The following is a 288,358-nucleotide window of genomic DNA, read 5'->3' on the forward strand; positions in this document are numbered from 1 at the left end:
TGTACGTAAAAACACTTAAGATTTTCTGGGCTAACAATATAAGAAATAATACATAAAAAAACTAAATACGGCATAGTTTCCTAAGGACTAGAAGCGAGGCGACCCTCTCTGTCGGAGCCATCTTGCCAACATACTGCAGGTGAGAGAGGATCTGTGTGTGTTGTATTTGTCTCTGTTCTATCTTTGTAAGTCACTGTTTTGATTTATCTACTTTTGTGTGGTATGTGTGAACATGTGACAATAATTGTGTGTTTCAGTGAGGTGTGGTGAGGTCGGTGGCTAGGTAAGCACTGGCTATTAGCAAAGTCAGATTTACTCTCAAATAAACCTTTATTAAGCCCATGTTCACCATGCAAAAGTTAGCTTCAACAAGGCTATTAACCGAATATGACAAACCATTTTCACCCAATGTTCACCTCTGATGGCAGTAAATTCCATATCATCCAACAAGATGACACACTGTACAACTCAGCTCAGCCACAGACCGATGGAGCATCCACAATTACAACTGATAGGTGACACTAAAAGAGCAATATATGGACACATTTCATCTGAATAATTTGCAACGCAAACTCGATGGCCTTTCACAATGGATTTACAATTCGGCACGCGTATAAAAAAAACACACACACACACACAAATAACATTATGTGAAATATTATTACACGCACACATAAATAACAAATAAGGTTCTAACTACATTTCAATATCGAAATGACAGAAAATGCAATTCAAAACGTCAAAACAGTGTCTCATCAAAATGAAATTGTAGCTTGATAAATCAAATGCATTCAAAGGGATGTTGTCTATTCTCATGATTTGATAGTAGTCTAAGGAAAATGCATTTAGCCCTACCTTTACTTGTAAATTAAGTCCATTCGTCTGGTTAACCTCTCAGTCACAGTGTTTAAAAAGTCACAGCAGAACCCCATGTCCATTATTTTATTCTGCATGCACACAACAAGCCAACGCATCCCCAAGGTCTCCTTCAGATCCATTATCACACTGATACAAAAAGTAATTCCCATTCCTTACGTCCACGAAGCAAAAGTAAATGTCCAAGATGTGCAAAAGTCCAGAAAAAAGTATTAATTGGTAATGACGTTTCAGACAAGCGAACAGTCCAGTATTCACTTTTGCCTGCCCAATAGCTAGCAGTGAGGGAGATGGTGGTTGCCTGTCATGTCACGTCTTGTAGCTAGAGCCCCTGTATGCTACCTCTATCTGGTCTTAACATTCATTATAGTTGACGTTCCACTCTTCGAACCCACCAAACGGTGTTTTAGGTTGTCATAGGTTCCTGTGTCTGTCTGTCGGGCATGCATACTGCTCAAATCAGCCAGGCGGCATCTGCATAAATCCTTATGGCCACACAGTGGGTGGTGAAAGAAGATGTTGATGAAGGAGAGGTGAACTCACTGGAGACAGAGCGTCAGAGGAGAAAGAGGGTAGAATTGATGAGGTGAGATGTACAGTACAAGGAAGGACAGAGTGTGTTAGAATGAGAGAGAAAAAAGTGTGTGTGTGTGTGTGTGTGTGTGTGTGTGTGTGTGTGTGTGTGTGTGTGTGTGTGTGTGTGTGTGTGTGTGTGTGTGTGTGTGTGTGTGTGTGTGTGTGTGTGTGTGTGTGTGTGTGTGTGTGTGTGTGTGTGTGTGTGTGTGTGTGTTTGTGTATGTAAGAGAGAGAGCTTCGAGTTTCTTCAGTTCAAGGGATGATAGCGCAAGATTATGTTTAGGCAATACCCATGAGCAAAATATGAAATCTGCTCAATGCAACGAATGTCATCGATGCAAAGCAGCGAGACCTATGATGACCATGTCTATTTACAGTCACAGGAGTCAGGAATGGCCGCTAGCGTCAACAATTGGAATGGACTGGCGGCATTGGGGAGAAAGACGGTTTTAATTGTCACACCCTGATCTGGTTCACCTGTCTTGTGCTTGTCTCCACCCCCCACCAGGAGTCTCCTATTTTTCCCTATTATCCTCACAAAGAGCCACCATTGGAAGACATGAGGAATTACTACATAACCTTATGGAATGATTCCACGTCTTGGCGGAACACCATGACCATGCAGTCAGTGCATTGTTGGAACAATTCCACTGACTATCTATTAGGCAGCAAGCCACAACGGAAACCTCCCAGACTCTCAGTAACCCTGCTACCAGCGGTGCTTCTCCCCAGCCTTCCCTGGCTTTCCAAGAACCCCGCTTAACTCCTCCCGAGCGCTACACTGGGGATCCCGGAACCTGCCGGGCGTTTCTCTACCAGTGCTCCCTCGTTTTCGAGCTGCAGCCCTCTTTGTTTCTGTCGGACCGTTCAAAGATATCATATCTTATAACTCTGATGTCCGGGAGGACACTCGCCTGGGCTACGACGGTGTGGGAGCAACAATCCATAGTTTGCCTTAGGCTGGAGGATTTCATGGCGGAAGTAAGGAAGGTGTTCAACTCTCTGTTGTCTGGGAGAGAGGCGGCTCAGACGCTACTTCAACTGCATCAAGACTCCCGTAGAGCAGCAGACTTTAGCCGCGGAGAATGCCTGGAACCTGGAATCCCTGTTTGAAACATTCCTTCATGGATTATCGGAGGGAACTAAGGGCGAGCTCGCAGCCTGGGAGCTGCCCTTGGACCTCGACCCTCTCATAGCTTTGACCACAAGGATCGATGAGCAACTACGGAAACGCAGTAGGGAGAGGAGATCTGATCCCGGGAACACGCGCCCGTCCACGGTTTTCCCCTTGCCTCCGAAGAGCCATGGAAATCCCTGACGCCTGCATTCCCAAGAGAATTCGTTGTCTCCTCTGGTGCCCCTCAACTGGGTAGGGCTAGATTCTCCTGAGGAACGTTAACGCAGACTGAGCTTCAGGACATTACATATCCACTTGTCCAGTAAAAATCCCTGGATCATCAGTAGGTATAAGTACGCTGGTGGGCCATCCATGCTATCATGTTGTGGGGTGACCGGTCTAAATCTCTCTGGGTGGTCATGAACTCTAGGGCCAACGAGAGCTTTATGGACACCCTGGTGTCGGAGCTGGGTATCTCCACACAACTCCTCTCCGTTCCCATGAATGCCAGAGCATTGGACGGATGCTCTATTGGCAGGGTCACTCGCAGTACTATTCCTATCAACCTGTGAGTGTCAGGGAATCACAGTGAGTCCACGTGGTTCCTGCTCATTGAATCTCCTCAGCCACCCATCATTTTGTGATTGTTGTGGCTCCAGATGCACAACCCCCTGATCAACTAGGCTGCAGGTTGGAACCAGTTCTACCACATGCATTGCCTCAAGGTGGCACAGTTCTCCCCTGGACATCCTCCTGTGGGCTTGGGTAAATCCTCTGGTCTTTCCACCGTTCTCATGGAGTATCAGGACCTCCGGGAGGTTTTCAACAAGGCCCGCTCCACATCTCTTCCTCCGCATCGACCCTATAACTGCCACATTGACCTCCTCGCTGGCATTACACCGCCTCGGGGGCGGCTTTATTCCCTGTCTAGTCCGGACACCAAGACCATGGAAGGGTACATTGAGGACTCTCTGGGACAGGGTTCATTCATCCTTCTTCCTCCCCTGCCGGCGCATGGTTCTCCTTTGTGGAGAAGGACAAAACCCTGCCCCCGTGTATCAACTCCCGGGGCATTAATGACATCACGGTAAAGAACCATTACCTGCTATCACTCCTCTCCTTGGCTTTCGAGCCTCTCCAGGGGGCGACTGTATTCTCGAAGTTGGACCTTCGGAACGCCTACAATCTGTTTTGGATAAGGGAAGGAGACGAATGGAAGACAGCCTTTAAGACAGCTAGCGGGCACTACGAGAGTCTAGTTATGCCATTTGGACTGACCAACGCTCTCGCTGTGTTCCAGGCTCTGGTCAATGATGTGCTCCATGACATGTTGAACCGGTTTACCTTGACGACATCCTTATCTTTTCCTGTTCGGTTCAGGAGCATGTTCTCCACGTCCGACAAGTCTTCCAGCGCCTCCTGGAGAACCGGTTATTTGTCAAGGTGGGGAAGTGTGAATTGTATTGCTCCACTATCTCTTTTCTGGAATACATTATCACTGCCGGGAACATTCGATGGATCTGGACAAGGTGAAAGCGGTGATGGAGTGGCCCCAACCCACATCCAGAGTGCAGCTGCAACATTTCCTGGGATTTGCTCATTTCTACCGCTGCTCCATCTGTAGCTACAGCACCCTGGCTTCCCCCCTCTCTGCACTCACCTCACTCAAGGTTCCATTTACGCCTTTCCCAGCTGCTGACCTGGCGTTTTCAGATCTCAAGCATCGTTTCACTACAGCCCCCATTTAATCCATCTGGACCCGTCCCGTCAGTTTGTGGTGTAAGTTGACACCTCGGACGTTGGAGTGGGGGCTGTCAGGTTCCAGCATTTTCCCAGGACCAGAAGCTGCATCCCTGCGCTTTGCTTTCCCATTGTCTTAATCCCGCGGAGAGGAACTATAACGTTGACAAACGGGAACTTCTTGTGATCAAGATGGCGCTGGAGGAATGGAGACGCTGGCTAGAAGGGGCGGAACATCAATTCCTAGTGTGGACCAACCATAACAATCTGGAATATCTCCGCACCGCCAAGCACCTCAACTCAGGACAGGCTCGTGGGCTCTGGCCTTCCTCCGACAATGTTCCTGATGGCCCACTATGGTTTCTGACGTCTCCACATTTGTCACCGTATGCACGGTGTATGCTCAGAATAAGACACCGTGGCAAGCTCCGGCTTCAACCACTCCCTGTTCCTTATTGCCCCTTTCCCATATATCCCTGGACTTTGTCACTGGTCTCCCTCCATCTGATGGCAACACCATAAGATCCCAAAAGCTGCCCATTTCATACCCCTTCCCAAGTTACCCTGAGCCAAGGAGAAGGCCCAACTCATGGTACAGCACGTCTTCCGAATCCATGGACGGTCAACACAGTCTCCTATCGTGGTCCTCAGTTCTCGTCCCGATTCTGGAAGGTGTTCTGCACCCTCATTGGGTTGTCGGCCAGCCTGTCCTCCGGGTTTCATCCTAAATCAAACGGCCAGTCGGAGCGTGACAATCAAGACCGGGAGATGACTCTTCGGTCTCGGCCAACCCCACCAACCCCGCCTCGTCACAGCCAATCCCACCACCTGGAGCCAGCAACTTGTGTGTACGCCCGGAACACCCTTCCCTGCTCTCTCGTCCTTCGAGTGCTCTGTGGGTTATCAGTCCCCGGTCTTCCCTGAGAAAGAGGTCAACATACCCTCGGCCAAGATGCTCGTTCACCACTGTCGAGGTACCTGAAAGAGAGACGGTCTTGTTACTGCCACCTCCAGGTATCGTTGACAAGCGGACTGCCACCGGACCCGGCTCCCCGCTATTCTCTCGGGCAGAGGGTACGGCTCTCAGGGGTTACTTTCATTTCAGCCCATTTAATTTGTAAAAAATCAACTATGTTAAATTATTACTTTTTTCAATTCCACAAAAAATGAACACCCATCAAAATGAAGTTCTTTCTTTCAATACAGCGAGATGTAAGTGGACACCCCTTCAAATGAGTGGATTTGGCTATTTCAGCCACACCCGTTGCTGACAGGTGTATAAAATCGAGCACACAGCCATGCAATCTCCATAGACAAACATTGACTGTAGAATGGCCTTACTGAAGAGCTCAGTGACTTTCAACGTGACAACTTCCTAGGATGCCACCTTCCCAACAAGTCAATTTGTCAAATTTCTGCCCTGCCAAAGCTGCCCTGATCAACTGTAAGTGCTGTTATTCTGAAGTGGAAACGTCTAAGATCAACAAAGGTTCAGCCGCGAAGTGGTAGGCCACACAAACTCACAGAACGGGACTGCCGAGTGCTGAAGCGTGTAGCGCGTACAAATCGTCTGTCCTCGGTTGCAACACTCACTATCGAGTTCCAAACTGCCTCTTGATGCAATGTCAGCACAAGCAGAGTCAGCACAATAACTGTTCGTCGGGAGCTTCAAGAAATGGGTTTCCATGGCAGAGCAGCCACACACAAGCCTAACATGCTGACCAGACCGCACGCCTGCTTGATTTTGTCCACCCACACCAGACCTGATCAGGACACGCAGGTTGAAATATCAAAACAAACTCTGAACTAATTATATTAATTTGGGGACAGGTCGAAAAGCATTAAACATTTATGGCAATTTGGCTAGCTAGCTTACTGTTGCTAGCTCATTTGTCCTGGGATATAAACATTGGGTTGTTACTTTACCTGAAATTCACAAGGTCCGCTACTCTGACAATTAATCCACAGATAAAATGGTCAACTGAGTTTGTTTCTAGTAATCTCTCCTCCTTCAGGCTTCTTCTTCTTCTTCAGACTTTATATGGCATTTGGCAACTTTAAGGTGCATTATACCACAACCAATTGGACTGGTGTGTGGACCACAGTTTATCTTTCAATCTCCCAAGTGGATATATGCTCCAAAAACCAATGAGGAGATGACATGTGGGTATAGGCTCCTAAAAAACAATGAGGAGAAGTAGGACTTGCACCGCGTCGAGTGTCACAAATTGAACCAAGTTCTATTTTAGCGCCTGGCTACGCAGACGCTCGCGAGCGTCATGAATAACATGTATGTGTACATTTATTTTTGCAACGCTCGTGCACGAGACGTGTCCGGTCTGGTCAGCATGTAAGATCACCATGCGCAATGCCAAGCGTCAGCTGGGGTGTTGTAAAGCTCTCCGCCATTTGACTCTGGAGCAGTGGCAACAAGTTATCTGGAGTGATGAATCACGCTTCACCATCTGGCAGTCTGATTGGCAATTCTGGGTTTGGACGAAGCCAGGAGAACGCTAACTGCCTCAATGCATAGTGCCAACTGTAATGTTTAGTGGAGGAGGAATAATGGTCTGGAGCTGTTTTTCATGGTTTGGGCTCCTTAGTTCCAGTGAGGGGAAATCTTCATGCTACAGCACACGACTTTCTAGATGATTCTGTGCTTCCAACTTTGTGGCAACAGTTCGGGGAGGTCCTTTCCTGTTTCAGAATGACAATGTCCCCGTGCACAAGGTGTGGTCCATACAGAAATGGTTTGTTGAGATCAGTGTTGAAGAACTTGATTGGCCTGCACAGAGCCCTGACCTCAACTCCATCGAACACCTTTGGGATGAATTGTAACACTGACTGCCATCCAGGCCTAATCGCCCAACATCAGTGGGACCTCACTTAGCTCTTGTGGCTGAATGAAAGCAAGTCCCCACAGCAATGTTCCAACAGTGGAAAGCCTTCCCAGATGAATGGAGGCTGTTATAGCAGCAAAGGGGGGACTAATTCCATATTAATGCCCATGATTTAGGAATGAGATGTTTGACGAGCAGGTGTCCACATACTTTTGGTCATGTAGAGTATATGGCTGAAAAAGAATGGGCATGTACAGTAGGTTGCTAAGTAAAGAGATAGCAGCCTAATATCCATTATTGTCTTATAATAGTTGGCCTACTATGTTCTTTTTGACACAAGTTAGCCTAGCAGTAGTAAGCCCTGGGTGCTATATGGTCCGTCTGTTAGATAGGCTAATATAGACTTCAAGTCCGTTTTCAGTGCAAATTGTATTGTAAACACAGCTTCGAGGAGGCGTAAATAGCTCGCGCTTCTGTGAGAGAAGAGCTGTTGATGCTCGCGCTAGGAGGATGCGCGTGCGTGAGCGGCGCGCATGGCGTGCTCTTCATTGAGTGAGGGTGTATCAGAGGAGCTGTCCGTTTCAGAACGATTTAGCTATGAATGGAAATCCGCTTTTCAACCAAGGTTACTACGCAAACCTACTCATTGCAGGAAAAAAGGGGTTAACCAGCAGCGAATGTGAACACGGCTACTCGGCGGCTCTATCAGGGTTCTGCTGCATCTTATATAATTAGCAGGGGTAAGTGACTATCTTCATGAACCGTGACAAGCTTGCAGTGTGGTTTGTTATTGTAGGCTAGCAATGCGACTCTTCATTAATGAATGAAAATATATCTCCAGGAATTGTTCCAGCTATAATAGCCTATTGTTTTCTTTTTTTAAGATAGGCTTCAACACAAGAGCTATCATTTCCATCTTCTATGATCTAGTTCACCCAACAACATCACTTTACAGTTCTGTCGCAGAACAGTGACCATAGGGCAGATGCTAGTTGTTTGGGACAGATTGTAAGGTGCAGCGCTCACTTGTAAACTATTGATATGACAGTATTCCCATTGCAGACCTAGAGTATCTTAAAATCTGACATAGCCTAACTCCATTCCAAACTTTTTTTCAGTGGTCTGTTTATTTGATTTTGCTCAAGCCATAGGCAATGCAGATTTATGTTTGGTCATCAAACACCTGTTCCCTACAGAAGTATTATTTTCCCATTCAACCAGACTGAACATAGTCATCTTTCTTTGTGTCAGATCTGTCGTACAGACATTCATGTACATTTATTCTGCCATGTCAAACTGTTGCCCCTAACTGCGACCTGGTATCATTGCTGTCCATAAGCCACAAAAAACAAGATTATTTGAGTGTCTTATTTAGTACATATCCAATCACTGTGTCTGACAAGCCTTTTTAGAGGCAGTAGGCCTCGTCCATTACCTCCAGCCTATCGGATGACAGTGTTTCATCCGATGACTTGCCTAGTTAAATCAATTAAAACATAAACAAATTCTATAAACTGCACTTCACTGACTTCAGTGCGACTGGCCCAGGTGCTACTCAGTCAGCAAGGCTGTTGCACAATACTTCTGGGTCTCTCTCTTGCTCTCTCTCTCTCTTACAAACACACTTTCTTCTCACTCTGTCCTTCCTTGTACTGTACATCTCACCTCATCAATTCCACCCTCTTTCTCCTCTGATGCTCTGTCTCCAGTGAGTCCACTTCTCATTCATCGACCCCCCCCCTCCCCACCCCCCCACTGTGTGGCCATAATGATTTATGCAGATGCTGCCTGTTGATAAGGGCAGTGTGCATGCCTGACAGACAGACAGGCACACAGGAACCTATGACATAGTTTTAATGCTGAGGCCATGATATTTCAGCAGTCCTTAAAAGATGCCTTCACTCCCCCTCTTAGAAATGCCCCTTTCCACATGTCCCCACCCACTGGGCACCCAGTGGTTGAGTCAATGGTGTTTTAAACATAATTTGTCAATGTGGAATCAACCAGTACTGTTTTTGAGATTAGGGTAAAACTTAAATACATTGACTTAACCTGAGTTAACAGGTTGTTACATCAATCTAATTTCAACATAATCATCAGAACTATGTACAGTGGGGCAAAAAAGTATTTAGTCCATGTTCTCCCACTTAAAAAGATGAGAGAGGCCTGCAATTTTCATCATAGGTACACTTCAACTATGACAGACAAAATGAGAAGAAAAACAATCCAGAAAATCACACTGTAGGATTTTTTATGAATTGATTTGCAAATTATGGTGGAAAATAAGTATTTGGTCACCTACAAACAAGCACGATTTCTGGCTCTCACAGACCTGTAACTTCTTCTTTAAGAGGCTCATCTGTCCTCCACTCGTTACCTGTATTAATGGCACCTGTTTGAACTTGTTATCAGTATAAAAGACACCTGTCCACAACCTCAAACAGTCACACTCCAAAATCCACTATGGCCAAGACCAAAGAGCTGTCAAAGGACACCAGAAACAAAATTGTAGACCTGCACCAGGCTGGGAAGACTGAATCTGCAATAGGTAAGCAGCTTGGTTTGAAGAAATCAACTGTGGGAGCAATTATTAGGGAATGGAAGACATACAAGACCACTGATAATCTCCCTCGATCTGGGGCTCTACGCAAGATCTCACCCCGTGGGGTCAAAATGATCACAGGAACGGTGAGCAAAAATCCCAGAACTACACGGGGAGACCTAGTGAATGACCTGCAGAGAGCTGGGACCAAAATAACAAAGCCTACCATCAGTAACACACTACGCCGCCAGGGACTCAAATCCTGCAAGTGCCAGACATGTCCCCCTGCTTAAGCCAGTACATGTTCAGGCCCGTCTGAAGAGAGCATTTGGATGATCCAGAAGAAGATTGGAAGAATGTCATATGGTCAGAACTTGTCGTGTTTGGAGGACAAAGAATGCTGAGTTGCATCCAAAGAACACTATACCTACTGTGAAGCATGGGGGTGGAAACATCATGCTTTGGGCCTGTTTTTCTGCAAAGGGAGCAGGACGACTGATCCGTGTAAAGGAAAGAATGAATGGGGCCATGTATCGTAAGATTTTGAGTGAAAACCTCCTTCCATTAGCAAGGGCATTGAAGATGAAACGTGGCTGGGTCTTTCAGCATGACAATGATCTCAAACACACCGCCCGGGCAAAGAAGGAGTGGCTTCGTAAGAAGCATTTTCAAGGTCCTGGAGTGGCCTAGCCAGTCTCCAGATCTCAACCCCATAGAAAATCTTTGGAGGAAGTTGAAAGTCCGTGTTTCCCAGCAACAGCCCCAAAACATCACTGCTCTAGAGGAGATCTGCATGGAGGAATGGGCTAAAATACCAGCAACAGTGTGTGAAAACCTTGTGAAGACTTACAGAAAACGTTTGACCCCTGTCATTGCCAACAAAGGTTATATAACAAAGTATTGAGATAAACTTTTGTTATTGACCAAATACTTATTTTCCACCATAATTTGCAAATACATTCATAAAAAAATCCTACAATGTGATTTTCAGGATTTTTTTTCTCATTTTGTCTGTCATAGTTGAAGTGTACCTATGATGAATTTAACTTTTTTTTTTGTACTGAGTGTATAACACATTAGCAACAACTGCTCTTTCTATGACAGACTGACTAGGCAAATCCAGGTGAAAGCTACGTTATGATCCCTTATTGATGTCACCTGTTACATTTATTTCAATCAGTGTAGATGAAGGGGAGAAGACCGGTTAAAGAAGGATTTTTAAGCATTGAGACAATTGAGACATAGATTGTCTGTGTGAATGGGCAAGAAAAAATATTGAAATGCCTTGGAGCGGGGTAGTAGGTGCCAGGCGCACCGGTTTGAGTGTGTCAATACCCAACGCTGCTGGGTATTTCACACTCAACAGTTCCCCGTGTGTATCAAGAGTCGTCCACCACCCAAAGGACATCCAGCCAACCTGACGATTTGAGGGCAAAAGGGGGTCCATCTCAATATTACGAAGGTGCTCCTAATGTTTTGGACACTCAATGATTGGGTGGTTGAAATTATGTTGAGTTTTAGATGTGATTAGATATATTTTATTTGACCTTGTTTCAATATTGATAGTAAAATGGTATCTTTGAATCAGCATCATTGTTTCAACGTCATGCTATCAACCTAGCCTAGGCAGCCAATAGTGGCCGCTAGATCTGCACTGTCTTCTAGGCTTGATGTGCATTCCCGGTAATACACTCGTGTCCCCTGTGGACCGGCTTTTACATAAAGCATCCTTCATTCAGTCTGCAAAGTTTTTCGGGCAACTTAGGATGTTGCACACTCTTGGCTGATGTGTGTGCAAGATCCTGATTTGTCAGAAATTCCCAAAATGGTGGTGGGAAATTGGGTTTTATTAAGACAGTACACATATTTTTGCCTTTGCAACCTGAATGGATGATGCTTTATGTACAAGCCGGTCCACAGGTCCATTCAGGTTGCGAGTGTATTACCGTGAATGCATATCATTCCTAGACGATAGTGCTGGCTCTAGCGGCCGACTATTGGCTGCCTAGGCTAACATCAACCTAAATAAAATGATTTGTGCCTGAACAGGGATTCCTTCTGGTATATGAGGGGTAAATGCACTTCAGGTAGAACTCTTTTTTTTATATTGAAGGATGGTTGTTGATTTCAAATGTAATCGACAAGTTATTAATATGTTGGATTCACGTCTCTATCTCTTTTAGCTTTGGATAATGTATTTTATATATGTTATTCACATTATACAGTGTATTGTCTATCCAAGCAGAATCATCATCACATCTTCGAATGTTAATATTTGGTTGCGTTCAAAATTCATTGTCCAGTTGGTCTACAAATGAATGATTCATATTTTTGGATTCATGTCTTTTTTCTTTTACAAAGCTGGTTGAAATGAGATGAAAACAGTACCGGTTGATGCCTTTTTCAATATGTACGTGGAAACATTACGTGAAAACAACATTGATTCAAACAGTGGTTGCCCAGTGGGTGGAGCCATGGAAGGAAGGGCATTTCTAAGATGGGGATTGGGGGGGCATTTTTTGAATACCTTCAGTCTGCCACCTCCAGGTGACAATATAATTCTGATTCCTCCAGTGAATATTATACAGTACTTCAACGTTGATTCAACCAGTGTGTGCCCAGTAGGCAGGCTCCCCACTGCAGCCTTGCTTGGCACTGCATCTCCTCAGAGAATAGATTGCTCCAATAACAGAGGTAGTGCATTGCGCCATTCTCCAGCCCAGATTGATCTGACTGTGTAAGGCACTTGGTTAAGCATATGAGCCATCGATCTGTCTGCCAGAGCATAAAGTGGGATTTCAGGGCCATAAAACATTCTGATGCAATATAGCTGGACTGAAGACAATGCAGGGGCATTCAGTGGTTAATGTTTTCATGCACATGCTGTGATGTTTTTCTTAGAATCTGAGCTATGATGGGGATTTTAAACTGTCCCCAGGTGAAATGCCTCACTTTGCATGGTCAGTGGATGTGACTGTAATTCCGTGTAGGGTGATAACGTGGGAAAGTCAACCTGAGCATCCACAAATCAAGATAGTCATTTCCAAATGATACCACGTTCATAATTATCCTTAAGGTCTATATCAGCCCTCTCCTGTTCCTGGAGAGCTACTGTTCCTGTAGGTTTTCACTCCAACCCTAATCTGGCGCACCTGATTCTAATAATTAGCAGGTTGATTAACTATATCAGGTTAGTTACAACTGGGGTTGGAGTGAACTGACAGGAGGGTAGCTCTCCGGGAACAGGGTTGGAGAACCCTGGTCTATATGCTGGAGTTCAGGCTTTATTTGAAAAGTCTAAGTAGGAAATTGCATGAATTTTGACCATTACAGACAATGTGTCCAAGTCTGGAAAAAAAAGCTTTTCAATCAGTAATTTCATGGCTTTTTAAAAGGTGTCGCAGAGCTTGTTTTTCCATTCACAGCTATCCCCCAGTATTAGCTGAAGATGAGACATTAATGAAGCAATACAGACCAAATTCAGGTGTCTACAGACCAAAAGTGAGTGTCTATAGACCAAATTCGAGGGACGTAACTGGGACAGACGATGTGACATCCATAATGTTTTTTAGGAAAGGTTTTTGTAAAACATGCACCTTACATCGGATCATCAACTTTTTCTGTAAAGCTAAGGCTTTGTATGGTCTATAATTGCATTCTCTCTTTTCATTATCAGTACCCCTTTCCAGCGTTATGATATCCGTAATCCATAACGGCTGTGGATGTGATGGGTATTGATGCATCATGTCTTAGCTTCAGAATGTTGTGCATACACCACATTGTTTGTGCCGGTTCTGAGATGGATTCTTCAGATGTTTACTGAAGCAAATGTTGATATGATGTGAAAATGATGTTGGAAAACCATGTTGAAAACCATGTTGAAATGCATTTGTCATATATGACAGTACTATTCTTTAGATAGAGAGATGAGAACAGGCTCACTGAATAAATCCAGTGTCCAGAAAAGAGCGAAGAGAAATGACAGTCCATCATTACTGTAAGACATAAAGGTCAGTCAATTTGGAAAACTTGAAACTGAAACTGAAACTGGCTCTCATGAGGACCGCCACAGGAAACGAAGAACCAGAGTTACCTCTGCTGCAGAGGATCATTTCATTAGAGTTCAATGCACCTCAGATTGTAGTCCAAATATATGCTTCACAGATTTCAGGTAACAGACACATCTCAACAGCAACTATTCAGAGGAGACTGCATGAGTCAGGCCTTCATGGTCGAATTTCTGCAAAGAACCCACTACTAAAGGACACCAATAAGAAGAGACTTGCCTGGGCCAAGAAAGACGAGTGATGGACATTAGACCAGTGGAAATCTGTCCTTTGGTCTGATGAGTCCAAATGAGAGATTTTTGGTTCCAACTGCTGTGTCTTTGTGAGACGCAGAGTAGGTGAACGAATGATCTCTGCATGTGTGGTTCCCACCGTGAAGCATGGAGAAGGAGGTGTGGGGGTGCTTTGCTGGAGACGCTGTCTGTGATTTATTTAGAATTCAAGGCACACTTACCACAGCATTCTGCAACAATATGCCCTCCTATCTGGTTTGGAGGGGAGTGATGGTGCTTCATCAGATGACCTGGCCTCCACAATCACCCGACCTCAACCCAATTGAGATGGATTGGGATGAGTTGGACCGCAGAGGGAAGGAAAAGTGTGTGCAAAGCTTTCAAGGCAAAGGGTGGTTACTTTGAAGAATCTAAAATCTAAAATAATATTTTATTTGTTTAACATGTTTTTAGATACTACATGATTCCATGTGTGTTATTTCATAGTTTGGATGTCTTCACTATTATTTTACAATGTAGAAAATAGTAAAAAATAAAGAAATACCCTTGAATGAGTAGTTGTGTCCAAACTTTTTACTGGTACTGTATATATGACCTATTCGGTTGTGGTGTCTGGCCTTGTATCCTATTTAGACTACCTGTAATTATGCAATTCTAATGTACTATGCCTTTTTCTGACATTTTAAAAACATTCCAAATGACAAATCTATTTGTATTAGATTTTGACCAAGACATCTTTAAAATGTTAATGTCTATTTCAGACTCTGTAACGTCCATAACGGAGGGTGTAATATCCATAACGGTAGTTTTTTTAATCGAAAGTAATCATTGAAATGACAGTCTTTTCAAAATAATAGTTTTTGTGGTCAGCCAAACCTTTCCTTTGAAATGCCTAGTCATGTTTTTACCTAAGACTTACAAACTCAGACTTATAATAATATATTCAGTCTCCCCAATAAGCTTTTCCATTTCATGTAACATCCATAACGCATCTTATTTGCATAATTTCTCCAACAAGCCAATATTTAGAAGTCAGCTTTTTGGGGTATACACTCCCTCGAAGGGGTGCTATAGACACACTCGTCAAATGACCGACTCTCTTCTCTGTATACATCAATGATGTCGCTCTTGCTGCTGGTGAGTCTCTGATCCACCTCTACGCAGACGACACCATTCTGTATACTTCTGTCCCTTCTTTGGACACTGTGTTAACAACCCTCCAGGCAAGCTTCAATGCCATACAACTCTCCTTCCGTGGCCTCCAATTGCTCTTAAATACAAGTAAAACTAAATGCATGCTCTTCAACCGATCACTGCCTGCACCTGCCCGCCTGTCCAACATCACTACTCTGGACGGCTCTGACTTAGAATACGTGGACAACTACAAATACCTAGGTGTCTAGTTAGACTGTAAACTCTCCTTCCAGACCCACATCAAACATCTCCAATCCAAAGTTAAATCTAGAATTGGCTTCCTATTTCGCAACAAAGCATTCTTCACTCATTCTGCCAAACATACCCTTGTAAAACTGACCATCCTACCAATCCTCGACTTTGGCGATGTCATTTACAAAATAGCCTCCAATACCCTACTCAACAAATTGGATGCAGTCTATCACAGTGCAATCCGTTTTGTCACCAAAGCCCCATATACTACCCACCATTGCGACCTGTACGCTCTCGTTGGCTGGCCCTCGTTTCACACTCGTCGCCAAACCCACTGGCTCCATGTCATCTACAAGACCCTGCTAGGTAAAGTCCCCCCTTATCTCAGCTCGCTGGTCACCATAGCATCTCCCACCTGTAGCACACGCTCCAGCAGGTATATCTCTCTGGTCACCCCCAAAACCAATTCTTTCTTTGGCCGCCTCTCCTTCCAGTTCTCTGCTGCCAATGACTGGAACGAACTACAAAAATCTCTGAAACTGGAAACATTTATCTCCCTCTCTAGCTTTAAGCACCAACTGTCAGAGCAGCTCACAGATTACTGCACTTGTACATAGCCCACCTATAATTTAGCCCAAACAACTACCTCTTTCCCTACTGTATTTATTTATTTATTTTGCTCCTTTGCACCCCATTATTTGTATTTCTACTTTGCACATTCTTCCATTGCAAAACTACCATTCCAGTGTTTAACTTGCTTTAATATTGTATTTACTTTGCCACCATGGCCTTTTTTTTGCCTTTTTACCTCCCTTATCTCACCTCATTTGCTCACATCGTATATAGACTTGTTTATACTGTATTATTGACTGTATGTTTGTTTTACTCCATGTGTAACTCTGTGTCGTTGTATGTGTCGAACTGCTTTGCTTTATCCTGGCCAGGTCGCAATTGTAAATGAGAACTTGTTCTCAACTTTCCTACCTGGTTAAATAACGGTGGGAAAAAAGAAAGAAAAAAAAAAGTTTCATTTCGACATCTTTTGTCAATTCTGTGAGACATTAAAGTTTTTTTGATTTTTGCATGCAAATGTAATGTTCATAACGCAGGAATCCCCCTTAACAATTGACTGTTGGTGATAAGCATCTTGGTGAGTAAGGGGTTGATTGTTCCGCACTGTACATGGAATTGATCTGCTTATATGCTCAGCTGCTGATGGGTCAAAAGATTAGGATATAGCTACATACAATTGACTTCAGGGTCAGTCTTGTGACATGAAATTGAATCGGTCTCACGTGAATCTGTCTCAGCTGATTTACAGGCTCCATTGTTTTTTAAATCGGACATTGTGTTTGGGTCTGAGGAGACTCTGAATCCCACTTGGTGCCAGCCAAGTGAAGTCAATCCAGTCACACATTCACTTCAGCGAAGCCACAGCACCATTTACAGCTTCACAAAGACTTATTAAGTCTCTGAAGATCAGTCTTGATTTTGGATTTTGCGTTGTCGGGTTAAGCTGTCTGTCTGGAAAGACCAATCCAGAGAGGTCTGCATTTCCTTTCCCCTCGTTCTTGTCTGGAAGGATCAGACACCAGCCAGGAGAAGATTGACTGGGGAAGTTATGTGGATATTCACTTCTGATCGCAGCCAAGCCACAGAAGATAGAGAGTGAGGCGGGGTGGCAGGCTGGGAGGGGTAGGACTGGCACAATACAGTGGGGTGCCATTTGTTAAGCTGTCACTTCCATGTGGCAGTGAGCGCATAATAACTTACATGGTCTCTGCTCTGCTGTTTATCTGTCATCAAACGTGATTGACAGAATGTATTACATACAATTGTATTACATACAAGTCCAGAACCTCCTGGTGAGGTAGAGACCATGCTACAGCCAGCCAGTCAGTGTTGATACCTAGAGCGACTGCTAGTAGGGTTATCAGAGGGATAGAAAAACACTGTCCGAGGGTGAGCGTGTGAACTTGACGCCCCGGATTTGTCTATCTTTGTAGTTCCTCAGAGGATCACAACTTTTACCCCGGACTCTACGACTCAAATTAGCCTCTTCAAATTAGTCTCTTTATCCTGGCGCGCCAGTCCTGTCTGACCTTGTTACCTCCACAGGAACTATAAGCTGCACTATCTTCGGCCATCTGGTAGTGCTAAACAAACTACTTCACACCACTAGCCGTTGGGCTGGTAAGACGGCACTGGATCAAGGGATCTGATTGGTCGAGAACTCTTCCTGGATGGAGGGACAAAGCACCATGAGTAGCAGGAGGTGGAAGACAGCGCTCCATTGGACTTAGGGAGTCTAGAGGAGGAGGAGGAAGAGGAGGGAGGGTGGGAGGGAGGAGCACACACTGAGTAGTGTGGGAGGCGTAAATCCAGTATGGATGAGCTGGCAAAGCGGACAGCCACTGTGAGTTTAGAGGTGATGAAGAGGAGAAAGGAGAGAGGGAGGAAGGAGTCAGTCCCAGCCTTAGTTACTGCCACTCAGGGGATGCTGTTAGTAAGATGGGGAGGAGTCTGAGGTAAGAGAGATTGATGTTATAGTGGGACTCTGTGTGCAGTGTATGTGTGCCTGTGGATTGAACACATCAAGTCAAGTCAAATTATTCATCACATGCTTCGTAAACAACCGGTGTAGACTGACAGGGAAATGCTTACTTACTGTTAGTCTACACCTGTTTGTTTATGGAGCATGTGAAAAATAACATTTTATTAGATTTGAACAGCAATGGAGGAGGTGGGGGTGGAATCCTATTAGGTTGAGTACAGAAAAAGTCTGCCTAACTGCCCTGCTCATCAGGGTGTGTGAGAAAGAAGGAAGAGAAGGGGGGGACACGTGTTGATCCTTGAGTGTGCTATTATGAGGTTGTACTCTACGCAGTGTGCCTGTTTCAACAACCAGTTCAGCATGTGGCTGTGTGATGTTATTAATATGAATGTCTATTGGTCTCTTTGTTTTACAAATACTTTTGTGTCTACTGTTTTTTTTTAATTGACTAGAATTGACAGATGTGTTTTTTAAAATTTTATTGTTTACTTAGTTGCTAGTCTGTGAAAAACCAAAACAACCAGACATGATTTTTGAGGCGTTATGATTTAGGAGCAAGTGTTTTTTAATTTAAAAAAAATTTAATTAAGAAAATCTCCCTCAAATTCTCCTCCACCTGGTCACCAGGGGAGATTGATGTCTGTGATATATATATTTTTTAAAGCCATAAAATAATAGTTCTGTCTCATGGTTGTAATAGTCTCCAGCAGTCTGGTTGATGTCCTCAGTAATAGTGTCAAATCCAGATGGATAACTCTTGAAAAACTGGGCCCTGGATTTATTCCACTTCATACGGGCCCAATTAACTATTTATACAGTGGCCTAGAGTGGCCTTTCCTTCACTTGTTCACGTCTGACTCCTGCCAGACTACTTTGTATTCAATGACGTAAGCAGGCAGGTCCGAGATACTGTTGTGAAGAAGTTTAAAGCCGGATTTGGATACAAACATATTTCCCAAGCTTTAAACATCCCAAGGAGCACTGTGCAAGCGATAATATTGAAATGGAAGGAGTTTCCCAGGGTTGGAGGCAGAAGCTTGACATTTTGAGTGATAGAAAGTGGATTTTGTTAATACGTATACATTTTGTATATAGAGTCAAACAAATAATAAATATTTAAAAAATATATATATATATTTAAAGCGGCTTTAGCAGCCGGTACAGAGGTAGAGAGGAGGGAGCGAAAGCATGATAGATCCTCCGGAAGTTTATTTTTCCTCCATTTCCACTTAGCTGCCCGCAGCCCTGTTCTGTTAGCATGCAGTGAGACACTAGGCCACGGAGCAGGAGGGGAAGGTTGGGCCAGCTGGAAGGAAAGGGGACTGTGAGAGTCAAAGAAAGGGAGAAGAGTAGGGTCAAATAGACAGTCAGGAGACTGCAGGGAGAAGGACTTAGCAGAAAGAAGAGAGGATAGGATTGAGTGAGTAGGGTTGGAGGAAACAAAGTAGTGATCAGAGACATGGGGGGGGGGGTTGCAACTATACTTAAAAATATATTAAATGTCTGATGTGTTATTGTTACCATCTACTAATCAATTCTCTTCTTTATGATGCTTTCAAAAAGCTCCCTGGTATGTTTTGTTGAATCTGCTTGACTGAGGGACCTTACAGATGTACAGTATGGGTGAAAGATGAAGGGGTAGCCATTCAATAATGTCAACCCATATTATTTTACACCAAGTGAGTCCATGTCATTTATATGTCATTTGTTAAGCAGAATTGTACTCCAGAACTAATTTAGGCTTGCCTAAACAAAGAGAAATATTATGCCACGACTATATTTTTGTTGATTCATTTTTTTCCTAGAATTTTCTTTTCACTTTGACATTATACAGTATTTTGTGCAGATCAAGCTATTTCAATCCCACTTTGTAATGCATAAAATGTGAAAAAAAGTCCAAGGGGGTGAATACTTATGGTACATACTGTAGTTTAATATTATGGCACTGTGGAGGGCTCTACCTGCTTTTCTGAAATGCAGCCCCCTCTGTGCTGTTGTTCAGAGAGTGAAACTGTCCTCAGGTTAGTGTATGACCCCTGCTACGTTTGGTTGCATGTTCAGGATTCCCCACAAGACTGTTCTCTCTGACTTTATGGAGTATTTTGTGTGGCTCAATCACACAAAACATTTTTTGAAGTCAATTTCAATCCCACTCTGTATCGTGTTCAAAATGTGAAAAATATCCACGGGTGGGTGAATACTTTATTATACCTACTGTACAGGGCTAAAAATGAAACTGCACAGGGAGGCTCAGGCCAAAAGATGAGGGTAAATGGTGCTGGGGAATATGATTAGTAAGATGGTCATGTAGCCTAACTGCAGTCAATTCAACAGGTTCGTAATCACAAAGGCCATGCATTTGTCACAGACATCTTCTCAGAACGCCCCTATCGGAGTACGTGTTTGTACGAGATTGTGCGTCAATGTGGATCTCTCTGTGTAATTTACAATCTGCTGTCACCTTGACATTTCATTACATTTTCTACAGTGTGAGACCAGAGGCTGCTGTGTTGAATCACTAATAAATATTTTTCCCTTCTCTTTATAAAGGTTGTTGGACACAGTACAGGCCAAGGGTACGTTAGATGATATACTTGTTTACAACTACTGGACAGGATCCCTCCCTTCCCTGTGCGTTAGTGTGTCTCTGCAGTGACTGTGCAGTTATGGGTGTGTGAGGCGTATATGTGTGACTGCCCTCTTCCATGCCTGGCACTTTCCCAGGAGAGTCATGACACAACCCTGCTTTTTCCTGGGTTTTCGGATAGTCATGATCAGCCCCTGCATCGTGTGTGTGTGCGTGTGCATGTGCGTGTGTGTGAGAGATTTATTTAGGGTCTGGGATGATTTGGCTCATGACACTATTTCCCAAAGGGCATTTCGAAGGCGTACATACTAGAGGTCGACCGATTATGATTTTTCACCGCTGATACCGATTATTGGAGGACCAAAAAAGCAGATACAGATTTAATCGGCTGATTTAAAAAAAATGTATTTATTTATTTGTAAAAATGACAATTACAACAATACTGAATCGGCCCTTCCGATTAATCGGTCGACCTCTAGTACATACACAGATGTGTGAGACACTGATGACATGGGAGATGATTGTTTATCTTTAGTGATCACATTTCAAGACAAAAAAAAAGCATAATAATATTTTCAAACTATTAATTACTTTGCCTTAATTACCATTATCTGGCCTTGGTAACTACCTGCTACACTATAATTACAGGTGTCTCTGAGTGTCTGTACGTGATGTGTGAGGATCAGACTGACAACAATTTGTCCGGTAAGAGCTAATATTAGAGCAGGGTGCTGGCAGTGGCAGTGGTTGGGGCTTTCCAGACTGAGGACATGGTGTGAGTGTGAACTTGACAGACACTACAAATTTGGATTGCTAATAAAAAAACATTGAATGTGTTGCGTAACCACAGTAACTTGTCTGCCTGCCTTGTCTCTTGTTTTGGTTCATTCTGAGCCTCCAAGTTCAAGGATCCCTCACCTTTGAAAAAAGCTTTGGTTAATCCAACAGACAGGTCTGTTTCCAATTAGCAATCAGACACATTTGTGGAGTCCATTACAGATCCAACCATCCAAGCAAGACCTGTACTGTATGATAACAAATTGTTTACAGCCAGGAGCTTATGATACTATGATACATTACTATTTTTGGCAAGACATTTTCAGGTTTCACTCTTCTGGTGTACTATTTTGAGAGGAGTCCGACTGTTCTCTGTAGTTGAGGATTCTCTGGTAACAACAAATGACTCCCAGAACACCTAACAGAGCTGAGAACACCAGAACACTTCTCTTACCTACCTCCGCAGACACTCAAGCTGCTTCGCCATGGCTATTTAATAGCAGGAATAGAAAGCACACGTGGAAGTCCATGCCAGTCAGATTGACAGCCAAGGACGCCTTGCTTTGTAGGACCAGGGTGTCTCTAGAACAGCCTATCTCTGGCTTCTGCTGAGACTAGTGATCGCCTTGTGTTACCATATCTAATAGCTGTTTTGGTCTCTCTTTTAAGGATATGGAAATGTTGTTTAGGTCGGCATTTGAACAGTTAGCCAGGGAATAGTGAGATGTAAATGTTTGTGTGGGGGAAAAAGGTGATGTACTGTACAGTCGTGGCCAAAGGTTTAGAGAATGACACACACCAAGGTTGCTGCTTCAGTGTCATTAGATATTTTTGTCAGATGTTACTATGGAATATTGAAGTGTAATTACATGCATTTCATAAGTGTCAAAGGCTTTTATTGACAATTACATGAAGTTGATGCAAAGAGTCAATACGTGCAGTGTTGACCCTTCTTTTTCAAGATCTCTGCTGTCAATTAACTTTTGGGCCACATCCTGACCCATTCTTGCATGATCAATACTTGGAGTTTGTCAGAATTTGTGGGTTTTTGTTTGTCCACCCACCTCCTGAGGATTGACCACAAGTTCTCAATGGGATTAAGGTCTGAGGAGTTTCCTGGCCATGGCCCCAAAATATTGATGTTTTGTTCCCCGGGCCACTTAGTTATCACTTTTGCCTTATGACAAGGTGCTCCATCATGCCGGAAAGGCATTGTTCGTCGCCAAACTGTTCCTGGATGGTTGGGAGAAGTTGCCCTCGGAGGATGTGTTGGTACCATTTTTTTATTCATGGCTGTGTTCTTAGGCAAAATTGCGAGTGAGCCCACTCCCTTGGCTGAGAAGCAACCCCACACATGGCTGGTCTCAGGATGCTTTACTGTTGGCATGACACAGGACTGATGGTAGTGCTCACCTTGTCTTCTCCGGACAGGCTTTTTTCCAGATGCCCCAAACAATCGGAAAGGGGACTCATCAGAGAAAATGACTTTACCCCAGTGCTCAGCAGTCCAATCCCTGTACCTTTTGCAGAATATCAGTCTGTCCCTGATGTTTTTCCTGGAGAGAAGTGGCTTCTTTGCTGCTGTCATGACGTTGGCCTCATCCCCCTCTCCCTGCCTCCCCCTTGCCTCCTTCAACTAGGTTGCTGTGGTCAGAGAGACGTTGTAAATTCCTGAGGATCTCCTCATTGAACTAAATCAGAGGACCACCCCTGAGCCCAGTTAGGGTCAGACATCCTGGGACAGCCCTTTTCGGCCCTTCCGAATAAAACCCCCACTCGGGTTTTTGATCAGCAGACCAAGCTCAATTACGAGATGGCTAAAGGTTGCAGACCATGCTTTTCTCCATTAGGAGGAGACAAAGGTTGTAGACCATTGATGAATCTTTTAACCATACCACGTGGTTAAACTCTTAGACTATCGATACCGACAGAATAAGAACAAGGCTTCGATATTAATTACTAGTCTGCAGCTAGGAATTCTGTATCATTGAACGCGAAGAACGACAACCGCCGAAACATCCATCTATAATGAATGTCACTCTGAACTATCCCCTCTAACCCCAACCAAGAGAGAGAGGGAGAGAGACGGACAATTCTACAAAAGACACCAACTTTTCACCAGCTATCAAGACGGCACACTGAGCGTAAATATATATATATTGATTGCAATTGTTCCCGAATGAGTGAGCGTTCATGTGTAAAGGATTAGCATTTCAATTGTTATAATTATCACTCTGTAGTGACTTCTTACTCGACCCCCACTTCCCCTTGAGTCTAACAAGCCGCCATGCCGGTTTAGCCCACTAGGGCACATTCTCCTATCATTTCATGTAACCACATTTACCTTGTTTGTTTGTTTGTTTGTTTATGCATTTCTGTGAATTACTTAGTTAGTAATAAATACATGATTTAAGACAATTGATGTATGGAGGACTCATAGTGAAGACTTGGTTCGTGCAGATAATCAACAACTCACTAACGTGAGGTAAAGTAAATAATTAATTGATTCGAAGACTAATTGATCAGATAAAATATCTGAAAAGTTATTTTAGGAAATGATAACTTTGTAATCTGAATATTTTTCCTTGGTGTCCCGACTTCCTAGTTTAATTAGTTACATGATTAATCAGTTGATCGTGTAATACTAATTACAGAGAATCTTTGATAAAAACTATGAGTCTTCAGTTAATGATAGTAAAGGCACGACACTGCCCTTCTTGACACCAGGCCATCCTCCAAAAGTCTTTGCCTCACTGTGCATGCAGATGCACTCACACCTGCCTGCTGCCATTCCTGAGCAAGCTCTGTACTGGTGTTGCCGCGATACCGCAGCTGTATCAACTTCAGGAGACGGTCCTGGTGCTTGCTGGACTTTCTTTGGCACCCTGAAGCCTTCTTCACAACAATTGAAGTTCTTGATGATCCGATAAATGGTTGATTTAGGTGCAATCTTACTGGCAGCAATATCCTTGCCTGTGAAGCCCTTTTTTGTGGTTGACAGAGGAAGAACAATGATTCCAAGCACCACCCTCCTTTTGAATAATATATATATAATATATGCCATTTAGCAGACGCTTTTATCCAAAGCGACTTACAGTCATGTGTGCATACATTCTACGTATGGGTGGTCCCGGGGATCGAACCCACTACCCTGGCGTTACAAGCGCCATGCTCTACCAACTGAGCTACAGAAGGACCGCTTCCAGTCTGTCATTCGAACTCAATCAGCATGACGGAGTGCTCTCCAGCCTTGTCCTCGTCAACACTCACACCTGTGTTAACGAGAGAATCACTGACGTGATGTCAGCTGGTCCTTTTGTGGCAGGGCTGAAATGCAGTGGAAATGAGGGAAAGGGAATTTGGCGAAGGGGAACTTTTGCAATTAATTGCAATTCATCTGATCACTCTTCATAACATCCTGGAGTATATGCAAATTGCCATCATACAAACTGAGGCAGCAGACTTTGTGAAAATTAATATTTGTGTTATTCTCAAAACTTTTAGCCACGACTGTATGTGTTAAGTGTTGACAGGGCTGTGGTTGATGAGTTTTTAATCAATGAATCAGTTACAGGACGTGCGTACTCTATGCATGCACTTTCTCCAGCATTGCTTTATTCACAATTGTGCTCCACTGGTTGGTAACGATACAACAGGACCTGACCCTGCTAACCATGATAGTAGGTTCAGAGGTACCAACCTTGAGCCTCACCCAAAATGACTGGGAGTAGCTGTTTCTGATGTCTGTATTGCCTACAGTCACCTGCCCAGGGGGTCAGGGGAAAGCACCGAGACCATGGAGTCATGCGGTGATTCTGGTAGACAATGGCATGACCGACTCACCTCCCAGGTTATGCAAATGAGCAGATCAGAGGTTTTTTGTAGAACATAACACACATGCGGCTCCTCCGAGACAAACTTAGGTGAACACACACAAACAAAAAATACACACACACACACACACACACACACACACACACACACACACACACACACACACACACACACACACACACACACACACACACACACACACACACACACACACACACACACACACACACACACACACACACACACACACACACACACACGCACACGCACACGCACACACACACATTCAACCATGGATTCTGAATATCCTTCTGTGTCAGTTTGTTTGTTTGTTATATTGTCTTTCTTATAAATGGTCCTAATATATTATTGACTCTTTTTTTCTTTATCTTTGGCAGACTGAAAAGAAGCTGAGCATTGCAGCATGGCAAAGAGGCCTGCCGATCATCCTCCAGCTTACTAATCCTCACCAAATGGACCCATTTTGTTTCATTTGGGGTTAGGAGGTTTAGGATAAGAGCACTAGTACTGTCAAAGACCAAAAAAAATACAAAAATTAGACAGAAGGCTCCACTGAGGCCAGTGTGGGGACCATGTCTAAGTCAGGCAAAATCCTGCACCTGTATGTGGAGGTGAGGTCTGTCCCAGGGAAGGAGCTGGAAGGTGATGTGGAGGGGATGCACCCACTAGTGCTCCAAGGACCTGACATCCTACCTCAGTCCCAGTGCACCCCCAGACACTCTACCTCCACCTCTACCTGTACCTGCACTTGCCCATCCACCTCCACCCCCAGCCCAGCCTCCATGTCCCCAGGGGTGTTGCATAAAGATGGGGGCAGCAGTCCCAGCCTCACCTCCAAGTCCTCCTCCAGACAATCTGTCAGTTTCCAGCTGGACCTACCGGACAACTCCGGACCGCCCACACACCACGAGCAGCGTCTGCCTTATGAGGGGATTGGTCAGCTGCTCTCCAATCTCCAGCCAGCACCCAATGGGCCGCAGCATGACAGTCTGGTGCTCGCCCGCTCCTCAGACATTGAGCACTACCACAGGAGGGTGCCCCAATCCCCTGCCTCCTCTGGGAGAATAACGTCCCCCTCGACTCCAACCAGTGGGCGCAGGTCCTACAATGGCTCTGGTGTGGGAGACGAGGGCAAGTGCTCTGTGGTCAGCTTTAGTTACATAGAGAAAGCCAGCATTAAGTCTGTGGACAGGCCCCACAGTGCTGTGTGCCCAAGTGTACCTGAGAACCCTTTCAGTAGAGGTGTGGAGGAGGGGTATATGCCTGACCACCTTAGGAAGAGGCTCAGTGACCCTGTGTGGTCGGATAGCTCGGGTAGCTCCAGCCCCAAACTGTCCTGTCCCACCTCCGGCAGGTCCCCCAGGAGCTCCCCCTGCCTCCGCAGGGCCACTCTGGACACTGTGGCCAGAGAGGCCACCTACAGGGCCATGGAGGAATTTGGCTCCCCGGAACTGAGGCGCAGACTGGCGGCCTACAGCCCAGACAGAAGCCCCATCCTGCCTCGGTACTACCAACAGCAGCCCCGCTGCCAGTCCTGGGGTGGGTCCCCGGTCCTGCCTAGGGGTGCCAAAACGCTGCCAATCAATGCACACCTCATAGACTCTGACCGTAACCGTGGTTTGAATGGCCTCCCCAGAAGCCCAGCTTCTCACCAGCTCTCTGTTCAAGCCAGGCAGTCCTACTACAACTTCACCATGTCCCCTTCCAGGGTTAGCTGCCACCATGGTGTCCAGAACCACAGGCTGTGGCTAGGGGACGAGAGCCCCAGGCTGTCCTCAAAATGTGGGGACCACAGCCCCAGGTTGGCCTGCAAGTTTGGGGACGAGAGCCCAAGGTTGTCTTCCAAGTTTCGCCCACCATTACCTGCAGGCAGGCCCACTGCAATTCAGCATGAAATACCAGCAAGCATGATTACCAGCACCCCAACCTCTTGCGACCAGAGGGCTAGCAGCCACACACGCCACCGCACTCCTAGCGATAGCCCCTGTTTACCAAACAAGGTCAACTCCAAACAGTCAGGTCAGTCAAATGACAGCAAGCTGGGAGAGGGATTGAACCAGACGAGTGACAGAAGAAGTAACTCCCCAGCCACTAGCCCTCACATGGCCCGTAAGCTGGCGGAGGACGCAACCAAGCTGTCCACTATCTTCATGGACAGGGGGACTCCCTCCCCCACTCTGTCACAGGCTAACTCCACCAGGTCAGAGAGCCCCAAGTCTGGTAACATCTCCAGGGAGTCTCAACCCTACGCCACCCTCCAGGGACAGGGTTCTCCAGCACAGCCCCACCCTGAAGCTAACACTCACACACACTTACAGGACCATAGGTTGACAGACAAGGAGTTTCTTAGAGCTGGACCCCACTCCAGAGAGTCTAGACCAGGTCAAGGACAGGGGCAAGCTTCCCCCCTCCTACTGCAGAAGGGAACCTCCTCCCCTGCTATGCCAGCTACGCTGCACCTGGTGGTAGCATCCCACACTCCTATCATAGACCCACGGCTGCAGAAAGCTGAGCTGCTGACGAAAGACAGCCCCACCCTGCACCGCCACCAGCCCCCGCAGTACATGGGAGACCGAGGCTCCCCCAGCCTGGAGAGGAGACCGTATGACACCTGCTTCGACAGAGGGAGTCCGAGGGACAACCCGGAGAGCAGCAGGCGCCTGATTATAGGACTTGACATGGAGCCGCCAGAGAGCTGGAGCTCCAGGATGCAGAAGTGGAGGGAGAATGGGTCCGTTGCGGACAGGGAGGAGTCCTATAGTGAGAGTCCGACTGCTGATGGTGATGAAGTGTATGTGGTGACCAAGGAGGAACTGCAGCAGAGAAGGAATGGTGCAGCTGTGTTGGGGCATCAGGGGTATAAACATGGAGTAAACAGGGAACAGAGGGGGGAGACCCAGGACCATAGTGGGGCACTGGGGTCCTCCCAAAGCTCCAGTGGAGTGACAGGCAGTCTGGGGGAGAGCACTCAGCCAGAGAGGGACTGTCTCTCTCCAGAGACATCTAGCCAGTCCAGCCAGAAGAGCAATGACACTGAAGAGACAGCATCTGGGATGCAGGTGTGTGTGTGTGTGTGTGTGTGTGTGTGTGTGTGTGTGTGTGTGTGTGTGTGTGTGTGTGTGTGTGTGTGTGTGTGTGTGTGTGTGTGTGTGTGTGTGTGTGTGTGTGTGTGTGTGTGTGTGTGTGTGTGTGTGTGTGTGTGTGTGTGTGTGTGTGCGACTGTTTACAAGTGTACGTTATACCTTATGTATCACCTACTCAATCATTCTCATTGTCTGTTGTGTTGTAGTCGGAAAGCGGATCCTCTGTGCTGGGCCCATCCTTGCACTCCCAGAAGATTGCCCGTGCCAAATGGGAGTTCCTGTTTGGACAGCCCATAGAGGACAGCCATGATTCTAAAGGTGGGTGGTCCTGAAAGAGGTCTAATGCTGCGATCATAGCCAAGTGGGAAGGTGGTATTTACCATATAAGCTCAGCAAAAAAAGAAACATCCTCTCACTGTCACCTGCATTTATTTTCAGCAAACTTAACATCTGTAAATATTTGTATGATCATAACAAGATTCAACAACTGAGACATAAACTGAACAGTGTCCACAGACCTGTGACTAACAGAAATTGAATAATTTGTCCCGGAACAAACGGGGGATCATCATAAAAAAAGTAACAGTCAGTATCTGGTGTGGCCACCAGCTGCATTAAGTACTGCAGTGCATCTCTTCCTCATGGACTGCACCAGATTTGCCAGTTCTTGCTGTGAGATGTTACCCCACACTTCCACCAAGGCACCTGCAAGTTCCCGACCCAAACCATGACGGACCCTCCTCCTCCAAATCGATCCCGCTCCAGAGTACAGGCCTCGGTGTAACGCTCATTCCTTTGATGATAAACACAAATCCGACCTTCACCCCCGGTGAGACAAAACCGCGACTCTGGTTTGTGCCCATAGGCGACGTTGTTGCCGGTGATGTCTGGTGAGGACCTGCCTTGCAGCAGGCCTACAAGACCACAGTCCAGCCTCTCTCAGCCTATTGCGGACAGTCTGAGCACTGATGGAGGGATTGTGCGTTCCTGGTGTAACTCAGGCAGTTGTTGTTGCCATCCTGTCCCGCAGGTGTGATGTTCGGATGTACTGATCCTGTGCAGGTGTTACACGTGGTCTGCCACTGCGAGGACGATCAGCTGTCCGTCCTGTCTCCCTGTGGCGCTGTCTTAGGCGTCTCACAGTACGGACATTGCGATTTTATTGCCCGGCCACGTCTGCATTGCTCATGCCTCCTTGCAGCATGCATAAGGCACTTCAACGCAGATTAGCAGGGACTCTGGGCATTTTTCCTTTGGTGGTTTTCAGAGTCAGTAGAAAGGCCTCTTTAGTGTCCTATGTTTTCATAACTGTGACCTTAATTGCCTACCGTCTGTACTCTGTTAGTGTATTAACGACCGTTCCATAGGTGCATGTTCATTAATTGTTTATGGTTCATTGTTTCCCATGTTTGTTCAGTGTTTAAACCCTTTACAATGAATATCTGTGAAGTTATTTGGATTTTTACGAATGATCTTTTGCTGAGTTTTACTACGGGGAAAAATCTACTTGAACATCACTCCAACTGGTTATTAGTAGTGGGAAACAAAGGACATCCAGCCAACTTGACACAACTATGGGAAGCATTGGAGTCAACATGGGCCAGCATCCATGTGGAATACTTTCAACAACTTGTAGTCCATGCCCTGACAAATTGTAACTGTTCTGAGGGCAAAAGGGGTGCAACTCAATAGTCGGAAGGTGTTCCTAATGTTTTGTGCACTCAGTGTACATGAAAGCTGTTCTTTTAGTTTGTGGTTGGCGCAGCTTGTTGGCCATTAGCCAATCAGCGTTTCTCAAACTAGTTCAAAACACGTAAATGCATCCAACTGGGAATTACTACCTTCCCACTTGGTTATGGATGCAGGATTTGCCTCACTGTCTTACTCTTCCTCCTCCATTTCGGACTTCCTAGTTCGTCAGCCCCTTCTCGTAAACAAGCAGCTATTTTCACAATACTCTTGTAATCCAATTAGCTCTAGCTAGCTTTGGCTTTAGCGCCATCATGGCCTGGCATCAGCTCTGTCCTTATTAAAGTCGGACTCTCTTCCTTCTCAAACAAACACTTTCTTTGTTTACCTTTATTGATAGTTTTGAGTCTAGACATCTCAGCCTCATACACAGCTAATCTGTTTCCTGTTAAGTATTTGGACTTTAGAGAATCTGTTCCCTTGATTTCGATGACATTTTCTATATCTCTGCATCTCTCTCATTCATTTTCCATCCTTCCCTATTATGTTATAGTACTCAGTTCATCCCAGACAGTCTGTTATAGGTCCCAAAACAGTGAATGACCATAAACAATACCACCGTAATAACAATCTATACATTTAGAACAGGTCATTTTATTACATTTGCATGTTTTTTAGAACAGGTCATTTTACTAAGTTGAATGTTATTACCGTAGTCAGTCCACTCAATACTCAATCATAATGGAATACAATCTCAAAATGACTACTGAGCTTTAGAACAGGCTAATTGTTCTATATTATTCCTACTCACTTTTACATGCTCTGTTTGTCTCTTTTGATATCCCAGACTCCTCTCAAGCCCCCCCAAGTGGGACCTCCAGTGAGTCTCCCGTGCCCACCTCCTCCCTGCTCCTGAAGCCCACAGGTCACTGGAGGGGATGGGATGATGAGAGTCAGAGTTTATCCTATCACGATGTCCAGCAGGTGGTGGATTTGGTGACTCCGCCCCCGGTCACTGTGGTTGGCTTCTCGCCCAAGACGGGCATCATCCGGAGAGACATCAACTACGCTGAGACGGACTTAGATGCTGTGCCCCTGAAATGCTATAGGGAAACAGACCTAGATGAGGTGATATTGGCTGAGGCCGAGAGAGAGCAGGAGGAGGTGGACTCCGCCTTTGGGAGTAACCGCAGTGTGCTCGGCACCTCTGCCTCCAGCGCCAGTACCATAGTACGCACTGACGGAGAGGAGGACGAGCTGGAGGAGGACGAGCTGGAGGAGGAAGAGGAGGAGGTGGTGAGCTGGGCCAGTGTGAGGATGCAGGGGGATAGGAAGAGACAGCATGCCACCCAGGAGGACAATCAGGTGTACAGTCTGCTGCTGAAGGGGTGAGATATTCACTGCAGCTCAGACACACCATACCCTGTAGTCAGTATGTAAAGCATTTATAGAGACACAAATATAGTAGATATATACCTCATGTGTTCCTAATACATTCTACATGGTGTCTTCCTGTAGTTGTCCCCTGGACCACATATCGGATGCCCAGTCAACCCTGAAGTCCTCCATCTCAGTGACTAGCCCTCGCAGGACCTCAGTGGATAGCCTGGACTCCTTCAGCCGCCACTTCGAAAGGATCATGGAGTCTCACCGAGCCAAGGGCACCTCCTACAGCAGCCTGGACAGCGTTGACCTCTTGACCTCCAGCGGCCCACCCATATTCACTTTTGACCTGCCCACCCTCACCCCTAAGATCCAAAGCCAAATTTGTGAGAGTGCTCGTCATATTATCGAGCTGAGTTTTGCCCCCCTGGCCCATCCAGAGCTCCCCAGTGTGTCTGACCCCACATGCTCTGAGAACACCCTGGTCCCCACAGGAAAGGGGCTCAGCAGCACCTCTGAGCAGGATTATATGTCAGGAGGGAAGTCCCGGTTGGAGAAAGACTGCTTGCGAACTAACTTAGGCTTGCCTTTCATCAGGTGAGTGACAGACAAACGTGGACAGTGGACATCTTAAGGTCTGCTTCATTTAGACCCTTTTGTATCAGCTTCTCTGCAGTGTCCGTGCAGGAGAAAGTGGTCGCACGCGCACACACACACGCACACACAGCTGCACTCACAACATTTTAACAATCTCTAAAGGATCGTTTAGCTGTGACATCTCTTGAGTGCATTTTTGTGTTTGTTTGCCATTGTCCGCAGGGGCGTGTGCTGGTGATGGTGGCAACACATTTTGTTATATGAAGATCCTATTATAAGATATAGGATCATATTATGCAGTTTCATAATGATAAACTGCTTATGCTGCATTGGTAATACATCTCTTTACTGCTGCTAGACGACCACTGTCACTAAAATCTCATGCCATTGTTGTCCCTGGAATGGCTGTTCCCAATTACTTTGATTACATTTAGATGTTTAGGGCCTATAATCTAAACATGTGTGACTGGCATATATTTGGTCTGGCATTTCCAATATTGACAGACAGTGTCTGCTTTGCATACAGCTGTTTTGATCAGAATATGACTGATCTGACCAAATTAACTGTGTAGACATACACTACATGACCAAATGGAGTTGGTCCCCCCTTTGCTGCTATAACAGCCTTCACTCTTCTGGGAAGGCTTTTCACTAGATGTTGGAAAATTGCTGCGGGGACTTGCTTCCATTCAACCACAAGTATTAGTGAGGTCGGGCACTGATGTTGGGTGATTAGGCCTGGCTCGCGGTCGACGTTCCAGTTCATTCCAAAGGTGTCCGATGGGGTTGAGGTCAGGGCTCTGTACAGGCCAGTCAAGTTCTTCCACACTGATCTCGACAAACCATTTCTGTGTGGACCTCGCATTTTGCACGGGGGCATTGTCATGCTTCCACAAAGTTGGAAGCACAGAATCGTGTAGATTGTCATTGTATGCTGTAGCGTTAAGATTTCTCTTCACTGGAACTAAGGGGTGTAGCCCGACCCATGAAAAACAGTCCTAGAACATTAATCGTCCTCCACCAAACTTTACAGTTGGCACTATGCATTGGGGCAGGTATTGTTCTCCTGGCATCCGCCAAACCCAGATTCGTCTGTTGGACTGCCAGATGGTGAAGCGTGATTCATCACTCCAGAGAAGGCTTTTCCATTGCTCCAGACTCCAATGGCGGCAAGCTTTACACCACTCCAGCCGACGCTTGCCGATCTTAGGCTTGTGTGTGGCTGCTCTGTCATTGAAACCCATTTCATGACGCTCCCGACGAACAGTTATTAGGCTGACGTCGCTTCCTGAGGCTGTTTGGAACTCGGTAGTGAGTGTTGCAACCGAGGAGTGATGATTTTTACAGGCTTCAGCACTCGTGTGTCCCGTTCTGTGAGCTTGTGTGACCTACCACTTCACGGCTGAGGCGTTGTTGCTCCTAGACGTTTCCACTTCACAATAACAGCACTTACAGTTGATCGGGGCAGCTTTAGCAGAAATTCAACGAACTGACTTGTTGGAAAGTTAACATCCTATTACAGTGCCACATTGAAAGTCACTGAGCTCTTCAGTAAGGCCGTCATACTGACAATGTTTGTCTATGGAGATGACATGGCTGTGTGCTTGATTGTATACACCTGTCAGAAACGGGTGTGGCTGAAATAGCCAAATCAACTAATTTGAAGGGGTGTCCACATACTTTTTTTTTGTGTGAGTATGGTATACTTTATATACCTGTGAAACTCAACCGCAGAAATTCAGTTGTACCACTAGATGAGGCCAGAGAGCCACTGTTTCTTTTGTTGAACGTTTATCCAGAAATTCGTTTTGAGTACCGTACTGTCTGTAACATTCCTGTGATTTGGGCTCAGCGGTATGATACCTCTTTGGTTAAAGTATTGGTGTGGACTTTTGATTGGATGTGTGTGCCTGATGATTTACTTGAAAAGTGAACAAGTGTAATGTATAGTAACTAAATTGGTGTAATTTTCATTGCAAGGTGTAGTGTATCAGTCCCTCCAACCCTGCTAAGAATGGAGTTATTATAACTTTGTTTACGAGACAAATTCTATTAATATGGGCCTGAGAAAATCTAGGTACTCGGGCCCTACTAGTGAAAGTTCATATACAGTATGCATACGTGTACATTATGTAAAACAAATAATGAGTATACCAAACATGAGGCTTCCTAATATTGAGTTGCGCCACCCCGCCCTCCCTTCCACAGGGATGCTGGCCCATGTTGACCCCAATGCTTCCCAGAGTTGTGTCAAGTTGGCTGGATACACACGTGAAACTGTTGAGCGTGAAAAACCCAGCAGCGTTGCAGTTCTTGATACAAGCTGGTGCGCCTGGCACCTACTGCCATGTCCATTTCAAAGGCCCTTAAATATTTTGACTTGCCCATTCACCCTCTGAATGGCATAGACACAATCCATGTCTCAATTGTCTGAAGGCTTAAAAATCCTTCTTTAACTTGTCTCCTTCACTTCATATCAGTGTAGATGAAGAGGATTTAACAATTGGGATCATAACTTTCACCCGGCCAGTCTGTCATGGAAAGAGCAAGTGTTCTTAATGTTTTGTACACTCAGTGTATGTTCTACAGTATGTGTAGACCGACTCATATCCATTGTATCTTCCCATCCAGTTCAAATCTAAATTTAACGGCCACATACACATGGTTAGCAGATGTTATTGCAAGTGTAGTGAAATGCTTATGCTTCTAGATCCGACATTGCAACAGTATCTAACAGGTAATATCTAACAATTCCACAACAAAACCTAATACATACAATCTAGTAAAGGAATGGGATGAGAATATATAAGTATAAAATATATGGATGAGCAGTGACAGAGCGACTAAGATGCAATAGATAGTATAGTATATACATATGAGATGAGTAATGCGAGATGTGTAAACATTCTTAAAGTGGCATTATTTAAGTGACTAGTGATCCATTTATTAAAGTGGCCAATGATATGAAGTCTGTAGGTAGGCAGGCGCCTCTCTGTGCTAGTGGTGGCAGTTTAACAATCTGATGGCCTTGTTTTTAAATCTATCTGTCCCAGCTTTGATGCACCTGTACTGACCTCGCCTTCTCGATGGAAGCGGGGTGAACAGGTTGTGGCTTGGGTGGTTATTGCCCTTGATCATCTTTTTTGCCTCCCTGTGACATTGGGTGTTGTAGGTGTCCTGGAGGGCAAGTAGTTTGCCACCGGTGATGCGTTGTGCAGACCACACCATCTTCTGAGGAGCCCTGCTGTTGTGAACGCTGCAGTTGCCGTACCAGGCTGTGATAGATCCTGACAGGATGCTCTCAATTGTGCACCTGTAAAAGTTCAGAATTATTTTTCAACCTCCTGTGGTTGAAGAGGTGCTGTTGCTCCTTCTTCACTACACTGTCTGGGTGTGTGGACCATTTCAGTTTGTTGGTGATATGTACACCAAGGAACTTTCCACCTTCTCCACTGTTTCCCGTTGGTGTGGATAGGGGGGTCCTCCCTTTGCTGTTTCCTGAAGTCCACAATCATCTCTTTTGCTTTGCTGACATTGAGTGAGAGGTTATTTTCCTGACACCACACTCCGAAGGCCCTAACCTCCTCCCTGTAGTCTGTCTCGTCGTTGTTGTTAATCAAGCCTACCACTGTAGTGTCATCTGCAAACTTGATGATTGAGTTGGAGGCGTGCATGGCCACGCAATCGTGGGTGAACAGAGAGTACAGGAGAGGGCTGAGAACGCAACCTTGTGGGGCCCCAGTGTTGAGGATCAGCAGAGTGGAGATGTTGTTTCCTACCTTCACCACCTGAGGGCGGCCCGTCGGGAAGTCCAGGACCCAGTCGCACAGGGCGGGGTCGAGGCCTAGGGTCTCAAGCTTAATGATGAGTTTGGAGGGTACTATGGTGTTGAATGCTGAGCTGTAGCCAATGAACAGCATTCTTACATGGGCGTTCCTCTTGTCCAGATGGGATAGGGCAGTATGCAGTCTGAAAGGCGATTGCATCGTCTGTGGTCCTATTGGCGCGGTAACGAAATTGGTGTGGGTCTAGGGTAACAGGTAGGGTGAAGGTAATATGATCTTTGACTAGTCTCTCTAAGCATTTCATAATGACAGAAGTGATTGCTACGGGGCGATAGTCATTTACTTCAAATTGTATTAGTCACATGCGCCGAATACAACAGCTGTAGACCTTACAGCGAAAAGCTTACTTAAGAGCCCCTCACCAACAATGCAGTATAAAAAAATATGAGTAAGAATAAGAAATATAAGTAACAGGTTAAAGAGCAGCAGTAAAATAATAATAGCGAGACTAAACTCGGTACCGGTACAGTGTCAATGTGTGGGAGCACCGGTTAGAGTAGCAGCGGTGTAAAACAGGGGGGTCAATGCAAATAGTCTGGGTAGCCATTTGATTTGGGGGTAGAAACTGTTTAGAAGCCTCTTGGACCTAGACTTGGCACTCCGGTACCGCTTGCCGTGCGGTAGCAGAGAGAACAGTCTATGACTAGGGTGGCTGGATTCTTTGACAATTTTTAAAAACCATGTGAAAAAGGTAATTCAAATAACCAAATTCAACCTAGCTAATTTCCGATTTATACGAAATTGTTTGACTACAGAGGTAGCAAAACTGTACTTCAATTCTATGATACTCCCCCACTTAACATACTGCTTGACTAGTTGGGCCCAAGCTTGCTGGTTGAAAATATAACTCTGCAGTGTTGGGTTGTATTGGAGAGAGTCTCAGTCTTAAATCATTTTCCACGCACAGTCTGTGCCTGTATTTAGTTTTCATGCTAGTGAGGGCCGAGAATCCACTCTCACGTAGCTAGGTATTTGGGAAGGGTATCAGGGTCTTAACAGCGCTATTTACCAAGGCAGGATACTCTGAGCACAGCCCGATTCAGCCCGATTTAGAAATCTTTTGTTGAGGCTCTCTTGTTCCGATATCGGGAAGTGGACTGGAGGCAGGGCATGAAAGGGATAACGAATCCAGTTGTTTGTGTCATCTGTTTCAGGTAAGTACGTGTGTAATTGTGCACCCAATTCACTCAGGTGCTTCGCTGTGTTACATTTGACATTGTCATTTTCAAACAAAAAATTAAACAATGATGAAAAGATCTGTGTGTTGTCCTTGTTAATGCAGACAGAGAAGAACTCCAACTTCTTAATCATAGCCTCAATTTTGTCCCGCACGTTGAATATAGTTGTGGAGAGTCCCTGTAATCCTAGATTCAGATCATTCACGCGAGAAAAAACATCACCCATATAGGCCAGTCATGTGAGAAACTTGTCATCATGCAAGCAGTCAGACAAGTGAAAATTATGGTCAGTAAAGAAAACTTTAAGTTCACCTCTCAATTTAAAAAAAACGTGTCAATACTTTGCCCCTTGATAACCAGTATGTTGTAAAAGCATTACATGGTCGCTGCCCATATCATTGCCTAGTGCAGAAAATACACGAGAGTTCAGTAGCCTTGCTTTAACAAAGTAACCATTTTCACTGTAGTGTCCAAAACGTCTTTCAAGCTGTCAGGCATTCCTTTGGCAGCAAGAGCCTCTCGGTGGATGCAGCAATGTACCAAAATGGCGTCGGGAGCAACTGCTTGCACGTGTGTTACCACTCCATTATGTCTCCCTGTCATGGCTTTTTGCGCCATCAGTACAGATACCAACACATCTTGACCACCAAAGTCCATTTGATGTCACAAAGCTGTCCAGTACTTAAAAAAATATCCTCTCCTGTTGTCTTGGTTTCCTGTGGTTTGCAGAAGAGCATGTCTTCCTTAATTGACCCCTCATAAACGTAACGGACATATACCAGGAGCTGTTGACTCATCCAGCTGTAACGCATAGAATTCACTGGCTTGTATGCGAAGCAGTAATTATTTCAAAACATCTGCCATGTCACTGATGCATCATGAAAGTGTTGTTTGATGAAGTCATTGTCTGTATAGTTGTTTTGGCCTTTTCCCCCGGCATTGGCCCAGACATATCTGCGGCAGCAGGAAGAATTAAGCCCTCCACAATAGTATGGGGATTGCCCGTCCTAGCCACTTCGTAGCTCACCATATAAGACGCTTCTAGCTCCTTATTCATGGTATCTGTTGCTTTTATACATGTCTTACTACTCGAAAGTCATCTTAGATCTCGCTCAAAAAACTCATGTGGCTTATTTTTTAAATTGGCATGTTTTGTTTCTAAATGTCTGCGCAAAAGTAATGGTTTCATCGAGTTGTAAGATAGTACTTTTGCACATATAACAAACTAATATAAGTGAACCCCAAATCAATGTAGTTCTCATCATATTTGCGCCTCTTCGATGGTCCAAAGTCCATCTGTTGTTCGGTGCTTTCCCGGGTAAGGGGGCAGTAGCTCTTCGGCTGCATCAGATTCTGTCAGTGTCCATGCTAGCTGGGTTAACAACAAATGTAGAATTACTGATGCTAGCATTGGATGTGCTCGTGGAAGCAGAACAACTTGTGTCGTCGACAGGTGCAGGTGTAGTACTGCCAGTAGAGCTGGTATGTGTCTCTTTGGACACGGGCCTTACTTTTTAAAAACCATTTATCAATTTTCGAGCGAACGGAATGAGCAGCAGCCTTGTTTGGCTACATACAGACCGTTAGTGGAATTCCCGCGAGAGAGAAACGGTTAATGTGATTGGATGTTAATTATTTGACTAGGCTACCTGTATTTGACATTGTTATTTCGCTGAACACGAGATGGTTTAACTTTATTTTTGGCGTCGAAATGACGCTACTCGGGTGAGGGGGAAATGGAAAATATAGATGGACTGTTTTAAAAATGTGAAGATAATTTTTACAAATATTCTTTACATATTTTTTAATTGCGCGTACCCGTGACGGCATTGCGCATACCCCCAGTTTGGGAATACCTGCCGTAGGCTACTTTGATTTAGCTTTCATTCCTACTTGTTTGGCTTTACTGAAACATGTTTTACTTGATTGTTGCTTTAAATCTGATACATGTGTATTTTCTGAGATATAGGAGCTGACTGAGATGTGAAATCAGAAAGTAGGTTAGAAACATAGAAAGGGGGGTCAGTGGGAGAGAGGGAATGTAAGGGGAGACAAAGAGAGGAAGACAAGAGTGAGGGGGTTTGCAGCCATGGAGAGAGGAAATGCATACCTTCTCCAGCAGCGGAAAATAGCCCAGCTGATGAGCGATTCGCAGAGAGAGGCACACACAGACCAATACAGACAGAGAAAGAGGGCAGTGAGAGAGAGAGAGACTGAGACTGACCAAGTGTAACTTTGAGTTCAACAAAGACCCTGCCAAGTTATTACCACATACTGTGTCCACCAGCTTGGATACTTCAAAGTTTGGAACGAGAGAGTTACAGGGAGCTGAAGAGGGAAGCAGATTGAGGGTGAGAGAAAGTGAGAGAGAGATAGAGGCAGACAGGACAGCAGGGGAGGGCAGCAACAGGCTAAAGGCAACAGATTAGGGCGCCAAATAAGGCAGAGAGAGAATCCAGACACAAAGGAGGGGAAATGGAAGAGAATATGTTGTGAAATGCACATTGAAGATCCTGCTTGGCTCAGGCTGAGAGCAGGGCGGTGTCAACGTGTGGCTAGACAGTGGGCAGAGGATCGCTGTGGTCAGTAGATCCGACTGTTGACTGCCAGGGTTACATCACTGCCGAATGCCGTGGTTGGGTGAAAGGGCCGTGGCTCTGGGGACAATATGGCGCATTATTTGCTCTGCTGGGGGGGCGGGGCTTTGGAAGACATGTGCCTGGATGCCCCCTACCCGGCCATATACCGGTGAGTTCCTCACTTCACTGTACTTTACCTCCAATGGTCCGTTTGTCTGTCTGTCTGAGGTGTGTGGACCCAGACAGTGTTAAAGGGATAGTTCGTCCAAATTACAAAATTAGATATTTGTTTCCTTACTCTGTAAGCAGTCTATGGCCAAGATATGACAGCTATCCATGCTTTGGTTTAGTTTGCCTGGCACTGTTTCCAAATACTAACATTTTAGCATTTGTGGCATGTATCCCATTCAAGTCATGGGAGCAATATTAGCATTTTTTGCACATAATAAATAATAATAATAAATAAATAATAAATAATCCTAAAGTATCTAAAAATGATTTTGAAGCTCACTAAAGTCACTTAACAATGATTTGTTATGTGTGAAAAATGCTAACATCTATCCCATGACCGTTAGCATTTGGAAACAGTGCTTGCCAGTGCTAGGGAAACTAAACCAAAGCATGGATTGCTGTCATACCTTCTACGTAAGGAAACCAATGTGTCATTTTGTCATTTGAGTGAACTATCCCTTTAAGGCAGTGTTTCCCAAACTCAGCCACGAATGGTGCATATTTAGTTTTTACCCCTAGCACTACACAGCTGATTTAAAATAATCAACTCATCATCAAGCAAAAAGCAAAACGTGCCGAGTTTGGGAAACTCTGCTTTAAGTTCACAAAGAAAGTGTAGGCTTACTTGAATGGTCCAACGTTATGAATAATTAAGTGTGAAATGATTTTGAACAAGATGGCGCCGACGGAGATGGTCGCTTTGCTTCAACTCCTTAGGAAACTATGTAGTATTTAGTTTTTTTACATTGTTACCCTAGGAAATCTTTAGTCTTATTACATATATCCAATAGTTATTTCCGGCTGTAAGAGCGACGTCAACTTACTAACATTACGACCAGGAATTCGATTTTCCTGAAGCAGATCCTCTGTTTGGACCACCACCCAGGACAATGGATCTAATCCCAGAAGACGACCCAAAACAAGTGCGCCACAGAAGGAGTGGCCTTCTGGTCAGGCTCCGTAGAGGTGCACATCGCCCACTGCTCCCGAGTATACTACTCGCCAATGTCCAGTCTCTTGACAACAAGGTAGACAAAATTCGAGCAAGGGTTCCCTTCGAGAGACGTCAGAGATTGTAACATTCTCTGTTTTATGGAAACATGGCTCTCACGGGATATGTTGTTGGAATCAGTTCAGTCACCGGGCTTCTCCATGCATCGCACCGACAGAGATAAACATCTCTCTGGGAAGAGGAAGGGCGGGGGTGTATGCTTCATGATTAACGACTCATGGTGTAATCATAACAACATAAAGGAACTCAAGTCCTTCTGCTCACCCGAACTAGAATTCCTCACAATCAAATGCCGGCAATATTACCTTCCAAGAGAATTCTCGTCAGTTGTCGTCACAGCTGTGTTCATTCCCCCTCAAGCAGACACCAAGATGGCCCTAAAGGAACTTCACTGGACTCTATGTAAACTGGAAACCATATATCCCGAGGCTGCATTTATTGTAGCTGGGGATTTAAACAAAGCAAATTTGAGAGGCTACCTAAATTCTATCAGCATATTAATTGCACTACGCGCGGGGGGTAATACACTCGACCACTGCTACTCTAACTTCCGCGATGCATACAAAGCCCTCCCCCGCCCTCCCTTAGGAAAAAATCCGACCACGACGCCATCTTGCTCCTACCGTCTTATAGGCAGAAAATCGGGTGTACCAGTGACTAGAAACGTTCAACACTGGTCTGACCAATCGGAATCCACGCTTCAAGATTGTTTGATCACGAGGACTGGGATATGTTCCCGGTCAGCCTCAGTGAATAACATTGACATATACGCTGACTCTGTGAGTGAATTTATAAGGAAATGCATTGGAGCTGTTGTTCCCACTGTGACTATTAAAACCTACCCTAACCAGAAACCGTGGATGGATGGCCGCATTTGTGTAAAACTGAAAGTGCGAACCACCGCATTTAATTATGGAAAGAGGTCTGTGAATATGCCTGAATGTAAACAGTGTAGTTACTCCCTCCGCAAGGCAATCAAACAAGCAAAATGACAGTACAGGGACAAAGTGGAGTCGCAATTCAACGGCTCAGTCACGAGACGTATGTGGCAGGGTCTACAGGAAATCACCGACTACAAAAAGAACCAGCCATGTCACTGACGCCGTCGACAAGCTAAACACCTTCTTTGCCCGCTTTGAGAATAGTTCAGTGCCATCGTCGCGGCCCGCTAACAAGAACTGCGGCCTCCTTCTCTGTGGCCGAAGTGAGTGAAACATTTAAAATTGTTAACCCTCGCTAGGCTGCTGGCCCAGAAGGCATCCCTAGCCACGTCCTCAGAGCATGCGCAGACCAGCTGGCTGGTGTGTTTACGGGCAAAGGTAACTGAACTAAATGACTACGTCCCCGTAGCACTCGCTTCTGTCATCATGAAGTGCTTTGAGAGACTAGTCAAGTGTCATATCACCTCCACCTTACCAGCCAGCCATGACCCACTTCAGTTTGCATACCGCCCCAACAGGTCCACAGACGATGCAATCGCCATCACACTGCATACTGCCCTATCCCATCTTGACAAAAATAATACCTACAGTTGAAGTTGGAAGTTTACATACGCCTTAGCCAAATACATTTAAACTAAATTTCTGACATTTAATCTTGGTAAAAATTCCCTGTCTTAAGTCAGTTAGGATCACCACTTTATTTTAAGAATGTGAATGTCAGACTAATAGTAGAAAATTATTTATTTCAGCTTTGATTTCTTTCATCACATTCCCAGTGGGTCAGAAGTTTACATGCACTCAATTAGTATTTGGTAGCATTGCCTTTAAATTGTTTAACTTGGGTGAATTTTGGCCCATTCCTCCTGACAGATCTGGTGTAACTGAGTCAGGTTTGTAGGCCTCCTTGCTCGCACACACTTTTTCAGTCCTGCCCTCAAATGTTCTATAGGAGTAGGGTCAGGGCTTTGTGATGGGCCACCCCAATACCTTGACTTAGTTGTCCTTAAACCATTTTACCACAACTTTGGAAGTATGCTTGGGGTCATTGTCCATTTGGAAGACCCGTTTGCGACCAAGCTTTAACTTCCCAACTGTTGTCTTGAGATGTTGCTTCAATATATCCACATAATTTTCCTACCTCATGATGCCATCTATTTTGTGAAGTGCACCAGTCCCTCCTGCAGCAAAGCATCCCCACAACATGATGCTGCCACCCCCGTGCTTCACGGTTAGGATGGTGTACTTCGGCTCGCAAGTCTCCGCCTTTTTCCTCCAAACATAATGGTCATTATGGCCAAACAGTTCTATTTTTGTTTCACCAGACCAAAGGACATTTCTCAAAGAAGTACGATCTTTGTCAGCATGTGCAGTTGCAAACCATAGTCTGGCTTTTTTATGGCGGTTTTGGAGCAGTGGCTTCTTCCTTGCAGAGCAGCCTTTCAGGTTATGTCGATATAGGACTCGTTTTACTGTAGATATAGATACATTTGTACCTGTTTCTTCCAGCATCTTCACAAGGTCCATTGCTGTCGTTCTGGAATTGATTTGCACTTTTCGCACCAAAGTACGTTCATCTCTTGGAGACTGAACTAATCTCCTTCCTGAGCGGTATGACTGCTCTGTGGTCCAATGGTGTTTATACTTGCGTACTATTGTTTGTACAGATGAACGTGGTTCCTTCAGCCGTTTGGAAATGGCTCCCAAGGATGAACCAGACATGTGGAAGTCTACAATCTTGGCTGATTTCTTTAGATTTTCCCATGATGTCGAGCAAAGAGGCACTGAGTTTGAAGGTATGCCTTGAAATACATCTACAGGTACACTTCCAATGGACTCAAATTATGTCAATTAGCCTATCAGAAGATTCTAAAGCCATAACATAGATTTCTGGAATTGTTGAAAGGCACAGTCAACTTAATGTATGTAAACCTCTGACCCACTGGAATTGTGATACAGTGAAATAATCTGTCTGTAAACAATTGTTGGAAAAATTACTTTTGTCATGCACAAAGTAGATGTCCTAACCGACTTGCCAAATCTATAGTTTGTTAACAAGAAATGTGTGGAGTGGTTTATAAACTAGTTTCAATGACTACAACCTAAGTGTATGTAAAGTTCTGACTTCAACTGTATGTAAGAATGCTGTTCATTGACTACAGCTCAGCATTCAACACCATAGTATCCGCCAAACTCATCATCAAACTGGAGGCCCTGGGCCTCAACCCCGCCCTGTGCAATTGGGTCGTGGAATTCCTGACGTGCCGCCTCCAGGTGGTGAAGGAAGGAAACAACATCTCCACCTCGCTGACCCTGAACACTGGGGCCCCACAAGGGTGCGTGCTCAGCCCCCTCCTATACTCCCTGTTCATCCACGACTGCGTGGCCATGCACGCCTCCAACTCAATCATCAAGTTTGCAGGCGACACGACAGTATTGGGCGTGATTACCAACAACTGACGAGACAGCCTACAGGGAGGAGGTGAGGGCACTCGGGAGTGAGGTGTCAGGAAAACAACCTCTCACTCAACTTCAACAAAAAAAGGAGATAATCGTGGACTTCAGGAAAAAGCAGAGGGAGTACCCCGCTCTTTCCACTTCGAAGGGACAACAGTGGAGAAGGTGAAGGTGAAGTTTTTAAGTTCCTCGGCGTACAAATCAATGACAAACTGAAATGGTTCATCCACACAGACAGTGTGGTGAAGAAGGTTTAACAGTGCCTCTTCAACCTCAAGAGGCTGAAGAAAATTGGCTATTCACCCAAAACTCTGACTAACTTCTACAGATCCATAATCGAGAGAATCCTGTTGGGCTGTATCACAGCCTGGTACAGCAACTGCTCCGCCATCAGCTGCAAGGCTCTCCAGAGGGTTGTGCGGTCTGCACAACACATCACCGGGAGCAAACAACCTGCCCTCAATGACACTTATAGCACCCAACGTCACAGGAAGGCAAAGAAGATTGTCAAAGACAACAACCACATGATCCACTGCCTGTTCACACCGTTACCATCTAGAAGGTGAGGTCAGTACAGGTGCATCAAAGCTGGGACCGAGAGATTGAAAAACAGCTTCTATCTCAAGGCCATCGGACTGATAAACATCAATCACTAACTCGGAGAGGCTGCTGCCTACATGTGTAACGGATGTGAAACGGCTAGCTTAGTTAGCGGTGTGCGCTAAATAGCGTTTCAATCGGTTACGTCACTTGCTCTGAGACCTTGAAGTAGTAGTTCCCCTTGCTCTGCAAGGGCCGTGGCTTTTGTGGAGCGATGGGTAACGATGCTTCGTGGGTGACTGTTGTTGATGTGTGCAGAAGGTCCCTGGTTCGCGCCCGGGTATGGGCGAGGGGACGGTTTAAAATTATACTGTTACACATGGAGACCCACTCACTGGCCACTTCAACAAATGGATCACTAGTCACTTTAAACAATTCCACTTTAATAATGTTTACTTCTCTTACATTACTCATATCTTGTAGCCCATCTGTAAATACAGTGCCTTGCGAAAGTATTCGGCCCCCTTGAACTTTGCGACCTTTTGCCACATTTCAGGCTTCAAACATAAAGATATAAAACTGTATTTTTTTGTGAAGAATCAACAACAAGTGGGACACAATCATGAAGTGGAACGACATTTATTGGATATTTCAAACTTTTTTAACAAATCAAAAACTGAAAAATTGGGTGTGCAAAATTATTCAGCCCCCTTAAGTTAATACTTTGTAGCGCCACCTTTTGCTGCGATTACAGCTGTAAGTCGCTTGGGGTATGTCTCTATCAGTTTTGCACATCGAGAGACTGACATTTTTTCCCATTCCTCCTTGCAAAACAGCTCGAGCTCAGTGAGGTTGGGGGCCGAATACTTTCGCAAGGCACTGTATCCCATCCAACTACCTCATCCCCATACAGTTATTTATTATTATGTTTAGCTCCTTTGCACCCCAGTATCTCTACTTGCACATTCATCTTCTGCACATCTATCACTCCAGTGTTTAATTGCTAAATTATAATTATTTTGCCACTATGGCCTATGTATTGCCTTACATCCCTTATCGTACCTCATTTGCACACACTCTATATAGACTTTTTCTATTGTGTTATTGACTGTATGTTTGTTTATTCCAAGTGTAACGCTGTGTTATTGTTTGTGTCACACTGCTTTGTTTTATCTTGGCCAGGTTGCAATGGTAAATGAGAACTTGTTCTCAACTAGCCTACCTGGTTAAATAAAGGTGAAATATATATATATATTTAAAAAAAATATGTATATACTGTATTTTATACCATCAATGCACCTTGCCTATGCCGCTCGCTCATCGCTCATCCATATATTTATATGTACATATTCTCATTCACCCCTTTTTAGATTTGTGTAATTAGGTAGTTGTTGGGTAATTGTTAGATTACTTGTTAGATATTACTGCGCTGTCGGAAGCACAAGCATTTCGCTACACTCGCATTAACATCTGCTAACCACGTATAGGTGACCGATACAAATTTATTTGACATGTGTTACTGTGACTCCTAGCTGGCTGGACAATGTTGTACAGTGTCCGGTAATTCAATTGATTTACAGGGTGAGAGATTGAGCCGGGGGGGGGGGGGGGGGGGGTTTCTTCAGTTACTATAATGACCTACAACCAAAAAAGTTCTAGAATGTTGCAGAATGTTACAATCATTTCAGCTAACTTGCAATTTCCTGACCGGAGACTGAATCAGCTACATAGATTTCCTGTTTCCTCTGTAAATAAACTGTAGGGCCTAGATTTCCGCTCTGTGTAGATTGCAGTATTGAATTGTTGATTAGGGTTTATATTTTTGGTTAGAAATGTGTTTAGTGAAACCCCTTGAAGTTAATAGTTTGGGTTTTGGCTCTCTGAACCATCTGTACATCCAGGATACGTCAAGAGCTCAGTCAGTCATTCATAGTGCAGATTAGAACTGGTGTAAAATCTCTGAGATCTTTTAACAGGGAAAGGAATTTGACACCTTCAAATAAACGTAATAACTTCCCAAACAACGGTGTTTCTTTGTAGCTGTGGTATCTTAAGGTGAATACATATATACTATATATTCTGTGTCGTCTTTAATGACTGTGGAATGTTGTGTCCTGAGAATGTTATGCAGGTGAATGAGGACCCAAAAGCGACTTGGCGAAAACAGAGTCTTTAATCCAGTAAAGTAAATCTACAATCATAAAGCATAATTCCACTCGTAATGACGAGAACCGACTGGAGACTCGATCATAACTGCAGGTTGCCTCGGGAAGGCACGTGAACGTAGCAGACTCAGACACCTGCTCACCACGCAGCATCTGAGGGAAACACGACACGACAGGGCGATACACAGACACAGCACGGTGAACAATAGACAAGGATCCGACAGGACAGGAACGGAAAACAAGGGAAGAAATAGGGACTCTAATCAGGGGAAAAGATAAGGAACAGGTGTGGGAAGACTAAATGATTGATTAGGGGAATAGGAACAGCTGGGAGCAGGAACGGAACGATAGAGAGAAGAGAGAGAGGAAGGGAGAGAGAAAAAGGGGAACGAACCTAAAAAGACCAGCAGGGGGAAAACGAACAGAAGGAAAAGCAAAATGACAAGATAATATAAGACAAAACATGACAGAGAAAAAGGTAAAGTCAACCAGGGAGAGATATCAGTTTTCACTCTGGAGGCTGAATATTATTAAGTGACCACACACGCTCATCAGTCCTGTTGCGGCTCTGTTCTATGGTGGAGACTTTGCATAGCCTCAGTTGAAGATCAAATGCATCAGAGAACAGATAAGGCCCATTGTTCAGCATACTTTGGTTATCTTCTAGATGTAATAGCTTTTAAAAAAATCAATTAAAAAGTGCTTCAACTGGGGCTTTGTATGTCCATCTTAGTTGTGTTCGCAGGGTGTGTTCTCAGAGGTGATATGTTGTCTATTGTCAGCACTGTCAGCCCTTGTCAACAAAGGCAAGAAGGAAGCCCTTTCTCAGCATCTGTGGATTTTGTGTTGACTGTTCTCGTGATGCAGCACAACCAGTTTATGAAACTGCGGTCTTGGGGACATAAGATGTTGGCTTGCCAATTTTTATACTTTACAACCAACTTTACAACCAACGTTTTAAGAACAAATAAACTCAGCCCCCTTCTACTCCTCTCCCCACTCGCCTCAATTGTGTGGATCATCCTGTTAGAGGGGGTGACTCAAAGGGCCAGTGGAATGAACCAAACACAGCACATGGATGGGGGTGTTCTATATCCTGAGATCGGTTGCTACCTTACTGTGGAGGTTTGAGAGGAGTCCTGTGTTTGAGGAGAAACTCTTGATTTAAAGCATGGTGGACCACTAACCAAGTGACCATTCTGTTAGATCGAGGTGGGCAGATTACTTCAATTTATTTGGATGGGGAATCACCCACTGTAAATGCATGGGCATGTCTGCAATGCATGTATGTAACTCTACTATGTTGTTGTAGGAAGGACTTGCTGACAGTTCCATCCATGCTCTTAAAGTGGCTCTCTGATTATTTTCTTAAATGTCTGCAGAGACAGAAGTCTGACTTTAGTGAATTTGATTTGTGGGTGTAGTTTGTAAATGGAAATGTTTAACCTTTTGAAACATCTCTCTTTTATAGAGAATTTCTTCTATTGTGGAGATGTATCTTGTCCTTACATGACCCATATCTTTGCACACAGATACTCCAGCAGTAAAGAGCTTATAGTAAAGTACTGCATTAACTTTATTCCAGAAATTCTCTGGCACATTTCCATTTCAGAAGTACAATAAATAGAGAATAATTTTAGAGACAACCCAAAAAGCACCAACATTTTTACTTTTGTCACTTTATTAATACAGGTCTACTGTTGGGAATAATAATTTTCAATGCATATATTATGTTATGAGCTGTAGTAGCACATTCATGCATAAACACCTTTTTTGAGGTTGTTCATCCAGTTGAGAAATAGAGGGGGGGGGGGGGGTCCATGTTTAGATCCTAAATAGACATGTTGATACTCAGGCTGCTCTTTATGAGTGTAAGAAATGCTTGCTGAGCAATTGAGCAAATCCAGGGCACTTCCCTTTAAAACAGAGTTCGTCTCTGCGTACTGCATGTTAAAATATATGTACGTTGAAAGGCTTGTATAGTATATAAAAAACAATCAATCAATCATAATCACTAGTTAACTACACATGGTTTATAATATTACTAGATATTATCTAGCGTGTCCTGCATTGCATATAATCTGACTGAGCATACAAGTATCTGACTGAGCGGTGGTAGGCAGAAGCAGGCGCGTAAACATGAATTCAAACAGCACTTTTGTGTGTTTTGCCAGCAGCTCTTCGTTGTGTGTCAAGCATTGCACTGTTTATGACTTCAAGCCTATCAACTCCCGAGATGAGGCTGGTGTAACCGAAGTGAAATGGCTAGCTAGTTAGCGTGCGCTAATAGCTTTTCAAACGTCACTCGCTCTGAGCCTTGGAGTGGTTGTGTCCCTTGCTCTGCATGGGTAACGCTGCTTTGAGGGTGGCTGTTGTCGTTGTGGTCCTGGTTCGAGCCCAGGGAAGAGAGGGACGGAAGCTATACTGTTACACTGGCAATACTAAAGTGCCTATAACATCCACTAGTCAAAGGTATATGAAATACAAATGGTATAGAGGGAAATAGTCCTAGAATTCCTATAATAACTACAACCTAAAACTTCTTACCTGGGAATATTGAAGACTCATGTTAAAAGGAACCACCAGCTTTCATATGTTCTCATGTTCTGAGCAAGGAACTTAAACGTTAGCTTTCTTACATGGCACATATTGCACTTTTACTTTCTTCTCCAACACTTTGGTTGTGCATTATTTAAACCAAATTGAACATGTTTCATTATTTATTTGAGGCTAAATGGATTTTATTGATGTATTATATTAAGTGTTCATTCAGTATTGTTGTAATTGTCATTATTACAAATAAATAAATAAAAATTGGCCGATTTGAATCGGTATCTGCTTGTTTGGTCCTCCAATAATCGGTATCGGCGTTGAAAAATCATGCCCACTTCCCATGACAATAACCTTACCGCTGTATGTATTTTTAGATATACTGTAGACCTAGTGTAAATGTGTATTATTATAGTGTCACCATCTTTATTGCAAAAATAAATACAAATACAAACAACTTTAGATTACATAGTAATTGGACAGAGGCAATAAAGTGTCCGTTGATCAGCATAGCAATTGATAAAAACAGAACCTAGTTCGCAAAACACATGGTTCTTAGCACATGTCAATATTACACAGCTAAGCTAGCGTTACAGAAATCCGAAATGCAGACGGACTCGATAGACCTCTAATGTAAGTGACTGTGTCCAACACACCGCTTGCCAGTCAGCCCAACCACTCACTGGACCCATATGTTCAATTGGCTATGCATGCCTCTCTCTAATATCAATATGCCTCGTCCATTACTGTCCTGGTTAGTGATTACTGTCTCATTTCACTGTAGAGCATCTAGCCCTGCTCAAGATGCCTTAACCAACCACGTTGTTCCACCTCCTACATATGCGATGACATCACCTGGTTTAAGCGTCTCTAGAGACTGTCTCTCTCATCATTACTCAATGCCTAGGTTTACCTCCAATGTACTCACATCCTACCTTACCCTTGTCTGTACATTATGTCTTGAATCTATGCTATCGAACCCAGAAACCTGCTCCTTTTACTCTCTGTTCCGAACGTGCTAGACGGCCAGTTCGTATAGCATTTAGCCGTACCCTTATCCTACTTCTCCTCTGTTCCTCTGGTGATGTGGAGGTTAATCCAGGTCCTGCAGTGCCTAGCCCCACTCCCACTCTCCAGGTGCTCTCATTTGTTGACTTATGTAACTGTAAAAGCCTTGGTTTCATGCATGTTAACATTAGAAGCCTACTCCCTAAGTTTGTTTTACTCACTGCTTTAGCACACTCTGCCAACCCGAATGTCTTATTCGCGTCTGAATCCTGGCTTAGGAAAACCACCAACTAACTTACGAAATATAGTTACGAAATATTTTGACAGATATGATTAAAATTAAGAAATACAGACAGGCACCACATGACTAAGACAACAGCTCACTCAATCAAGCCTGATGGTCTTGTAAGTATAAAAGCAGTGGATAATGTCTTCGTATAGTGTGTGTGAAGAATCCAATGCTTTACCTTGTATGCAGTACAAACCAAGTTATTGTGGGAGCATCTCCACGAAGAGTATGAATTAGGCAGTTTGAGAAGGTTTGAATCCCAAGCTACCTGCCAACACGTTTAATGTACAATAGACCAACATAGCTACTGTAGCACAGTGCCTTCATAAGGTGTTCATACCCCTTAACTTAACTTATTCCATGTTTTGTTGTTACAGTCCGAATTCAAAATATATTATATTAATTTTTTTCTCACCCATCTACACACAATACCCCATAATGATAAAGTAAAAACATGTTTAGACATTTTTTCTAATTTATTGAAAATGAAATACAGAAATATCTCATTTACATAAGTATTCACACACATGTTAGAATAACCTTTGGCAGCGATCACAGCTGTTAGTCTTTCTGGGTAAGACTAATAGCTTTACACACCAGGATTGTACAATATTTGCACATTATTCATTTTAAAATTCTTAAAGCTGGTTTTTGATCATTGAAAGACGGCCATTTTCAAGTTTTGCCATAGATTTTCAAGCCGATTTTTTTAAAAAGTCAAAACTGTAACTAGGCCACTCAGGAACACTGGTAAGTAATTCCAGTGTATATTTGGCCTTGTAATTTAGGTTATTGTCCTGCAGAAAGGTGCATTTGTCTCCCAATGTCTGTTGGAAAGCAGACTGAACCAGGTTGTCATCTAGGATTTTGCCTGTGCTTAACTCTATTCCATTTATTTTTATCATAGAAAAACTCCCCAGTCCTTGCCGATGACAAGCATATCCATAACATGATGCAGCCACCAAACAATTCCACCTTGACATTATGGGGTGTTGTGTGTGTGTGTAGGCCAGTGACACAAAATCTAAATTGTATCAATTTCAAATTCTGGCTGTAACACAATATAATGTAGAAAAAGTTAAGGGGCGTGAATACTTTCTGAAGGCCCTGTAGGTCAAAGCTGTGTGCTGGAAAACCTTGGTAGAGCATGTGTAAAGTAGGCATTGTGGTGCTCATGTGAATTTCCATTATTTTTTAGCTTCAGACCAATGCCTACTTCTCACTTAAAACAGTTTATTTTGTTTTTAATATAAATATGGCACCTTCCAGTGACAACCATCTGCTTTACTGTGTGCCAAGTTTGACAACAGTATGATTTTACTGTTGCCCTGTTCTTGTTCTTCCTTATTCCGTTGGTGAAATGTAATATAGTTACATTTGAAACAGAACCTAACGTTTCTGGTCTACTAGTTTGTTACCCAGCTACCTGTTATAATAGTGCTATAACAGCATCATCTCTCCTCTTGTCGTCTGTCAGGGAGAAGCAAGGCCACTGGGCCCCAGACCCGCTCCCACAGCAGGACGTGGGCGAGCGCTTAGCCCTGGGCAGCACCGAGGCCCTGGCCAACGGCAACAAGGCTGACCTGCAGGCTGCTAAGCGCCTAGCCAAACGCCTCTTCAACCTGGACGGCTTCAGGAAGTCTGACGTGGCCAGGCACCTGAGCAAGAAGTGAGTATACTGGAGCAGTACCAGCTGGTCCCAATTCGAGCTGTAGCCTTCCCTTGGGTCCTTACCATTCAATGTTTGCAGATCTATTAGGTGGAAGCGGAATCTTTACCATTACATTGCATATAACTATCCAGACCACTCCGATATGCTATCGTTGAGGGGTTAGGGCCAAGATAAGGATAGGTAGTGATTTGGGACCGGTTGTACATAGGCCAGGTACCTGTTCACTTTTCTCTGCCTTTGTCTTTTGTTTACCTTTCATGCACAGTAAGTGTGTGTGTGTGTGTGTGCGTGTGTGCGTGCGTGTGTGTGTGTGTCTTTTTGCAGTAATGAATTCAGTCGGATGGTGGGAGAAGAATACCTCAGTTACTTCAACTTTTCAGGCCTTACTATTGACCAAGCGCTAAGGTAAGATATCTTTCAGTGGAAATGGTTAAAAATGTAGCACAATGACCTAGTCATCCCCCCCCCCCCCCCCCCCCAATGAATATTGAACATTCACAATGCTGTATGGCATCCGCAGAGCCTTCCTGAGGGAGTTTGCCCTCATGGGAGAGACACAGGAGAGAGAGCGAGTGCTGGCCCACTTCTCTAGGAGATATCTACAATGCAACCCCAATGCAATACCTTCTGAAGGTAAGACTGGGACGAGTGTCCGTTACAAGGTGTCAACGTAGCAGACACATTACCAGTAGGGGCCACTGGGAGGGGGGGGGGGGGGGGCAGGACTCTTTCACTGATACTGCACAAGAACTCACTGAAACATCCCTCTTTCTCCCTGCTTCAGACAGTGTCCACACCCTGACCTGTGCTCTAATGCTGCTCAACACAGACCTGCATGGCCATGTGAGTACCTGTGGGGAAGCCAGGGGCTAGAGAGCTGGGGAGAGCTCATGTTGAAATGTGGGTAAAGAGCTTAATGTTCTCTAGTCAAAAAGAAAGACCATTAAAACAATGTGATATATATACCCTATAACATATACAGCGGTGGTTTGTCCTAGAGGGGCCCTTAAGGAGACAGTGCGAGTGAAGGTGCCCCTTTCTCTCTCCTCAGAATATCGGCAAGAAAATGTCCGTTCTGCAGTTCATCGGCAACCTGGAAGGGCTAAACAACGGAAAGGATTTTCCCAAGGAACTGCTCAAGGTGTGTTGAATTAGTTAAAACATACTGTAGAAACGATATAGATGTGTCGAACCATGTGCATACAACCACATGCATACAGTGGGACCCTTGTTTCAGCTGCATGACCTCTATTTGACCACATGATCTCTTGATATCCATGAATCGGTTTCCGGGTTTTCCAGATAGTGTATTGTTGACGTCAGAGTAACTTGCACCACTGATCAGATGATATTGAGAGTGGCATGTCCTAAAGGGTGCCAGAGAGACATAACATTTCTCACCCTCAGCAGCCTCCACTGCTGAGGGGAGGACGGTACCATAATAATGGCCGGAACAGAGCAAATGGAATGGACTCAAACACATGAAATCCATGTGTTTGTTACGATTCCACTGATTCTGCTCCAGCCATTACCACTAGACCGTCCTCCCCAATTAAGATGCCACCAACCTCCTGTGCCGCAGAATAGTGTGTGTTTACAGGCATGATCCAGCATGATATATTTCCTTCCTGTTATAGTGGAAGGGGTTTCTGACTCTAGGGGGGTTTCTGGTCTGTTGACCACCTCTGAGCTGTTGTGTGAACAGAGCCATATTGTATAGATCAGAGAGAGAGAGCCAACATGTTTTACCTCCCACTCGCTCTCCTTCCTCTTGTCCTTCCACTCTCTGCCTCACTCCTGTGAACAGCATCACCTCCTACTCCCTTGTTTTCATCTCTCCCTCCCTCCATGTCTCTGTGTTTATTACAGTCTCTCTCTCTCTCTCTCTCTCTCTCTCTCATTCTGTTACGTATCATGTCACCCCATGGCAGATCATTTTCCATCTGCCTGCCTGTATTCTTCGCTCGTCCTCCATTTTATTTATCAGGTTTCTCTCTCTCTCTCCCTCTCTATCTATCGCTCCTCTGCTCCTCTGCTCTCTATCGCTCCTCTGCTCTCCGTCTATGGTGTTCCTATCTCTGTTCCACCTACCTCTGTGGGAGCTCAGCCCAGCTGCCTGCAGCCCACAGAGGTGGCCAAGCTGTGTTCCTCCTCAGGCTCTCTCAGTTAACTATTCATATCACAGCTGAGTGCTCCATGAAATATTATGGGACGCTCCACAATCGCTTGTGTGTCACGATCTTTCACAACAGACCGACCAATTTCCTATATCCATCTCTTCATTCATCTCTGCATCCATCCATGTTTTTCATCATCCATCCATGTCTTTCGTCATCCATCTCGCCCTCTATAATGGTTTGCGCTGGTCTGTAAGGGGTATTAAAGCAGCACAGAGAGATTGTCCAAGTCAACAGGTGGTGTCTATTGGTGCAGAGAGGAGGCTGCTACAGAACAGTAGTCAGTGGTGCAGGGCTCATATGGTAAATTACTGGCGACGGGTGAGAGGGAGGACAGGCATCTAAGTAAATGGGAATTTGGCTGTCACATGGTAACCCCTGCTGTGTTGAGCATTTTGTCATGGTATTATCATACAAGGCGTTACAAATCACTGTCTTCCTTGCTTTCTGCTTCCACCCTTTTCTCTCTTTCTATGTTTCTCTCTCTTTCTCTCCATATTCTTCTCCATATCCTCTATTTTTCATAACTTAATTGTCAGTATTTTGTGTAAGGTATGAGTAATGTTGCTGTGTCTCTTGGGTGGTGATTATGCAGGTATGTTAATGCAGACAGTGTGGTGTACGTTTCCCCAGGAAATGATCTGAGCGTCAAGGGCGTAGTTCTCTGTTGCTGCGCTGCACAGCACAACTCGTTAAAGTGGAGAGGTTCACTTTGCTTCAGTTTTATTCCAAAAAGCTCTATATCAATTTTCAGAAATGTTGGTAAATTATTATCCTTTAAAGAACTTTTGAAAGAGATTGGTGATGCTATATATCCGCCTCACTCTCGGAGAAGTAAGTACTGCTAGGTTTACACAGTCGAATCTCACAAATAACTGTTAAATAAAATAAAAAAATGTAAATGTACAAATGATACATTTGTGACATCGGTATAATTAAAAAATAATAATAATAGTAATACAGTAATGAGATCTGTTTGTAAAACAGTTAGTTCGTTTTTTTGCCCCAATTTCGGGATTCTGATCTTGTCTCGTCTCTGCAACTCCCCAATGGGCTCGGGAGAGGCGAATGTCTAGTCATGTGTCCTCCGAAATCTGACCCGCCAAACTGCACATCTTAACACCCGCTCTCTTAACCCGGAAGCCAGCTGCACCAATGTGTCGGAGGAAACACCATTAAACTGATGACCGTAGTCAGCCTGCAGGCACCCGGACCGTCACAAGGAGTCGCTATAGCGCGATGAGCCAAGCAACCCGCCCCCGGCCTAACTCTTCCCCTAACTAGGACAACGCTGGGCCAATTGTGTGCCGCCCTATGGGACTCCCGACCGGTAATGACGCCGCAACACTGCGATGCAGTGCCTTAGACCACTGCGCCACTCGGAAGGCCTGTGGCACAGCAATTTGACTCGACAAAAAACTGTTTTAAGGTAAGATGTAAAGCCCTGTCAACAGACAAACTCCTTTGTGGTTCATCCCCTGTCATTCTCTGTTAAAGACAGCTGCTTCCTTTCATTTTGGGGTGGATGAAATAGGACCTCTGTATGCTTGTCAACTCCCTACTATCCCACAGGACCAACACACACACACACACACACACACACACACACACACACACACACACACACACACACACACACACACACACACACACACACACACACACACACACACACACACACACACACACACACACACACACACACACACACACACACACACACACACACACACACACACACACACACACACACACACACACACACACACACACACACACACACACAGAGACACACTCACACACACACACACACACAGAGACACACTCACACACACACACACACACACACAGAGACACACTCACACACACACACACACACACAGAGACACACTCACACACACACACACACACACAGAGACACACTCACACACACACACAGAGACACACTCACACACACACACACACACACACACACACACACACACACACACACACACACACACACACACACACACACACACACACACACACACACACACACACACACACACACAGACACACACACACACACACACACAGAGACACACACACACACAGAGACACACACACACACACACACACAGAGACACACACACACACACACACAGAGACACACACACACACACACACACACACACACACACACACACACACACACACACACACACACACACACACACACACACACACACACACACACACACACACACACACACACACACACACACAGAGACACACTCACACACACACACACACACACAGAGACACACTCACACACACACACACACACACACACACAGAGACACACTCACACACACACACACACACAGAGACACACTCACACACACACACACACACAGAGACACACTCACACACACACACAGAGACACAGAGACACACTCACACACACACACAGAGACACACTCACACACACACACACACACAGAGACACACTCACACACACACACACACACACACACACAGAGACACACTCACACACACACACACACACAGAGACACACTCACACACACACACACACAGAGACACACTCACACACACACACAGAGACACACTCACACACACACACACACACACACACACACACACACACACAGAGACACACTCACACACACACACAGAGACACACTCACACACACACACACACACAGAGACACACTCACACACACACACACACACAGAGACACACTCACACACACACACGGAGACACACTCACACAGACAGACAGACAGACAGACAGACAGACAGACAGACAGACAGACAGACAGACAGACAGACAGACAGACAGACAGACAGACAGACAGACAGACAGACAGACAGACAGACAGACAGACAGACAGACAGACAGACAGACAGACAGACAGACAGAGAGACACAGAGACACAGAGACACAGAGACACAGAGACACAGAGACACAGAGACAGACACACACACACAGAGACACACTCACACACACACAGGGACACACTCACACACACACACAGGGACACACACACGCAGACACACACACACACACAGAGACACACACACACGCAGAGACACACACACGCAGACACACACGCAGAGACACACACACGCAGACACACACACACACACGCAGAGAGACACACACACACACACGCAGAGACACACACACACACACACACACACAGACACAAACAGAGACAGATTGCAGTGTGCGTTTTAAGAAATGGTGAACTGCTGCTCCTCTCCTTCCCAGTGGAGAGGTGCCATGTGACAGTGTAGGGAGGTGTGCCTGAAAGGAGGTCAGGTTTAAGTAAAGCTGCAGAACTCAGGGAAGCACTGAAGCTTATAAGGCATCTGGGATCTAGAACTATCTGACAAACGGAGAGTGAGTGAGTGAGTGAGTGAGTGAGTGAGTGAGTGAGTGAGTGAGTGAGTGAGTGAGTGAGTGAGTGAGTGAGTGGAAGTAATAGGGACAGACAGAGGGAGAGAGAGGAGGCCACTTGATGATTATGAGTATCATAAAATGATACATCTTATTTATGTTAGTCAAACTAAACCGCCTCCTTTTGAGTATGAACATGTTGTTTGTCTTCTACTCTGCACAGTAACAAACGCTAGTACGCTACCACCACCCTGGAATTATTTTTAGCCATTACCAGATTGAGGGAGGCTCAGACGGAGGATTATTTTCCTCAGTGACCTGGAAATGTTAGATCTCAATTTGGAGTTTGATTCTTTAGGCGTATACAGTTGAAGTCGGAAGTTAAAACTCGTTATTCAACCACTCCACAAATTTCCTGTTAATTTAAGTTGGTTAGGACATCTACTTTATGCACAACACAAGTAATTTTTCCAACAATTGTTTACAGACATATTATTTCACTTATAATTCACAGTATCACAATTTCTGTGGGTCAGACGTTTACATACACTAAGTTGACTGTGCCTTTAAACAGCTTAGAAAATTCCAGAAAATGACGTCATGGCTTTAGAAGCTTCTGAAAGAAATCAGCCAAGACCTCAGAAAAATAATTGTAGACCTCCAAAAGTCTGGTACATCCTTGAGAGCAATTTCCAAATGCCTGAAGGTACCACGTTCATCTGTACAAACAATAGTACGCAAGTATAAACACCATGGGACCACGCAGCCGTCATACCGCTCAGGAAGGAGACGCGTTCTGTCTCCTAGAGATGAACGTACTTTGGTGCGAAAAGTGCAAATCAATCGCATAACAACCGCAAGGGACCTTGTGAAGATGCTGGAGGAAACATGTAAAAAAATTATCTTTATCCACAGTAAAACGAGTCCTATATCGACATAACCTGAAAGGAAGAAGCCACTGATTCCAAAACTGCCATAAAAAAAGCCAGACTACAGTTTGCAACTGCACATGGGGACAAAGATTGTACTTCTTGGAGAAATTTCCTATGGTCTGACGAAACAAAAAACGTTCTGTTTCGCCATAATGACCATTGTTATATTTGGAGGAAAAGGGGGGAGACTTGTAAGCCGAAGAACACCATCCCAAACGTGAAGTACGGGGGTGGCAGCATGTTGTGGAGGTGTGTACTTTGCTGCAGGAGGGACTGGTGCACTTCACAAAATAGATGGCATCATGTGGTAGGAAAATTAAGTGGATATATTGAAGCTACATCTGAAGACATCAGTCAGGAAGTTAAAGCTTGGTCGCAAATGGGTCTTCCAAATGGACAATTGACCCCAGGCATACTTCCAAAGTTGTGGCGAAATGGCTTAAGGGCAACAAGTCAAGGTATTGGAATGGCCATCACAAAGCCCTGACCTCAATCCTATAGAAAATTTGTGGGCAGAACTGAAAAGCGTGTGCGAGCAAGGAGGCCTACAAACCTGACTCAGTTACACCAGATCTGTCAGGAGGAATGGGGCAAAATTCACCCAACTTATTGTGAGAAGCTTGTGGAAGGCTACCTGAAACGTTTGACCCAAGTTAAACAATTTAAAGGCAATGCTACCAAATACTAATTGAGTGTATGTAAACTTCTGACCCACTGGGAATGTGATGAAAGAAATTAAAGCTGAAATAAATCATTCTCTCTACTATTATTCTGATATTTCACATTCTTAAAATAAAGTGGTGATCCTAACTGAGCTATGACAGGGAATTTCTTAAAAGGATTAAATGTCAGAAATTGTGAAAAACTGAGTTTAAATGTATTTGGCTAAGGTGTATGTAAACCTCTGACTTCAACTGTATATAGATTTGTTTAGTAATGGTATCACATTATGTTCTATACATTGCTCATACCATAGGTGATCATTTTCTGTCCTTTATTTGTACAGCTTAACATCTCAGGCCACAAATTAGTAGAATTATCTGTAATGCAGACTATGAATTACTGTATTATAAAGGCACCATTGTGTCATACTTCTACCTACAGTCAGTGATGGAAAAGATAACAAACGTTCATACTTGAGTAAAAGTAAAGATACCTTAATAGAAAATGACTCAAGTAAAAGTGAAGTCACCCAGTTAAATACTTCTTGAGTAAAAGTCTAAATATTTGGTTTTAAATATACTTAAGTATCAAAAGTAAATTTAATTGCAAAAATATACTTAAGTATCAAAAGTAAAAGTATAAATCATTTCAAATTGCTTATATTAAGCAAATCAGACAGCACAAATGTTTTTTGAATTTTTTTATTTACAGATAGCCCACTACAACACGCAGACATATCTTACAAATGAAGCATTTGTGTTTAATGAGTCTGCCAGATCAGAGGCAGTAGGGATTCCCAGGGATGTTCTTTTGATAAGTGTGTAAATTGGGCCATTTTCCTGTCCTGCTAAGCATTCAACATGTAACAAGTATTTTTGGGTGTTGGGGAAAATGTATGGAATAAAAGGTATATTATTTTCTTTATGAATGTAGTGAAGTAAAAGTTGTCAAAAATATAAATAGTAAAAACTAGAGGTGGGACCAAGTCATTGTTTTAGCTCTCAAGTCTTAGCACTCAAGTCCCAAGTCAAGACAGGCAAGTCCGAGTCAAGTCTCAAGTCAAGACCGACAGGTATCAAGTCAAGTCTCAAGTCCTAAACTTTGAGTTTCGGGTCCTAAATGTAATACCATTTCATATCTTTAACAAGAGTAATAGTATATTACATTTACACAAATCATGAATGCTTTTAAAAATATCTATATATTTATTACTTTCCAAATAATTGTTATATTTCCAAATAATTGTTATATTTCCATGGATACATGGGTAGCCATGAGAAAGACCCTCCCAATAGTGATTGACTATCGAGGATCGCTATGGGGCGCAATCAGGCGATGTAGGCTTGTACACAATCGCCCAACCTTAACACACACACACACTCGCTCTCTGTGTGGTTGCAGTAGGCTAATGTATGTCAATGGTTTTAGGAGCAGCAGTAACATCAGGCAGGATTTAGGCTACCAACTGCCTAGCCAGTTGTAGCTCAATCTTGGGTGCAATGATCACGTTCCCGCACTGACTGACTGTGTGGAGGCTCATTGATTTAACGTTACGTTAACCCACATGCTACACTAGTAAAGTAATAACATATATAGCTGTCGACTATATTAGCCACAACTTACCGTTCTTTGTGCAGCTTCAAATATCGAACAAAGTTGGAAATTGTTGCGCCTCCGTCTGTAATTTTCTTCCCACATGTTTTGCGAGTTGCAATCCGTTTTTTATTGATACAGTGTCGTCTTTATATCCTAAAATAATAATTTGGGGTAGCATCTTTCCAAGGGCTCCATCTGAATTCACCCACCGACATTCCTCTGCACTGCCACGCACAACTTTTTCTCAGCTGGCACAATTTGATTGGCTGCTGTCCGATTCTAACTGTAATCCGTTAAATGAAGAGTTGATGCGTTGCACACGTTTTTTTAACAGCCTCATTTTTAATATTTGTGCTTGGGGAGGGTATCAGGTCGAGTCAAAAGGCTCAAGTCCAAGTTAAGTCACGAGTCATTGGTGTTAAAGTCAAAGTCGAGTTGCAAGTCGTCATATTTGTAACTTGAGTCTGACTCGAGTCCAAGTCATGTGACTTGAGTCCATATCTCTGGTAAAAACCTACTTGTAGTACTTTAAAGTATTTTTACTTAAGTACTTTACACCACTGCCTACATTGCCAAGTGAAAGTCTATACACCCGTTGCACTGTCTTCAAATTTGATCTAAAAAGGGATAACATTGGGTCATGCTGTGGAAATGTTTTAGAGCGGTAGGGACTGGAGGACTAGTCAAATCAAATCCAATCAAATGTATTTATATAGCCCTTCGTACATCAGCTGATATCTCAAAGTGCTGTACAGAAACCCAGCCTAAAACCCCAAACAGCAAGCAATGCAGGTGTAGAAGCACTGTGGCTAGGAAAATCTCCCTAGAAAGGCCTAAACCTTGGAAGAAACCTAGAGAGGAACCAGGCTATGTGGGGTGGCCAGTCCTCTTCTGGCTGTGCTGGGTGGAGATTATAACAGAACATGGCCAAGATGTTCAAATGTTCATAAATGACCAGCATGGTCCAATAATAATAAGGCAGAACAGTTGAAACTGGAGCAGCAGCACGGCCAGGAGGACTGGGGACAGCAAGGAGTCATCATGTCAGGTAGTCCTGAGGCATGGTCCAAGGGCTCGGGTCCTCAGAGAGAGAGAAAGAAAGAGAGAAAGAGAGAGAGAATTAGAGAGAGCACACTTAAATTCACACAGGACACCGAATAGGACAGGAGAAGTACTCCAGATATAACAAACTGACCCTAGCCCCCGACACATAAACTACTGCAGCATAAATACTGGAGGCTGAGACAGGAGGGGTCAGGAGACACTGTGGCCCCATCCGAGGACACCCCCGGACAGGGCCAGGATCGAGGAAAAGATGAACAGAGAAAAGTACAGAGAGATCCTTGATGAAAACCTGCTCCAGAGAGCTCAGGAACCTTAGCGCACAGTCAATAGAACACAGGAGTGGCTTCGGGACTCTGAATTTCATTGAGTGGCCCAGCCAGGGGCCGGACTTGAACCCGATCAAACATCTCTCGAGAAACCTGAAAATAGCTGTGAGGCAACGCTCCCCATCCAACCTGACAGAGCTTGAGAGGATCTGCAGAGAAGAATGGGAGAAACATGCCAAATACAGGTGTGCCAAGCTTAGTAGTGTCATAACCAAGAAGACAGTGGTTTAGTATAGCCTGCTGGTGTGGTTAAGTGAATACAGAACAAACATTCAGGTTTGAGGTGAAGCCAAGATCATCCATTCCAACACTCAAAGTATTGTGTTTTTACACATGGTGTAGTATTGCGAAGAGTGAAATGTCAGGATTCAGGCCAATATGTCCACCAGAGGAGGCTGGTGGGAGGAGCTATAGGAGGATGGGCTCACTGTAATGTCTGGAATAAATGGAACGGTATAATGTTGATGATGTCATACGGTGAATGCACCAATTTGTAAGTCGCTCTGGATAAGAGCGTCTACTAAATGACTTAAATGTAAATGTAAATGTAAGACTCGAGGCTGTAATCGCTGCCAAAGATGCTTCAACAAAGTACTGAGTAAAGGGTCTGAATACTTATGTAAATGTGATATTTAAGTATTTTTTTATATACATTTTCTAAGATTTCTAAAAGCCTGTTTTTGCTTTGTCATTATGGGGTATTGTGTGTCGATTTGAGGAAAATAACAATTGAATCCATGTTAGAATAAGGCTGTAACGTAATAAAATGTGTAAAAAGTCAAGGGGGTCTGAATACTTTTCGAATGCACTGAATCCATTGATTTTGTCAAAATTGCTCAATCTCATTAACTTTGGTTAGGAAATCCTTAATGAACAGCAATAATCAAACCTCGTCTCTGATTTTCAAGCAGACTAGACCGTTCAGGATCACTCAACAGCCCCTCTTGGAAGCCATTTTGGTGTGTCTTTAATGCTTCCACTACAATACTTGAAAATACAGAGGATTACTAACATTCCAATTACTTCACATTACTGGCCTGTATGACAAGGTGAAAAGATGGAAGCCTGTGGGGAAAAAAAGAACTTGGAATCATATATTCTGTTTGCAGTCAAGACAACACGGCAAATAAATACATAAAAAACTTCAGGTTTGGGTCAAATCCAATACAACACCGAGTGAAACTCTATGTATTTTCAAGTATTGTGGTGGCAGCATCATGTTATGTGTATGCTTGTCACCGTCAGGGAATGTGGAGTAGTTTGTGTAAATTGGCAGTAAAAAAATCAGTTTCTGTAAGGGGTCTGTAGACTTTCACTCAGCACTGTAGACTGAGCATTCATTTCTATTACACTGTTAGACTGGTGGAAATGGAGTGTGAGGAAGTCTGCATTTTAAGAAAACGGCGAAATGTAGGCAAATGATTGACACTTCAAGGAGGGAGGGATATGAACAGAAACATGGACTGGGATTTGTTGCTCAGCTGGAGAGAAATGCGCATAGAGAGAGAGAGACAGACTGGGGGGGTGAGCAAGAAAAGAGAGAGTGAGTGAGAACAGAGGGAGGAGAGGGAACTCGGTCCTAATCGTCAGCTTTCTTTTGTCACTGCGATTCTGTCTGCTTCTTCACCTGCAGCACACAGGAAAATAGAACAACATTGAAAAGAGTGAGGCAAACGAAGGAAAAAGCAGTGCGAAGCACAGAAGATATTTTCAGGATTTTCTGAGAGGGAAATAAGAGACTGACTCATACGGAGGCGAAATAAGTGGATGTGTGGGAAACCATTTACAAGTTTGAAGACAAACCTGTGAAGAGGAGAGGATCCAGGAACGGAGAGGACAAAGAGAGTGGGAGAGAGTTCCTCATCCTCATCCTCATGCCACCAAACTGTCATTATTAGACAGCAACAGGATAGTCCTACTACGTCCACCTGCCTGTCCACCTGCCTCTCTCCCACATCTGTATTCTGCAATTTTGGACACAACATCTGTATTGTCAAGCCTTGGATACATGTTGTTGGGTCCCGGAGGACGTGACAAGGCGTCAGTTTGAGGGTTCTCCTCGACAGCTGTGCCTGTTAGTGAGTGGGTGGAATTGTCTCCCTCCGCCTGCACTCCGCTGTGTTGGGAGTGTGTGTGTGTGTTTGTGCGCACTGACCGATGTGTATGTGAACTCAATTGCTTGTCTCTGGTTGTTAAAATTGTCTTAGTCATCCTTCAGCCTCTAACTGGGTTGTTGTTCACCTGTGAGTGTTTGTGTGTAAGTGCGTAGGTGTGTGTGTGTGACTCTCTTGGGTATCATTGGAACTGTATGTATGGTGGAACTGTATGTATGCATCAGCTCTTGCGTAACATGTTGCCAACTGCATGACATCCTTCCAGAAAGACTTCCACCTTCATGGACTTGACACGGAATGGTGCTAAAGGATTTGCAGTTGCACACCACTGTTTCGCCATACATGCATAATGAATGCATAAGGATCCATTATGCAGGAACTGGAGTCCCCTCGGAGGGCTTGAAGCCCATGTTAACCTCCTCAGTAGTTTCCTCAAAAGAACAGTGAAGCGCTTTTAGTAAGACCTACAGACCCCTGTTGTCAGCCACCAGTGACAGTGACTGTCTTTCTCGCTGTCTGTCTGAAGAGTGACCTCTCTATTTTACAGCCCCTTATTTGTGTCTTATTCTCTCTCTCTCTCCTATCTTCAACTGAATCCTGTACGTTTTGGTGTTACGCTTTGAAAGAGGCCATATACAGAATCCATAGAACCTTCGACCAATCTCGCTTTATCCCTCCCTCCACAAACTCTTACCCTCTGGACCCTGCTCTCATTGGTCCGTCATCATGATTGGTGTAAACAGCATCCATTCAGATGGGCGAAATCGCTCCCGCTCTCTTTGCTCTGTGCGTGTTCGGCGGGACTTCAGGGTGATGGATCCCTTCCGCTACCCCCGCGCCCCCCGCTCTCGTTCCCTCAAACCCTTGTCCTTTCCTGACCTGCTGGGAAGGTCCCAGGATGGACAGAACCACCCACAGGCCCGCAAGAAGAAGGCACAGCTTGGAAAATGCAGGGTAAATTTATGTGGTTTAATTTGGTCGAAGCAGCAGACTTGTGTTGCGATCGGTGTGACTAATAAGATCAATGTGAACTGGTTTATTTAGGAGCTCTATTGATTTGTTGTCCGACATGATACCAGGATGACCAAAAGTCCCACCACACTCATTACACATTCAGCGTGCACATGCACGCACACACGTTTTCATATGTGTGACGTCTGTTTTGTCTGTTCTTTTTTTTTCTAGGCCTTGTACAACTCTATCAGAAACGAGAAGCTCCAGTGGACCATGTAAGTGTACTTTGCAAAAAAAATATATATATTTTTGTTTCAACTAATTATTATTAAATAACAGGTTCCACGGCCTATTTTTTTGTTGTTTACTCAACATTACAGTCAGTGTTACCTGAAGAAGAACAACATTTTTTTAAATAAAGTGGGGCCCAAAAATTCAGTCACCTTTAAAATGTTCAAATGTTCAAATTGTCTTATATGTTCATTGAACTAGAAATTATTATTTGGGCATTTTACATAAAAACGTCTGTGGAAGTAGTATGTCATTCAACATGTCCTCACCTGGGATTTGAACTCCTAACTGCTTGGTTCATGGCATTCCAATTTTCCTGCTACAACACCATGTCTGTGTCAATGACTGATTTCACCCGTATTGCTACATTTGGCACTTCAAAGTAAATCTCAGCTTTGTTAAAAGTACACTCAAGAAGAAAAACAATTTTATTTATTATAGTGGTTAAGGAGTAACATTTTAAACAGAGTAACATGCCCCACCAACATTAAACAACCATACAAAAAATACAAAAATTGCTGAAATAAATAATTCAAATAAATGCTAAGAGAATAGTCAGATTAACTGACATTTAACACAGACAAGCTGGCGTAGCAGGAAGATCAAAATCAACCAAGAGTTCAAATCCCAGGTGAGGACATGTTGAATAATAATTACTGTATAAAAGAACATGCACAAAAATGATCATGCTTGTCAAATATATAGGTTGAAAACATTGCATTGTGTGTAACTAGTTCCACAGACTTTTTTTCAAAGTAAGATGCCCAAATAATCATTTCTAGTTAAATGAACATATGTGACAAGTTGAGCAAACACATCATTTTGTTAACATCATTTTTGGGCCAAGTATGTTTTTGTTTTGTTCAGGTAACACTTGAACTGAAAAGTTTAGTAAACAAACCAACAAAAAAGGCTGTGGAACCAGTTACTTAATAATAAGTTAGATTTTGTAATGTTTTTTTTTGACAGTGTACGAATCATGTTAATGTTGGGCATATGTTTGACTTTATCTGCTTGCACTTGCCTTATTTAATCAAAACTGCTGTTCAGGTTTCCTGAATAATGATTCATATCAGGTTTGGATACATTTTCATAACATTACGAAATAAGAATATCAGAATATGGAATTAGCTATAAATCTACTTGTAATCAGTCTACAAGCAATATCCCCCTTACAGAATCAACGACCAACTGTGCCCCTGTAGCATTTGCCAGACTGTGTGTGCCAATGGTTGCTATTCTGGACCTAGCCTTTGTGATGCCCTGAGACCATAATTTAAGACTTAAGCTCTCCAGACTTCGTTGCCATGGATACAGGTCCCGACTTGCCTCTCTCTGTAATTACAGGTTGACGTCTCACTCCAATTCTTAAGCAGGCACGCGCGCACGTCCGCCCCCACATTTGGGGGTTCAGTCAGCCTCTGAAAGAGAGCAGTGGGAAAATCATCTTCTCTCGCGTTCGTTTTCACTCTGCACGCTGCTTTAATCTTTCCCGGTCCCAACATCCCAAGACTCGCCATGATGCCTTGCTCTCTATTCTCTCCTCCATCCTAGTTTTTCTGCCTGTAGCCTCCTCTCTCTCTCTCCCTCTCCCCTTTTCTCGCTTTTGCCTCACTCTCCCGTTTTTTTCTCTCTCTGTGCCTTTTTCCACCACATGCTCCTGTGGATTCAGAGAGGTCAGCAGTTACTTAGCAACAGATCAGAGCTTTTGTGTGTGGTATGTGCTGAGTGCTAACTGGCCGATTTTATACTCTTCCGAATGAATCTAGCAGTGGCAACACAAGTGGTTCGCCGCTTAGTTTATGCGTTGTCTTTTTAAAGATAAATTGATAACATCCTGTAACGCTTTACATTGTACCTGCACGTATAATGCTATATAACCTGTTATAGGCATTCATACGCCATTTTATGTCTTACAGTAAGGCTTATTGTGTTATCTCTATACATTTATATTTCTACTGACTCATAATGACTGGTATTTAGTCAGAAACATTATGAGATGATTCTAAGACATTATTAGAGGGTCATGCGTGCTTACAACAAGTCTTGCAATGCAGTATATTTGAATCATAATGCATTCCAACAGCCAGCTTCAAGTGTTCCCTATGGATTTGAGGAGATACTGTAAGAGATATGATAAACGAAAGAGTGATTGAGAGGGATGGAGAGTTATTTTAAGACACCGATCCTGGGGAGGGTCACACCAGAAGGACGAGCAGACTCTGTGTGTGGTTTGTGTCCACAGGTATGTTACTTCTGTGACAGTGGATGATTGAATCTTACAGATCGAGTGTGTGTGTGCCTCTATTTATATATCAGTGTGTGTCTAGCAGAGAGAGAGAGAGAGAGAGAGAGAGAGGAGGTGGACAGTACCGTGTGACACAGCAGCACACCCCCTCTGACAAACTGCAATTTAAAGCTCATACATTAATGAATGTTTATGTGAGCAGCTGCAAGGCTTCACTGGTGTACCGATCTGTATTCAGTCCGTGTCTTCTGTGGGTGAGAGACACCATCATCCCCAAATGTCAGTACCGTCAGATTCTCTCTTATAGCATCGCGGAACACTCAGGCTCCTGAGTTCACGGGAAAATGGCATCTTTAAAACTGCCACAGTCAGTCAAAGAGATACCCGGACCTGTTATCTAACAGCCAGTGAGTCTCTCACTACTCAGACCGATGTGGATCGTTGCTCTTACAGCAAAAACAGGTCTCTGTAAGAGATGAATTATAGATATCTGAATGATAATTGACTGGATGATAGTCATTATGTTCATGCTTGTCAAAGTGAGTTCTATCAGTTGTCAGTGGCAGGGCTGGGTTTCAGTTTGTTAGCATTGCAGGAGAACTTTGCAAATATTTGTCAGATTGGCCAGTAAGATGCACGTAAGCTGCTCAGCTGGAGCATTATAGGATGTTACCTCTCAGCGTCGGTGACCCAGCCAGTGACCCTGAAATCCAGAGGCTCTCACATGAGTGGCATGCTGAGTGCACTAAGACATATGGCCCTTTCCCCTCCAAGCTATGAGGACTGATCATTCAAACGCCCTGGATCGGAACTGGAGGAGATGATTGAAAAGAGTTGGGGACTAGCGGGTTTTGTTGATGACAGGGGGGAATTACGACTTGTATTTGAATTGTATCTTCTCCATAGCGATGAGGAGGAGTTGCGCAAGTCCTTCTCCGAGTTGGCCGATTTGCGCACTGACTCCGCCTCCCACACCATGAAGCGAATCGGCAGTGGTCTAGGCGTGGCCCAGAATCCTGACGCCCTGATCTATAAGAACGGCTTCCTGGTACGGAAGGTCCACGCAGACTCTGACGGCAAGAAAAGTATGTTTCCTCTACCCTCCCCTGTCACCTGTCAACCATCTGTTTTATCTCACCGTTGTCTCACCAACCATGTCTGTCTAAACAATGCTGTACTTTCACTAATTTAGATTCAAAATCACATTTGGGATATTGAGTGGATATTTACTTTCTTTCTATGGTCTGTTTTTCAGCGCCCAGAGGTAAGAGAGGATGGAAGACGTTTTATGTCATGCTGAAGGGACTGGTCCTCTACCTGCAGAAGGTACACCAAACCACACCCCTCTCGGCATCCTAACAGTATATCCCACTCCGTGATTGGACGTGTGTGATAACATTCTGCTCTCTGATTGGTCTGTAGGGAGAGTACCGTCCAGAAAAGCAGCTGTCTGAAGAGGATCTGAAGAATGCTGTGTCCATCCACCACTCTCTTGCCATGAGGGCAGCAGACTACAGCAAGAGGCCCAACGTCTTCTACCTGCGCACTGCAGACTGGAGAGTGTTCCTCTTCCAAGCACCGTGGGTCTCCTCATCCTCATCTCCACCAAGTCCACCTCTAATTCCATACAATTAAGAATGTATTTATCTGACCCAATTTTGTGTTCTGTATTGGTACATGGCTATTTCTGCCATCTACACGGCTGTACAGTACTAAGGCTGTACAACGTTCCCCCGAAACAGTAGTGATTGAGTACAGAGTGGGCAGTGCCCCTGTCATAGAACCCCAGGCTCAGATAGATTATCATTATGTTTTTGTGTCCCTGGAGGACACAGTTGTCTGGTATGTCCTAGATACACACTTTCTTTCAGGGTTGGGATCAATTCTATTTCAATTCAGGAAGTGGAATAAAAACAAATCCTAATTGAAAATAACTGTCCCTCTTATTCAATTGATATCTGACCCCAAACCTGTATACCTGCCTGTTTCTATTCTATCTTTTTTTGTTTACTGGGGCTGAGAATTGTGCCCTTAGTCAGTATCCAGATTTCAACTCTCTTGTCCTCCATCTCAGTAATGCAGAGCAGATGCAGTCGTGGATCACCCGTATCAACGCTGTGTCAGCCATGTTCTCAGCGCCACCCTTCCCTGCAGCCATCGGCTCTCAGAAGAAATTCAGCCGTCCGCTGCTGCCAGGCTCCAACACCAAGCTGTCTCAGGTACACAGAGGCCTCCACTCACACCATGACCCTCTCTCTCTTTCTCGCTCTCTGCTTCCACATACTAGCTCCCAGTCCAAATTTCCACCATCCAGTATCTGTTCTGTAGTTAGATCAATCCCCACAATTTAAAAAAAAACTTGTGTACTTAAGGCAATCATTAAATACACACTCCTGTACACCTCTTTTTGTGTTAAAAACAGAGAAGAACTGCTATTTACAACCATAAAATTACTAAAATGCGTAAGTAAGCATCCATGCTGAGCAGAATTCTGTATAAGTTAACCTGACTTTGGTGTAGCCTTATGTTAATGATCCTCCTTTGTCATGTGACAGGAAGAGCAGGTGAAATCCCATGAGACACGTTTCCGGGCCATCTCCTCTGAGCTGAATGAGTTAACCGCTGTAATTCCAGACAAAAAAGCCAAAGTTCGTGATCTGGAGGAGCACAAGCAACGTGAGGAGTACCTGGAGTTTGAGGTGAGTGATTATTGTTGTTGTCTGGTTCAATATGGTTATAGGGATTGATATAGTTGCAGCCAGAGCCGTAGTCTCAGACTGCGTTTGTTTGATATTCAGAATTGAATGGCTGCCAAATTGGCTACCAAATGTTTTAAGACAATTCCCTTCCAGGTCATCCAGAATGGAAATAAGAATGATTTAGATTGGTGCCAGAGTCCAGGACCGATTACCAAGCTCTATTGCCGAACTGGCTCTGATATCAGCTATGGAGAATCCTGTTTGACATCAAGTACTCTTTATCTCTCTGATACAGAAAACTCGCTACGGTACGTACGCCATGCTACTGAGGGCTAAGATTCGGAGTGGGGAAGAGGACCTGTCTCTGTTCGAGTCGCGTCTCTTTGACGACGGGGGTCTCCAGAGGGCCCACTCCAGCCCCACTCTGCGGGAGGAACACAGCAGCAGCAGCCAGGCCAGCAGTGCCAAGAGGGGGGGGCAGCAGCAGTAGTTCCAACACCAGGGGGAGCAGCAAGACCAAGCGCTCTGAGCCCCAGAGAAACAGCTACAGGAAGGCTGTCAAACAGTGAGAGGGACCCTGGAGGGTGTTGCGGTGGACACGATGGCTTAAACAATTGGATTATCTGTGTTGATCGATAGACGGGGACCACTGGTGTGACTGGAAAATGAGATGGAGGAGGAAGATGATGGGGGATAGACCTGTTGCATGCTTCTATCCCGAGAAACCACAGTCACTGGATGCTCCAGGGCACTCAGTCCTTCATTTTACTATACACACTGTGTGGTCCTAAATTCTGGGTCATATCCACATTTATTTTATTTGAACGTGCTTTTTGGACCAATTGTTGTTTACAGAGATCTAAAGATGACATGGACTTGTGCCATTAGATCTGATTATGTTGAGAGTCGTAGGTTATTTCCCTCCCACGAGAGTTCACTGTCTCCATAAATGACATCTATGTGATTACTGCACACAGCCCACCACCTCCACGTGTAAAGTGAGTTGCCGTGCCGACCAGCTAGGATGAACAGAGACGGGGCTGCATCGGCTCATCTAACTGTTACCATGGAGACTAAACGGAGCCCGGGATCATTCCGTCCGACCAGAGTGCCAGAACCTCAACCCAACCACAATGCATTTGGAGGAAACTGGACGAACGCTGGGCTCTTCACGACAGACATGATCAATTGGAAGGAATACAGCAGGTTACTGGACATAATTTATGATGCTGCACATACAAATGTTCTCCAAAGTCTTTGCTATGATTTTGTTATTCTAAGGACTTTTATTGTGGCAAACTGAACTGGCCCAGAGCCAGGCCCTTCGACTGTAACTGGGAAGCTCTGCTGGAACTCATTGTTATTTCTAAGGACATTTACACACATCAGCTATGGCACCGCCACTAATCCTTGAGTGTTTTGTCTTACTAATGGGTTGATGAAGTAGGTTGATCACACAGACTGGCTGTCTATCGGTTTAATGAACTTAAAGAGTAGGAGGACTGCATGCGTACGAGGAGATGGAAGACTCACTCAAGAGGACATGCTTCGCTATGGTATCAAGACTATCCCTTTTTTTCCCTTAGGTGATTCACATGGTGTTTTTCATTTGTATAACTAGAAAATAAAATAAACGTGACAGGAGGCTTAGTTTACAGTACATCTCCGCTGTAGGTCAAATGTCTCGACAGGAACAACTCATCAGATAATTGATGACGGATTGATTTCAAATGTTGGTTGAATGTTGATTTAAATTCAGTATCGTGAATTGTAATGAGGAAAGAAAATAAGGCACTGCCTGCCTACCACACCCAATCTAGTATACACTTGAGTGGACAAAACATTAGGAACACCTTCCAAATATTGAGTTGCACTGGCTTTTGCCCTCAACAGCCTCAATTCGCATTCCACAGGGATGCCGACCCACGATGACCCCAATGCTTCCCACAGTTGTCAAGTTGGCTGGATGTTCACGGTTGAGTGTTAAAAACCCAGCAGCTTTGCCGTTCTTGACACAAACCAGTGCATGTGGCACATACTACCATACCCCGTTCAAAGGAATTTCAATATTTTGTCTTGCCCATTCACCCTCTGAATTGCACACATACACAATCCATGTCTCACTTGTCCCCAGGCTTAAAAATCCTTTAACCTGTCTACTCCCCTTCATCTACACTGATTAAAGTGTATTTAATAAGGTATCATAGCTTTCATGTGGTCAGTGTCATGGAAAGAGGTGTTCCTAATGTTTTGTACACTGTGTATATGCATAAAATAATGTAACGTGTAAATACAGTGGGCTCCAAAAGTCCCAAAATTGGGACAGTGAATTTTTTGGCTCTGTACTCAAGCACTATGGAGTTGACATGATACAATGACTATGGGGTTAAAGTGATGACTATCAGCTTTAATTTAAGGGTATTTTCAACCATTTCAGGTGAACCGTTTATAAATGATAGCACTTTTAAATTATTATTTTTTTAACATAGACCAAAAGTTTAGGGACGTTCCAGTCTATTAAAGTAGTAGTTAAAAGTATTTGGTCCCATATTCAGAGCACACAATGATTGCATCAAGCACAAATACAGTATCATACGCCCAAGACACACTAACCTCAAACCATTACAATAACAGGGGAGGTTAGCATTTTATATCATAACCCCAAGACATGCTAACCTCAAACCATTACAATAACAGGGGAGGTTAGCATGTCTTGGTAGTATATGTGTGTCAAACTTTCTCACTCATTATTCAGGAGTTTCTGTAATTATGGTAGCATCCACATTCATGTGTTTAGAAAGATTATATTCTAACTTACAATAAGTGACTCAAATTACACCTATTTACCATTTCTTTTGGGCACAATCTTTCATAAAAGAAAAATTTGTCCCAATACTTTTGGACGATGTACAAAAAGTGCTGTAATTTCGAAATGGTTCACCCGATATGGATGAAAATACCCTCAAATTAAAGCGGACTGACTGCCGAGGCATAGCCATTTTCTTCTCAGGCTTGCAGTGTGGTCTGTGAACCAGTGCAGTAATGCCACCGTATGGTCACCAGAGTTTGCTGTTCCAATGGCCGCAGGTTGTACTGTATGAGTAACAGGAGTGCGTGATAGTTATCTGGGTGTCATCATAGACCCACAGGGATCACCCCCCCCTCATTTTTTAAATTTGACCATGGTGACGTGATTCTATGCATGAGGACCCCCACTGCAAACAGAATGAGATGATTGTTGTCGAGTTAGGCATCCGCACATATGGCTGTTTGAATAAAACCACAAAATGGCTTAGTGTAACTGTGAGTGCCCTTGCCTCAAACTATTATCTATAGGCTTTAGCTCAGCGGGCTAACAGTCTTGTTGCTCAGAGGACACGGTTCAAACTCAGTTGGTCACATTTAGCAATGTTGGCTGTCAGTGTAATTCTACAGGGACCATGACAGGGTAAGGCATGATATGTGCAGTCATGCAGAATGTCACAAATCACTTTTGGGTGTGTCTCTTTCCCCAGGTGTAAATATGTGAGGTGGTATGGTGAGAGACCATGGATAGACAGAATTACAAGCCAAAGTAGGGCTTCTGTGATATAAAAACGGGGGTTATAATGTCACACCCTTTTACACTTTGGCTTAGATATTCTACTTCAAGAGTAGGCCCTATTTCTTTTCTGCTTAGCAGTCAACTTGGTCTAAAGTATTTGTCAACAACAACAAAAAACAGTATACTGCTTCATGTAGAGGTTTTTACTGGACCCCATAGACGCTGCATCCGAATGAAACTTCATTCTTTCATTTCCCATTAGCTGTACATATTGTCAATAACACATTAAGATTTTGCGCTCTGTGAAATATACTAAAATGGTTTGTATGTTTGGGGCAGATGACAAAAATAAACATTTTGAAAAGATCCATTTGTCAGAAGAAAAAAAATGCATTTGATTCAACATTGACACGTTTTCAGAACATTATATAGCAAACTTTCCACATACATTTGAAATAAGGCTGTATAATTATATTTGGTTGAATGTTAAACCAAATGAATACACAGTATTAGTAAGATTGTCAGCCCATAAATATGAGTTAAATTGATAATTCCATTGATCAATTTGATGTTGCACATTTAAAAATTCTCATTTATACTGGGACTTTTTGGAAGGCACAAATGGACCATAAAAAAAAAAGTAAAAAAACTTTCAGTCAGAAATAACGGAACAAGATATAACGCCACTTAAAATTGTACATTGAGATTTTCTTCCCTTCAGCTCGTTAGGAAAATTCAAACTGGTTGACTGTCAGTCATGGCAGAGAGAGAATTCTGCATTTATCAGTAGAGGCTTGGGTATGACATCAGATTCCCAATGTGCGTGCTGAACAGAGTTAGTCATATCTCCATGATGAAACGTTGGGGTGAAACCTCCCACACACGAGGGTCTTACACCTCACCCTTCCTGCTGCTCACTGGTTGGCCAAGGCTGGCTCCTCCATCTCCTCCTCCATTGGCTGACTAGCAAAGCCACTGTCCACTGTCTGATCTGATTAGCAGAGATAAATGCTTATTTGGTCTTATTTTATAAGGCATAAACAGTCAAATAGAATACAATTATCTGTTTTTGGAAAGGAACTACATACCGTATGTATTTGCAAGGTCAAGTGTATGGTAGAGAGATAATGGTTATGACTATATTAGTGGTTCTGCAATGTAGGATGAGTTCAGTACCTGCGTTTTGTTTGTCCTCTCTCAGCTCAGCCAGTCTCAGCAGTCTCACTCCTTCAGTTAGACCCAGAGACTGTAGAGCTTCCACCAGGCCTTCCACTGGACCGCCACCCAACTACACAGAGATACTGTCAGCTTGGGCACTATTAGCCAAATACTCATCAAGCACAGTCTTGCCGTTCTAAAAACTGCATACTCAGGGGCTCGATTCAATCCATATCACTGAAGTTCAGCGCGATTTAAATGGAAATGCAGCGTTCCAACATTCGGAGGCTGTAGCCGCGGTAAATGCCGCGCATGTCTGCTCAATCAGAAATGACCTTTAACTTTCAAGTGCGCTACAGTGCTGAACTTCGGCGATATGGACTGAATTAAGCCCTTAATTAATGCATACTTACCCCTAACTAGACTGCCTGTGCACATGCGCAAACATGCATTAAAAGCCCCCTTTGCTCACCTGGTAATTCTCCAGCAAGTTGTGACAGGGCAAGGGACTCTCCTGATATAGGTGTGCCAGTGAGAGCATGTTGAGTTTCTCTGCCAGCTGTTTCCAGGGCACATCGTTCAGACTGAGGAGCTCACACAGCTTACTTAGCGTCTCACTGTCTAGTTGCCCTCTTTCTGCGGAGGGGAATGGGAACAGCAGTTAGATTACTAGGCAGACCACAGGTAAATGTTCAGAGTCAAAATGGTGATATGAAAGTTCTTTACCTTCCATGCTGCTCGGTTTAGGCTTTTTACTTGATTGTTGACTGGGCTTGGGAGTCTGTCTGGTGTCTAGAAGGTTTCTCACCTGTAGCAAAGGAAGCTTTTATGTAAGCGCAATGGCAAAAAAACTCAGCCTCTCCATCCACACCACAACAAGTACTGTTTGGAAATAACTTTTTCCCCCGACACAAACGTTGGGTTGATAAGGCTAAATCAATCTCACCTTATGACATTTAGCCAGGTCAAAGGGTGTATGTCCTGTTGCTGACCTCTTACGAGGGTTGACTTGTTCTCCCTCTGAAAGTGGTGTTGTGTTCGGTAGCGGTTGGATCGCCGGCTCTCTGAAATCTCTTACTGGCCCATCCTCTTGCTCCTCATCTGACGAGGAGGAGCTGAAGAAGAGCGGCTCGTCGTTCTCCAGATTCTTGTCGGCTCCTGAGGAGAGACGGGAAAGTCGTCAGCGTTCTGTTCACGTTCATTTACATTTAGCCATTTAGCAGACGCTTTTCCAAAACAAAAACAAAAATACCCCGGCGATCCACAAATTACTGCTCACGCACTAGAATCTGGACTTCACCGTAGCCCCTTTTCAAACAGACGGAGATAAAAAAAACATCCCATGGATATGACATGCATTGGATGGTTAGCAGGGGGTATGCATGCATCTCACCTGCAGCAATGAGCATGGAGCAGAGAGGTGGGGAGCTGCGACTGGCGGCCAGATGGAGAGGAGTGTTCCCTCCAAACGTACACATGTTTACATCTGCTTTCAGCTGTAGGACAGGAGGGGACGTGCCAGGTTAGATAACGGAGTCGGAGTAAGAATAGTATGAGTCACACAGTTTATATAAGGTGTGTGTTCACGACGGGTACCTCTGTGATGAGAGTGCAGGCCACTTTGAAGTAGTTCTCTCTAACAGCCAGGTGGAGGGCGGAGCATCCACTCTTCTGCTCCGGGGCGTTGATCTTAGCCCCGCCCTCCACCAGCAGACGCAGACAGCGCTCTCCTCCCTTACAAACAGCCAGGTGGAGAGGATGGAGACCTGAGAGAGAGAGAGAGAGAGAGAGATTAATACAATGTACTACATCAATAAGCACATACTGCTCAGCTGTAGTTTTTCCAACTTAAGGCCGGGATTCAATCCAACCGCGTTTGTAGACAATGAGTCTTCTAAAAAGGCATTGTTCCTGCACATGTCGGCTCAATCGGAAATTACCTTTCAAATGCTAAGTGCGATATAACGGAGATCTAATGCGGATTGGATTGAATCCCAGCATTAAATTAACAGAACTACTACAGCTGAGTTTATTACTTCTGAGACTAAGCAGCAACCATAAAAATGCCTTGTACACCATTGCTTGATTGGTAATTCACATAGAGTTCAAAAACAGACCGGCCATTTATCATGTTGAAGTCTCTCATAAGCGGAATAAACCCCTTCTTTCCACCATCCCAAATCACCATGATAGTCGGCCATGTTGACCAGGTGGAGGTAGCGTTCTCCTAGGTGGCCCAGCAGGACACGGAGTGTGACGTCGTCCCCAGCCAGCGCTGCCAGGTGCAGGGCGGTCCGGCCGTCCCGGTCCAGCAGGGTGGGGTCTGCTCCAGCCCGGAGGAGAACATCCACCACCTTAACCTGCCTGGTGATCACCGCCAGATGGAGAGGAGTCTTCAGAGAGAGAGATGGCGCACACAGTCAGGAGGGAAGACAAGGGCACGTTGGGAATTATCGCGTCGATACCGAACAGCTAGCGGTCTTGTCCAGGTGTGAGAGGAAGAAGGACGAGTACCTGGCCGAGGTGGTTGAGTTTGTTGAGGACTTTGTGTTGCTGGATGGTGAGGAGTGTATGAACCAGCTGCTGGGTCACAGCTGACTGCTGGTGAATGATGGCCAGGTGCAAAGGCCTGTGGGGAGACCAAACACACAAGTGAGGCACAGAAAACACGTGTATACATAATGAAGGCAGACATTCAACTCAGATATTTAAAAACAAAAGATTTACTGTGAAGCCAGAGTTCGACTCACGTGTCTCCGTTTTTATCCTGGACCCCACATAGGTGTCTCTGCATTGCCAGAAGGACCCGGACGTCCCCAGTGGTGCAGTACTGTAGTAGAGCCCCAGCTGTCTGCTTGCTCATCTGAGTGGCCCTGCTCTGGAGAGTGGCAGCTGGAAACAACAGGATTGTCTCATTAGCACAACACAACTAACTCTAATGACTATTTCTCCAACAGCTAGCTAGCTGTAGTTACCCCCTTCCCCAGCACTGCTCTAAATGTGGCTTACCAATCTGGAAGAGCTGCTGTTGCAGTGGTGAGGATGTCTGTCCTGGCGTCTGTCCGGCCATCCCTCCTGCATGTTGCTGCTGGGTCCCCTCAGCCTGGGCAGTGGTGCCTGACATCTGGGCTCCACCGCCCCCAAAACCAGAGAATCCACCCCCCATCCACCCCGTTCCATTCATCTGCTGGTTAAACTGGAAGCCTGTGGATAGGAAAGAAGCGATTAAGTGCCGATGACATAGCTGTCACAAGGGTTAACGGATGAGGCCAGCGTTTCATCTAATAGCAACGAGACGAAGGGCCGACAGAAACGGGAGTTCAAGTATGTACATCTAGGTTCCTCACCGCTACCTGCTCCGCCTCCGAATCCTCCGGCCCCTCTCCCTGCACCCCCAGCTCCTCCCAGAGGTCCTCTCCATTGGTCATTATAGGAGAAGGGCTTCTGCTTTTTACGCTGCACCTCCTCTTTATCTAGGTTACACACACAGAGGAGCGATGGAGAGAAGAGAGGGAGAGAAAAGAGAGAGGGGGGGAAAGAGAAAGAGTTGAAAGGGTTTGATTCAAGCCAACAGGGGTCTCTGGCTCTGCATTTCGACATCCTTCTCCCGTACTAAAGGGATTGTGAGTAGCAGACTAACTCACCTTGAACTCGGGGAACGTAGGTAAACTGCTTGGGGTCGCTGCAGTCGCCGCCTTTCTTCCTTTTCAACTGGAGGAATACAGTGACTTGACGCTCGATCTCGGCGCTGTGGTACGGCGGCGTCCTAAACACAATGGCGTACTGCACAGGTGGGGAGCAAGCGCAGCGACATCAACGAGAAAGTTATGAGTAGGATGACACATGATGCGACGGCAACTGATTCCAAATACTTAAATCCTCACCCACACCCACACACACACACACACACGTCTGAGTCAAGACTCTGTACCTGCTTGTGGACATCAGTTGGAGAGAAATCACCAAAGGCCTCCCAGCTTCCATCATCCTCTTCATAAAAGCGGATCTCAATGTCATCTGGAAAGTACACCAAAATGTGATAAATGAGTGAAATTGTGTAAATTTGTAAAATCAGTGCGGGGTGAATCGGCCCCCATATAGGTAGGAGTTGGTCCTTCACCTTTCTGTACTTTGTCACACAGTAGGAAGATCTCATCTCCTCCCAGCACAGACCCACTGGTCTTATCCATACGGGAGATCTTCAGGTTCGAGGCATTGGGTGACTCTGAGTAGAGAAAACATCAAGTTAATTACTGATAACATGAAATAAAAATACCCCAGGGTGGGTACTGGGTATTCACGTTGAATAACATGGATTAGTGCTGGACTGGAACAAAAGCCTGCACACCCAGGACCAAGATCGAAGAACACTGAGTTGAAGGGGGCTGTACTCACTGCTGTCATAGATGGGGTTGGAGACCACCGGCTTCAGGGCCCTAGAGAACCCGCCGTTACTGTCCTGGAGGTAGGCCGTGAACTTTAACCTCACTATGTTCAGGTCCATGATCTTCCCAAGCTCCTTGGCTTCTCTCCCTATGGCGTGTTCCTCTGCATCTGTGTGAGGTAGACAGAGAGAGGGCGTGTTTTGTTGCAGTTTTCACAAAGAAATGTATTTATGTGTGTGTAAGTTGTGCATTAAGATTTGCACAAATATGTTGGTTGCACATAGTATATCTCAAGTTCGGATTCCTTAGTAGATTTACTCATTTTTAAAAAAGGACAGTGGCATAGGGTTTCAGGCTCTTACCAGTAAAATGATAGTGCTGCCCCCCTTGCCTCCTCTTCTCATCTCTCAGTCTCTTGCACAACACTTCCCCCACCCCTCTCTTAGTGACATGAAGGATGCCCAGGTTACTGAACCTACAGAGAGAGAGAAATGGAAACGGGAAGTTAAGAGAGATGTTGACATTCGCCAGTCATGTTGCAGCTATTGTACACATATTCCATTCACAGACTATGTTAAATGAATCCAAGCGGTACACATCTAGCTTGTTATTATTATTACCACTACAGTCTCAACACAATAAGATATGACAATGCTAGACAACCCATCAGTACTCACTGTGCTGTGAGGTCGTTTGGGCCCACATCCATACTGCATATGCCACTCTCCGTGCAGCACTGCCTCCCCACCAGACTGTGAGCGTGGACCTGGGGGGGGTCTGAGTGGGTCACTAGCTGCACCTCCACCCTGGCAATCCCCACATAGTTAGACACCTGGGGGGGGGGGGAGAGTTAGACTATTATTAAAGAGAAACATGTCCATGCTCTATAATGATAGACTTTCTCTCAATACTCTCTCTGTTTTTATTCATGACATGCGTCTCAAATAATCCTAGCATGTCAATATATCACATATACACTTTCGAAAGCTTATTGCGCTGAAAGCAAGGCATCTCAACTCCCTTGAACCAAGACGCCTGATGAAAAGCAGACCGAGCCAGTCGAACTAAAAGACAGCCAAGTATCCAACCCTGTGTACTACAGTGCAATAGCTGACCTTGACAGTTGGATAGGTCCTCCTGTTCCTCTCGCTTGAGGCCCCTGGGAGCCCACCGTGGGACGGACCCTCACACTCATAGCGGAATCTGAAGCCTCTCTGCAGACACAGGGGGACAAGGAAGTCAAGGGATAATCCCCAAGAGCAGTGACAGCACTTACTGTAACTTTATAAACCCTGGACTTTCCAAGCCACCGTCATATTCTAATGCCATTAAAGACCGGAGGGTTATTTATATTTGTACATTCCATTCTAGTTCAAAGGGCATCTTCTCTGGGAGAGTAGAGTCAGATCTAAAGTACCGATATCATTTTTTGGGGGTGTGAATCAACCAGATTATGTAAAATGTCATAGTTTCACAATGAAAAGAGGGAAGAGCTTCTGTTCAGTCTTACGCACTTATTTTAATAGAAACGACGACGTCATTCCACTGTTTCGAGAAACTCTCGAGCTCACCTGTTTGGGCTCCTCAATGATCTGAATGTAGGGTCCATGAGCTGTGACATAGAAACAGAGTCACTGTCACTGGAAGGGGGTGGCTACATAGAGGTTCACATCCAAGCCCTTCAAATAAACCAGGGCAGAGAACCCACCGAACAAAAATAAAAATACACAGACAGCACATGCATTACATAGTGTAAGAAAAACAGTTTCAAGTGTGGACGACGTCATAATAACATGTGCGCAGTTCTGAAAGCCTTATCAAAAAAACGTGTGGTGAGTCACTTCCACTTGAGTGCACAGTACCATAGCCACATCAAGTTACATCACTAGGACTCGCGTATGCTGTCACCATGTGTACGTAGGGTAGAAAGTAGAAACTCACCGGTCTCCGGTACATAGGGCTCGATCTTGACATCCACGGGGGGCATGAACTCATAGGACAAATTCATCATCAGCTGGGGAGTTCACGTGTGTTGTTATTGGCGCGTTGTTTTACCGCTTCATTTCTTTAACGCTAACGTAATAGTGTCTCATTTTAAAACATGTCAATGTACTGTGGGTCTTACCTCATTTTCAATCATTTTCATGCTGTACTGAGCTTCATCCATTCTGAAACACGAGGAATACAAAATGACTAAATGTACTGGCTTGCAAGTCTTTCCTCCTTTCTGTTCATGAACGACTAGTCACCCGACCTGTCAGTTATGTACTGTAGAGACGTAACAGACAGGAAGCGGTTTACTTCAGTACTACTCAATTTCACTTGACTCAAGTGTAATTTCCCTCTTCCACCCCCCCCCCCTCCACAACTCAAAACCAACAATTTAAAAAAAAAATTAAAAAAAAGGAAACGTTCAATCCGATACACTGGACTCAAACATTGTGGTTTCACTTTCTCATAATCTACAGTAAGTGAACAAGGAAGGGTGTTGTAGTGTTCTATTCTTTCCCCTCCCCCATCACTTCAAGGAAGTTGAGTAAAGGGGGGGGGGAACAGAGGAAAGCCCCCAGAATACCAGCTCAGTGCTGCCACTGATGTCAGATTGATGTACTACACCAGATACAAAAGCTTGATGTTTTTTTAAATAAAAAGGCCTCAGCCTCATATATATATATATATATATGTCTCTTTCCCTCAGATAACATCCAACCTTCAGCATTCCGCCTCTTCAGCTTCCTGAAGGTTTTTCCTTCAGTAGCTACCATTCTAAATTGACTCGCAAGCGCAGAGAAAAGTTTTTATTTTAATGATAAAAAAAAAAATCCTACTGAATTGAAGTACTATAGAATAAGGCTACTTGGATAAAAATCCTGACTTAAACTGATGTTAAATAAGGGTCGCTCTGGATAAGAGCATCTGCTAAATGACTTGCCTGAAACAGTCTTCCAACTCTGAACAATAGGGACAATCCCTGCCAACAAAGGACCCTATTCAAGAATAAATGAAACCTTCAGGATGCATCTCCTGTGCCCGTCAGGTTCTACATTCTTTGTCAGTTGCTTCCACTGACTGGGCCGTGTTCATGTTGTGTGTGTGTGTGTGTGTGTGTGTGTGTGTGTGTGTGTGTGTGTGTGTGTGTGTGTGTGTGTGTGTGTGTGTGTGTGTGTGTGTGTGTGTGTGTGTGTGTGTGTGTGTGTATATATATATATATGACATGCGTAACATTGTCATGCAAACTGTCAGTGTCATGATGATGAATTGACAGTAAATCTGAGGTTTGATCAATGCCAGCAGTGACATCTGCCATCTAGAACAGAAACTGTGGTTGTCACAATACTAGTATTGCGATAAGGAAGGAAGGACAGGACACAAACACATGAAGCAGACTTCATTTCTTTAGGCTAACGGTGCTAATTTTGTCCTAAAACAGTCCTAAAAACTGCCTTAAGGTTGTCACCCAGAGTCAATTGTTTATTTTGCAAAAGTAGGTTTTAAAAAAGGACCACAAGAGTGAAATCTGCTTTGTTTTTTCGCCAAGGAAAACCTGGTATCGTAGCATCGCAATAGAGGTATCGTGACAACACCAAACAGAACCGAGCCCTTACATTCCGAGTGGCATAAGAGAACGACGTGTGCGTGTATCAGAAGACTCAAGAATGTGCAATTGTGCATGACCGGATGAATACGGCAAAGACTACAACTAGATAAAAGTTGGCAAACACCACCGCAGCAGCAGAAAGATGAACAATAGCCACCATTTAACTCTCAATACGTTGGAATGGTCCTACTCCACCTCAGCTATCAAAGCTAGAATTAGCCGAATTAGCCAAACAGTAAAATTGTATGTGTGTAACTTAATTTTACACCAAAACATGCACAACCATTTCACAGTCCATTCCTTTAAAAAAAAGTGTTTTTTTAAAGACCTCGGGTCCTTGAACTGGACTCGTAGTCCCAGTCTGTTCAAAAATGACCCCAATCTTACTGGAGAGAACAATCAGCTGTCAAAGACTGTAGAGGCCAACAAAAGCAGCACAACAAATCACAGCAGCAGTACATACCTCAGTGCTCCAGACATGATGCCCCTCAGTGGATCATAGATGACGATATTTCAGGCTCACTGTCACCTCCCTGCAATAAAATGAACCTGCTGTTATTAGTCCATTGGGTATTTCCTGTGGGTTTAACGTCATCCTACTGTCTGCCCCTACAACCTCCACTAGTAGCTAACTGCACAGCAAGTGTGTGTGCGCATATCCAAATGGTACAGACTAATAACAGAATTTCCAGGCCCTGCTTGCTGAGATGGGGACAAACCCGCAACACACTTTTCCCCATGAAACAATCCTGAACAAATAATGCAAATCACAGACAATCAGTTGGAAGCAAAGTCTTTATTCGGCCATTAAAGTTGTATCATAAACCATCATTTATACAATAGCCACAACTTTCCAGGAAGATGGGCTTCTTGACAAATGAGTTTGAGTGACAACAACTGTCATCGATTTGGGAAATTCCACAATAGGAGTGTCACTGGGGGCTCCCTAATTTTTCACTTTAAAATATATTTATTCGAATAACAGTGCAGATGCAAAGTTGGGTAACAGAATTACGGTCTGTGCAATCATCCTGTTACGTAACTTCGCATCTGCACTGTTATTCGTGTACGTGTTTTCGTAAAATGTTCTGTAGACATTGTTAGAAGTCGTCCTTGTGCATAAAGTTATATTGTTTGTTTAACTTTGCAATCATCGGTTTTTATTTGACATACATCTAAGTGAGAGAAAAAAAAACGAGTCTCCGCATCAATGTTACCATGGAATGATGGCCCCATTACCCTTGCATATTATAAACTATCACTATGCACTGTTTTTAATGTAACGTTATAGGATTATAAACCTGTAGCAGGGAACAGACTACAATAGGCTACATACACCACAATACACATCAACCTGCATTTTGGCCCAACAGACAATAACTGTCAATGCAATTCCGTACCTTTGAACTCCTTGAACCTGATCCCCCTCTACGCAATGAACAAGACAAGCACAACAGCTGCTGTTGTAGTCGATCAAACCGATTGTAGAATGTCACGGCGTACCCTCAAAAGCACACTGCACACAGTGGTATTCACTTCAGTGTCAGCTGAAATCCGGGATTTGCTCCATGCATTTCTGTTCCATGTATTTCTCCATCGAGTCAACCGTTGATTGTATCCAATCTATCTGGTTAGTTAGACTGTTATGATCGCCTGATCGCATACCGTCTATCAGTCAGCTGGAAAGCCCCGGAGTGTTGGGGGAATTCCGCAGACACACGTGTCAAACTCGAGCTACCGATTGGTTGTGGGAAGTGACAAAATCATTTATATATACACTGGATGACTAATAGGGGGCACTGTGTTGAAGCCACTGACTACATCTTGGCAGCCCCATCATTGTAAAACATATTTTGGTAGCTATAGAAACGCTTTTATTTATGTCTACATTCGTTTTTGCCACATTTATTATATTACAAACACCTTAATGCATACTTTTAAATTACATTGTGAGCTAAACATTTTTTTAAAAATCTATCCTTAAAGTATAATTTTTTAGATTACGAAGGTTACTTTCTCCATTACAACAAAACAATTAAATCCATGTAATTTTGTCTATGAAACATTTCATTGAAATACTGTAGAATCCCATTCATTCCTATAGAGGACTGCTCCTACTGGGTAGTGCCAATATGGCCAAACGGTGGTTGTCAAAGCCTCTCAATAACCAATACATAGCATTAGCAACTAAGTGATTATATACATGAAGGGAAGTGGCTCGCCTACAAATTCCCACCTTCATTTAAAAAGCTATAAAATGACGTGGCTTGCAATCAAGGAAGACATTGAGGTTTGTATGTTTCTGTAATACATGTTGATATGACCAAACAAAATATGCTACGGCACTATACTGCAAAATTTGTACACAGAAAATAACTTTGTATTTCACATGAGGCAAAGTTATTAATATTCCAACCAGTTCATACAAAAATAAAGTCAATTTACATATCAGACTAGTACCTTCTGGGATTGTGCCTGAATACCCCAAAGATCTGTGACTATGATGACTGCACTGCTTCATGTGTTCTCGATCAGAACCAAATATCAAATCTCGAGCAGTCTGGTAGGGTAGTTCAAACACAGCCCTTGTAGATCAGTCGGTAGAGCACGGCGTTTGCAATGCCAGGGTCATTCCCATGTAGAATTCCGTGTAGGGATCAGTATGAAAATGTATGCACTCACTACTGTAAATTGCTCTGGATAAGAGTGTCTGGTAAAATGATATGACATTTGGAGTTGAATCAGGTGAGTAGAGATGACTTACAAATCTTGCAGTAAGAAGACCCGGGCAGTGGGGACACTGCTCTCATCAGATGGTAAGGAGGAAGGTGTGTCTGAGAATGACAAGTAAAGGAGTAGAGCCTCTCAACCAATACCTGCACTAATCTGTTGCTGTGAGAAATAAATAATACTGACGGTGAAACCGTTACAAACTGCAGATGAGAAAGAGATATGATGCATGAGTTGAAAGACATTGGGGAAAAAATGAAAAGAAAAGTCCACCAGATATTCAGACACCTTGACTTTTTCCACATTTTGTTAGGTTACAGCTGTATTCTAAAATTAACTTGTTTTTCCACCTCGTCTATCTGCACACAATACCCTATAATGACAGAGCAAAATCTTTGTTTTTTTAGAAATGTTTGCTTCTCCCATTATGAATGATGGAGGACACTGTGTTCTTGGGGACCTTCAATGCTACAGAAATGTTTTGGTGCCCTTCCCCAGATCTGTGCCTTGACACAATCCTGTCTCGGAGCTCTACGGACTATTCCTTCGAACTCATGGCTTTGTTTTTGTTCTGACATGCACTCTGGGACCTTGTATAGACAGGTGTGTGCCTTTCCAAATCATGTCCAATCAATTCAATTTACCACAAGTCGATTCCAATCAAGTTGTAGAAACATCAAGGTTGATTCATAGAAGCAGGATGCACCTGAGCAACATTTTTTTTAAATTAAAAAATATATATCTTCATCCCCCAAAAATTGATTTTGTTTTGTCATTATGGGGTATTGTCTGTAAATTGATGAGGAAAAACATTTATTTAATCCATTTTAGAATAAGGCTGTAGCAGAACAAAATGTGGAACAAGTCAATTGGTCGGAATACTTTCCAAATGCACTGATAAAAGCAGCAGAATTAAATTCAGGATGAGTCGCCAGGGAAACATTTTGGTGCCTTGCCCAACCAAAAAAAATACAAGCATTTTTTATTTTGATCCTATTGTATTTTCCTGTGACCCTCCAAATAAAGTAATGTTTCTGGCCACAGCCCAGTCTTCTGTAGGAATTGCAACGGCCATGACTCACAAGAGTAGGCCCCAACCCACCATTTGGCAAACAAAACCTGTTGTAGCTGCTCACCAGTGTACTTCTGGGACAAGAGTGCTAAGGTCTGTCTCCAGGCTGGTGCTGCTATGTTTGGCACAGGAGCCCCAGGGGGGGGGGGGAGTAGAGCTCCAGCAGGCCTGACGTCATACTCTCCCTCACCAGCAGCCCTCTGAACTCCCACACAGCACCTCCACAGGAGCAGGGGGTGGCAGCTCACGCATTAAGCATGATCTAAATAGTTAAATAGCTAGTTGGATTATGTAATGCATACAAGTAGAACGATTTCTAGCACTTTGCAAAATGTTTAACAAAGTTACTGTAAAAATCCCTGTAACTCATTTTTACTTGTCCTAACTTTACTTTTGTTCCTGTTGATGCGGCTGCATTGTAGCCAGGTCAATGCAGCTCCCCAGAGCACCACTGCCCCCTGCTGTCTATCCCCCTGCTCTACAGTCAGCACAGCCTTCAGTACTCCGCCAAGGCTTGCAACACTGGGAGACACAAACAGAGCCAGACACACAGGCTGCTGCTGTCACACTCATGTAGTGATGGCTGTAATGATGTCTCATGTAACCACCTTCCATATCAAAGTCAAACAAAATGCATATCAGGCAAAAGGGATAGATTCAGACGTGTGTGTATATACTGGTTTGAGTGACAGCTGTGGTAATCTCTGTCCATGTGACCATGCTATGTGGTGTGCATATACATTATGCGATCTCCTAGTCTGAGGCGTGACCTGTGACCTATGACCAACTTAGTGTGTGTGACTCAGAGCAGTGTCTGTGTAACTGATGTGAAATGTCAAGCTAGTTATCGCTGGTGCGCGCTAATAGCGTTTCAATCGGGTGATGTCAATCGCTCTGAGTCCTGAAGTAGTTGTTCCCCTTGCTCTGCAAGGGCCGCAGCTTTTGTGGAGCAATGGGTAACGATGCTTCGCGGGAGACTGTTGTTGATGTGTGCAGAGGTTCGAGCCCAGGTAGGGGCAGGAAGAGGGACGGATGCAACCCTGTTACATCTGCACCAGTGTGTCTGGCCTCAGAGTCCTGAGACGGGCATAGGGGATGGCATTAGGATTCTGAGGGACGTGAGGAGGAACGGACACCAGCAGGGAATCTCGCGCAGGTAACCACAGCGACCGGCCATTCACACGCTGAGAGACTGCAGAACACAGAAACATTAAATCAACTCTAGATGTAATGTGGGATTTTTGTGACTCAACGGGGGCTTTCACAAATACTGTCACAAATACTGTCACGTAAAGACACACCGTCTGAAACGCATTCATTGTTTCATCCATCACTTATCAGAAAGCTATTTGGATGATCACACTATGCCAAGTGCAGAAAGCAATAGGGAGTGAGTGAATCTACACCATCAATAATGAAAACTGTGATATTAGAAATTCTACTACTTCTAGGAAGGGGTGATAAATATGCCACAAGCTACATTTTAAAAAGGCACTTGAGAAATCATGGTGTAATTCCCCATCTAGTCACCAGATTGGGCGAAGGCCTAAAAGGTGCCCAGGTTGGAATAAGTACTGTCCAAAAATATATATAAAAACGCAAAATGTAAACTGTTAGTCCCATGTTTCATGAGTTGAAATAAAAGATCCCGAAAATGTTTAATACGCACAAAAAGCATATTTCTTGCCAATTTTATGAACAAATTTGTTTAGATCCCTGTTAAATGAACATTTCTCCTTTGCCAAGATAATTCATCCACCTGACTGGTGTGGTATATAAAAAAGCTGATTAAACAGCATGAGCATTACACAGGTGCAACTTGTGCTGGGGGACAAAAGACCACAAAAAAATGTGCAGTTTTGTCACACAACCCAATGCCACAGATGTCTCAAGTTACGGGAGCTTGCAAATGGCATGCAGACTGCAGGAATGTTCACCAGAGTTGTTGCCAGAGAATGTAATGTCCATTTCTTTATCATAAGCCACCTGCAATGTCGTTTTACAGAATCTGGCAGTACGTTCAACCGTCCTCACAACCGCAGACCACGTGAAACCACGCCAGCCCAGGACCTTCACATCCAGCTTCTTCAGCTGCGGGATCGTCTGAGGCCAGCCACCCGGACACCTGATGAAACTGAGTTTGCACATCAGAAAAATGTCTGCAAAAAAAAAAAGAAACCTTCTCAGGGAAGCTCATCTGCAAGATCCTGAGGCCTATAGTTATGCCATTCATCTGCCACCATCACCTCATATTTAAGCATGATGATGCACAGCCCCATGTTGCAAGGATTTGTATCACAAGAGGTTGATGGCACCTAAAATGGGGAGAACGGGCTCGTGGTAACGGCTGGGGTTGAATTAGTGAAATGGTATCAAATACGCCAGGTGTTTGATGCCAGTCCATTGCTCAGTTTTAGGCCATTATTATGATCAGCAGCCTCCACTGATCCGTCTACAATTACTGGAAGCTGAAAATGTCCCAGTTCTTCCATGTCCTGCATACTCACCAGACATATCACCCATTAAGCATGTTTGGGATCCTCTGGATCGACGTGTACGACAACGCGTTCCAGTTTCCACCAATATCCAGCAACTTCACATAGTCATTGAAGAGGAGTGGGACAACATTCCACAGTGATGAGTAGCACATCTCCAGGTGAGGTCTGTATAGGGGTCTGAGTGGGGGTTGCTGGTCTGTACAGCTCTGGGGAGCTGGTGGTGGTGGAAGTGGATGGTGTGGGTCTCTGGCTGTGTCCACAGTCTTACTCTCAGGAGCAGGCGTCTGGCTGACCGTCTATGCACTGAGGTACTCAGTCTCCACAAACACAGATGGAGCAGGGGTTGGGTATGACTGCAGGTCAGACCTAGGGGCAGACTCAAGCCCTGGGTAGACCCCTCAGGGGCAGACTCAAGCCCTGGGTCCTGCTGCCCGATGGAATATCAGGACAGTTGCTGCCCTCTCAGTGACTCAGAACACAGCTCCTCATCATTGCCAACTGCTTGCTCATTCTGGGCAGGTGAGCTCTCCAAAGGGCCCAGGTCTCAGGACCTTGGAGTCTGGTACCAAGCTTGCTGGTACTGGGCACCTCGCCGGGCTCGGATGAGGCGTCAACCCAATCTCGACCGTCAATTCCATGGATCCTACCCTCATACATTTCTAATGTTAATATAGTTCTTAATGTGGATTGGAGGCCTAGAAGATGTGTGAATTCACCTTGGAGTGGTTAAATACTGTAACGTCTGTGGAATTTTACTTTCTCTCTTCAAACAGGGCACATTTGTCATAAAAACTTCCAAGGATAAATGATAAAAGCACAATACATTTAACTTTTTCATCAAGTCAACATGAGATTTGTTTTTAAATGTATAACACACGAGTCAGCAGAAGTGGTGATTTGAACAACACATGGTAGAGCCCCCATGTTCTGAAAACCCAGCTTCACAGGGACTTTAGTGCAGCAGAGGTATACAGCCCCACACCTGGCAACAATAACAGAGGTCATTTGTCAGAGACAAATGTACACATTCCTGGCATGTGAGGGTTTTTTTCCCGTGAAAAAAAAAAAAAAAAGGCAGTGTAATTGGGAAACTCCACAGAACTCACCAATCAGAAGATGGGCGTTGTGAGCACATGAGCCAATGAGACACTAGAACCGTGCTCTTTGAAACCACATCGAGATTCATTGCAGCCCTCAAACTATAGAATGGTGGGGCGAGAGACAGGAAAATATGAGAGTGAGAGAGAAGAGAGAGAGAGAGAAATGAAAGGATATTCAAGTGTGGTCAATGAAAAAGCATGTTAAGACTAGAGAGAAGGAAGGGAAAGTTATGAAATGACTGAAGTGTGCCTTCTGATTATCTATGTTATGAGTGTGTTTATACTACAGAAAAACTGCCAATGTTTGTGTGCAATGTGTTCCGAACTCATGAAAATAAAAATAGAGTACTTAGGTCACAAATACATGGAAATACATGGAAATGCCAAATTGTATCTAGCTAGAGCAAAAACAATGGCATTTTGTACTGGGGAGTGTCCTAGTCTGATCCCTTAATACCATTCAAATCCATTTGCTGCAGGTTAAAACAGGTTTAATATCTCCTGGAGTCGCATCCTGAGGTGTACTGGTCTTATTTCATTAAACGTCACCACTTCCTATAGTGATGTGAAAAGAAGAAGCACCTCTCCCTGACCTCATGACAATACCATCACGACCTAGTTAATATAATATGCACACACAAACTGGCCCATCATGTCTCATACAGTAATTTGGCCAAGGTCAGTCCTTTAGTAGTCTTACTGGTTGACACACTTCTCTTCCAGAAGCCCCTGGAAAAGAGCTGTGGTTGATCATTGCTAGATTTCTAATTTAAGCAAGCGTGGTGGACTGTGTGTGTGTGTGTGTCCGACCCTAAGGGTGATCTTATCTATTTACGCAGGGTAGAGTCTACAGCAAAGGGGTCGGTATTCCCTACACAACTAACACCAGTTTAGAGGTAGTAAGGATTTACAAAATGAAAACAGCTTTGTATAGCAAGGATGCAACATGCTACCTACTGTTTGATATCACACTCAATCTCAAATGATTAGTGATAGATCTACATCCAGACGTCAGATTGGGAGTCACCGGTACAGATGTGACACGACATCCTTCTTCCCTGACATCCTATGGCTTCAGGAGGACACTCATAAAACACACCAACATGCATTGTCTAACTACAAGGGACACGGTCTGCCTTGGTGTTCATTCCTAAAAATTGGGCTGTAGTGGTGTATAACTTTTACAGTCTCTACAACTGCTAAAGTCTGCAAAATAACTAAATGTTTTTTTAAAAAGCAGCATATGGAATATATTCTCCACAGTGCTCTTCAACGTTACTCCTGTTCCATGGGTGAACCTGCTGTCTTTCAAAGTGGCATGACACTTTTTGAAGGCGGTTTGGGATCAATTTGATGGTGCTGCAGGTCAGAAGAAAAGACCCAGAATGTGTATCCCAATCCATTTCCTTTTTATAATTCAGTATTTCCTGTATAGCCCACGCCCCTTGAACACACCCCTCCAACTCATGAATATATATAAAGTACCACTGTATGAGTCATAAAACCCATAAAAACTAGCAGTCAAACAGGGAAATGGTTACAATCGTTTTTCCACCATTTATTTTTCCTATAGGAGAGTTTAGAAACACTTAATAAGGGCTGTGTTTCATGTAGGCTTTCCCTGGCATGACAATTTGTTAACCGTGTAAATCTCTTTAGGACAAGGTGGCTTTTATCAATATATTCACCTGTATTTACCCCCCCCCCCCCCCCCTAAAAAAAATATATATATATATAATGCAAATGAGCAGTGTTGTGTTTGAGACCGCCTAAAGCGAGACCAATTCAAGACCAGAGCAAATCCGAGTCCGAGTCAAGACCGAAGGGGGGGGGTGGGACCGAGCGCGGGAGGGGGACAAGGATCCAAGACCGAGTCAAGACCGAGACCAGAAAAATGCAAGTCCAATTCAAGACCACGATTGTAATTTTGTCAAATCGCCAGCATAAGAGCTCAAAATGTCCAGTATTTCTGTGTTCATATTTCAGAAGAACATACGGATTCTTTAGAAATTCAGAATGGTGAGGGGGAAAAAAAATCCATGCTGAGGGAAAATAGAGCCAATATACTAATTATTACTCATCCAAAACACAGTGGGGAACAATGAAGTCCTTCTACACCTTCAGAGAAGGGCAAATTATATATATTTTTTATAATTCTAATAATAATTCTAATTACATTATTTTTTTCAATGGCCTTCTGATTTAATCTATTCAGTTTTTGTTGGAAAGGAAAGGGTTCACGCTGATGAGAAAAAAAGATCCAATCAGGATTTCTCTTTGGTGGTCTCTGGGGAGATAAATCTAGCTAGCTAAATCAGCCATTGGTTAGGCCATCAGAAGCTAGACAGAAGGCATCTGCCATTCAACTGTATTAGGGAAACATTTTGGAATGACTGTAGAATCAACCAATCACATTTTTACTTGTAATGGGTGGGACCATTTTTACAAAACATTTATAAAAACGTCTGCCTTCTCAAAGAACAACAGGTCACTGAGCAATAGCAAGCAGTCGTTTTCCCACAGTCTAGCTAGCTATCTTTTGTTGAAGGCTAGTTTGCAGTGGCTGCAACAGGTCTTATCAAAAAGGATGTTGTTGCTATGTGTCAGCTTCTCCCTTTTCAAGAATAACCTTTAACAAGAAGTTAAGTTTAAATAATCATCATCTGTTTTTTTTTCATTGGAGCTCACTTGCTTTTGTTAGCCATAAAAAATAAGCCATCTCTTTGAAAATAACTTGTGTGAAACATTGTTGCATTTAAACATTAGGGCACTGGATACAGCCTGCAAAGGGAAGGCACACGGAATAAGCCACTGCTGTTTAAAAAAAAACATACATTGCTGCACGTCTAAAGTTGGCAAAAGCGCATCCGGCAAAATATTCGGTGGACAGATTAAACTGAAGTTGAGTCGTTAGGAAGGAACACACAACACTAGGTGTGGAGAGAAAAAAAGGCACAGCACACCAACATCAAAACCTCATCCCAACTGTAAAGTATGGTGAAGGGAGCATCATGGTTTGGGGCTGCTTTGCTGCCTCAGGGCCTGGACTGCTTGCTATCAGATTGAAAAATGAATTCCTAAGATTGTCAAGATATTGTGCAGGAGAATGTAAGGCTATCTGTCCGCCACAAGTTGGGTGATGCAACAGGACAACGACCCAAAACAGAAGTAAATCAGAATGACATCAGAAGAAAATACGCCTTCTGGAGTGGCCCAGTCAGAGTCCTGACCTCAACCCGATTGAGATTCTGTGGCATGACCTCTAGAGAGCAGTTCACACCAGACATTGTAAGAATATTGCTGAACTAAAACAGTTTGTAAAGACGAAATGGTCCAAAATTATATGGTTGAATCGTCAGCATACATGGACACACATGCTTTGTTTAACGCCAGTGAGCTGCCCTGTGGTACACCACACTTTACATGTTTGACATTAGAGAAGCTTCCATTAAAGAAAACCCTCGGAGTTATATTAGATAGATAGCTCTGAATCCAAAGACACGTTTCTTCAACAACAGGTTATGGTCAATAATATCTAAGGCTGCACTGCCATCTAACAGCACAGCTCCCGCAATCTTCTTATTATCATCAATTTATTTCAACCAATCATCGGTCATTTGAGTCAGCGCAGCACATGTTGAGTACCCTTCTCTATAGGCATGCTGAAAGTCTGTGGTTAATTTGTTTACAGAGAAATAGCATGGTATTTGGTCAAACAATTTTTTTCAACAGTTTGCTAAGAGCTGGCAGCAAGCTGATAGGACTGCTGTTAGAACCAGTAAAGGCTGCTTTACTACTATTGGGAAGCGGAATGACTGGCTTCCTTCCAGGAATGAGGACAAAGACTTTCCTCTAGGCTCAGATGAAAGATAGGCGTGGTTATAGAGTCAGCTACCATCCTCAGTAGCTTTCCATTTAAGTTGTCAATGCCAGGAGGTTTGTCATTATTGATCAATAACCATTTTTTTCACCTCTCCCAACCTTTGAAAATTGAAACTTACAATGCTTTTCTTTCATTATTTGTTTTTTTTGTGCATAAGTACGATTGCTCACTGTTCGTTGTTGGCATTTCCTGTCTAAGTTTGCTCACTTTGCCAATTAGTAATCATTAAAATAATTGGCAACACCAAATGGTTGTGATGAATAAGCCATCTGATTCGATGAAAGATGGAGTTGAGTGTCTTTCTGCTCATAATTTCATTTAAAGTTGTTTTTTTCTCCATAATTCTTTATATAATTAATCTTGGCTCCATAATACAGTTTATTCTTCTTTTTGTTGAGATTAGTCACATCATTTCTCAATTTGCAGTAAATCAGCCAGTCAGATGTGCAGACAGACTTATTAGCCTTTTGCACCATCTCTTTCAACCATACAGATTTTCAATTCCACATTAATCCATGAAGCCTTAACAGTTCTAACAGTCCGTTTCTTAACAGGTGTATGTTCATCAATAATTGGAAGAATCCATTTAATAAAATGTATCAAGTGCAGCATCTGGATGTTCCTTATTAATCACATCAGACCAAAATTGTTTTTTTTTTAAACATCATCCACATAAGAGTCACAGCAAAATCTTTTGTATGATTGCTTATACACTATTTTAGGCCCAGCTTTTTGATTGTTGTTCTTTCCTGGATATTAGCCAATATATTATGATCACTGCATTCAATGGGCACGGATGCAGCTTTAGAACAAAGTTCTGCAGTATTAGTAAAAATGTGTTCGATACATGTGGATGATCTTCTTCCTGTAGTGCTTGTAAACACCCTGGTAGGTTGATTAATAACCTGAACCAGATTACAGGCACTGGTTACAGTAAGAAGCTTCCTCTTGAGCGGACAGCTTGAGGAAAACCAGTCAATATTCAGGTCCCCAAGAAAGTAGAGCTCTCTGTTTACATCACATACACTATCTAGCATTCACACATTATTTAGACACGGACTGTCAGCACTTGTTGTCCTACAGCAACATCACAAAAGAAAAGGCTATAAATGTGCCAGGTGAACCTACAACCACAACACTTCAATAACACTTGACTTAAGATCTTCTCTAAGCATTATAGGGATATGGCTCTGAATATATACAACACCTCCCCCATAAGCATTTCTGTCTCTTCTATAGATGTTATATCCTTGTGTTGCTACTGCTGTTTCATCAAGTCAATTATCTAAGTGAGTCTCAGAAATGGCTAATATATGAATGTTATGATGTTAGCAAATGATTGATTTCATGAACCTTATTTCTAAATCTCCTTCCAAAATCATGGGCATTAATATGGAGTTGGTCCCGACTTTGATGCTATAACAGCCTCCAGTCTTTTGGGAAGGCTTTCCACTAGATATTGGAACATTGCTGTGGGGACTTGCTTCCATTCAGCCACAAGAGCATTAGTGAGGTCGAACACTGATGTTGGTAGTCTGCGTTCCAATTCATCCCAAAGGTGTTCTATTGAGTTGAGGTCAGGGCTCTGTGTAGGCCAGTCAAGTTCTTCCACACCTACCTTGAAAAAACATTTCTGTATTGAACACACTTCGTGGGCAGAATCGTCTAGAATGTCATTGTATGCTGTAGCGTACAATGGGACCTAGCCAGAATCATTAAAAACAGCCCCAGACCATTATTCCTCCTCCACCAAACTTTACAGTTGGCACAGTGCATTGGGGCAAGTTGCATTCTCCTCGCATCTGCCAAACCCAGATGGTGAAGCAAGATTCATCACGCCAGAGAACGCGTTTCCACTGCTCAAGAGTCCAATGGCGATGAGAATTCCACATGGTGATCTTAGGCTTGTGTATGGCTGTTCTGCCATGGAAACCCATTTCATGAAGCTCCCGACGAACAGTTCTTGTGCTGAAGTTTCTTCCAGAGGCAGTTTGGAAATCGGGAGTGAGTGTTGCAACCAAGGACAGACAATTTATGCGCTACGCACTTCAGCGGTCCCATTCTGTGAGCTTGTGTGGCCTACCACTTCACAGCTGAGCTGTTGTTATTCCTAGAAGTTTCCACTTCACAATAACCGGGGCAGTTCCATCAGGGCAGAAATTTGACGAACCGACTAGTTGGACAGGTGGCAACCTATGACGGTGCCACGTTGAGAGTCACTGAGCTCTTCAGTAAGGCCATTCTACTGCCAATGTTTGTCCATGGAGATTGCATGGCTGTGTGCTCAATTGTATACACCTGCCAGCAACGGGTGTGGCGGAAATAGCCAAATCCACTAATTTGAAGGGGTGCCCACATACTCATTGGGATAAATTATTTCCTCTTCTGGCACACAGCTTCAGGTTAGTCCTCGTTGAGGAAGATGTACATTCCTCCCAAGTTCTTGGCTCTTTCCAGAACAGCTACGTTGTCCTTGAACTTCAGGAACTGGACCACTATCGGCCTGGGCCTGTCACCTGGGTTGGTGGTGGGGTTTCCAGTCCTGTGGGCACACTCCATCTCAATCTTCCTGTGGTCCATCTTCAGTTTCTCCAAGATTATTTACCTCACTTTGTCCCCAGACTCCATCCAGGGCTCGTGGAGATTCTGAAATTCCGTTGTTGTTGTTGTTGTTGTTCTGCCTGGACTGACCCTCAAGATAATCTGATTTCTCTGTCATTGTTATCATGAATTCACATACAGAACTGATGTCCTCGCTCAATGATTTACAGATTGCTGTCATCTTGCCATTCTCCTGTTTTAACTCATAGAGTTAAAACAGGAGAACTTTTCAGGTCGTCTTTTATTAGTTGACTCCACTAGTATTTGGACAACACTTGAAGCTATTTTCTTCTTGTTGGAACAACTGGTTGTAGAACTATTTTTGTTTGTTTAAAAGATCCTTCACCTGTGATAGAGAGACACCACTGTCCTCAATGATACTCCCGCCGGCTTTGGTCATGGTAGCAACGTACTCCTCGCCGTTCCAGAGGAGCAGGTTACAGGGAAGATAGGAAACAACAAACGGCAGGGATCTAGACAGCCACAAGCCCAGGACACGGTCCCAGCCACAACGGCTAACTGCGGCGTGGTCTGCGTTCAAGCCCTCAAGAAAACCCTGCTAGCTTGATAGGCAGTTAGGCTAGCTATTTTTTATTTATTTATTTTACCTTTGTTTAACTAAGCAAGTCTTATTTTCAATGACGGCCTAGGAACAGTGGGTTAACTGCCATGTTCAGGGGCAGAACGACAGATTTTTACCTTGTCAGCTCGGGGAATCGATCTTGCAACTTTTCGGTTACTAGTCCAATGCCCTAACCATTAGGCTACCTGCCGCCCCTGAACATGGCAGTTCCTCAGACCCGGCCTTGGTCGGCAGTATCACTGGACAGATGGAGAGCCGAGCAACTTATGCTAACCGCGTTGCAGGATCCAAATTCAAAAAGGCAGCTAGCTAGTTACGAAACTTTTTCAATAGACTTTAAAAACTTTCCAAAACAACAAACTGAGCTCTCCCTCGGTCAATGATGTGCCATAAAGAACCTCAGAATCGAGGCAGAATCGAGGCAAAGGCTCATCAACTCATCCCTGACCGCTGGCTACGTCCCTTCCGTCTTCAAGAGAGCGAGAGTTGCACCCCTTCTGAAAAAACCTACACTCGATCCCTCCGATGTCAACAATTACAGACCAGTATCCCTTCTTTCTTTTCTCTCCAAAACTCTTGAACGTGCCGTCCTTGGCCAGCTCTCCCGCTATCTCTCTCTGAATGACCTTCTTGATCCAAATCAGTCAGGTTTCAAGACTAGTCATTCAACTGAGACTGCTCTCCTCTGTATCACGGAGGCGCTCCGCACTGCTAAAGCTAACTCTCTCTCCTCTGCTCTCATCCTTCTAGATCTATCGGCTGCCTTCGATACTGTGAACCATCAGATCCTCCTCTCCACCCTCTCCGAGTTGGGCATCTCCGGCGCGGCCCACGCTTGGATTGCGTCCTACCTGACAGGTCGCTCCTACCAGGTGGCGTGGCGAGAATCTGTCTCCTCACCACGCGCTCTCACTACTGGTGTCCCCCAGGGCTCTGTTCTAGGCCCTCTCCTATTCTCGCTATACACCAAGTCACTTGGCTCTGTCATAACCTCACATGGTCTCTCCTATCATTGCTATGCAGACGACACACAACTAATCTTCTCCTTTCCCCCTTCTGATGACCAGGTGGCGAATCGCATCTCTGCATGTCTGGCAGACATATCAGTGTGGATGACGGATCACCACCTCAAGCTGAACCTCGGCAAGACGGAGCTGCTCTTCCTCCCGGGGAAGGACTGCCCGTTCCATGATCTCGCCATCACGGTTGAGAACTCCATTGTGTCCTCCTCCCAGAGCGCTAAGAACCTTGGCGTGATCCTGGACAACACCCTGTCGTTCTCAACCAACATCAAGGCGGTGGCCCGTTCCTGTAGGTTCATGCTCTACAACATCCGCAGAGTACGACCCTGCCTCACACAGGAAGCGGCGCAGGTCCTAATCCAGGCACTTGTCATCTCCCGTCTGGATTACTGCAACTCGCTGTTGGCTGGGCTCCCTGCCTGTGCCATTAAACCCCTTCAACTCATCCAGAACGCCGCAGCCCGTCTGGTGTTCAACCTTCCCAAGTTCTCTCACGTCACCCCGCTCCTCCGTTCTCTCCACTGGCTTCCAGTTGAAGCTCGCATCCGCTACAAGACCATGGTGCTTGCCTACGGAGCTGTGAGGGGAACGGCACCTCAGTAACTCCAGGCTCTGATCAGGCCCTACACCCAAACAAGGGCACTGCGTTCATCCACCTCTGGCCTGCTCGCCTCCCTACCACTGAGGAAGTACAGCTCCCGCTCAGCCCAGTCAAAACTGTTCGCTGCTCTGGCCCCCCAATGGTGGAACAAACTCCCTCACGACGCCAGGACAGCGGAGTCAATCACCACCTTCCGGAGACACCTGAAACCCCACCTCTTTAAGGAATACCTAGGATAGGATAAGTATTCCCTCTCACCCCCCCCCTTTAAGATTTAGATGCACTATTGTAAAGTGACTGTTCCACTGGATGTCATAAGGTGAACGCACCAATTTGTAAGTCGCTCTGGATAAGAGCGTCTGCTAAATGACTTAAATGTAAATGTAAATGTAACAATATCTGGATTAACTATCTAATGTTAGCTAAATGTAGTTATGAATAAATTGGCAAAATGTCTTTAAATTGACAATTCTGTGAACCTGTTAGCAAAGGTGTCAGCTAGAGATGACGTGCAGGAGCTTGCAGGGATTTGTAGTTTTGCATGATGTCTACTTTGATGCTAAGTAGCATTTTTGAATCAGAGTAGATAGAGACGAATATATTGATAAAAGTCACCTTGTCAGAGTAAGATTTACATGGTTATCAAAACATCACACTAGGGTAAGCCTACATAAAACACAGACCTTATTTTAAGTGTTTCTAAAATCCCCTATGGAAAAATGAATGGAAACATTTCCCTGTTTGGCCGCTAGGTTTTATGGGTATTATGACACCTCCACTGTGGGGTTCTATTCTACAAATGCAAATTAACCCTCTATGCTACCACATAATTCACTGTACAGGATTACAAAAGTATTGACATTTAGCTTTAAATTAACATCAAGAAAACAGGGCCATGTTCAGTAAGAGAACGTTGTGGAGGTTGCAGATAGAAATGCCAAGACTAGAGCTGATGTGATTCCTTATTATCAGTGGCAATTTTAGCATGTAAATCTAGGTGGGGCAAACTCAACATATTTTTTTATTTTATTTTTACCCCCTTTTCTGTGACATCCAATTTGCAGTTACAGTCTTGTCTCATCACTGCAACTCCGGTACGGACTCGGGAGAGACGAAGGTAGAGAGCCCCTAACCCGGACAGGGCTGGGCCAACTGTGCGCCGCCCCATGGGTATCCCGGTCGCAGCTGGCTGCAACAGAGCCTGGACTCGAACAAGGATCTCTAGTGGCACAACTAGCACTGCCTTAGACCACTGCGCCACTCAGGAGGCCAAACTCAACAATAAACAATACATTAATTGCACTATACCGGTGACAAACAGTGCCTACATAAAGCTGTTCCATAAAGATGTTCTTTTCAGCCCCATGGAGTGAATCCTTACCACCGCTACAGCTGGCTATCAGCGGATCCTTGTCGAAAGAGTTCATTCAGCCTCATTTACTGCCTTTTTAAAAACATAGCTGATAAGGCTGACTTTCTTAAACAAATGTGGTTTCTACTGACAATTGAGATGTACAAACTATGGCATAAGGGAACGATGAGCAATGCGTAATTTTGATTAAGATATTAATGAGTGAGCTAAGACGGACGGAGTCAATGTAACAATTTGTTTAACACTTACAGTGACAGAATTCAGAACATGGGCCGTTCTTACAGTATTCTCCCTGTACACCAAGTCAGAACCGTAGTATAAATAAAGGGGGCCTATAAGCAGACAATGATATCTCTTACAATAGTTGATGATGACATTTCTCTAAAGCAGGCAATAAGCTACATGTGCAACACCAAGTCAGAACAGTAGGCTAAGTTATGAGGGGAAAGGGACCAAATTATTAGGGTGAGGCACATGGGCTACTAACAGCTTACTAGACAACATAGACTTAGTATTACTTTCTTTGCTACAGTACACATATCACATCATTTATGCAGTAGCATACATGACATTTTCGGACCCTTGTTCTATGCTCACTTGAACAGGAAGGTGGTGCAGAGGTCCTTCTTGTGGGCAAATTGTCATTCTCTGGATTTATAGTGTGTTCAAGACAACTGGGAACTCGTTAAAAAAAAAGTAAAATCATGACATCAGTGATCTTCAGGTCGGAGCTCTTGAAAGACACTTGAGTTCCTGACTTGGATAACCGTTTTACCCAGTCTTGAGCTCGTTTTTCAGAGTTCCCAGTTGTGAGTTTACAGTTGTTTATTCAACCCTTTCTGGTCCATGGGGTTGCATGTGAATGTGTATCTTTTAAAGCTTGAAAAAGACTTGAACCACACACCCTCTCTACTAAATAGCAGGCTAGTGATTGCTTTGCAACATTTGCAGTTTGCCACTCCAAAATATGAGTGACATAACACTGAGCCAATCACAGCGCAACTAGAGAACATATCCAACCCCTCCCTACTCTTTTGTATTTTTCTGCTGGCTGCTCCACCACCACAGATAGGACTGAGCTAGCCTGAAACACCTGCATTTTGGAGCTGCCTTACTCTAGAAAGCAAAAAAAGATACCATGTTTTTATGCTATTTCAATAACTCAAATGTTTTTTGTTACACTGTTTGCAAACTGATATGTAACACCTTTAATGCCAAAATAGCATGCAAAACAGACGAACGACTTATTTTTTGCTAAACAGGTGGGGCTCAAAACATGTGGGGCTCAAAACATGTGGGGCTCTGCCCTGTAATAGGGTATTCATTACGCCGATTCTGTTGAAAAAAAAGTTTCTTAACCGAAAGCAAACTGAACGAAACTGGGTGGAAACTACCTGAATTTGTCCAAAATAAATGATTGTGCTAGTTGCAAAACGGAACGTTTCCAATTGTTTGGCTAATGATTCACCACTACACACCTGCGGAACGCTTCCCAGGGAGCGGAAAAATGTGTCGCGGAGACGCGCATTACTTCGCATGCGCGTTCAAGTGGAACCCTCCCCAGTGAGGTGCGCATACACACAAACACGCCTGTTCTCTTAAAGAAGCGGAATGCACGACTGCTGTCAGATCAGTACGAAATAGGACCAGAAGCAGAGCAGTTGTCTCGTTACACGTTTGTTTTCCCCCTACCCATTTCATTGTCTTCCCCTCACTTTGCTTTAAGTTTCATTCGTTACTAACGCCTTAACTCAGTGAAAAATGTACAGGTATTTCGGAGAATTACTTACTCGTGGAGCAAGCAGTGCTCTGGCCTCGGGATGTGTCAAGTCGGCTCTTCCAGTTTCCGCGTCGCTGATGCGGATGCGCCACTACAGCGAGGTCGCAGGAGAGAAAGATGCAGATGACCCCAACTTCTTTGAAATGGTGGAGGGATTCTTTGACCGCGGTGCTAATATCGTTGAGGATAAACTGGTGGAGGACCTCAAGAACAAGGAGACGCCAGTGCAGAAGAGACACCGAGTTCGCGGAATTCTCAAGATCATCAAGCCCTGCAACCATATACTGAGTGTGTCGTTCCCTATCAAGCGAGACGATGGCGAATGGGAGGTGATTGAGGGATATCGTGCCCAGCACAGCCAACACAGGACCCCCTGTAAAGGAGGTAAGCCGGCGAATGGGTGGTGCTGAAGCGGAGTATAGCTAGCGTGCTATCTAGCCTATCAAGTTGAGAAGCGGGTAGCTGCAAACAAATGGCCTAAGGTTTTTAGAACTAACCCAACTGGACTACACCCTGTCAGTTCCAATTGGAACAAATGAGCCATAGTGGGCAGAACTAAGCACGACCTAGCGAGATCCTATTGGCTCTATCTACTATCGTCTGCATAACGCTATTTAAATAAAAAACTTTTCATAAGATTCTAGTTTTGGGAACATCAAACTGTATTGATCAAATGTTTCATCGTTGAGAACATTTGCAGAATGTCGGCCAAAATCCATCTCGTTTCATCTTCTCCCACTTCCATATTTGGCAGTGAGTGGAAACGCCAATTGGATGCTTCACATTTAATAAACATCCAGTGAAAATATCTGTCTCATTGTTCTGTCTGTGATAGGGCGGCTGGAGTACGGGCGAGTGGGTGTGTCGAAAGCGCTCCAGTATAGAGGGAGTTATTTTATGCTGTCCAGGTTTGAACCAGGCAATGGCCCATGTCATCTGGCGAAAAGGGTGGGTGCGGAGCGCCCATCTCAAACCAAATCGTAATCTTTGCCTCTAGGTCATGTTGTCAACCAGGCAGCATGGTGCATCTTCCAGAAACATACATCTCTTTTGTAATAAAATGTTTAAATTTTCATTGGTAAGGCAGATAAAGAACTTACCAAAAGCAGTCACTTTTGCATGGGAACACAGAATCATACTAATTACTATAGTGCTTAATTATTTAACGTTTGGTTTTTGAGAGGACATGGCCACCTGACAGAGTGGGGCACCAAATAAGATGTTCAGTTTAAAAAAGGTTAAGGATACAATAATATGTACATATCTGGCTGTGTTGGCTAAAGCATTACATATCCCATCTAGCCAGGCTGGGAGAGGCTTCCTGTTGTCACAGTTCCAAGACAAGTCATGCCGTGTTCAAAACAACTGGGAACAGGGAACTCGTAAATCTCCGGGCCTCTTTTTAGAGCTCTGACTTTCAGACCTAGAGATCACTGACCTCAGGATTTGACCTCGCATTTGTCTGCGTCCCCAGTTGTCTTGAAAGCACCATAATATCTGAAAATGTAGCTAACACGTGTAATAGGCTGACCACACCGCTCGCACATGCTTTGCAAAATAAATTTAGAAGTCTGTCATTCAATTATTGCACCCACACTACTCGTGAGTGTCTGCGTTGCCAAGGGCTAAAATATAACTCCTTTCTATTTCTGACCTAGATCGCGCTGCAAGTCCTGCCTCTCCCATCTCCTCATTGGTTTATAGAAGCAGGTACCCACATGCAATCTCCTCATTGGTTATACCCACGTGGGTGATTGAAAGATGAACTGTGTTGCTGGTTGTCGTGGTAATACCATGAAAGTTTAGATGCCAATCACCATATAAATTCAAGGATGAAAAAGACTGGAAGGAGGAAACATGACTAGAAACGATTCGATTGACCGTTTTTATGTGTGGATTAACCTCTCTTGGATATGTGGTACGCCACCTCGCCAACAGCCAGTGAAATTCTAGGGCGCCAAATTCAAACAGAAATCTCATAATGACAATTCCTTAAACATACAAGTATTATACACCATTTTAAATAAATTTCTTGTTAATCCAGCCACAGTGTCTGATTTCAAAAAGGCTTTACGGTGAAAGCACACCTTGCGATTATGTTAAGTCAGCGCCTAGCCACAGAGAAACATACAGCCATTTTCCAAAGAAGGAGGTGTCACAAGTGAAAACTAACATTAAATTGAATCACTTACCTTTGATGATATTCAACTGATGACACTCCCAGGTCTCCATGTTAGACAGTAAATGTTTGTTTTTGTTCGATAAAGTTCATCTTTATGTCCAAATACCTCCTTGAGCATTTAGTCCAGTAATCCAAATGCACAATGCACACTCACAAATAAGACATTTTTTTTTAAAATCAGAAATCTTTAATATTCCAACCGGACAATTCCTTTGTCATTAGAAAGGAAAGGGAACGGAGCTCGCGCGCAATAAACAACTCAAGGCTTTCAGCCTGACCACTGGTTGAAACAGCTCTTATTCGCTCCCCTTTCACAATAGAAGCAACTTTCTAAAGACTCTTGACATCTAGTGGAAGCCGTAGGAAGTGCAATCTGACCCCATAGACACAGCATATTAGATAGGCAAAAAACCTACAAACCTCAGATTTCCCGCTCGGGTTGGATTTTTCTCAGGTTTTTGCCTGCCATATGAGTTCTGTTATACTCACAGGCATTATTTTAACAGTTTTGGAAACGTTAGTTTTCTATCCAAATCTATGCATATTCTAGCTTCTGGGCCTGAGTAGCAGGCAGTTTACTCTGGGCACCTTATTCATCCAAGCTACTCAATACTGCCCCCCGTTCCCAAAAGTTAATTGTCGGAATAGAGGACATTGTGCATTTCAGGTAAAATAACAACCGAATGTTTATCCCAGGACAAATTAGCTAGCAACAGCAAGTTAGCTTGCTAGCTAATTCATCTTATTTAGCTAACTAGCTAAATTGCCATAAGTGTTTAATGCTTTTTGACCTGTCCCCAATTTAATGTCATTGGTTCAGAGTTTGTTTTGATATTTTAACCTGTGTGTCGTGATCGCATTTGGTGTTGGTGGACAAAATACATTTATGCACGATGGCGCATGCGCGCAGCCGGTTTGGGTTCCGTGTTAGCCCGTGGCAATGCAGACCCTCGTTGGGGCAATAATTTAACATAGATTTCTAAATGTACGCGACGCAAGCGGTGTAGTCAGCCTGTTACCCATATACCTGGATGAACTCTCCTCCTCTGTCATGGATGCCATGGTTGCCCTTAGCTAACCAACTGCATTCAATGTTGGCTGGCTAGCTAACATATTAGGCTTTAACTAGCAATGTAAATGGCTTTCTGAGATACCAATAATATTACTACACAGGTTGTAGAAAAGGCCCATGGAGTTGGTGGAAGAATCCCTTAAGTCATGGCCACTTGCTCAGCTGGGCCAGGGGCACTTTAATTAGGTCAGGTGGATAATGTCTCATTAAAAAGAGGAAATCGCCATCGCCCGATCTCACTGCTTTCTCTTCCTTAACTCCGTCTAATCCAAACGTTCTGTGCGTCCATGAATCAACAGACTACCCAGTAAATATACCACTTCATGGTTAAAGGAATTCCTGCCTCAGTCTCATCCATTCCTGTCACCTGACCTGTGACCACCTGTCCACCTTCACTGTCAGTCATCCTACCTGTCCACTAATCTTTCAATGGTCCTTCGAGCAGGATGATGACTGAACCAAAGACTGGTGAAAAGGAAATGGAGAAGGAAGAATTGTCTGATGCCGTACTTGATCAAGTACAGAATCTCCTGTCCAAAGGGGATTCAAGGTCCGACAATGGGCGAGTAACAGAGCGGAGGTTATCCAGCACCTCCCGCCACAAGCCAGGTCCAGTAGTAGTGAACTATGGCTTTCGCAGTCAGGCGCTAACCCACAAGAGCCCACTCTAGGACTGAGATGGAGCTGCATACCAGATACCGTGGGGCACAAGCACTGCTCAGCCCTGAGTACGGAAACCCCCCACTCTGCGCACCATCTATCCGAACCTGGCCAGTCAATACAATCCCCTTGGGTATAACCTGCCATACACAACCCAGGCCAAAGTCTTAGTCCAGGACCTGTGGCAGACCAAGAGGGACTGGGATGGTCCTTCTGTAGCTCAGTTGGTAGAGCATGGTACTTGTAACGCCAGGGTAGTGGGTTCGATCCCCGGGACCACCCATACGTAGAATGTATGCACACATGACTGTAAGTCGCTTTGGATAAAAGCGTCTGCTAAATGGCTATTATTATTATTATTATTATTATTATTGAACCAATCCACCCGGCTGACCTAGTAGAACGATGGATCTGTTGGGAAACAGCGTTATCGGAACTCTCTGAAGTCCAAATGCCAAGATGTTATGTACCACCCTGTGTTGACCAACTGGGATCATGCTTGGAACGGCATGTGTTCTGTGACGCTTCGGAGTGGAGGATAAGGCAGGCCACACCCATGTCTCCTTTGTCATGGTCAAGTCCAGTGTCGCACCCAAGACGCAGCTGTCAATGCCTAGGCTGGAACTCAGTGCTGCCCTTTCCGGAGCCCAGTTGGCCTCTTGGAGTCCTGCAGGTATAAAGTGTTCGTCGGAACTCGCATTGTGGAAACCTAAGACCTAACAGAAGTCCAGGACTGGGGGTATGTTGACAGCATAAACAATCCTGCTGATGACGTTACTTGTGGTAAAATCCTTAAGGAACTGGCTCAACCCCATTGCTGGAACTTGGGTCCACCATTTCTGTCCCAACCAGAGAACGAGTGGTTGACAGCTCTGTCGTGCGGCCCCTCTGCAACCAACTGAAGCTCATGAGTCAAGGAAGTCCGCCCAATGCTACAGCGGAACCAACAACCGCTCTCCCTGACCTAGCACAATACCTAACACTACTGGATCTGATCGCCGCCACAAACCGGACCTCAGATGGGGTGGCTTCCATACCCACCTCCCTCGCGGCAGAGACACTACTCCTACAGCATGCACAAGCAGTTAGCTTTCCTGAGGAGCTGAAGGCCGGTAGGGAAGTGGCTAAGGACAGCCATCTTCTCTCTTGCCCCAGAATATGACCAAATCCTTGGGGTGATCAGAGTCGGAGGGAGGCTGCACATAATGTTAGCCAGCGAGCCAGCCAGCTAATGTTAGCTAGCTAGCTAACTGTACGCCTTAACTTGCAATAAAAACAATTCTCTGACAAAATTAGAATGTTTAATATTTGAAAATGTAGCTAGACTCTTACCCGTATACATGGATGAACGCTGCTCCCTCTATCATGGATGCCATGTTTGCGCTTAATTTGAAGATGTAATCCAGAGATTTTATACGACAACCGCCCGTGTTATTTTTCCGACTCCCACCGCTTTGGCAATCATACTCTGATTCAAACGAGCATTCCACTGATTTCAAAACTTGATCAACTTCCTCCATGACAACACTGTTAATAGCTGTTTCTTCCCCATCACTCACATCAGAAGACTCTGCAATGTTTGATTCAATGGAAATGTTTTTACCTAGTCAGAGTAAGAGAGTCAGCAAGGCATGATCATCCTCCAGAAAATAGTCCATCACAACATTTTCCCACTGCACTGATCTTTGTCGATAACCTGTTAAATTCAGTTGTGAGCAGCAGAAACACTTTTGCAGTTTTTTATGATATCTTTTTTTTTAAGCTGTCGTACGCGGCCTCCTGAGTGCCACAGTGGTCTAAGGCACTGCATTGCGGTGCTTGAGACGTCACTACAGACCTGGGTTCGATCCCAGGCTGTGTCACAACCAGCCATACCAGGAGTCCCATAGGGCGGTGCACAATAACCCAGACGACGCTGGGCCAAGGGGAGGGTTTACGTGGCTCATAGCACTCTATGCCTCTCCTGTGAAGTAGGGACGTGCCTCATATGCCTAGCTTCTGAAATGGGTTGCATTTTGTCTTGTGCTCTTTCCAGGGGTCACTCGTAAACAAAGGGGGAGAACAGATTCCATATTGTCCCTGGTGGCCTTTTATGACCTAGTCATATAATGAAACCCATTCCAGCTCTGGTGACCAACTCAAAGGCAGGAAGGGTGATCCTGGTTCCCGTGTTAATGTGTAATTGTAAATCACCCCCGTTGTGCATGGCCTCCTCGTGGGCCATCGTAACAACACCACATTACCTACAAAACCGACACACACCAGAGAGTGAGGGAGAGTAGCACAATCACCAGATGGTGCCACAAAGTAGTATGGGTTGCATCTCCGTCACTAGGTCGCATCATTGCCATTGTTATCAACGTTCCACAGACGCTGCAGCCACATTGGTGTCCAAAAGTAGAACGGGGGCTAATGACTGTTTCGCCTAGTGATGTAGTCGGGTCACTAAACCTAGAGTCCAAATCAATTCCCAAGTCCCCTGTACTCAAGACCAAGTGACTCGACCATTGGTGATTGACAAGTCATAGTCCCAGTGCTAGAGTCCTGGTCTGAGTCACTGGATCCACATGAACTCAAAATAAAGTCAGATGTAGTGGTAAGAGGAATTTTGTCAAATTGTTTGTCTTTCCTTTCTTTCTGTGCCACCACGTTTGCATATAGACTACTGGTAATGTTACCAGGCCCACATCCCTTTGCAAAACGTTCTTGAACGTTACAGGTAGAAATACCATGAATAGAGCCAACGTTATTCCTTATTCAACATGTCAGAAGTATGCTTGTTCTACATAGAAATATGCTATCTGAACATTAGTCTTGCTGACCGCACCCCAGGTTGTTAGCTATAGCTAGCTAATGAGGTAACATGACTGAACAAGGTGTAGCCTAAACCAATGATTAATAGTCCAGTCCGCAAGTAGCTTACTTTTAGAACGGACCACGATATGCTTTATGAATGTAAAATGCAGTGCCGCTATTATGGGTCATATATTTTGAACGTTAATGGCTAGAATCAAGACGTTTTCTCTTAGGAAAAGAGGAAGACTTGGCTACAGAACCTGGCTATGAAATGTAAGGGGGAGGGTTGAACGTGACTACAAAGAGTCTACTTTTCTATACTTAAGGGAGAGAAACATAACTAGACAGTTGTTTTACTATTAAATCCAATGCATTTTTTTTTTGTTATTAATTAAGTATAGCAGCTGGTGTTTCTTAACCAGGCGAAGGGTAGCTAACTAGAAGGTGGTGACAAATTTTAGTCACAGATCATTTAGTCTTGTTTTGGTCAACTAAAATGAAATTATATATACTTTTTTTTTTATCTATTTCAGTTAGTCTCGTCAATCGGCATTGAAAAATAGGTGTTTGGCGATTTATTTATTCACTGTTTTTGACGTAATCAACAGTGCGTAGACTTCAGTACATTAAGGTATATTGTACTGAACATATCTACTTTACAATGCTTTACTGTGCTGAATTGTCTACAATGGGAACTCATAGTAGTCACAAACCACAGTTGGGTCACTTGTCCATATGTCAACTGACATACAGTAGGTGTATGCCTATTGCCTATGGCAGATTGTTAAGAATGAAATCTGATTTGTTGAAGGAAAGTGGTGGTGATTAAACTAATCACACCAAACCACAATTATTTCCCCAGGGGAAATATATTAATCTCCTGTCAATCCTAAATCCTGTTTGGTCTGCTTTTGAATAGAACACCTTTCCCAAAATCTGTTCTCTGCATCAAGTTTTAGCCATTAGCTTCATATTGCACTAATTAGAAATATCCTACTTTTTATGCAGCTATTAAAAGCTTCAGTGTCTTCAGAAGTAGAAGGGTTTGTGAGGTAAGATGTGTAGTATATAGTGGTAGTCAGTGAACAAGACAAACCTACCAGGACCACACCCAGTTTCCATCTCACTGTTTTTCCTCTTTGTGGAGAAGAGTGGAGGGGGCCTGGCCTGCGGTCTCAGGAGTGAGGGAGTTTTTTTAAGCTGGCCCCGGGTGGGTGGAGTTTGCACTGGGTGAAAAGTGATTGATGGTATTAGCTTTAAAACCTGGCTGCCTTCCAGGCGTGAGCAGGGCGCCCCATTCAAAGCATTATGGTGAAGTCTACTCTACAAAGTGACGTATGTCAGACACATGGAGTAGTGATTTAGGATTCTGAGCATGCGAAAGTGTTTTGTTTTTGATTTAAAAAGGGGGGAGGCTTTATCTGCCTTCAGGAGGAAAACTAGTTTGAAAGTTTAAGCATACACTTGTGTTTCTGAACAATGCACCATACTGCCTGGTTGACAATAGGACCGGGCGGAGCAGATTACTGTTTGAGAAGGGCGCTCCTACCTCCCTGCTTTTGTCCGGTCGCATTACAGGCCATAGCCTAGTGCAACCCGGTTCAGCCTAATTGAATCCCCTCAGTGAGTCATGGCGCGAGGCAGTGTGTGGTTTCTACCTCTCTCAAATGCAAGCGTCTCCTCTCCTACGGAGCTCTAGTGTAACTCTCAGACACTGGGCAGCTGCAACCATTTTGTGCATTTCCTAAAACTTCCTCCCTGCGATAACTACAAGAGGCCTAGTATGAAATGGAGTATTTGCATTTTGTAAAATAAACAATATGGAGTTTTGTTCCAGAGCTGACTGGGCTTGGCATAGACAAGGGCTAACCTACATTGGACAAATTGTGCCCTCATTTTCTCTCCCGCTCATACTCCTCTAACAAGTTCATTTTTTTTATGAGTGGTTCTGAGACCGGTTAAAGGCTTAGTAATCAGGGCGCAAAATACCCCCCTAGCTTGTGATTGTGTGTGAGTAGGCTAATTGCATTAATCCACCTCCTTGTGTTGGAGAATAAAATCCCAAACTGATGAAGCTAGTGGGATCGCTGGTTTTATTGTACAGCAACTTATTAAGACATATTGTTTTCATCATGCAGAAAGTATAAAGTTAAAGTATACCATTTTCCTAATATTCTTATACACACGTAGCTAGAGGTGAAAATGGGAAAACGCAACTTTTTTTTCAGCCATGTCTGATATCACAGGTTTCGCTCTACTAACTCTGTCATGTTGTGTTTTTCCAGGTATCCGTTACAGCACCGAGGTGTCTGTCGACGAGGTGAAAGCCCTGGCCTCGCTGATGACATACAAATGTGCTGTCGTGGGTAAGGGCTTTTTCTAAGCCTACACAGTATATTCTAGACACAAGTCCTCCAGACAGAAGTCATTTTTTATATGGCCTATTGCTGTTCTTTCTGTTGCAACCCCGTCCATTTAAATCCTTTACAGATGTGCCGTTTGGAGGAGCCAAAGCTGGAGTGAAGATCAATGTAAAGAATTACACTGTGGGTATTCCTGTGTTTCTGGATTCGCCAGAGTATTTGATGACATACTTATTGTTGCTGTCCTTTCACCCAGTCACGTGTCACTTTCACATTAGCTTTAGGGTGTGTTCCCTTTCAACAAGGCCATTTGGTCTTTTATTGTGAAATGGTTTATCTGTGATTCTCGGAGCTTAGCATACAGGCTCACATTACCAAGTCATCTAAACCAGTGATGAGAGTGTTGTCATGGCATTTAATTTTTACCTCACTTGGTTCGTTGCTCTGTATTTACCCCTAGTGCAGGATGTTCTATTATGTGACCATTCAGTGGAGTTTGTTTTCGCAGTGATAGGAACAAGGATGAGGGAATCCTCCACCTTCAATTTTGACCCCAAAATAGTTGAATTACTTATAGAAAATATGCATATCCTGCACTTAAGGTTCTCTTTTGAATTTGCAAATGACATGATTAAGTGCAGGTTGTACATACTGTATCAGAAGTTATTAATATATTGAATATCTTGTGTAAAATAATAGATCGCCCCATTCAGTGTTCTATAGAGCCCTACACAGGAAGCTGTTAGTCAGTGGGATCTCGCTCCCCTTCCTGTTGCCAGCCCAGTGCTGACCCATCCCGTCTGGTGTTGCCAGTGGCCCCAGGGCTCCATTAGGCATTGGCAGCTCTGCTCTGGGGGAGAACTGCTCAGCCATCAGCTGGTAGACATCATGACTGGGACACCCACCCCCCTCTTATCTGCTAGGCTGCTGGCTCTGAAAGTTGAAGAATTTTAGTCACTGATACTCAAGGGCTTTCTGTCCTTGAGCCAGGTGGATGAGTGTCACTTTTGGTGTTCTTTTGAATAAATTCAAGTAATCTCGCTTTTAATTTAGTCGTATTAACTTACCTGAAGACGATGTTGCTTCTTAATATTTGAGTAGGAAGTTTTTGTTCTGTGATAGTAGTGCCTTTTGTCTGGCTTTACTACCAGTGAAATATGCAATGCCCTTTATCATACTGTTATACTCTGTGTGCAGGACAATGAACTGGAGAAAATCACCAGAAGATTCACCATTGAGCTGGCCAAGAAGGGTTTTATTGGTGAGTAGTGTCCAGGGGAACATTGAAGGCTGCTGGTGAAAGATATCTGGCGGTAATGTCTATGGCCGCATGAACACATGGTCATCCTGGAATGGGTCTGCCTTCCCCCTAGCGCATACTGTCAGAGGCAGGGTTTCATGAGCCCAAAGTGCAGTATACATAAATGGCCACGATGCGAGAGGGGTTAAACTAAAGGCTTGACAAGGCATGAAGGCAGCTTGACCTTCCAGAAATCACAAGGGGAACCTCTCAGGATGGGAATACAGGGAAAACGGGTACACCAGAAACTAAAACGCAATAATTGACAAAATATTTTTGGGGGGTTTTGACATTGCAATTAGAGAAGGAGTTCACATTAACGTCACATTTCCTTGTAACAATTCCCTATCACTCCTGAGGTTGTCCGCTTGTTTAAGAGTTATTTTAGGGTTATGCATTCAATGCTTGAAGTGCCTGTGACCTATTAGGGGCTTCTAGCACTTCTAGTCCACATTGTTTCAAAAGGCAATAATTGCTCTCTTTGTCGCTATGTGTTATCCAAAGCTGTAAATGTGGTCCACATGGTCACTAATCAGCAAGGTATCAGACCAGTCCAGAGGAGCCTGTTATTAAAAGGCATCCCCAACATTCTCCCATAGAGGGAGGAGGGGACTGTTTGTATAGCTACATGTTTTAGAATAGACTGACGAGTTTCAGAAGAAAGTCCTTTGTTTCTGGACATTTTGAGCCTGTAATCGAACCCACAAATGCTGATGCTCCAGACACTCAATTGGTCTAAAGGCCGGTTTTATTGCTTCTTAAATCAGAACAGTTTTCAGCTGTGCTAACATAATTGCAAAAGGGTTTTCTACTGATCAATTAGCCTTTTAAAATGATGAACTTGGATTAGCTAACACAATGTGCCATTGGAACACAGGCGTGATGGTTGCTGATAATGGGCCTCTGTATGCCAATGTAGATATTCCATTCAAAATCTTTCGTTTCCAGCTACAATAGTAATTTACAACACTGTATTTCTGATCAATTCAATGTTTTAATGGACAAAAACAAGGACATTTCTAAGTGACCCAAACTTTTGAACGGTAGTGTGTGTGCTTGTGTGTGCTTAAGGGGTGTGTAACCCTGCAAGGCAACCATACCCTCTGGCACTGTGTCTTCCGTACACTGCCATAGCTTCAAAGTGGGCCATGAGTGCCTCTATTGTTTCACAGCAATATATTTAGATGGTTCTGCATGTTTCAGTAAGAGTTTGTTGGTGTATTGGTTGTTTCGTCTTTACTGAAGCCATTTTAGTTATCCTATAAGTTTACTTTAAAATGACATTATTTTGTCTTTCTCCTGTCAGGACCTGGCATTGATGTCCCTGCCCCTGACATGAGCACTGGAGAGAGGGAGATGTCATGGATCGCTGACACCTATGCCAACACCATGGGCCACCATGTACGTACTCCCTGTATAAACTCACTGCCCTCTCCAACAATAGACATTGAGTTTTCCCCAGAACTTCCTGTCAACTCAGTTAAATGGCTTTTAACAATTACTGTAAACCACTGAAATGAAGGAAAATTAAATGTGTATACAGGTAACTGCCAAAATACAGAAAAATGGCAACACAAAAGTGTCTTATTGGGGTGTTGGTCCACCGCGAGCCGTCAGAACAGCTTCAATGCGCCTTGGCTTAGATTCTGCCTGGAAGGGATGCAACACCATTCTTCCACAATAAATTCCATAATTTGGTGTTTTGTTGATGGTGGTGGAAAACGCCGTCTCGGGCGCCGCTCCAGAATGTTCCATCAGTGTTCAATTGGATTGAGAGACACGCATACACCCATTAAACAACCTATGCTCCCGCTTTCAACGTCACCGAGATCTCCTCTACTAGCAACTGGCCATTTTTATACATGACCCTAAGCATGATGGGATGTTAACTGCCTAATTAACTCAATAACCTCACTTATGTGGAATAACCTGCATTCAATATACTTTGTATCCCTCACTTTCTCAAGTGTTTGCTTTATTTAGGCTAGTATATATGTAACTTTCTCAGGTGTTCCTCTGCTTTGCATATTTTATCACCATTAATCTGTTCATGTCTTATCACCCTGATAACGAAGCGATTGTTACACAACCGCAGACCACAAAGCTGAGCTTATCCGTGTACGGTTGCTAAGTTGTGATTATTCTGTTTGCACACTAGCCATCCCTATTGTCTTTGCTGAGTAAACATCTCCACTATGTCACTGTTTGTTTGCTTTTGTTGATTAGCGTTTTTCCAGGAAGTTCTGCTGGCCTCGTAACCCCCGCTCCTTGGCCCCAGACAGTATTCTGAGATCCATTTCCAATTGTCCTGGCGGTAGAGGAAGTGCTTTGACTTTCCATAAACTGACACTTCTACCAGTATTTTTCTTGTCATAAGGCTACTGTTCCAGTTCTCATGACAGCGTTTCGAAAGACGAAGCTCAACCAGTCTCTTGCTGTATTGCATGCTCATATATGTTTTGTTGGTTGTCAGGGAGCACTCCAAAAGGTAAAGCATTTCAACTGTACACTACAACTTCTACCCTATAGCCTCGTCATAGAAGTTGGTCTCAGTCTAAAAACAGCACTATGAAGAGACGTGTGCTGTCTAGGATTAGGCTTATCACAGTTTGAGGACAGGACAGTGCTGTGGACGATACCAGTATTGTGATATTTGTTAGTATCGTGGCAAGGAAATGAAATACGAAGCGGATTTAACTTCTTGAAGAAAACCGAGAAGAGGGCACAGTGACTTTTTTTGGGGGGGGGGGGCATAGTCATCGACTGCAGATTGCTAATTAGATTTGTTTCTGAGTCAAATATTTCTTTAGTGGAGTTTCGCTAGATCCTTATCGTTTCCCCTTGAAAGACTTGTCTTCAGTAGATCCCAACATATGTTGTCTACACTGTCCCAGAGTACCTAATACAAGGTTTACAAAATATGTATAATAAAATGGCCGACTTGAGGAATTTGTTTTATTTGGTGAAGTTGCTAATTCCACCACTAACCAATCACACGCTCCTCTCCTCTGTGTCCAGGACATCAACGCCCATGCCTGTGTGACTGGTAAGCCCATCAGCCAGGGGGGCATCCACGGCAGGATCTCAGCCACCGGGCGTGGAGTATTCCACGGCATCGAGAACTTCATCAACGAGACGGCCTACATGACCCAGTTGGGCCTGAGCCCCGGCTTCGCCGACAAGACCTTTGTCATCCAGGTACACAGACACGGCACTTATTGATTAGGAATGGCATTTCAAATAGTATTTTATCAGGTTTCAAAGCAATAAGAGGTTTGGCTCTGCACCTAACAGTGTCTCCTGTTATGGCAGCGCTGTTTAATGCAAGGTATGCATCTACTTCAGCACTGCTTATATGTCTACAGAATGACTGTACCTTTTGGCACTGAGACCAAGCATTAAGCCTTTATGTTCCACATATAGATTCCCTCCCTCATGTTGACAAGATATCAGCTGTACATGATTCAGTGCAAAATTGGCCAGAGAATCAATTCCTCTGTTCTGCAGCCTTCTAATGTAATTATGGGAAATGTCATTAGGAAAACATCTTGGAGGCAAGATTTAATTCGATCCAGATGCCTTTTTTTTTTTTAATGTGTCTGTAATCTAACGCATACTTATCCCTTGAAATCCATACCTAACGAGCATGTTTCTGCTCGACCGGGGGGAGGGAGTGCCGTCAGTAATCTAGGTTGCTGACTTGTCTTTCTATTGGCCGCTCCTGTAGTGGAGCTGCCTACTTTCCTCATGTCATAAATAATTGGTATCTGAGTGATGTATGAATATGTTCCGGATGTTAAAAGGTATTGGAATATCCACTCTGCTTGGTTGTCATCAGATCAAGCACAACATGTATTTTCTTTTGGTTAGAGGTAGCAACATTCAAGAGTACTATTGGATGGAACCCACGAGGTCGGTATAATCACGAACAGACTGGATAATGGCTCGTTAGCAAGGTGTTCCATTTGGATGTGTAGAGGACTGTCCTCCCTCCCTACAGTAGAACACATTGCTACTGCTAATTACAATCTACTGATTACTGTGTCCTCGTTAGCGAACAATAAACTCATTGGACCAGAAGACTCTACATGACATGTTTACTGTGCCAATCGAGCATGTGTCTCATGAACAAGAACATAAACGTAAATGGACATTTGGTGCAAACAAGCGGAACAGGCTTAGCAACTCGTGAATGATCTACCACAGGGCACCCAGGTTGGAACCTCTTTGGCCCATTTTCTCTTTTATTCTGAAGCATGTCATTCTTCTTCCTCTTCTCCCAGGGTTTCGGTAACGTGGGCATGCACTCCATGCGTTACCTGCACCGTTTCGGTGCCAAGTGTGTCGGTGTTGGAGAGATGGATGGAAGCATCTGGAACCCCAATGGCATCGACCCCAAGGAGCTGGAGGACTACAAGCTGGTCAGTACACAACTCCTCGCTACGGTCAATAGCCTGCAGGTTGCCCGACCTCTGGCTGTTCCCTGTCCTTGTGGGGAGCACAGTGGAGCGTACTGTCTAAGGCTACCACCTAGAGGACGTACAGTGTCCCTACACTCTGAAAGTCCCCCACAGCCATCTGAGACTGATGACAAGTGGTACTGTCTACTTTATCTCTCTGTCTCATTCTCTCTCGTCTCTCCTCCTTCTCACCAGCAACACGGCACCATCGTGGGCTTCCCCAACTCTACGCCGTACGAAGGCAGCATCCTGGAGGCCGACTGTGACATCCTGATCCCCGCCGCCAGCGAGAAGCAGCTGACCAGGAACAATGCGCACAAAATCAAAGCCAAGGTCAGACCAGCATTGGGCGATGTGCAACGATTCCACATGAATGTGTTTGTTCCAGTCAGTTTGACCCGAGCAGGCTAATTGGGGGGGGGGTGTTTAGTCATGTTTATGTAAGTTAGGTAAAACGTACACAATCATCACTAACAGTAAAAACACATTTGTGTAGAGCTGGATTCTGTATGTTGATTGTATTTAAATCCTCTGTGTTTGTTCCAGATCATTGCTGAGGGAGCCAACGGCCCCACCACTCCGGACGCTGACAAGATCTTCCTGGAGAGGAATATCATGGTGATTCCGGTAAGAGGCTGCAATCATATTTCAGACTGCATATGAATTAATTATCCACTTGTGTAGTTGGGAAATATTTATCATGTTTGTATATTATTTATACCTCACATGCGACCCGTAATAAGACTGTAGCGTGTATGCTAACAAATTCTATTAAGTTAATTATCTGACTCCATAAAGATGATTTAGCAATGTGCAAGAGACTGTAGTTGAGTTAAAGTATTAGAAAGGTCTGGGAATGGAATTCTAAAGGCTAATTGATTTAATTACATTGTAAAATGAATGAATTCACATACAAGGCTTAAAGGGATACTTTGGGATTTTGTCATTGAGGCCCTTTATCTACTTCCCCAGGGTCAGATGAACTCGTGAATACCATGTGCTAGCAGTTTGAAGGGAGTTGCTAACTAGCTCTAACGCAATTGCTAACTAGCGTCAGCGCAGTGACTGGAAGTCTATGGGTATCTGCTAGCATGCTAGTAGATACCCAGTTTTCAGCTGTGCTAACATAATTGCAAAAGGGGTTTCTGATCAATTAGCGTTATCTTAAAATGATAAACTTGGATTAGCTAACACAACGTGCCATTGGAACACATGAGTGATGGTTGCTGATAATGGGCCTCTGTACGCCTGTGTAGATATTACATACAAGATCAGCCATTTCCAGCTACAATAGTAGTCATTTACAACATTAACAATGTCTGCACTGTGTTTCTGATCAATTTGATGTTATTTAAATGGACGAAACATGTGCTTTTCTTTCAAAAACAAGGACATTTATAAGTGACCCCAAACTTTTGAACGATAGTGTAGATACAGGGCCTCATTGCCAAAATCCCGACATATCCCTTTAAGTTAAAAGGCATTACTAATATTTCAAAGCATTATTCAAGGCATGAGAGGGAGAGAACGAGACAAAGAATCCATTGCTTGTGCCTTAGCTCATGGGAGAGGGAGACTGAGAGAGAGATGTCATAGCCTGAAAAGCCACGCCCCAGGTATCCCTGGGGTGGCGAGAGAAAGAGGGCGAGTGTATCTCACCAGCGCAGGTCAGGAACAAAGAGAGACACAATGAAGCTAAGACTCTTTTTCTAACCCTTTGAATATGTTTATATTTAAATCCTAGTTAACTCAACAGTAATCCTATTGGTCAACTTCCAATCAGATAGCAGACCTACAGAATGTTTTCACAACAGAACCTACTGCTTCACAGAGATGTGAGAAAATGTGGAAAGGCAAGAGCAACGCGGAGAATGCTGAATTCTTGAGAAGACAAACCCTCTTACTTAGAGTTGATAAGAGTCCCTTCAGGGGCTGGCCCGCCCTACACCTGTAGCAGGTTCCATTAGATTCTGTTGGTCCTGGAGACGTAGATAGTTTTAGAGTCGGTTTCACAGACCAACAGAAAAATAGCCTGGAAGTAGGCCAGATTCTGACTTGTTAAATCTACATGAAGACTGGGATTTCAGGAACATTGAGTTGGATTGCATACCTCTGGGTTCTAGATTCTGACTCTACTTCTTTGATTGGAGATTAATCATAGTCCAGGGATATTTTAAGACAATGCATACAATAACAATTATCATATATTTGATTTAGAAATCAATCTAGTGCGGATAGTTGCTTCATCTGTCTCTGTGACTTCACAGCTCTTGATTCGCCATCTCTTATTTATTTAGGACATGTACCTGAATGCTGGTGGAGTGACTGTCTCCTACTTTGAGTGGCTGAAGAACCTGAACCATGTCAGCTACGGTAGACTGACCTTCAAGTACGAGAGGGACTCCAACTACCACCTGCTCAGTAAGTCTGACATTTCTCTACCTGTAGCGAAGCACTCGCTCCTACTAAGTTCAGCCTGCTCTCTGTTATGTCACAAAGATGGATGTTGTTGATATTGTATTATACTAAAGTGTAAATCTTTAATTACTTCCCCGTGTCAACGGGGAGATTTGTTAGAATGGGAATGAGAACTATTAGAAATGTTAAACCCAAGGCTGATTAAACACAATGTTGTTGTTGTTTTTTACAGCTGTGACTCATGTTGCTCATAAAAAATGTATTGGACTGCAGAGTAGACACACACACACACACACACACACACACAGCACACAGAGTACAGCACACAGAGTACAGCCCCTCCTCCGTGCCTGGTGAGCGAGAACATTATTGTCAGTCACTTTATGTAGGGTTTCCAGGAAGAGGTGGATGCTGACTGTCTGCAGGCCTTGTCTAACACTCACCCTCTTTCTCTCTTCCCGGTCTATCAGCAGCATCAATGAGGCAGTCTGATATTGTGCACATGCATTTTCACACAAAAGCCCCTCAGAACATGTATGTAGATTCGGTTTTCAGTACATTGCAGTGGATTGAGCTGGGGTTAAGCTAGTCGCTGAGTGGGATGGTTTCTGAATATTTTAGAAGCTGAAGCCATTCCCTAGTCTCACGAGAGTGGCAAGACTGGGCAGTGTTGGAGACATGGAAAAGAGCTCAGAATAGATACGGCTGTGAATTGGCAAACCCATAAAGTTTTTGTAGAAAGAGAACATTTATACCAGATTATTAATGCAGGTGAACGAACTATAAAATGACCTAAAATTGAAGATTGAGCTGTATCCTTCATGATGGTTCAATGAGGATTTAGTCAGATTCATATCCATATTCACTACAACATAATATGCATATATGAACTGTCTGTGGTCTCCCTCAGTGTCCGTCCAGGAGAGTCTGGAGAGGAAGTTTGGGAAGCACGGAGGAGCCATCCCTGTGGTCCCTACCTCTGAGTTCCAGGCCAGGATCGCTGTGAGTACAACCCTCCCCACACTGGCCTTTCTATGATCCTGGATTACTCTCCCTTCAATCAAACAATATTGTATTAAGATATGATATACAAAAGTATGTAGACACCCGTTCAAATGAGTGGATTTGGCTATTTCGGTCACACTCGTTGATGGCAGGTGAAGTAAGTGCTGTTATTGAGAAGTGGAAACGTCTAGGAGCAACCGACTCAACCGCAAAGTGGTAAGCCACACAAGCTCACAGAACAGGGCAGCTGAAGTGCGTAGAGTGTAAAAAGTTTTGTCCTTAGTTGCAACACTCTACATGGTCAAAATGTAGCACTACATGACCAAGAGTATATGGACACCTGCTGGTCAAACATCTCATTCCAGAATCATGGCGGTGAGCTCTACATCACTCCAGCCGACACTTGGCATTGCGCATGGTGCCCTTTTGTCTTGTGTGCGGCTGCTCGGCCATGGAAAACCATTTCATGAATCTCCCGACAAACCGCTTTTGTGCTGACGTTGCTTCCAGATGCAGTTTGGAACTCTGTATATCACAGTTAAGCTGCATTTCTCCAGAGATGAGTAAGGGTTTAGTTTAGTGGGCTAAATGTGAGCTCTGAGCCCTATTTTCAATGTATTTTTCTCTGTTTGATTCCAGGGAGCTTCAGAGAAGGACATTGTGCACTCAGGACTGGCCTACACCATGGAGAGGTCTGCCAGGGTAAGAGGCCGATTGCTTAAACATGATTATCTGGGCTAAATGGTTCCTCACAGGTCCAGGGACAGGGGTTTTATTCAAAGGAAATGCTGTGTTAATCCAACACAAGGTCCTGAGGCATCCCATTACTCTTGTTCAGGGAAATGAAGTCTTGAAAGTTGAAGTCATGCTTCAACGGTCCAGTGACAAGCTCCATTTCTGTTTTACACATCTCATTACCCAAACAGCACTAAGCTCATATTGCCTTTTCACTGCTATCTTGCCACCTTTTTTTTTTGTTCCTCATTCATGTTCATAAAATAAATCGCTCTCGAACATGGTACACACACACCCACATCCACACCCACATCCTCTCTCACTGGTTTGCTGTGCGTGCGAGCAGTGGTAACTGGAGCAGCCAGGGCTTTGTTAGTCTCTCATCATAGCTAAGGCCCAGCACTGATGCCAGAGAGAGCAGAGATAGGATGAAGATTCAGACCGTTACCCTGCTCCCCTCTACCATTAACACTGATGACTTTAATGTCACGTCTGACTGAGGATCCAGCCTTGGTGGAATGACATTCCCCTGCATCATATGGTGTTGCCTATACCATCTCCCAGGAAATGTCGTACTCTGTGCAGGCATACTGCATGAGAGTCTGCTGGTTTGTTACTTACTTATTGCTCCCTGGGGGTTATTTCTTTAAAAGTACACAGAGATGCTTTATTATCCTGTGGAAATGGATCACTGCATTGATAATGGAACAATAGTGGTGTATTGCTGTAGGTAAGAAATGGAGGAGGGGAAAATAATGATTACATGAAGGGACACTGAGATGAATATCTTGTTTGAGTTTATATTCTTTGTTTTTCTCTCCCCTTTTTAGCAAATCATGCGCACCGCTAACAAGTACAACCTGGGCCTTGACCTGAGGACGGCAGCATACGTCAACGCCATCGAGAAGGTCTTCAAGGTGTACAACGAGGCTGGTGTTACCTTCACATAGGCGGCTCCTCGCCACCCCGCCTGCCTCCTGTCTGTCCGTCCACCCGAGCAGACCCAGGCCCCACCCCCCCAACAATCACACAACATATCAAGTGTTTACATTTTACACATGACCATTAGCTTTACTCGTTGTATATGTAAAACCAGCCAAGCAATATGCACATTCTTTTGCGTTCTCATGTCTTCAAGAGAACCCATGTTCTAGCTTGCCTTAAATCCAGTAGGGCTGTTCTATGATGCTACTGTGTCTATGGTCATTTTTATTCCTTTACCGTAGAAACCTCATTTATTTTCTCAGTCATTCTATGAACTCCAACCCATTTATTCCTGTTACAATATTCTTATGTCAGTAAACACCAAAACTTCTGGTTTACAGCTTTCACGGGATACTGCTTTTATGAATCAGTGTTGTGCTTTTTCAGCATCTGTTATGGATCTACAGACAGATTTGAGTAAGTTAGTCAATATAATAGAATGTAGAGCGTATCGGAAACACACTTAAAGCCTTAATTGCACCGGTTTCTCCTGTGGTGAAATGGAGCAAATGTTTACCTAAATGGAGAAAGTTTTCTTACCTACACCAGAATGTTCTTTCTATTTAAAGTCTCCCAATAAGACTTCAGTGCGTTTAAAGCAGTGCACAACGTGTGCTTCTACACTATTCAAGATTATATCATAAAATACATTTGTTACAAAGCAGACTTATTACATGTTTGTAAGTAGGTTGACACAACACTAAAACGCTGAATTCCAGAAGATTGTTCTGTTCACCGTTTCGATGCCTTTGTTCTAAACCTGAACGCTTTGTCTTGCCTCAGAATTGGACCCATATCAGAATGGTTTCTGTGCTGAAGGCTACTGGAAGGGGAGATGGGAGGGAATATGTGAGAACGGCCTTGATTGACTGCTTTGGGATTCTATGTAAGAGAATTTGTACTGCCTTTTTGTTGATACAGAATTAAACTTTCAAATGCTCAATTGTTTTTATTTAATGTATTCATTGATTCAAACCAGAAACCATGATTCCCCATGAGGTATTCAAAGATTTTTCCATTGAGGTCAATTCTGCGTATTTTGTATATCAATAGCTAGGTTTTGGTTGCGTAATCCCCACTAACTATTTCATCCAACATTAGCCTACTCAACAAACTTTTGAAATAAACATTTTTATTTATTTTTCAAATATAATCCTTAACATTAACATTACACAATGTAGCATAGTGATAATACTAGATTATGATGGTAAAATAATATATTCTTCATAGGCTATAACCAGAGGTCTAACTGACAATGAGAGGAAGAGAAACCGCTTCAAAGCCTGACTCAGCCGAAGAGACTTTTCCCAAATGACAGCACTTGGTCTGCGGCGCTGTTGTCCTTAGATTTGTCATCACTCTCACCAGACATCTCTCCTGCAATGTCTCCCAGTGTGTCTGTCAGGTCTGAAGGATAAGCAGAGTTTAGCAGGATTGTAGAATTTATAGATAAAATGACCGGAGGTGGTGAGGCTACAGATGGAGCTCAACATGAATTATTGTCTAAACAGCAGCAGCAAAAACGGCTGCAAAGCTTAAATCAGACAATATATTTACATTTGATGCATTTGGTAGAATATATTGTTGAGCTGCATGAGGCAAATGGTGGTCACACCAGATACTTACTGGTTTTCTGATTCACATCCCTACCTTAAAAAAAAGAAATATTCAGCCACCTTGGCGTTTTTCCTATTTGTTTCATTACAACCTGCAATTTAAATGGATTTTTATTTGTATTTCATGTAATGGACATACACAAAATAGTCCAAATTGGTGAAGTGAAATTTAAAAAATTACTTGTTTCAAAAAAAATTTAAAAAATGAACAAGTGGTACGTGCATATGTATTCACCCCCTTTGCTATGAAGTCCCTAAATAAGATCTGGTGGAACCAATTACCTTAAGTCACATAATTAAAGTCCACCTGTGTGCAATATAAGTGTCACATGATCTCAGTATATATATATATATATATATATATATATATATATACACTGCTCAAAAATATAAAGGGAACACTAAAATAACACATCCTAAATCTAAATGAATGAAATATTCTTAAATACTTTTTTCTTTACATAGTTGAATGTGCTGACAAAATCACACAATAATGATCAATGGATATCAAATTTATCAACCCATGGAGGTCTGGATTTGGAGTCACACTCAATATTAAAGTGGAAAACCACACTACGGGCTGATCCAACTTTGTAATGTCCTTAAAACAAGTCAAAATGAGGCTCAGTAGAGTGTGTGGCCTCCACGTGCCTGTATGACCTCCCTACAACGCCTGGGCATGCTCCTGATGGGGTGGCGGATGGTCTCCTGAGGGATCTCCTCCCAGACCTGGACTAAAGCATCCGCCAACTCCTGGACAGTCTGTGGTGGATGGAGCAGGACATGATGTCCCAGATGTGCTCAATTGGATTCAGGTCTGGGGAACGGGCGGGCCAGTCCATAGCATCAATGCCTTCCTCTTGCAGGAACTGCTGACACACTCCAGCCACATGAGGTCTAGCATTGTCTGTCATTAGGAGGAACCCAGGGCCAACCGCACCAGCATATGGTCTCACAAGGGGTCTGAGGATCTCATCTCGGTACCTAATGGCAGTCAGGCTACCTCTGGTGAGTCTCCAGACTCTGTCACGTCTGTCACATGTGCTCAGTGTGAACCTGCTTTCATCTGTGAAGAGCACAGGGCGCCAGTGGCGAATTTGCCAATCTTGGTGTTCTCTGGCAAATGCTAAACATCCTGCACGGTGTTGGGCTGTAAGCACAACCCCCATCTGTGGACGTCGGGCCCTCATACCACCCTCACGGAGTCTGTTTCTGACCGTTTGAGCAGACACATGCACATTTGTGGCCTGCTGGAGATCATTTTGCAGGGCTCTGGCAGTGCTCCTCCTGCTCCTCCTTGCACAAAGGTGGAGGTAGCGGTCCTGCTGCTGGGTTGTTGCCCTCCTATGGCCTCCTCCACGTCTCCTGATGTACTGGCCTGTCTCCTGGTAGCTCCTGGTAGCACTACGCTGACAGACACAGCAAACCTTCTTGCCACAGCTCGCATTGATGTTCCATCCTGGATGAGCTGCACTACCTGGGCCACTTGTGTGGGTTGCAGACTCTGTCTCATGCTACCACTAGAGTGAAAGCACCGCCAGCATTCAAAAATGACCAAAACATCAGCCAGGAAGCATAGGAACTGAGAAGTGGTCTGTGGTCACCACCTGCTGAACCACTCCTTTATTGGGGGTGTCTTGCTAATTGCCTATAATTTCCACCTGTTGTCTATTCCATTTGCACAACAGCATGTGAAATTTCTTGTCAATCAGTGTTGCTTCCTAAGTGGACAGTTTGATTTCACAGAAGTGTGATTGACTTGGAGTTACATTGTGTTGTTTAAGTGTTCCCTTTATTTTTTGGAGCAGTGTATATACAGTGGGTCAAAAACGTATTTAGTCAGCCACCAATTGTGCAAGTTCTCCCACTTAAAAAGATGAGAGAGGCCTGTAATTTTCATCATAGGTACACTTCAACTATGACAGACAAAATGAGGGGGAAAAAATCCAGAAAATCACATTGTAGGATTTTTAATGAATTTATTTGCAAATTATGGTGGAAAATAAGTATTTGGTCAATAACAAAAGTATATCTCAATAGTTTGTTATATACCCTTTGTTGGCAATGACAGAGGTCAAACATTTTCTGTAAGTCTTCACAAGATTTTCACACACTGTTGCTGGTATTTTGGCCCATTCCTCCATGCTGATCTCCTCTAGAGCAGTGATGTTTTGGGGCTGTTGCTGGGTAACACAGACTTTCAACTCCCTCCAAAGATTTTCTATGGGGTTGAGATCTGGAGACTGGCTAGGCCACTCCAGGACCTTGAAATGCTTCTTACAAAGCCACTCCTCCGTTGCCCGGGCGGTGTGTTTGGGATCATTGTCACGCTGAAAGACCCAGCCACGTTTCATATGCAATGCCCTTGCTGATGGAAGGAGGTTTTCACTCAAAATCTCACGATACATGGCCCCATTCATTCTTTCCTTTACACCACATATGTCAGAGTCAAGGTTTTTTACGGCCCCTGGGATGATCTTGATTTATTATTAGAACCGGCCCGCAGACCGCAGCAAGCCGGCAGCCCGCAGATCTTTTACACGCACCAATACTACATTTCCCACAATGCAACGGTGACGCACCGAGCAGTAGGCTGCTTCATTTCAATATTTATTGGCACAGCAGTTGTCAGCATCACAGTAAAATTAACTTTCAGATACCCATCAAAAATGGCAAAACGGAAGGTGGACACTGAGAACCGGGGGTTTCAAACAAGGTGGGAGTCGGAGTATTTGTTCACGGAGGTAGCTGGAAAACCTGTGTGTCTTCTGTGTGGAGAAAGTGTGGCGGTACTGAAAGAGTATAATCTGAGACGACATTATGAAACGAAACACGCGGACAACAACAAGAATATGGACACGGAACAAAGGCTACAAAAGGCAGAGGAATTAAAACGAGGCCTCAAATCTCGACAGGCTCTGTTCAAAAAAGCCAAATCACAAGGCCAGGCTACTGTCAAGGCCAGTTTTATTTTGGCAGAAGAGATCGCTAAATCAGCCCGGCCATTTACGGAGGGGGATTTCATCAAAAACTGCATGATTAGTTTGTGACGAAGTTTGCCCAGAAAAAAGGCAACTCTTTTTAAATGTGAGTCTGAGCAGAAACACCATTGCCGAGAGAGTAGACCAGTTGTCCATCAATCTAAAAGAGCAGCTTGTGAAAAAGGGAAAATATTTCATTGCATATTCCTTGGCTGTGGATGAGAGCACCGACATTTCTGACATTGCCCAGTTGTCAATTTTCATCCGCGGAGTGGACTCCAGCCTAAGCGTGACAGAGGAGTTTTTGGCTTTACGTCCTATGCATGGCACAACTACGGGGCATGATTTGTATGAAGAGGTGTCAAGATGTGTAAATGAGATGGAGCTGCCTTGGGAAAAACTTGTGGGTTTGACAACCGACGGAGCACCTGCGATGTGTGGACACAGGAGCGGACTGGTGGCAAAGATACGGGAAAAGATGCAAGAGGAAAACGCGACAGGTGAGCTGACAGCTTATCATTGTATCATACACCAGGAAGCGTTGTGCGGTAAAGCCTTGAAAATGGAGCATGTAATGAGCATCATCACGCGCACAGTTAACTTTATCAGAGCCAAAGGTTTGAATCACCGCCAGTTCAAGGCATTTCTGACGGAGTTAGAAACGGAGCATGGTGATTTGCCTTATCACACAGAGGTGCGATGGCTAAGCCAGGGAAAGGTGCTTCAAAGATGTTTCGAGCTTCGTGAGGAGATTTGTCTGTTCTTGGACAGCAAAGGGAAAGACACAACACAACTCCGAGACGAAATGTTTCTGTGTGAAATGGCTTTTCTGTGTGACATTACGAGTCATCTGAATGCAATGAACTTGCAGCTGCAGGGTCGGTATCGTGTCATCTCTGATATGTACAGTACAGTGAAGGCATTTAAAACCAAACTGACTCTGTGGGAGACGCAGATGCGGAAAGAAAATTTGAGCCACTTTCCCAGCTGCCAGACCATGAAAGAGAAGCTCTCTACCAGTGCGTTCCCGAGCACACAGTTGGCTGATAAAATAGGTATGCTTGCCGCTGACTTTCGACGCCGATTTGCTGACTTTGAAGCACAAAAAGCAGGTTGGAACTGCTCGGTAACCCATTTGCTGTTGACGTGGAAAGCTCACCACCAAACCTCCAAATGGAGTTGATTGACCTCCAATGCAATGATGCACTGAGGGCAAAATATGCGGCAGTGGGTGCTGCGGAGTTCGCCCGTTTCCTCCCCGACACAATGCCCCAGCTGCGCATCCAGGCTGCTCAAACGTTGTCTATGTTTGGCAGCACATACCTGTGTGAACAACTGTTTTCTTTGATGAACTTGAACAAAACATCACACAGAAGTCGACTTACTGCTGAACACCTCCACTCAATTCTGATGATTTAAAAATTTTTCAATGAACATTCGAACAGTCCGGCCCTCGGCTTGTAGCTAAATGTTTTATTTGGCCCTCCGTCCATTTGACTTTGACACCCCTGCTTTACACGGATCAGTCGTCCTGGTCCCTTTGCAGAAAAACAGCCCCAAAGCATGATGTTTAAACCCCCATGCTTCACAGTAGGTATGGTGTTCTTTGGATGCAACTCAGCATTCTTTGTCCTCCAAACACGACGAGTTGAGTTTTTACCAAAAAGTTATATTTTGTTTTAATCTGACCATATGACATTCTTCCAATCTTCTTCTGGATCATCCAAATGCTCGCCAGCAAACTTCAGATGGGCCTGGACATGTACTGGCTTAAGCAGGGGGACACGTCTGTCACTGCAGGATTTTTTTCTGGTGTCCTTTGACAGCTCTTTGGTCTTGGCCATAGTGAAGTTTGGAGTGTGACTGTTTGAGGTTGTGGACAGGTGTCTTTTATACTGATAACAAGTTCAAACAGGTGCCATTAATACAGGTAACGAGTGGAGGACAGAGGAGACTCTTAAAGAAGAAGTTACAGAGAGCCAGAAATCTTGCTTGTTTGTAGGTGACCAAATACTTATTTTCCACCATAATTTGCAAATAAATTCATAAAAAATACTACAATGTGATTTTCTGGATATTTGTTTCCTCATTTTGTCTGTCATAGTTAAAGTGTACCTATGATGAAAATTACAGGCCTCTCTCATCTTTTTAAGTGGGAGAACTTGCACAATTGGTGGCTGACTAAATATTTTTTTGCCCCACTGTATATATTCACACCCTTTGCTATGAAACCCCTAAATAAGATCTGGTGCAACCAAACACCTTAGAAGTCACATAATTATTTCAATAAAGTCCACCTGCGTGCAATATAAGTGTCACATGATCTCAGTGTATATATATATATATTGTACAGTTATCTTAGCTAGCTGAATTGCTAGCAGAATTGTTTACTTGTTGCTAAGCAGTTGCTAGGGACTCTCCTGGAAGAAGCTAGCTAGCTTACAAAGAATAACAACAAAAAATATCTAGTTAACAGAAGAAAGGAAGACAAAATAAGGACAAAAGAAGGACAGAAGAAAAAGGAAAAGAAAGAGGACAACAAAGTGAAACAGTCAGCACTTCTATTGCAACTTCGTATTTCGTCGTCCTAACGTAGTCTACACTGCTATCTGCCCAGCAGCTAGCCAGCTAGCAAACGTCCACCGTCTACCGAATAGCAGCACTGTAGAAACTATTACACTCAACTGAACGACTTGATTAGTGTAGTGTTAGCTAGCAACATAGTTGTCTTTGCTGTCTTCGTATCCAAGATAATTGTGTAGTTTAGAGCGTGTAGTCTTAGAGTGATTATCTTAATTTACCGAGGTTAGCTAGCCAGCTATTTGTCGTCCTTAACGTAGGAGACACTGCTAGCTAGCCAACAGCTAGCCAACGTCTACTGAATAGAACTTCCGCACTCAACAACCCGGTCGCATTCCGCTTCGCTCCACAGGTAGTATCACATTTTTCATTTCATTTCTTTACAGCACAACGGTTTGATTTGTTTGATCGTAGCTAGCTACATAGCTAGCTACATAGCCGTCTGTGTATCAAAGATAATTGTGTAGTCTAGAGCGATTTTCTAGGTTAGCTAGCCAGCTATTGTCGTTCTTTTAACGCAACGTAACGTAATCAACACTGCTAGCTAGCCAGCTAGCCCCGAATAGCAGCACTGTAGAAACTATTACACTCAACGGAACGACTTGATTAGTGTAGTGTCAACAACGCAGCCACTGCCAGCTAGCCTACAAAGTCAACAACACAGCCACTGCCAGCTAGCCTACTTCAGCAGTACTGTATCGTTTTAATCATTTTAGTCAATAAGATTCTTGCTACGTAAGCTTAACTTTCTGAACATTCGAGACGTGTAGTCCACTTGTCATTCCAATCTCCTTGCATTAGCGTAGCCTCTTCTGTAGCCTGTCAACTATGTGTCTGTCTATCCCTGTTCTCTCCTCTCTGCACAGACCATACAAACGCTCCACACCGCGTGGCCGCTGCCACCCTAATCTGGTGGTCCCAGAGCGCACGACCCATGTGGAGTTCCAGGTCTCCGGTAGCCTCTGGAACTGCCGATCTGCGGCCAACAAGGCAGAATTCATCTCAGCCTATGCCTCCCTCCAGTCCCTCGACTTCTTGGCACTGACAGAAACATGGATCACCACAGATAACACTGCTACTCCTACTGCTCTCTCTTCGTCCGCCCACGTGTTCTCGCACACCCCGAGAGCTTCTGGTCAGCGGGGTGGTGGCATCGGGATCCTTATCTCTCCCAAGTGGTCATTCTCTCTTTCTCCCCTTACCCATCTGTCTATCGCCTCCTTTGAATTTCATGCTGTCACAGTTACCAGCCCTTTCAAGCTTAACATCCTTATCATTTATCGCCCTCCAGGTCCCCTCGGAGAGTTCATCAATGAGCTTGATGCATTGATAAGCTCCTTTCCTGAGGACGGCTCACCTCTCACAGTTCTGGGCGACTTTAACCTCCCCACGTCTACCTTTGACTCATTCCTCTCTGCCTCCTTCTTTCCACTCCTCTCCTCTTTTGACCTCACCCTCTCACCTTCCCCCCCTACTCACAAGGCAGGCAATACGCTCGACCTCATCTTTACTAGATGCTGTTCTTCCACTAACCTCATTGCAACTCCCCTCCAAGTCTCCGACCACTACCTTGTATCCTTTTCCCTCTCGCTCTCATCCAACACTTCCCACACTGCCCCTACTCGGATGGTATCGCGCCGTCCCAACCTTCGCTCTCTCTCCCCCGCTACTCTCTCCTCTTCCATACTATCATCTCTTCCCTCTGCTCTAACCTTCTCCAACCTATCTCCTGATTCTGCCTCCTCAACCTTCCTCTCCTCCCTTTCTGCATCCTTTGACTCTCTATGTCCCCTATCTTCCAGGCCGGCTCGGTCCTCCCCTCCCGCTCCGTGGCTTGACGACTCATTGCGAGCTCACAGAACAGGGCTCCGGGCAGCCGAGCGGAAATGGAGGAAAACTCGCCTCCCTGCGGACCTGGCATCCTTTCACTCCCTCCTCTCTACATTTTCCTCCTCTGTCTCTGCTGCTAAAGCCACTTTCTACCACTCTAAATTTCAAGCATCTGCCTCTAACCCTAGGAAGCTCTTTGCCACCTTCTCCTCCCTCCTGAATCCTCCTCCCCCCCCCCCCCTCCCTCTCTGCAGATGACTTCGTCAACCATTTTGAAAAGAAGGTCGACGACATCCGATCCTCGTTTGCTAAGTCAAACGACACCGCTGGTTCTGCTCACACTGCCCTACCCTGTGCTCTGACCTCTTTCTCCCCTCTCTCTCCAGATGAAATCTCGCGTCTTGTGACGGCCGGCCGCCCAACAACCTGCCCGCTCGACCCTATCCCCTCCTCTCTTCTCCAGACCATTTCCGGAGACCTTCTCCCTTACCTCACCTCGCTCATCAACTTATCCCTGACCGCTGGCTACGTCCCTTCCGTCTTCAAGAGAGCGAGAGTTGCACCCCTTCTGAAAAAACCTACACTCGATCCCTCCGATGTTAACAACTACAGACCAGTATCCCTTCTTTCTTTTCTCTCCAAAACTCTTGAACGTGCCGTCCTTGGTCAGCTCTCCCGCTATCTCTCTCAGAATGACCTTCTTGATCCAAATCAGTCAGGTTTCAAGACTAGTCATTCAACTGAGACTGCTCTTCTCTGTATCACGGAGGCGCTCCGCACCGCTAAAGCTAACTCTCTCTCCTCTGCTCTCATCCTTCTAGACCTATCGGCTGCCTTCGATACTGTGAACCATCAGATCCTCCTCTCCACCCTCTCCGAGTTGGGCATCTCCGGCGCGGCCCACGCTTGGATTGCGTCCTACCTGACAGGTCGCTCCTACCAGGTGGCGTGGCGAGAATCTGTCTCCTCACCACGCGCTCTCACCACTGGTGTAACCTCACATGGTCTCTCCTATCATTGCTATGCAGACGACACACAATTAATCTTCTCCTTTCCCCCTTCTGATGACCAGGTGGCGAATCGCATCTCTGCATGTCTGGCAGACATATCAGTGTGGATGACGGATCACCACCTCAAGCTGAACTTCGGCAAGACGGAGCTGCTCTTCCTCCCGGGGAAGGACTGCCCGTTCCATGATCTCGCCATCACGGTTGACAACTCCATTGTGTCCTCCTCCCAGAGCGCTAAGAACCTTGGCGTGATCCTGGACAACACCCTGTCGTTCTCAACTAACATCAAGGCGGTGGCCCGTTCCTGTAGGTTCATGCTCTACAACATCCGCAGAGTACGACCCTGCCTCACACAGGAAGCGGCGCAGGTCCTAATCCAGGCACTTGTCATCTCCCGTCTGGATTACTGCAACTCGCTGTTGGCTGGGCTCCCTGCCTGTGCCATTAAACCCCTACAACTCATCCAGAACGCCGCAGCCCGTCTAGTGTTCAACCTTCCCAAGTTCTCTCACGTCACCCCACTCCTCCGCTCTCTCCACTGGCTTCCAGTTGAAGCTCGCATCCGCTACAAGACCATGGTGCTTGCCTACGGAGCTGTGAGGGGAACGGCACCTCAGTACCTCCAGGCTCTGATCAGGCCCTACACCCAAATAAGGGCACTGCGTTCATCCACCTCTGGCCTGCTCGCCTCCCTACCACTGAGGAAGTACAGTTCCCGCTCAGCCCAGTCAAAACTGTTCACTGCTCTGGCTCCCCAATGGTGGAACAAACTCCCTCACGACGCCAGGACAGCGGAGTCAATCACCACCTTCCGGAGACACCTGAAACCCCATCTCTTTAAGGAATACTTAGGATAGGATAAAGTAATCCTTCTCACCCTCCCTCCCTCCCCTTAAAATATTTAGATGCACTATTGTAAAGTGGCTGTTCCACTGGATGTCATAAGGTGAATGCACCAATTTGTAAGTCGCTCTGGATAAGAGCGTCTGCTAAATGACTTAAATGTAAATGTATATATATATATATACCTGTTCTGAAAGGCCCCAGAGTCTGCAACACCATTAAGCAAGGGGCACCACCAAGCAAGCAGCACCATGAAGACCAATGAGCTCTCCAAACAGGTCAGGGACAACGTTGTGGAGAAGTACAGATCAGGGTTGGGTTATAATAAATATCAGAAACTTTTAACATCCCACGGACCACCATTAAATCCATTATTAAGAAATGGAAAGAATATGGCACCACAACAAACCTTCCAAGATAGGGCTGCCCACCAAAACTCACGGAACAGGCAAGGAGTCCATTAATCAGAGAGGCAACAATGAGACCAAAGATAACGCTGAAGGAGCTGCAAAGCTCCACAACAGAGAATAGCTGTCCATAGGACCACTTTAAGCCGTACTCTCCATAGAGCTAGACTTTACGGAAGAGTGGCCAGAAAAAAAGCTATTTCTTTTAGAAAAAAATAAGAAAACACGTGTTTGCCAAAAGGCATTTGGGAGACTCCCCAAACATATGGAAGAAGGTACTCTGGTCAGATGAGACGAAAATTGAGCTTTTTGGCCATCAAGGAAAACGTTATGTATGGTGCAAACCCAACAGCTCTCATCACCCCGAGAATATCATCCCCACAGTGAAGCGTGGTGGTGGCATAATTATGCTGTGTGGATGTTTTTCATCGGCGGGGACTGGAAAACTGGTCAGAATTGAAGTAATGATGGATGGTGCTAAAAACAGAGAAATTCTTGAAACCTGTTTCAGTCTTCCAGAGATTTGAGACTGGGACAGGGGTTCACCTTCCAGCAGGACAATGACCATAAGCATACTGCTAAAGCAACACTTGGGTGGTTTAAGGGGAAACATTTAAATGTCTTCTTGGAATGGCCTAATCAAATCCCAGACCTCAATCCAATTGAGAATCTGTGGTATGACTTAAAGATTACTGTACACCAGCAGAACCCATCCAACTTGAAGGTGCTGGAGCAGTTTTGCCTTCAAGAATGGACAAAAATCCCAGTGGCTAGATGTGCCAAGCTTATAGAGACATACCCCAAGAGACTTGCAGCTGTAATTGCTGCAAAAGGTGACTCTACAAAGTATTGACTTTGGGGGAGGAGGGGGGGTGAATAGTTATGCACGCTCAAGTTTTCTGTTTTTTAGTGTTGTTTCTTGTTTGTTTCACAATTAAAAAATGTTTTGCATCTTCAAAGTGGTAGGCATGTTTTGTAAATCAAATGATACAAACCCACCCAAAATCTAGTTTAATTCCAGGTTGTAAGGCAACCAAATAGGAAAAATGCCAAGGGGGTGAATACTTTCACAAGCCACTGTATCTGTGACCAGCATATCTGTATTCCCTGTCATGTGAAATCCATAGATTAGGTCATAGTTCATTCATTGAAATGGACTGATTCTGAGTAAACTCAACAGTAATCCTATTAGTCAACTTCCAATCAGATAGCAGACCTACAGAATGTTTTCACAACAGAACCTACTGCTTCACAGAGATGTGAGAAAATTGGGAATGGCAAGAGCAACGCGGAGAATGCTGAATTCTTGAGAAGACAAACCCTCTTACTTAGAGTTGATAAGAGTCCCTTCAGGGGCTGGCCCGCCCTACACCTGTAGCAGGTTCCATTAGATTCTGTTGGTCCTGGAGACATAGATATTTTTAGAGTCGGTTTCACAGACCAACAGAAAAATAGCCTGGAAGTAGGCCAGATTCTGACTTGTTAAATCTACATGAAGACTGGGATTTCAGGAACATTGAGTTGGATTGCATACCTCTGGGTTCCAGAGTCTGACTCTACTTCTTTGATTGGAGATTAATCATAGGCCAGGGATATTTTAAGACAATGCATACAATAACAATTATCATACATTTAGTTTAGAAAGCAATTTAGTGCAGATAGATGCTTCATCTGTCTCTGTGTTACTTACTCTTTGACTTCACAGCTCTTGATTGCCTGTACAGTCGTGGCCAAAAGTTTTGAGAATGACACAAATATTAATTTTCACAGTCTGCTGCCTCAGTTTAGATGATGGCAATTTGCAAATTCTCCAAAATGTTATGAAGAGTGATCAGATGAATTGCAATTAATTGCAAAGTCCCTCTATGCCATACAAATGAATGGAATCCCATCATTGCTTTGCACAAAAAGGGCTTCACAGGCAAGGATATTGCTGCCAGTAAGATTGCACCTAAACCAACCATTTATCGGATCATCAAGAACTTCAAGAAGAGCGGTTCAATTGTTGTGAAGATGGCTTCAGGGAACCCAAGAAAGTCGAGCAAGCGCCATGACCGTCTCCTAAATTTGATTCAGCTGCGGGATCGGGGCACCACCAGTACAGAGCTTGCTCAGGAATGGCAGCAGGCAGGTGTGAGTGCATCTACACGCACAGTGAGGTGAAGACTTTTGGAGGATGGGCTGGTGTCAAGAAGGGCAACAAAGAAGCCACATCTCTCCAGGAAAAACATCAGGGACAGACTGATATTCTGCAAAAGGTACAGGGATTGGACTTAGGAATGGGGTAGTCATTTGCTCTGATGAATCCCCTTTCCGATTGTTTGGGGCATCCGGAAAAAAGCTTGTCCGGAGAAGACAAGTTGAGCGCTACCATCAGTCCTGTGTCATGCCAACAGTAAAGCATCCTGAGACCATTCATGTGTGGGGTTGCTTCTCAGCCAAGGGAGTGGGCTCACTCACAATTTTGCCTAAGAACACAACCATGAATAAAGAATGTTACCAACACATCCTCCGAGAGCAACTTCTCCCAACCATCCAGGAACAGTTTGGTGACGAACAATACCTTTTCCGGCATGATGTAGCACCTTGCCATAAGGCAAAAGTGATAACTAAGTGGCTCGGGGAACAAAACATCGATATTTTGGGTCCATGGCCAGGAAACTCCCCAGACCTTAATCCCATTGAGAACGTGTGGTCAATCCTCAAGAGGCGGGTGGACAAACAAAAACTCACAAACTCTGACCAACTACAAGCATTGATTATGCAAGAATGGGCTGCCATCAGTCAGGGTGTGGCCCAGAAGTTAATTGACAGCATGCCAGGGCGGATTACAGAGTTCTTGAAAAAGAAGGGTCAACACTGCAAATATTAACTCTTTGCATCAACTTCATGTAATTGTCAATAAAATCCTTTGACATTTATGAAAAGCTTGTAATTATACTTCAGTATCCCATAGTAACATCTGACAAAAATATCTAAAGACACTGAAGCAGCAGACTTTGTGGAAATGTATATTTGTGTCATTCTCAAAACTTTTGGCCACGACTGTATGTTACATTAAGCTGTAATGTTGGTGTCTGTAAACATTCAACATCTCTTATTTATTTAGGACATGTACCTGAATGCTGGTGGAGTGACTGTCTCCTACTTTGAGTGGCTGAAGAACCTGAACCATGTCAGCTACGGTAGACTGACCTTCAAGTACGAGAGGGACTCCAACTACCACCTGCTCAGTAAGTCTGACATTTCTCTACCTGTAGCAAAGCACTCGCTCCTACTAAGTTCAGCCTGCTCTCTGTTATGTCACAAAGATGGATGTTGTTGATATTGTATTATACTAAAGTGTAAATCTTTAATTACTTCCCCGTGTCAACGGGGAGATTTGTTAGAATGGGAATGAGAACTATTAGAAATGTCAAACCCAAGGCTGATTAAACACAGTGTTGTTGTTTTTTTTTACAGCTGTGATTCATGTTGCACATAAAAAATGTATTGGACTGCAGAGTAGGCACACACACACACACACACACACACACACACACACACACACACACACACACACACACACACACACACACACACACACACACACACACACACACACACACACACACACACACACACACACACACACACACACACACACACACACACACACACACACACACACACACACACACACACACACACACACACACACACACACACACACACACACACACAGCACACAGAGTACAGCACACAGAGTACAGCCCCTCCTCCGTGCCTGGTGAGCGAGAACATTATTGTCAGTCACTTTATGTAGGGTTTCCAGGAAGAGGTGGATGCTGACTGTCTGCAGGCCTTGTCTAACACTCACCCTCTTTCTCTCTTCCCGGTCTATCAGCAGCATCAATGAGGCAGTCTGATATTGTGCACATGCATTTTCACACAAAAGCCCCTCAGAACATGTATGTAGATTCGGTTTTCAGTACATTGCAGTGGAGGATTGAGCTGGGGTTAAGCTTGTCGCTGAGTGGGATGGTTTCTGAATATTTCAGAAGCTGAAGCCATTCCCTAGTCTCATGAGAGTGGCAAGACTGGGCAGTGTTGGAGACATGGAAAAGAGCTCAGAATAGGTACGGCTGTGAATTGCCAAACCCATAAAGTTTTTGTAGAAAGAGAACATTTATACCAGATTATTAATGCAGGTGAACTAACTATAAAATGACCTAAAAGTGAATATGTATGAGCTGTATCCTTCATGATGGTTCAATGAGGATTTAGTCAGATTCATATCCATATTCACTACAACATAATATACATCATCTAGTCATATACATATGAACTGTCTGTGGTCTCCCTCAGTGTCCGTCCAGGAGAGTCTGGAGAGGAAGTTTGGGAAGCACGGAGGAGCCATCCCTGTGGTCCCTACCTCTGAGTTCCAGGCCAGGATCGCTGTGAGTACAACCCTCCCCACACTGGCCTTTCTATGATCCTGGATTACTCTCCCTTCAATCAAACAATATTTTATTAAGATATGATATACAAAAGTATGTGGACATCCGTTCAAATGAGTGGATTTGGCTATTTCGGTCACACTCGTTGATGGTAGGTGTATAAAGTTGAGCACACAACCATGCAATCTCCATAGACAAGCATTGGCTGTAGAATGGCCTTACTGGAGAGCTCTGTAACTTTCAACGTGGCACCTTTCCAACAATTCAGTTGGTCAAAATTCTGCCCTGCTAGAGCTGCCCAGGTCAACTGTATGTGCTGTTACTGTGATGTGGAAACGTCCAGGAGCAACCGGCTCAACCGCAAAGAGGTAACCCACACAAGCTCACAGAACAGGGCTGCTGAAGTGCGTAGAGCGTATAAATCGTCTGTCCTTGGTTGCAACACTCTACATGGCCAAAATGTAGCACTACATGACCAAGAGTATATGGACACCTGCTGGTCAAACATATCATTCCAGAATCATGGCGGTGAGCTCTACATCACTCCAGCCGATGCTTGGCATTGCGCATGGTGCCCTTCGGCTTGTGTGCGGCTGCTCGGCCATGGAAAACCATTTCATGAATCTCCCGACAAACAGCTTTTGTGCTGACGTTGCTTCCAGATGCAGTTTGGAACTCTGTATATCACAGTTAAGCTGCATTTCTCCAGAGATGAGTATGGGTTTAGTTTAGTGGGCTAAATGTGAGCTCTGAGCCCTATTTTCAATGTATTTTTCTCTGTTTGATTCCAGGGAGCTTCAGAGAAGGACATTGTGCACTCAGGACTGGCCTACACCATGGAGAGGTCTGCCAGGGTAAGAGGCTGATTGCTTAAATATGATTATCTGGGCTAAATGGTTCCTCACAGGTCCAGGGACAGGGGTTTTATTCAAAGGAAATGCTGTGTTAATCCAACACAAGGTCCTGAGGCATCCCATTACTCCTGTTCAGGGAAATGAAGTCTTGAAAGTTGAAGTCATGCTTCAACGGTCCAGTGACAAGCTCCATTTCTGTTTTACACATCTCATTACCCAAACAGCACTAAGCTCATATTGCCTTTTCACTGCTATCTTGCCACCTTTTTTTTCGTTCCTCATTCAAGCTCATAAAATAAATCGCTCTCGAACATGGTACACACACACGCACACACCCACATCCACACCCACATCCTCTCTCACCGGTTTGCTGTGCGTGCGAGCAGTGGTAACTGGGGCAGCCAGGGCTTTGTTAGTCTCTCATCATTGCTAAGGCCCAGCACTGATGCCAGAGAGAGCAGAGATAAGATGAAGATTCTGACCGTTACCCTGCTCCCCTTACCATTAACACACTATCTATCCCACAAACACTGATGACTTTAATGTCACGTCTGACTGAGGATCCAGCCTTTGTGGAATTTCAGCATCTGTTATGGATCTACAGACAGATTTGAGTAAGTTAGTCAATATAATAGAATGTAGAGCATATCAGAAACACACTTAAAGCCTTAATTGCACCGGTTTCTCCTGTGGTGAAATGGAGCAAATGTTTACCTAAATGGAGAAAGTTTTCTTACCTACACCAGAATGTTCTTTCTATTTAAAGTCTCCCAATAAGACTTCAGTGCGTTTATAAAGCAGTGCACAATGTGTGCTTCTACACTATTCAAGATTATATCATAAAATACATTTGTTACAAATACAGACTTATTACATGTTTGTAAGTAGGTTGGCACAACACTAAAACGCTGAATTCCAGAAGATTGTTCTGTTCACCATTTCGATGCCTTTGTTCTAAACCTGAACGCTTTGTCTTGCCTCAGAATTGGACCCATATCAGAATGGTTTCTGTGCTGAAGGCTACTGGAAGGGGAGATGGGAGGGAATATGTGAGAACGGCCTTGATTGACTGCTTTGGGATTCTATGTAAGAGAATTTGTACTGCCTTTTTGTTGATACAGAATTAAACTTTCAAATGCTCAATTGTTTTTATTTAATGTATTCATTGATTCAAACCAGAAACCATGATTCCCCATGAGGAATATTTTGTATATCAATAGCTAGGTTTTGGTTGTGTAATCCCCACTAACTATTTCATCCAACATTAGCCTACTCAACAGACTTTTGAAATAAACATTTTTATTTATTTTTCAAATATAATACATAACATTAACATTACACAATGTAGCATAGTGATAATAATAGATTATGATGATGGTAAAATAATATATTCTTCATAGGCTATAACCAGAGGTCTAACTGACAATGAGAGGAAGAGAAACCGCTTCAAAGTCTGACTCAGCCGAAGAGACTTTTCCCAAATGACAGCACTTGGTCTGCGGCGCTGTTGTCCTTAGATTTGTCATCACTCTCACCAGACATCTCTCCTGCGATGTCTCCCAGTGTGTCTGTCAGGTCTGAAGGATAAGCAGAGTTTAGCAGGATTGTAGAATTTATAAATAAACATGACCATAGGTTGCAAGGCTACAGATGGAGCTCAACATGAATTATTGTCTAAACAGCAGCAGCAAAAACAGCTGCAAAGCTTAAATCAGACAATATATTTACATTTGAGTCATGTAGTAGAATATCTTATGCAGAGCGATTTAGCTAGGTGACACAACCATATATCACTCTCTCCATCCAATTGGCAACAGATTTTCATGCTGAACATTCTAAAATCTGCATTAAAACAATAGGCCTATGCACATTTTCCCTTCCAGAAATGTATTTCCATCAAATTGACCTGTTGCGGATAAAAGCCTGCGTTTGACAGTGCACATAAAAGTGCACATAAAAGGTTGGAGACAGGTTTTCAGACGTTTTCGGCCGTCCTCCCTGACCAATGATATGTATTAAACCTAGATGACAGGCAGGGGGTGCTGTTTGCAAGCTTCATCGCAGCCATTTTGTACTCCTCCATTGTAAAAATAAATTTAAAAAAGCTATACTTTGGAGCTTTTTTGAAAAGACACCCTAATGCAGACTCTTAAATTATATTATGTGAACTAAACATAAACATGTTATATAAAAACGTTCCATTTTTAGAGAGTACTAATGTTATTGTCCCCACTACAACAAATGCATACTTAAATACATGTCATTTTGTCACTTTTCTGAAATACTGTATGGCGGATTGTGGCTTCAAAGCCTCTCATTGGTGACAGTAACATAATCAATCCAGGGTTTATACACACAGTTGGTCCTGACATTAGGGGGAAGTGTTTTCAACGATTTGGGTGCCAGGTCAGAGAAGGGTTTTGACAGGGTTTTGTTTAGAAGGGATACAGCTTTTTTCTAGATGGACTTTTCGTGGCCTAAAGATAAGGGTTTTTCTAGATGGACTTTTCGTGGCCTAAAGATAAGGGTTTTTCTAGATGGACTTTTCGTGGCCTAAAGATAAGGGTTTTTCTAAATTGACTATAAATAGCCTTAAGCAAGCATGGGGCAGTTCCCCTTGCTTCATGTGGAGAATATACAGGAAATACAACATACTAAGGCACACCTGAATAGGATGCATGAGGTTTGTACTTCATAATACTATGTCATTTGTACATGATTGTACTATGTAATGTAGGGTATTTATTTATTACCAAATGTAAGTTGATTTACCTCTGTTACCTCCTCCGGCCCCACCTGCTCCAGTACTTGACTCTTCTTTCTCATCCTTGCCAGAGAACAGACTTCCGAAGCCGCCTCCCTCTTTGTCTTTGCCCTTGTCGTCATCCTTTGATCCTCCAAACAATCCTCCAATACCCCCACTGCTGCCCCCGCTGGACTCCTCCTTCTTTGAATCATCCCCTCCAAGCATGCTCTTCACCTTTTCCTTGGCGACTTTAGCTGCGAAACATCACCAAGTGAACTGTTTAGAAATCTGACCAGAAACATATATGATGCATGAAACTAAAATGTGATTATTGTTATTATTATTATTATTATTGTTGTTGTAATGACACCCTTCTACTGTATTTTCAAGTTTAATCAACTGTGTGATGTCGTATTTTAAGATATTTCAGAGACAGCAACAGTCTACGATATAAAATACATCTGTGGTTTTATTTATTTGGTCGCAGATGCCACATTCACGATGACCTTCTATGGGTGTAGCTTTACATAGTGGACTGGCAGCATTGTCAGACAACATTACAAGCAAACATTTCTTCGGCCTACATGTTGTTGACATCTCGGTAATTACACTGTGATGCAGCTAGTTTCAATAATATGCACATTTAACAAACAGGACATGCATATTGGAACATAATTGTGGCCTAGCTTCCAGTACATTACTAAAAGACAAATGCCATGTATTGCATTTTGTATTCTTCCCGTCATGAGCTGTCCAGAAATGACATGGTTAATAAGCACAAGTTGAGGCTGATGCCGAGGTTCCAGTTGCCAGTCAAATCCAGAAGGATTCATCTCACTTTCTCTGTAACATCTAATTAGAGTAAATGAGAAACTGTGAAAACAGAGGATCAGATTGATTCAAAGCGTGCTGACATGCTTACAAAGAGTTTAGAGGAGAGATGGTCGGATCATTATTTACTGCAGCTGAAAGAGGAATGTCATTGAGCTGAGTTTACACGCTGATCTGAGCGCAGAGGCCAAGGCAATGGAAAAAATGACAAAAACAAGTCAGGTCTGTCCAAGCCTAGCAACCGCCCTTAAATGCCAAGGTTTGTATGACAGAGGCCCAACTTATACCAAAGGATGCTGAGTTTTAAAAGTAAACGTCAGTTTGTGTGTGTTTATGTGTAAAAGTGTATATCTAGAGGAAAGTGAAATGAATCTATGTTTAATCATTTCCAGCTGCTACCAGCCTCACTCCAGCCTATGCAAAGTAGGACAGTGGAACGCTCCGCAGAAATGAATCACACGGAACAAAAGTCAAACAAACCAGTTCCAGCTGTGCGTCACTCCCTTCTCCTCACTCAACCCCATCTCCTCCCCCCTTTCCCGCATCCCCACCCCCCAATGCTCACCTGCCGTATCCACTGCCTGGTCCACATATTTGTCAGCCGAGTCACCCAAAATGCCTGAGAGGAAAGACATGTCTCTGAAGAGTATGAGTCTGAGTCTGAGAGAGTATGTCGGAGTAGTATGTGGGGGCGGAGGAGGGCATGGAGTCTTATAGAGGTTGGCACTCTCAGTCCCTAAGCCTCCGCCTCTCATAGCTCTACCGATTGGCCAGAGAGTTCAGGATATGGCAAGAGGGTGTAACTCAGGACGGTAGGAAGGGGAAGGGAGGGGGGCTGGCTTGCTTTTGAGAGTGAATTCCATGACTGCTTGCCTTTCCCCCCGAATAAAAGCTTCTTTGTAGAGCTCGGTAGCTACAACACAGCACAGGAGTGAGTAGCCTGTGAATGTGTGTGTTGGGGAGGCTGGCTCTTGGAAACTGTGAAAGGAAAGTTTGGCACGCTGCCCTGTCTCCACCCTCAGTAGGAATGCTTGAAATGACCATAATGATACTCTCTGGCACAGACGAAGAGATGAAAGGGGCCTAGATGCAGTAGCCAAAATACAAGTCTGCCCATTGGAGCAGAGCTCTGTTTTGAGTCTGTCTTCAAAGTTCACCATGAAGAGTGGTGGGAAAAACAAGAAACTGTCCATCTGCCATCATTCGTGTGATTGGTTCAACATTCCACTGGCTCATGAGTAACAGAAAAATACTGCATCCACGAGACCTATGCTCGCAATGAACAATGTAACAAAGTAAGAAATCAATCGGCCATGAGACTACTTACCTCTCATCAATATTTGATGATGCATTGTTGTGGATTCTATTTCTGTGGTTGTGCCATATGACTCATCATTTTGCAATGTACTAATATCTGAGTTTGCATGGGATCTGAGGTGGGATGGTGCATTCACAATTTCCTTTATTTTTTTTATTTTTTTATCTCAGACATGCTTATCCTGACTTTATCTATAATTGTATAAGAGTGCCTTCTTTTTGAGTAGATGTAGACCTACACTGTACACATAATACAAGACAGTTAGACAGGAAGGGGGATTCGACACCAGTGGGAGCAGAACATATTTTGGATATCTCAGATTGTTCTGGCAATTCTCACATATGATAGTAAATTGTCAAATACGGAGTATGTCTAGATACTGAAACACCATTTCCACATTCATTTATTCAATGACTATGAATATCTCTAAACTACCCTTCTTGACTATTTTTAGATATTTCCTAGTTCCGACTAGCACATGAATGCAACATAAGTCTCAAAAGCCAGACCCTAGACAACACAGTGACTAAAGTTTGGTTTCAATGATAGACCCTCTTGGCATAAAGGAGCGATGTCACTGCCTACGTCGATAAGGGAAAATGAATCATCACGAGGTATGTCTGCCAAATCACGAGGCAGACATGCCAGAACATTGCGATTCAAAACACAGGTTTGCAGGCAAAATCTTTGCAGTGGTTTTAGTTAAGGAAGTTGTTGCAAACTAGCCATTTGCCAAAAGCACTCCATAACAATAACCTCAATGATCTGCATCTTGCTAGCTATATTACATTTTTTTACCTTTATTTAACTAGGCAAGTCAGTTAAGAACAAATTCTTATTTTCAATGACAGCCTAGGAAGAGTGGGTTAACTTCCTGTTCAGGGGAAGAATGACAGATTTGGCACACTGCACACGTTGTACCTTGTCAGCTTGGGGGTTTGAACTTGCAACCCTTCGGTTACTAGTCCAACGCTCTAACCACTAGGCTACCCTGCCACCCCTAGCTACTACACTGAACAAAAATATAAATGCAACATGCAACAATTTCAATCATTTTACCAATCACAAGGAAATCAGTCAATTGAAATCAATTCATTAGGCGCTAATCTATGGATTTCACGACTGAGAAAACAGATACGCATCTGTTGGTCACAGATTCCTTTAAAAAAAGCTAGGGGTGTGAATCAGAAAACCAGTCAGGATCTGGTGTGACCACCATCTCCTTCGCATAGAGTTAATCAGGCTGTTGATTGTGGCCTGTTGTCCCACTCCCGTTTTAAGGATGCGCAAAGATGCTGGATATTGGTGGGAACTGGCATCCCAAACATGCTCAATGGGTGACTAGTCTGGTGAGTAGGCCATGGAAGAACTGAGCCATTTTCAGCTTCTAGGAATTCTGTACAGATCATTACGACATGGGACAGTGTATTATCATGCTGAAATATGAGGTGATGGCGGGGCGGATGAATGGCACGACAATGGGCCTCCGGATCTCGTCACGGTATCTCTGTGCATTCAAATTGCCATCAATAAAATGCAATTGTATTTGTTGTCCGTAGCTAAGGCCTGGCCATACCCTAACCCCAGCGCCACCACGGGGTACTCTGCTCACAACGTTGACATCAGCAAACGTCTCGCTCAAACGAAGCCATACACGCTTTCTACCGTCTGCCCTGTACTGTTGAAGCTGGGATTCATGTGAGAAGAGCTAACTTCTCCAGCGTTCCAGTATCCATTGAAGGTGAGAATTTGCCCATAGAAGTTAGTTGTGAAGCCGAACTGCAGTCAGGTCAAGACCCTGGTGAGGACGACGAACACGCAGATGAGCTTCCCTGAGACAGTTTCTGCAGAGATTGTTGTGCAAGCCTACAGTTTCATCAGCTTTATGGGTGGTGGTCTCAGACGATCCTGCAGGTGAAGAAGCCGGATGTGGAGGTCCTGTGCTGACATGGTTACACGTGGTCTGCGGTTGTGACGCCGGTTGGACATACTGCCAAATTCTCTAAAATGACGTTGGAGTCGGCTTATGGTAGAGAAATGAACATAGTATAGAACAAGAAGGCCCGCACACCGTTAAAGCTCCCAATTCACCGCTTTATTGGCAACGTTTCAATCCGAAACAAGAAATGAACATACCCTTTTCTGGCAACAACTGTGGTGGACATTCCTGCAGTCAAATTAAATCTAAATCAAATCAAAATGTATTTGTCAGATGCGCGAAATACAACAAATGCAGACCTTACTGTGAAATGCTAACTTACAAGCCTTTAACCAACAGCGCAGTTCAAGAATAGTTAAGATATTTACCAAATAAACTAAAGTAAAAAATAATAACAATGACCAGGCTATATACACGGGGTACCGGAACCGAGTCAGCGTGCGGTGGTACAGGTTAGTTGAGGTCATTTGTACATGTAGGTAGGGGTCAAGTGATATTAAACAGCGAGTAGCAGCAGTGTACAAAACAAATGGGGGGGGGGGTGTCAATGTAAATAGTCCGGTGGCCATTTGATTAATTGTTCAGCAGTCTTATGGATTGATGTTAGAAACTGTTAAGGAGCCTTTTGTTCCTAGACTTGGCGCTCCGGTATCGCTTGCCGTGCAGTAGCAGAGAAAACAGTCTATGACTTGGGTGACTGGAGTCTCTGACAATTTTATGGGCTTTCCTCTGACACCGCCTATTATATAGGTCCTGGATGGCAGGAAGCTTGGCCCCAGTAATGTGCTGGGCCGCACGCATTACCCTCTGTAGCGCCTTGCGGTCAGATGCCGAGCAGTTGCCATACCAGGCAGTGACGCAACCGGTTAGGATGCTCTCGATGTTGCAGCTGTAGACAACTTTTCATTCTTCTGTGGGGGAAAAGGTTTTGTCGTGCCCTCTTCACGACTGTCTTGGTGTGTTTGGATTATGATAGTTTGTTGGTGATGTGGACAACAAGGAAGTTGAAACTCTCGACCTGCTCCGCTACAGCCTTGTCGATTTTAATGGGGGCCTGTTCGGCCCGCCTTTTCCTGTCGTCCACGATCAGGTCCTTTGTAATTGCATGCCAATTGCACGCTTCCTCAAAACATGAGACATCTGTGGCATTGTGTTGTGTCATTTATTGTCCCCAGCACAAGGTGCACCTGTGTAATGATTATGCTGTTTCATCAGCCTATTGATATGCTATACCTGTCAGGTGGATTGATTATCTTCGCAAAGGAGAAATGCAAATTCAGAGGGATTTGTTGCCAAAATTTCAGAGAAATAAGCTTTTGTGCGTACCGAATGGAACATTTCTGGATTTTATTTCACCTCATGAAACATGGGACCAACACTTTACATGTTTCATTTATATTTTTGTTCAGTGTTTTTTGCATTTTATTCAAGAGGGGAAAGTAGTAACATAGACAGTGACATAGTTTTTCTATGCCAAAAGAGACCATGATTGAAACCTGTCCCTAGTCCCTGTGTTGCTTAGGGTCGAGTTTTTGAGAATATTTACCAGTCACTGTGTTGGTGGTGCTCATAATATGTGATGTATATATATATGTATATTGTTCCAAACAATATAATTGAACAAAATAAAAGTACTTTGAGATATTCATATTTTTTATGTTGAATACATTTAGGTGAAAAATTGTTTTTCAGAATCAAGACATACTTTATATTTCAGAGCAGGAGTATAATGACACCAAGATGTTGTCTGTTTCATGTACGGTTCACAGATCAAAGGGTCTTATAGGATGCATGTATGGGCCTAAAATGGCCACTTTCATCATGCTTTTCTCAAAAATGGTTTGTGATACAAATGTAAAAAGGATTTCAAACATCCTTCTCCCAATGAAATTTATATGTGAGAATTGCCAGAACAATCTGAGGTACCAAAAATATTTTCCGCTCCTGCTAGTGTGGAATCGACCCCATTAAACTCATGTTATTGTTTGGTGATGTAGGACGGCTGTGTATCTATTTGGCCCTGATGAATATTTGATAGTAGGGAGCAGATGGACCTGGGCACAGGGAGAATGAATAGGAGGGTGAGTGCTGTGTTGTACATTAGGTCCTGAATGTGTCATCTCAACTGCTGTTGTGCTCTCATCATGCCGGAGGTTCAGATTGGCGGTGTCGGTATCATCAGATGCACCGCCTGGTAATCTTAGTGCAGTGGTGCTAAGTAATACCTTAAAGTACTACTTAAGTGTTTTTTGGGGGTATTTGTACTTTACTTTACTATTTCTATTTTTGACTACTTTTGCTTTTACTAAACGATATTCCTAAAGAAAATACTGTACTTTTTACTCCATACGTTTTCCCTGACAACCCAAAATGGTCAAATTCACGCACTTATCAAGAGAACACGTGGTCATCCCTACTACCCATGTTCTGGCGGAATCACTAAACACAAACGCATCTTTTGTAAATAATGTCTGAGTGTTGGGAGTGTGTACGATGTTTATATCGTAACACTAGATATTTTAACATTAAAGTTAAGAAACTGCTTGTCTCAACCTTGATTCAGTGTCATTTTGATTATGCCTGCTCTGCTTGGTATAGAGGGCTATCGAAAAAGCAGAAAAAGATCATGCAGGTTATGCAAAATATTGTTAGCAGGAATATGCTGAATGTCCCCCCTAGGACCCACATAGGGGTACAGGAGTTCCGGGAGGTGGGCTTGTTGCCTTTGGAGTCCAGAGTGGAGTGGACCAACTTAAACTTAATCATATGTTTGACAACTTAAGTGATCATGCCCTAGGTTACATGAAAAACCACATTGATATGGTCTATAACCAACACAGTCACAATACCAGAGCTAGTGTTTTTCCATACAGGCATTTGTCTATGGAATAGACTTCCCTTGGAGATCAAGCAAATAAAATAGCTTTAAAAAGCAGGCAAAGGTTTTAATTTGGATAAGGTTGTCTAAGGGAAACCACTCCTCTGCCCCTTGTGCCCCCTACTGCTGGTCAGGTGTATTTATTTAAAGGATCGGTATGATGTGAAATGAATATGGTTGATTTTTAAGTTTAGGGAGAAGTGCAGTGAATAGTGTCACTTTTTAGCATGTCAGTATAAATACATGTATTTATGGTTGTTTGTCATTTTGTCTTGTGTTTTAATCATTATGTGTTGTTGTTTTTATTAATAGCTTTTTAAGTGATATCCTCTGGGTCCACATTGTCCATTTGGTGAACGCAGTCTTTGTGAACGCAGTCTTTGTTGCAGAGTTTAATTGGTGTTTGTTGTTTCCGGCTGAGCTGGTCCAAACACTGAAACAATGAATAATATGCATAGCATAACAAGCATAAACATGTCCGAAGACGAATTGTTATAACCAGGTTGAAGGACGGGGCAATGTCTCCATAGCAACTTGATTCAGGATCGGGTTTTGCAACAAACCTGCAAAGTACATAAATTACCAAATTGCCTCATGGGTGGAATGTTATTAATATGTTTAACAGTTACGTAAAAATCTTTTTTTTTCTATGTCAAACACTTTTGTTATATTTCTGTCTTCTGGTAGAGCATGGCCCTTGCAAGGCCAGGGTTGTGGGTTTGATCATTCCCACAGAAGGCCATTAAAAATGAAAACCTATCCATTCACTACTACTATACCTATCCATACACTACTATACGTTCCTCTGCTAAATGACTAAAGTGTATATGAAGTGTAATATTGGGACTCAAAGTACATTTCAACTCTAGTTCTGACATGTTTATGTGTGTGTGTGTGTGTGTGTTTGCTATCCCTGGGGAATCACTCTCAGAACCAAATGGAAGTGCAGGGCATGTGGCTTAAATAAGTAATTGCTCTGTTGTTGTTTTCAACTAGAGCCAAGCGGACCACTCTGCTTTTCACAAATCAACACCAGGTGGCAGTCGAGAGTCTGACGACGTTCTGTCTATTACGGGCAGCTGCTCTGCTGTTCGTCTCTCTGCAGGTCATCAGTACACCAGACAAAGAGTCAATAAAGGACCCTGCTCCAATAGCATTGCAGAATGACCATACAGTTTACAGCCCATTTCTTTCTAGAGGCATTCATTAGGCTCCACTGCACAGATAGTCTGGTGAGTATGGAAATAGAAAGGGAAAGAGAGAGAGAAAGATGGAGAGAGAGAGAGAACAAGAGAGAAGACAGAATAATAAAGGAGTAGCCAAGAATATCATGCATGAGAGAAAATGTAAATAATTAAATGAGCAGTCTATTGGTGTTTGCCCCAATTTTGTACTGTGTCAGGCTTGAGCATAATTATTATCCCATAATGAAAGATAATAAAACAAGACAGATACAAACAATCATTTTGGATTTAAATAAAATTGTATTTATTTCAGTTCAGTTGTACTGTTTATAAAAGAAGCAGTCTGCTTTGATGCCAACATATATATTTTGCATTTTTGGATGAACGTGTGTGTCAGTGTGTATGTAACCTCTAATTCTTGGATACGTGTGTGCAATAGGTGAATTTGAATTTGTCTGAGGTTGTGTTTTTAGTCCCAATGAATGTGTGTCTGAGTCTATGTGTCTGGATGTTAGTAAGGCAACACGCAGTCTCGTTTGAGACGGCTTCAAAGGACAAACACCGCGATGGTTTAAAAGACCTGTTCAAGTCACCGAAAGCAGACAGACAGGGGAGGGGGCAGAGGGTACACTGTTGAGTGACCTGTAGGCGTCGCTTGAATGAAGGATCAGAGTGAAAGCATGATGAGGGGGTGGAGAAATTGTATTCCTCGAAGACCAGATGTACGGGATGTCAAGGTATTTGACCTGTCGACTACTCGTATTCACGTCTGAGGTAGGCATGTGCGAGACGGCCTGGGTCATGTGATGGGGGAGCTGTTAATCCATAACTTCACCTTCACTCTGACCCTGAACCCTGTTTGGCAACGCTTTATTTGGATAGTCTGTAGAGTATCGACAGATGGACCATCTATAGACTATCAGTAACATTTCAACTAACTATCTACTAACCCTAACCCGTGTTCTAAACCTAACCCTAGCAGTAACCTTAGCAAGATAGTTTGCTGATCGCATGACCATCTGTAGAGCGTCTACAGATGGAGAATTCCGGGCTATCTAAATAAAGTGTCACCCTCTGTACTGTCACAATAAGGATGAGGGGGCGTCAGGCATTAAGACACGAGGGGTTAAATTAACTCACTTCAAAACACATCTTCATCAACGAACCTGACCAACGCATACACTGACATAAGTACATCTACTGTATAAGTACCGGTGTTACATTATCTGACAGAGTGCACACTACCAGGAAGTCTCACATTGCCAACCATCTCGGAGAGGACTAAAAGTCTTTCTCAATGTCCTGGTGTGTATGCATGTGTGAACTGTATGTTTGTGTATGTGTATGTGTGGTATCGTGTAGGATGACCTGGAGTGGTGGGCAAAGGGAATGGGGGGGGGGGGGTTCACAGTGGTAAGGTGGGTAATAGTCAGGGGGAGGGACATGGACGGTAAAGGTATACGGGGCAGGAATGTGTAGCTTGTATGGTGAGGGATGTCGTGGATGGGGAGGATCTTTCAGAATGTTTAGTTTCCATCGAGTCACACAAAGAAAGCATCAGAGGGGGGGGGGGGGGCACACCGGGGTAGTCCTCCCCAGAAACAAGGGTTGGCAATGGGAGACGAAGGACGAGCAGCATATAACACGGTATTTCTTCCGGAAGAGAGGACGAGGGAGGCTGCTGCAGATCACTGATGTCAGAACCAACACTCCTGAGTTAAGGAGAGAGAAAGAGAGGAAGAAAGGGTAAATGTTGTGAATGAGAGGAGCAAAAGTCACATATTTCCACTGCAGATGGTACACATCAGTACACTTTACGTTCCGATGAAGCGATTACAACGGATAAAGACTATCCAATGTGTCTGTTTAGGCAGAGTGTTGGATTATCTGGCAGTTTTGGTCATCATAACCGCTTGGGTCTTTGAGCTAAGGCTTTTTTCCCCACGGCCTCTCGAGTAAAACGAAACCTTTTCACATTAGTAGATCACTTCTGTTATTTGAACACTAAATCAAATGTCACAGCAATATTAGAACCCCCTTAAAGTGGCAATCAGAGAAATGTACCCACTCTCAGATTCATAGACAGAGCTATGGACGCAAGGACTGACCATCCATGATATCAAAATGATAGTTTTAACCATGTTTTGAGACTGCACAGCGTTTGTTTACATGTCATTTGTTTACAAACGCTGGAGTAAAACAAGCTGATATCTTGAGTTCTGATGGGGTACGACAGTTGAACGAAGCTCACGATGCGTCTATAAGTTATGTTCTTCAAGAATCAATGGGTACATATGATTCATTTCTAAGTCCCAAAGATTGATGTAGCAACCGCTGATTGCCCCTTTAAGCAGTTCACATTAGCATATGGCTATTCCAAGAGGAGATGGGTGTTATACCACCTTACGCCTGGTCATACATAAACACATGCACATAGGTAATACTTCAACACACAAAGCACACACAGAACCCACCCCTTTATACACCTACTGTACAAACAAACACACTCACCTACTGTCCTGCCTGCTCAGCTCCCTGAGAGAAGTCACTCTGTGTGGTACAAACAGAGAATGGGGATCAGCATGTGAATGAATAGATACCGTCTCTACACCTATTGCTGCGGCAGCCGCCTGTTGCCGCTACAGAGGAGGATGGCGATGACAACTTCCTCTGATGCAATATCCAGCTGAGCATGTGAGTAATGGATTTGGAGGAGGGTTAAACTGGAAAGAAATACAGATGTCCGTGTATTTAAACCACGGTTTTGGTTAATAGACATGCACGGGCATCTCTTTAGTAGGGGAGTTGAGGCTTCAATGGGAGAACATGCATTGCGATATTACGGGCTCAGGCACTTAGGAAAAAAGATACGCCCTAGACAGTTTCCTCACGAGTTTATTCATGCCCGACAATTACCTTTGCAATCATCTACTAGGATATCAATTATAATTATGACTCCCGGCATGGTATTATGGTAATAGTTTGGTGAATGGTCTAAAGTTTGATAATCAAGTTTGATTCTGATCATTCATTGCAGTGGCAATATTGCCTGATTTGGTTGTAGAAATGTTAATATAATTAAAGTTATTGCTGTGGGAATAAATATGACCTCAATCCCCAATATTATAATGATTATAATTCATACCGGCAATTCTAGTAGGAACTGACTTTAATCATGTCCTAACCACATAATATATCAGAGACTGAGATTGTGAAAATGAGAGTGATTGTAGCATGTCATCGGGTATGGATATGGTTGTTATACTTGACCTTGCCTCTACTGTACTCTCTCCCACAAAAGGCTTTTAAGTGCCTTTAAAAATGGCACATGACAGAGCTGTGAGAGCGAGACGGAGAGATAGGAGATTGAAAAAGGGAGGGGGTTGAATGTATGTTGTGTAGAGGAGCGATGGACAGATGGTTTGAGCTGTGAATGTAATTACAGATGGATCTTCTTGATTTACATTATAAAGAGCCTGAAAGAAGAAAGGACACACACACACACACACACACACACACACACACACACACACACACACACACACACACACACACACACACACACACACACACACACACACACACACACACACAGCAACCTGGTCTCGGGGCTCAGGGCATTCATATTATTCTGCACGTAAATCGGAGACACTCCATTTAGTATGATATATTACGTTTCGTATGGTAAGTATTCATTTGTGGACGTCCATCACCCATTACGTGAATGGTTAGCTATAAGGGTTAAGGTTAGGGTTAGGGGAAGGGTTAGCTATAAGGGTTAAGGTTAGGGTTTGGGGAAGGGTTAGCTATAAGGGTTAAGGTTAGGGTTAGGGGAAGGGTTAAGGTTAGGGTTAGGGGAAGGGTTAGCTATAAGGGTTAAGGTTAGGGTTAGGGAAGGGTTAGCTATAAGGGTTAGGGTTAGGGAAGGGTTAGCTATAAGGGTTAAGGTTAGGGTTAGGGGAAGGGTTAGCTATAAGGGTTAAGGTTAGGGGAAGGGTTAAGGTTAGGGTTAGGGGAAGGGTTAGCTATAAGCGTTAAGGTTAGGGTTAGGGGAAGGGTTAGCTATAAGGGTTAAGGTTAGGGTTAAGGGAAGGGTTAGCTATAAGGGTTAAGGTTAGGGTTAGGGTTAGGGGAAGGGTTAGCTATAAGGGTTAAGGTTAGGGTTAGGGGAAGGGTTAGCTATAAGGTTAGGGTTAGGGGAAGGGTTAGCTATAAGGGTTAAGGTTAGGGTTAGGGGAAGGGTTAGCTATAAGGGTTAAGGTTAGGGGAAGGGTAAGCTATAAGGGTTAGGGTTAGGGGAAGGGTTAGCTATAAGGGTTAAGGTTAGAGTTAGGGGAAGGGTTAGCTATAAGGGTTAGGGTTAAGGGAAGGGTTAGCTATAAGGGTTAGGGTTAAGGTTAGGGGAAGGGTTAGGGTTAAGGTTAGGGGAAGGGTTAGGGGAAGGTTGGCTAACATGCTAAGTAGTAAAACATGTGTAAGTAAGAAATAAAATGCTAAAGTTGTCAATGATGAGATTTGAACTCTCAACCTTTGGGTTACTAGACGTTCACATTATTGTATATATGTTAACATACCTAACGTAACATATAATACTAATTTGAGTGTCTCGGATTGACATTTACTATGTTACGTCAAGTCTACACATGCACAAATGCACTCATGCCCCCACACACGCATACCCACGCACTCAGGCATACACAAACGTACACTCACCCATGCCTGCATGTTCACCCACAAACACAGAATATAGATTTAGAGTGGAATTAGTCATTTTGCACCCGAGTGGTACAGCGGTCTAAGGCACTGCACCTCAGTGCTAGAGGCGTCACTACAGACCCTGGTTTGATCCATGGGCTGTATCACAACCGGCCGTGATCGGAAGTCCCATTGGGCGCCGCACAATTGGCCCAGCGTCATCCAGGGTTAGGGGAGGGTTTGGCTGGGATAGGCCATCATTGTAAAATAAGAATTTGTTCTTAACTGACTTGCCTAGTTAAATAAAGGTGAAATAAAATCTGCATATCTAAGCATGCATCTTGAGCAGTCTGGATCCTCCTGACTGGTCATTCTTTTCTTTGTTTTTAAGGAACATAATATGCTTCTCTGCATATCTGCTATGATCTCTGGGTAAAAGATGGGAGAAAGGAATGTGAGTCTTATTCACTACATTTAGCTTCATTTTCCAAAGTCCGCCAACCTAGTTAGACAAGCTAGCTACTCTAACTTGATTGATAGCCTGAAATGGCTTCTTGGTAGCTAGTTATGAGGTTGGGAGATTGGATCTATCTGGGCTAGCTAAAGCCAACTTCATCACATTGCTAGGTGGCTATTAGTATTACAGAGAAACAAACAAACAAAAGAAATTGTAAATACATGTTTTAAAACAAGACAAATCTGAGGGAGCACGTGCCCCTGTGCCCCTGTGCCCCTGTGCCCGTGCCCCCTCTGGGCATGATGCCTCAGATTGTAATATAGCGGGGACACAGCTGCTGTATCTTCACTGCAGTACAAACGACCACAACACAATAATGAATAGAGTATTCATACTCTACCTTGACATGTGTTGTGTTATTTCATGTATATTTCATGTATATGCATAGAAAACAATTACACGGTCTACATTCCTTTGAATTCAATGTATGATTTGTGATTGGAAATGTTTTCTCAATGTGAACATAAATTCCCAGCTTGAGGAAATATTAGCTCATTTGGAGCTGACCGGTCGCACGCCCACCTGTCCACCCTCAAACCAACCAGCACCCAATCACCACTGCTGCCTACCTGCCAGCACCCAATCACTACTGTTGCCTACCTGCCAGCACCCAATCACTACTGTTGCCTACCTGCCAGCACCCAATCACTACTGTTGCCTACCTGCCAGCACCCAATCACTACTGTTGCCTACCTGCCAGCACCCAATCACTACTGTTGCCTACCTGCCAGCACCCAATCACTACTGCTGCCTACCTGCCAGCACCCAATCACCACTGCTGCCTACCTGCCAGCACCCAATCACTACTGTTGCCTACCTGCCAGCACCCAATCACTACTGTTGCCTACCTGCCAGCACCCAATCACTACTGCTGCCTACCTGCCAGCACCCAATCACTACTGTTGCCTACCTGCCAGCACCCAATCACTACTGTTGCCTACCTGCCAGCACCCAATCACTACTGTTGCCTACCTGCCAGCACCCAATCACTACTGTTGCCTACCTGCCAGCACCCAATCACTACTGTTGCCTACCTGCCAGCACCCAATCACTACTGTTGCCTACCTGCCAGCACCCAATCACTACTGTTGCCTACCTGCCAGCACCCAATCACTACTGTTGCCTACCTGCCAGCACCCAATCACTACTGTTGCCTACCTGCCAGCACCCAATCACTACTGTTGCCTACCTGCCAGCACCCAATCACTACTGTTGCCTACCTGCCAGCACCCAATCACTACTGTTGCCTACCCGCCAGCACCCAATCACTAATGTTGCCTACCTGCCAGCACCCAATCACTACTGTTGCCTACCTGCCAGCACCCAATCACTACTGTTGCCTACCTGCCAGCACCCAATCACTACTGTTGCCTACCTGCCAGCACCCAATCACTACTGTTGCCTACCTGCCAGCACCCAATCACTACTGTTGCCTACCTGCCAGCAACCAATCACTACTGTTGCCTACCTGCCAGCACCCAATCACTACTGTTGCCTACCTGCCAGCACCCAATCACCACTGCTGCCTACCTGCCAGCACCCAATCACTACTTTTGCCTACCTGCCAGCACCCAATCACTACTGTTGCCTACCTGCCAGCACCCAATCACTACTGTTGCCTACCTGCCAGCACCCAATCACTACTGTTGCCTACCTGCCAGCACCCAATCACTACTGTTGCCTACCTGCCAGCACCCAATCACTACTGTTGCCTACCTGCCAGCACCCAATCACTACTGTTGCCTACCTGCCAGCACCCAATCACTCCTATAGACGACTGTACCAGCCAGCATCCAAGTTGACAGCGTATTACTGCATATAAAGGCATGGTGCTTCAATGAGAAGAAGACAATAAATGCAGCAAGCATCATGCCGTGCATTCATTCATTCATTCATTCTACGAAACTATCCACCACACACCCCTTCAGAACCAGAACCAGCCACCTCAGGCTTAGTGTCCAGAGCTACAGCTTCTTCCTGTTCCTGCCAGACACAACAGTTATGGGTGGAAGGAGAAGAAATGATACAAGTTACCAACCATACGCACAGATAGACACACACAAACATAAAAGACACAAGCAAGCGTTGATCCTTTTCCTCTGCATTCCTTATAACAGAGACACTAAAATCAGAGATATGCACACAAACATTAATACGCCAAGTCAACTTGGAAAAATCTGTCTTTTTGAGACCAGGATAAGATTGTTGAAGGATGGACCTGTTGAAGTCTCTACTCCTGTAATCGCAAGGCTGATCTCAAGTCTGTTATAACTGTCTCTATTCCAACCACCTCCAACTGTCCAGCCCACAGTTCCCCGTAGTGGAGAGGGGTTTGTAATAATCTTCACAATATAAAAAGACAGGATGTGACTCACCTGGTTCACCAATCCGGAGTTCACCGCTGCGTTCTCCATCCCTTCCACTGTTTGCTGAGACAGCTCATTGGCTCCGGCGACCGTTGCGTCCCCGACAATATTGGCTTGGTCAGTTGTTCTCTGGGCCACTGGGAGAAGGGGGACAGGGGGTTGTCACACTCTGTCCTCGGAGAACCGATGTTTCACCTCAGAATTTGGTTTGTGAAAAAAGCCTGATCCCTGTATACTTATGAAATGTAGCGCAGGATACTTTCTGTGGGTAGTGTTGCGTTTACCTGTGTTCACACCTGCTACCATTCCGTCCTTTGTCTTGTTCCCTGTAAAGGAGAGAAACAGATGCTAGATGATTTATGTTTAAATGACGTTTCTCAAACTCCAAGTACTGTAAAATCGGACAAAACGGAGTTGCTAGTACTCGGTCCGAAGAAACAAAGAGATCTGCTTTTGGATCTGACAATTAATCTTGATGATTGTACAGTCGTCTCAAATAAAACTGTGAAGGACCACGGCGTTACTCTGGACCCTGATCTCTCTTTTGACGAACATATCGAAAATGTTTAAAGGGCAGCTTTTTTTCCATCATCGTAACACTGCAAAAATCTGAAACTTTTTGTCCAAAAATTATGAAGAAAGGCTAATCCATGCTTTTGTCACTTCTAGATTAGACTACTGCAATGCTCTACTCTCCGGCTACCCGGATAAAGCACTAAATATACTTCAGTTAGTGCGAAACACAGCTGCTAGAATCCTGACTAGAACCAAAATATTTGATCATATTACTCCATTGCTAGCCTCTCTACATTGGCTTTGTGTTAGGCTAGGGCTGATTTCAAGGTTTTACTGCTATGCTACAAAGCATTACATGGGCTTGCTCCTACCTATCTCTCCCATTTAGTCCTGCCTTACATACCTACGTGTACGCTACGGTCAGAAGACGCAGGCCTCATTGTCCCTAGAATTTCTAAGCAAACACCTTGAGGCAGGGTTTTATCCTATAGAGCTCCTTTTTTATGGTCTCGACCATAAAGTCATTACTGAAGACTCATATTTTCCGTTGGTCCTATGATTGAGTGTAGTCTGGCCCAGGGGTGCAAATGTGAACCACAAGGAAGTAGAGCGACGAACCACCCTTGATTTCTCTGCCTGGTCGGCTCCTCTCTCTCCCCTGGGATTCTCTGCCTCTGACCCTATTATGGGGGCTGAGTCACTGGCTTACTAGTGCTCTTCCGTACCGTCCCTCGGAGGGGTGCGTCACTTGAGTGGGTTTTATCTTGGTCTTATCCTGGTCACAGACGTGATTTTCCTGTCCGGTTTTGCGCCTCCTCGGGCTCGTGCGGTGGAGGAGATCTTTGTGGGAGTAAACTCAGCCTCGTCTTAGGGTAGTAAGTTGATGATCTGTTGATATCCCTCTAGTGGTGTGGGGGCTGTGCTTTGGCAAAGTGGGTGGGGTTATAACCTGCCTGGTTGGCCCTATCGTCGGACGGGGCCACAGTGTCCCCTGACCCACCCCTGTCTCAGTCTCCAATATCTATGTTGTAATAGTCTATGTGCCGGGGGGCTAGGATCAGTCTGTTATATCTGGTGTTCTCCTGTCTTATCTGGTGTCCTGTGTGAATTTACGTATGCTCCCGCAAATTCTCTCTCTCTCTCTCTCTCTCTCTCTCTCTCTCTCTCTCTCTCTCTCTCTCTCTCTCTCTCTCTCTCGGCCTGATGACTCCTGGCTGTACCCAGTCCAACTGGTCATGCTGCTGCTCCTGTTTCAACTGCTCTGCCTGTGGCTAGGGAACCCTGCCATGTTCACCGGACATTCTACGTTCGACTCTCTCTCTTTCTACCACACCTGCTGTCTCGACCTCTGAATGCTCGGCTAGGAAAAGCCAACTGACATTTACTCCTGAGGTACTGACCTGTTGCACCCTCTACAACCACTGATTATTATTTGACCCTGCTGTTCATCTATAAACGTTTGAACATCTAGAAAAACACTCTGGCCTTAAATGGCCATGTACTCTTATAATCTCCACCCGGCACATCCAGAAGAGGACTGGCCACCCCTCAGAGCTTGGTTCCTCTCTCGATGGATTAACATTGGATGGGGGCACTCAGCTTCCAAATCAAAAGGCAAATTGGAATAACTTAGCGAGGACACCAGGATCAACATCTCCAGGCTTCCCTAACACTTCAATACTTGATGAATTAGGCACAGAGAATCAGTCTCCCTCTCTAATGGTTATTACATAGGGCCAGATCCTTGTTGTCTGTTCTAAGAGCAATGGGTTCTGCTCAGCTGGTCCAGTATTGTCTGTTCTCTCCCAGGCTCTGTCACAGTGCTCTGCTCTGTCTCTCTGGGCCCTCTGGAGCTCAGCCCATCTCTGGCTCACAAAGACTCCTTGAGGAGAGAAAAGGTCAGCCATTCCTTCAGCCATAGAGCTGTATGGGTTGAGGCCTGCTGGCCGGCCAAACCCACTCAACCTCCTCAATACAACTTGCATGGAGCATTGGAGTGGATCTCTCACCCCCCCTCTCTCTCTCTCTCTCTCTCTCTCTCTCTCTCTCTCTCTCTCTCTCTCTCTCTCTCTCTCTCTCTCTCTGTCTCTCTCTCTCTCTCTCTCTCTCTCTCTCTCTCTCTACCTCTCTCTCTCTACCTCTCTCTCTCTCTCTCTCTCTCTCTCTCTCTCTCTCTCTCTCTCTCTCTCTCTCTCTCTCTCTCTCTCTCTACCTCTCATGCAAATCACCAGCACAACAAGACGTTGCTCTGTTCCCCCTGCTGACCCTTTGAGCTGGGCGTTTTTGAAAATCCCTCCCCAGTCCCCACACAAACACATCGCTCAAGTCAAGCGTGTCATTGTTATTTAACTCCCTACACAACAATGGGCTAATTTAGTACAAGGGACATGGAAATTGCCATGAGCTAAAGTCCAACTGTCCAATGTAGAACACAGGAAAAAACACAGACACAGGAGCCAGGCTATTGTATTGTTAATGCTGTAAAATCAATAGAGAGGTAACATCAGCAGGCAGCCATCAATGTTGTAACTTGATGTCAGTTTTCGTGAGGAATCTAACATGACTTCATATCAGCAGAGAGACATTGTGACTGTGGCTACAGTTACCTCCTCTGCACCTGAGATGGTAAATACTGTTACTATAATACATTACTACACACCCACAAAACATCCTGTTCGCGTGTTTATATTCAAAGATAACAACTGAAACACAGGACCTCATTGTCTCATCAGAATGCTATAGCATCTTTGATTCTGTGTGTAGTAATCTCGGCACTCAGAAGCAAATCTCACATGCGTGCTGGCCAGCTAAATGTTTTGTCTGCCATGAGAGATGTATTGGTGGGTTTCATTGCATTTTCTTCTCCCTCTCTCTCTCTCTCTCTCGCTCTCTCGCTCTCTCTCTCTCTCGCTCTGTCTCTTCTCACTGTTTCTGATTCATCTACACACATCTTAATCCTTCTATGGTAAGATGGTGCTTATTCTGTAACCATAAGAAGAAAGAGGGAGTGGGAAGGCAGCGGACGAATGAGGAGGAGGAATAAGAAATATTGCATTTTAACATTGTTTATCAATTGAAAGACACACACTGTACAGCTCAGTTATCGTTTGATGAACAAAAGAACACTGTGGCTAAATTAATGGAGAGCAGTACAATCCAGACATAATGGGATCATTACTAACCATTGTGTGTGTGTGTGTGTGTGTGCACATGTTTGTGTGTGTGTGTGTGTGTGTAGACATACATACGCAACTGTGTGTGTGTGTGTGTACATGCGTACGTGCAACTGTGTGTGTGTGTGATGGCGGTAGTGGTGGTAGTATATTCACGTCTCAGCTGTGATGTGGGGGGACACTCTGGCACACTGTGACCTCTCATCTGTGATTGTAGGAGACAGCCTGTGCCCTCCCTCCCTCCTCTCAGTTCTGCACACTCCCTGTCCTGGAGCACTGGGCCTCGTGACTGTCTGCCACCCACCCAGCAGCAGCTGAGCATCACATACACACACCAATATAGATACATGCCTGCACCATTGCACACACCCACACATATATATATATATATATATATATATATATATATATATATATATATATATATATATATATATATATATATATATATAAACAACACATAATGCACCTGGTCAATGCCTAGTATGTTGTAATAAGTCCATACCACAGGAGGCTGCTACCATTCCACTGATTCCGCTCCAGCCATTAGCACCAGCATCCTGTGGACCACACAGTAGTGAATTCACACTAGATCGCCTCACACGATAGTACACTGCGTACAGACATCAGTCAATCCCGCACTCACTGAATAAAGTGCTCACACTCAAACAGATGAACGTAGTCAACAAACACAGGCACGGGCAGACATGGACACACACCCACACACACACACACAGGATAAGGGCTCACTGAGAGGCTGTGCAGATAAACAGAGGCAGCAGATCAGGGTTAGGGGGGATTCGTGACAAATCTCCTCCTTTAAAAAAAAAACATAATCCATTCTCTCTTACACTCTGTAGATGACTCACGCAGTAACGTGTGTGATGGAGGCCTGGTGGGGCTTGGCTGTGTGTAAAAGCCTCAGTATGCTCTGCACGCTCAACTGCTCCAACAGCACTGTCTCAGAGCACTCAGTTGTTTGATCACATATCTGATGGGGAGGTGGGGGGGGGGGGGGGTAGTACGCTACACCCTTCTCTCTCAGAAGAAGGGGAAAGAACAATGAAGATGAAAAAATAAAGGAGAATAGACCGACATGTAGCTTGGTCATGCTGATGAGATATCTGGCTGTGCAGTAGAGGTTCAATGATCTCTTTACAGTGCTGTGAAGATCAATACACCAATGAAATGTGATGGGCTCTGCCCTCTGTGGCTGAATGGCTCCACCAGGTCGTTCAGCAGAACGGCGTGGATGACAGACCGCCTCCGTGTGGTGGGGATGATTTATGATGATGGATGAAGATGGATACAGCCTCCTCTATCTCTGCTTATTGACATCCAATGAATGATAATCCCACGAACTGGATTCTGAGTGCACCACCCACTCATTCATAATCTCGTTCCCTCGCTCTCATTCTCTCATCTCTCTTTCTCTGCCTCTCTCTCTTTTTCTTTTTTCTTCCCATCCTCTTCTCCTCCCCCCAGGAATCACGTCACTCTCAAATGTTTCATTTATTAATTCATTTATCCTTTCCCTCTTGTTCTCCTTCGTTCTCTACCATTTCCTCTCCGCCCCTCTTCTCTAGGTTGTTAGTGCTGTAATCTGGTACCCAGACACTTCCGCCCAAATGTGTGAAGAGTCTGGTGGACCAACTCGTCAAACTTGGCCTTCGTTCTCCAACTGGCGGCACTCGAGCCGAATTTGGCCAGCGGGTGGTTTCAGTTGGCCCTACAAGTTTCATTTTTTATTTTCTTATTTTCATTGATGGACATCAAATGTAAAAACATCAGGAAATGAAGTGATTTTAATTCAAGAAATCTCTTCAACTATTCCCACGCATAATATGGAGACGTGATTGTATACAAATGTAAGAATGGTTTGAAATGATTATATTTTAGTCAAATATTATACATGTTTGGGCTTCTTGAGGTCAATTTGCAGTCTACAAATGATTTTTAATTATGTTCCGGACCCCCAAATGATGACAAATACAATATATATACAAAAGCATGTGGACACCCCTTCAAATTAGTGGATTTGGCTATTTCAGCCACACCCGTTGCTGACAGGTGTATACAATTGAGCACAAAGCTATGTTCCAACATCTATTTGAAAGACTTCTCTGAAGGCTGTTATAGCAACAATGGGGGAACCAACTCCATATTAATGCTCATTTTGGAATGAGATTTTTGATGAGCAGGTGTCCACATAATTTTGGTCATGTAGTGTACTTTTCTTAATAGGTCACGCCCATAGAATTCTATGGCCACTCCCACTAAGGCCAACTTTGAATTGTTGATATCTGTATGAATCAGTGTTCTAATGTGTCAGTGTTCTGTATGAATCAGTGTTATAATGTCTCAATGTTCTGTTTGAATCAGTGTTCTAATGTGTCAGTGTTCTGTATGAATCAGTGTTCTAATGTCTCAGTGTTCTGTATGAATCAGTGTTCTAATGTCTCAGTGTTCTGTATGAATCAGTGTTCTAATGTGTCAGTGTTCTGTATGGATCAGTGTTCTAATGTCTCAGTGTTCTGTATGGATCAGTGTTCTAATGTCTCAGTGTTCTGTATGGATCAGTGTTCTAATGTCTCAGTGTTCTGTATGAATCAGTGTTCTAATGTGTCAGTGTTCTGTATGAATCAGTGTTCTAATGTGTCAGTGTTCTGTATGGATCAGTGTTCTAATGTCTCAGTGTTCTGTATGGATCAGTGTTCTAATGTCTCAGTGTTCTGTATGAATCAGTGTTCTAATGTGTCAGTGTTCTGTATGGATCAGTGTTCTAATGTCTCAGTGTTCTGTATGGATCAGTGTTCTAATGTGTCAGTGTTCTGTATGAATCAGTGTTCTAATGTGTCAGTGTTCTGTATGGATCAGTGTTCTAATGTCTCAGTGTTCTGTATGAATCAGTGTTCTAATGTGTCAGTGTTCTGTATGAATCAGTGTTCTAATGTGTCAGTGTTCTGTATGGATCAGTGTTCTAATGTCTCAGTGTTCTAATGTTTCAGTGTTCTAATGTCTCAGTGTTCTAATGTGTCAGTGTGTCAGTTCTAATGTGTCAGTTCTTTGGCTGTCCACATAGGTGAATCCTTTGAAGAACCCTTTTTGGTTCCTGGTAGAACCCTTTTGGTTCCAGGTAGAATCATTTTGAGTTCAATGAAGAACCCTTTCCGCAGAGGGTTCTACAGGGAACCCGAGAGGGTTCTAGCAAGAGGGTCATGCTGGTCATTTATGAACATTTGAACATCTTGGCCATGTTCTGTTATAATCTCCACCCGGCACAGCCAGAAGAGGACTGGCCACCCCACATAGCCTGGTTCGTCTCTAGGTTTCTTCCTAGGTTTTGGCCTTTCTAGGGAGTTTTTCCTAGCCACCGTGCTTCTACACCTGCATTGCTTGCTGTTTGGGGTTTTAGGCTGGGTTTCTGTACAGCACTTTGAGATATCAGCTGATGTACGAAGGGCTATATAAATACAATTTGATTTGATTGATTCTGATAAAGTTTATCCTATGGGGACAGCCGAAGAACCCCTTTGGAACCCTTTTTTCTTAGAACGTATGTGTCAGTGTTCTGTATGTGCCAGTGGTGCTCAGGGCTGCAGAGCTGGGCTGTGCTATATTGTGCTGTGTTGGGTTGGGCTGGGTTGGGCTGTGCTATATTGTGCTGTGTTGGGTTGGGCTGGGTTGGGCTGTGCTATATTGTGCTGTGTTGGGTTGGGCTGGGTTGGGCTGTGCTATATTGTGCTGTGTTGGGTTGGGCTGTGCTATATTGTACTGTGTTGGGTTGGGCTGGGTTGGGCTGTGCTATATTGTGCTGTGTTGGGTTGGCCTGTGCTATATTGTACTGTGTTGGGTTGGGCTGTGTTGGGTTGGGCTGGGTTGGGTTGGGCTGTGCTATATTGTACTATGTTGGGTTGGGCTGTGCTATATTGTACTGTGTTGGGTTGGGCTGGGTTGGGCTGGGTTGGGATGGGCTGTGCTATATTGTGCTGTGTTGGGTTGGGCTGGGTTGGGCTGTGCTATATTGTGCTGTGTTGGGTTGGGCTGTGCTATATTGTGCTGTGTTGGGTTGGGCTGGGTTGGGTTGGGCTGGGTTGACGGGGGGTCCAACAGTAGAGCTGCATTAGTCACTCTGAGAATCCGAGACGCCCATGTTAAATCTCACTGCTGCAGCGGGCTGACAGCCAGGTGGGTGGTACAGCAGAGATGAGCTGATCTGAACTATACTCAGAATCATAGACCTCTCCCCAGCACCACTATACTTTATTATCACATATGCACCGATTGGGGAAAATATGTGAACACACACACAATACAATCACCTCCCAGTGCTCTACAATAGGATTTTCTCATCCATATCCCCCTGTCACATTAAGTGGGTGTACTGTATGTGTAACAGGTGTATGTGTGTGCGTGTGCGTGTGCGTGCGTGCGTGCGTGCGTGCGTATGTGTATGTGTATGTGTGTGTGTGTGTGTGTGTGTGTGTGTGTGTGTGTGTGTGTGTGTGTGTGTGTGTGTGTGTGTGTGTGTGTGTGTGTGTGTGTGTGTGGTGTGTGTGTGTGTATGACCATCAATATTGTTTGTCAACGTTCTGTTGGTCATTACACTCTACATAATGAATAGAGTACCTCAGTACCACTCAACCAGACTTTTCCCTCTTTGAATAGAACATCTCTTGCCTGAGGCATATGCAATCTAAAATACGTCAATATCTTTCTCTCCCTTTCTGACCCTTTTTTCTGCTTTTCTCCATTGTCTTGCCTTCAGTCCTTTGCCATCATTCTCCTTTTCTTGTTCAACGTTCCCTTCCTTTCTGAATCCATGTTTCCATCACCAGCCATATTTAGCCCTGCCTGGTTGTCTGTCCCATTTTATTCAAACCTTGCAGAACAATTAGTGCACTCACCCATCCCTCACACATCACTCATCCATCAAATACAAGCACACCAGGAGGGCTTCACAGGATCAAAATGTAAGCCAGATTATCCCACATAAAAACTGTGATGTACTATTTTCAGCTAACCCTCTCCGCCGCTGCCTATCCTCCACACCTTTCCCCATCATCACTCCTGTACTCACCCACATACATTACCCCCTCCTTGGTTTTGGCAGCTGCCCCCTCCACCCCTGCCTTGGTCTTCTCCGCTGCAGCCACCGCGCCTTCCTTGGCCATGGAGAATCCCTTCTTCAGGTAATCCATGCTGGTCTGCTGTTACAGGGCTGTGTCTTTTAGCTGGCTCTGGCTGTGTCTTGGAGCTGGTAGATGAGGTTGCTCGGTGTGCCCTTCTGTGCCTGCGTGTGTGTCTGCGTGTGTGTGAGCGCGCCTGAGGTTGTGTCTCTGCGTGGTAGGTGGGTGTGTGCACGAGTGTATGTGCATGCGCTGCTCTTATGAGAGAGAGAGCGAGAGAGAGAGAGAGACAGAGAGCGAGAGAGGGGATGGACTGATCTGTGCTGCTGAGGCAGATTGGGACACCCTTAACAAGGAGAGCAGCTGAGCGAATGAAATGGAGAGAGGGGGGGGTAGAGGGGGGGAGGGAGGGACATGGGGAGAGAGATGGAGAGAGGGGGAGAAAGAAAGAGCAAGTGGGTGAGGAATGCAGAGATGGATGCTGCAGTGTTGCTCAGTTATGCTGCCCCATTTCTTCTGCTGTCATGCACACAGAGGCACAAATACACTCACAGGTTTAGTGGATAATTCAAACCTGGAATGACACATTTGAAATGCTATTCAACACCAAAACTGCAAATTCTCTGCTCCCCCTCTTTCATTACCCCCCTAAGATTCAATGACATGCCATCCTCAGCAGTATGCGATACAGATACTGATATGATGCAATGTAATATAGCAGTAAGATATATGATCTTACACTTTAATGCCCAATTTGATTTAAAAAAATAGTTTTGTGAAGTTTACAACACATCAAACAGTACATATAAATCAAAACTGGATAGTCTTCAGAGAAGGGAGGGGTTGAGTGGAGCTGAAGGATGGGAGGGGTTGAGTGGAGCTGATGGATGGGAGGGGTTGAGTGGAGCTGATGGATGGGACTAAAAATAAACAAAAGATAACTCATGTAAAATAAGCTGCGTCTGAAAATGTTTTATATAATATGTAAACTCAGCAACAAAAAAAAAAGAAACGTCCTCTCGCTGTCAACTGCGTTGATTTTCAGCAAACTTAGCATGTGTAAATATTTGTATGAACATAACAAGATTCATCAACTGAGACATAAACTGAACAAGTTCCACAGATATGTGACTAACAGAAATGGAATAATGTGTCCCTGAACAAAGGGGGGGGGGGGGGGGGGTCAAAATCAAAAGTAACAGTCAGTATCTGGTGTGGCCACCAGCTGCATTAAGTACTGCAGTGCATCTCTTCCTCATGGACTGCATCAGATTTGCCAGTTCTTGCTGTAAGATTTTACCCAACTCTTCCACCAAGGCACCTGCAAGTTCCCGGACATTTCTGTGGGAAATGGGCCGATCCAACAGGTCCCAGACGTGCTCAATGGAATTGAGATCCGGGCTCTTCGCTGTCCATGGCAGAACACTGACATTCCTGTCTTGCAGGAAATCACGCACAGAATGAGCAGTATAGCTGGTGGCATTGTCATGCTGGAGGGTTATGTCAGGATGAGCCTGCAGGAAGGTCACCACATGAGGGAGGAGGATGTCTTTCCTGTAACGCACAGCGTTGAGATTGCCTGCAATGACAACAATCCCAGTCCGATGATGCTGTGACACGAGCCCCAGCAATGACGGACCCTCTAAATCGATCCCGCTTCAGAGTACAGGCCTCGGTGTAACGCTCATTCCTTCGACAGTAAACGCGAATCTGACCATTACCCCGGTGAGACAAAACCACGACTCGTCACTGAAGAGCACTTTTTGCCAGTCCTGTCTGGTCCAGCGATGGTGGGTTTGTGCCCATAGGACGATGTTGCCGGTGATGTCTGGTGAGGACCTGCCTTACTACAGGCCTACAAGCCCTCAGTCCAGCCTTCCTCAGCCTATTGCGGACAGTCTGAGCACTGATGGAGGGATTGTGCGTTCCTGGTGTAACTCGGGCAGTTGTTGTTGCCATCCTGTGGAGGTAATATATAATATAATAATATAATAATATATGCCATTTAGCAGACGCTTTTATCCAAAGCGACTTACAGTCATGTGTGCATACATTCTACGTATGGGTGGTTCCGGGGATCGAACCCACTACCCTGGCGTTACAAGCGCCATGCTCTACCAACTGAGCTGTTACAAGTGGTCTGCCATTGCGAGGACGATCAGCTGTCCATCCTGTCTCCCTGTAGCTCTGTCTTAGGCGTCTCACAGTACGGACATTGGAACTTATTGGCCTGGCCACATCTGCAGTCCTCGTCTCTCCTTGCTGGATGCCTAAGGCATGTTCACGCAGATGAGCAGGGACCCTGGACATCTTTCTTTTTGTGTTTTTCAGAGTCAGTAGAAAGGCCTCTTTAGTGTCCTAAGTTTTCATAACTGTGACATGAATTGCCTACGGTCTGTAAGCTGTTAGTGTCTTAACGACCGTTCCACAGGTGCATGTTCATAAATTGTTTATGGTTCATTGAACACACATTTACATTACATTTAAGTCATTTAGCAGACGCTCTTATCCAGAGCGACTTACAAATTGGTGCGTTCACCTTATGACATCCAGTGGAGCAGCCACTTTACAATAGTGCATCTAGATCTTTTAAGGGGGGAGGGTGAGAAGGATTACTTTATCCTATCCTAGGTATTCCTTAAAGAGGTGGGGTTTCAGATGTCTCCGGAAGGTGGTGATTGACTCCGCTGTCCTGACGTCGTGAGGGAGTTTGTTCCACCATTGGGGGGCCAGAGCAGCGAACAGTTTTGACTGGGCTGAGCGGGAACTGTACTTCCTCAGTGGTAGGGAGGCGAGCAGGCCAGAGGTGGATGAACGCAGTGCCCTTGTTTGGGTGTAGGGCCTGATCAGCGCCTGGAGGTACTGAGGTGCCGTTCCCCTCACAGCTCCGTAGGCAAGCACCATGGTGCTTACTGGAAACTGGAAACCATTTATCCGGAGGCTGCATTCATTGTAGCTGGGGATTTTAACAAAGCCAATCTGAAAATAAGACTCCCTAAATTTTATCAGCATATCGATTGCGCAATCAGGGGTGGTAAAACCTTGGATCATTGTTACTCTAACTTCCGCGACGCATATAAGGCCCTGCCCCGCCCCCCTTTCGGAAAAGCTGACCACGATTCCATTTTGCTGATCCCTGCCTACAGGCAGAAATTAAAACAAGAGGCTCCCACGCTGAGGTCTGTCCAACGCTGGTCAGACCAAGCTGACTCTACACTCCAAGACTGCTTCCATCACGTGGACTGGGACATGTTTCGTATTGCGTCAGATGGAAATATTGACGAATACGCTGATTCGGTGTGCGAGTTCATTAGAACGTGCGTCGAAGATGTCGTTCCCATAGCAACGATAAAAACATTCCCTAACCAGAAACCGTGGATTGATGGCAGCATTTGCGTGAAACTGAAAGCGCGAACCACTGCTTTTAATCAGGGCAAGGTGTCTGGCAACATGACTGAATACAAACAGTGCAGCTATTCCCTCCGCAAGGCTATTAAACAAGCTAAGCGTCAGTACAGAGACAAAGTGGAATCTCAATTCAATGGCTCAGACACAAGAGGCATGTGGCAGGGTCTACAGTCAATCACGGACTACAAGATGAAATCCAGCCCAGTCACGGACCAGGATGTCTTGCTCCCAGGCAGACTAAATAACTTTTTTGCCCGCTTTGAGGACAATACAGTGCCACTGACACGGCCTGCAACGGAAACATGCGGTCTCTCCTTCACTGCAGCCGAGGTGAGTAAGACATTTAAACGTGTTAACCCTCGCAAGGCTGCAGGCCCAGACGGCATCCCCAGCCGCGCCCTCAGAGCATGCGCAGACCAGCTGGCCGGTGTGTTTACGGACATATTCAATCAATCCCTATACCAGTCTGCTGTTCCCACATGCTTCAAGAGGGCCACCATTGTTCCTGTTCCCAAGAAAGCTAAGGTAACTGAGCTAAACGACTACCGCCCCGTAGCACTCACTTCCGTCATCATGAAGTGCTTTGAGAAACTAGTCAAGGACCATATTACCTCCACCCTACCTGACACCCTAGACCCACTCCAATTTGCTTACCGCCCAAATAGGTCCACAGACGATGCAATCTCAACCACACTGCACACTGCCCTAACCCACCTGGACAAGAGGAATACCTATGTGAGAATGCTGTTCATCGACTACAGCTCGGCATTCAACACCATAGTACCCTCCAAGCTCGTCATCAAGCTCGAGACCCTGGGTCTCGACCCCGCCCTGTGCAACTGGGTACTGGACTTCCTGACGGGCCGCCCCCAGGTGGTGAGGGTAGGCAACAACATCTCCTCCCCGCTGATCCTCAACACGGGGGCCCCACAAGGGTGCGTTCTGAGCCCTCTCCTGTACTCCCTGTTCACCCACGACTGCGTGGCCACGCACGCCTCCAACTCAATCATCAAGTTTGCGGACGACACAACAGTGGTAGGCTTGATTACCAACAACGACGAGACGGCCTACAGGGAGGAGGTGAGGGCCCTCGGAGTGTGGTGTCAGGAAAATAACCTCACACTCAACGTCAACAAAACTAAGGAGATGATTGTGGACTTCAGGAAACAGCAGAGGGAACACCCCCTATCCACATCGATGGAACAGTAGTGGAGAGGGTAGCTAGTTTTAAGTTCCTCGGCATACACATCACAGACAAACTGAATTGGTCCACTCACACTGACAGCGTCGTGAAGAAGGCGCAGCAGCGCCTATTCAACCTCAGGAGGCTGAAGAAATTCGGCTTGTCACCAAAAGCACTCACAAACTTCTACAGATGCACAATCGAGAGCATCCTGGCGGGCTGTATCACCGCCTGGTACGGCAACTGCTCCGCCCTCAACCGTAAGGCTCTCCAGAGGGTAGTGAGGACTGCACAACGCATCACCGGGGGCAAACTACCTGCCCTCCAGGACAACTACACCACCCGTTGTTACAGGAAGGCCATAAAGATCATCAAGGACATCAACCACCCGAACCACTGCCTGTTCACCCCGCTATCATCCAGAAGGCGAGGTCAGTACAGGTGCATCAAAGCTGGGACCGAGAGACTGAAAAACAGCTTCTATCTCAAGGCCATCAGACTGTTAAACAGCCACCACTAACATTGAGTGGCTGCTGCCAACACACTGTCATTGACACTGACCCAACTCCAGCCATTTTAATAATGGGAATTGATGGGAAATTATGTAAATATATCACTAGCCACTTTAAACAACGCTACCTTATATAATGTTACTTACCCTACATTATTCATCTCATATGCATATGTATATACTGTACTCTACATCATCGACTGCATCCTTATGTAACACATGTATCACTAGCCACTTTAACTATGCCACTTTGTTTACTTTGTCTACACACTCATCTCATATGTATATACTGTACTCGATACCATCTACTGTATGCTGCTCTGTACCATCACTCATTCATATATCCTTATGTACATGTTTCTTATCCCCTTACACTGTGTATAAGACAGTTGTTTTGGAATTGTTAGTTAGATTACTTGTTGGTTATCACTGCATTGTCAGAACTAGAAGCACAAGCATTTCGCTACACTCGCATTTAACATCTGCTAACCATGTGTATGTGACAAATAACATTTGATTTGATTTGATTTGATGCGAAGCTTCAACTGGAAGCCAGTGGAGAGAGCGGAGGAGCGGGGTGACGTGAGAGAACTTGGGAAGGTTGAACACCAGACGGGCTGCGGCGTTCTGGATGAGTTGTAGGGGTTTAATGGCACAGGCAGGGAGCCCAGCCAACAGCGAGTTGCAGTAATCCAGACGGGAGATGACAAGTGCCTGGATTAGGACCTGCGCCGCTTCCTGTGTGAGACAGGGTCGTACTCTGCGGATGTTGTAGAGCATGAACCTACAGGAATGGGCCACCGCCTTGATGTTAGTTGAGAACGACAGGGTGTTGTCCAGGATCACGCCAAGGTTCTTAGCGCTCTGGGAGGAGGACACAATGGAGTTATCAACCGTGATGGCGAGATCATGGAACGGGCAGTCCTTCCCCGGGAGGAAGAGCAGCTCCGTCTTGCCGAGGTGGCCAAGGACGGCACGTTCAAGAGTTTTGGAGAGAAAAGAAAGAAGGGATACTGGTCTGTAGTTGTTGACATCGGAGGGATCGAGTGTAGGTTTTTTCAGAAGGGGTGCAACTCTCGCTCTCTTGAAGACGGAAGGGACGTAGCCAGCAGTCAGGGATGAGTTGATGAGCGAGGTGAGGTAAGGGAGAAGGTCTCCGGAAATGGTCTGGAGAAGAGAGGAGGGGATAGGGTCAAACGGGCAGGTTGTTGGGCGGCCGGCCGTCACAAGACGCGAGATTTCATCTGGAGAGAGAGGGGAGAAAGATGTCAGAGCACAGGGTAGGGCAGTGTGAGCAGAACCAGCGGTGTCGTTTGACTTAGCAAACGAGGATCGGATGTCGTCGACCTTCTTTTCAAAATGGTTGACGAAGTCATCTGCAGAGAGGGAGGAGGGGGGGGGGAGGATTCAGGAGGGAGGAGAAGGTGGCAAAGAGCTTCCTAGGGTTAGAGGCAGATGCTTGGAATTTAGAGTGGTAGAAAGTGGCTTTAGCAGCAGAGACAGAGGAGGAAAATGTAGAGAGGAGGGAGTGAAAGGATGCCAGGTCCGCAGGGAGGCGAGTTTTCCTCCATTTCCGCTCGGCTGCACGGAGCCCTGTTCTGTGAGCTCGCAATGAGTCGTCGAGCCACGGAGCGGGAGGGGAGGACCTGGCCGGCCTGGAGGATAGGGGACATAGAGAGTCAAAGGATGCAGAAAGGGAGGAGAGGAGGGTTGAGGAGGCAGAATCCGGAGATAGGTTGGAGAAGGTTTGAGCAGAGGGAAGAGATGATAGGATGGAAGAGGAGAGAGTAGCGGGGGAGAGAGAGCGAAGGTTGGGACGGCGCGATACCATCCGAGTAGGGGCAGTGTGGGAAGTGTTGGATGAGAGCGAGAGGGAAAAGGATACAAGGTGGTGGTCGGAGACTTGGAGGGGAGCTGCAATGAGGTTAGTGGAAGAACAGCATCTAGTAAAGATGAGGTCGAGCGTATTGCCTGCCTTGTGAGTAGGGGGGGAAGGTGAGAGGGTGAGGTCAAAAGAGGAGAGGAGTGGAAAGAAGGAGGCAGAGAGGAATGAGTCAAAGGTAGACGTGGGGAGGTTAAAGTCGCCCAGAACTGTGAGAGGTGAGCCGTCCTCAGGAAAGGAGCTTATCAAGGCATCAAGCTCATTGATGAACTCTCCGAGGGAACCTGGAGGGCGATAAATGATAAGGATGTTAAGCTTGAAAGGGCTGGTAACTGTGACAGCATGGAATTCAAAGGAGGCGATAGACAGATGGGTAAGGGGAGAAAGAGAGAATGACCACTTGGGAGAGATGAGGATCCCGGTGCCACCGCCCCGCTGACCAGAAGCTCTCGGGGTGTGCGAGAACACGTGGGCGGACGAAGAGAGAGCAGTGGGAGTAGCAGTGTTATCTGTGGTGATCCATGTTTCCGTCAGTGCCAAGAAGTCGAGGGACTGGAGGGAGGCATAGGCTGAGATGAACTCTGCCTTGTTGGCCGCAGATCGGCAGTTCCAGAGGCTACTGGAGACCTGGAACTCCACGTGGGTCGTGCGCGCTGGGACCACCAGATTAGGGTGGCCGCGGCCACGCGGTGTGGAGCGTTTGTATGGTCTGTGCAGAGAGGAGAGAACAGGGATAGACAGACACACAGTTGACAGGCTACAGAAGAGGCTACGCTAATGCAAAGGAGATTGGAATGACAAGTGGACTACACGTCTCGAATGTTCAGAAAGTTAAGCTTACGTAGCAAGAATCTTATTGACTAAAATTATTAAAATGATACAGTACTGCTGAAGTAGGCTAGCTGGCAGTGGCTGCGTTGTTGACTTTGTAGGCTAGCTGGCAGTGGCTGCATTGTTGACACTACACTAATCAAGTCGTTCCGTTAAGTGTAATAGTTTCTACAGTGCTGCTATTCGGGGGCTAGCTGGCTAGCTAGCAGTGTTGATTACGTTACGTTGCGTTAAAAGAACGACAATAGCTGGCTAGCTAACCTAGAAAATCGCTCTAGACTACACAATTATCTTTGATACAAAGACGGCTATGTAGCTAGCTATGTAGCTAGCTACGATCAAACAAATCAAACCGTTGTACTGTAATGAAATGAAATGAAAATGTGATACTACCTGTGGAGCGAAGCGGAATGCGACCGGGTTGTTGAGTTCTATTCGGTAGACGTTGGCTAGCTGTTGGCTAGCTAGCAGTGTCTCCTGCGGAGTGAAGTGCAGATGCGACCGCTCGCTCCAACCCGGAAGACATGGGAAACAGTGTTTTAAACCCTTTACAATGAAGATCTGTGAAGTTATTTGGATTTTTACGAATTATCTTTGAAAGACAGTTTCCTTTTTTGCTAAGTTTATAAGCTGGAAATAGAAGCCTTATTGTTGTTGTCAATTAGTTAACTCCAATTAGGAGAGGGGTGGTAGGGTTGGTTGAATATAATAAAGAACAAAAATAGCAAACAAAAGCAGCACAAAAAATAGCCCGTATACACACACCACACTTACTTGTACATTGACAGGCAGGTTTTCCCCTAATAGAAATCGAGATGCCACTGCGATATTTCCCATTAATAATACAGAAAACCATAGAGGCACTAATGAGATTTAAGTGGCCACTCTAATCCAGCTCACTGTATTTGATCTCATTGGCAGCAGGAGGACAGGGATCATGAAGCCCAGAGCTATAATTAGCGCATGTGAAGTTAGTTACATATGGCTCCTCTCTACATCAAAGTGAATGGCAAAGAGAGCCCCTTTAGAGTGTTTTACCTGGAAAAGCTATCCATAATCATGGCACATACTAAAAGGTGGTTCAGATATAGTATCACATTTAAAAAAAAAATATGTAGAGATTAATTGTATATACAGGAGATACGGTTTCGTATATTTATGCTTCAGTTAAATACAGCTCCGGATGTTCTACAAGGAGAGTTGAGGGAAAGACCGGAAAGCGTAGAAGTCTAAATCAAAATCAAATCAAATTTATTGGTCACATACACGTGCTTGTGCGTCTAGCTCCGACAGTGCAGCAATATCTACCATGTAATATCTAACAGTTTTACAACATATACCAAAAATACACGTAAATCTAAGTAGGGGATAGATGAAGAATATATACATATTTGTTAGAGATACAGTGACATAATATAGAATACAGTATATACATATAAGATGGGTGATGCAATATTTACACACAATTAAATTGACTAAAATACCATAGAACAGTATAGAGTACAGTTTATACATAAGAGATGAGTAATGCAAGATGTGGAGACATTATTAAAGTGGCTAGTAATTCCTAATTTATGTCTATAGGCAGCTGCTTCTCACAGTTGAAGTCAGAAGTTTACATACACCTCAGCCAAATACATTTAAACTCAGTTTTTCACAATTCCTGACATTTAATCTTAGTAAAAAAATCCCTGTCTTAGATCAGTTAGGATCACCACTTTATTTTAAGAATTTAAAATGTCAGAATAATAGTAGAGTGAAGGATTTATTTCAGCTTTTATTTCTTTCATCACATTCCCAGTGGGTCAGAAGTTTACATACATCCAATTAGTATTTGGTAGCATTTCCTTTAAATTGTTTAACTTGGCTCAAACACTTCGGGTAGCCTTCCACAAGCTTCCCACAATAAGTTGGGTGAATTTTGGCCCATTCCTCCTGACAGAGCTGGTGTAACTGAGTTCGGCTTGTAGGCCTCCTTGCTCGCACATGCTTTTTCAGTTCTGCCCACACATTTTCTATAGGATTGAGGTCAGGTCTCTGTGATGGCCACACATACCTTGACTTTGTTGTCCTTAAGCCATTTTGCCACAACTTGGAAGTATACTTGGGGTCATTGTCCATTTGGAAGACCCATTTGCGACCAAGCTTTAACTTCCTGACTGATGTCTTGCGATGTTGCGTCAATATATCCACATCATTTTTCCTGCCTCATGATGCCATCTATTTTGTGAAGTGCACCAGTCCCTCCTGCAACAAAGCCACCTCCACAACATGCTGCCACCCCGTGCTTCACGGTTGGGATTCTTCGGCTTGCAAGCCTCCCCCCCCTTTTTCCTCCAAACATAACGATGGTCATTATGCCAACAGGTCTATTTTTGTTTCATCAGACCAGAGGACATTTCTCCAGAAAGTACGATCTTTGACCCCATGTGCAGTTGCAAACCGTAGTCTGGCTTTTTTATGGTGGTTTTGGAGCAGTGGCTTCTTCCTTGCTGAGTGGCCTTTCAGGTTATGTCGATATAGGACTCGTTTTACTGTGGATATAGATACTTTGTACCTGTTTCCTCCAGCATCTTCACAAGGTCCTTTGCTGGTTGTTCTGGGATTGATTTGCACATTTTCACACCAAAGTACGTTATTGCTCCCAAGGATGAACTAGATTAGTGGAGGTCTACAAATATTTTTCTGATGTCTTGGCTGATTTCTTTAGATTTTCCCATGATGTCAAGCAAAAAGGCACTGAGTTTGAAGGTAGGCCTTGAAATACATCCACAGGTACACCTCCAATTGACTCAAGTTATGTCAATTAGCCTATCAGAAGCTTCTAAAGCCATGACATCATTTTCTGGAATTTTCCAAGCTGTTTAAAAGCACAGTCAATTTAGCATATGTAAACTACTGATCCACTGGAATTGTGATGCAGTAAATTCTAAGTGAAATAATCTGTCTGTGAACAATTGTTGGAAAAATTACTTGTGTCATGCACAAAGTAGATGTCCTAACGGACTTGCCAAACAAGACATTTGTGGAGTGGTTGAAAAACAAGCTTTAATGACTCCAATCTAATTGTATGTAAACTTCCGACCTCAACTGTATGTGCTAGTGATGGCTGTTTAGCAGTCAGATGGCCTCGAGATAGAAGCTGCTTTTTAGTCTCTCGGTGCCAGCTTTGATGCACCTGTACTGACCTCACCTTCAGGATGATAGCTGGATGGACAGGCAGTGGCTTGGGTGGTTGATGTCTTTGATGATCTTTTTCTTCCTGTGGCATCGGGTGGTGTAGGTCCAGGAGGGCGGGAAGTTTGCCCCTGGCAATGTGTTGGGCAGAACGCACCACCCTCTGCAGAGCTTTGCAGTTGTGGGCGGTGCAGCTGCCATACCAGGCGGTGATACAACCCGACAGGATGCTCTCAATTGTGCATCTGTAAAAGTTTGTGAGGGTTTTAGGTGTTAAGCCAAATGTCTTTAGCCTCCTGATGTTGAAGAGGCGCTGTTGCGCCTTCTTCACCACACTGTCTGTGTGGGTGGACCATTTCAGTTTGTCAGTGATGTGTACGCCAAGGAAATTGAAGCTTTCCACCTTCTCCACTGCAGTCCCATCTATGTGGATAGGGGGGGGGGGTGCTCCCTCTTCTTTTTCCTGAAGTCCACAATCATCTCCGTAGTTTTGTTGATGTTGAGTGAGAGGTTATTTTCCTGGCACCACACTCCCAGAGCCTTCACCTCCTCCCTGTAGGCTGTCTCATCGTTGTTGGTAATCAAGCCTACTACTGTTGTATCATGTTCAAACTTTATGATTGAGTTGTAGGCGTGCTTGGCCACGCAGTCATAGGTGAATAGGGAGTACAGGAGGGGGCTGAGCATTCACCCTTGTGGGGACCCAGTGTTGAGGATCAGCAAATAGGAGGTGTTGTTTCCTACCTTTACAACCCGTCAATAAGTCCAGGACACAGTTGCACAGGGTGGGGTTCAGACCCAGGGCCTCGAATGCTGAGCTATAGTAAACGAACAGCATTCCTACATAGGTATGCCTCTTGTCCAGGTGGGACAAGGCAATGTGAATTGTGGTGGTGATTGTGGATCTTTTGGGGTGGTAAGCAAATTGAAGTGGGTCTAGGGCAGCAGGTAAGGTGGAGGAGATATGATTCTTGACTAGTCTCTCAAAGCACTTCATGATGACAGAGGTGAGTGCTACGGGGCGATAGTCAATTAGTTCAATTATCTTTGCTTTCTTAAGTACAGGGACAATGGTGGCCATCTTGAAACATGTGGGGACTACAGACTGGGATAGGGAGAGATTGAATATACTGTATCTGTAAACACACCAGCCAACTGGTCTGCGCATGCTCTGAGAACATGGCTAGGGATACCGCGGCTAGGGATACCATGGCTAGGGGCAGCAGGTAGCCTAGTGGTTCGAGTGTTGGGCCATTAACCGAAAGGTAGCTGGATTGAATCCCAGAGCTGACAAGGTAAAAAAACAAGGCAGTTAACTCACTGTTCCCTGGGAGGCTGTCATTGTAAATAAGAATATATTCTTAACTAACTTTCCTAGTACATTTTTTAAATTAAAATACCATCTGGGCTGGCAGCCTTACGAGGGTTAACATGCAAAAATGTCTTACTCACGTCGGCCTCAGAGAAGGAGAGCCCACTGTCCTTGATAGCGGGCCGCGTCGGTGGCACTGTATTATCCTCAAAGCGGGCGAAGAAGGTGTTCAGCCTGTCCAGAAGCAAGATGTGGCTGGTTTTCCTTTTATAATCTGTGATTGTCTGTTGACCCTGCCACATAAGTATGGTGTCTGAGACATTGAACTGGGACTAAACTTTGTCCCTATACCGACGTTTAGCCAGCTTGATTGCACATTCTTCCACATTCCCAGTCTTCTTGCCCTGGTTAAATGCGGAGGTTCGCGCTTTCAGTTTCGCTCGAATGCTCCCATCTATCCACGGTGGCTATTATTGACAAAAATTCTCTCAGGAAATAGTACGGTCGGCAATTGATTGTGAGATATTTTAGATTGGGTGAACAGAAGGACTTGAGTTCCTGTATGTTATCACAGTTACACCATATGTCATTCATCAGAAAACATATACCTCCACCCTTCTGCTTCCCGGAGAGCTGTTTGATCCAGTCGGTGCGATGTACTGAGAACCCAACAGCCTTTACAGAGTCAGACAGTATATCTCGAGAGAGCCATGTTTCCTTGAAGCAGAGTATGTTACAATCTCTGGTGTCTCTCTGAAAAGCAACTCTCCCCATGAGCTCATCAACTTTATTATCCAGAGATTGGACATTAGAGAGTTATACTCGGGAGGGGTGGGTGGTGTGCACGCTTCCTAAGTCGAACCAGAAGACCGCCCCGAGTACCTCTCCTTCGCCAGCGTTGTTTTGAGTCAGCCTCTGGAATAAGTTCATTGCTCTGGGGAGAGCAAACAAAAGATCTGCTCCAGGGAAGTCGTAATCCTGGTCGTAATGCTGGACGTTCTGGTGAGTTACTGCCGCTCTAATATCCAATAGTTCTTCCCGGCTGTGTGTAATGACACAAAACAATTCCTGAGCTAATAACATAAAAAAATCACACATAAAACAAACAAAATACTGCATAGTTTCCTAAAAGCTAGTCATGATGCTGCCATCTCCGTCAGCGCCATCTTCACGGACGGCAGGCAGGCAGGCTGGGGTGATAGGTCACGGCAGGAAGAAGAACTATGCGTTGCACATTATGTGTATGTGCAGCTGTTAGATAAGAAGGTCATGTAGGAAATTTGAATATGGTGTGTTAAAGTAGTGCTTAAGGACAAATGTGTAAACATGTTTGCGTGTGTACCCAAGAAGTCTGGCTCAGGGACCAAGAGTTAGGCCTTTACCTGTAACATTCAGGACGGGGTTGAGGGTCATCATGACTCATCTCAACTCAACGTTATCAAGCAACAAACAGAGTTCCGTGACATGTTCTGCAGTGGTGTCACCGTTGAAGCTGATTAATGTCTGGTTGTCTGTACTATGCGTGTGACGTGAATGTACGAATGAAACAGACATTGAATGAGAAAGAGAATTAAGGGGGAAAGGAGGGGCTGAGACAGACATTGCTGAGAGATGTTGAGGTAAGGTGTATGGGAGATTAGGGACTTGAAGTCGGCTAGGTTCGGGGTTATTGGGATAAGAGGGAATCGGAGACCCAGGGTTCTAGTCCCAGGGGTGTGGGTGTCCATTAGAGGGTAAAGAGGCACCATCCCCAGGAGTAATGAATTGGTTCTATGGACACATTCAGACAACCAATGATCTTGTCTATTAATGACAACCAGAGGATTGCCTCCACTGTGATGATGGGTTTTACTGTATTGCCTACTACAGCTCTGGCCTTTGATATACAGTGTTGGTACAGAAGGCGTGCCAGACATTATCCCCAAACCACATTTGACCAACATGTTATTTAAAGTTAAAAGTAAAAATGATAACATCGAAAATAAGTATCCACTAATATCAATGGAAAGAACTTTGAGTTTGAGAAAATATCTTTGGATCTTTTTATTCAGGGGAAGGTTGATCTTCGTGATCAGAAGAAGTGGCCAATTGAAAAGGGAATAAAGAGCTACAAATGGCGAGTGATAATTGGATAATTTTGCACCATTATCAGTGCTGTTGTAAATCAGTTTGTTGTCTCTTCGGCTCCACTGCAGTCGTCCATTTAAACCCGAACAGGCTGAATAAAGCCGACGTTTCACCCTGGGTTTGTTGGCCAGATGCCTTGCATAGTCCCGGTTTTGCAGCTGTCTCCCTCCCCTCGTGTCCTGACTCCTGGGCAGAAAACAGGGTGACTCAGCGAATAACCTCTAGCAGCCAGCCCCAATATCCGACCAGCCTCCTCCAGCCAGACACCTCTTTCTCTCCTTCATGCAGCCTCCATCTCTCCTCGGATTGGCTAAGGGCCAGCGCAGGGCTATTTTTAGAGGAGCTTCATTTCTCGCATAACAATGAGAAAATGTATAGTGACATGGGCCCCTATGGGTCTCTGGATAGCAGATCGCCTACATGAGGTCAGAGGAGCAGTGACCAATAAAGATCATGGGGCTCTCTGCGGTGTGTTGCTGTGAAATATCCCTCTCTTTACCCCCTCCCATCTCTCTCACCAGCTGGGAGTGGCCACAGGAGCCAAGGCCTACTGACCAAGACAGGAGAAGGAGAGTGATGGATGTTCACAATCTCCACATCCACCACAGGCTGAGAGGAGCTGGCGATCAAGCAGACATACTGTGATTGCAAGTCCTTCATCAGGATCCAGTTCTCCCCGCCCTGTGGTCTAAGCCTTTTATGTAGCTAATATTCAGTGGAGCATTTCAGATACAGTACAGCACCTCTGCGTTGAGAACCCCAGCATGTTCCCAGTCCAGTCAAGCCTGGTCATGAGACAGTATACTAGAACCAAGATCAGTCAGCTTTTTTTGTGTGTATTTTTTCTTCACCCAATTTGCTTGGAGAAGAAACAAAATGTTCCCAGAATATTTGTGCCAAAATGGGTCAGCAAGTCGCACTGAAAACTCAATACAATTGAAGACATTTGAAATCTTGTAGCACTTGCAACCTAAGTGACCTGTCATTGGTCAAGTGGATTCTTTAGAAAATGAGGGCCAGAGGGCTGTTTTGAGTATATTGACGTATTAATCAGTATACTCTGTTGATTACGAGGGCCTGATTGAGGAGATTGTCCTGGTCAATCTATATCGCGGAAGCGTAATATAATTTCTGATTGAGCTGACGTAGGCAGCATTTACCGTGATTGCAGTCTCCACAAACACAGGAAAGTTGCCTTTAAATTTCAATCGAGCTGTAATGCTGAACTTCCGCTATATGGATTGAAGAGAGCCCTAAGCAGTGTTGGAAAAAGTACCTAATTGTCATACTTGAGTAAAAGTATAGATAACTTAATAGAAAGTTACTCAAGTACCAGAAAAAGTCACCCAGTAAAATTCTATTTGAGTCTAAAAGTATTTGGTTGTAAATATACTGAAGTATCAGAAGTAAAAGTACAAATAATTCCAAGTTTCTTATATTAAGCAAACCAGATGGTACAATATTTTTAAAATCTTATTTACATTTAGCCAGGAGCACACTCCTACAATCAGACATCATTTACAAACAATGCATTTGTGTTTAGTGAGTCCCCCAGATAAGAGGCAGGAGAGATGACCAGGGATGTTCTCTTGATAAGTGTGTGAATTGGACCATTTTCCTGTCTTGCTAAGCATTGAAAATGTAATAGGTACATTTGGGTGTCAGCAAAAATGTATGGAGCAAAAGTACATTGTTTTCTTTAGGAATGTAGTGAAGTAAAAGTAAAAGTAGTACAAAAAATATAAATAGTAAAGCAAAGTACAGATACCCAAAAAAACTACTTAAGTTTAAAGTATTTTTACTTAAGTACATTACACCACTGCCCCCAACCCACTACACTATCATACACTGCTAATGATATTCCAAAAGGTAGAACTGCTATATGTAAAACCTCAGATGAAAAATGAATAATAATCATTTCACCTTTATTTAACCAGGTAGGCCAGTTGAGAACAAGTTCTCATTTACAACTGCGCCCTGGCCAAGATAAAGCAAAGCAGTGCGACAAAAACAACAACACAGAGTTACACATAAACAAATGTACAACCAATAACACAATAGAAAAATCTATGTACAGTGTGTGTGTAGAAGAGTAGGGAGGTAGTCAATAAATAGGCCATAGAGGCTAAATAATTACAATTAGCATTAACACTGGAGTGTCACATTCTGATCTGTTTCACATGTCCTTGTTATTGTCTCCACCCCCTCCAGGCGTCACTTGTTTCCCTCAGTGTATTTATCCCTGTGTTTCCTGTCTCTCTATGCCAGTGTATTCATCCCTTTGTTTCCTGTCTCTCTATGCCAGTGTATTCATCCCTTTGTTTCCTGTCTCTCTATGCCAGTGTATTCATCCCTTTGTTTCCTGTCTCTCTATGCCAGTGTATTCATCCCTGTGTTTTCTGTCTGTCTGTGCCAGTGTATTCATCCCTTTGTTTCCTGTCTCTCTGTGCCAGTGTATTCATCCCTTTGTTTCCTGTCTCTCTATGCCAGTGTATTCATCCCTGTGTTTCCTGTCTCTCTATGCCAGTGTATTCATCCCTTTGTTTCCTGTCTCTCTATGCCAGTGTATTTATCCCTGTGTTTCCTGTCTCTCTATGCCAGTGTATTCATCCCTTTGTTTCCTGTCTCTCTATGCCAGTGTATTCATCCCTTTGTTTCCTGTCTCTCTATGCCAGTGTATTCATCCCTTTGTTTCCTGTCTCTCTGTGCCAGTGTATTCATCCCTTTGTTTCCTGTCTCTCTATGCCAGTGTATTCATCCCTTTGTTTCCTGTCTCTCTATGCCAGTGTATTCATCCCTTTGTTTCCTGTCTCTCTATGCCAGTGTATTCATCCCTGTGTTTTCTGTCTGTCTGTGCCAGTGTATTCATCCCTTTGTTTCCTGTCTCTCTGTGCCAGTGTATTCATCCCTTTGTTTCCTGTCTCTCTATGCCAGTGTATTCATCCCTGTGTTTCCTGTCTCTCTATGCCAGTGTATTCATCCCTTTGTTTCCTGTCTCTCTATGCCAGTGTATTCATCCCTGTGTTTCCTGTCTCTCTGTGCCAATGTATTCATCCCTTTGTTTCCTGCCCTCTGTGCCAGTGTATTCATCCCTGTGTTTCCTGTCTCTCTGTGCCAGTGTATTCATCCCTTTGTTTCCTGTCTCTCTGTGCCAATGTATTCATCCCTTTGTTTCCTGCCCTCTGTGCCAGTGTATTCATCCCTTTGTTTCCTGTTTCTCTGTGCCAGTGTATTCATCCCTGTGTGTCCTGTCTCTCTGTGCCAGTGTATTCATCCCTTTGTTTCCTGTCTCTCTGTGCCAGTGTATTCATCCCTGTGTTTCCTGTCTCTCTGTGCCAATGTATTCATCCCTTTGTTTCCTGCCCTCTGTGCCAGTGTATTCATCCCTTTGTTTCCTGTTTCTCTGTGCCAGTGTATTTATCCCTGTGTTTCCTGTCTCTCTGTGCCAATGTATTCATCCCTGTGTTTCCTGTCTCTCTGTGCCAGTGTATTCATCCCTGTGTTTCCTGTCTCTCTGTGCCAGTGTATTCATCCCTGTGTTTCCTGTCTCTCTGTGCCAGTGTATTCATCCCTGTGTTTCCTGTCTCTCTGTGCCAGTGTATTCATCCCTGTGTTTCCTGTATCTCTGTGCCAGTGTATTCATCCCTTTGTTTCCTGTATCTCTGTGCCAGTGTATTCATCCCTGTGTTTCCTGTCTCTCTGTGCCAGTTTGTCTTGTAAGTCAACCAGCAGTTTTTCCCGTTCTCCTGCCTTTGCTATTCTCCTTTTTCTAGTCCTCCTGGTTTTGACTCTTGCCTGTTTCTGGGCTCTGTTCCCGCCTGCCTGACCAGTCTGCTTGCCTTGACCGCGAGCCTGTCTGCCACTCTGTACCTCCTGGACTCTGAACTGGTTTTGACCTTTTGCCTGTCCACGACCATTCTCCTGCCTACTCCTTTTTTGGATTATTAAACATCTTAAACTCCAACCATCTGCCTCCTGTGTTATGATATGGAGTGATAGATGTGCAGATGATGATGTGCAAGTAGCGATACTGGGGTGCAAAAGAGCAAGATAATAAATAACAATATGGGGATGAGGTAGTTGAGTGTGCTATTTACAGATTGTCTGTATACAGGCACAGTGATTGGTAAGCTGCTCTGACAGCTGATGCTTAAAATTACAGAGGGAGATATAAGACTCCAGCTTCAGTGATGTTTGCAATTCGTTCCAGTCATTGGCAGCAGAGAACTGGAAGGAAAGGCAGCCAAAGGAAGTGTTGACTTTGGAGATGACCAGTGAAATATACCTGCTGGAGCGCATGCTACAAGCATTGCTATGGTTACCAGTGAGCTGAGATAAGGCAGGGATTTACCTAGCAAATACTTATAGATGACCGGGAGCCAGTGGATTTGGCAACGAATATGTAGTGAGGGCCAGCCAATGAGAGCATACAGGTCGCAGTGGTGGGTAGTATATGGGGCTTTGGTGACAAAACGGATGACACTGTGATAGACTACATCCAGTTTGCTGAGTAGAGTGTTGGAGGCTATTTTCACCGAAGTCAAGGATTGGTAGGATAGTCAATTTTACGAAGGTATGTTTGGCAGCATGAGTGAAGGAGGCTTTGTTGCGTAATAGGAAGCTGATTCTATATTTAATTTTCAAATGGAGATGCTTAATGTGAGTCTTGAAGGAGAGTTTACAATCTAACCTGTATTTGTAATTGTCCACATATTCTAAGTCAGAACCGTTCAGAGTAGTGATGCTAGTCGGGCGGGAGGGTGCGGGAAGCAATCGTTTGAAGAGCCATGTAAGGAGTGTTGTATGGCATTGAAGCTCGTTTGGAGGTTTGTTAACACAGTGTCCAAAGAAGGGCCAGATGTACACAGAATGGTGTCGTCTGCGTAGAGGTGGATCAGAGAATCACCAGCAGCAAGAGCGAGATCATTGATATATACAGAGAAAAGAGTCAGTCCGAGAATTGAACCCTGTGGCACCCCCAATAGAGACTACCAGAGGTCCGGACAACAGGCCCTCCGATTTGACACACTGAACTCTATCTGCGAAGTGTTTGGTGAACCAGGCGAGGCAGTCATTTGAGAATCCAAGGCTATTTAGTCTGCCGATAAGAATTCGGTGACTGACAGAGTCGAAAGCCTTAGCCTCGTTTAGGACCTTGAGCGTGGCTGAGGTGCACCCATGACCAGCTCGGAAACCAGATTGCATAGTGGAGGAATTCGGAATGGTCGATGATCTGTTTGTTAACTTGGCTTTCAAAGATTTTAGAAAGGCAGGGCAGGATGGATATAGGTATATAACAGTTTGGGTCTAGTGTTCCCCCCCTTTGAAGAGGGGGATGACAGCTTTCCAATCTTTGGGGATCTCAGACGATACCAAGAGAGATTGAACAGGCAAGTAACAGGCAACAATTTCTCTCGAATCCCTGAGATGACAAGGTAAACATATGTTGTTCTGACCTCTGAACAAGGCAGTTAACCAACTGTTCCAAGGCTGTTATTGTAAATTATAAGTTGTTCTTAACTGACTTGCCTGGTTAAATAAAGTTTAAAAAGAAAAACATGGAAGGGCATCAATATAGGACCCATGCATCTGACGTCCCCCTCATGAAATGGAGAGGGAGGACCCATTAGAAGGTGGGTGCTAAATTACTCACAGTGGTGGGTTGTAGCATTCTGATGTCCTCACCCAGGGGTAACTACCCAGGGGTAACTACCCAGGGGTAACTACGCAGGGGTAACTACCCAGGGGTAACTACGCAGGGGTAACTACCCAGGGGTAACTACCCAGGGGTAACTACGCAGGGGTAACTACCCAGGGGTAACTACGCAGGGGTAACTACCCAGGGGTAACTACCCAGGGGTAACTACCCAGGGGTAACTACGCAGGGGTAACTATGCAGGGGTAACTACCCAGGGGTAACTACCCAGGGATAACTACGCAGGGGTAACTACCCAGGGGTAACTACCCAGGGGTAACTACCCAGGGGTAACTACGCAGGGGTAACTACCCAGGGGTATCTACCCAGGGGTAACTACCAGGGGTAACTACGCAGGGGTAACTACGCAGGCCTACACACTGTTACGGCCCAAGTTCACTGTACATGGATACTGATACAACAATCCAAAACGACAGAGGCACTGTATCAGTCCCCTAAGTCCAACAAAACAACGGCTATCAATGAAAGAGTCATGAAAATATGTTAGTTAAGTTTTGATCTGGCAGCAGATAATAACAGCTGAGGCAGCAGGATGTCAATACCATTTGGACTAATCATACCACTTCACGACTGCCCAGGTTCCTAAACAGACCCGCTCACCATTTGCCCATGTTATATCAGCACTAATAGAGCCAACTATAGTCTCTGAACCTCAACTCCAGGAATCCATAGAGCTACATTATTGTGTTGGTAATAAGCTAAAGCCACTTCACAGCTATTACTCAAGTCTCCCCATATCATTCTCCACTTTCGACTCCACTTCAGGGAGAGGGAGAGAATAATGCAGTTCACTCTCACTGTAGTAGCTACTGTAAATTGGATAGTGCAGTTAGATCAACAAGTATTTAAGCTTTCTGCCAATATAAGATATGTCTATGTCCTGGGAAATGTTCTTGTTACTTACAACCTCTTGCTAATCGCATTAGCCTACGTTACCGCAAACGTCCCGTGGAAGGGACACCGATCCCAAAGAAGATTTCTTTTAAAGAGAAGACACCTGTACCATGTCAGATGTAGAGTTGAAATGTATTACATTTTGAGTTTGCATCCCAATATTAAACTTCATATACATCACAGAAGACTGAAATAATACAAAACTGTTTGACATAAAAACACTGTTTTTTTCAATTATGTTTATTAATGATAAAATTATGAAAAATATTAATTACATTCCACCCATGAGGCCACGTAGTAATTTGACTGCAGGAAAGGGCTACAATGCATTGTAATGTGTCATCAAATGTACACAATTCCCTATACAGTCATTAACACAATTAGACTCACACAGAGACCCAGACTACCTCATTAAACGTATATTGCATTTAGGAATATATGAATGTACACTATGCAGTGAAATTAGTTTCCTTGAGAAATATGATGACAAGGGAAATAGGTCGCTTTCTCTATTGTGGGTCCCATGTCGGACGACCCCTTTGGGACTCCTGTGGGGACTCCTTCCTAAAGGATAACATCAGTAACCCGGTACAGGAGATGCATGAAATACCCCAAGGTTGTGTGACTCTCGCAAAAGTTTTCTAACATAGCTGGAGACAAGTTAAATGTCCAACTTTGATTCTTTGTAACAGGCTTCCTTTTGTTCCACCCATACTGATTGTGAGATGTCTGGGCCCCACATGAATTAGAGAAAATCATCCTCTTGGTGCCTTCGCTGTTTGGATGATGAGGCCATGTGAGGTACTGGACCATTATAATCTAAATACATGAAAGCCCTCTAAAAAGAACTGTCCAATTATGCACATGAGCAGTTTTCAATTAGAACGGCAGTGTTAGTTCAGTATTTTATGGAAAATAATTTAATAGAAAAAGACAAGTAAAATAAATGGTTCAAAGAAATCTCACAAGAGAAGTTTGAGGGTAGCCTATATTAGATTATAGTTTCTCAGGGAGTGCTAAATAATAGGCATTTTCCAATAGCCATATCAATGTCACTGTCCATGTTGCTGCGTGGCGCAGTGGGACACCACTAGCAGACCGTGCTGGTGTAATGGCTGGCTGCTCTGAAGTAATATCTGTTGCGTCTCACGTAAAACATTTTATGGCCTTGTCTGCCTTCCTCGCCCTGCTGTAGCCCTGTTTTGCTGCTGCTGTACGACTATACACAGGTGCATGATGGGAGGGACTGCAGCGATGCGCTGGTCTGCAGGGTGTGGTGGCTGCAGCCTTGGCATGGAGGGTCTGTCTGGAACTAGCTGGCAGCAGGCCCACTATTTGGGCCTTTATGTATCACTGCTCTGAATGCAGGAATTTGGTGGAACTGGGAATAGGGCGAGGATCATTTTCTTGCAACCCCGGGGAATTCTTTCTGGAGATCAGTTTGTCTTATTTGTTCCAGGAAATGAAATGTGTTTGAGTGGCTTGTTAGAGTGACACAGCACAGGGGCTGCTGGATCTCGCATATGTCTCAATACAGCTGCATCTACCACAAACACAAGCACACATTAACAGACATTAGGACACTTCTCAGATTGTTGCCCGAGGTGAAAGAATACCATGCCATTGTTTGAGGAGTACCATTGTTTGAGGAGAGTGCACAATTTTGAACATGAAAAGTTATTAATAGACAAATTAGGCACATTTGGGCAGTCTTCACACAAATTCTTGAACAGAAATGCAATGTTTCGTTTGATCAGTCTAAAACTTTGCACATACACTGCTGCCATCAAGTGACCAAAATCTAAACTGCACCTGAGCTGGAATAATACATTTTGGCCTTTCTCTTGCATTTCAAAGATGATGCACAAAAAAAATACAATAGAAGGGTTGTTTTTGTCTTTGTATTATCTTTTACCAGATCTATTGTGTTATATTCGCCTACATTCCTTTCACATTTCCACAAAATTCAAAGTGTTTCTTTTCAAATGGTACCAAGAATATGCATATTCTTGCTTCTGGTCCTGAGCTACAGGCAGTTAGATTTGGGTATGTAATTTTGGGCGAATATTTAAAAAAAGGGGCAGATCCTTAAAAGCCATGTGTGTGAGGTGTATACATTTGTTTCAAAGTAGATTTGTTTAAGACCACCAAGAAATACTCTGTGTGACCCAGATGTAGCCCACTGCAGTAAAAGGTTAAAGGGATACTTCATCTAAATTACTAAATTACACATTGGTTTCCTTTCCCTGTAAGTAGTTGTGGGCAAGGCACTGCTAGTTGGGGGCAAGGCAATGCTAACAATACCATGTATGTCATTGTACCGATATTAGCCAAATCATCTTTAAATGAATTTGTTGAGCTACACAATCAATTTTAGATATTTTATAAGGATTTGGAAATAACGTGCAAAAAATGCTACAATAGGTACCATGAATTGCATCGGATTTGTGCCAAAAATTCTAAAATGTTAGCATTTGAAAACACTGTCATGGAAACTAAACCAAAGGATGGTTGCTGTCCAATATCTCTTTTTCATATCTACCATTGGAAACCTATGTAACATTACAACCACTGTTGATGGACAGGACACTATACACGACAGTACTGCATATACAGTTATACAGCTCTAAAAACATAATAACACAGAGATCAGTAATGACCAGAGCTCTCCCTCCTGGCCTGTCCCGTCTGGGCGACCTCTCTGTTGGTGGCCTGTTGATCCCCAGCCCCAGATAGCCAAAGCGGCTGTCACCTCTCCCCCCAGGGAGTTTGGCAAAACAAGGCCCCGTCAGCTCTCTGAGTGTAAAACTAGTGCCACCTGCTGATGATACAGTGAACACTCACTCTCTCTTCATTTCTCTCTCAGCTCATAATTTACCCTGTGGTCCCTAGCTGCTTGGCTGCAGCCAAGAACACCAAATTAAATATTTGATCACATGGACACCCGGCAGGGAGGGGCCCCACTACTAGAGCTCCACCTGGATGCAGACAAGGACAGTAAAACGATGTTGCTATGGAGAAGAAGAAAAACGTTTCCTTTCTTTTCAGTAAGAACCTAGTGTAGCTTACAGTGTCGAAGCATCTTACTGTATTGTGCTGCGCTGTACTGTTTAATGGGCTACAGAGGTCTGTCTCTCCTCATACATAAGGGTGGGATTTCAGGTCCTGCTTCTACTAAAGAGTTACAGGGCTATCCACGTTAAGCACCTTAAGGAGCACCGTATGGCGAACAAGTCTGTCCCAAACACCGGGAAAGATAGTAACAGCAGCAGCACACATTCCAATGTCAACTCTTAAAGTTAGTGGGACACTGACACCGTCACCTCTCCGAGGTCGTCGGGAGTAAGGTCTTTAATCAGGTCAACACCCCGCAAGGCTGTGGTGCCCGACGGTATTCCAGGGCGCGTTCTCGGAGCATGCTCGGGACATCTGGCAGGCATATTCATATTTAAGCCTCACCTTAATCCGTAATCCCCACGTGTTTTAAGATGACCACCATCGTTCCTGTTCCCAAGTACTCTTAAGGCTTCATGCCACAATGACTACCGGCCTGTAGCACTCACGTCTGTAATCACGAAGAGCTGTGAGTTGTGGCATGAAACTCCATCATCCCGGACACCCTGGACCCACCCCAATTTGCATACCGCCCCAACAGAGCCATAGGTGACGCAATGTCAAGTCCTCTCCACACTGCCCTCGCCCACCGAGATGAGATACTTACACCTATGTGAGACTGCTGTTCATTGACTACAGCTCAGCGTTCAACACCATTGTCAAACAAGCTTAGGACCCTGGGACTGAACACCTCCCTCTGCAACTGGACCCTGGATCCTGCCCCGCTGGCCCACAGGGCTGTGTGCTTAGTGCCCTCCTGTACTCCCTGTTCACCCAAGACTGCGTGGCCACCCACGAATCCAACAGCGGATTGCTGATGACACGACGGCGGTGGGCCTGATCACAGCTTGTATCCCCAAGCCAGAAGACCACTAAATAGCTAACTAAAAATCCTACAATGTGATTTTCTGGATTTTTTTTTCTCATTTGCCTACACGGACTATCTGAGTTGACCGTTGTATTTTATTTTTTGCAATGTCTCTATGCACATCACAAGACTCTACACACACACACACCCACCCACCCACATACAATCATCATATACGCTGTTGCTACTCTTTTTATCATATATCCTGATGCCTAGTCATCTTACCCCTATACATAGACTTCTATCACTCCAGTGGCTCTCGGGGTGTGCAGCGGTCTAAGGAACTGTATCTCAATGCTAGAGGTGTCACTACATATCCTGGTTTGATTCCAGGCTGTATCACAACCGGCCGTGATTGGGAGTCCCATAGGGTGGCGCACAATTGGCCCAGCGTCCTGCGGGTTAGGGTTGGCCGGGGTAGGCCGTCAATGTAAATAAGAATTTGTTCTTAACTGACTTGCCTAGTTAAATGTGCACATTGTATATATGGTACTGGAACTGACTGTCCCTGTATATAGCATACTTTCTTATTTCTTATTTTTTATTTCTTGTGTGTTTTTGTTCTACCTTATGCTATTTATAGTATTACATTGTTATTGATTGCTGCATTGTTGGGTTTAGAGCTTGAAAGAAAGGCATTTCACTGTACTTTTGCACCTGCCATTAAAAACTTGAAACTTAACATGGGAGTTACATCACTCAAATATTGGTATGATAAACCGAAAAACAATACAGTTTCAACTCACAACACCAACTCATCTGTGACCTAAACAACAATGTATAGTCATAACTGGGGTTTCAAAATTCTGGGAACTTTCAATTAATTGTTTGGTTTAATTCAACCCCCCGGTTGGAGGATTCCCAGAATCAGGAGGGAATTAGCAGTAAATTTGGAATCCTCCAACCAGGGAATTTATTGAAAGTTCCCGGAATGTTGCAACCCTAGTCATAACATCATTCATCTTCCCACTATCTACTTAAAAACGGATTACTCATATGGGTCAGTGTGGGGGTCTGTGTGTGATTCTGATGCATAGAGACAGAGATAACTAGAGGGAAAAGTCTCTCCTATGCAGATACATTTGACTGATTCCCTCTATCCTCTGGTCAACAACCTTTTACACCTCTTTAAAAGCCATCCAATCTCCCGCTCTCTCTCCGCCCTAACATCCCTTTCCTGCACTCCGCCAGTCAGAGGAAGAGAGACAGAGGTGAGGTGATAAGAACATAAGAAATGGGCCGCTTCCTCACCGGCCCGGCTGGAGTATGTGTGTGTATGCGCGCGTGAGTGTGTGTGGTGAAGGTGTTGGTGGGAGGGGGGGGTCCTAACGGCATCTCCAGCCTGCGGACCTGAGGGACGGAGGGGATGGGTCGGTAGGAGGCTCATTTCCGAGGATTGTTAGAGGGCTTTGAAAAGGGCTTTGGGTGGCTGGGGTGTGAGTGCATGTGTGTGTGAGTGAGGGGAACAGTGGGAGGGGACTCCTAGCCTGAGGAGGAGGAGGGTGACTTTTGAACATGGGGGTGGGGTATTTCCAAAACGTAACTCTTTAAAAACAAATAGCAGTCCCGGAGAGTTCTCAGACACTTTTGGCAGCTAGCTAGTGTGGATAGATCAGGACCAGGCAGCATAGCAGACATGACAACTGTGGGGGAACTGATGCTGCTGGTGCTGGGGCTGCTGGTGACAGCTCATTGTGAGGTCAGGGCCAGGGATCCAGAGGTGGAGGAAGAGGACCCAGGCCTGCCTCTGGAGAAAGAAGTCTTGGGTACCCAGGGGATGGGGGTAGGAGTCCATCCTGAACCTGGGGGGATTGACATTCCCCACCTCAGGACAGGACCCCGTGGCCAAGAACCTGATGTGCCTGGATCTGCCCACCACCCTCTGGGGCATGGGCCACATGGACAACCCCATCAGGTTGGTCCTGGGGAAAAAAACCTGGGTCTGCTGCCCGAGGAGAGTGCTCCCACACCAGGAGAGGGAGGGAGCTACCCAGCCCGCACTGGGTAAGTGTTTATTCACAGTAGCTAGCCACCTCTCAGCTGACAGACAGCCTGTGCAGACACGTATTTATAGGAGAAGGAAAACACAGGAACAACCACCTGTGGATTGACAAACACACACATGCACTTCACAGCATGCACATCAAACAGAATACTAAATGTTTGGTCTACCAGCATGTGTGAAATAACAGCTACCACCATAGCTGTGGGAAACAGGGGTGCTGAGGGTGCTGCAGCAACCCCTGAAAAAAAGGGAAAAAATGTATGTTTTTCTTCACAAAAGTAGGCAACAACAACAAAAAAATCCCAGCACCCCCAAACATCTTCCCGGCGGCTATGGCTACTACCCACGGTAAGAACGTGGAGCAGCTCACATATACAGTTGAAGTCTGAAGTTTACATACACCTAGCTAAATACATTTAAAATCAGTTTTTCACAATTCCTGTCATTTAAACCTAGTTAAAAATGCCTTGTCTTAGGTCAGTTAAGATCACCACTTTATTTTAAGAATGTGAAATGTCAGTATAATATAAGGCAGCGCCTGCTGCCTTCCTTATACTATAGTATAGTATAATATATCATGCTTTTTCAGTTCTGCCCACATATTGTCTCTAGGATTGAGGTCAGGGCTTTGTGATGGCCACTCAAATACCTTGACTTTGTTGTCCTTAAGTCTTTTTGCCACAACTTTGGAAGCATGCTTGGGGTCATTGTCCATTTGGAAGACCCATTTGTGACCAACCTTTAACTTCCTGACTGATGTCTTGAGATGTTGCTTCAATATATCCACATAATTTTCCTGCCTCATGATGTCATCTATTTTGTGAAGTGCATCAGTCCCTCCCGCAGCAAAACACCCCACAACATGATGCTGCCACCCCGTGCTTCACGGTTGGGATGGTGTTCTTCGGCTTGCAAACATCCCCCTTTATCCTCCAAACACAACGATGGTCATTATGGCCAAACAGTTCTATTTTTGTTTCATCAGACCAGAGGACATTTCTCCAGGAAGTACGATCTTTGTCCCCGTGTGCAGTTGCAAACCGTTTTCTGGCTTTTTTATGGCGGTTTTGGAGCAGTAGCTTCTTCCTTGCTGAGTGGCCTTTCAGGTTATGTTGATATAAGACTCGTTTTACTCTGGATATAGATACTTTTGTACCCGTTTTCTCCATCTTCACAAGGTCCTTTGCTGTTGTTCTGGAATTGATATGCACCAAAGTACGTTCATCTCTAGGAGACAGAATGAGTCTCCTTCCTGAGCGGTATGACGGCTGCATGGTCCCATGGTGTTTATACTTGCGTACTATTGTTTGTACAGATGAACGTGGTACCTTCAGACATTTGAAAATTGCTCCCAAGGATGAACCAGATTAGTGGAGGTCCACATTTGTTTTCTGGGGTCTTTGCTCATTTATTTAGATTTTCCCATGATGTCAAGCAAAGAGGCACTGAGTTTGAAGGTAGGCCTTGAAATACATCCACAGGTACACCTCCAATGGACTCAAATTATGTCAATTAGCCTATCATTAGCTTCATGACATCATTTTCTGGATTTTTCCAAGCTGTTTAAAGGCACTGTCAACTTAGTGTATGTAAACTTCTGACCCACTGGAATTGTGATACAGTGAATTATAAGTGAAATCATCTGTCTGTAAACAATTGTTGGAAAAATTACTTGTGTCATATACTTGTGTCATTGTACTAACAGACTTGTCAATACCAGAGGTGGGACCAAGTCATTGTTTTACAAGTCACAAGTAAGTCTCAAGTCTTAACACTCAAGTCCCAAGTCAAGTTACAAGTCAAGACAGGCAAGTCCAAGTCAAGTCTCAAGTCGAGATTGTCAAGTATCAAGTCCTAAACTTTGAGTTTTGAGTCCTAAACAAGTCATAATGTGCTCTTTACCAAATGTAATACCATTTCATATTTTTAACAAGAGTACGTTAGTATATTACATTTACGCAAATCATGAATGCTTTTAAAAATATCTATATATTTATTACTTTCCAAATAAACGTTATATTTCCATGGAAATACATGGGTAGCTATGAGAAAGACACCCTCCCCCCAATAGTGATCGACTATTGAGGATCGCTGTGGGGAGCAATTCGGCAATGTAGGCTTGTACACAATCGCCCAACACACACACACACACTGTGTGGTTATAGTAGGCTCATGTATGTCAATGGTTTTAGGAACAGCAGTAACATCAGCCAGGATTTAGGCTACCAACTGCCTAGCCAGTTCTAGCTCAATCTTGGGTGCAATGATCACGTTCCCGCACTAACTGACTGTGTGGAGGCTCATTGATTTAACATTACGTTAACCTACATGCTACACTAGTAAAGTAATAACATATATAGCTGTCGACTATATTAGCCACAACTTACCGTTCTTTGTGCAGCTTCAAATATCGAACAAAGTTGGAAATTGTTGTGCCTTCGTCTGTAAACTTCTTCCCACATGTTTTGCAAGTTGCAATCCGTTTTTTATTGATACAGTGTCGTCTTTATATCCTAAAATAATAATTTGGGGTATCATCTATCTAAGGGCTCCATCTGAATTCACCCACCGACATTCCTCTGCATTGCCACGCACAACTTTTTCTCAGCTGGCACAATTTGATTGGCTGCTGTCCGATTCTAACTGTAATCCGTTAAATGAAGTGTTGATGGGATGCACACTTTTTTAATAGCATCATTTTTAATATTTGGGCTTGGAGGGTATCAGGTCCAAGTCAAGTCATGAGTCATTGGTGTTAAAGTCAAAGTCCAGTTGCAAGTCATCATATTTGTGACTCGAGTCTGACTCGAGTCCAAGTCATGTGACTCGAGTCCACACACAAAACTATAGTTTGTTAACAAGAAATATGTGGAGTGGTTGAAAAACTGTTTTAATGACTCCAACCCCGAGTGTATGTAAACTTCAGACTTCAACTTTATATGCAGTGCCCCAGAAATATGTTTTTTTTTGGGGGGGGGGGGGGGATCTTATCTCATCGCTACAATCAGCATGAAGCTTGAGCTGATGGGGTGAACTAAATCAAGTCTTTTAGTAAACTTTTACATGTGCCCTCCTCAGCAGAACTGCTGGGATTTCACTGCCTTGGTTTGGCTGGGCTTCTTGTTAATGTGCTCTCTCCAATCCCACCTCACCAAAGTGTCGAAAGTAGGCACATGGTTTTCCTTAGCCGAGCTTAATCAATCGCAATTCATCTTAATTGCATAGAAAGCCATAAGAGAGCAATAGGTTTCCTGCAGTTTGTGCTCAGAGCCCAGGCTGCCGGCGGAGCCTGATCTTTGCTCCAGAGCTGAGTTACTGGACATTTCATTATTCTAACCTGGATACATACATTACACCCTAAATTGCAGCGCAGCTAGCCTGATCCGCTGATAATGTGCTCCCTGAGGAGCTAGCTCAAACAGCTAGCGATTATCCCTCCTTAAGAACGGCCATTTAAACGTTTACTTAACGACATCGTTCAAAGAAGACCTTTTTCTCATGTGTCACCATCATTACTGTAATGGAGTTCAGGTTTGGGCCGGCCAAGCCTGTGATATCTCTGAGGGCCAGCTTTGATTGGATCCTCTCGTGCTGGAGGAGGTCAGTGAGAGGTTCACCCTGTGTGCGAATAACTCTTTACTCTGCAACAGAAGAAGTGTACTGTCTTTTGCAAACTCTCAACTCAACCAAGGTTCATGGTTCGACTGGATGTGTGAGAGGTATGCAGCATACAGTCCTTCCTGTTCAGTGTAAACAGAATGAATCAATGTGCTTCGGCCTTGACGTCTGTAAACACATTGGTTGTTAACAAAAAGAACATCGAGACATTTCAATGACTGAATACCTCGGACATATGAAGAGCACTGACCGTGCAAAGGAAAAATTAAACTGTCGATAAACGTGCAGTCCAACAAAGATGTATTAACAGATGAACAGAGTGGATATATGAGAGGTATTCAGACACTCAAGGATGACCATACGGAAGGCTGTGAGGCCGAAACGTCTCTTCTTCTTCTAAACCGTAAAAAAATATTTTTTTTTTACAAACTATTTGTTCACCAAGTGTGTCTGAATAACTTTAGCATATGAATAACACTGATTTAAAGGTCAGATATCTCCATTTATTTTAGTGCTGAATGGTTTTCAGTTTAGTGTTATTGGCATATTTTCATCCCCAGGGTGTAACAGCCCCTGTTGTTTTGGTGAGTGCTCAGGGTCTAGGTGATATATGTATATATATATATATATATATATATATATATATATATATAATATGTATATATAAATGTGTGTGCATGGGCGCGTGTGTGTGTGTGTGTGTGCGTGCGTGCGTATGGGCGCGTATGTGTGTGCTACAGTGCTAGGATAATTCCCTCCTGTGGTGTAGACAGTGCGCTTCACTGCTGAGTCCGAGGCTGTTTCATTCTGCACACTTCTAGGCCCCCAAAATGCATGTGTTAGAACCCAGGTGGTGGGCGAGGAATGTGGATATACGAGGGGCGTTGGGATGGATGGTTCACGGCTGACGTGAGGCATTGGGTCTTTGGTACGCATGGGGAGCTCTGAAAGGCCACAGACAGCGAGGGAGTGAACTTGTAGACCTGTGTGGACTCCTACAATCTAGCTAGCAAAACAGAACAGAACTATGCAGAAGCAAAGAGGAGCAGACCCAGACAACAGGCTAAACAACTCATTACAAGAACCCATGAAAACAGGAAGTATGAGGGAGGGGTAGTTTACTGCTGAATCTGTTTTCAACAATACTGCTCAGATATTTAAATACAACGCAGCTCATTCTAGTGTGGGATGTTACACCGGTGACGTCATCGCTAATGGCGAAGCTCCGTAGACATAATGAACAGTCGCTTAACGGCAATTATACTTTTCGCAAATGTCGTTCATCAAGCACTCTCATTAAAATCAACATAATAGTAAGAAAAGCTAAAAGAATGAAATCAAGACATGAAAGTGCAGCCCATGTCTAAAGCCTGGCCCTCCTGCTGAGGTCCATCGTGGGGCTCGGAGGTTGTACTGATGACCGTACTGATGACATGTACCAGCTCCAGCTTCAAGAGCGGAAACCTCCGCTCCCTTTCCATCCCTCAGTGGCCCTTCCCGGACCTCTCGGAACAAGGTCATTCCCGACCCATCACCAACGCAGCCAATGGCTGTGTGTCCGGAATGGATGTGTGGAAAAGCCTGCTTGTTGCTGCTATGCTCTCACGTCTCTCTAAAACATGTCCTAAAGGAATCAGCTTCGATTCCCAGTGTGCTCGGCCTCGCCGCTCAGCCACTGGCATTGGCACAAAGGCCTTTTGTGAACAGTCGGGTTTCAGAGTCCATGTCGACTCAATGGCTAACAGGACCCCCATACCCATCTGGTTATTTTCTCTTTTCGTTTCTGAATCAACATCATCTGCAGCAGTCAGGGTCCTCTGCAGAATTGAAACACTTTGAACACTCTCCGACACAATGTGGCTTTTCTTGAAAGCAAAAAAATAAATCATAATAATGGCCACTAGTGCAGCATAAAGGGGATATTGTTATCCAGGCCAGCTGTACTGTATAAGAAACAAGCAGAGGGGAGTCCTGGCTTTGAAACCCAGCCAAAATAACATTGTAGATCTACTGTTAACATTAGTTCTTCATTTATCTTGCGAAAGGAGTATCTGGTCTGGTGTTATTGGTACTATAAAACATCTATGAATTAGTTAAATGACATGACTCTTCAACAAGACTACAGAGCCTCTTAGCTTAGCTAGCCCTTTTTGGAAACCTCAGCTCCTCCAACCCAGAGGCCTAATCAACCACCCAGGACGCCATGATTGGACTGTGGGAGAGGACAGTGTCGCTGTGGGAACACAGGCCTAGTATCATATCACCATAATAGAGAAACTCACCACCAAGGCTGTATGACAGAGCTGTATGAAGGTTGGTCCAGTGGATTTGCAGTGGGGCGTGTGTGTGTGTGTGTGTGTGTGTGTGTGTGTGTGTGTGTGTGTGTGTGTGTGTGTGTGTGTGTGTGTGTGTGTGTGTGTGTGTGTGTGTGTGTGTGTGTGTGTGTGTGTGTGTGTGTGTGTGTGTGTGTGTGTGTGTGTGTGTGTGTGTGTGTATACTGGAGTGTCTCAGGATGGAGTAGGTTAGCGCTGCGTGGGAGCGTCAGATGCTTCCTTCCTGGTCGGAGCCAAAGAGGGGTGATGTTCTGGGAGTTGTAGGCCTACAGGAGGGTATGACGGCTATTGTGCTCTCCCAGAGATGGCCCTTCATGATTTCACAGCAGACCAGGAGGAAGCGACACCGGCAGCTCTGACTCAGATCTGCCAAGCTAGTAGCACAGTGGTGGGGTTGAGCATGGAAGGGACAGATATTGGACGTTGACAAATTGAAATTCACATTGACAAATTTGAATTTCCAATGAAAAAGTTCAACTTTGCAAGCAGTCGGTGGGAACCCTAATTCCTAGACTGTGAAAGCACATTGCCATTGGCTGGTAAGAATCTAGTACCCACCTTCTTCTCAGCCAGAAAGGAGTGCACATTTACCTTGGGAGGGCAGAAAGGGCAGACCTCAATGTTCTCACATTGTAAAAGTTTAATATTATTGTTCTACTGTGAAATATCAAAGACGGGATCAAGCGCAGAACACTGTTTGTGACACACTAGAGGCCAAAACAAACTTAAAGTATCAGTGACCCTCTAGTCAATTCACCAGGCATTCCACTCTCTGAGTTTCCATTCAGTCCTGTTGAACGAGGATATTGCTCAAAATGTTCTTTGTTTTTGTATGGGAAGGGACACAGTCTTTCCTTGTGTTTGCTTTCTTATTTGCTTTCGAATGGCAATCGTCATGTACTGAAAACTTGTTAGACGAGCTTGTTTGCTGTGGCACTGTTTAGTCTGTGTAAGGGTGAACACAGTCGTAGAGCTGGAGGCTGGTAGGGGATTCAAGAGACCTTGTTCTCTCAGTTTATGAAATATAAACTTAGTACTGGGTTGTGACACCCCTCCTCCCCACTCTTTATCCAGCAGGAGTTCCCCTCCTAAAGGGGGTTGTGTCGCTTACTGGGCCAAGAGAAAGACAGTCTTGGATCAGAGTGAGAAAAGGTGAAACATCTTGTAAACGCCAACTGTCTCATTTCTACACATTCTCCGTCTCTGCAGTGTAAAGTAAGTCTCAAAACAAACCGCAGTGGTATGTGTGTCTGTACAGTACATGAAGGACTTCGGCAACACTCCAATGTCAGGGCCACAACGATGCAGCCACTTGCTTGTTGCCTTGGAAACAGATGAAGTATTTTGGTTTAATCCTCTCCTCTCCACTCCTCTGCAGCTGCACCCCTGGGACGTCAAGGCTCTTTGTTTGGTCTGGCCTGGGCGCAGAAGTGGTGGATTAGAGAGCCAATGACATAGACATGTTGAGAATTCCAATACAAGGTTAGGCTGAGAATGGCACACATACTGTACATACATACGACTTAAGGTTCCTCTTAAGCTTGAATGGGTGAGCCAGGTCAGATAAAGATCGTCCTTTTTCGGGAAACTCCCACTCAAGCACGCAGGGTTACTTAATTCAGCCTCCATACAATGCTACACACCACAGTGGAAGGGAGCGGTTTGGCAATCACTTTGCCTCGCCTCACTGGTTCAGCGAGGTAAGCCAGAAAAAACACCAAACACCAGATCTGACATGTCACACTCTACCACGTCAGTTTGAGGAGCCCCAGGCCGACCTGTTCGCCTGGTGTTTAGTAAACTCTGTCTCCTGGTTGATGGGACAGAGGGGCGTGAGGTTAGTCTCAAACAGACTGGTCGAGACAGGGCCACCCAGGAGCAGTGAAATTCATCCCCCTCTGCACCTGTCTCACCGGGTGTCAGGGGCGAGATGACCCCTGCAGTGTTGTAGACTGACCCTTGGCTATCCTATACCTTCCCTAATGGGTTGCTTGGACAGTCTGGGTCTGAAGCAGGTTAGCAAAGCTCAGTGCAGGTTTGTGCTGGTAAGGGAGGGTCAGAAGGGGAGAGCCGCTGTAGCAAATGAAGGTCAATGGGGGCCAAATGGAATAAGAAGGCATAATTCACCAGAAATGGAGATGAATGAATACCTGTGGAATTCGTTGAAATCAAATCTGCTGGTAAATTAAAGTGACTACAATTTCCCTGATTAGATACATGCAGACAGCAGTGTGAAGGTCCTGGCAAGAAAGACAGCCCATAGATGATGTCTTGGCCCAGTCAGTAGTTGCTATGTGCTGAGAAGGCCGAGTTGGAAGCAGGGGATGGTTCTTTCAGCACTACCCTGGAGAGAAGCCAGGCGGGTGACTCACCGTTCCAGGCCTGGGCACTGAAGCTGGCAGTAAAATACCCATTATATAGTAATGAAGGGTAGAAAGGGGCCAGGAGGGAGACTGTCAAACATAAAAAGCAATTCTAAAATAGAAAAGGGTTAAACACGTCATAAGAAATGTCGGCCACCGAAACAATACGTTCTTCAAGAGTCCGACAACACCCAAATAATGTTGCAACGACACCCACATAACGTTGCAACGACACCCAAATAAGGTTGGATGAAAAGGCAGATGCTGCTGAAATAGAGTTTTATTTTTGGCACTGTTAAAAATAAATCAAAATGACTGTTAGATTATGGGAAGTCCAGTGGTCAGTGCCGGATGCTATGTTTGTAGCCTTGACCTGTAGAGACAGGAAGGAAAACCACAGAATTGCAAACAAGCAAACTGTGAGACAGCAGCAGTAGTTGAGGGAGAGAGCGCTGTAAGCCCAGGAGGAAGATAGACCTTCACCCCAGAAACCTACAATAGTATAGAAGAACAACTTTACTGTCCATCCAGGATGGAAGTTTTTCTTTGGCATCACCTTACATTTAAAGAGTGACATACAATCTCACATGTAAAACAGTCAGTTCAGCATACTGCACACACGTAAAACAGTCAGTTCAGCATACTGCATACACGTAAAACAGTCAGTTCAGCATACTGCATACACGTAAAACAGTCAGTTCAGCATACTGCACACACGTAAAACAGTCAGTTCAGCATACTGCATACACGTAAAACAGTCAGGTCAGCATACTGCACACACGTAAAACAGTCAGTTCAGCATACTGCATACACGTAAAACAGTCAGTTCAGCATACTGCATACACGTAAAACAGTCAGTTCAGCATACTGCATACACGTAAAACAGTCAGTTCAGCATACTGCATACACGTAAAACAGTCAGTTCAGCATACTGCATACACGTAAAACAGTCAGTTCAGCATACTGCATACACGTAAAACAGTCAGTTCAGCATACTGCATACACGTAAAACAGTCAGTTCAGCATACTGCATACACGTAAAACAGTCAGTTCAGCATACTGCATACACGTAAAACAGTCAGTTCAGCATACTGCATACACGTAAAACAGTCAGTTCAGCATACTGCATACACGTAAAACAGTCAGTTCAGCATACTGCATACACGTAAAACAGTCAGTTCAGCATACTGCATACACGTAAAACAGTCAGTTCAGCATACTGCATACACGTAAAACAGTCAGTTCAGCATACTGCATACACGTAAAACAGGACATGGATACATTCACTCACAACTGACAGCTGTTAAAATAGATCGACACGTACATATAGCGATACAATTGACATTGCATTTATTAGTCCATCACCTTCGTCTTGGCCATGGTCATGCTAAAGCGCCAGCCAGAGGGAAGCCTTTTGAACTGAGAGTGTAGAAGGTAGGAGGAGGTCGCCAACGATGCCAAGAGGGTGCAAAGCTGTCATCAAGGCAAAGGGTGGCTACTTTGAAGAATCTCAAGTATAAAATATATTTGGATTTGTTTAACGCTTTTTTGGTTACTACATGATTCCATGTGTTATTTCATAGTTTTGATGTCTTCACTATTATTCTAAAATGTAGAAAATAGTACAAATTAAGAAAAACCCTGGAATGAGTAGGTGTGTCCAAACTTTTGACTGGTACTGTACCAGAATAATGGTAATCTGTCCAATCTCGCGTGGTAGATAGAATGGCCTGAATGATATGAGCATCTCATAGTCTCTGGTGAACACTTGTTCAATCACAATACACTGTGTGGCCCAAGTATTAACTACAAAGATACACAGCTGCCAGCTATTGATTTATGTGATGTTGTTTTGTCTCGATCTGCTCTGATTGCTGTGTATCCATCACATGTTCACATCAATATTGTCCTGCTTGAGCCACGTTTCTGCAGATGGCTTGCTTTTCCCAAAGTTGTCTTCAAATTGAACCTTGGCCACTAACTCATCCAGTTTATTATTTAGTGACCGTACATGGTGATCACTGGGAGCGGGTGACGGCTTCCCCACATTTGACATGGTGATCACTGGGAGCGGGTGACGGCTTCCCCACATTTGACATGGTGATCACTGGGAGCGGGTGACGGCTTCCCCACATTTGACATGGTGATCACTGGGAGCGGGTGACGGCTTCCCCACATTTGACATGGTGATCACTGGGAGCGGGTGACGGCTTCCCCACATTTGACATGGTGATCACTGGGAGCGGGTGACGGCTTCCCCACATTTGACATGGTGATCACTGGGAGCGGGTGACGGCTTCCCCACATTTGACATGGTGATCACTGGGAGCGGGTGACGGCTTCCCCACATTTGACATGGTGATCACTGGGAGCGGGTGACGGCTTCCCCACATTTGACATGGTGATCACTGGGAGCGGGTGACGGCTTCCCCACATTTGACATGGTGATCACTGGGAGCGGGTGACGGCTTCCCCACATTTGACATGGTGATCACTGGGAGCGGGTGACGGCTTCCCCACATTTGACATGGTGATCACTGGGAGCGGGTGACGGCTTCCCCACATTTGACATGGTGATCACTGGGAGCGGGTGACGGCTTCCCCACATTTGACATGGTGATCACTGGGAGCGGGTGACGGCTTCCCCACATTTGACATGGTGATCACTGGGAGCGGGTGACGGCTTCCCCACATTTGACATGGTGATCACTGGGAGCGGGTGACGGCTTCCCCACATTTGACATGGTGATCACTGGGAGCGGGTGACGGCTTCCCCACATTTGACATGGTGATCACTGGGAGCGGGTGACGGCTTCCCCACATTTGACATGGTGATCACTGGGAGCGGGTGACGGCTTCCCCACATTTGACATGGTGATCACTGGGAGCGGGTGACGGCTTCCCCACATTTGACATGGTGATCACTGGGAGCGGGTGACGGCTTCCCCACATTTGACATGGTGATCACTGGGAGCGGGTGACGGCTTCCCCACATTTGACATGGTGATCACTGGGAGCGGGTGACGGCTTCCCCACATTTGACATGGTGATCACTGGGAGCGGGTGACGGCTTCCCCACATTTGACATGGTGATCACTGGGAGCGGGTGACGGCTTCCCCACATTTGACATGGTGATCACTGGGAGCGGGTGACGGCTTCCCCACATTTGACATGGTGATCACTGGGAGCGGGTGACGGCTTCCCCACATTTGACATGGTGATCACTGGGAGCGGGTGACGGCTTCCCCACATTTGACATGGTGATCACTGGGAGCGGGTGACGGCTTCCCCACATTTGACATGGTGATCACTGGGAGCGGGTGACGGCTTCCCCACATTTGACATGGTGATCACTGGGAGCGGGTGACGGCTTCCCCACATTTGACATGGTGATCACTGGGAGCGGGTGACGGCTTCCCCACATTTGACATGGTGATCACTGGGAGCGGGTGACGGCTTCCCCACATTTGACATGGTGATCACTGGGAGCGGGTGACGGCTTCCCCACATTTGACATGGTGATCACTGGGAGCGGGTGACGGCTTCCCCACATTTGACATGGTGATCACTGGGAGCGGGTGACGGCTTCCCCACATTTGACATGGTGATCACTGGGAGCGGGTGACGGCTTCCCCACATTTGACATGGTGATCACTGGGAGCGGGTGACGGCTTCCCCACATTTGACATGGTGATCACTGGGAGCGGGTGACGGCTTCCCCACATTTGACATGGTGATCACTGGGAGCGGGTGACGGCTTCCCCACATTTGACATGGTGATCACTGGGAGCGGGTGACGGCTTCCCCACATTTGACATGGTGATCACTGGGAGCGGGTGACGGCTTCCCCACATTTGACATGGTGATCACTGGGAGCGGGTGACGGCTTCCCCACATTTGACATGGTGATCACTGGGAGCGGGTGACGGCTTCCCCACATTTGACATGGTGATCACTGGGAGCGGGTGACGGCTTCCCCACATTTGACATGGTGATCACTGGGAGCGGGTGACGGCTTCCCCGCCTCCGTAGTCTGTTCCTGACACCACCGCTTGAGTCTCGCTTCTTCTTAGTTTCCGTTTTTGACTTTGTAGAACAACAATCAGGTAAGGCAAGGGTGTTTTCGAGGGTGCAAGCTTTATCTTGGAAAGAGAGCAGATTCTCACGGGTGTATAGTTAGGCGACGGTAGTTGTTTTACTCACTGGCTCCATACAATCTCCGTTTGTCATTGTAAAGCTTTTTGAATATTACAGCAATCAGGATGAACAGGGTCACACATGCCATGTACAATCCACTTTCAAACTTGCGACGCACTTGGGACTTAACAAAACAAAATAGAGCGATATAACTATAAACAAACGAACAGGGTCTGGCAGCAGCGCCGTGCCCCTAGAGGATGTAATATCTCTCCATAGATTCATCTCAACGGTCTCCCAGTTTCCGGTGTCATTACACACAGAGATTGCACAGTATCAAAGGAATGGCGCTGTCTCTCTCTCTTTCAGGAACTGGTGTGCATTCGTGCACCGCCGCATTGTCACCACGGCCGTCTCCTGTGGCACGGAGGAATACACCATCAAGTCTCAGAGCCCCTGTCCCAACGGCACACCTGACTGCCAGCTTGTCATGTGAGTTCATCCCAACGTGCATTCAAACGTCAACTCAAACCACATACTAACAGTACAATGCATTATATTACAGATTGCATGATGCACACTCAGATTCTCCAATCTCCCACACACATCTTGTGTATTTTTGCATGTTTTATTTCAACTTTATTTCGTCAAGGAGTCAATACTGAGAGCAAGGCCTCTTTTACAGATGAGCCCTGACTGACGGAAAATACACATCAAAATATCAATACAAAACACAAAACACGGTCATAACAAACACACACATTCATTCATCCGCAATAAGGTCCTCAATCAGCTTTCTGAATTGCAATAGAGGCACCAGAACATCACATTTAAGAACATTTTTAAAACTTGTTCCACGTATAAGATACATGAAAACTAAAAGCTCATTTACCTACAGTGCATTCGGAAAGTATTCAGACCCCTTCCCTTTTTCCACATTTTGTTACGTTACAGCCGTATTCTAAAATGGATTAAATAATGTATTTTTTCTCATCAATCAACAAACAATACCCCATAATGTCAAAGCGAAAACAGGTTTTTATACATTTTTGCGAATGTATAAAAAATAAAAACAGCAATACCATTGTTTACATAAGTATTCAGACTCAAAATTGAGCTCCGGTGCACCCCTCTCCATTCACAGCAAGCACATTAAGTCTGTGCCCTCAGGCCACTACTTTACTACCACATACTGTATCTACAACACAAAGTGTGTGTGTGTGTGTGTGTGTGTGTGTGTGTGTGTGTGTGTGTGTGCGTGCGTGCGTGCGTGCGTGTCTGTCTCTCTTCATAGTCCCCGCTGTCCATAAGGTGTATTTTTATGTTTTTACTGCATACATCAGTTATTTGATGTGGAATAGACTTCATGTAGTCATGGCTCTATGTAGTACTGTGCACCTCCCATAGTCTGTTCTGGACTTGGGGACTGTGAAGAGACCTTTGGTGACATGTCTTGTGGGGTTTGCATGGGTGTCCAAGCTGTGTGCCAGTAGTTCAAATAGACAGCTCAGTGCAATCAACATGTCAATACCTCTCACATGTTATGAAGTCAATCTCTCCTCCACTTTGAGCCAGGAGAGTTTGCCATGCATATTATTAATGTTAGCTCTCTGTGTACATCCAAGGTCCAGGTATAATGCCCTGTTCTGAGCCAATTGCACATTTACAAAGTCCCTCTTTGTGGCACCTGACCACACGACTGAACAGTAGTCCAGGTGTGACAAAACTAGAGCCAATAGGACCTTCCCTGTTGATAATGCTGTTAAGAAGGCAGAGTAGCGCTTTATTACAGACAGACTTCTCCCCATTTTAGCTACTGTTGTATAAATAACGTATGTTTTGACCATGACAGTTTAAAATCCAGAGTTACTCCAAGCAGTTTAGTCACCTCAACTTGTTCAATGTCCACGTTCTTTATTACAAGATTTAGCTGAGGTTTAGGGTTTAGTGAATTATTTTGCCCAAATACAATGCTTTTAGTTTTAGAAATAAGTAGGACTAACTAATTCCTTGCCACCCACTCTGAAACTAACTGCAGCTTTTTGTTAAGTGTTGCAGTCATTTTAGTCGCTTTAGTAGCTAATGTGTATAGTGTTGAGTCAACCGCATACATAGACACCCTGGCTTTGCTTAATGCCAGTGGCATGTCGCTAGTAAAGATTGAAAAAAGTAAGGGGCCTAGACAGCTGCCCTGGGGAATTCCTGATTCTACCTGTATTTTGTTGAAGAGGCCTCCATTAAAGAACCCCATCTGTGTCCTGTTAGACAGGTAACTCTTTATCCACAATAGGGAGTGTAAAGCCAGAACACATACGTTTTCCCAGCAGAAGACGATGATCGATAATGTCAAAAGCTGCATTGAAGTTTAACAAAACAACCCGCGGTATTTTTAGCGGCAGTCCTTTGTGTAAGTGCATGTTGAATGTCCTTCCCTTTAAGCACACTGAAAGGGTGTTTCAATTTGTTTACTGTAAAATAGCATTGTATCTGGTTAAACACCATTTTCCCAAAAAGTTTACTAAGGGTTGGTAACAGGCTGATTGGTTGGCTATTTGAACCTGTGCCTGAGGGCACACACTTTCTAGTAGGTTTAAATTGAAGATATGGCCTCCCAAGTCCCTACGGTGAAGCATGGTGGTGGCAGCATCATGCTGTGGGATGTTTTTCAGTGGCAGGGACTGGGAGACTAGTCAGGATCGAGGGAAAGATGAACTGAGCAAAGTACAGAGAGATCCTTGATGAAAACCTGCTCTAGAGCACTCACGACCTTAGACTGGGGCAAAGGTTCACCTTCCAACAAGACAATGACCCTAAGCACACAGCCAAGACAACGCAGGAGTGGCTTCGGGACAGGTCTCTGAATGTCCTTGAGTGGCCCAGCCAGAACCCGGACTTGAACCCGATTGAAAATCTCTGGAGAGACCTGAAAATACCTATGCAGCAACGCTCCCCATCCAACCTGCTAGAGCTTTAGAGGATCTGCAGAGAAGAATGGGAGAAACTCCCCAAATACAGGTGTGCCAAGCATGTAGCAGCATACCCAAGAAGACTTGAGGCTGTAATCGCTCCTAAAGGTGCTTCAACAAAGTATGGAGCAAAGGGTCTAAATACTTATGTAAATGTAAAATTTAATTAAAAAAATATTTGAAATGTGCAAAAATGTAACAGATTTTTGTCGTTGTATAAAAATGGATAATCAACGAGGGCTGTGGAAAATAGTGAAGGTCATCACCTTCCATAGGCCTATTTATTTGGCAAGACAGCTGTGCATGGCTGCATCTCACTGTCGAAGACTATATGATATGTTTTGGATATTTGGCTCTCCATTCACCTTTTGTTTGTTGCGTTTGTCTACTGTTAATGTAACTAGCCTAAATATAGATTGCGTCATGACTTTATTGACCTGATATTTTGTGTACTTGTTACCACTGTTTTGTTCTGTTCACATTCATTTGTACGCATTCACAGTTATGTCGGTATTCAAAGCCAAACTGCTATTCAGTACTTTTGGTAAGACAGCTGTGTGTACGGCTGCATTCACATAGGCTGTTTGTAATAGGTGATTTACCCCATCTATCTTGTGGCGTATACTCATTACCAACACGACCTAGCTGTAGGGCGCTGTCCATTGTGCTGATACAGCGCAGCATAGATTGGTGTGAAATCTGTAGTCTACCTGTCACTTCAAAAGCACTCCATGATCTCAGAGTCTCACCATTTGAACTTTGTTTACTGTGATATAGAGTAATTATATAAGCAGAACTCAATACAATTCCAACGCAAGAACCCCCAAAAATTGTGCCCCCTCGTCAGTTTCAACTGCCCCTTAGTCACTTTATCCTGGCCTGGGTTTACTCCTGCGAGTACTGCCCATCACCGGCAGGTACAATTAAATCAAACGCTGTGTGTGGTGCACCTTGGAAGGGACCACTTACTAGGGAGAATAGGGGGGCTTACTATTTGCCTGGTCCAGTGAGTGTGCCCACTCCGGAAAATAGCGCTGACAGATTTAAAAAAAAAAAAAATCTCAGGGGGCACTTGCCCTTGTGCCCACTATGGGCATGAAGCCTCTGACTGTAACTAACACATATCATATGAAAACCCTATTACTACCACTGACATTACTACTGCCGCAAGTACCATAACCACTACTACTATTATTTCACAACCATAAATATTTCAAGACGAGCACGCACACCACATTTACTTCAGTAAATGGTATTTTTCTAGTTTTATTTTGTTCTTTTATTAGGATCCCCGTTAGCTGTTGCTATTGCTGTAGCTACTCTTCCTGGGGTCCACACAAAACATCAAATATGACACAATACAGAATATTAATAGGCAAGAACAGAGGTATGTACATGTAAAATAAGAATAAGGTCCTGTACGGACATAAAGCTATAAAAACACAGAGACCTATACTCTTGGCCTAGATTCAGTAGCATCATCATACATACAGTAAACTGCCAAAATAAAGGAAACGCCAACATAAAGTATCCTAATAGGGCGATGGGCCACCACGAGCCAGAATAACTTCAATGCGCCTTGGCGTAGATTCTACAACAATCTGGATCTCTTTTGGAGGGATGCGACAACATGACAAGGTGAAAACTCTGTCAATGTGCTCTTGAGCAAGGCACTTAACCCTAATTTGCTCCAGGGGCGGCATAGTGCTATGGCTGACCCTATAAAACAACACATTGTACTGCTGCTATCCGGTGTATGCGTCAATCAATTATATTTAGTATTTCTTCCTAAAGAAATTCCATTATTTAGTGTTCTGTTGATGGTGTTGGAGAACGCCGTCTCGGGCGCCACTCAAGTGTCTCCAATAAGCGTTCAATTGGATTAAATTGGATATTGATCATATTCTGAACTCTATTAGAAAAGGGGACCGTCGTAAACAGCTAAACCAAAGGGACAGTTTTTGGATTTACAAACTACAGGCCACTAAATACCCTGGTTTAAATAAAGATATGGATTTCTCACTTTTCCTGTCGGGTCGTGAGAGGTTCCTTTGCTGTCATCTAGTGGGCATATTGCTCTATTGCCCTCTGGTATGTTTAGACGGCTGTGGTCCATGTCTGATCTAGTGTACTATAAAATAGATGGCTCTCCTATTCCTACCACTTTCCCTAGTCATATTCAAGGTTAGACCAACTTTTCTAGGGGTTATGATGCTTCTAGCCTTGATTTGCATTTTGATAACGTTTCACTTTTTAATGTGTAAAGTACTGCTTACTGTGTGTTGTCCTTTTTAATGTGTAAAGTACTGCTTACTGTGTGTTGTCCTTTTTAATGTCCTTTTAATGTGTAAAGTACTGCTTACTGTGTGTTGTCCTTTTTAATGTGTAAAGTACTGCTTACTGTGTGTTGTCCTTTTTAATGTGTAAAGTACTGCTTACTGTGTGTTGTCCTTTTTAATGTGTAAAGTACTGCTTACTATGTGTTGTCCTTTTTAATGTGTAAAGTACTGCTTACTGTGTGTTGTCCTTTTTAATGTGTAAAGTACTGCTTACTGTGTGTTGTCCTTTTTAATGTGTAAAGTACTGCTTACTGTGTGTTGTCCTTTTTAATGTGTAAAGTACTGCTTACTGTGTGTTGTCCTTTTTAATGTGTAAAGTACTGCTTACTGTGTGTTGTCCTTTTTAATGTGTTACTGTTACCTTTTTAATGTGTAAAGTACTGCTTACTATGTGTTGTCCTTTTTAATGTGTAAAGTACTGCTTACTGTGTGTTGTCCTTTTAACTCTAGAAGCATGTCCTCTTCAAATCAGGGCTAATTGTACAACGCTGTTCAAAAGAGGACATTGTATTATCATATCTTTGTACTCCCTGGTGAAAGCCATGCAGCGAAAACACGTCAGTTATTCATCTTTGTTTCTATTGAACATGCCATACAAATAAAGGCATTTGAATTCATTATATGAAGAGCGCCTTGGTCCTCTCTTCTTTCTGAAGAGTTCAATTGGATTGAGATCTGGTGACTGAGATGGTCACGGCACATGGTTTACATCATTTTCATGCTCATCAAACCATTCAGTGACCCCACCCTCGTGCCCTGTGGTTGTGGGCATTGTCATCCTATGGGGGTATAGCTATGGTAGCCAAAATAATGGCCTACCCAGCATTTTTTTATAGCACGATGGGATGTTAATTGCTTAATTAACTTAGGAACCACATCTATGTGGAAACACCTGCTTTCAATATACTTTGTAGCCCTCATTTACTTAAGCGTTTCCATTATTTTGGCAGTTACCTTTGTGTCAGTTTACATATACATACACCTTATTTAGGTCAGATAGGAGAGAGGCGTTGTGCAGTGAGTTGTTTTATTTGTTGATTAAAAAAACAAAAACATTTTGCTGTTTGCTTGAGTAATTTGACGAGATGGAAGGGAGTTCCATGTAAACATGGCTCTGTATAACACTGCATTTCCTTAAATTAGTTTTTTTCCTTAAATCTGCTCAATATTCATGAGCAGATTCAGCTGAGGTCTAGTAGTTAGGGGATGGTTTGTACCAAATACAAAGCTTTCAGTCAGAATGGGACTTATACCGTCACATTCAGGGGCGTCTCAATTATTTTCAAGGGACCTCCGATAGCGCACACTTTACGTGCTCTAGTAAAGACGCCATGTAACAGTAATACGTTTTTTTTTAAAGGTGGGTGGGTGGGGGGCATGAACACAACCAGTCATGATGTTTTCATCTTATTGTCAAACAAATCACTTCAAAAAGTAGGCTGCCTGTCCGTCCACTCAACAAAAAAACGAATCCAGCATCCAAACCGTGCGCTGGTGCCATTTGATGAATGGAGAAAGAGATCTGTTACAAAGCACCAAAAAGTGTAATGACCTTTTCACCGACTGTCATTGGGTCTACACTCTTGTAGGCGGAATTAACTGATGTTTCTAGCTGACAAAATGACCTTTCTTGTAGAAATAAAAGTTGGGGCACCTGAAAAGGGGCTGAGATATGAGACTTTCCTAGGATGACAAGTGCAGCCCAATAACTGTGCAGCCATATGGAATATATATTTTTTAAACCATGTCACAGAGGTGGGGGTGTACGTTTAATATGGAATAAGCTTTTCTTTTAAAATGTACCACTGCAGCAGTACAAATTAAATGTTAAACAAATTGGGAATGATTCAATTTGCATTGTTTGGAACCCCCCCCAGAAAAAAAGTTAAACTTTGCTGCATTTAGTGGGACTCATGTCTCATTAGGGGTTAAACAAAATTTGTTCGATAAGTTTACTGAGAACTGGCAGCAAGTTGATTGGTCGGATATTAGAGCTTAAGTAAGGGAGCTTTACCATTGTTGGGTAGTGGAATCACTTAAGCTTCTCTCCAGTTTTGTGGACAAACACTTCTCAAAAAATCATATGAAAGATATGGCAAACAGGAGTTGTAATCAGGTGTAAATCCAATGTTTTTTGGTTTGTGTGTTTAGGTACAAGCTCTCTACCCGGCCAGTGTACAGATTAAACCGAAGATCTTCACCGCCTTGTTGTGGAGGTGCTGCGCGGGACATGGAGGGGAGAACTGCGAGGAAACGGGTACTGATACAGAGCTACACACAACTGATGCACACATGGTATAAGAAGTAACCTTATAGTGCAATATGCCTCCACAGCCCTGCTCTAAATTGTCTCCTTTATCACTTGCAGAGTTTGGCTCTTGTTATCTCAAGTAGATTTCCTGTGTGTGAAATGGCCCTTAACTCTGCGAGAGGAACCGGCTGGGGAATTAACGTGTTTACGAAAACTGTGGAACCAATAAAAGTAACATCCTCCCTCTGTGCTCCTGCTCTCTTCCTCCATCTCCCTTCCCCAGTAGCTGATGGCCATATATCTGACTCTGCAGACCCCACAATGGCAGGACAACCACATCCAGGAGACACCGAGCCTCACCACACAGGTAGAGGTTTGCTCATCTGAGGGGGGGGGAGGGGTGACTGGGTAAGCTGCCCTTAATCAAATGCCCCGTGACGCCCTCTCTGACTCAAACTGAATAAACGGAGGAAACTCCAGTGGCCCAGGAGAGCGAGTGTTTGGGTAAATGCTATAGCAGGCTGTGTGGGATGTTTGTCACTTCCCGGGGGGAGGGAGGAAAGGGTTTGTGAACCGTTCTCAGGACATCAAGCAAGGCCTTAAAAGGGGGTGTTGACCCCATCCCATCCCAGCCTGCCCTAAGCCCTTTAACTATGTCTCTCATGTGTAGCTATGAGCCCAAACACACAGAGTCACCAGTACACAAACACATTTGCAGGCATGAGAGAAAGAAAGACTGAAAACAGTCAGAAGCCTGAGACACTAGGGACCTAAAAAAGAACCCTCTGCACTTTTGGGCCAGTTTTAGGTAACAAAGACGCAAAGTCCCTCGTTGTTGGCTGGGCCGCTTTCAGTCCCTCCGCGTCCCTTATTGAGAGGGCTTCCTAAACCATTGAGGGCTCACATACTGAATTCTTTACCACCACTGGAGTCAAATAGCTATTGTATTACACACACTAATCAAGCACACCCACAGGGTTGGCTGAAGTGGGGTGAGAAGTGGTGGCCAGAGAGCAAACCTAAGGCTATGTTTCTCAGAGTCAGGGGGAGAGTCCAGTTCACATCAATAGATACAACAATGTGCCACTGGAGAAACAAGGATAAAGTGTGGTTAAACATATTTACCTTGATAAAAGCCATGGTTGAAATCCCCCCCCCTCCTAAAATTCTATCCATCTGTCTAGGCGCTCAGTCTAGACTCACCCACCAGCCTGAGTGGGAGCAGAATGACTTCCAGGTGTCTGAGAATCCTCTGTACGAAAGCCATCCCTCAGAGGCTGACAACAACGACACACACACAGATTCCCGAGAGCCCCACTCATACCCTCACGGGCCCAGGAGCACATCCCTCACCATGGCGATGACCACCCCCACCACCCGCACCCGCACCCCAACCACCGCCTGCAGGATTTCGATAATGGAGGTAAGTTGGGACCCTGGAATCACCATGACTGTACTAAAATCATGATAATCACACTAGGCAAAAGTTAGGGAAACGTTAGGAAGCCTGACTAAAATAAGTTGTTAGGACCTCCAAGACCAGGATGGTGACTGTGCTTTAGGAGGTCAAATGTTTTCACCACTGTCAAAATCAGGGCCATGACAAGGAGGCACGGTCGTCATTGGCAACACCCCTAACACCATCTATCAACCTCTTTGGGACATGCAAAAACATGTTCACTCACTATCTCATAGGCAATAACAAACCTGCAAGGAACAGCCCATTCAATGTCAATAGAAAACAACTTTGAAAATCAACAGAACTTTCAGGCAGTAGCAAAATCATGTCTCTAAGCTCCTGTTTGGCATGTTTACACTCCCAGCTCTTATTTATGCCCTACTGTCTGGTCAATTGCCTGTCTCATCCACATCCTCTGAGAGAATTGACAGGCTTTAGACTAGTGCAGTAAATAATCGAAGGACGGCTTGACCGGGAGGGGTGGGGGGCATTTCCACGAACGCCTGCTTAGTGTCATCCCACCCCCTTCATTAGCTTCCTTCTCAGGAAATCCTCTTCCTTCTGGAAAAAAATGCCCCCCCCCCCCCATACATTGTGTACAGATGATGTAATCCACAATAGGATGGTGACTTAAGGGGCCTAATACACCAGTGTGAGGTCTCGTATTCTAGCCACACATGGTGACATTGCCACAGGAAGTGGCACTGCCAGCACCCCCCTGGCAGTGAAATTGTAAAACTGCAAGGATTCAAAAAATAGATTTTTCATTGCATTATTTATAGAAATTATCATAAAACCTGAGATATTTACAGCCTATTTGGGCCCCATTCTGCATGGAAAGCTCTCAGCTCTGTTTTGTAAGCAGTGCCCTCATGATATGCTATTATCTATTCAGTTGTGGGGGTTTGGAGTTTGATACGAGCTCTGCTGTATGGTGGACATTTAAGTTTGAGTCAGGTCTCTTTCGCCCCCTCTTCCATAAACAGCACGTGAGTTGATAAATTGTTGTGCTGATTGAAGCAGCAATAAAACTGTCCTTCTTTAGACTAGTTGAGAATCTGGAGCATCAGTATTTGTGGGTTCGATTACAGGCTCAAAATAGCCAGAAGCAAATAATTTTCTTCTGAGACTCATCAGTCTATTCTTGTTCTGAGAAATGAAGGCTATTCCATGCGAGAAATTGCCAAGAAACTGAAGACCTCGTACAGAGTGCTGTACTACTCCCTTCACAGAACAGGGCAAATGGGCTCTAACCAGAATAGAAAGAGTGGGAGGCCCTGGTGCACAACTAAGCAAGAGGACAAGTACATTAGTGTCTAGTTTGAGAAACATACGCCTCACAAGTCCTCAACTGGCAGCTTCATTAAATAGTACCTGCAAAACACCAGTCTCAACGTCAACAGTGAAGAGGCGACTCCGGGATGGATCCAGGGAGGGGGGCCCTGTTCACGTTGAGACTGGTGTTTTGCAGGTACTATTTAAGAAGCTGAAACCTCGCAGACCAACTCCCTTCTTACCTGATTGTTCAGTTTGACCGGGCAGCCAGCTCTAGGAAGAGTCTTAGTGGTTCCAAATTTCTTCCATTTAAGAATGATGGAGGCCACTGATGCTGCAGACATTTTTTGATACCCTTCCCCAGATCTATGCCTCGACACAATCCTGTCTCGGAGCTCTATGGACAATTACTTTGATCTCCTGGCTTGGTTTTTGCTCTGACATGCACTGTCAACTGGGGGTCTGAATACTTTCCGAAGGCACTGTATATGTGGGTGGGGGAATTCAATGTCACATATTCAAAATCCTATATTCCCTCAATTGTAAACCTAACCTCTAAGCCTAAAATAGCCCTTTTTCCATGTGAGGACTGGCAAAATGTTCCCACGTGTCTGAATTTTCGTTTACTATTCTTGAGAGGACTTCTGGTCAAGGATAGTAAAACCAAAAACGCACACACCCCCACACAATTTCTAGGAGGAATGTGAGAATCCCTGCAGCCTGTATCTTATAACTCTAAAAGGAACTGCTTCCATTAGGGCTGTCTCTGGGGTGCACTAACACTGCCATGAAACAAACCCATCCAACATTAAATCACTCTGCTTTCTTGTAAACAAAGAGGTCCAGTCAGGAAGAACAATACATTGGGGAAATTAAATTCCAAAATATTGGTCAGGAAATAGGAATAACACAGAGCATATCTATATTTGGCAACTTGGCATTTTACTTTGGCTACATCAGCAACAAAATAATAATTCAATTGTAGATTTCTTGGAACTAAAGCCTCTCATAACTGTTCCTGAGAACTAATGGCACAACTGATATGAATGAATAGCTTTTACAAGAGAATACATTCTAACAGGTTTTGAAAAGGAGCCTTGCTATGCTCCTATACACGTTGCTTGGTGTACAGTTGTCGCGTCATCTCAGCCTTGTGCACTGTTACGATTTACAAATGTAAAGTCGATATGTCTAAAACTGAAAATGAGTCTTGTTCTGAATCCTTCTACCGATTGACGTGAGTAAATATTATGCACTGACTTCCTGGTTTGTCTCTCAGATCCAATCATGGGTGAGCTGGATGCTGTCGCTCTACTGCCCTACGCAGACTCCCTGTCTCCCCTCCCTCTGCCCCACATGATGGCCCTGCTGATGTCCCAGCTCCAGCCCATGTTGGATGGCTTCAACTGCACCTTGGAGCGCCTGACCTCGGAGGTCGGGGGTCTGTCCCAGGATGTGGCCCAGCTCCGGAGCACCCAGTGGGAGGTAAAGGAGGAGGCCCTGCGGGGTGCAGGTGCCGGCGAGGGTCCCGAGGCCTTTGACGCTAAGCTGGAGCAGAGTTTCCAGGACATCAAGGAGGTGAGGAAGGAACTGGAGAGACAGAGAGCTGAGGTGGCGGATCGGCTACACTCCCAGCATGCCATGCTGCACTATAACATCACCAACTTCAAGACAGACATTGACGCCAAGATCAAACAAAACGACAAGATGTTACAGGTCAGTGAATCCCTCATGAGGTGGTGATGAAACTATGTAATAATTCTTAACTTTGAGACTTAGTTTCTCACTTCGGTGTTAGTATCATACACCTTCAGACTTTTTATGGGCATTAAGTGAGAATGTTCTTCATGCCTTTCATATGTTTCCCGGGTAGGTTCATCTCGAGTCCCTGAATGCCACCCTGTCAGACATGAAGCTGGAGCAGGAGCATCTGAGTGAAGAGCTCCAGAGGGACCTGACCAGCCCAGGGGACAGGAGAGAACCCAACCAGGCCCAGCACCCTCCAGAGGACTCGGCAGTGTGGGAGTCTATCGCTCGTCTGGACAACAAGGTGGTCAACAACACAGGGAGGGTGAATGCCCTGTTTGAAGACTTGGAGATGTCCAGGTCGTTGTCATTGGCTCTGAAGAGGGGCTTCCGAGGCCTTGAGGAGAACATTGCCCAAACGTGGAGGAACAGCCAGATCCAGTTCATGGAGACGGGCCTGGAGGTAGAGGCGGCTAAAGTAGCCGTGCTGAACCGCGTCAATGAGCTGGCCAGCAACCTGACCCTCCGCTGGGAGCAGCTGCAGGAGATGGAGACTGACATGGACTACCTGTACACACAGTTCTACAAGAACGCCAGCTCTGCCAGAGACTGTGACTGCGAGGCATTCACCGCCACCATCTCCCGCTTGGAGCAGGGACTGACCAACGTCACAGAGCTGGCCAACGACAACCGGCTGGCCCTGGATGGGAGTACCGATGCTGGGTCGGAGCGCTGGAGTCCCTCTGTGGAGGACATCTACCAGGGGTTGGATCACGTCAAGGCCTCCCTGGCCTTTGAGCAAGAGAAGAGCAGGACTCTCCACCACAATGTGACCCAGCTGCTGGCCTCCTTTCTGGGCATCCAGAGGGACATGCTCAGTCTGCGGGAGAGCGACGAGTGGTTGGCGGGTGAGATGAGTCACCTCTCCAGCTCCTTCTTTTCTCTTTTGAACGATGCCATCCGCCACACCGACGTGCTGGAGATGCTCCTGGGAGAGGAGGTAATGGGGTTTATGGACTGGCCCCAAAGCAACCAGGAGGCCCACTCCATCCCTGCACTGCAGGAGAGGCTTCGCCACATGCAGGAACAGATCAGGGGCCAGAACCTCAGTCTCACCTCACTGCTGGAGGCCGCCCGGGCAGAAGAGTTCCCGGCCTCAGACGAGCCCTCTGTGCTGGTAGACTTGGCCTCCCGCGGCCTGAAGAGGAGGAGTGGAGACCAGAGGAGTGACCACCTCATGGTCTCAGCAGCCTCTGAGGACCAGCAAGACTACTCTGACAGTGACCTGTGGAGCCTTGAGAAAGCAGTGAAGGAGCTGGGGGAGAAGGTCCACAGGCTGGAGTACAGGCCTTGTACTGCCAGCTGCAACAACACCAAAGATGGCACCAAACTGCAGGCAGAGGTGGCCTGGCTGAGGAGGGGTTTAGAGAATCATTTGAGTCTCTTCAAGAACGTCTTCAGTAACTCAGAGGGATTGGCCGACTCAGAAAGCACCCTGGACTTGGACCAGCTGTGGGCCCTGATGAAGAGGAAGGAGGGGAAGACACAGAGGAAGCGCAATAACAACAAAGAGGGAATCAAAGACCACATTGGAGAGAGAGATAACCTTCGCAGCAGGAGGGATACATCAGGTAGGCATCAATCTATGAAAGACAAAAACACTGTCATATCTATCTCTCAATCAAGCTGGGCTACACTTCTAACATCCACTAAGACTGGAAGTTCACTTTAAACTCTGATCTATACATGTGAAACACCCTCAAGTCAGTTCTCGCAATGGGTTAAAACAGGGAGTCGCTTAGCATGACAGAGAATCAACCCAAGACTGCCCCCTGGTGAACCACAAATGTTTTAGTTCAGGCTTAGGTGGTCTAAGCAGAAGTATAGCGAGTGTCTATGGGTTAAACGCATTTTGCTACACCCGCAATAACATCTGCAAAATGTGTATGCGACCAATATTTTTCCCCCCGATTTTTGGTACCACCCATGAAGTTAGCAGGTAACAGCTGATAATTCCCTGTATGTTCTCTTTCAGTGCTATCTAAGCTGGGGGACAGTCCCCTTATGTTTCTGGCCAGAAGCATACAGCGCAGCAGACCAAGTGACAGCAGCCTCCTGGTGTTTGAGGACACATCGCTAAACCCGGGCCAGATGTACTCAACTCACACTGGGATATTCCAAGCACCTTTGGCAGGAATCTACCTCTTCACGCTGACGCTGAACTTTGAACCTGGCCCCTCGCTGTCTGGGCTGAGGAGAGAGAACAGGGAGCTGGCTGCCACTCTGCATCAGGACAAGATGGCTTTGTTGGGCCCTGTCACCCGTGTGTGTCTCCTACAGCTACAGCAGGGAGAGGAGCTCCGGGTTGAACTGTATGAGGGGACTCTGGTGACCGATGACCCCAAAGACAACGCCTTCACTGGGCTTCTGCTTTATCAGACCACCTGAGGACACCGGGGATGCTCTGTATAGTCAGAGGAGAGATGTTGGCCTGAGAGCAATCAATCACTAGACTGACAGCTACTATGCCACCTGCGTTTCAATCTCTTACATTGATATTGGGAGGGGGGGGGTGGTAGTATAAAACATTTGTCATATAGTATACCATTTAGAGTTATTCTAGGTAGTTGTAAGGGAAACGGGAACATTTGAGCATTCTAGACCATAAAACAATATTTATTAGAAACTCTGACTTTCAGAATATAAAGGTGGGCTTCTTTAAGATATCACACTCCCCTCCATGCAACCACAATGCTGGCCGATCAAGCAACAAGGCAGTAACTGTTCATTTGGTCTGAAACGAGTTAAGTCATTTTTGCTACATAAAATACATGCTTAATCACGTGGACAAGTATCCTGCCTCTAGTTGTGTTTTGGAGACAATGGGGGTCATGTTAGCAGTAACTGTATAAAGTTACTGTGAAACCAAGGTAAATCAAATCAAATAATAATCTCAGTTCCGCGCTATGAGCAGTTCCTGCCTTTTTGCTTGGTAGGGCAGAATACAGGGCTGTCTGTGCTTTATGTCTTCAACATTTCTAATTCAGTGCCGTGAAAAAGTATTTGCCCCCTTTCTAATTCTCTACTGTACATATTTTAGATACGGAATGTTATCAGATCTTCAACCAAAACCTAATATTAGATAAAACCTGAGGGAACCTGAGGGAACTAAATGATACATATTTTAATAAACAACCAAACGCTTATCAGTCTCAACACTGAGTAACTGGTCGTGACAATTGCTCCTGTGTGGGAAAAACTGTAACCTTTAGCCCTGCAACCAAACGCTTCCTGTGGTTGCTGACACTGACACTGAGTAACTGGTTGTGACACCTTTAGCTGCAATGACTGCAACCAAACGCTTCCTGTGGTTGCTGATCAGTCTCACGTCGCTGTGACACTGAGTAACTGGTCGTGACACCTTTAGCTGCAATGACTGCAACCAAATGCTTCCTGTGGTTGCTGATCAGTCTCACGTCGCTGTGACACTGAGTAACTGGTCGTGACACCTTTAGCTGCAATGACTGCAACCAAATGCTTCCTGTGGTTGCTGATCAGTCTCACGTCGCTGTGACACTGAGTAACTGGTTGTGACACCTTTAGCTGCAATGACTGCAACCAAACGCTTCCTGTGGTTGCTGATCAGTCTCACGTCGCTGTGACACTGAGTAACTGGTTGTGACACCTTTAGCTGCAATGACTGCAACCAAACGCTTCCTGTGGTTGCTGATCAGTCTCACGTCGCTGTGGAGGAATTTTGGCCCATTTTGCATTCAGAACTACTGTAACTCGGCGACATTTGTGAGTTTTCAAGCATGAACTGCTTGTTGCAAGTCCTGCCACAACATCTGAAATGGGATTAGGTCTGGACTTTGACTAGGCCATTCCAAAACTAAAAATGTGTTGCTTTTTAGACATTCCTGTAGACTTTAATTGTGTTTTGGATCATTGTCTTGCTGCACTTCAACTTCAGCTGACAGACAGACGGCCTGACATTCTCCTGTAGAATTCGGACACAATAGAAGGAACCATGAATTCTGCTTTAAGGCAAGTCGTCCAGGTCCTGAAGAAGAAAAGTCGCTCTGGATAAGAGCGTCTGCTAAATGACTTAAATGTAAATGTATCCCCAAACCATCACACTACCACCACCACGCATGACCGTTGGTATACGGTTCTTACTGTAGAATGCAGTGTTTGGTTTTCGACAGACATAATGGGACCCATGTCGTCCAAAAAAAAGTGATACTTTTGAATCATCTGTCCATAGAACATTCTTCCAAGAGTCTTGATGATCATCTAGGTGCTTCCAGATGCCTTTTGGCAAACTTGAGTAAACTTTTTGGATGACATGGGTTCAGACCCAATCCCACATAAGATGTTGTGGCAGGACTTGAAACGAGCAGTTCATGCTTGAAAACCCACAAATACCACTGAAATAAAGCAGTTCTGAATGCAAAAGTGGGCCAAAATTCCTCCACAGCGACGTGAGACTGATCAGCAACAACAGGAAGCGTTTGGTTGCAGTCATTGCAGCTAAAGGTGTCACAACCAGTTACTCAGTGTAAGGGGGCAATTACTTTTTCCCACACAGGGGAATTGGGTATTGCATAACTTTAATTAAATGAAAAAAGTATATTTTGTCATTTGTAAACGCATGTTCCTTTTATCTATTAGGTTATGTTTTAAGATCTGATATAATTCAGTATCGAAAGGGGCAAATACCTCTTCATGGTACTGTACATGTATAAGGCCTCAGGTAGAGAAACAGACCCTTTTCTACAAGACACGGGCTCCATACTGACGAGTTTTAAACTCTTATTACAGTACATCAATATGCCGTACCTTTCTCCCCCAGCAGATGGCAGTGCTAGACACCTTTACTGGTTTTAGGCTCGGTCTCCACAGTCAAACCAACAGTTAATTGGAAGGAAATGAAACAATAACCCAAGACCAGACCACAAAGTTGTGTACTAAAATAAGGTTATTTACTTTCAAATTGATACATTGGACAGGCTGTGTACAGAAACAGAATCGTTTTCTTTCCTTGGTAAACTCAAAAAAGGCACCTTTTAACCAGATGCTGTATAAAAACACATTAAAGATGTACATAGAGATTATTCTATATGGTTTTCTTGCATATTACAAAGAGGAAAACACTAGTTACTGCTCAGGTGAAATATTTTTTAAATATCTACCATATGTACTGTTAGCTTAATTCACAAAGAAAAATGTCCTGACACACTAGGTTGCACGTGATTTCAGCGGACATGCACACTTAAACATGTGCGCAAAACCCACTAGAACTGCAAGATATTTTTTTCAGAATTTGTATGGACACAAGGGAAGCAAAAGCAAACATTGGATATAGATAAAGAGGCAGACACAATAGGAGCAGGGACTTGGAAGACAAAGTTAAGAATACACTGGCCAAGACTTGGATCCTACGCAAGAGGGTTAAGGGCACGATTTGCGTCTAGAGTTGAGGACCAGTGGTTCAGCCAAGGATATTATTTATGTTGTTTTCATTTCATACCTGTATGAAGTTCTAAATGTAGAAATGCAGTTCCTCTTGTGCTAAATGGTCATAAATGGGCTTGCTCACCCCTCTGCACTGGCCCGCAGATAACATCACTGAGGAAACCTGCAAATATGTATATATTTGCATGTGTCGCAAAGCAAGCGGAAGTGGTTTCACTTCAGTGTTGCATCTACTGTATGTTCCCTCTGTACTTGACTGTAATTCTGTCACACAAACCCAAGGAAGCTTGATGGATCAACAAACCTCAATGGCATTACAGCTCTGGCTAACTAAATGTTTTGAGCACAAGTAAATATGCCATTTACCATAGCATTGAGTAAGCTATATAATTGTACATTAAGTTAGTAAAATATTGCATATTTTCTGAATTAATGTTGACTTGTGAGCCCTATGACAAACCTGACGTGTAGGACCCGGGAAGACAAACAATTACTGCACAATGGTACAGTTCAACGGATGAGCTCACATGATGTTTGGCAATATGAAAGTTGGCCACTTAATGAATATATATATCTGTAACTCAAAACGGAATGAAAAGCAAGAGAAGAGCAGGGGGGGGTCTATGTATGTGGGTAAGAATGTGGGGCGTGGGGACAGCAGAAATGTCAGATTAATCATTTTTAGAAAGGCCTAATTGCTGTGTGCCCTCTAAGCTGCACACTTTTGCATAGGCTTCATGAGGGCCAAAATATGCCATTTTTGTGTTCAGAACTTTCCTCCCAGAAGACATACAGAATATAACATATAGGAAGAAGAGGTAAGCATAAAGACATGATGGGACACAAACTCCCTATTCACAAATGTCATTTGAATACAATTTTGCGTTAAATATGTTTTTTTTTTTAACCAGACGTCTTTTTTGACAAGTTACTGAGTTGAGGTTTGTTGTAGGAAGCACAGTGACAAGTTGATTTAAGGCAAGTCAGGTATCCCCTCTTACAACGTCCTTGGTTGACTGGATTGCTCATAGCTCTTGAAGCAGGTCACGTTTGAAGCCCACTGGACGCGAATACCATTGCAGCATGTTTTTTTTTGTTTGAGGCACGGCATCTATCGATACAATATATTTACATATTAAATTCACATATAATTATAGTACCTTATTTCGTATTTCGTAATTACTCTACTTATGAGTCGAGAGACATTTTAATATGGCAGGAGAAGACTGTCCTGAAGAGAAAAAATGTTGGCATAAAACGCTTACAGGCAAAAATGGAACATAATTGGCAGGTGGTGACGCTTGCGAGGGCAGTGTCTTGGTTTGAAGTGAGGCTCTAAGGTTCCTCCATCAGATTCCTTTCTGCCCATCAACATGTGAGCAGGAAAATGCCATCCCCCTCCACACACAATGTCATGTTTTGACTTTCACAGAAAGCATTCAATGCAGCACGATAACCACAAACTCCTCTGGCCAGGGAGGGAATAAGGGAAAGAGCCACTGGCAGCAGCATCTGTCCGTTGTGGTGATAGAGACTCATGGAGGCTAAGGCTCTATGCCCAAGGCCCAGTGACAACAGGGCCCTTTTTCTCCCATACCCTGTTCCTCCTCCCCTGCCAACTGAACAGAGGTGACACATTCAGCATTAGGACACACTGGGGAGTTCTGTCTCTAGGTCAGGCTGTGTTGAGTATGTAGGGGGGAAAAGGATCAAATCTTGATGTCCTGCGATTCTACCATTTTGGCCAAAGTCTTCTTGACTCGTAAGATGGTGAGGCGCGAGGCGGGGTTGTGGGCCCAGCACTCAGACATCAGCTTCAGCATGGCTCTCAGACACTGGAGAAAACACACACACACACCCCGCTTTAGGAGTTTGGTCTAATTTAAATAACCTCTAAATACACAGTATTGCCTAGGCAGATTTGTACTTGTAGTTTTTTTTAATGTACTAAATGGAAATGCTTTCATATGGGTTACAACTGGATAAAAGACAACCTTTGCCTTCTTTACTCATTTACATGTGTTTATGCATTGATCTTCAGGTTCTTTCTCAAGGGTCTCGTACAGACAAAACCATATTTGCCCTGATAAATCAGAACTCACCTCGTCACCGTTCCACCTGTTGGACACGGTGGGCCGCAGCCCTTTGACACACACCACCTCCAGCATGTCCTCAAAGGACGGCTCTGCCGGCACCATCTCATAGTAGGGCAGCTGGTGGTCCTCCACTATGCCTGAGAGAGGAGAGGGAGATCGTGACACGTAAGCAAAGCGCAAAAGAACACCGGGTTCAACCATACCGTCAGTGTAGCGCTTTCCATAACCAGTTGAAATCTTAAGCCTATCTGGGTTTTTTTTTTCTGTAGCGGTTGGCAGGGCCTAAAAACAAACACCCGCGGGTAGATTTTTGGCATTGGCGTGTAATATGTTTGTTTTCACAAGCCATGTCCGCGGGTGGTCGGGGCTCCACAGCATTTCACTCACATTTGAGAATAAAAATTGAACTCTGCGCTCATTTATAGCTAAATAAATGCTTCAGAAGCTTTTCTCTAAGTGTTTCTGTCTTTTTGTTGCATAGCTGGTAGCTAATCATCACGCAAAGAACTACGAATCCTGTAGTATATGCCGCAGGACACGCATCAACACCGACTGGCTGGGAAGCAGTGCGCACTGTGATTGAAGAGCTGAATATTACATTTTTAGATGCGCTATGCACAGGCATAATAGTTGGTCTAATTTATTCAAAAGTCTACCTAAGTGAGACTTTGTCCTTGTGTTTCTTGGCTTTTTACATTGTTTTGTTCACATGCTAGGTTGTTTTGAATTTTTGAGTTCGCTTCAGCGAAGACACATCGGGTTCTAGTCAGATTCTATCTGACAGGCACACGGTCACTGACAACTCCAGGGGCTATGTGCCCTCGTTGCCACGGTAACCTCCGGCCTTAAAGGGGCAGTTGAACAATTGTCTCATTTGTAAAAATGTTGGTTAAAAGTCTAAGGTAACAAAAATGAAATAATATTTAGCAATATAACACCTACCTTCTGACTAGTAATACATTTATTGTTCTTGGTTTTGTTATTTTGTCAGAAAAAATATTTAGGCTGGTAAAGAATCTGAGTGGCTGGTAAGACTTTTGGCTGGTTAAAAAAAAAGTTTGTGTTTGTTTCAGGTCCTGGTGACTGGTCTGGAATATCAGTATCAAATGTGTACACAAATGCCTGTAGATTCATGACTATAAGGAGTGTGTGCGTATACGCATCTATATCTGTGTGTATACACGTCTATGTCGGTGTGTGTGAGCATGCACGCACGTGTCTATGTTCCCATACCTCCCGTTACACAGCGGCGGGCCATCTCCCAGATGATGAGGCTGTAGCTGTATATATCAGCCATGATGTAGGCCTGGAAGTGGTTCTTGTTCAGGGTCTCGCCCAACACCTCAGGGGCCATGTACCTCCGGGTCCCCACCCGCGTACTCAGAGGAACGTCCACCTCGTTGGTATCACTGACGACAAGAGAAGAACAGGAATTCACAGGGAAATGGTCAGTTGCTCCAGAAACAAAACTGCAGCACTGTTTAGAAGAGCGGCCATAAGTGAAAACATGGGTGCATTCATTAGCACACACCATAGCAAAACGTTTTGCATCACAAAACGATTGTTGCTTATTGGAAAAGTTCATGTACTCCCTCCCTGCGCGTCAGTTTTCTTACATTGAGTGCCTAATGAACACAACCTTGAGTAAAACATTCATTCTACCTGTTGAACTTGACAGCCAGACCCAGGTCAGCGATGCAGCAGGTTCCATTTTTCTTCATCAGGATGTTCTTGCTCTTGAGGTCTCGGTGAGCGATGGCCGGCTTGCCCTGGGTGCCGTAGATCTCCGTGTGGAGGTGGCACAGGGCACAGGCAGCGGAGTAGGCCAGTCGCAGCAGGCTCTGGGTGTCCAGCGTGGTGAACTTCAGGTAGTCGTACAGGGAGCCGTTCTCATGGTAGTCTGTGATGAGGAGGAGCTGCGTGAAGGCCCCGGTACCCTTGATGTCTGCTGCTATGAACCCTGAGAGGGGTGAGAAGAGAGTTGGAGTGTTTAGTGCTATATTGAGATGTAGGCCTTGCCCTGATACATGACTGTTGACCTCATGTATTAGCGCAAATGTAGGCCTAAAACCACTCCAAGTCAATCAAGACTAAAAACTTTCAGACCAATTTAGATGGAGACAGAGGCGGCAGTCTTCTTTACTACAAGCGAGTGGTAGGAACAGTGGTAGGAACAAATCTTACCCAGTATGTTCTCGTGCCTCATGAGGACAGTTTGGTAAATCTCAGTCTCTCTGAACCAGCTGGCCTCCTCCCGGGTGAAGAACACCTTGACGGCCACCTTCTCTCCCCGCCAGCGGCCCAGCCACACCTCGCCGTAGCGGCCCTTGCCGATCTGGCGTACCATCTGGATCTGCTTGGCAATGGTACGCTGCACCTACACGACATACCAGGGAGAGGCATTGAGCATCAAGTGTGCCACAGATCATACCTACTACAACTTTGACCATTTGTTATTTTCTTCACGTGATATTCGCCGTTTCAAGCATAGATGTGTGCTAATGCTTTGTACGGCAGTGTTGTTATCATTTTCAATTTTACTGAACCTACTATTAAATCTAGTTATGACCAAAGACACACAAAAACAGCTGTTACACTTTCCTGGAAAGCAGAAAAGTCACATTCCATAGCCAAAGGCTTTCCATCCAGGCCACATGCCCCAAAGCCCCTCCCTGTGTCGTGTGGGGGATCTTACCAGCAGGGGGAGCCCAGAGCCACTGCTAGAGGACTGGGACAGGTTAATGAGGTCTTTGAGAGACTCTCCCACAGGGATGAAGGCCTCGTCCTGCTCCAGGTCCCGGTGGTACCGCTGCCTCTCCGTCTGCCACTTGTACCTGGCAGGAACACACACAGATCAGTACACAATGCTAAAGTTACAATATGAACAACAAGTGCTGTGAGGCAACAAGTAAATCATTATTAGAAAAGGGGTGAAACCGACTAATCTCGAAGAAATGCTTAAATGGCACCAACAGTTGACTTGTATTCTACCACCACGACTCAAGTCACTGTATATTAGAGACAGTACATTTGGAATCACTCTCTTTCTGTTAGCTAGTCCACTGTAATAGCCAGTCCTACCTGTAGTAACAGACTACCGTGATGCAGATGAGAGTGCAGCAGCACACAGTCATTGATATAAGGAAAGCCAGCCAATGGGCACTGCCAAAGTAGGTACCTGCAAAACAAAACAATTTGTGTTCCCAAATACAATTTCCGACCCAGACAAACTAGTATAAGAATACCATAGTGGAGCCCCTACACAGAGGTAAACAACAGTAGAGTAACAGTTGGCCCGGAGCCTCACCAGTGTCCATTGGGGGAGGTAATGTTGGCTGCAGGTCCCGATTACAGAAGTCTGTATCGCAGCATTCGATCGTTCGCCTTGTCTGAGCCCTGGGCGAATCCTGAAACAATGGTTTGTTGGCATAACAAGGGTTATTTAGAATGACTAAACAAGAACAAAATATGAATATTAGCTATAGACTGTGGCCAGTTTATGAGTTAACGTCTCTCCTACAGACAGTGAGTCAAGTGGCAGTGGCTTTTTATATAAAGCAAAGGCGTCAAGGGATTCTGTTACTGTTTGATTGAATGTTAGAGTGTGGTATGATTGGCGGTGCCAGGCGCGCCGGATCTCAGTATCTCAGGGCCACCATCCTGGGCTTTTCACGCACAACAGTATCTAGGTTTGACCAAGAATGGTGTGACAATTTTTTGGAAATAAACATCCAGTCAGTGGCAGTCCTGTGAGCGAAAACAGCTCGTTGACGAGAGAGGTTGAAGTAGATTGGCAAGAATCGTGCAAGCTAACAGGCATGTCACAAACAGAAAAATAACTACGCGGTACAACAACTCGCTGATCCTTGTCATGGATGGGCTATTGCAGTAGACAACCACACCGGGTTCCACTCCTATCAGTTAAAAATGAGAAGAAACTGCTCCAGTGGGAACGCAATCACCAACCCTGGACAATTTGCCTAGTGGAAAAACATTGCCTGGTCTGACGAATCCCGGTTCCTGTTACTTCATACTGATGGTAGAGTCAGGATTTGGCATAAGCAGCATGAGTCCATGGGCCCATCCTGCCTGGTGTCAAAAGTACAGGCTGATGGTGGTGGTGTGGAGAATGTTCTCCTGGCACATGTTCAGTCCCTTGATACCAATTGAGCAGTGATTGGACGCCATGCCCCGAAGAATTCAGGCTGTTATGGACGCAGTGTCCAACCCGGTACTAAACTTGCTACTGAGTGTACATATACCTTCAATAATGACATTCATGTAACATGACATAATTGACATCCGTGTGTCCTTGTCTTGTCCTGCACCCTCAATACAGACAACATGCTTACCTTGCATTGAAAATGTGAGCCTTCATACTTCATGCAGCCAGAGGTCAGAATAGCTTCTCCATTCTCGTCCTCCTCGATGATGGCAAAACACTGGCCATTCGTCCTACAATATACACATTCAATGACTACAATTCCAAAACACACATAGGTTAGCGTTTTGACCAAACCTGTCATTCATTGACATTCATCACAGACCCAAAAGTCAGAGTTTGAACAAACATCTAAATGAAAAGATTCTGGTAATGCTGAATACTTTTAGCAAAAAGCTCGGAAGGTTGCTCTCACGAAACAAAAGCGGTCCCTGAAAATTATTTGCAGATATGTACACCACATCACATTCCTCTGTCTCTTGCTCTGCTGTGGGTGTATCATGTGCATCGTTCTAGCTGTCACTCATGTCGAGGGGCTGAAGCTCATTTGTTGAACTCAAATTATTAGGGGCTGGCCCAAGTGGGGGAAATGTAGGAAAAATAGCGCAGCACAGCTCCCAGAAAAACAGTCGCTATCAAACTAGTGATTTCGAGGTAAGACCGTAATTCTGCTCATACATTTTGCAGGTATGAACGACACGTTGACACATCCAGCCCAAAGCGGGAGGTAGGGATGCACGATATGTCGGTGAACATATCGGAATCAGACGATATTAGTTAAAAATGCAAACATCGGATTCGGCCCGATGTCTAGTTTAACGCCGATGTGAAAAACCGATGTCAAAGCTGACGTGGATACCTATATAACGTAGCTACATGACGTAATGACGCCACGGAAAATGTCGCGCTACACGCTCAACACAGCCTTCCTAACCTAGCCCACAATGTCTGCTGTGTGGAGTGAGCATTCAACAAGTCCAGCAGTCATTTGAATGAGTAAGAACATTTCAGCGAGACAACTCAAAGGCGAAATCCATTAACGCCGGGATATTGGAATCCATTGCCTTTGACAATCAACCGTTCTCTGTCGTGGGTGATGTTGGCTTTCGCGACTGGTCGAGCACCGGTACACACTAACATTACCAAGTGTTCAGATGTTGCCCTACCTGAGTTGCACAGTAACAGCGTCACTGCTATTACCCTCAAGACATACTATGGAACGCCAATTGGGTCTTTGCATGTCAAAAAAGATAAACGTCAAATAACACTATTTGACGCTTAAAGCGTCAAGCTTTCAAAGCCTATAAGCTTTTAATTTGACACGTCAAATAACACAGTTCTATTATACAATGTTGTGTGTTCTGAATTTGCATGTGCAAGCCAAGCGCCAGCACTACTATCAGTAGCACTGTCAATGCTGTACAAAAAAAGTCTGCAAACAAGCAAACACCAGCCACAAACGATATGTGTACAATACCACGTTGATAATAAAGCATTATGTGTTCGACTGCAAATTTGGTGTAGCTAGCTAGCTTTAGCTTGGTACCTACCCAGCACCAACACAACCAGCCTGAAAACAAGGTTACAATTGGTCGAATCATGCCATATTTAGACTAGATGTTAAACAAGGTTGGAATGTGAAGCAATGGAATTGGGTATCAGTCTACTCAGTGACACCCACAGAACACAACTGAAGAGTTTACGCAAATATTAGCGTTGTAGCTCTTATCACGGGACTGTGTCAGCTTATTGTGTGTATTGACATTCATATTCCGCTATCTCTCTCAGAATGACCTTCTTGATCCAAATCAGTCAGGTTTCAAGACTAGTCATTCAACTGAGACTGCTCCTCTGTATCACGGAGGCGCTCCACACCGCTAAAGCTAACTCTCTCTCCTCTGCTCTCATCCTTCTAGACCTATCGGCTGCCTTCGATACTGTGAACCATCAGATCCTCCTCTCCACCCTCTCCGAGTTGGGCATCTCCGGCGCGGCCCACGCTTGGATTGCGTCCTACCTGACAGGTCGCTCCTACCAGGTGGCGTGGCGAGAATCTGTCTCCTCACCACGCGCTCTCACCACTGGTGTCCCCCAGGGCTCTGTTCTAGGCCCTCTCCTATTCTCGCTATACACCAAGTCACTTGGCTCTGTCATAACCTCACATGGTCTCTCCTATCATTGCTATGCAGACGACACACAATTAATCTTCTCCTTTCCCCCTTCTGATGACCAGGTGGCGAATCGCATCTCTGCATGTCTGGCAGACATCAGTGTGGATGACGGATCACCACCTCAAGCTGAACTTCGGCAAGACGGAGCTGCTCTTCCTCCCGGGGAGGGACTGCCCGTTCCATGATCTCGCCATCACGGTTGACAACTCCATTGTGTCCTCCTCCCAGAGCGCTAAGAACCTTGGCGTGATCCTGGACAACACCCTGTCGTTCTCAACTAACATCAAGGCGGTGGCCCGTTCCTGTAGGTTCATGCTCTACAACATCCGCAGAGTACGACCCTGCCTCACACAGGAAGCGGCGCAGGTCCTAATCCAGGCACTTGTCATCTCCCGTCTGGATTACTGCAACTCGCTGTTGGCTGGGCTCCCTGCCTGTGCCATTAAACCCCTACAACTCATCCAGAACGCCGCAGCCCGTCTAGTGTTCAACCTTCCCAAGTTCTCTCACGTCACCCCGCTCCTCCGCTCTCTCCACTGGCTTCCAGTTGAAGCTCGCATCCGCTACAAGACCATGGTGCTTGCCTACGGAGCTGTGAGGGGAACGGCACCTCAGTACCTCCAGGCTCTGATCAGGCCCTACACCCAAATAAGGGCACTGCGTTCATCCACCTCTGGCCTGCTCGCCTCCCTACCACTGAGGAAGTTCAGTTCCCGCTCAGCCCAGTCAAAACTGTTCGCTGCTCTGGCTCCCCAATGGTGGAACAAACTCCCTCACGACGCCAGGACAGCGGAGTCAATCACCACCTTCCGGAGACACCTGAAACCCCACCTCTTTAAGGAATACCTAGGATAGGATAAAGTAATCCTTCTCACCCTCCCCCCTTAAAAGATCTAGATGCACTATTGTAAAGTGGCTGTTCCACTGGATGTCATAAGGTGAATGCACCAATTTGTAAGTCGCTCTGGATAAGAGCGTCTGCTAAATGACTTAAATGTAAATGTAATATTCCACTGTATAGCTTTACCTAAAGATTGGGGATCAATGAAATGGAGTAACGGTCTACTCAATACCCAATATATTTTTTCCCAACGTCCTCAGAGTTATCAGACTCCAAAACATCCACGCAGTATTAATTTTCCTCTGGAATGGTGTTCAATACACATAGGTTGACAATAAATGTGGCTCAATTCACAGTTGTTTCAGAGTCCCGCAATAAGAGCTACGACGCTAATGTTCACTGGGTGTCACTGAGAAGACTGATACCTATGGATTGTGGATCAATGACATGGGGTAAGGCTGTGCAGTGAAATAAGTATGCCCCAATGCAATTATAAAGTATAATACATCCAGTGTGATTTCAACAGATTTGTTAAATTGTATATAACATTCCAACCTTCCGAATAGTGTTTTTTGACATGCAAAGACCCAAACGGCGTTCCATAGAAATCCTGGTTGAGAATGAAATGACTGAACAAACGAACAACGAAACAGCACAGCAAGTGAAAGAAAACAGTTTTGATGTTTTACTGGTAATGGAGACATACGTAAATGCCAACAAAACAACTTTTTGGTCAGTGTGGTGTGTGTGTGTGTAACCTTTATTTAACTAAGCAAGTCAGTTCAGAACAAATTATTATTTATGACGGCCTACCCCGGCCAAACAGGGACGACGCTGGGCCAATTGTGCGCCGCCCTATGGGACTCCCAATCACAGCCAGATGTGATACAGCCTGGATTCGAACCAGGGACTGTAGTGACGCCTCTTGCACTGAGATGTCGAGCCTTAGACTACTGCGTCCATGTGTGTGTTAACTATTTAACTGTACTAGAATACTTAAAAGGACGCAACATTTTTATATTGGTTATTGGCATCAGGGGTTTTGTCAAGGAAAAAATTGGATATCAGCATCAGCCAAAAATATAATATCAGTGCGTCACTAGCGGGAGGTTTAAAAAAGTATACTTAGTAGTCACCAAAGTTACGGAGCATGTCTTTAAGGATTTGGCCTTTGGGAAAGTACAGAGTGTACAATGAGGTGGTTGGTCACTCACTCGCAGGTGTTATTTTTGTGGTCCTCTGGACAGTGGCCCGAGCAGTAGCAGCTCAGAAAGCGGGCGGCGTCCTCTGGGGCCACCGTGGGCCCGTCTCCGGGCTTCCTGGACTCGTGCTTGTGTCCGGTGCCATGGAGCATGTGGTCTGGATTCTGACCAGCTGGATGGACAGATTGAGGAGAGACAGAAAGGGAGGACAAGAGACAGGGCGAGAGAGAAAAACAGTTGTGTTTTATAATGACAGTAAAAATATCACAATCCATCATTCTTTCCTTCCATCTGTTTTTAAGTGCATCACCGTTGTCTGGCATACAGAACATATAAATACACTGTGTCACATTACTTATTCCACCACGTCTGGTTTGAAGAGTTACAGTAGCCAAATACTAGGCTATGTAATCAGAGTAAACACAATAGCCTTACAGTTATTTTTAATCTGCTGTCCCACCCTCTATTAGTTTCTATCTGAGAGCGGTCTGCTCTGGTCCTGATTGGGTCCTCATCTGATGAACCTGATCCATATAAGGCCAGAGGGCTATATATACACCGTACTAGTGTCCAGCCAGGGCCATCAACATGGATGAGTGTAAGCAGAGCAGACCAGAGTATGAAAGGGCCAAGCCAACCACTGTTGTTCTCTCAGCACAACTTTAGCACCGTTGCCAATCTGATCGCAATTACATATGAAATTGAAAACAGTGTGGTTTTACTGGCGGAAAAATGGAATATTGATGCAGGCTATGATGTTGTGGTTCTTAATAATGGCGAGGTTTAGTACACAGCAAACTTTTACGGGTAAACTCAGTTTACGGTGGTTAAAGTAGCCGAGCGCTCACTGCCAGCGCTCTGTATTACCAGCGTCTAGAAAAGGGCATCGGCAACAAATCTAGACACATATTAAGGAGCCAGTCAGAGCCATTAAGATTTGATACACGGCACCATGGGTACAAGGTCAGGAAAATAACATTTTACAGAGCAACACGCTCATTTTAGGTTAAGTATCTTATGTTGTATTAAATGTGAACGAGCTCACTGTGTTAATCCTCCTATTAGTCTGACACTCCTGCCACCTCTCCTCGTGCCCTTTCTCCTGATCCATTTTCCTCTCTCTCCCCCCTTCTTTCATTTAACTAGGCAAGTCAGTTAAGAACAAATTCTTATTTACAATGACGGCCAAGGAACAGTGGGCTAACTGCCTTGTTCATGGGCAGAATGACAGATTTTTACCTTGTCAGCTCGGGGATTCAATCTAGCAACCTTCCGGTTACTAGTCCAACGCTCTAACCACTAGGCTACTTGCCGCCCCGATGCCCCCCTGCAATGTCGTGTCCCACTTTCCTTGTCATTTCACCTCTTGCCCTCTTTTTCCCCAGTCCTACAACCTGCTGTTCTTCTCTTCCTCCTGTCCATATCCCACTCTTCTTGACTTCCACCTCATCCTAACCACCCCACCCATTTCTCTGCCCCCTATTTATTTTCCTAGCCTCCTTGTCCTTTCACCTCTACCTTTTTCCCAGTTCCCTTCCTCCCCCATGCTGCTCAGGAGAGTGAACCTGGGCTGTGGGCCTCGTGAGCACAAAGAACAAAGTGATGTCTGTGTGTGGTGCTCGGCGCGGCTGCGGGCACTTCCTCTGGAGCACGACGCGACTCGAGCCTGCTCGAGTTCAGACATGTCTGCAGAGGGGCCAATCACCTGCAAAACCTACAATTTGAAACGTCTCGGCAGCAGGACAGCAACAGGGCAGACGTTTTTTTTCTCTCCCTGCTGCTGTTGTCTCCATCGCCGCATTCCTTTCCTAGACCCCATTAACTGGCTTCAGAGTTGTTGTTCTAGTCTTTCTCAGGGATATTTCCCTCGTTTTACAACCGAGTGTCCTGGAGGTTCTGCATTCAGGCTGCATTCTCTGAGTAATTCCATTGGTAAATGACCATTAAAAAGGCAAGTGGAGCGATACAATAGCTTCTGCTGGGCTTCAGTTCCTTTTTACAGTTCATTTGTACACTGATCGCGTACATGGAGACTGGCATACTGATGTCAGCTAGCCTAACAGCAGAAATAGACTACCACAACTACAAATGCTTCACTTTAGGTACTGTACGTCAGCCAAGAGAATTTCCAAGAAATGTAATTGAAACCCCAGAGGGTGGCAGATAAAAAAACCTGCCAGACAACTTGGTTTTGGGATCCTAAACTAAAACTATTGCGAAACACTTCTACAAACACATGACAGCTGTATCGAAAAGGAAAAAAAGCCCATTAAAACTCTATATTATTTCACTTCAACAACTAAAAGCAAAGCTGATCACAACTTTCTTCACTAAGATGTTCTGTGCATAGAGAAGGGCAACTCACTACAGTCCTCATTAATGTGTCAAGACGATATTTCACTAGGACAGATTTATGAAGCCCGGGTGAGAAGGGAAATCAGTGTGGCAGAGGTTGTGAGCTCATAGCTGTATCGTTAGAGCTGGAGTCCTAGGGCATAGAACAAACCATAATGTGTTGAACAAACAAAGGTGGCGGGGGCTACCGGTTACGGCAGCACCACCGTGAAAATAATTAAGTGCTAATGGAAACCTGAGCAGTCCTACAGTGAGATAGCAGAGCTGGCCTCTGGAAGCTGGGAACCAGGGGCTTTGAAGTCTGCCTTCTATCAGTGAAGGGGGAAAACGACACACAGATTACAGGACTCCAGAGTTCTGACATTCTCCTGGGTGGTGGGAATAGACTCACAGTCTCGCGGTTTCTCCGCTCTACATCCGTCACAAACACGGTCTCTCTCTCACACACACACACACACACACACACACACACACACACACACACACACACACACACACACACACACACACACACACACACACACACACACACACACACACACACACCCAAATAAAGCTCAGAAAAGGAAGCAGATAGTCTAGACCTCTTGCCATTGATATTACACACAGGAGATTTAAATCTAAATCATATCAGAAATTGTTCCGCTAATAAACTATGCTTAAGTGGTGGCATGGCCCAGGGCCCAGTTTGAGCTGGGCTGTCCCTTGCTGATGTCAGAGCTGTGTAGGGAGGCAGAGTGGAAACTTATAAACACACAGCAGACTGGAACCGGATCAAATGGGCCAGGCCCCAAATAAAAACCAGAGCGCTATGGGTAGATGGCTCTTTCTCCCTTCCACACTCTCAGTTCCTTCACTCTTCTTCTGGGAGCTGTGCCTGGTCTAGACTGGCTTAAGTCATGTTTGAGTGATGGGGGGGGGTTCAGGAGGCTCCCGACGCTTTGATGAGGTGATGAAAGCCTCTGGTAGTCCACATAAAATTGACACGTTTTTACTGCAGTCACTGGGGGCTGTGAGGACTTAAGGCCTCTCTCTCCATCTCATTGGAGTCAGAGAAAGCCATGTTGACAATACAAGATTTAAAGTTCAACATCAATCCCCCCCAAAGAGCCTCAAAGCCCTTTTTGTTCCTATATGGCCTCGCTAGTGAAAAGCCGGAGTACCTCTTTCCCCCCCTCGACAAGGAGGCCTGTGATTGGCTGGGGAGCAGTGGCTGTCAGTGAGGCTGGAAATGGCTGCTGCTCTCTCTAACTCTGCCTCCACATGTGTGCTTCATTCTGCCGCCAGTCACGGCGGAGTCTGAGGTCTGGCAGAGCACGCCGAGTAATGAGCCTTTCCATCTCCAGTCAGCCACATGCTGCACTCTTAAGGGGCCAGCACACTCTGACGCTAACGAGCCACTCCATCTACAGGCAATGTAATGCATGGCTCTTAAAGGGCCAGCAGCAGAATTGTTTTTATTGTCAGATCCAGCCTTAAGAGTGCCGCACCATGATCTAAACAGTGTTCTGAACTGGTTGTTCTACCAACAGGGGCCACTGTGGAGATGAGGCGAATAATATGTCCTATACCTGCAATAGTGGTGTCGGTTCAGCTGTTTGTTCACCTGCACCTGCCCGAAATTGCTAATAGACCATGCGCAAACAACTATGTGATCAAGTGAAAATCTGAAACACCGCAACCGACCCTAACCCGCTATTATAGAAACGCACTGTAGGCTACAGTCAGGCACAGTGGAAAGGTTTTTTGACAGGGGTTGCAGGATTTTCTTTGCCTGATGTAGATATGTTTCTTCTTATAATTTCCGGCATTTTGGTAGGCTATTTGTAGTTAACTTGTCTATAATTGGATACATGCAGCTTCTCTTCTGTCATTGCCCTAGAAGACTAAATAAACCCTCGCTAGACCAGAATGTCAGAAAGCGATGGAATGAATGCTTCAATCTAGTTGACGTCCATAAAGTTCTCGGTCATCTCGGCTTCTTTCACGAAGCAGAGACTAAACTTCGTTGCTTCGCGAAAGCAGCAGCGATGTGAGAACTTGACCGGGGAGAAAATGACAATAACCAAACGGACATCAGTTTGAGCGTTTATTAGAAAGCTATGAAAATGACCCAACATGTTTATGATAAGATTTCCGTTCGGCCTGGATGCATATTCAGTGCACACACACACACACACACACACACACACACACACACACACACACACACACACACACACACACACACACACACACACACACACACACACACACACACACACACACACACACACACACACACACACACACACACACACACACACACACACACACACACACACACACACTTGAATTGCTATAAGGTTTATTTCTATGCAGAGGATGCATGAAGGAATAAATCATATGTATTCACCCCGTTCGAGTCTAATTTTAGCCTACATTTGGTGTATAATTTCACTGAAAGAAATGCTTAATTCTGCAGGAGTTAATATTAAGACTATGGGAGTGGCTATAGACCTCATCAGTCAGTGTCCAGATATCAGTTTCCATTTAACTCATCTGAACAGTAGGGCTAGTTTCCTTGACATGCAATAGGCCTATTTGAAGTTCCTGTCTTGTGACTGTCGAATTTGTACAGCGTTTCACAATCATCATAACCGACACTGCTATCAAGATCGACCAACTGGCAAGTGTCTACAGTGACATTTTCAACCTCTACCTGACCGAGTCAGTAATACCTACATGTTTCAAGCAGACCACCAAAGTCCCTGTGCTCAAGGAAGCGAAGGTAACCTGACAAAATTATTACCACTGCGTAGCACTTACATCTGTGGCCATGAAGTGCTTTGGAAGGCTGGTCAAGGGTCACAACACATCATCCCGGAAACCCTACACCCGCCCCAATTTGCATACCATCCCAACAGATCCACAGATGACACAATCTCAATCGCACTCCACACTGCCCTTTCCCACCTGGACAAAAGGAACATCTAAGTGAGAATGCTGTTCCTTGACTACAGCCCAGTGTTCAAAACCACATTGCCCACAAAGCTCATCACTAAGCTAAGGACCCTCGGGACTAAATTACCTCCCTCTGCAACTGGATCCTGGACTTCCTGACGGGCCGCCCGCCTGTCGGTAAGGGTATGCAACATCTGCTGCGCTAAGCCTCAACACTGGGGCCCCCCAGGGGTGCATGCTTAGTCCCCCTGTACTTCCTGTTCACCCACGACTGCATGGCCAAGATCGACTCCAACACCATCATTGAACTTGCTGACGACACAACTGTGGTAGGCCTGATCACTGACAACAATGAGACAGCCTATAGGGAGGAGGTCAGAGACCTGGCAGTGTGGTGCCAGGACAACAACCTCCCCCAATGTGAGCAAGACAAAGGAGATGATCTTGGATGACAGGAAAAGGAGGGCCAAATACGTCCCCCATTCATGTCGACAGGGCTATAGTGGTGCTACAGAGGGTAGTGCGTATGGCCCAGTACATGGGCATGGGGGGCCAAGTTCTAGCCATCCAGGACCAATAAACTAGGCAGTGTCAGAGAAAGGCCCCAAAAAATTGTCAAAGACTCCAGTCACCCATGACATAGCCAAGTCTATGTCCAAAGGGTTCCTTAAGAGCTTCAACCCCAAGCCATAAGACTGCTGAATAATAAATAAAAAGGCAACCTAGACAATTTGCATGGACCCCCCTCCCTCCCCCCATGTTTTTATACTCCTGCTACTTGCTGTTTATCATCTATGCATAGTCACTTTACCCCTACCTACATGTACAAATGACCGACTAACCTGTACCCCGCACATTGACTCCCCGATACCCCCTGTATATAGTCTTAATTTGTGTTGACATTTTTTTAACCAGTTTATTTTGTAAATATTTTCTTAACACTGCATCGTTGGTTAAGGGCTTGTAAGTAAGCATTTCACTGTATTCAGACCATGTGACACACAAATTGATCATCCTCTTTCACCACTTCCCCAAATCTTTCCCAAACACACATTATTTGGCCATTCATTCTCTTTTTTCCCCCTCTCCATTTCGTACCTTTTCTCTTATTGAATTCAACTTTTTGCCTCCGTATCAGCATGACATTTTCCTGCTCTTCCCAAAAGCATTTGGTGTATAGGCCATTCGGCGCACATACAGGTAGGCCCTAAAGTCCAAGGCTTACACACTAATGACAGACAGCCTCAAAAAATGAAAGAAAAAAAAGCCTATAGCTTTAAATTGCACAAGAATTATACATTTCCTTCCATCTGTTCTTTGAGTGCTATTGGAGAACTTCCTGAGATGTTTATTCAACAACCCTTGCTACTCAGCAACAGTACCTTGAAAAATATTTAACAAGTTGCTACAACCTCACATGGAAAACAACAGAAAATAAAACTAGACCTATAAAACATGCATCTTTCCCCCTTGGTGAGACAACAGTGGAATTTTAATTGGTTTGTTGACACCTTTGGAACAAAAAAAAGTGAGTCTGAAAAGAGCATTCATAAGTTGGCACAGCAGGCCCCTTATACAGCCACCCTGGCAGCCTATTGCCCAGCGGGCACCTCTGTCCCTGCCCCCTCTCTCTCTCGCTCTCTCTCTCTGTAACACTTGGCATATGCCAGACCCCACACTCTCTCGCGTATCAGCTAGTGTGGTGTAAAAAAAAATAGAAAAGCGGTGGAGAGAAGAGAAGAAAAAAAAACTCTTGTAGGATTTAATTATTTCCGGAGAACAATGAATGTTTGGAGTGGTTTCTGCCCTGTAACAACTGACAGTACAATAGAGGAAACGGTTAATGTGCAAAAAGGAACCCAGAGCGCAGACAATCAGTTCAACTGCTTCCTGTAGTGGGGGGTCCCCCGACAAGTCACTACTGTCGATGACTAAGCTGCAAAGGAGGAAGGAAGGAGAGGCTAACCTGGCCCAGTGGGTACAGAGGCACCGTTTCAATGTATGCCTGGGACAAGGGCGACAGAGTCAACAGAGGCTAATTAACAAAATAGCGTGGGCTCTGTGATAACAAAACACGGTCATAAATTCACAACGGATTCAGAGCTACGCTCTCTGAGACCAATCATCATACCTAACACTTGGACCAGCCTCGCCTTCCTCTTATCAGCTCGCTTGTTTATGTGTGTGTGTGCTCGCTCAAAGGCTCTGCTTTCATAGTAATCAACCCCTGATACTTGCCTTAACATCTCATTGGCTGGTTAAAAGGTGACCTTTTACGAGCCTGAGAGCTGCATCTTTATGGTCATGGTTGGCTTTATGGCTGCCGGGTGAGTCACTGTGGAGGCCCAGCTGGGAAGGCAGTACGAGAGCAACAGTAGGAGCAGCTAGGGGAGCAGAGAGAGGCCCTTTTCTGAGCGCCATATCCTTCCGACATCAAACACGGCAGTACAAAACCAGCGTGATGCTTGAGTCTTCCGTGACTACATTTTGTTTTTGTAATCAGGGCATATTCCGTGTCTTTTGGACACACATTTGGTACATGTAGGCCTAATTTTCCAATTTAATGGCAAAATAAGGCAGAAAGCAAGCCCACAGTGCTGTGATGATCTATCCGCTGTATCCTGGGAACACCACATGACATTCAACAGGTTCTAATCTCATTGAGAACAGGGCATTTTCCAAGTGGCGGGTACCATTCACTCCTCATGGGTGTTTCTGCACGTCATGGTAAACTTGGTATTGAGAGAAGGGACTGCGAGTTGCGCCTATGGTATTTGGTCCCATTGGTTAGGTCCCATAATTAGAATATAAAACAGTTCGGACCACCTGGGGGGTTACGGTAATATTCTTTAAGTAGGTAGCTTAGGCCATGCATTTCTAAAGGCCCTGCATTTGCCGCTAATTCACTCTAATCACGGCAATTAAAACAGCTTAAGATACTGATCTCTCCATAGTGAGGGGTGGGGGACCATGGGTGACATGAAGGGGTAGCTTAAAGGCTGAAAAACCAAACTATTCATGCTAATTTAGTTTAACAATGTTTATCAAGCCTCCTCCATATGTATTTGACAGATGAGTGTTTTAACAGTACTATTGCCTTCTGAAGTTAGTCTGGTCTTGGATTCATAAGGGAGATCAAATTGGAAATTGCAGTACAGATTGGGTTAAATTGTTACTAGCTATTCAGTATTAATCATACGAGAACAATGGGCAAATTGGACAACTATTTATAATAAATATAAAATAATTGCCCTTTTAAAAACAGAGATTACGTTATAAATTCTCAGAGGACTGCCACAGAAACAACTCAACTTTCCATGTGGCATGTGGACCAGATTCGGCCCGTTTATTCATTTATAATGGCCCTTTCATGAATGATGAACATTAAAAGCTGCACTATGCAGAAACAAAACAAGCAAATATGATTTAGAGAATCATTGTACCACCTAAACAGTGAAATATATTTTCCATAACCAAAACTATTGTATTTTCAGCTGGTGTACAAAACCGAAAGTAAGACGCACAAACGGGAAACAGAAATATCGCTCATAGAACAGATCTACCGATTCTTAGACTTGCTTTCAATGATTGACATATCTATAACTCACATTTCTATGTGAAATTGGTCAGGTCACCCAAAACTTTACATATTGCAGCTTTAATGAAATAGCTGTAAAAAAATTGGCGGCAAAATATGGAGTTCAGTGCCAAAATGACAAGCACTATTGTCTCTCTAGTGTGCAGTTTTTAGCGTTTTCTTTAGCACCTATGTGGCATGTCGATAATTTTTTTTCATAATTTCAATTTGTCTCTAGTGTTTGAACGGTTTAAACTACAAAAGATTATGACCCAACACGTACGTCCCTTCTGTTTTCCTCTCTGAGGAAGGACTGGTTAGAAGAAAGTGGAACAGAAAAATTAATTGAATTCAAAAGCATACTTCCTTCAGACTGGAATTTGGCATTACCTGATTTGACATATCTTTGCATTATTTATTTAGATGATTCGTTTTCAGATTAATTTAAAATGACAAATTACTTTTAACCAACCTCTCTGCACTAGCGGGCTGAAATTCCACAACACACGGTGGTCGCTACATAAATAGTCATTAAACATTCATGAAAATACAAGTGTCTCACCTGTATCGAAAGCCTAGAATCTTGCTAATCTAACTGCGTTGTCAGATTCAAAAAAGGATTTACTGCGAAAGAATACGATGCGATTATCTGAGGACAGAGCCCCATAAAAAACAACTATTTCAACCAGCACAGGCGCAACAAAATCACAAACTTCAATAAAATAAATCGTTTACCTTTGACGATCTTCGTCTGTTTGCAATTCCAATGCTCATTGTTACACAATGAATGATCTTTTGTTTGATAAACTCCGTTTTTATAGCCTAACACGAAACATTTTGTGAACCGCTTGTGTAGTGCATTCCGTCTCATTCCATTTGACGACACATTCCAGGTAAATCACCCACACAGAACGTGACTTCTGCAGTCATGTTTGGTTTCACTGCAATCAACTGTTTTTTGTAACACAATCAAACGTGATGGGCCATTTCGCGGGACATATTGACTGAAAGAAACCGATTTGAAGACTACAAGTAATGACATCATTGTGCACCAATGATTTGCCCGCTGTTTCGTTGATTGACTGTCTTTTAACCCAATGACCACTGATCGTCTTGAAATCTAGCTGGGTAGATAACCAATGAGCTGAGCTAAATGGCAATACGCCATGTTTATGTGTTGCAAGACCAACCCATGTAGTAAGCTCCAGCGTAAAGAGAGTCATGCGCTATTGCATTTTCATACCGGAAGGAGAAACACATTTCGCATTGCATTGTTTGGTGAACGCGCAGATTCAGCTGTTTATATATCAATCATTATGGCGACTAAGTCAAGTCTAGATATACAGATGTACACACAACCTTAGAATAAATTGATTGGGAAGGTGAGACAGAGATTGTTGTAGGACGCTTCATTTAGCGATTGTGGAGGAATATTTTTTGAACAGGAGAGGACATCATTTTGGACTGGTAAGTTCTTATCACGCTAATGCCCTTGTTTGAAATTAATAATATAAAATATTATTTGTGATTTTTAATTTATTTTAGAAGCAATATATAAACATTTAACCTCTTGAGACTCTAGGGGCAGTATTTCATTATTGGATTAAAAAACGTGCCCGTTTTAAGTGCAATATTTTGTCACGAAAAGATGCTCGACTATGCATATAATTGGCAGCTTTGGAAAGAAAACACTGACGTTTCCAAAACAGCAAAGATAATATCTGTGAGTGCCACAGAACTCATGCTACAGGCGAAACCAAGATGGAACCTCAAAACAGGAAATGAGCAGAATTTGAGGCTCTGTTTTCCATTGTCTCCTTATATGGCTGTGAATGTGCCATGAACGAGCCTAAGCTTTCTGCCGTTTGCCCAAGGTGTCTACAGCATTGTGACGTATTTGTAGGCATATCATTGGAAGATTGGCCATAAGAGACTACATTTGCCAGGGGTCCGCCCGGTGTCCTTTGTCTAAATTGGTGCGTAATCTTCAACTGGAGGCATTTTTCATCATTGAGATTCAGAGGAGAACGCACACTTCCACGAATGATATATCATCGAAGAGATGTGAAAAACACGCTGAGGATTGATTCTAAACAACGTTTACCATATTTCAATCAATATTATGGAGTTAATTTGGAAAAAAGTTTGGCGTTTTGACTAATTAATTTTCGTTTTTTTTTGGTAGCTTCTATCTCAAGGCCATCAGACTGTTAAATAGCCACCACTAACATTGAGTGGCTGCTGCCAACACACTGTCATTGACACTGACCCAACTCCAGCCATTTTAATAATGGGAATTGATGGGAAATGATGTAAATATATCACTAGCCACTTTAAACAATGCTACCTTATATAATGTTACTTACCCTACATTATTCATCTCATATGCATATGTATATACTGTACTCTACAACATCGACTGCATCCTTATGTAACACATGTATCACTAGCCACTTTAACTATGCCACTTTGTTTACTTTGTCTACATACTCATCTCATATGTATATACTGTACTCGATACCATCTACTGTATGCTGCTCTGTACCATCACTCATTCATATATCCTTATGTACATGTTCCTTATCCCCTTACACTGTGTATAAGACAGTAGTTTTGGAATTGTTAGTTAGATTACTTGTTGGTTATCACTGCATTGTCGGAACTAGAAGCACAAGCATTTCGCTACACTCGCATTAACATCTGCTAACCATGTGTATGTGACAAATAAAATTTGATTTGATTTGATTTGATGCAGAAAACAGATCGATTTCTCCTGCACAAATAATCTTTCAGGAGAAAATGAACATTTGCTATCTAACTGAGAGTCGCCTCATTGAAAACATCCGAAGTTCTTCAAAGGTAAATGATTTTATTTGAATGGTTTTCTGGTTTTTGTGAAAATGTTGCCTGCTGAATGCTAACGCTAAATGCTAACGCTAGCTATCAATAGCTATCAATACTGTTACACAAATGCTTGTTTTGCTATGGTTGAGAAGCATATTTTTGAAAATCTGAGATGACAGTGTTGTTAACAAAAGGCCAAGCTTGAGAGCTAGCATATTTATTTAATTTCATTTGCGATTTTCATGAATAGTTAACGTTGTGTTATGCTAATGAGCTTGCGGATAGATTTACACAATCCTGGATACAGGTTTTTTTCTTAGCTAAACATGACGCACAAAATGGAGCGATTTCTCCTAAACAAATAATCTTTCAGGAAAAACTGAACATTTGCTATCTAACTGAGAATCTCCTCATTGAAAACATCAGAAGTTCTTCAATGGTAAATTATTTTATTTGAATGGTTCTGATTTTGTGAAAATGTTGCCTGCTGAATGCTAACGCTAAATGTGTTGTTAACAAAAGACTAAGCTTGAGAGCTAGCATATTTATTTCATTTAATTTGCGATTTTCATGAATAGTTAACGTTGCGTTATGGTAATGAGCTTGAAGGCTGTATTCACGATCCCGGATCCGGGATGGCTCGACGCAATAAGTTAATGTCATGAAATGTGAGATGCGTGTCTGCCGCCCCACCCCAACCCACATGAAATAGACTATTTGAGGCTGTTGAGGAGAGGGCAGGACCACACCATTGGCCAGAGTGAAATGGAGACAGTAGATACAGCTCATCTGTTGTAATATAATAAAGACAGTAGATCTAGCTGAAATGTCATAATATAAAAGAGACAGCAGATCTAGCAGGCAATAATAATATATTCTACCTTCAACTCATATATATATATATATCTGTTTATTATACCTGTTGATACAGGGCTCATATGTGAAACTATTCTAACTGAACATTTTCTTTCACAGTGACACTGACTCCAAATGGGCGTCTTATCCGGTGTCCTGTGTGAATTTAAGTATGCTCTCTCTAATTCTCTCTTTCTCTCGGAGGAGGACCTGAGCCCTAGGACCATGTGTCAGGACTACCTGGCATGATGACTCCTTGCTGTCCCCAGTCCACCTGGCCTTGCCGCTGTTCCAGTTTCAACTGTTCTGCCTGCGGCTATGGAACCCTAAACTGTTCATTTTTACTCGAGGTGCTGTCCTGTTGCACCCTCTATAACCACTGTGATCTCCACCCGGCACAGCCAGATAAGGACTGGCCACCCCTCATAGCCTGGTTTCTCTATAGGTTTCTTCCTAGGTTTTTGCCTCTCTAGGGAGTTTTTCCTAGCCACCGTGCTTCTACACCTGCATTGCTTGCTGTTTGGGGTTTTAGGCTGGGGCTATATAAATATATATTTGATAGAGGACTGAGGGTCTTCCAAGTGTGTAAATAGTTACCCATGTTATTTTGTAAATATATATATATATTTTTTCTCATATTTTTGAATCAATTATTATTATTTTTTTCATGTATTTTTCTCCCCAATTTTTTTTTTGGGGGGTGTTAAAATACCATTTTGGTATTTTATATATAGTTATTTGTTTCAAAATGTATACCTACATTTCGGCGACTTGTGTGGGACACCTGGGTGACTTCATGATAAATGTCATGTAGCACACTCATTTTGGAAGTTATCATTCTGAAACTTTGCACAAGTACTGTTGCCCTCTTATATTTCTCACTGAAATTGTCCCCATCATCCTATCTGAATGTTTGATTTATCTTGTTAATTTTAAAGATACAAAATTTCTATTGTTTTATCTAAACCAGATCTATTGTGTGTTATTCTCCTACATTCAATTCACATTTACACAAACTTCAGAGTGTTTTCTTTCAAATGGTACCAAGAACATGCATATCTTTGGTTCTGTGCCTGAGCTACAGGCTGTTAGATTTGGGTGTCTTCAGGCGGAAATTGCACAAAGTGGGGGGGGGGCTGCAAGAGGTTAATGAAGCTTTTAAATAGCTGTTTTGAAATTAATAGTCTCACATATACATATTTGGGTTGCACCTCGACTGGTTGAGCGCCCTCCGATTCTTTCCTAATTCATTTTTGCAACATTTAATTTTAAGAAAAGTGCTTTACTGGTGTGTGCGCGTTGCCTTTATTATACATTTCTACTGAAGAATAATCACATGTAGAAAATGTCTGGCACCTATGCAATTCACTATTTACATGTCTTTTTTTATTCTTTTTTTACACCCTTTAAGAATATAGTTAAATCGCTCTGTATTAGAGTGTAACTCCAACTAAAGAGAGTGGGAGGCACAGTGTGAGTTTGGGTGCAGTGGGACAACAGAGGACTATAATAACAGAGGAGCCAGTCTTACTTTGAATACCTTCAGCTCTGATCACCAGTAGGATGCAGAATCCCACCGTGGAAATGTAAGAGGGCAACCCTGTCATCCTGGCACAGTGACTTGTGGAGACTGGGCTGGACTGCTCTCTGTGGGAGCTTGTTGGTCACCTCTGTAGGCTGATGGTGGGCCTAGTCCTGTCCCTTCCTGGTTCAGCACAGGTCGAAGAGGTGCAGAGTAGTTTTCCCCCGTTAGGGGGGAGTGGAGGTACGGGTGAATATGTATGGGTACGATGGCAAAAAAAATTAATTCAAATCTTCTTTCTCACAAGCTCCCTCGGACCAAAACCCTGGAAAATCAGAGAGAAAAGGAACATATTGTTATAGGAAGTACAGTGTAATCACACAATTCTAGAACACTTGATCATCATTTTATAGGCTGGTTTTCCTCACGCGTGTCACTGCAGAGAGTGGCATGCCCTCACAGCAATGTCATGATCAAGTTTAGAGAGGGCAGCGGGTTTGACACCGACAACCGACCCCTTTTTTGTCTGTGAGCCCTCGGCTGCAAGTTATCAGATTTGCTGAGCAATTTAGCACAACTCGGGAGGAAACATACAGGACTGCGGTGGATAGAGAATAATGGTCAGTGGGGGCATCATTGCTCCTCTCAAACCGCACCGAGAAGAGCGACAGCATCAAAAGAGGGTAACATTACTCCCAACCAACAAATGGATTTTCCACTGGAGACTTTCATGCCTCCAATCCTCCCAGTCAAGTAAAAGCAGAGTTTAAAAAGGACAAAATGGCAGACTAATCAAATAAGGGAGATACAGAGCACATCTTATTTAATCTAAAGACGGGTTACCGTGCCATAACAGAATTATGCAGCAGCGACTTCCCAACCGATTACATATCAGCTCCTTTGGCCACAAACAGAAGACAGAAAAGCCACATATTTGATGCAAATAATAGCTATTATGGAAAAAGTGCCCAGCTGTCCTCTTTTAACTAAGCAGATTGCTTAGTTGGCATCGTATGTCTTATGCAGAGGGTGCTGGGGAGGGGTAAATGGTGAGAAGGGTCTGAGGCTGATGTGTGACCCTGCTGACTCCTAACCGTATGCTTGGTTGATCAGAGGAGGACAATGCCAATGGGGCAAGGCAGGGCTCTCGGTCGCTCTAACCTCTAACGAACATGTGGGGTGACAACCAGCCTTGGACGATAACCCTCAAGAACCCAAAACTGCACTCGTTCATCCATTCTCCCTTTTTTGTTTTCCTTCCATTAGTGTGTGTGCTGTCCATCTTTGCCCTCTTGTTTCTTGCAGGCTTGACCTCGCAAATCCCGGTCAGGCTGGCGCTACTCTTGAATGGCTAAACATTCCCAAATTATTTGTTGAAGGATGTTCCGCAATTACCCGTGTTGGCCTCGCCCAGCGTTAATAACGAGATGTGTCTGTTCCCTTGTAGGCATGTGCGTCTCGCTGCAATTAGCGGCACTGAGAAGGGGCCGTTCGAAGGGGGGGACAAATTAGCGGCGGAGCGGGCCGGTGTCTGTCACTTTTGATTTGCCCGAGGGGGACAAAGAGCCCCGACCTGTGCTCCACTTTTCACACATCCCTGACTGGGTAATGAGGGAACAAAGAAGGGCTCCTCGAGGCTGGGGGACAAGAGAGCCAACCAAGGTGTGTGCTCTCTGTGTGTGCGCGCATTACGTGAGGGATCGAGTGGGATAGATAGAATGGAATAAAAGGGAGAAGGAACAACTGTTAAGGGATGATGGTCAGGATGACAACTGTAGCAAGCAGTTCGTATCTCTTCGAGTGACTAAGCGTTTTACAATTCTTTCAATAACCGGTGTGCAGACCAATACTGAGAGAAATCAAGGGCCTAATAAAATGTATAAGCAAACACATTGCATTAGCCCAAACGACAAAACACTGCAATACAGTTATGAAACAAACAATCCTGGGAGAGGAGTTGCTACCCCTATCAGGTGGAGGCAAGATGAGGCATGCAGGGGAAAGGCCTGTTGTGAGCCCCCAAGCCAGGAAGCTGTCCCCATCACCCTTGACACGTACACTTCCCTTCCCAAACAAGAGATGAACAGGGCACACACACACACACAACAGCTGGGGCTGCTGATTGACATGGAGACGCACTATCAGTTACCCATTCAAAAACAGCAGCTAGAAACTAGAGTAGCTGGCAGCTTTTCTCTAAGATTAACACAAGCCAACAAACAGAGGAAAACTGACTAGTAAATCAACAAGGGCATAGATTACAGTTAAATAAGATACTTTTGTATGAATATGGCATTTTATAGAATGGTCCAGACAACTTTTGTCAGTTCACATGTTTGAGAAACTTACCCAAAACAGCAAATCAATTCCTCTACCTCAGTGTGTAGTACGGGGGCACTGAAAAACATGAACAAAGGCGCCAAAAACGCCCAAATGCGTCCTTTCAGAAACAGCAAAGCTCTCAGTATATTGACACAGGTGTTTAGATGTTGCACACATGAAATTGTCATAACCGAACTTCAGCTGCAAAGTTATATTCCCTATTGTGCGACTTGAGACGTTTCCCCTATCCAGCTGTGCCATTATTCTTGTAGCCTGCTGCTACATATAACTGCCAAAATAAAGGCAACACCAACATAAAGCATCTTAATAGGGCGTTGGGCCAACACGAGCCGCCGGAACAGCTTCAATGCGCCTTGGCATAGATTCTACGTGTCTGGAACTTCCTGTGGAAGCACCCTATGCTTTCAATGTACTTTGTAGCCCTTGTTTACTCAAGTATTTATTTTAAATTTGGCAGTTAAAAATAAAATGGACAGACAGAGGTATCACTCGAGTCGCAACAAAATTTCATATAACATTGTGGATAAAGTTCGGAATGACTAATGTGTACAACATCTAAAAACTTGCATCACCATATTTGGGTGTTTTTGGAGCCTTTGTTTGTGTTTTCAGGGTCCCCATACTACACAATGAGAACGAAAAAGTGATTTGCTGCTTGGGGTCATTTTCAAAAAACATTTGAAATCACAAAAAAGGTGCCTGGACCCTTCTATAACGTGCAGTTTCCATCAAAAATAGAGATTTGGTTGTAAAACAAAAAAGAAACAGTCTTTAAGACAGGCAACAAGTAAAAAATAAATAAATATTTTAAAAAGCATCTACAATCAAAGGAGAATGAGTTTAACATTGAGGTACTAAAAGAGTGGGCTTGGGAGGCTGAAGAGTTTGTTGTCCTGTAGTCTCGGACGATGCTGTCAGGTAACTTTCCCTGCAGAGTACAGACGTCCTAGGCTAGCACCACCTGTACTCTTATACATGGCTCAGGACTCAGCAAGGTCTTGTTGTGACTTGTCAGAGGCAGAGCTAGCAGACTATCAGTACAAAACAAATCCCCTTTTGTCTGGGTGAGAGCACTCGAGTCTGGGTTGATGTGGTGAATCATAATTAACACAGCATATGTTTACCTGGTATTACTTATTTTACCCTCACACCTCAATTGTGGCCATCCAGGTAAAGCACCTTCCCCTAAAGAAACACTACTACCAAGAGCTACTGAAACGTGCAGACCTATAGGTAGTTGGAAGATTGCGTCACCATTGTCTTCTACCTTTTTGGGAGAGCTAGCCCTGTGCTCACTCCATTCCCACAGATGATGAAAGGGACATTGTCATGTGATGGTGGTGCCACCTACATAGAATAATAACCCTTACACCAAAACCCATGATGGCCAACTCCTTGGGAAAGGAATTCTGGGTCGCACCACTCAATGAATGCCAGGAAATCCAACGGGCTGGAAATCCAAGGAGCGGCTACAGGCTGGACAACATTTTGAAAATGCTCCTAATAGGTCTTTAAATCCCTTCTGGAGACTGACGTGAACTGATAAGGATCACTCCATTAGGTCAGAGACAACAATGGCCCTATTCCAACAATGAGAGATGAAGGCCAGTCTGAGGAACAGAGGGGCAAAAGAGATTTTTTACTTTCCAATTCACACTACATCCTTGCCTTACCATTCGTTGTGGCTGGTAACGCAACATTCTTGGTCAGCAGCTAAAATTTACCATAAATATCATGTTAGCCACTAAGCACCTTTTCCTCTAAAACACATTACAATATTGAATAATGAAACAAACCACAAGCATTTGCAGACAATTAAATGTTTTATTATCTTGTCCTTGTCCATACACACTAATCTAGCTCATCAAGGACAACCACCACCCGAGCCATTGCCTGTTCACCCCGCTATCATCCAGAAGGCGAGGTCAGTAAAGGTGCATCAAAGCTGGGACCGAGAGACAGAAAAACAGCTTCTATCTCAAGGCCATCAGACTGTTAAATAGCCATCACTAGCACAGAGAGGCTGCGGCCTACATACAGACTTGAAATCATTGGCCACTATAATAACATTTACATATCTTGCATTACTTCTCTCATGTGTACAGTTGAAGTCGGAAGTTTACATACACTTAGATTGGAGTCTTTAAAATGTGTTTTTCAACCACTCCACAAATGTATTGATAAAAAATTATAGTTTTGGCAAGTCTGTTAGGACATCGACTTTGTGCATGACAAGTAATTTTTCCAACAATTGTTTACAGACAGATTATTTCACTCTATCACAATTCCACTGGGTCAGAAGTTTACATACACTAAGTTGACTGTGCCTTTAAAAAGCTTGACAATTCCAGAAAATGGCTTTAGAAGCTTCTGATAAATGATGTCAATTAGCCTAAGTCAATTGGAAGTGGACCTGTGGATGTATTTCAAGGCCTACCTTTGCTTGACATCATGGGAAAATCAAAAGAAATCAGCCAAGACTTCAAAAAATAATTGTAGACCTCCACAAGTCTGGTTCATCCTTGGGAGCAATTTCCAAACGCCTGAAGGTACCACGTTCATCTGTACAAACAATAGTACACAAGTATAAACACCATGGGACAGCGCAGCCATCATACCGCTCAGAAAGGAGATGCGTTCTGTCTCCTAGAGATGCGCGTACTTTGGTACGAAAAAGTGTAAATCAATCCCAGAACAACAGCAAAGGACCGTGTGAAGATGCTGGAGGAAACAGAAACAAAATTATCTATATCCACAGTAAAACGAGTCCTATATCGACATAACCCGAAAGGCCACTCAGCAAGGAAGAAGCCACTGCTTCAAAACCGCCAAAAAAATCCAGACTTTAGTTTGCAACTGCACATGGGGACAAAGATCATACTTCTGGCTGTTGAAATAAAAATATAACTGTTTGGCCATAATGACCATTGTTATGTTTGGAGGAAAAAGGGGGATGCTTGCAAGCCGATGAACACCATCCCAACCATGAAGCACAGGGGTGGCAGCATCATGTTGTGGGGGTGCTTTGCTGCAGGAGGGACTGGTGCACTTCACAAAATAGATGGCATCATGAGGTAGGAAAATTATGTGGATATATTGAAGCAACATCTCAAGACAGGAAGTTAAAGCTTGGTCGCAAATGAGTCTTCCAAATGGACAACGACCCCAAGCATACTTCCAAAGTTGTGGTAAAATGGCTGAAGGACAACAAAGTCAAGGTATTGGAGTGACCGTCAAAGACCTGACCTCAATCCCATAGAAAAGTGGTGGGCAGAACTGAAAAGGCTGTGCGAGCAAGGAGGCCTACAAACCTGACTCAGTTACACCAGCTCTGACAGGAGGAATGGGCCAAAATTCACCCAACTTATTGTGGGAAGCTTGTGGAAGGCTACCCGAAACATTTGACCAAAGTTAAACAATTTTTAAAAAATACTACCAAATACTAATTGAGTAAATGTAAACTTCTGACCCACTGGGAATGTGATGAAAGAAATAAAAGCGGAAATAAATATTTCTCTGCTATTATTCTGACATTTCACATTCTTAAAATAAAGTTGTGATCCTAACTGACCTAAGACAGGGAATTTTTACTCTGATTAAATGTCAGAAAATGTGGAACACTGAGTGTATGTAAACATCCGACTTCAACTGTATATACTGTATTCAATTCTATATATTGCATCTTAGCCTATGCTGCTCTGAATTGCTCATCCTTATATTCTTATTCCTTTCCTTAGATTTGTGTGTATTAGGTTTTTTTAATGAAAATAGTTAGATATTACTTGTTAGATATTACTGCACTTTCGGAAATAGAAGCACAAGCATTTCGCTACACTCGCTATAACATCTGCTAAACATGTGTATGTGACCAATAAAATTTGATAATACACAGCTTACTAGCTCAGTAACATGCTTCATGATCAAGTAATGTTAGCATATCAATATTGAGCGTTTACCCCTCCCAAACAAATATAAAATGTACAGTAACATTATCATACAGTGTCATTCATATTATATAGGCTACACAGTTAGGTAAGGTTAGCAAGCGAGCTAGCTCGCTCAACAAAATACCTTGTCATGTTTAGCTATACCATTGCTAGATAGGCTCAATTAGGATTACCGTAAAATTTAAAATAAACACCTCAGAAAATAATTGCTTAAATCACTGAACACAACAGGTGCTTAAATAAGCTAATATTGTCTCTAATATTAGAGACAGTCTTCTATTTGAGCCAGGCGTCCATTTCCTCCATTGTTTAATTCCAGCATTTTAGTAAGATTCTTAATTTCCTGCACTGTTTTATCATTATACACCAGGTCAAATTTATTTTGTCTTGGTATGTCTCTATTTCAACAAAACACTTTTCCTTGACAATAATTATTCTCCTCTAACTGTGCATTTTCATCAGTTCTTTGACGATTTCTAGCGGTCCGAAGTTGACTGTTTTTGTGTTTGTCCGTTACATAGCAGTTCTCAGCTGTTAGCAGCCAATGGCTAGCAGTTTCTTTCTGGCAATAAAAACAGATGATTGCCATTACTGAATTTCTTTATTTAACAAATCAAACATGAAAACCTCAAAACAAAATCATGGTAACCTCAAACAATTACTTTAGACCCACCGTTTATTTGAAATAGGTGTTTATTTGCTGAAATGTGTGCAATTGCATGGCTATTAAGAGGGACTGGCGCATATTTGAGGCTGAATAATTCAAGTTTTATGCTACACTAGCTACAGTATTAAAGTTACCTTTAGAATAAACCAGGCTCAACTTTATCAATATCATGGAACTCATGAGGTAAAAGCAAATTGCGACTTAAAACGTTGATAATTCAATGGGGAATTGCTTCTTGCCTAGATCTCTGTGGCAGCTCAGTGCAGTCAAGCAAACAAAAAAATACTGTTGAGATTTAACTACGATGACAATTTCAGAACGTAACTGGCTGTTACAACAATTTCAGGTAAAAACTCAATAAAACCGGTTATAAAAAAAAAGAGGAAAATGTCTGTACATTTCAGCCGTTTCAAAAACATTGCTATGCTATTACAATTTGTACTGTAAGAGTGTTGGCTCAACAAGACATTTATGTTTACACTGCCTTGTTTAGATGGGAGCAACTGTCAAGTGAGTGTCCTGCGCTCCGGAGGTTGCGGTCGAGATGTTACAAGTACGCTAGTTTACATTCCATTATGTAGCCGAGAGTATTTTTGCGAAAAGTCTAGTAAATGTGGAAATCCTCTGATGGAAATGATAAAGAAATTGCAGTCATTCCAGAACACCGCACGGTGCTTATTCTCAGGACAAGAACTAGCAGATCTAGAAACTGTCTAACATGAGGTGAATTTGAAGTGATAGTGCACTCCCAAAGTATGAAACTCACTGACACATTTTGAATTTCCGACTGAACAATCCCTTAAAGCTGAACATGGCCGTATGGTAGGGCCAGAGTCCGGAAGGATCTTGTCCAACCCTTGTCAAATGTATACAATTTTACAAACAACAATCTCAGGATTCTCTTTCATGTCAGCATATGAATGAATCCACTCGAACTGAGACCTGGTATAGAAACAACAGATGCTGCACCCCCACTTCCTCATATAGTAATAGCTCTGTAAAATGAGCCTGGAGCTGCATGCCTCCTCTGTGCTTGGGGGTGGGGTCGCAGACATCAATAATCCAACTCTAATGCCTCTCCGCTTCCTCCTCTGGAAAGCTGCAGGGGAGACCAGACATCAATAACCAACCTTAATGCATCTGCACTTCCCATTCTGGAAGAAAGCAATCTAAATGAAAACAAAGCGGCCTGGTTGACTTCAATGCTTACTTTCCATCTCCTAAGCTTGAAAAATAAATGGACTAATATTCGGCGATTTAGTGGAGGGTAATAAGATAGAGACTTGAGCAATATGGGCCTGGTGAATGGACAACAGAGACAAGGGGGTGTAAATGAGACACACTTAGGTACAACTAAACACTCTTGCTACATCCCTCTCACAGCCTTGGAAAGAGCTCTTCACTACAGCCCTGCTGCCATGTCATTTGTCTCCCCCCCTGCATGCTCCTGCTCTTACACTCTCTCTAGCTCACACTACCTTGGCCCAGATCCCTGGCCTCTCCTGGGGCCCCTCCATGCAGGCAGCCCTCTCCGTGCTGCAGGCAGCCCTCTCCGTGCTGCAGGCAGCCTTCTCCCAGTGTCAGCGCCCTGCCCACATGCCTTTCAAGGCCTGCTAGACTGCAGGGCAGACTTTCTGGCTCCACTGCCATTGTTTGCTTGGCTGCTTTGCACCTCATCCAGGGAGTGGATTAGCATAAGAATACCCATCCACACTGAGCTGCCGCCTTTCCCTCCTTATCCATGACGTACTCTTCATCCTCTTCCTCATTTCCCTTCTCCACACTCTCCAGCATCTCTCCCTTCCTCATTGACAAATTTCAGAAGACAGTGCGTGAGTCCCTATTGGTAGGGAAATTTACTTCTGTGAGTAGGAGAAACAAAAGTTAATTTGCAGGGCAAAATAACACCTGCACTTTTGAACCTGTTTACACCTTAAACCTGATACAGCTAAAAAGATAGTTCAAACATCTCTACCGATGTTGCTCAAACAGAGTGTGTGAGGTAGGGTCAGTGTTTTATCATGACACTATCACTAAGGAAACACTTTGCCTAACCTATGTGTCATAAAACATACATTGCTACCATAAACATGACAAATTATAACATCAATTAGGTTAGGGAGGACCACTAGAGGTACACAATGTCATAAGAATTGAGAAATAAGAGCGTGTGCGTCTAAAGTACACCACAAGATAGAGGCCTCAACTGTGATCTGCCGCGTCACACCTGCCATTCCCATTTCACACAGTCAGTGTGACGAGTGCAGAACCTATGAAAATGAGCTTGCAGAGGCCTTTTAACTCTAAAGATAGGCTAGGAAAATGTTGAAACAAAATGTTGAAACAAACTTAACACTAAAATTAAAATCAGAAACCACGATGTCATAGTCCACAGACAAATCCATTTGTTCAGAACTCAACATGTGTTTAGCTTTAACAGACTTTCCAAGTTAAATAAAAAGGTAGAAAAAAATAAAAATACTGATTTCCGATTGTTATAAAGAATAGAAATCGGCCCTAATAAATGGGCCATTCCGATTAAATCGGTCGACCTCTCGTCTGAAGTTTGCCAATGAATATCTGAACGATTCAGAGGACAACTGGGTGAAAGTGTCAGATTTTGGTGACAGATGAGACCAAAATTAAGCTTTTTGGCATCAACTCAACTCACAGTGTTTGGAGGAGGAGGAATGCTGCCTATGACCCCAAGAACAACATCCCCACCGTCAAACATGGAGATGGAAACATTATGCTTTGGGGGTGTTCTTCTGCTAAGGGGACAGGACAACTTCACCGCATCAAAGAGACGATGGACGGGACCATGTACCGTCAAATCTTGGGTGAGAACCTCCTTCCCTCAGCCAGGGCATTGAAAATGGGTCGTGGATGGGTATTCCAGCACGACAATGACCCAAAACACACGACCAAGGCAACAAAGGAGTGGCTCAAGAAGAAGCATATTAAGGTCCTGGAGTGGCCTAGCCAGTCTCCAGACCTTAATCCCATAGAAAGTATGTATAGGGAGCTGAAGGTTCAATTTGCCAAACGTCAACCTCGAAACCTTAATGACTTGGAGAAGATCTGCAAAGAGGAGTGGGACAAAATCCCTCCTGAGATGTGTGCAAACCTAGTGGCCAACTACAAGAAACGTCTGACCTCTGATTGCCAACCAAGGTTTTGCCACCAAGTACTAGGTCATGTTTTGCAGAGGGGGTCAAATACTTATTACCCTCATTAAAATGCAAATCAATTTATAACATTTTTACCATTAAAGTTATAGACTGATAATTTCTTTGTCAGTGGGCAAACGTACAAAATCAGCAGGGGATCAAATACCACCCCCCCCCCTCACTGTGTATCTTTTTATATACATCTTTCTTCGCATATTTTTATAATATTTTTTTCTAAACCTAAACTTCAAAATACTCTCCTGCAACCCTCCTCACCCAATGTAGTGTGGATCTGTTTTTTCTAAAGTAGTTTTATTAAAGTAGTCTTAATCACCGTGTCTCCAGCCAGCCCAACCACTCACTGGACCCCTATTGATCTCCCGGGTAGGCATGCCTCTCCCTAATATCAATATGCCTATGTCCATTACTGTTCTAGTTAGTGCTTACCGTATTATTTCACTGTAGAGCCTCTAGCCCTGCTCAATATGCCTAAACCCACCATTTAGTTCCACCTCCCACATATGCGGTGACATCACCTGGTTTAAACATCTCTAGAGACCAAATCTATCTTATTACTCAATGCCTAGGTTTACCTCCAATGTACTCACATCCTACCATACCTTTGTCTGTACATTATGCCTTGAATCTATTATATCGCGCCTAGAAACTGGCTCCTTTTACGCTCTGTTCTGAACGTAATAGACGACCAGTTCTGATAGCCTTTTGCCGTATCCTTATCCTACTCCTCCTCTGTTAGCACACTCTGCCAACCTGGATGTCCTAGCCGTGTCTGAATCCTGGCTTAGGAAGACTACCGTAAACCCTGAAATTTCCATCCCTAACTGTAACATTTTCCAAAAAGACAGAACTGCCAAAGGGGGAGGGGTTGCAATCTACTGCAGAGATAGCCTGCAGAGTTCTGTCTTACTATCCAGTTCTGTACCCAAACAATTCGAGCTTCTACTTTTAAAAATCTACCTTTCCAGAAACAAGTCTCTCCCGGTTGCTATAGACCACCCTCTGCCTCCAGCTGTGCACTGGACACCATATGTGAATTGATTGTACCCCATCTATCTTCAGAGCTCGTGCTACTAGGTGACCTAAACTGTGACATGCTTAATACCCCGGCCATCCTACAATCTAAGCTTGATGCTCTCAATCTCACAAATTATCAATGAACCTACCAGGTACAACCCCAAATCCGTAAACACGGGCACCCTCATAGATATCATCCTAACCTACTTGTCCTCCAAATACACATCTGCTGTTTTCAACCAAGATCTCAGCGATCACCGCCTTATTGCCTGCATCCGTAAAGGGTCTGCAGTCAAACGACCACCACTCACTGTCAAACGCTCCCTAAAACACTTCAGTGAGCAGGCCTTCCTAATCGACCTTGCCCGGGTATCCTGGAAGGATATTGACCATGTCCCGTCAGTAGAGAATGCCTGGTTATTCTTTAAAAGTGCCTTCCTCACCATCTTAAATAAGCATGCTCCATTCAAAAAAATGTAGAACCAGAAACAGATATAGCCCTTGGTTCTCTCCAGACCTGACTGCCCTTGACCAGCATAAAAACATCCTGTGGCGTTCTGCATTAGCATCGAATAGCCCCCATGATATGCAACTTTTCAGGGAAGTTAGGAACAAATATACACAGGCAGTTAGCTTTCCTAAGGCCAGCTTTTTCAAGCAGAAATTTGCATCCTGCTGCACAATCTCAAACAAGTTCCGGAACACTAAAGTCCATGGAGAATAAGAGCACCTCCTCGCAGCTGCCCACTGCACTGAGGTTAGGAAACACTCACCACCGATAAATCCACTATAATTGATCATTTCAAAAAGTATTTCCCCCCTGCAGCAACTCACCCAAGCCCCCCAATTTCTCCTTCACCCAAATCTAGAAAGCTGATGTTCTGAAAGAGCTGCAAAATCTGGACCCCTACAAATCAGCCGGGCTAGACAATCTGGACCCTCTCTTTCTAAAATTATCTGCCGAAATTGTTGCAACCCCTATTACTAGCCTGCTCAACCTCTCTTCGTATCATCTGAGATTCGCATAGATTGGAAAGCTGCCGCAGTCATCCCCCTCTTCAAAGGAGAGGACACTCTAGACCCAAACTGCTAAAGACCTATATGTATTCTACCCTGCCTTTCTAAGGTCTTCGAAACCCAAGTTAACAGATTACCGACCATTTCGAATCCCACCGTACCCTCTACGCTATGCAATCTGGTTTTAGAGATGTCATGGGTGCACCTTTGACTCTGTCAATCTCAACATTCTTATTGGCAGACTCAACAGCCTTGGCTTCTCAAATGATTTCCTCGCCTGGTTCACCAACTACTTCTCTGGTAGAGTTCAGTGTGTCAAATCAGAGGGCCTGTAGTCCGGATCTCTGGCAGTCTATGGGGGTGCCACAGGGTTCAATTCTCGGGCCGACTCTTCTCTGTATACATCAATGATGTCGCTCTTGCTGCTGGTGATTCTTTGATCCACCTCTACGCAGATGACACCATTCTGTGTACATCTGGCCCTTCTTTGGACACTGTTAACTAACCTCCAGATGAGCTTCAAAGCCATCACTACTCTGGACGGTTCTGACTTAGAATATGTGGACAATTACAAATACCTAGGTGTCTGGTTACACTGTAAACTCTCCTTCCAGACTCAAATTAAACATCTCCAATCCAAAATTAAATTTAGAATAAGCTTCTTATTTCGCAAAAAAAGCATCCTTTTCTCATACTGCCAAACATACCCTCGTAAATCTGACTATCCTACCGATCCTCGACTTCAGCGATGCCATTTGCAAAATAGCCTCCAACACTCTACTCAAATGGGATGCAGTCTATCACAGTGCCATCCATTTTGTCACCAAAGCCCCATATGCTACCCACCACTGCGACCTGTATGCTCTCGTTAGCTGGCCCTCGCTTCATACTCGTCACCAAACCCACTGGCTCCAGGTCATCTACAAGTCTCTGCTAGGTATAGCACCGCCTTATCTCAGCTCACTGGTCACCATAGCAGCACCCACCCGTGGCATGCGCTCCAGCAGGTATATCTCACTGGTCACCCCCAAAGCCAATTCTTCCTTTGGTCGCCTCTCATTCCAGTTCTCTGCTGCCAATGACGGGAAAAAACTGCAAACAAACAACAACAACAAAAAATCACTAAAGCTGGAGACTTACATCTCCCTCACAAGCTTTAACTTCTTCGGGCTAGGGGCAGTATTCGGAAGTTTAGATGAATGAGGTGCCCAAACTGCCTGTTACTCAGGTCCAGAAGCTAGGATATGCATATAATTGGTAGTATTGGATAGAAAACTCCAAAGTCTCCAAAACTGTTAAAATAATGTCTGTGAGCATAACAGAACTGATATGGCAGGCGAAAACCCAAGGACAATCCATCCAGATCTTTTTTTCAGCTCACCCTTTGGTTACTATGGCTGTCAATGGGAATATAAAAGGAATTACCTCCCAGATTGCAGTTCCTAAGTCTTCCACTAGATGTCAACAGTCTTTAGAAAGAGTTTCAGGCTTGTTTTTTGAAAAATTAGCGAGAATTTGTAGTTTTAGTAAGTGGCTCCCGTTTTGGCTGTAGCGTTTGTTACGCGTTCCGGTGAGTGCGCGTACTTGGTTATATATGCGGTAATGGTCTCCGGTATTCTCAGTCTTAGATTCTATTGTTTACTTTTTTGGGATATAAAGAAGGACTTTATCGAACAAAAGGGCAAATTGTTATGTAGCGGGGACCCTTGTGATTGCAACCAGATGAAGCTCTTCAAAAGTAAGTAATTTATTTTATCGCTATTTCTGATGCCTCTGCTTGGTTGGAAAATTTATGTAATGCTTGTGTGTGGGGCGCTGTCCTCAGATAATCACATGGTGTGCTTTCACCTTTTTGAAATCTGACAACGCAGCTGGATTAACAAGAAGTTAAGCGTTGAAATGACATGATATTTTCATGAATGTTTAATATTACGATTTCTGTAATTTGAATTTCTCGCTCTGCAATTTCACCGGATGTTGTCGAGGTGAGACGCTAGCGTCCCAATGATCCATAAGAAGTTAAGCACCAGCTGTCAGAGTAGCTCACAGATCACTGCACCTGTACATAGCCCATCTGTAAATAGCCCATCCAACTACCTCATCCACATACTGTATTCATTTATTTTTCTTGCTCCTTTGCACCCCAGTAACTCTACTTGCACATTCATCTTCTGCACATTCTACCATTCCAGTGTTTATTGCTATATTGTAATTACTTCACCACCATGGCCTATTTATTGCCTTACCTCCCTTATCCTACCTCATTTGCACATGCTGTATATAGACTTTTTCTACTGTATTATTGATTGTATGTTTGTTAAGTCCATGTGTAATTGTGCTGTTGTATGTGTCAAACTGCTTTGCTTTATCTTGGCCAGGTCGCAGTTGCAAATGAGAACTTGTTCTCAACTTGCCTACCTGGTTAAATAAAGGTGAAATAAAAAAATGAAGTGAGCCAGTGTTGTTCTCTCTGTGACCAGGCCTCCCAGAATCTGAGGTTATCCTTCAGACACAGTCAATTACTGAAACCACAGCTAAAGCATCTCTAATAAGGCATGCTTACACACACACACACAGCGAACACACACACAGCGAACACACACACAGCGAACACACACACAGCGAACACACACACAGCGAACACACACAGCGAACACACACACAGCGAACGCTCACACAGCGAACGCTCACACCACGGCTCACACCACGGCTCACACCACGGCTCACACCACGGCTCACACCACGGCTCACACCACGGCTCACACCACGGCTCACACCACGGCTCACACCACGGCTCACACCACGGCTCACACCACGGCTCACACCACGGCTCACACCACGGCTCACACCACGGCTCACACCACGGCTCACACCACGGCTCACACCACGGCTCACACGCATATGACACCCATGGACGAGTAGGCTACCCTATGATTAAACCACTCTACAGGGTAATTGACGTTTCACATCATGGTTTCAAATTGATATTAGGGTTGCCTGTGATCTTGATATTACCTCCCGAAATCTACTGAACACCCTCTGAACAAAACAGTGTTGACGCCCTCGTTAAAATAGAGGCCCCCTTTAAGAAAGCAGAACATTTTAGAAAATCCACAAGCATGCCAACTCAAAACCACTGTTGTTTAAATATTGTTTTTACGTTGACTACGGCTTGGCTCCGGCAAGGTGCCCACTATTACTCCACCAACTCCCAGGAGATGAGATATTCTGCCTGTTTATTTTCCATTACCTGCTCACACATTCCACTGGCAAGGGAGGGGAGAGGGGGAGTGGCAAGGTGCTGGGGAGAGGGGGAGTGACAAGGTGCTGATAAGAGCTGGGACCAGGCGGCGCTCCAGCACACCAATCCTCCTGTGAGAAACCATCCACCCTGAGAGAGACAGATCCTCCCTACCAGAGCATGATCTGAACTAAGGCTTGTCAGGACAACAGGATCTGCTAGTACTCTATGTCAGGAAAGCATCTCTCCCGCGGTCAATAGACTGACCTTGAAGATGGGAGAATGTGGGGCAAGTGATGCGTTTCATTACAACACACACTGGATCGTCATCAGGAATATACTGGGTATAGGCCTAGCAGTTCAGTGGTTTGAACTGACCACACCACATAGGCTAATCAGTTTAAGCTAAGCAAAGAGATGTATTCCATCCACCAACAGTAGGCTTGTGCATTTAACCTGCTCTATTTTTAGGATTTTGATATTGAACAATATTTAGAGGTATGGGTAGAGCCATCTTGAATTGTGCAAATTGTGAGTTTTGGCAGGGCACTGAATGCTAACGCTGCCACCGGGAGGCACCTCGCCTCATCTGGACCTGAACGGTTTGTCACAACTTTGTCTGAGACCAGGACAAATCAAATCAAATTTATTTATATAGCCCTCAGCTGATATCTCAAAGTGCTGTACAGAAACCCAGCCTAAAACCCCAAACAGCAAGCAATGCAGGTGTAGAAGCACGGTGGCTAGGAAAAACTAGAAAGGCCAAAACCTAGGAAGAAACCTAGACAACAATATCAATGCAATAAATTGCATACAATTAGTTTGTTGCTAATTATAATACTTACATTTTAGAGTATTTATTTTGATTGATAAGATGAGTCTGAAATTAACTTTGATAACAAGCCTAGTAGACAGTCAGCTAAAACAAGGTAGCTAGCTATCTATAGCTAGAGGACTCATGATATATCTCCAGGAGTAAAATTTTTGTCTTCATATTTTGTTGTCTAGTATTTTTGCTAGTTGGGGCCATCTACTAGAGCCACCAGTCTTCCCAGTAGCCAACTTAGTAAGTGAACTGCTGACTGCTCATAACTCACAGATGATTGTTGACATGTCCAGGATTAAGGGGCAGGGCAATTTGTGACTTGTTTTTGTTAAATCAGTGGCTGTATTGGAGGGGGAGTCGTTTCAATTCTCCTAGGCAATCAGCAATTAGTAGAGGGAGGTGTGCTCTTAACCTCTGCTAGGCAATTCGTGTTAGTACTTCAGCCTCGCAGAAGACAGTTCTGCCAAGTTGTTCTGTGGAATGCTCCACAACACTCTCACGTGAGTATCTTACCTAATTTTTTTTTTAATCTCATTTTGCCGCTTTGGCAACTATGCATGTTTTTTTCTATACCCGTTCGCTCTTCTCCCTGTAGGCGTTACAGACGCTCCCCACCCCTTGGCTGCAATCCTAATTTAGTGTACCCTGCGCAACCTATGTGGAATTCTGAGTCTGTCAGCGTTTGGGAAACTGCTGATCTGCAGTCAAGAAAGTAGAGTTCATCTCAGCATATGCTGACCTTCAGTCCCTTGACTTTTTGACCCTTTCGGAGACATGGATTACCACAGAGAACACTGCTCCTCCAGCTGCTCTCTCTTCATCTATGTTTTCTCTCATAGTCCAAGAGCATTTGGTCATTGCAGTGGTGGCACCGGGCTTTTTTCTTTTCTCCCTCTCTCACCTGTCCATCTCCTCATTTGAGTTCCACGTGGTCACTATTATTTGTTCACTCAAGCTGAATAATGTTGTCATCTATTGCCCACCAGGTGCCCATGGAGAGTTCCTCAATGAGCTTGACAAGCTAATTTCCCGACGATGGCCTTCAAATAATTTATTTCCAAAGCTCTTTCCTCTCCTTGCCTTTTTAGCTCACCCTTCGCCAATCCCCCCCAACTCACAACGCAGGCAATTAGCTTGACTCATTTTTACTAGAGGCACTTCGCCTACTAATCTCACTGCAGCTCCCCCTTCCAGGTCTCTGATACCTACTTTGTTTTCGTTGTCTCCCTTTCCAACCCTGGCCACTCAGCCCCTACCCAGATGGTCACGCGCTGTCACAATTGCTCCCTCTACTCTTCTATCGTATCATCTTTCCCTTCTGTTAAATCCTACTCCCTCCAGTCTCCCGATTCTGCCTCTAACCCTACTCTTCCCCCCTCTCCGCATCCTATGACTCGCACTATCCACTGTCAGGGTTGCGGTTAGCTGAGCAAAAATTGAAAACTAAACTTCCGGAGGACCCATCATCCTTTCACTCCCTCCGCTCTACCTTCTCTTCCACTGTATCCGGTAATAAAGCCACTTTCTGTCATTATAAATTCAAGTTTCTACCTCTAACCCTAGGGAACTACATTCCACCTTATCATCTTTAACTTCTCTAGGATAGGAGGCAGCATTCGGAATTTTGGATGAAAAGCATGCCCAAATGCTACTCATCCCCAGAAGATAAGATATGCATATAATTAGTAGATTTAGATAGTTGTAGAAACTTCAGTGTTTTCTGTTTGAATCATGTCTGAGTATAACATAACTTATTTGGCAGGACAAACCATTCAGATTTTTTTTGGAGGTCACTCGTTTCAATGGGTTTTCATTGGGAATCTAGATTTCTAAGAGACTTTCTTGCAGTTCCTACCGCTTCCACTGTCAACCGTCTTTAGAAATTGGTTAAGGTTTTTCCTTTGTGTAATGAAGTAGTAACAATGTTCAGAATGAGGCTAGAGTGAAGAGGACTCTGTTAGAGGCGTTTGACCTGAAAGCTAGCTAGTTTGTTTTCCTCCTGTATTGAACACAGATCATCCAGTCTTCAATTTGATTGATTATTTACGTTTAAAAAAAACTAAAGTTGTATTACAAAAGTAGTTTGAAATGTTTTGGCAAAGTTTACAGGTAACTTTTGAGATATTTTGTAGTCACGTTGCGCAAGTTGAAACCAGTGTTTTCTGGATCAAACGGGCCAAATAAATGGATATATATATATAGATGGAATTAAATCGAACAAAATAACCATTTGTGATGTTTATGGGACATATTGGAGTGCCAACAAAAGAAGCTCGTCAAAGGAATGAATTCTTTATTTCTGCGTTTTGTGTCGCGCCTGGAGGGTTGAAATATGTGTGTCAGTGTTTGTTTACTATGGCTATCCTCAGATAATAGCATCATTTGCTTTTGCCGAAAAGCCTTTTTGAAATCTGACATGTTGACTGGATTCACAACAAGTGTAGCTTTAATTTGGTATCTTGCATGTGTGATTTCATGTAAGTTTGATTTTTATAGTAATTTATTTGAATTTGGTGCTCTGCATCAGCCTATTAATTAGGAAAATAAAAAATGCCATTTTACTAGGCTATTTAAAATCATTGTAGGGTAACTCTTTAAGCTGCCCTGCACAATCAATGAACCAACATCACCTAGGCCTATGAGTTATTTCGCAGACTCATGAATAGAACGTGTGGAGTGTAGCATAAGGTAACCAGTACATCCAGTATGCATAATAACAGCCCACACAAAGGCAATTACTAGAAAGAGTTCCATTTTGAAGTATAGGCTCCATCAATTATGTACCAAAGACATCTTAAAATATGTAATTTTTTCCTGACATGCGTAATATGTGGCAGGCTATATATTGTATAACGGCACAATCCTTATTTTAAGTCAGGTTGGGGGGGCTTGGGATGTAGGCTTATTCATATGCATAAGCTCTGTGGGTGTTTTAAATTAATCACCATCTTAGAAAGCACTGTCCATTTCAATCTTTTCCACTCAGTTTCAACCTGATGAACTTTCTTCAAATTGATCAATCACAGTGAGGGGAGTTTTAAAATCACGCTACTGTTTTGATGCGATTTTCAACTGCATTTGCATTGATGTCAGTGGTCAGTGGGAAAATAGTAAACTGAGTACCATCAGCGAGTCTACCAACCCATGTACAACTATTTGTTGAAATATGCTTAGTCTCAAATGTAAAAAAATATATATTAAAAAAATCTTGAAGATAACATTAATTTGCTTTGACTATAGTGTTCCATGTGCGGCACAGCAAAATAGAAACCAAACAAAGCATGTTCTCCATGATTCCCTTTCCCCCTCAGTGTCTCACTCACTCGTCTTCTGGCTGCTCCCTCTACACAAGTGTGCACACAAGCTCCCATTAGGCCTACAGAAAAGCCTATAAAAAGTGGGTATAAAAAAGATCCTAACTGATAAGATACACACTCTACATTTCCTTGCCAAATGATGACAGTTTTATCACAAATTCAAAATGGACTGGTTGATTGAAGTAGGGAAATGTGTTCCAACAACTAGCTGCAGATTTGGAATAATTGTATCCCGCCCATTGTCTGCTTATATTAAGTTACTTTGTGAACTGCTAGCATCAATTAGAATGGGTTAGCCTAGGCCACAGCCCACTAAACATTCAGGTTCCACACTGAAAATATACAAAAACAGTTTGATAAGGACATAGGGTATTTTCATCAGAATCATTAAAAGCCACAATGTCACTTTTTGGGTGACCAGACCAAATTCACATAGAAACGCAAGGTATAGATAGATCTGTTATTCTCGTTGAAAGTCTAAGAAGCGGTAGATCTGTTATGTGCACTATTTCTATGCTTCCCTTGCTTAAGTTTAGTTTTTGCCTCTTACTTTCGGTTTTGTACACCAGCTTCAAAAACAGCTGAAAACACACCATTTTGGGTTATGGAAAAGATATTTCACTGTGGTTTAATTGGTACAAATGAGTCTCTAGCAAACTGAAATTAGGTACACTTTTTGAATTTTAACAACCATGTAATGGGGGGGGGGGAGATATCTGCATAGTGCATCTTTAAAGAAAAGCTCCACCTAAAACTATTTTGATATTTGTTACATTAGGCCATTGTGGATATTGTCCCACAATGTTTTCAAGATATGCAACTTTCAAAACACAGAAATATGGCCCGTATGATGCATCATATGATGCTGCGTTTTGCAAGAAAGTGCAATCCAACATTGTTTTATGATTATTTAAGTTAACAGTCAGCCGGAGAGCTGAACTAACCCAGCTTCCAGACAGATAAAAGTGCACAGTGAAGCGTTTTAGTGCAGATGTGTTTAATATACGATGCAGATGAGAAAATATCTGATAATGGAACATCCCATAGAATTCTAGAAAAATACCACCTCTCACTAAAAAGGCTGTAACTCATTCACAGTAAAAAGTATTATTCTAATTTCAGCTGTTAATGGCAGTTTGGGGGGGAAAGAAAAGGTGTTATTTTCATACAGGATACACATTTTCACAGGTCTTTTTTCTTGACTGATTACCATTTGATTTATGATATATATTGTATATCAAATCATTGTTTCAGGGCTGTTTCTCAGCTTTCAAAATATGCATAATGTTCTCATGTACAGTGCTTTCAGAAAGTATTCACACCACTTGACTTTCTTCCCATTTTGTTGTGCTAGTCAGACTGTTTTATTTTTTTGCTACTGGCCTACAAAAGAAAGCCCCATAATGTCAAGGTGGAATAATGTATATACAATACCAGTCAAAAGTTTGGACACACCTACTCATTCAAGGGTTTATTTTTACTATTTTCTACATTGTAGAATAATAGTGAAGACATCATAACCATGAAATAACACTGAATCATGTAACCAAATCAAAAATATATTTTATATTTGAGATTCTTCAAATAGCCACCCTTTGGCCTGATAATAGCTTTGCACACTCTTGGCATTCTCTCAACCAGCTTAACCTGGAATGCTTTTCCAACAGTCTTGAAGGAGTTCCCACATATGCTGAACACTTGTTAGCTGCTTTTCCTTCACTCTGTGGTCCAACTCAACCCAAACCATCTCAGCTGGGTTGGGGTCAGGTGATTGTGGAGGCTAGGTAATCTGATGCAGCACTCAATCACTCTCGTTCTTGGTCAAATAGTCCTTACACAACCCTGGAGGTGTGTTGGGTCATTATCCTGTTGAAAAACAAATTATAGGGCTATCCCTAAGCACAAACCGGATGGGATGGTGTATCGCTGCAGAATGGGGTGGCAGGTAGCCTAGTGATTAGAGCATTGGTCCAGTAACTGAAAGGTTGCTAGATCAAATCTGAGGTGCCAAAGTAAAAATCTGTCATCCTGCCCCTGAACAAGGCAGTTAACCCACTGTATCCAGGCCGTCATTGTAAATAAGAATTTATTCTTAATTGACTTGCCTGGTTAAAGGTTAAATAGAAATAAATAAGAATGCTGTGGTAGCCTTGAATTCTAAATAAATCACGGACAGTGTCAGCAGAAAGACACACCCACACCATCACACCACCTCCTCCATGCTTCATGGTGGGAACAACACATGCAGAGATCATCCGTTCACCTACTCTGCATCTCAAAATACACAGCGGTTGGAACCAAAAATCTCAAATTTGAAATCTGATTTCCACCAGTCTAATGTCCATTGCTCGTCCAAGCAGGTCTCTTCTTATTAGTGTCCGTTAGTAGTGATTTCTTTGCAACAATTTGACCATGGGGGCTTGATTTGTACAGTCTCCTTTGAACAGTTGATGCTGAGATGTGACTGTTACTTGAACTCTGTGAAGCATTTATTTGAGCTGCAATCTGAGGTGCAGTAAACTCTAATGAAAGGATCCTCTGCAGCGCAGGTAAATCTGGGTCTTCCTTTCCTGTGGCGGTCCTCATGATAACCAGTTTCATCTTAGGACTTGATGGTTTTTGCGACTGCACTTGAAGAAACTTTCAAAGTTCTTGAAATTTTGCAGATTGACTGACCTTTATGCCTTAAAGTAATGATGAACTGTTGTTTCCCTTTGCTTATTTAAGCTGTTCTTGCCATAATATGGACATGGTCTTTTACCAAATAGGGCTATCATCCCAGACATCCTGGACCCACACCAATTCACATACCATAGGGCTGTGTGGTAAACCGTATTTTACAATATACCGGTATTGATGCACGGACCGGTTTGGGTTTTTACTTTACATTCTATAAATGGTATTTGAATGTTTGGTTTGTTAAATGTGATACGCTGTGTGTACCTTACATTTTTATAGTTTACTTTGCCACTAGAGTCATCCCTCTCCATGCCGCTTTCCTCACACACCTAGCCCTGTCCCATCACTCAAGGAACGCATTTGTTGTTCCTCCATGGTCAATGCAGCCCATGCAACAATGTTGATGACAACAATGCTGTTTTCACTTTGCTTCTTAATATAAACCCACTAGTATTCTATCATTACACTATTATTTTGTTTATTACATCTGCAAACAGTTACTTTGTCTTTTCTTAGCAAGATGCACCTGAATACTTGTTAGCTAATAAATGTAATAACTAGCGATTAGCATTTACGGCTAACTAGCTAGCAAACTGAGTCAGAGCAAACGTAATTAGCTATACAGCCTGATAATTCTAGTGATGGTGTAGACCTAAATCAGCATGTTGTTTGTGCAACAGTATCTTCTAAATCAAAGAGGAATGTGCAAAGCAAGAATATGTTAGCTACGTGAAGTCGCTAAGAGAAAACATGTAGCCAAAGTTTATAGGGTCCTCTATGAAACACTTATCAACACTTTGTTCCCTACCCCATCAATAACTCTTCCCTGTTAATTGTATTCATTGTCATGTCAAACCCTGTATTCAAAATTATTTTCAATTATATTCTAACTATAGAATTGGAATAATCACTCTCGTTCCATGATTCCAACAGTTCACCCAAGTGTTTTGCTCTAAATTGTAAGTCAAATCACAACATTTGGTTAAAAATAAGGCCTAGATTGTTTTCCCATACCGTACAGCCCTATGTGACAGTGTGGAAATTAACTCAAATTGGGTGCAGGAAATGCAGAAATGGATGAAAATGCTGAAAAGTATTTTTAGTTGAAGTTGAATTGAACAGTATAAAACAAATCAGAATGCAGAAAGACCCATTGAAATGTACTACTACATGTAGAACTTGTATTATTCAAAAACATAAAATAACTTCAAATACAGGCATACCATTAAAAAAATATATATTTTTTTTTATAAATACGGTGATATTTTGGCCATAATCACCCAGCCCAAACTAGCATACCACCTCAACAGATCCACAGATGATGCAAAAGGAACACCTGTCAGAATGATGTTCATTGACTACAGCTCAGCAGTCAATACCATAATAACCTTGATAGGACTGATCACCGAAGATGAGGCAGCCTCTAGGTATGTCATCAGAGACCTGGCAGTGTGTGGTGTCAGATCAACAACCTCAATGTCAGCGAGACAAAGGAGATGATTGTGGACTACAGGAAGGGAGGGTTGAGCACACCCCCATCCACATCGATGGGGCTGTAGTGAAGTGAGCCGAGAGCTTCAAGTTCCTTGGTGTCCACATCACTAAGGAATTAACATGTCCCACACACATCGACTACTGCGCAGAGCGAAGGTGGGCTAATCTAATCTATCCGGATAACTGCTAGCTTCTTCTGTCAACAAGTCAGAAGTCACAGTGACTTCTGGAATTCACATATTTTTGGGAGCTTCCCAAAAAACAAGTACTGCATACCCGTCAACAGGACCACATTTTTTTAGAACCAAACCATGATTGGCTGTGGTTTGTCCTTCAAATGGGTAAAACAATGTGTCATAGCGGACAGAACAAGCAAAGTGGTGGGCAGAGATGAGCACGAGCTAGAGAGATCCTATTGGCATGTTCTATCATTCATTTGCATATTTCTGTTAGTGAACACCAACTCTTAAGTGTATGTGTGAGATACCTCAATATGCCTGCCTTCGCACTCCTAAACAAATACCTTTTTACTTTGGCAAAGGGTAAAGTCTACAAAACTTAGTCCACTCTGTTCGTAACAGATTGTAGTTTTGTTGGGAACAGAAAACTGTATTGAGAACAAATGTTTCATCGATGAGAAAATGTGCAGTGTCGGCCAAAATCCATTATGTTCCATCTTCTCCCACTGCCGGCCACCTCTCACTACCATATTTGGTAGCGAGTGGAAACACCAAGCGGGTGCTTCACATTTATACAGCTAGTGAAATAGGAACACCCCCCCCCGACTAGCGTTGTCCCCCTAAAACATTACCTCGGTTTCCTCACCTATCAACAAGGAGAGAAGCTCCCGCCGCTTCCTTTAGATCACGCCATGCCTTAAAGCAGGGATGTGCAAATTGACCGCAAGAAGCTCAAACAGATATAATATTCGACTAAAACATAAAACAGATTTCCAAAATTAAAATCACTTGGAGCCGGTGATTGCTGGTGTTTTCATTCTTACGTCCAACAGTTGAGGACACCTGCTTTAGAGTCCATGAGTGACGACTCAGGGGCAAATGTCAGACACAAAACTAGAGGCACAAATTGGGAAATTCACCCGCTCGCCTTAGCGTTGTTTAAAAACGAGGAGGTGAAAAACATTGGGTTCAACATTCTCTGTGAACATATGGTAGTAATTTGCTCGAGTAGACTCCCTGACTCTGAAAGTCTGCCGGTGGAGTGCGTAAGCTCTCAGTCTTTTCTCTCTCTCAAACAAAAACAAAATAAAAGAACACATGTGCAACCGATCAGTTTATGATCTAATCTTTTATACATTTTTAAATTGAAATAAGACTAGGTGTCTTAATGTCAACAATACTTAGACCAAAACAAATAAATACATAAGAAATACTCCATAAATGCCATTCTAGATCTCTTATGGCGGGTGTCACTCTACCCAAAGCAAACTTACAGATGTCTAGCCTAAACCTCCAGGAGCATGTGCAATCAGGTCCTTTCCTTCTCTTATTCCTCCTGTTATTAATCACATCAGTAGACAGCTCCAATAACTCAATCTGTGCCTGCAATTATGATGCAGGAAACCACCTGATTGGCCAGCTCTGCTGGGAGAGGTCAGGGGTTCATCTCCTTAGAGGGGTATAATCAGGTTTTGGAGTGATCACCGGTGCCCTCCAGAGAGAAATTAACATTTGTTTGTTAAGTAAGATTTTTTTTTTAAAGGCTGAGATGGAATCCAAATAGAGATGCATTCACCAACCAAGCATGTGACCACAACACATCTTGCACAAATTACACACTGTATGGGGCTGAACATGCATCATCACAAGCATAATCCAGAGCAGGAGTCATCTCTCTGATTCACTGTAACAGCCATAGAGAGCAGTCTTACCTCACTGGGGGATCCATGGTGCAGGAGCATGTTGAGGATGCTTGGAGAGACCAGTGTTGGTGCTGGGGGTCATACAGATCCATAGGGATAAAGAACATAGACGCTGGAGATAGAAATCCAGCATGGCACCATGGAGACCTGAGCAGGAGAGGGTAAGAAACTCAAATTAGTCATGCACCAAGAAAATTGGACTTACTGCACTTCAAAGTGTGTCAATGTCAACGGTAGATGGGAACCACAAAACATGTCAGGTCGGGAAGGCTATTGATTGCATACCACAAGTCTTGGGATGTCTGGTTGAAAATAAAAACTATGATTTAGCTAAATATATATATTTTTGTTTCTGCCAAGAGATTGTGTGCAAAACCCCTTTGGGTTAAGGAGGCTGGGGGGTTGCTGGGCAACCCGAACGGTGGAGAGGTATCATCGCACAGCGCTGCAGACATCCTGTCACCGGGCCAGGAGCCCAGGGACCCAGCCGCAGTACACTACGACCTCCACTGAGGGAAAGGAATTACACATCACTGCAGCCTATAACTTAGTTCTCACAACTTTAGAAGTCATTAGCAGTGCCGGATCAGTGCGCGTGTGGAATTACCAGCACTTCAGCATCACCGCCAGAAGGACGCTGCCAGAGAGAGACCGAGGAAAATTCCAACAGGAATATAAGAAATAGGCCTACAACAAAGGTAGAGGACTATAGTGTCTGAAAACTAAAATGTGGGCGACTCATACATTGACTCACTTGTGTGATTAGTCAAGTCAATAACCTCGAGACCCACAGTAACGCTGGCACGTTTTGGACTTATAACCCCTTTTAAACAGTGTGTTTGAGCTACAGGGTTGTTGCAGTGGATTTGTCCAGTTGTTCCATTAGTCTATGATTAACGGGAGTTAGAGTGGCATTTGTGAGACAAGGGCGGATCGCGAAGACAGTTCTTCTCACAAAACATCTAAAGTCTGAACGGTTGGAGTTCAACTATTATGACCCATCTATGGAAAGCGGAGACGCTCACGACCACGTAACCAGTTTCGCTCTAAGACGCTAACAAGCCACACAAGAGTCGTTAGAAAGTACGAGGTTCTTCTCCATAGAAGATCATAGGAAATCCCAGGACAGTGTCTGTAATACTGAAAAAAGCTCACATAGTTGCTGTCAAACTCCAGTTGTCACTCACAATTTCTGTACTTACAGCATTCATATTAATACATTTTTTTGGGGGAAGGGATTACATAAAATGTATTTAAGATTAGCCTTTCAAAAACAGATTTAGGCCTAGCCTACATGAACCAGAAAACATATTGAGGGGCAAAATGTTGGTCAATAGCTGGTATGATACCAGGGAATCCTCATCTAGCTGACATAAATATCAGCAAAGACATCAACAGCACATTGGGACACACAAACATCTGATTTTAGACCAGGGAGGTGTTATTCCAAGGGGTGGGGGGAGGACAAGGGTGTCCCCATAAAGACTCCAATGAGTGGGCCACTGCAGGCCAGAGAAGCCCCCTACTGTGGCTGGGAGATAAGTGGAGCAGCATGGTCTGGATATGGCCCAGCAGCCAAGAACAGCTCTCAGCACCAACACAGGGGCTATTCTTCCACCAGGGAGAGCTCCTTGAGACTCAAATGGGCCTTTATTTAGCCAGGGATATCAAAGTGAGTTTACATTCAAAACAGACAGCACGCGACAAACTCTTGCAGGGAAAATAAATGCACTATATCAAATAGAGATCTTAAATTCCTGCAAGCAAGAAACTCTATTCTGTTAGCTTAAAGGCATTTGAGGGCACCAGAGCAAAGTCTAAAACACCCTCGTAAAAGGAAATATCTACTTTTAGGCCAAATTACAAGAAACCTGCCATTTGAAAGTGCTAGAGTGCAAACGGAATACAAATTGAAGAGAAAAAAAAAATCCATGGACACAGTGAGCAAGTTCAGGAGAGTGAAAGGCAGCAGGGGGAGGATCAGCTGTGCTCATCTGTTTACAATACTGCCTCTGCCTCTAGACTCAAATGTCTCCTCAACATGCCAGGGTCACTTAAGGGTGCAGCCGATAATTGGCAACTAACCGCGCTGGCTATTTATACAGTCCTGAGAGAATGCAGGAATATATTCTGAGGTTGGGAGGTCTGTCACAGTGCAGGGGCATGGCTCCGGGGAAAGTTATTTTGAGTAAAAGCAACAATGCAGAGAGAAATGCAGGAAGCATTAAAATAGAGAATGAAAGTACTAGCTAGACATCTTGTAGTTCTACTCAAGTTTAAGTGCTATCATTAAGTGAGAGTTGGTCTCACATCTGTTGTGAAGTGGGAAAAGCTTCAAGCGCCTTGTCACGTCATACGCAAATTTCTCACAAGCACTAGGTGTCAGGTGTTAAACTTCACTGTCTGACAGGATAGTTATGTAAGGAAGGACAAAGACGGTTACACAACAGAACTGTCAGCCAGGAGAGGGGACACTGCTGCCCAAAAGTGTGAGGAATCCCGCGGCACCGAAAAAAAACTAAAGTCAACCAAAAAAAAAAACTTTATTGGGCTGATGTTTGTATGCGTGTGTGAAACAGAGGCTCGAAAAAGGAAGTCGAAGTGAAGCATTTGGAGATTCCATCGCTGCAGTTAATTCCGTCGGCTTTAGCAAAACCAACAGAGTGGCACGAGAGCAGAGGCAAATGTGTCGAAGCTCAGAGGAGCGACTAATGCCATCAAAGTGAACGATCAGCCATAGCTAATTGAAATTAAGGACCATACAGGGGGAAGGAGAGTGGCTCCGGTCCGTTCACAGGGTCATCTCTGTGTAGGGGGTGTGTATGGGCCCCCCCTCCTCACTCAGCAACTCACCTTAAATCAAGTCCGCTTCCTTACAGGAATAATCAGCCTCCTGTTAACTAGCTACTTTAACCAAAGTCCTAACCTACATCTAGCTCAGTGTTTTCAACAAGCATACATTCACTTATTTTTCTCATATGCCTGTAAGTAGTGCCGCAAATTGACTGCAAGCCTAAAGTGATATAATATTTGACTAATGTCAAACCTTGATTACATTTGGGAACATTGTCCTGCCTGCGTACGGTGCCGTCTTTCGACTGGGACGTTAAAACTGGTGTCCCGACTGCATGTGGTCATTCAAAATCCTATGGCGCTTATTGTAAGAGTAGGGGTGTTCAACCCGGTGTCATGGCTAAATTCCCAACCTGGCCACATTCCATCATGGCCACCAAAGTATCCCCCTCATTCCTAATTGGAATATATCACTCTTCACCTCTCCAACTGATAGTTTATGTGTGGTGAGAGTTCTGGCACAAAAATGGTTGCCGTACATCACTGAGGTGGGTGCTACACATTGACGGTGGATGAACTGAGTTCCCCCTCTTTTTTTGCTAAGAAAACTTGGGGACCGCAGGCCACTAGTTGGGGAACCCTGAAGAGCTGAGTGAAGGATTAATTTTTTTAGAAGCACTACTCACAGGCATAGCAGGTCTAATTTACTTGAAATAAAGTATTGGTGTTTGTCCTTTTGTTTCTTGGCTATTTACATTGTTTTGTTCACAATGTTATATTTCAATATTTAAGTTAACTGCTAGGGAACAGAAGACAACAGACTACTTACTAGTCAGACTCAATCTCAAGAGGCAAAAAAGTGACTGGAGTCATGTTACAGGGTAACCTTAGAGGCAGGTGAACATGTGTCAACGTTGATATTTTGGTTAAAAGACTCAGGTGACAAAAAATGAAAACAAAACAATATGCCACATTAATTCTTACTAGTAGTACATTTATTGTTTTAGAAACATAAAGCATGCTCATCGTTTGTTTGGTTGGTGTCATTTTAGTGAAAAAATATATTTGGGCTGGTAAAAAAAAATCGGAGTGGCTGGTAGATTAAAAGAAAAGATGTATCGACCTGTCACACGGCTGATGGACCAAAGAGTTAATGTTAGGCCCTGCTCCTTTCTCTGTTTTTATCCAATTTCATGTGTCATATTTTAAGACAGACATTCTGGTTGGAGTGGAGATGGGTCTTGTGGGTTGATGAGTCTTCCCACTGCATGTACCATCCATTATTGCTCAGGGGAAGAAAACAGAATTTATGCAAAAAGAATACCCCTGCACTTACCTTATTGACATTCAATTATACACAGTTGTGAGCATACCAGCTGACATTTGGACTAGGCTACCAGCTGGTCTAAAATCAGTGATCAAGTTATATTAACATTAGGCCAAACCGTCCTCCATGAAGAGTATGGAAAATATATCACAGGTCAAACTGAGAAACAATGACAGACTGCAATTTAAAAATGAAGCTGTGAAAATGCAGGGCTATAGTGAACTTACTCAGCAATGTTTTCGTGTGTTTACCCATTTTAAACACTTGCCCGCCTAAATCCCATAAACAAGGGCCTACTAGATTTGTACTGCAGTGGTTCCTGACATAGCAATTAAAAGACGTGTGCATTTAACCTCTCAAAGAGGTAGTACAGCAAAGAAACAATAACCAGTACTACTTGTCAACAATTTTGGGGCGGCAGGTAGCCTAGTGGTTAGAGCTTTGGGCCAGTAACCGAAAGGTTGCTGGATCGATTCCTCGAGCAGAATCTGTCGTTCTGCACCTGAATAAGGCATTGTTCCCGGGTAGGCCGTCATTGTAAATAAGAACTTGTTCTTAACTGACTTGCCTAGTTAAATAAAGGTGAAATAAAAATATGAACTAGGGATGTTAAAGGTATTAACTATTAAATTATGGGTTAATTTGCTTAATTTGTGGAATTAAATGCATGTTATTTGCATTATGCATGTTATATATCACATGCACACAGAGTTTGAGGAGAGGAATAGATCTGCGAGAGCAGATCCTCAAAAAGCTGGTACAGGAGTGAAACGTGCTTTTGTAAGCTCAGTCATTGCACAACAAATATAAATTCTAAATGCAATCGCATGTTAAAAACAGTTTTGATGGCCAGGATTAAAAAGAGCTAAAACAAATGTATCTCACTCAGAATTAAAGCGCACGTCCCATTCGCCATTCCAGTGCTTAGTCAACGGTGGGAAGGCCATCAGTTTGCAACCACCACTTTGTGAGCTTGAGGCAGGATAAAATCAGGGCTTGACTAACTTCTTTAGCCACTTATCTTTCAGACAAGTAGTATATTTTTAAAAATGAACTTGTCCAAAGGCTCAAATCACTTACCCCCCCAAAAATAAAATTAAATGTAATGCTATTTTTTCCAACTGTTTCATGACGCAAGGAACCACTTAACAAAATAAAATTCATATTTTTTTAACCTTAGAGAATCAAACTGAAATCTAGGCTAAACTGCCTATTACCTTCTTTGCATATTCAAGCCAGTTTCAAAATACAACACTGTTCCTGGAGGATGGTTGGCCACCCTTGGCACCCTATAAAATATTGCAACACTACAATTAGAACCAGGGTTTTCAGAAATTAATTCCCTCCAGGGCCTCGAAATTAAGGGCGTCCCATCATCCCTGGGAGGCTAAAAATCTGTATAATATGAAGATATCCCTCTAGTAGTGTGGGGGCTGTGCTTTGGCAAGTGGGTGCGGTTATATCCTGCCTGTTTGGCCCTGTCCGGGGGTATCATCGGATGGGGCCACAGTGTCTCCTGACCCCTCCTGTCTCAGCCTCCAGTATTTATGCTGCAGTAGTTTGTGTAGGGCGGCTAGTGTCAGTCTGTTATATCTGGAGTATATCTCTTGTCTTATCCGGTGTCCTGTGTGAATTTAAGTATGCTCTCTCCAATTCTCTCTCTTTCTTTCTCTCTCTCTCTCCCCCCCTCTCTCTGAGGACCTGAGCCCTAGGACCATGCCTCAGGACTACCTGGCATGATGACTCCTTGTTGTCCCCAGTCCACCTGGCCGTGCTGCTGCTCCAGTTTCAACTATTCTGCCTGCGGCTATGAAACCCTGACCTGTTCACCGTGATCACTATTATTTGACCATGCAGGTCATTTAAAAACATTTGATAATCTTGGCCATGTTCTGTTATAATCTCCACCCGGCACAACCAGAAGAGGACTGGCCACCCCTCATAGCCTGGTTCCTCTAGGTTTTGGCCTTTCTAGGGAGTTTTTCCAAGCCACCGTGCTTCTACACCTGCATTGCTTGCTGTTTGGGGTTTTAGGCTGGGTTTCAGTACAGCACTTTGATATATCAGCTGATGTAAGAAGGGCTATATAAATACATTTGATTATATATAGTTCAAAACAGACTGAGGCAAATCTAGGACGATAGATCCAAAATTCATACAACCACTGTACATTAAAACATTTTAAAAAGCAATGACACTGATGCAACAGATCAGACCGTTCAGCTTAAAATGTTGATAAAGTTGTATTTCTTCATATCATAAGGTCAACAATGCACACATGGCTTTGGGCAACACAGGAATGTTCCTAAATGCGCTCTCAAAAGTGTACTGCACTTTGGTTTCATGTGACGGCGCAGAGATTAAAAATATCCCTTAGAAAGGAGGGGAGATTTAAAGATACATCAACTAACATGGGATACTAATATGACTATGATTACACCTTTGAATGCTTAACAATAAAATAAAGTTAATTTACATATTAAGTATTTATAAAATATTCCCTCAACATTTTTATGGTCATATTTTGGTTGGGCTACTTTGAAGCTAAGATCTGCTTCATTAACTTTCATTGAAGGTTTTAAACACTTAAGTTTATGGTTAAATAGTTTTAAAACAAAGTTGGAATGGCGCTGGAGGGAATAGCAGCCTCCTTAAAAAAAAATTTTTTGAACATAATCTTTCAGACAGTTTCCTATGACCGAAAAATAGCTTCTAGACATCAGAACTGCGATCACTAACCTCGATTTGGATGAGGATTTCTACTTCAATGAAGCAGAGGTGAAGGACATAATACTCATCCTGGACCAGGCCCAAATCCACGACACCTGGAGGAAGTGGCAGTGTTAAAGAGGCCGGCATGCTGGACACCTGACGAGACCATGTCGGTGAGTGTATAAACGCATCTACTCTCCATTTTAACAGCGAAAGTGCAATCACTGGAAAATAAACTGGACGGGCTCCGTTCGAGACTATCATATAAAAGTGATCTGAAGAACTGTAATATCCTATGTTTCACAGAGTCGTAGCTACACAAGGGCAAGGGAAATATAAATCTAGCTGGCTTCTCTATTCATCAGCAGGACGGTAGCGTCGGGAAAGCTCGGGGGATGGGGGTCTCTTCTCAACAGCTGGTGCACAATCTCTAATATTAAAGAAGTCTCAAGGTTGAGATAGAATACCTTATGATAAACTCTTGGTAAATTGTATGGTCTACAGTTTATCTATATTTTTCATAGCTGTCTCTTTACCATCAGAAACCGATGCTGGCACTAAGACCGCACTCAACGAGCTGTAAAGGACCATAAGGAAACAAGAAAATTCTCAGAGGCGGCACTCCTAGGGGCCAGTGATTTTAATGCAGGAAAACTGAAATCAGTCTTACCTAATTTCTACCAGCACGTCACCTGTGCAGCTAGAGGCAAAAACATAAACTGTAGATCACCATTACTCCACACAGACACGCATACAAAGCTCTCCCTTACGCTCCATTTGGCAAATCTGCCCATAACTATATCCTCCCGATTTCCGCTTACAAGCAAAAACTCTGAACAGGAAGTACCAGTGACGCACAAGCTCAATATGGAAGTGGTGTGATGAAGCAGATGCTAAGCTACAGGACTGTTTCGCTAGCACAGACTGGAATATGTTCATGGACTCAACCCATGGCATTGAAGAGATTACATCAGTCACCAGCTTTACTAATATGTGCATTGATGACGTTGTCCCCACAGTGACCATATGTACATATTCCAACCAAAAGCCATGGATTACATGAAACATCCACACTGAACTAAAGGCTAGAGCTGCCACTTCTTTTTTTCACTAATCAGAAGTTTATATGACATCCCCCTACGCCCTTTGACAAATCACCAAACAGACAAAGCTTCAATACAGAACAAAGATCGAATCCTACTACACCGGCTCAGACCTCAGATGTGGCTGGGCTTACAAACTAACAATGATTACAAAAGGGAACCCCAGCAGAGAGCTGCCCAGTGATGCAAGCCTACCAGATGAGCCAAATGCCTTCTACGCTCGCTTCGAGGCATGCAACACTGAACTATGCATGAGAGAACCAGCTGTTCCAGGACGACTGTGTGATCACGCTCACCGTAGCCGGTGTGAATGTCAACCTGTCTTACAAGGCGGTAGGATGCGTACTCAGAACATGCGCTGACCAGCTGGCAAGTGTCTTCACTGACATTGGGCATAGTCCATGTCCCCAAGAACGCCAAGGTACCCTGTCTAAATGACTATCGCCACATAGCACCTTAGCCATAAAATGCTTTGAAAGGCTGGTGATGGCTCACAACACCATCATCCCAGACCCACTCCAACTCGCATACCACCCCCAACAGCTCCACAGATGACGCAATCTCTACTGCACTCAACACTGCCCTTTCCCACCTGGACAAAAAGAACACCTACGTGAGAATGCTGTATTTAACCAATGAGTAATGTGCAAATAACATTCAAATCTTGACACAGGGCCCTACAGTTTGCTGTGCGACCTGGAATTTTGATTTAGGAGTACTAGTGATCCTATCAAAATGTAGGATTCTAATTTTATTATCTCAAATATTTGTCATCGTGCTCCTACATTTTTCAACTTGGGCACACATGTAGTCCTGGTAAAGAAAGGTTAGCATAGAGCCCTACAACATTGCATCATATCACAGACCGTAGGCATATTACTGAGATATATCAACTGTTTTTACAAAGACAAAAGACACTAAAAATCTTCTTACCCATCCTCGGTTTACTGAATCCTCCAGTATTTGAATTCTCCAGGAACGCCATTATTTTTTGCTGCCTTCCACACATTATTTCAGTTGCTGATCGGCCCCCATCACACAACGCATGTTTTTATAAATCCCAAGGACCCAAATAATCATATTTTCTTGGTTCACAAACAGGAAGGGATTTCCCGCAAATAAAACTAAGTAAAAAAAAAACTGACCTTTTCCACTTTCTCCATTAAAAAAAACCATCAGAACAATCTGTCCCTTGCCCTATTCACATTAGCTCTTCTAAAATTGTCACTCAGGTGGCTCTGTGTATTTAAAAGAAAGATCAATACCATTAAAAAGGACAACTGCAGCCTGAATGTTAACATCATCAAGACCAGTCATCCAGCAACCGTATAGAATAGGGGTGTCGTGTCAAACATACAGCAAGCAAGTGGTTTCAGTCTGAAATAGGCAGGTCAACGAAAGGCTGTTTGAATCAAAATGAATGAAAAACATTTGCACGTCTAGGTGTTCCAAGAAAATCCCTCTTCAACAAGCGCATTGAAGATGTAAACATTTGAAGACTCAATAAAATGGTCACCCGCACACTGTATACTGGAAAAAACAAATATGCTATTCCTTTACAGGCAACATGTTAATTGTTATACTATATTTAAGTTGCAAGTAATTAAGCAGTATTTCCAAAAGCCAGCGGAAATTGGTGCAGGTTTATACAGCCTGTGGTAGCAGAGCACCCCCAAACCTCCACAGCTGTCTGAAACAGTTCTCTGGTTACAGTCTAATGGTGACAGGTTAGAGTTATAGTCTTTATCTGCTCTTCTAAGTTGGAGTCGGAGGTGGATCTGAGCGGTATATCTCAGCTTGCATTTTGACTCAGTTATCTTGACTCAGAAAAGGTTGGTGACCACTGCTCTATCCTGATTGCCTAGTCACTTTTGACCCCCACCTGCATGTACATATTACCTCAATTACCTCGTGCTGCTGTTACATTGTTTTTATTAAAAAATCCTACTTTTTAACTCTGCATTGTTGGGAAGGGCTAGTGAGTTTTCTTCCACAGCTCAGCCACCCTGTCTCCAGGCTTGGGGGGGTGGGAGTGGGGGTTGACTCAGGGAGGCACAGCAGATAGAGGAACCCATTGGGATGTGAAACTTGATCCGTGTGCTACCCCCTCACTCTATCTCCACCACCTCGCCTGAGAGCCTTGGAGACTCCCTGAGCAATCTGATCCCTCACTGCCTATGAGATTGGAAATGCTTTCAGAGGAGAAAGACAGATGCAGGACAACAGAAGCAAGGCAGGGGAAAGACACTCTTAAACTTAAAGGGATGTTGGAAAAACAAGCATTGTAAATTTAAAAGTGCTTGAGAATGTTTTGCTTCTCTCTTTCACCGCACTCAGAACACTTGAGGCAAGTTCTGGTTTACGTTACAGACTTCAGTACTGAAACAACTTCAATTCTAGGAAATAAGTATCAATATTACCCACACCACCTACAACACTAAGCATGGACTTTACGGAAACCATGTAGGTTAGCCTATAATGAAAGTACATTAAAAAACATCTCTTGATTTCCAACATGTAGACTATGCCTACTTAAAAGTTCAACTGCAGCGGCAGCTGTCAAGCAGAGGCATAGGAGATAAAACAAAATGGCCCATCATGAGTGATAATCATTCCATTATAAAAGGAGAAGATAATTCCAGCTAGCTACATCCTCTTGACAATGAGCAGTCCTCTGATCTGTGCATCGCGTGTGCATAAATCATATCTGAATTATGCACAATTTACTGAACCCCATCCCCATTTCTGTCTAACCCTCCATTATGTTCTCTCCAGACTTCAGGCAGTTACAGAGCTCTGGCTAATTAATCACACTCAGCTCCAGAGAAGGGCTAGACTCCTGCTATAATCACTGTGTTAGCCCACTGATCAAGATACTGTGTACACAATCATTGCTAGAGAGACTAGGCATAGGTCTATATGAACTATGAAGACATTCAGCTACATTTAAATAGGGACAATTTGTCATGTGCTTGATTATAGTTTTAATAGCTGAAGAAATCCTCACGCTTAGTTTGTTAGCCATTCTTCCTGGCCTAGTCTCACTCCCCCAATATTGGCCTGTTTTATGGAGTATCCCAGTACCCACAGAAGGTAAAGATGTCTGGCATATGTATAATGTTAGACTTCAGACGCAATAATTTCCCCCTCCACCTTTAGAAATCCACTTCTACCCCATGCCGCTTAAAGTGAACAGTTTCACAGTCAGGGCTTCCATCTGGTTTTTGACCCCGCTATTTTCCAGAGCCCATTCACTCCAGAGTTGCCTTCAGCATTGGACGGTGGGGAGCACAACGCATCGCCCTCTCACTCCAGGCCCAAATTAAAACCAGCTTTTTTCAGACGAGAAAGGCATGGCCAAAGATGGCCCATTCGTATGCAACCCATGAGACGAGACACTGGGTATTTTCCCTGTAAAAAAAACCAGACCTCTTGCTACTGACGTAGTGTGTGTATGGGTGTTTGTGTGTGTATTGCCAGATTTGAACGTGTCTCACTGCCTCCAATACTTTCACACCATCAGCGTGGACTATATCACATGACGATGATTGACCAATTTACGATGTGCAATGATAGTCAACAGGGAATAAAAATCCATTAAACTTCATGGTAGCCCCCCAGAAACCCCTTTATTCAAACTATGTATGTGGTTATTGGCAGAAACGTGAGAGCTGACGTGAAGTCTAATTAAAGAGCAGGATGAATGCTCATTTGGGCGATTTGTTGAATCAACTTAATCCTTGTTATCAGTACGTTGTCTTAAACACTTGTTACAAAACACACTTACATTACAACGAGGCCTACCATGAGCCAATGTAGTTGTAATCCGTTAACAACTAACGTTAGCTAGTTAACTATGTATAATAAATTAAGTTAACACTAGGCTAGCCTACTAAGCTTTCAAGTAGTACAATTCATATGATTTATAACTTACTTTTCAGAGGGAAAGTGAAAAACGTTATCTTGTCATCTAATTTGATACAAATGATTCCACCTCATCGCATTCAATCACTCAGTAAAATATGTTACAATGTCTCTGGAAGCGATACTTAACGTTAGTTACATGATACCGCTCTGTGCTAGCTAACTAGCAACCCACTAGCTAACAACTTTCATTGCGTAATGAGTGAATTGATTTGTAAAACAATTTAAACTTAGACACGGTATTATTTGCTAGTTGCTAACTATATACTAACCCATTCGGTAAATATCAAAGTTCAGTGTCAGGTTTGCTAGTAGAAGTACTTGCAAACGAGTAAGCTAGCCAAACAAATATATCTCGATTACTTAGCTAGCTCGCTAACTAGCAAGTGGCTACGCTAAAATTAGCTAGCGCTAACAATCTATCGAGGTAGTTCTCGCTTTCAAAACAAACTCTCGGACACAGGTGGCTGTATTTAAACCGAAGCTAAAATGTTTAGCTAACTAGTTAATAAATATAAACGTAATACACTTCCAAAATGAAGCCAGTAGTTAATTTGTGTTTTTTAGTTTTATTTTCCAGACGCAAAAACAAAACTTTTTCCAAGACAACAGCCAAAGCGAGGGCAGAATTAACAGGAGTATGACCTAGCCTGGATAGATTTCATTCCACCTCACCTTTTTCTTCAGCAGATGTGGCAATCCTTTTGGTTCCGGGCGAGCACTCCTCTGTATCTTTCTATTTCGTCTTCAAGTTCCAAAGATGTGTTGTACATTTCCCAAACATGCAGTTTAACGTCGGCCCTGCTCTACTCGCTCTGTTTTTTGCCTCTGCCTATGTCATTTGATGAAACACACGTAGACAGACCAACATTTTCCAATCACTGCAGCGAATGCACAACCATTTGCGGGGGACCGAGTTGCGGTAGGAGTATTTCTATGGAGAATTCAAGTATGTTCCAATTACCTCAGTGACGCCCCCTGGTGTAAATGGACATACCTATTATTTTTCATTGCCCTAATCTACTACAGTATATTCGTATTTGTTTGACACATGCATACAATAGTCTACTCACAAATAGAAGAGCGTGGAGAGTAAAAAGTCGGGCAAGAAGCGAGGAGAGGAGATGAAGAACTTGAGAGGTATATAAGAGAGAAACCGGAGAAGCTGGTGAAAATTGAGAGAGGTGGACATAAGAGGGATTGAAAACCATGGATAAAGGAGACGATATGGAGAATAAAAAGGTGGAGGAGATAGATGAAGAGGAGGATAGGATATGAAGAATAAAGGTGAGAAGGAAGTGGAAGAATAAGGGTGAGAAGGAAGTGGAATAATAAATTAAGGTGAAAGACAATGTTGTGAAATAAAACGTTTATTGACACATTTCAAAGATTCAAACCATCCTAGGGTCATTCCACCAATTCAGTGCCTTTTGAGAAGTGTAATTTAACATTGTCAAGCGCACATGTTCAAATTCATAAAAAACATGTTCTCATCTCAAGAGGTTTTTTTAAATAACTATAGAAAGGGCCTATTAAAGTGCCAAATAAATCTAATCAAAATAAAGTAACGGGGTTGATGATTTCTTCTTAAATCAACCATAAATCCCCTTGTGACAAGGGGAATGGATGTGTCTGTGCATGAGGGAGTGGCAAGTGAATATCAGCTTCATGAAAAAAATAATAGGCCAGAAATGGTTTAGCTATTTATGGGTAACAGTGTTGACGTGTTATGTTCGGCCCGCTCAGTCTCCCACCACAAAACACCAGAAAATGGCCAAGAATACTCAAACCATATCACCTGCTTTTAAACTATGATTTGACAATTAATGTTCAAACTTTCCTTTAAAAAAAACATGGTTTAAAAGAAATAGTTTCACCATATTAAAACAAAAGTTCAGTTCACATAACAGGGATCACCAAAATGAGGGACAGGAGTAAATGAATCAATAATCACATGAAATAAATCATCTTCAAATTACTTTGTAAAAGCAACAAAAATAACTAGGACAACGATGGTGACACTTGGAGAAATGTTTTGAGTAAGTGGGTTGAAATCTTCCTAGAGGAAGTGACACGGTTGACGGAGGGGCGTCAAAACGCTGAATTTTGGCACCAATGCTTGGTATTAACAGGGCACTTCATTTAATATAACAGGCTTTTAAAATGTAATATTGTTGCACAAGTTCTACTTAAATATCAAACGGATGCAAGAGGCACCCATTTTGTGGAACGACCCCCTAGAGATACCAGCAACGTCTCATCATTGACTCTGGTAATACAGGCATACTTGTGGTTGTAAAACAAAAACATAATGGTGATTCGTAGTCTTTGCTGAACAATATAAATTAAGGTCATGGTATTTAATAGGCTACAGCATGCATAAATTAAGGCCCTTCAAACATTGACCAATCCAGGAAGTTCTCAAGAGAGACGAAATCAAGCACATTTCCTTCCCAAGATAGATACACACACACACACACCGATAGACTCCTGTTAAATTCTTCAATCGTCAAGGTATATCCTTTCTCCATGTAACTCTGTTCTGATAGCAGTCAGATGCATTTCACTAAATAAAGCAATGCATAAAACATGTTCCTATTTCTAAGTATAGTTCGTGTTATGGTAGGCCAGGCAGGGTGAGTCATTTGAAATATGGGTTTACAATC

The 288,358-nt window shown here is 44.1% G+C and overlaps 9 protein-coding genes across 16 annotated transcripts in view; 4 read left to right on the forward strand and 5 right to left on the reverse strand.

The window, feature by feature from the left end:
• Positions 1-17,770: 17,770 nt before the first annotated feature.
• On the forward strand, positions 17,771-72,496 carry LOC124038196 (PH and SEC7 domain-containing protein 1-like). Of its 2 annotated transcripts, XM_046353741.1 has the most exons (17): positions 17,771-17,905; positions 25,528-28,209; positions 28,440-28,551; positions 30,770-31,310; positions 31,441-31,902; positions 52,172-52,363; positions 52,691-52,771; positions 52,887-52,999; positions 53,151-53,209; positions 53,418-53,507; positions 65,833-65,876; positions 69,047-69,225; positions 69,396-69,466; positions 69,563-69,720; positions 70,215-70,359; positions 70,696-70,839; positions 71,135-72,496. In XM_046353741.1, the coding sequence occupies exons 2-17, from the start codon at positions 25,723-25,725 to the stop codon at positions 71,327-71,329; spliced, it is 5,073 nt and encodes a 1,690-aa protein (XP_046209697.1). In that variant the 5' UTR covers positions 17,771-17,905; positions 25,528-25,722; the 3' UTR covers positions 71,330-72,496. The 2 variants fall into 2 exon arrangements, with proteins under 2 accessions (XP_046209697.1, XP_046209698.1); XM_046353742.1 differs by lacking the exons at positions 17,771-17,905; positions 25,528-28,209; positions 28,440-28,551; positions 30,770-31,310; positions 31,441-31,902 and adding an exon at positions 38,997-39,673.
• Positions 72,497-74,571: 2,075 nt separating this feature from the next.
• Positions 74,572-85,261, reverse strand: LOC124038197 (nuclear factor NF-kappa-B p100 subunit-like). Of its 4 annotated transcripts, none has more exons than XM_046353746.1 (24): positions 84,925-85,261; positions 83,988-84,057; positions 82,052-82,094; positions 81,868-81,940; positions 81,498-81,538; positions 81,042-81,140; positions 80,604-80,758; positions 80,289-80,401; positions 79,937-80,095; positions 79,662-79,766; positions 79,473-79,558; positions 79,186-79,324; positions 78,895-79,014; positions 78,551-78,745; positions 78,292-78,433; positions 78,056-78,170; positions 77,727-77,934; positions 77,138-77,307; positions 76,935-77,037; positions 76,488-76,699; positions 76,268-76,349; positions 76,014-76,177; positions 75,560-75,671; positions 74,572-75,374 (listed from the first exon to the last, which is right to left on the reverse strand). In XM_046353746.1, the coding sequence occupies exons 2-24, from the start codon at positions 84,002-84,004 to the stop codon at positions 75,298-75,300; spliced, it is 2,730 nt and encodes a 909-aa protein (XP_046209702.1). In that variant the 5' UTR covers positions 84,005-84,057; positions 84,925-85,261; the 3' UTR covers positions 74,572-75,297. The 4 variants fall into 4 exon arrangements, with proteins under 4 accessions (XP_046209702.1, XP_046209700.1, XP_046209699.1 ...); XM_046353744.1 differs by having other exon boundaries at positions 78,889-79,014; XM_046353743.1 differs by having other exon boundaries at positions 78,874-79,014.
• A 17,309-nt stretch (positions 85,262-102,570) lies between these two features.
• On the forward strand, positions 102,571-123,684 carry LOC124038198 (glutamate dehydrogenase, mitochondrial-like). Its single transcript, XM_046353748.1, has 13 exons — positions 102,571-103,150; positions 111,762-111,842; positions 111,967-112,022; positions 113,037-113,100; positions 114,446-114,540; positions 116,158-116,337; positions 117,423-117,560; positions 117,795-117,932; positions 118,146-118,226; positions 119,897-120,020; positions 120,928-121,019; positions 121,662-121,724; positions 122,588-123,684. The coding sequence occupies exons 1-13, from the start codon at positions 102,748-102,750 to the stop codon at positions 122,705-122,707; spliced, it is 1,635 nt and encodes a 544-aa protein (XP_046209704.1). The 5' UTR covers positions 102,571-102,747; the 3' UTR covers positions 122,708-123,684.
• Positions 123,685-137,102: 13,418 nt separating this feature from the next.
• On the forward strand, positions 137,103-139,531 carry LOC124038715 (glutamate dehydrogenase, mitochondrial-like). The gene is made up of 4 exons (XM_046354798.1): positions 137,103-137,241; positions 138,356-138,447; positions 139,239-139,301; positions 139,526-139,531. Exons 1-4 carry the CDS (start codon positions 137,121-137,123, stop codon positions 139,529-139,531), a joined length of 282 nt encoding a protein of 93 aa, XP_046210754.1. The 5' UTR covers positions 137,103-137,120.
• Positions 139,532-140,580: 1,049 nt separating this feature from the next.
• Positions 140,581-143,561, reverse strand: LOC124038199 (RNA-binding protein cabeza-like). The gene is made up of 3 exons (XM_046353749.1): positions 143,444-143,561; positions 142,074-142,301; positions 140,581-140,878 (listed from the first exon to the last, which is right to left on the reverse strand). Exons 1-3 carry the CDS (start codon positions 143,511-143,513, stop codon positions 140,760-140,762), a joined length of 417 nt encoding a protein of 138 aa, XP_046209705.1. The 5' UTR covers positions 143,514-143,561; the 3' UTR covers positions 140,581-140,759.
• A 6,916-nt stretch (positions 143,562-150,477) lies between these two features.
• On the reverse strand, positions 150,478-166,919 carry LOC124038200 (synuclein-like). Its single transcript, XM_046353750.1, has 5 exons — positions 166,545-166,919; positions 158,060-158,101; positions 157,785-157,912; positions 152,709-152,747; positions 150,478-151,909 (listed from the first exon to the last, which is right to left on the reverse strand). Exons 1-4 carry the CDS (start codon positions 166,663-166,665, stop codon positions 152,709-152,711), a joined length of 330 nt encoding a protein of 109 aa, XP_046209706.1. The 5' UTR covers positions 166,666-166,919; the 3' UTR covers positions 150,478-151,909.
• Positions 166,920-193,189: 26,270 nt separating this feature from the next.
• LOC124038716 (multimerin-2-like) lies at positions 193,190-221,298 on the forward strand. The gene is given in 10 exon segments (XM_046354799.1): positions 193,190-193,620; positions 206,443-206,565; positions 213,530-213,558; positions 213,561-213,635; positions 213,913-213,996; positions 214,814-215,052; positions 217,060-217,066; positions 217,643-218,079; positions 218,237-219,740; positions 220,145-221,298. Coding segments are annotated over 10 exon segments (3,279 nt in total). The 5' UTR covers positions 193,190-193,252; the 3' UTR covers positions 220,558-221,298.
• A 1,774-nt stretch (positions 221,299-223,072) lies between these two features.
• On the reverse strand, positions 223,073-286,638 carry LOC124038201 (bone morphogenetic protein receptor type-1A-like). 4 transcript variants are annotated; one of them, XM_046353753.1, is made up of 14 exons: positions 286,368-286,638; positions 280,693-280,778; positions 273,843-273,980; positions 248,225-248,540; positions 234,132-234,291; positions 230,036-230,138; positions 228,991-229,090; positions 228,765-228,861; positions 228,379-228,517; positions 227,868-228,060; positions 227,346-227,643; positions 226,917-227,092; positions 225,690-225,820; positions 223,073-225,422 (listed from the first exon to the last, which is right to left on the reverse strand). In XM_046353753.1, exons 4-14 carry the CDS (start codon positions 248,298-248,300, stop codon positions 225,297-225,299), a joined length of 1,599 nt encoding a protein of 532 aa, XP_046209709.1. In that variant the 5' UTR covers positions 248,301-248,540; positions 273,843-273,980; positions 280,693-280,778; positions 286,368-286,638; the 3' UTR covers positions 223,073-225,296. The 4 variants fall into 4 exon arrangements, with proteins under 4 accessions (XP_046209709.1, XP_046209711.1, XP_046209708.1 ...); XM_046353755.1 differs by lacking the exon at positions 280,693-280,778 and having other exon boundaries at positions 248,234-248,540; XM_046353752.1 differs by lacking the exon at positions 280,693-280,778.
• Positions 286,639-287,046: 408 nt separating this feature from the next.
• LOC124038202 (LIM domain-binding protein 3-like) overlaps positions 287,047-288,358 on the reverse strand; it is a 28,965-nt gene continuing 27,653 nt past the window's right edge. The window contains exon 13 of the mRNA XM_046353756.1: positions 287,047-288,358. This exon is cut by the window's right edge and continues 3,107 nt beyond it. The gene's annotated coding sequence lies outside the window, so the exon portion shown is untranslated.

The sequence above is a fragment of the Oncorhynchus gorbuscha genome, linkage group LG06, assembly GCF_021184085.1.
Source record: "Oncorhynchus gorbuscha isolate QuinsamMale2020 ecotype Even-year linkage group LG06, OgorEven_v1.0, whole genome shotgun sequence".
NCBI lineage: Eukaryota > Metazoa > Chordata > Actinopteri > Salmoniformes > Salmonidae > Oncorhynchus > Oncorhynchus gorbuscha.

Bases quoted from the DNA above. Each gene is read 5' to 3' on its own strand.
- LOC124038196 (XM_046353741.1), top strand. From the start codon at position 25,723: ATGTCTAAGTCAGGCAAAATCCTGCACCTGTATGTGGAGGTGAGGTCT. The intron at 53,000-53,150 runs GTAAGACTGGGA...TCCCTGCTTCAG, and splicing joins CAATGCAATACCTTCTGAAG to ACAGTGTCCACACCCTGACC. The intron at 65,877-69,046 runs GTAAGTGTACTT...TCTTCTCCATAG, and splicing joins GAGAAGCTCCAGTGGACCAT to CGATGAGGAGGAGTTGCGCA.
- LOC124038197 (XM_046353743.1), bottom strand. The intron at 79,015-79,185 runs GTGAGTTAGTCT...TGTGTAACCTAG, and splicing joins CTACGTTCCCCGAGTTCAAG to ATAAAGAGGAGGTGCAGCGT. The intron at 78,434-78,550 runs GTAAGCCACATT...TGTTGTTTCCAG, and splicing joins ACAGCAGCTCTTCCAGATTG to CTGCCACTCTCCAGAGCAGG.
- LOC124038198 (XM_046353748.1), top strand. From the start codon at position 102,748: ATGTACAGGTATTTCGGAGAATTACTTACTCGTGGAGCAAGCAGTGCT. The intron at 116,338-117,422 runs GTACACAGACAC...CTCTTCTCCCAG, and splicing joins ACAAGACCTTTGTCATCCAG to GGTTTCGGTAACGTGGGCAT. The intron at 117,561-117,794 runs GTCAGTACACAA...CCTTCTCACCAG, and splicing joins AGCTGGAGGACTACAAGCTG to CAACACGGCACCATCGTGGG.
- LOC124038715 (XM_046354798.1), top strand. From the start codon at position 137,121: ATGTACCTGAATGCTGGTGGAGTGACTGTCTCCTACTTTGAGTGGCTG. The intron at 137,242-138,355 runs GTAAGTCTGACA...GGTCTCCCTCAG, and splicing joins CTCCAACTACCACCTGCTCA to TGTCCGTCCAGGAGAGTCTG. The intron at 138,448-139,238 runs GTGAGTACAACC...GTTTGATTCCAG, and splicing joins AGTTCCAGGCCAGGATCGCT to GGAGCTTCAGAGAAGGACAT.
- LOC124038199 (XM_046353749.1), bottom strand. From the start codon at position 143,513: ATGTCTTTCCTCTCAGGCATTTTGGGTGACTCGGCTGACAAATATGTG. The intron at 142,302-143,443 runs GTGAGCATTGGG...GATGTTTCGCAG, and splicing joins CCAGGCAGTGGATACGGCAG to CTAAAGTCGCCAAGGAAAAG. The intron at 140,879-142,073 runs GTAAATCAACTT...CTTATCCTTCAG, and splicing joins GGCCGGAGGAGGTAACAGAG to ACCTGACAGACACACTGGGA.
- LOC124038200 (XM_046353750.1), bottom strand. From the start codon at position 166,665: ATGGATTACCTGAAGAAGGGATTCTCCATGGCCAAGGAAGGCGCGGTG. The intron at 157,913-158,059 runs GTAAACGCAACA...CCCTTCTCCCAG, and splicing joins GGTAGCAGGTGTGAACACAG to TGGCCCAGAGAACAACTGAC. The intron at 152,748-157,784 runs GTGAGTCACATC...TGTACCACACAG, and splicing joins ACTCCGGATTGGTGAACCAG to AGTGACTTCTCTCAGGGAGC.
- LOC124038201 (XM_046353751.1), bottom strand. From the start codon at position 235,912: ATGGAGACAACAGCAGCAGGGAGAGAAAAAAAACGTCTGCCCTGTTGC. The intron at 228,862-228,990 runs GTGAGGCTCCGG...TTTGTTTTGCAG, and splicing joins ACCTCCCCCAATGGACACTG to GTACCTACTTTGGCAGTGCC. The intron at 225,821-226,916 runs GTATGGGAACAT...CTCCTCTCTCAG, and splicing joins CCGCCGCTGTGTAACGGGAG to GCATAGTGGAGGACCACCAG.